The sequence below is a fragment of the Antechinus flavipes genome, chromosome 4 (assembly GCF_016432865.1).
Source record: "Antechinus flavipes isolate AdamAnt ecotype Samford, QLD, Australia chromosome 4, AdamAnt_v2, whole genome shotgun sequence".
Lineage (NCBI taxonomy): Eukaryota > Metazoa > Chordata > Mammalia > Dasyuromorphia > Dasyuridae > Antechinus > Antechinus flavipes.
The window spans coordinates 412109999-412384900 of NC_067401.1; the positions used below are offsets into that span (position 1 = coordinate 412109999).

General features: G+C 35.4%; 3 protein-coding genes across 7 annotated transcripts; 1 reads left to right on the forward strand and 2 right to left on the reverse strand.

The window, feature by feature from the left end:
* The first annotated feature begins 87855 nt into the window (after positions 1-87855).
* On the forward strand, positions 87856-143711 carry SHCBP1L (SHC binding and spindle associated 1 like). 3 transcript variants are annotated; one of them, XM_051998815.1, is made up of 11 exons: positions 87856-88902; positions 91374-91523; positions 99586-99800; positions 102882-102968; positions 103411-103629; positions 110358-110463; positions 120534-120687; positions 124703-124953; positions 126058-126180; positions 128005-128172; positions 143472-143711. In XM_051998815.1, exons 1-11 carry the CDS (start codon positions 88501-88503, stop codon positions 143529-143531), a joined length of 1935 nt encoding a protein of 644 aa, XP_051854775.1. In that variant the 5' UTR covers positions 87856-88500; the 3' UTR covers positions 143532-143711. The 3 variants fall into 3 exon arrangements, with proteins under 3 accessions (XP_051854775.1, XP_051854776.1, XP_051854774.1); XM_051998816.1 differs by having other exon boundaries at positions 128005-128067; XM_051998814.1 differs by lacking the exon at positions 143472-143711 and having other exon boundaries at positions 128005-134220.
* Positions 138767-180576, reverse strand: DHX9 (DExH-box helicase 9). Of its 3 annotated transcripts, none has more exons than XM_051998812.1 (28): positions 180459-180576; positions 178979-179106; positions 178262-178402; positions 177018-177123; positions 174542-174669; positions 174197-174345; positions 171461-171507; positions 168216-168352; positions 167621-167710; positions 167376-167537; positions 167152-167229; positions 166604-166795; positions 161297-161438; positions 159908-159990; positions 158074-158230; positions 154366-154466; positions 152052-152265; positions 151744-151838; positions 149761-149834; positions 149169-149321; positions 146629-146789; positions 146154-146265; positions 144946-145107; positions 144683-144810; positions 142898-143127; positions 142660-142775; positions 141872-142072; positions 138767-139417 (listed from the first exon to the last, which is right to left on the reverse strand). In XM_051998812.1, the coding sequence occupies exons 2-28, from the start codon at positions 179087-179089 to the stop codon at positions 139105-139107; spliced, it is 3783 nt and encodes a 1260-aa protein (XP_051854772.1). In that variant the 5' UTR covers positions 179090-179106; positions 180459-180576; the 3' UTR covers positions 138767-139104. The 3 variants fall into 3 exon arrangements, with proteins under 3 accessions (XP_051854772.1, XP_051854771.1, XP_051854773.1); XM_051998811.1 differs by having other exon boundaries at positions 177018-177138; XM_051998813.1 differs by lacking the exons at positions 174197-174345; positions 174542-174669; positions 177018-177123; ... (1 more) ...; positions 178979-179106; positions 180459-180576 and adding an exon at positions 172335-172424.
* An 8474-nt stretch (positions 180577-189050) lies between these two features.
* On the reverse strand, positions 189051-240210 carry NPL (N-acetylneuraminate pyruvate lyase). Its single transcript, XM_051998817.1, has 12 exons — positions 240113-240210; positions 229525-229596; positions 218502-218575; positions 216585-216672; positions 204659-204716; positions 202423-202498; positions 196683-196775; positions 193688-193836; positions 193518-193564; positions 193064-193148; positions 191450-191489; positions 189051-190731 (listed from the first exon to the last, which is right to left on the reverse strand). Exons 2-12 carry the CDS (start codon positions 229590-229592, stop codon positions 190580-190582), a joined length of 930 nt encoding a protein of 309 aa, XP_051854777.1. The 5' UTR covers positions 229593-229596; positions 240113-240210; the 3' UTR covers positions 189051-190579.
* Positions 240211-274902: the final 34692 nt, after the last annotated feature.

A 274902-nucleotide genomic window follows, 5' to 3' on the forward strand; every position in this document is an offset into this window, starting at 1 on the left:
TAAGAATAGCACTGCCAGGACTCTGGGTTCCAGGATATAACTAATGGCAATACCTCTCCCTCAGACCTCCCTAACTCTTCACATCTTGGGGCTGGACTCCGACTCCACTTAAAAATTTTGGTCGCATTAAGAACATTCCTTGCCAATGGTAATCCTCAATCTTCTTGTCTATAGAGGAGTAGAGAAATATGACCTTTGGGGCTCTATGTAATTCAAGTAATGAGTAATGTTTTTTCAGCCTGAAGCATTATGGGAAATAAAATCCTAGGAAATTAACACCTTATTCATGCCTACTAAATAGGTTATTCATGATGTCTATAAGGCAGTATTTTGTCAAGAAAAAGACTATCTTTTGAATCACAGCAAGCTTCTTTTTTTTAATTACCACATTTGTCATTCGTTTTTATAGGGCTTTAGTAGAAATGAAATAATCACACTTTCTCCATTCACAAAACCACCATCCTTATTCAGGTGTTCATCAGCTCTAGCCTGGGCTATTCAGTAACATATTATAATTAGTCTCTTTACTTCTTGCCCCTTCCCTCTACAATCCAACATCCACACAGTTGCCAAATTGATAATCCTAATATATAAGTAAATCTGACCCTGTTACTCTCTTGACTTAACAGCTTTGGGATGGGGCAGCTAAATGGTGCAATGGATAGAGCACCAGCCCTTGAAGTCAGGAGTACCTAAATTCAGATCTGTTGCCAAGCATCTAATACTTCCTAGCTGTGTGACTCTGGGCAAGTCACTTAACCCCAATTGCTTCAGCAAAATAAATAAATAAAAGCTTCAGGATCTCTTTTCTGCTTCTAGAATGAAATATGTAAAGTATGAAAAGTCTGAGAGACATAATTTTTGGGTAATTAATACTCATTTTATTAGTCATGGCTAGCAAATAATTAACAAAAGGATGGTCATTTGGCTTTCTTTCATAAAAGAAAGAGCCCTCAAAGAATACTGAATGTCTAAAATGCATTTGAAAAAGGACATTTCCCTGAGGATGGAAATAAACTCTGACTGACTAACAAGCAATAAGGAGGTAGTCATGTTAAGGAAGAGGTGGGCAAAGTCTTTAGTTTCTCCTGCTGAAAACATGAACTGATTTACGATCCAGCTACCTTCAGCAATCTGAGTAAAAGAATCCATCACTACTCAGACCTTATCGGTTGACTTTCTCCTCCATAAACTGGTCCATCCTAAATTCTAATGGAAGGTTCCAAGGGACTAAGGATTCTGTATGTAAGGTCTCCTAATCGGGTGGGGTCCCACTCAAGATAGAAAAGCATGTAGCCCAAGCATTTGGACAAATTCATCCATCAACAATGTCTTTCAGAGACTGGCTAAATAAACTACAGGAGTTTAATTCTGAATGAAGAAGTAGAAAGGGAAACTTTAATCTCAGTTAATAATTGGTTATTAATATAAAAGAGAAATAATCTTTTTTTCACGTAGAAACTATCTTTTAACATGTGGCTCCAGTCTACCTTTTGAGACTGATATCACATTGATTCCCTTCATTTAAAACTGGCCTGTTTGCCATTCCTGCACGTTTCCATCTTTTGCACAGACTGCCCCCAATACCTGGGGTTCCAATTTTTGGAACTCTGAGCTCCCTTAAAGACTCAGTTCAAGTGTCATCTGTCACTTGAGGTCTTTCCTGATTACTGTTGGAAGTCTCTTCTCCATAAGCCTGAGACAAATTTGCAGAATGTAAGGGGAAGTTAAGGAGACATCGAAAAATAAAGATATCCAACACTTAGGCTTGACTGTGGCCACATTTGTACATTTGCATTAATTTAGCATCTACTAAATACCAGGTACTATGCTAAGCACTTTACAATTGTTATCTCATTTGCTTCTCACAATAATGTGCAAGGTAGGATTGTAAGTTAGATTTAGGGCTCTCAGTCTTGTACAAGGAAAAGCTGTCAAAAAGAAAGGCTAAACCTAAAATAAATACTTGGAGAAGCAGTTTCAGAGCCAAGATCCTCCAGTACAAAAACTGGAGTTCTTATAATCCTCTCAACTAATCTTCACACCTTAATAAATAGCTTTTTGTAACTTCTGTGCCAAATAAATGAATAAGCAAAAATGATCAGCTGCTGGTGAAAGGAGTCTCAGAACATAACCAGACTGGACCTCAGAAAACGAACATAGCACACCATTGGGTTTATAATAAAAATCTTTTCAAAATATTTGGCCCTGCTAGTGTTTGGATTCCAGTGGCATAAACTTCAAGAATCCAGGGTTGCCTCTATTCCATGATGAGACAATAAAGTAGATTACCAATTTAGTCTTTCTAAAAACACTTTTACTGTGTCTCTGAACAAATCGCAACAGCCACCTATATACATAATAAATATGTGCATAATAAGATCTAGTCTGCTCACTCTTGCTTTGACATCTACTAACTTTATGAACAAGGGTAAGTTATTGATTTTTCATGTCCTCATTCATGAAATGAGGATGGTAATATTCCTATCAATGTCTCTGCAGGGGTCCTCAAACTTTTTAAATAGGGGGCCAGTTCACTGTCCTTCAGACTGTTGGAGGGCCGGACTATAGTAAAAACAAAAACTTTGTTTTGTGGGCCTTTAAATAAAAAACTTCATAGTCCTGGGTGAGGGGGATAAACGTCCTCAGCTGCTGCATCTGGCCATCGGGCCATAGTTTGAGGATCCCTGGTAGAGTTACTGAGTGAGGAAAGTGTTCTGTAAATCTTAAAGAGCTATCAAAATAGAAGTTATATTTATTAATTTTACAAGCAGATAGGGTGATACAGTAGATAGAATCGTGAACCTGAAACCAAGAAGCCCTGAGTTCAAATGGAGCCTCAGAAACTTGTAACATGACTGGCCAAGTCACTTAACTTCATTCTTAGTTTCCTTGTCTATTAAATGGGGGTAGTAGTAACATATACTTTCTAGGGTCATGAGGATCTAATGAGAAAATATTTGTAAAATGTTTTGCAAATTTTAAAGTACCATTACAATATGTTACCATATAATAATATTATAATAGCATTATTAGCTAGCTCATAGCTTATTATTAATCTGGAATTCATGACAGAGAGAATCTGGCTTCATATTACTTTTTAAATCTTATTTCCCTACTATTCCCAAAATTAAGCTTATCGTAGCCAATCTAATTTGTGTTCTATCTTCAACCATGTCATGTGTATTCCAACCTCTATATATTTGCAGACATTATTTATTTCTCACATCTGGAGTTCTCTTTTAGCCATGTCTCAGAATTAGAATTAAATGCCTTCTTCTCCAGCATCCTTTCCCTTGCCACTCTAGCTGGCATTTTTCTTTCTTTTCAATGAGCATGTGAGCCTATGTCATACATTTTGGCACTTAATCATTATTGCCTTACATCATTTCTTAACAATTTCATGTGGGTCACTTTTGCTCTGTTACCATAGGGCCAATTCCTAAAGGGTGAAGGACCACATCTTAAGTTTCTTTTTGTATTCCTCTTTGAAAAAAAATGATTGAATGGATACATTAGTCTTCCCTTATAAAAATGAATAACCAATAACTTGATAAAAGTAGCAATATTCTAAGGTTCCTTGTATACCATTCCCCCAGGGGAAAAAACAACACACCTGAAGTAATAACTATATCTAGATATAGTATAGTATATCTTGTTAACTTCTAATGATAATAAAATTATTAAATTATTTGTATTCAAGGTGAGGTGATTTTTTATATGAATTGTTGATTTGGAATACATAATTTTTGTTTCTTTTAACTGGAGAAATGAATGTGGAATAAACAATTCAAAGTCTTAGGAACAAGTAACAGATCAGAAGGCCTTTAACGTAAGTACATTATAACTACAGAACCACTGTAGAAATCATTGTAGCAGCAACTATGGAAACTCACACAGTATAAGACTCTAAGGAACCTATTCAACCTAATGTATCAATAATCATCCTAATATATATACACAGTGTTCTAAAATGCAGTTTTAATCTTTAATAGCTTGAGGCTTTTGGAACACCTTGTATGTACTTATTTCCCAAAAAAAGAGCTTTTTTCTCTGTGTGAAGACTTAAATCTGGGTCTTAGGAACATAAATCTAGAGCTGAAAGCATTCTTGGAGGCATCACTTCATTTTATAGATGATAAAATAAGAGCTTCTAAAGTCGATGTAGGTAGTAAAGTCATGTAAGTGTAAAAAACTCAGGTCCTTCACATTGCATTATGTTGCATGATCCAGAATAGAATCCAGACCATCCTTCTTTTTTAAAACTTTTATTATTGCTTTTTTATTTACAAGTTATATGCATGGGTAATTTTACAGCATTGACAATTGCCAAATCTTTTGTTCCAATTTTTCCCCTCCTTTTCCCCACCCCCTTCCCTAGATAGTAGGATGACCAGTATGTGTTAAATATATTTAAGTATAAATTAAATACAAAATAAGTTTACATGTCCAAACCATTATTTTGCTATACAAAAAGAATCGGATTCTGAAATATTGTACAATTAGCCTGTGAAGGAAATTAATAAAAAAAAAATGCAGGCAGGCAAAAATATAGGGATTGGGAATTCAATGTAATGGTTCTTAGTCATCTCCTAGAGTTCTTTTGCTGGGTGTATCTGGTTCAGTTCATTATGCTCCCTTGGAACTGATTTGGTTCATCTCATTGCTGGAAATGGCCAGGTCCATCAGAATTGATCATCATATAGTATTCAGAACATCTTTCTAAACTTATTTCTCATTATTCCCTTTCATGAATTTTATATTCTAGTCAAACTGACTTACATGCAATTCTCTGAACTCAACATAACATCCTCTATGCCTTTGCTTTGCTCAGATATTCTAAGCAAACATTTTTCACCTCTGTACCTCTTAGGATATCCAGCTTCCTTCAAGACTCAACACAAAGGTCATGGAAAACCTCTCATGGTCACTCATTTGTTCTCTTCCTTGTTCAAAATATATATTCTTGATTAAATATCTTACCCTTCAAAAGAATATAAGCTTCAGGGTAAGCACTGTTTTTCATTATCTCCGGAACTTAGTACAGTGTATGGCATATAAAAATATTTAATAAAGGGTTTTTTAATTAAATATGCACATTTATTCTCCATAATATTATGGATAGAATTTGTTTTAGTAGTATCATTAGTACCACTAACCTACCCAATTATGTTGCCAAACTTTGACTTCTTCACTACTTCTTTTAAAAACATTGTAAAAATCATTTTTTAATTTCATAATTTCACCATCTACAAATTGTTACAACATACATCCTTAATTGCACAAAGATAGACAATAATATTCCATCAAATTCCATTATGATCCATAGTATTCTTTTAATGGTTCTGTTCTACAAGCATTATGATTCTGTCAAACATGACTATTCTTCTCTTCTTTTACATCAGATAAGTTCTTTAGCATGTCCTTAACTGAATTTGGGGATACAATTAAACTCCTGTTATTATTGGACAGGTAACAACATAATCTCTCATCCTGAAAGAGCAGTTAGCCCCAAAGGATCAACCTTCTGGGCATCCATTCAAAATGCTTTATCCAAAAAACAATGAGAGCTATAGAGGGCCAAATTGTTCAAGCTCCTAAAATGAATCAAATAAAAACTCTTGAGATTTGCCTCTTCTACATTTCTCCATCTGTAAGTTTGGGTTTTAAATGTGTTACAACAAATAGTCTTTTGGACTCTGGTGGGTGGAAATCTATTTGTTAGGACCTCTTACTCAAGTTTTTCCATAGGAAAATAAGATTCTCTGAAACAATATTTCCAGTCTGTGACTCAAGTATCATGTTCGTCAATCCCTCAATTCAATGAAATTTAATAATGAGTTGTGAAATATTTGCTGTGGAAGGTGGAGAAGTATCTGTCTGGTAGAAGTGTAAGTTCCTTGAGGAAAGGATTATTATATAGTTTTATATTAAACTAAATATAAATATAACTAATTTAATTTTATATTAAACTATATATATATATATAAATTTAAAACTAAAACAATAAAACCCAATAATTTGTAGAATTGTGAAATCATAAAAATAAATGATTCTTGCTTATGATAACAGAATAAGCATAGGTTTTTTCTTAGTTTTCTCTAGATCATTATGTTCTATCCTAGAGTAGAGGACAATCTCTTAAGCATGTCTCAGGGTTAACTTACATCAAGGTCTCCCAAAATGGTTTAGCAGAGTGCCTCTTAATGTCTGCCATCTGCGACATTCTTCCTGGTTCAGTGGCCATTCTTCTTTGAGACAACCTCTGGTTCTGGGTGTGAGGTTAAAGGAGAGAAGCACCCCTCTAGACCAACAAGTGCCTCTGACTGTTTGTGTCCTTTAGCAAATAGCCAAAACTCCTGTTTCATTCTCCACATTTTTCCAGTGGGATCACCTTGATACATTAGTATTGATTAGCTTTTTAAGCTTCTTGAACTTTTCATTCAGTTATAGAACGGCATACTACAGTAAATTAGAAAGCTTAATATTTCTTTTTATCATGGTGAAATAATCAAATTCAATAATACTCAAATACTCAAATGAGTTCATGAGTTTATCTGAGTTCCTCCCAGTGATGCAGTTTACATGCTCATTCTAAGGAACCCTTTTCATTTTTGTCCCAAATTTTATCATAGAGGATTCCCCCAATATCACTTTCTTCCAACAACTAGAGAGTGTTAAGAGAACCTTTGGTTGTCTTATCTATCATACTTGTCTGTCTCTTGTCCTGGAATAGAAAATGCTCTTTTCATGTAATATTATTCTATAATAACATTCTTTATTCCTGATTTTCTTTTAAGTTATTCATTGGTTATTTATTATAACCTGCTTATACCCAAGATGAACCTCTCCCTTGGCTTCCGTGTGATTTTCATTTTTAATTCTTCATAAATGGTGGTTTTCCATTCTTTATATCCATATTGCAACATCAGGGAAATGTTAGTATTAGAAAGACAAGCTAAAGCTTTCATGAGAAGTTTGGGTCAGTAAAAGAACTTACAATTTTCTAAGATGTACCCTGAAATTTGGGTGATAAATAGTCTTTATTCACTTGGTCTTTCTTGTGTGGATGAACAAGACAAACTCCTTTGAGTGATTATTATATATATATAAATATAAATATATATGTGTATATATATATATATATATATCTTCTAGAAAACTGTACATGAAGTATTATAGGGCTTGATGTAATTAGTACAATGTCATCCATAAAAGGGGCACCTGGAGTTCTCATTTTCCACCCTCCAATGAATTGATATAAATAAATCACCGTTCTTGATGGAAAAAGGAGACATTTACTATTAAACTTCCTTTATTTTGATAATCCTATCCACAACTCCCTGCCGTGCTTCTAATCAAAAAACAGAAAATTAGAGAATTAATAATTTCAGAAACCTACACTTGACCTCATGATTTCAAACTGTGAGTAAGAAACTCCAAATCTAAGTGAAAGTAGTCAAGCAAGAACAGAATGGTAACAATATCCCAACCATAGAACCTTAGAAATAAAGGTACCTTAAAGATCATTTGAAACAATGCCTTTCCATTACAAGTGAGGAATCTGAAACAGAAAGTGATTTGCCTTGGGTCATACAGTAAATTAGCAGTGGGATTGGTGTTAATGCAAATAGTACTCATATAAATACTTTAAACAGAGCACTGAGAATGAAACATGCTCCCCACCTCCTGAGAGAGAGAGTTGTTAGATGGGAGATAGTACTAAAAATACATTTTTTGGATATGATCAATGTAGGAATTTGTTTTATTTGATTATACATATCTTTTACAAGATTTTTTTTTGGACGGGGAAGTAATAGTTGGGAGAAAAATATATTTTTGTTTATTCCAAAATAAAATTAATTTTTAAAATTAAAAAAAATACTTTAAAATTAACAAAGTTATTTCCATTTGATCCTTATAACAACCATTTCAAGTATTCATTATCCCTATTTCACTGATGGTGGAACTGAGGCCAAGAGAAACTAAGTGACTTACTTGCCGATGGTCACACAGATAATGAAAGAATTCAAATCCAGATATTCAAATTCAAATCTAATACGCTTTCTGATGTATTTTCTTTATTACATCATATGACCAAATTATATATCTCTATCTCTCTATCTATCTAAAGTTGAATACTGTGAGGGAGTTAGATAGCTAGAGGTTAGACTACGGAACCTGGAATTAGTTTAAATCAACCTTCATATACTTACTTCATTCACTTAACCTCTCCTGCCCTAGTTTCCTCAGCTATAATACCTACTTTCCAAGGTTGTTGAGATAATATTTACTATAAAGCAAGATAACATTTTATTATAAAGTAAAAATGAAATATTTTATTTCATATAAAATGAAAATATTTATAAGGTGCTTTGTTAATCTTAAAATGTTATATAAATGCTAGCTATATTGATGATTGGGCTGTTTACAATCATGTAGTGGAGGAACTGTACCCTCAGTCTTCAGTCTCCCCTCCCCCCTGCCTTTTATCTGCCTGTGTGTTCCTCTGTGTGTGGCTTTATCCTTCTGCTTTTAAGTAAGAGAAATGGTTAACTGATTTAATTTAATTATTTGCTTAATAGATGTCTGGAATATCAATATGCATGTCATTATTGTTGGTCTGATAAACCTTAGATAGCAGGGACTTTATCTAATTAACTTACTTTTTATAGCACAAGAGCCTAGTGTTATCCACAGCTGCTCAATTAATGCTTTTAATGATTTTTTTTTTTATCTGAACCTATGATTTCATTGGTTTGGAGAGCTACCAATGAGGAAATTTTAATGACTTACAATTGATGTAAACAGAAAGGCCTATGTTGCTGGTAAAAGATGAGACGGCCAGGCAATCCAAAAGAACTTTTTAGTACCCTCCGCCCTCTTTAAACTATTCTGTTCTCAAATGTAAAACAGGAGGTGGTATTTCAGAACTACCTCTGGGGATGAGAGAGTCTTCTCAACCATAAACTGAAATAGGAGATTGGAAAGGACCAACAACACTCCTTCCACTGACAGCCAGAACTTCCCATTGTTCCCTACTCACATCAAACCAGTGGCAGGAACTAGTTGAGAGATGGAATCTTTGAAAGCTGAGTCAGTCACACAAACATTCTAGTTCTCTATCAGAAAGAACTTTTTGGTTGCCTCTTAGAGTAGTTACCTCTCAATGTAGTTATGCTTTTATATCTCTGATGATCTTGCTTTCTATCACTCTGAGTTTCCACATTTCCCAGTCTTCTTAATATAATTTTATAGTACTATAAATTTTATTACATTGTTATATTATAACATAGTAAGCCCTCTTATTTTAGGATTTAAAGGGGTTTTACTGGGGAGGGGGGGGGAGGTTGCTATGTAAATAAAGCATCTACAAAATTTTTGGAACAGATGTTCTTTTATCTTTTTTGTGATATGTTAGGATAAATTCCTAGCAACACAATCTCAAAGTCAAAAGATAATCTCATTTTTTAAACTCAAGATTGCTCTCCAAAATGTTTGCATTACTCTATAAGCCCATTGACAATATAGCCGAGTTATTCTTTCTTCATAGCTCTATCAATACTGAATTTTATCATAGTTTATTTTTGCCACTGTTGCCTTTGGAAGGTGGTACATTGATAAACATTTGATATTATGTTAATATAGTACATTGATTATGTTGATTAACATTTTAGCATGTTTTAATACAGATCTTAATTTTGCATTAGTTTCACATATATCTGGATACCATTTTTCTATTTAATTGCTATCTCTTTCTTTCTTCTAATGTCAAAAAAAATACCAAGATTGATGATTCAGTTCCTCTGGTAATATGGACAAAGAATTCAACTTTTAGATTACCAATAGTCAAACTGAAGTCTGTTAACATTCTTACAAATGTGAACATCTTAGTACCCTCTACACCTCCTTTACCCCTATTCTCCCACCATCACAACAGAAGAAAGAGTCGTGTAGAACGAGGGGCCCTTTCTCATTTTTTTTAATTCCCAGGTTGTCATAGATTTAAAAAAAAAAAAAAGTCATTACCAGGTAGCCAGCCCACTGTACTATGCTATGCTTCTTCAGGTCCTCAGCAGTGTTCATGTGAGCACTTTTCCACTCTTTGTTCATTTATTTTATTGTGTGTTTTTATGTGGAGGGGGGATAGAAGAAGGCTTTCCTTTCCTTATTTTTAATGATTTTTCTTTTCATCAGTCTGTTTTCCAAGCAAAATTTCAGGAATCTTGGCTCCCTTCAATTCTCACTCTGCCATCTTGCTTGGAAGTCCAGTCCCTCTTTCTTAACAATTATTCTTCCCTAGATTCTATGACACTGCTATCTTCCTTTTTTCCTTTCATTTTTTTTTCTGACTACTCTTTCTCAGTTTCCTTTGCTGATTTTTCTTCTCTCAGACGAAAACTAACTGCCCTCTAACGCATTGTTCTCAGTCTTTTTTCCCCCTTTTCCAATCTTTCCCTTGATGGTCTTATTTATACTCATTACTTAAATTATAACTTCTATGTGAATAATTACTTTTTGTTCATAAATCTATATGAACTCTGGTCCATGTATTCAATTGCTTATTAGACATCTATGTGTCCCAATGAAACTTAATTTTAATATATCCCAAACTAACAATTAACTAATCCTTTCCCCAGTTTCTCTCTTCTGTTGATGGAACAGCTATTCTCCAGTCATCCAGACTAAAAATCTTAGTTATCTTTGATTCCTTCTTCGCTTTCATCCTCCCTATCGATGAGGTTCCAGATTACTTCCAGGAGTTGCAGAAGAAAGTCTGAAGTAGTGATAAAATTTCTCCCTGAGGCAAGCAGGAGGGGATCCTATGGGCATCAGCTTAATTTTACAATTTTATCTTTTGTAAAGGTCTTGGGTATTTCCACTTTATGCAATCACAAAGCCAAGTGATGTCAAATTCCCAAGGTTAAATTTCCCCTATAAATCCCCATGGGCCACACCTCCTTTGCTGAATCCCCTTTTGGGGGGTTTCTGCTATGGGTTCTGTCTTGTGTCTTTCTCCTCACCCCATCCCTCTCCTATGTCTCATGGTGTCTAACTATTTGGTCTCCCAAATCTAGTTCATATTTACCACTCTTGTGTCTATTATACCTCTTCATTTTGTCCGTAACCTTTTCTCCTAAATAAATGTCCCTTTTGGCAAAGAGAATGACCATTGTGAATTCATCACATGACTGAACCCCAACATTTGGTGCCAGTTGCTCTCCCAATTTTATCATTTGGTGCCTACCTCAAATACATCATCTATCATCAGGTAATTTGCCAAGTTCAATGATTTTGCACCTACAATGTCTCTCCTCACTATATTTTTGTCTTTATTCAGATATTATAATTGATGTTGCTGTTGAGTTACTTTTAAGTCTAACTCTTCATTATCCCATTTTCTTGGCAAAGATATGGGAGTGGTTTGCCATTTCCCCCTCCATCTCATTTACTGAGGCAAACATGGTTAAGTGACTCACCCAGGGTCACACAGCTACTACACATCTGAGACGGAATTTGACTTCAGAAAGATGAGTCTTCTGATTCCCAGCCCAGTGCTCTGCCCATTTTGATACATAGCTGCTTAATCACTGTAATTAAAAGTATCCAACAGAGTTGCATAGAGCAAGCAAATTGTGTGATAAGTAGCAGTATCTTTTTCAGCTTGTGACAGTAGCATTTAGCTTATATATTTAAGAAAAAGGAAAGGCAATGATTAATGCAATATTAGTCAAGACCATTTAGAGAAAATTGTTTTTAGGAGAGAAAAGAACTGATTCAAGAAAATCTTTGGGGCATGATGATGAGCACAACTGAACTTTGTAGGAATCTTAGAGAGCTTATTATTGCTTTTCTGTGACCATATTGTATTACCCAACCTCAATAAAACTTCTCAGGGGCTTTTATTTTGTGTCATCTGTACCTGGCATAGCTGCTAGTAGTTGGTTGGAATTTTGGTGGCTGTTCTTTGAAGAACAAAATGACATCACTATGTTGAAGTCAAAGCACAGGATATATTAGGAGCTTAATAAATGCTAATTGAATTGAGGCAAAGTACAGGATATATTAGGTGCTTAGTAAATGCTAATTGAATTGAGGCAAAGTAGAGGATATATTAGGTATTTAATAAATGCTTATTGAATTGAGTCAAAATACAGGATTATATTAGGTGCTTAATAAATGCTTAGTGAATTGAGTCAAAGTACAGGATATATTAGATGCTTAATAAATGCTTATTGAATTGAATAAAATTAAGTGTAAACTTTTTAGTACACTGACTTGTTGATCACATAGCAAGAAGACAGGGTGGAGAGGGAAGCCTCTGTCTTTCTCCCTATGTCAATTTATAGAATATACATATATTAGATCTATACAAATATGTAATATACATGTAATATAATTATATTATATATTACGCAATATATTATACATGTTACATATAAATGTATAAATATTATAGCTCACCATGTGGTGCTTGATACACTGAAATAAGGAATCTAGATCTTTAAAAGTATGTCAGTAATGACACATTATCTATATAGTATTCCTATACTATCATCTATAATAATTCAGGGACACAGCATGATCATGCCTCTTAAACTCTCTGTGCATCTATTTCCACAAGGGTTAAATGACAGGAGATGGACAAGAGAGCCCTGGAGGAGTTTGGGGGCTCTTGATTTACGACACCAAAGCTTTGTGTGGGCAGCACTGGGTAAAGGCAATTGATTTGATTGCCGCATCCCTTTCCAAACGTGCCCAGGTGTTCGCTTTCCACCCACACTTTGGGAAAGGCTCCCTCCAGGAGCTAGCGATGCAGGTTGTTGGAAGGCACAGGAACAAACTGCCAGATTCACAGGGTACGTCAGGGGAATGGGAGCAGGGGCTGCTCATGTTCCTGGGCTGCCCTGGGGCTTCACAAGCTGGGACAGACCCCCTCCTCTCCCTCTGGTATTGCCTCACAGAGTTTAAGGGCCGAAGGATCAGACACTGATCATACTTGGTCAGTGAGAACGAGCCAAAAGACTCAACCTTTTACTGCTGCTCTATTGTAGATGCCTTTTGTGATGGAAAAATCAGGGGAGGCCACCCTGAAGCAGACAGCTTCTTTGATAAAGGAAAATAGTCCAGGCTGGGAAACTGTTGGCAATTTAAGCCATTGTGGATGTCTCTTTACTCAGTGGGATGTCAATTAGTCAGTCAACAAATATTTTAAAAGTGCCTACTATATACCCTAGTATATAGTATATATTCCCTGTGGTAAGCACTGGGAATAGAAAGAAGGGCAAAAATAAGCCTCTGGAGTCAAGGAGCTCACAATCCAATGGGGAGAAATAACATCTGGTATACAGACTGGGTACATCAGTAGAAAGAAGGTGCTAGGATTAAGGAGCCTGGAGAAAGTTTTCATATAGAAGGTGGGATTTTAGCTGGGACCTGAAGAAAGCTAGGGAAGCCTGAGAGCAGAGATAAAGAGGGAGAGCATCCCAGGTGTGTGGGACAGTCAGTAAAAAAATACAGGGAAGGGGAGATGGAGTGTCTTGAATGAGGGACCTCAGTGAATCTAGTGTAACTGAGTCACAGAGTGCTCGGGAGGAGGAGTAAGATATAAGATGACTTGGTAAGGAAAGGAGTTTATGTTTGATGATGTAGGGGAGGACAGGGGGGAACTGATCAGAACTGCCTACCTTTTAGGAAGATCAATTTGATACCTGAGTGAAGAATGGGAGGGAATGGTGAGAGACTTGAAATAGGAGTGACCAACCAGCAGACCTTTGCAATAATTTGGGTATAAAATAATGAGGACCCGAACCAGCATGATGACCTTGTTAAAGGAGAGAAGGGGACATGCATGGGAAATATTACTGAAGTAATACAGATAGTAGCCATATTTGGGCCCTGATAAAGAATTTACTTATTAATGCTTCTGCCAATTGAGAGTGATCTTGGGCAATAAGGAAGCAGTACCTATCAGCATTTCCCCAAAGGATTTAAATGAGAACTTAGAAGCTATTCTAGTACATGCTAAACCCAGGAACTTGGCAGTCTTGTTCGATCCAATCACTGCCTGAAGAATGGAAGAATTCAGAGCATAAAGGAAGAGGGAGTGGGCTTGGGATCTGGAAGACAATAAAAAACAATCCTTTGGGATGACAAAAGAGTTTGGGCCCACACATTTGGGTGTCAGTCCAAGATTACAATCCCCTGAGGGTTAGCAATGTTGGGATTGCCACAATCTAGGTTTCTGATGTGTCCTGTCTAATTATGAACTAGTGGGCCTGGGGCAGAACCTTCCAAGTTGGGAAAGCCAGGACTTCACCTAACATTAGATAAAGAAGAGCTAACTAATGCAACCAAGTTATCTGTACACGGGCAGTACAAGTGGTTTATACATAGGGTATTTCAAAATTCTTGGTGCATGGAAGTGATTAAACTTAGATTTTTAGTAAACACTAAAATTTTGGGAGTACTCTGTATATTTTGTATTTATTTATGCAAAAATAAAGGAAAATCCATATAAATTGATGAGGATGGAGGGTTCTTTAATAATTGAAGATTTTGCTCTTGACTATAATGGTAAGTAAAGGAGGTAGATGGGGGCATCTGTATGACACAGTGGATAGAGTGCTGAATCTGAAGTCAGCCTGAAGTCTTCTTCATCATACTTATTAGGTATGTGATACTGGGAAAGTCTTTTATCCCTGTTTGTCTCAGTTTCCTTATCCATAAAATGAGTTGGAGAAGGACATGTTAAATCACTCCAGTATTTTTGTCAAGAAAACCCCAAATGGGTCACAAAAAGTTAGACAAGACTGAAAATGATTAAACAACCACCACCAAAGGAAGTAAATAGTCTAGGAGGATACTTAGAAATGATCTTTACTACAACAAATAACTGAATGCTCCCCTCCACATTAGCCCAAACTCCTTTAGGCTGAGGTTTTAAAAGATATAAAAGAATCAGTCTGCAATATACACACTTTGGCCCCTCTTTCTTAGGACTAAACTTTTTATATTTCCCCCCTCCGAGTTTTCAGGTACCCTCAGGGATTTGTGAGGTATCCCTTTGTTTGCTATCAGCTCAAGCCCACCATTTTTAGGAGAACACAATCTAGCACTTCAATTCTATTTAATCACTTTTAACACTGGGTGATTTTTTACAAAGGGATATTTATTTCACAGATACAGTAAGAATAAGTCTACAAACATTCCTCCCAATATTCCCAAGATATACTTTTCCTTTCTTTACCTTGGTGTAGGGAATAGGCTCCATATTTAGCACACATATTATAATATTACTGGCCCATCAAGTTTGTGTCTAGATATGGCACTTCTGTCAGATGACTGGCTGGCATTCTGGAATATCAGAGTGCTCTTGGCTCTTTGGGGCCTTGTTACTCAGCTATTGAACCTGGCTTGGATTCTTGTGTCTCTCACTCTCAGCAAAGGTCAAAGACTCTATTTCCTTCACCCAGAATGGAAAAGAACAAATACAAAGGTCAAGAAAGTCCTGTTTCTTGGAACCACATGGCTTCAGCGGGAAAAGGTCATTCAGTTCTTCCCTATTCAACATAGTTTCTTTTTTTTCCCTTTTTATTATGTATGATCTTATATTTTATTAAAGCTTTTTATTTACAAAACATATGCATAGGTAATTTTTCAACATTGATCCTTGCAAAACCTTGTGCTCCAAAATTTCCCCTCCTCCCCAACTCCTCTCCTAGATGGCAGGTAATCTAATACATGTTAAAAATGTTAAAATATATGTTAAATCCAATATGTGTATACATATTTATCAGTTATCTTGCTGCACAAGAAAAATCAGATCAAGAAGGGAAAACAATTAAGAAAGAAAATAAAATGCAAGCAAACAACAACAGAAAGAGTGAAAATACTATGTTGTAAACCACATTCAGTTCCCACAGTGCTCTCTCTGGGTGTAAATGGCCTTTTTTATCACAAGATCATTGGAACTGGCCTGAATCATCTCATTGTTGAAGAGAGCCACGTACATCAGAATTGATCATTGTATAATCTTGCTGTTGCTGTGTACAGTGATCTCCTGGTTCTGCTCATTTCATTTAGTATCAGTTCATGTAAGTCTCTCCAAGCTCTCTGAAATCATGCTGCTGATTGTTTCTTATAGAACAATAATATTCCATAACTTTCATATACCATAATTTATTCAGCCATTCTCTAACTGATGGGCATTCCCTCAGTTTCTAGTTTCTTGCCACAAACATTTTTGCACACGTGGGTCTCTTTCCCTCCTTTAAGATCTCTTTGGGACATAATCCCAGTAGAAACACTGCTGAGTCAAAGGGTATACACAGTTTGATAACTTTTTGAGCATAGTTCCAAATTGCTCTCCAGAATACCTGGATCCATACAACATAGTTTCTTTCATTAAATAAAAAAATATTTTTAAAGTGCTAAAAGTTCTTATATAATAATATTACTGGCCCATCAAGTCTGTGTCATTCTGGAATATCAGAGTGCTGACATAGTAGATGCTCTATAAATGCATACTCCCTTTGCTTCCTAATGAAGCTCACCATCACACCAATTAGAATGTATTTCAAGATGAGGAAACAAAGAGATGGCCAAAGCTGATTCAGGACTTTTTGAAAATTCCAATAGTTCTGACTATGCAACCAATAAAAAAGGGCTCTTCTTAGCCACATGGGGAGCCAAGTGCAACCATTTAAAGAATAACCTGCAGGAGTCTCCCCAAGGCATTTTTCTTACACATCATCATAAGTCTCCTAGCAGCTCCCTCACTTCCTCCATCTGGATTTGCTATTTGAGTCTCTCTGCACCTGCACTGGGCCCAGTTACAATTCACATGGAATAATTCCTATATAGATTACAGTTTCATTTATTTTCTCATCCCCTCCCAAAAGTTAAAGCTCTGGGAACATCTCCAAAAATAGCTTAAGTAGACTTGTCTGTGTTTCAACCTCCCTAAAGTCTCATTACCTTTATGGTTTCTCATGACTTAAAAGAAAAACGTGTTCAATGTTATAGTCTGGGTACGTTTGCTACAAGACAAAGTACAGTATTTTTAAAAAAAAAAAAGGAGAGAGTACAGTATGGAAACTTCCCAAATGGCTGCTCACTGTTCAGTAATGAGCAGCGTGAGAGGCAGCTTAACAGAGTAGAGAGTACATTAAACTTGGAATGAGGAAAACTTGAGTCCAGATCCTACCTTAGACACTTATTAGCTATGTGACCCTGGACAAATCACAATGTCTCTATGGCTCAATTTCCTCATCTGCAAAATGGGAGGAGGGCTTGACTCAATTGCTTCTATTTTGGCTCTAAATCTATGCTTCCTCTGCTGCTGACCATTAATGTCTTATAAAAATTATTATTTTTTATTTATTAAAGCTTTTTATTTTTCAAAACATATAATGGACAATTATTCAACATTAACCCTTGCAAAATCTTATGTTCCATTTCCCCCTTACCCTACTCCCTCTTCTAGATGTCAAGTAACATTAAATATGTTAAAATATATGTTAAATCCAATACATATGCATACATATTTATACAATCATCTTGCTGCACAAGAAAAATCAAATCAAACCAAAGAAAAAGATCAGAAGCAAAATAAAATACAAGCAAACAACAATAAAATGAGTGAAAATGCTATGCTGTGAACCACACAGTTCCCACAGTCCTCTCTCTCTCTCAATGTAGATGGTTCTCTTCCTCACTAAACAATTGGAACTTAACCATTAATGTCTTGAGTTGAAACTCATATACTATTTTGAACTCACACTACTTTGAATGACTGTATTCCTCTTCTGTATTCCTCCCTTCTCAACTCTTCTGTCTTTAATGCCATGTGAACTCAAAGCTTTTTCTTTCCTTTTCTTTTTCTTTTTTTAAGACAACATCCTCTTGATTAAATCTCAGGGAGAAAGTGAGAGGAATCATACTAACAACATTTTATTTTTTTGTATTTGTATTTGCTGTTGTTCAGTTGTTTTCAGTTATATCTGACTCTTCACAACCCCCATTTGGGATTTTCTTGGCAAAGATACTAGAGTGGCTTGTCATTTCCTTTTCCACTTCATTTTACAGATGAGGAAACTGAGGCAAACAGAATTAAGTGAATTGCCAAGGTCACACATTTAGTACTATTTCCCCACTCCAGTTCATCCTCTGTTTAGTTGTCAAAGTGATTGTCTTAAACTTCAGGCCTGATCATGTTGCCCCATTACTCAATGAACTGCAGTTATTCAAGTGAATCAAACATAACATCTTCTATTTGCCTTTTAAGCTGTTCTGAATCTGGACCCTTTCTACCTTTCCAGGCTTCTTACACTTTCTATATACTCTTATCTATGATACTGACCTCCTTGTTACTACTTATATGGGACAGTCTTACCTCTAAGTTCCCTATATTTTCTCCCCAAGATGTTCTCTCTCTTCATCTCTGCCAATTATTGGCTTCCCTGCCTTTCTAATATTCAATTAAAATCCTATTTTTTTTTTGGTCAAAGAGCATGAATGGGCAGTTTTCAGATGAAGTAATCAAAGTTATTTATAGTTATATTTTTAAAAATGCTCTATCACTATTGATTAAAGAAATCTAGACTAAAACAACTCTGAGGTACCGCCCCATATCTATCAGCTGGCTAATATGACAGAAAAGGAAAATGATAAATGTTGGAGGGAATATGGGAAAATTAAGACATTAACTCACTTTCGGTGAAGTTGCTTAAGGGTTCAACAATTTTGAAGAGCAATTTGGAACTATCTTAAAAGAGGATATTTTTTGACCGAGCAATACCATTTCTAGGTATACATTACAAAGAGATTAAAAAAAAAAAAAAGGAAAAGGACCTACAAGAACAAAATTATTTGTAGGAACTCTTTTAGTGGTGCAGAGAATTGAAAACTGAGGGGATGTCCACCAAATTGGGAAATGACTGAACAAGTTGTTATATATGATTGTGATGCCATAAGAAATGACAAGCAGAATGTTCTCAGAAAAATCAGAAAAGATTTACATGAACAGATGCACAGTGAAATGAGGTAGAATCAAGAAAATGTACATAATAATAGAATATTGTATGAAGATCAACTATGAATAACTTAGCTATTCTTAGTAACACAACAATCTAACACAATTCTGAAGGACTTGTGATGAAAGATGCTGTCCATCTACAGAGAAAGAACTGGAGGAATCAGTGCAGATTGAAGCATACTTCTTCATTACTGTCTTTATGTTTTTCTTGTTTTTTCTCATGTTTTCATTCACAACATGAATCATATGGAAATGTGTTTTGCATGACTACCCATATATAACTTATGTCAAATGTCTTGCCTTATCAATGAAGTGGAGAGAGTAGGGAAAGAATTTGGAACTCAGAATTTGAGCGGGGGAAAGAGTGTTAAAATTGTTTTTATATATAATTAGTGCAAAATAAAAATATATATTAAAAAGGAAAAATCCCATTTTTTTAACAAGAATCTTTTCCAACTTCTCTAATTTCTAGTGCATTCCCTCTGTTCATTATTTTCTATTTATCCTGTGTATAGCTTTGTACCTAGTTGTTTTCTTGTTGTCCCTCCTACTAGATTGTAAACTCTTTGAAGGCAGAAACTATCTTTTACTTCTTGTATCTTGTATAGGTACTAATTAGTAAGTACTAATAAGTGCTTGTTGACTTGACATGGCAAATCAGCTCTTCAGGAGAAGATAAAGTAGAGTGATAGACTTAGCTATCTTGAGGAATATGAATAGATAATATGGTACAATGGAAAGGATCCTGGACTGAAATTCAGGGAGCATAGTTCACATCTCAGTTCTCCCTCTCAAAATGGGCAAAACATTTCATCTTTCTGAGTTTCAATACCTATAGAATGATAGATTTGGATGAGATGGTCTCTGAAGTCCTCTTCAATTCTAAATCTATACTTTAACACCTCTACAATCCCTTTCAAACATGAGAGATGACCAACCAGCAATAATGATATAAATAATAGGATAGTCACATATTTAGCAAACCTTTTATGTGAGGTATGATGATATAGAATGAAAGAGACTTGGAGAGACTATGGAACTTGCATGGACATTCTTTAATTTCATTTAGCTAACCAGATTTCTTTGGTTAATTTAAGGCATTTAATTTTTTTTTTAAAGCTCTTTTTTAGCTGCCCTGTTCATAGATGCCTTCATTCACAGCATCCAGTGAGAGACAATGCTGTAAGTAGACACATCTTTGGGCCATCTCACCATTAAGGCCATGTAGTCATGAAAAAATAAATTGGTCTCTGCATCTGTTCTTTTTCATTTTAGATCAGGAAGATTAATCTGGAGCTCAGGAGAGGGATGTCAAATCCAGACAGAGTTTTACAGCCAGACCAGCCTCAATACCCCTCAGAGTAAAGAGTGATTTTTAGGAATTATCTTCTGGACCCAGGCCATGAGAGTTGTGACAAGTTCTTATTCTGCACTCATGCCATATTTGTACATAAACTTGGTGAGATCAGTGTTCTGATACTATACTAAGAGTGAACCTACTCCCCCTAGAGAATGAGAGAGGGGAGAATATGTTTCCAACATGTTGGGAGAAATGTTTGTATTTGGCTATTGCTTCAAAATAAATATATCTTTGTAAAAGCTAATTAATATTAAGTGGTTAAATAGAACTGAGATAGTAGTCATTGTTCTCTAAGAGTGGGAGAAATATAGCCAGTGTGGGGTCTCTAATTTATGGTAAGCTAGAAAAAGTCACCTTAGCATACCTAAAATCCCATTTTTTTTGTTGTTGGTCAAAGAATATGTACAGGCAGTTTTCAAACAAAGTAATCAAAGTTATCTATAGTCATATGGGGGAAAAGTACTCTAAATCACTATTGATCACTATTGAGAAATGTACATTAAAACAATTCTGAGCCCATCATTTTGGCTAATATGTCAGAAAAGGAAAATGACAAATGTTGGAGAAGATGTGGGGAAAATAAAACATTAATACATTGTTGGTGAAATTGTATACTGATTCAACCATTATGGAGAGCAATTTGGAACTATGCCCAAAGGGCTGTAAAACCTCTTAGCATACTCTAGAACCCTGAAGGGTAAATCAATCCTGCCAGACTCTAGGAGATTGAGCCAGAGGATACTTTCTGTCTTTAGAAATACTCTTCAGATACCATATGTTAGCAACTACAGTGCGTTCCAGTAGGCAGAGGGAAGCTGTGCTTTTGCCAGCGTGAACGAATTTTCCCTAGAGTATATGTGGGGAAGACCAGATCATAATCCTTTTTTCAGGAAAAGGGAATGAGAAACAAATGGTCTTAAACTGTTATTTTGTAAGTAGACCTAGCAGTCACAGGTGACCCACCCGATAAGTAATCAAACTGCCTTTCTGACATGCATAGGTAATATTTAGCTAGGAATTATTTAAAGGGAAATAATGACTGTGACTACTGCCAGTGGGATTAACATTGTTTACAAACCTGTTGTCTTTAGGCATAACTGGCTTCCCCGTGGAAAGAGAGCGTAACTGACCCAAGGAAACTCTCTAACACATGAATGGATACTGTTGCCTTAATGGATTTCCTGGGCAAGTCTTGCCTAATAGGAGCATTTCAGTGGGCTCTATCCAATGTGCTAAGCAGCTGAAAAAAGCCCCAGTATTTCTTTTTCTCCCTTACAAGAGTCTTGTTAATTGTGGCTGTGTTTGGTACTAGCCAGATTTCTGATACTGACAGAGCTGAGGCTCTATAAAGACAATGCACCTGAGACTCTAGGGTCCTATTTGAATGATATCTATGTAGGAAGTTTTTAAGGAGTTCTCTAGGCATGAAGAACTTTTGGGTAGTGTAGTATAGTGATGATTCTTTATAAGGCAACTTTTGGCTGGAAGATGAAAGGAGACTCTGAATATGGAAGGAGACATGAAGATGCTTGTAGTCCAGCCATTTCAAAGGGAGCCTAAAACTCAAAAGTTCAAAATGAACTTCTAGCTCTTAGGTGGGTGGGGAGGTACTCCAAAAAAGTACTCCAGGACTCCCTCAAAAGAGGCAGTTTGGTTTTCTTGGCCTCTGCCTCTGCCTTTCTCTGGGGTATCCTGATATAAGGTAGGGCTGGAACAGATGGAACTGTTTTTCTCTGGGAAATCTGAGTAAGACCTAAATGTGCTTTCCCACCCTTCCCAATGAGTACTAAACAGTATTGATTTCCTGAATGTTTCCTTGGTTTTTTTTTTTTTTTTTAAGGCTATTCATAATTCTTGATTTAATTCACACATTTAAAATTAACTCACTCTAGATATAAAATCATGATTGATTACAAACTCTTGGTATATATATCCTTATTTGTGAACAAAGTAAAAGACAGATAGTAGTTAAAATGAAAATCCTTACTGGGTGCTCCAAGAGAAGGCAAAAGAATTTCAAGGAGCTTTTAATATATTCTTAAAAAAAAAAAAAGTCCCAAAGCAAAGTAAAGCTAGATGGGAGGATGGGAGGGAAGGGGGAAAGTCGGATTCTTTTGTCCTCAGGCTAAATAAAGCAAGTCACTCGACATTGATGGGCATAATTAAATCACATCTTCCTCATTGAGTTCTCAACTAGTAATCTCAGAGGATATCCCTAATAAAATAGCTTCTCCTTTGTTGCCCACCCCCTAGACACACTGTTTCTTTTGGAAAATTTAAGGAATAGATTTTTCTTTAGTCTGGAGTCCTTTCCAGAATTACCTGAATAAAGACAATCTTATTAGAATTTATGGACTTTCTCTAGAAAAGAATGCCAGGTATTAAATCTTTTCTCTCATTTTAAAGGCCTGATGACTTTCAGTTAGGAAACTGGGTAAAAGTTCAAAAGGGAGCTCTAAATTCCTAAAAGGTAAACTAAAGGGGGTGGAGATAACTGATAGAGCAGGAATACCTTAATCTAGTTAAGGTATTGGTCATTGCTAATCTCTACCTGTGACTATATAGAATTGTTCAAGAAAATGATTCTCCAGGGTGAGCTGATTTTCTAAGTGACTATTGTTCTGTCTGATGAATTCAAGAATTACCTGAACTTTGTTACTGCATGTTTATCTTATTTAAGAATTTTGTCTCTTTGAGAATACTATAAATTGTGACTTGAAAACAAACTGTCAAAGAGAGATTTTCAAAAGCAGCTTGGACTTCTGTCCCTTTGGATTTTTCCTTTTTTAAGCAGATAGAATAATTAAAACAATTAAATTAATTATAACTCTGTCAAGCTTGTGCCTCAAACTCAGAGAGCAGACTTCATTGACACTCCTTAGGAGTGGGATGGGGTGGATCCCTGATTAGAATGTAGTTCCAGTCCAGTGGTTGAAGGAAAAGGCTTGGCTTGGAAAGTCCAGCCCACTGACATTCCAAGAGTGAGGGCCTGCTAGAGACAGCAGAAAGGTTTTCTTTTTCTTTTTCCTCATACAGTCAACGCTACTAAATAGTACAACTATATTGCTGGCACCCATTCATATTGTGGGTGTTCAAATGTTCTCTCATGTTCTCATCACTTCATCCATGATACTGCGATTGCCTCCTAATTGGTCTTTCTGCCTTTATTCTCTTTCCTCTCCAATTTATTCTATCTAAACTGCCAAATTAATTTATATAAACACAACTCATTCTCTTCCTGCTGAATATCCAACCTCCTCTGCCCCTTTATTGCATATGTGATAAAACACATTTGTATTATTATTTCTTTGGAGCAACTAGGTGGCACAGAGGGCTTAGTCTAATGCCTGGAAGACTCATCTTTTTGAGTCCAAATCTGGCCTCAAATACTTACTAGCTGTATGATCCTGGACAAGTCACTTAGTTCTAGTTGCCTTAGTTTCCTCATCTGTAAAATGAGCTAGAGAAGGAAATGGCAAACTACTTCAGTATCTTTGCCAAGAAAACCCCAAATGAGGCCACAAAGAGTATCATGCAACTGAAATGACTGAGCAAATGATTATTCCTTAGTCTGGTACTTAATAAATACTTGACATATGTTAGGTCATCCAAAATATGGTTCCAATTTACCTTCCTAACTCCATTTGACATTAATCCACAGCAGTTTTTATGTTCCAGGTAAACTATAATTGTAGCCATAAAGATCCCTTTTTATTTCAGCCTTACACATTTGCATTTGACAGTCTTCTTCCCCCACACCCTCCACATTCATTCCACATCTACATCATTTGAAATTCTCCCTATTTTAGGTCCAGCTGCAATGCCATCTCTTTCATGAAGACTTCTCTCATTTCCTCAACTAAAAATAGTCACTCCATCATCACATTTTCTAACAATATTTTATCTAGCATTTTATTTTACCCTTAAAAATCTTATATCATACTTATTTATGTATATATTTGTAACAGTGACTACCCTGGGTTCATTGCCTCAAGGTCAGGTATATTATATTTGTCATATTCCAGGATGGTCTACTGAGAGCAGAAACCTTTTTTTCATTTCTGTATGCCCACTGGCGAGTACACTGCCTTTGTACCATGCAGGTATTTTTTTTTATTTGTTTGTTTTGTTTTTTTAAATAACTTTTTATTGATAGAACTCATGCCAGGGTAATTTTTTACAACATTATCCCTTGCATTCACTTCTGTTCTGATTTTTCCCCTCCCTCCCTCCACCCCCTCCCCCAGATGGCAAGCAGTCCTTTACATGTTGAATAGGTTACAGTATATCCTGGAAGATATACTGCACATATATTGTGCAGAATCGAACAGTTTTCTTGTTGCACAGGGAGAACTGAATTCAGAAGGTATAAATAATCCAGGAAGAAAAACAAAAATGCAAGCAGTTTATATTCATTTCCCAGTGTTCTTTCTTTGGGTGTAGCTGCTTCTGCCCATCTTTGATCAATTGAAACTGAATTAGCTCTCTTTCTCTAAGAGATCCACTTCTATCAGAATACATCCTCAAACAGTATCATTGTTGAGTTCTATAAAGATCTCCTGGTTCTGCCCATTTTACTTAGCATCAGTTCATGTAAGTCTCGCCAGTCTTCTCTGTATTCATCCTGCTGGTCATTCCTTACAGAACAATAATATTCCATAACGTTCATATACCACAGTTTACTCAACCATTCTCCAATTGATGGGCATCCATTCATTTTCCAGCTTCTAGCCACTACAAACAGGGCTGCCACAAACATTTTGGCACATACAGGTCCCTTTCCTTTCTTTAGTATCTCTTTGGGGTATAAGCGCATGCAGGTATTTTTGAAAATAGTGGCTAGATTTGAATCTATAGGCACATTCATGTATAGTGAGGAATATATATTTAAAAACTGTTGACAGCAATGGGTTTCACTTATGACTTACAAATGTCTTTTCAGAAATTATTCAGTTTTTTTCTCAATCATATTCTATTTTTTCAAATACATGTAAAGATAGTTTTCAACATTCATTTTTGTAAGACTTTGTGTTCCAAATTTCTCCCCATCCAAAAGCAGCTACACCCAAAGAAAGAACACTGGGAGATGAATATAAACTGCTTGCATTTTTGTTTTTCTTCCTGGATTATTTATACCTTCTGAATTCAATTCTCCCTGTGCAACAAGAAAACTGTTCGGTTCTGCACACGTATATTGTATCCAGGATATACTGTAACCTATTCAACATGTAAAGGATTACTTGCCATCTGGGAGAGGGGGTGGAGGGAGGGAGGGGAAAAATCGGAACAGAAGTGAATGCAAGGGATAATGTAAAAAATTACCCTGGCATGAGTTCTATCAATAAAAAGTTATTAAAATTTTTTTTTCTCCCCCTCTCTCCTTTGTCTCCTTCCTTCCCAAGGCAGCAATCAATTTGATATAGGTTAAATATATGCAATCCTTTTAAACATTTCCATATTTGTCATGTTGAACAACAAAAAAATCAGAACAAAGGGGGAAAAAAAAACACAAGACAGAAAGAAATGAGCAAACAAAAAAGGAGGAAGTACTATGCTTTGATCCATTGTCAGTCTCCATAGTTCTTTCTCTGGATATGATTGGCATTTTTCATCCCAAATCTATTAGACTTGCCTTGAATAACGGAATAGTTGAGAAGAACTAAGTCCATCCCAATTGTTCACATAATCTTGTCATTACTGTGTACAATGTTTTCCTGTTCCTGCTCACTTCACTCAGCATCAGTTTATGTAACTCTAGGCTTTTCCGAAATCAGCTTGCTCATCATTTCTTATAGAACAATAATGTTCCATAATATTCATATACCATAATTATTCAGCCATTCCTCAACTGATGGGCATCCACTCAATTTCCAATCCTTGCCACTGCAAAAAGAGTTGCTACAAATATTTTTGCACACATCATTTCCCCTCCTTTATAATCTCAGAAGATATTATTTTCCTTAGCTAAAGACTTCCCATTGTACTCAAATAAGCCCTCTTTGGCTGCAGCTTTTGCTGAATGCTTTCTGAAATAGTAGAATGGATGTCTTTGTATCTCCAGTGCCTAATATATAGTAGGTGCTTAATGTTTGTTGATTGTGTCTTCCAGAAATGGTATTATTTACTTATTTGATTTTCAATGATTCTTTCTAATTCTTCTGCTTTATGATTAAATTTCCTTGTACCCCGGAACCATCTGTGTCGATTAAAATGAATTCTGCTTTTCTCTAGGCTTTTCTTCATTTGAGATTTTGCTTTATAATTGTGGCTGTACTCAAGATTGTTTTTCATTTGTAGTCTTGAACATTTTGTAATTCCACTCCTTTTGTTCCTTTGGTTCTTTAGCTGTGACTTTTTTTGTTTTTGTTCAGTCATTTCAGCCATGTTTAACTTTCTGTGACCCCACTGGGGTTTTCTTGGCAAAAATATTGGAGTAATTTGCCATTTCCTTCTCCAGCTCATTTTACAGATGAGGAACTGAGGCAAACAGAATTAGATGATTTGCTCAAGTGATACTAGATTTGAATTCAGGAAGATTGGGGTGAGTCTTCCTAACCACTTTAAGGATGTACATATTAATTACATGTCATCTAATCTAATGTTCTCTTTTTACAAATGAAGAAACTGAAGCCCTGAAATGTTAGATGGTTTACCTCAAGTATTAACTACAGGCTCCTTCTAGATCCCTTCTTTTTTAATCTCAAAACCCTTTCTCCTTATTCTCCACTTTCTACATCTTTATTCAAGTCTCCGATAGGACTATGCTACTTTTGCCAAAGCTTTTTCTCTCCCTCTCACTCACTTGTCAAACCTTATTATTTCTGTTTTACCAACTCTTGCATCTGAGCCCTTCTTCTTACAGTCTTCATTTTAGTTCAAGCACTCAACAGTTCTTGCTTAGATCATTGCAGTGGTCTCTTAATTGGTCTCTTTGTTTGTCTCTTCTCATCCAATTCATCCTTCACACAACTGCCAAAGTGATTTTCTTTAGAATTTGGACCCTATTGCTCTCCTACTCAATAAACCCCAGGGGGGTTGCCTATTGACTGTAGGAGGAAATATAAACTTCTCTGTTTGACCTTTAAAACCCCTCACAGACTAGACCCAATTTATCATTCCATTCTCATTGCTCATTGTTGCCCTCTTTACACTCTACAATCCAGCCAAACTGGCTTTTTTTCTGTTCCTCTCACAAGCACTCCATTTTTCTGTCTATATAATACTATACTCTATGGCTGCAATGTGTTCCTTCCTCATCTCTGCCTCTAGGAACCCCTGAAGATATGGCTCAAACACTACTTTCTAAATGAAGCTTTTCTTGATCCCCACAACTGCTAATGTTCTCTGTCACTAATCTGTATTTAACTTCTTTGTGTTCTTTTTGTGTTATTCTGTATATATTTATTTGGAGTAAGAGACTCTAATTCTGACATCAATAATGTCTTTTCCTGTCTATTAAAATGCAATGATTTTCATTATTTATGATGTTATTTGATGCAACATGGCTAGGGCCTAGACAACTTTTTTTTTTTTATTTAAAAAAATATCCATGATACAAAGTTTTGAGATGTTTGTATAATCTACAAGTCTTTGGCCTCTTTCTTTCTCCTGAATCATTCTTTCTTAATTACTTATCCCCATTCTCACCTTTTCCCACTTTTGCACTAATGTCACTAAGTATCACAATATATATGCATATCGTTGGTATTGGTCATGTCCAACTCTTTGTGACTCCATTTGGGATTTTCTTAAGATACTGAAATGGTTTGCCACTTCTTTCTCCAATTGAGGAAACAGAGAGTAACAGTATCCAGAGTCCCACAGCTCGTAAGTACTTGAGGCTGGATTTGAAATCAGAAAGATCAGTCTTCCTGACTCCAAGATTTGCACTCTATCCACTGTACTACCTAGCTGCCCTAGATAGATGGTTAGAAAAATAGATTGATAGATACATAAATATAGTTATAAATATATATATATATGTATATATATATATACATATATACACAATAGCATAGTAACAGAGACAGGGGCAGAAAGTATTAAGAATCACAGTTTTTTGACTATCAACAAACTTAAATTTGACAATTAATACTCTAAATGTTAAATCTCTGTTCAATGACCCACAGATGGGTATGCTGGTAATGGAGTTAATTTCTGTCTTGACATCCATCCTCTTATTGGAAGGAGTCGGGTGGGAAGAATAATTTTTTCTTAACTGGAAGAAAGCAATAAAGGATCATGAGAAAGGAAGCCTTTTGTTGGTGGGATTGTTGCTCAGTAATTTCATTTATATTCCACTTTTCATGACTCCATTTGAATAGAAAGGTAGATAAATTTAGATATAGATATACACACATATGTATGTATGTATATATACACATATCTAACATATGTTACAATTATTTTCCTGATGGCCCTTTTGCAAATACTTTTGATTAATGCTGCAATGCATAGTGATTGAATGTCCTAATGTAATAATGTTTTCTATAGCCTTTAGGCTCCTTTACTGCTCTGAAGAGAATCTATGAGACAGCTATTTCATTAGCTCCAATTTCCTTCTTTCTTTCTTCTGGTTTCATTTATAGCACTGAAGCCTCCCTTAGGCAAGGGAGGAGGAGGGAGAGAAGGACATAGGTTGATAATAAAGACTAGAGCTATTTATTCAGATGATCCCTTTTGTTTTTCTTCATTGCACTGTCCACTCTTTTATAGCAAATACTGACTCAGAATGCAATAAAAATCAGCTTATCTTTATTTGGAGACAAAATAAGCAAACAAACAAGAGCTAAAGCTAAGCAATGCCAGTGTGCCAGCAGTGGTGAGGAAGTGGAGAAAAGATAAATTCACCTGGACCCTGTGTGCAGCAAATTTTAACTAGGAACCTTAAACAGGTCAATGAGCCAGACAAGGCTCCAATTGTTCATAATTTCATTCAGTTCAAGGAAGCAATACCCTTCTCTTTCAATCACTTGGCCACTGGTTCAGAGCTATTAGATATTTGCACATGCCCCTGGGGGCCCTGATCATTCCGAGTTGCTCCAAAGTTTCTAGACTTCCCCTTTCCATCATCCTATACTGCCTCCTTCCAGCTAAGAAAAATTATCTTCCCATCTGACTCCTTCCAATAAGAGGATGAATATCACAGTAGGTAAGATTCAACTTCATTCCCAATATGCCCATTTATAGGTCATTGGACAAAGATTTCACATTTAGAGTGTACTAATAGTTAAATTTAAGTTGATTAATAATCTAAATATTGTGTGATTCTTAATGCTTTTTGCCCCTTTCCTTGTCACTCTGAAATTATCACTGCAGAAGTACAGCCTAGATGGCATAGTGGATGGAGCCTTAGTCCTGGAGACATGAATTCAGACCCAACTTCAGCTACTTACATAGTGATATGATCTTGGGCAAGTCCTTACTCACTGTCTCAATTTCCTCACTTGTAATAACATCTAGCTCACAGAGTTGCTGTGAGGATAAAATGAAGTAATATTTGTAAAGCACCTGGCATATAGTAGGCATTATTTGAATGCTTATTTCTTTTCCCCAAGGGAACTGTACAGATCTGAAGGACATTTTTCAATTTTCTTTGTGGCCAACTTACTGGTGAAAGACATTAGCTAAGCTTTTCCTTAGGAACCAGACTTGGTCTATTGGGCCCATATTTCCAACCTTTCCAGCATGGTGTTGCATCTGTTGGTAATACGTTTGAAAATCCAATATTTTCTGTGTGACATGATAAGGCATCAATGTAAAGCTTTGTGAGGGTATAAGGTATAAATAAATTAAAGTTTTGGACCTTATTAAAACTTATAAAAGATGACTGAAAAGAGTATCAATAACTACCAGCATTGTCTATATTCTCTATACAATATCTCTATAAGGGTATATATACATGAAGAGTATCTTCAACGAGAATATTAAAAGGAAACAAATGAGGTTCTACTATCATTATTTGACAAGAGATCATATATTTACCCTCTTAAAATTAAATGAAATGTGTATGGAATATGAGTTTATTATCTGTTGATTATGCATTTTATTTAATAAAACAAAATGCTTCCTTACAGCATCCTTTATAATACTATATCTCACATTCACACATTAAAATCATTAGGATTTTTTGGAAGATGCAACATTAGAAACAACACAGCTCAAAGACCCTCTAAAAATAAACCTCAAGTGGGGAGTATAAAAACGAGGGATATATGTTTATCATTTGGATGGAAGCAATCTCCTGCAAGGACTATATTAGTTCCTTATTGATCTCCCTAGCAAGATCCTCCTGGTATTCCTGTTGGCAAATGATATTTTGATTGCCTTTAGTCTCCAAACATTATAGAGATGCTTGGAAGAGATATGTAATCATCAAAGGAGATTGTTCTGTTTATCCACACAGTAAAGACCAAGTGGATAAAGAAGATATATTTCTCAAATTTCAACAAGAATTGGCAAGAACACTTGCCCCACAATTTTATATATATATATATATATATATATATTATATATATATATATATATATATTTGGACTAGTTATGAACTGGGACTAGAGCTATAAAGAAAAAGAAAACAGGCTGGATAGTTTTTATGAAATTGCAAATCTCTTTGAATGGCTTCAGTCCCCTGAAAGAAATGGTGCATCTTTTCAATGCTGACATTTTTCAGTGCTGCTATATAGTAGCAAGATGAAATTGATACCACTATTTCTAAAGAGTTAAAGATGAGTGTCATCCTGGTTGGTCTCTTTCTTCTAAATCTCTTCTCTATGCCATCCTTCACTCAGATGTCAAATTGATCTCCCTAAAACTAAAGCCTCAGTCTTACCTTGCCACTTTCCTATATAAATAAACTCTGGTGGCTCCCTAGAATCTCTAGGATCAAATATAAAATCCTGTGTAGTCTTCAAAGCCCTTTTATAAACTGGCTCCTAACTTTCCAGTCTTCTTGTATTTTCTTCTCCTGCTCCCCATCAGCTACAGTCCAGTGATACTGACTATCTTGATAGTTCTTCCAAGAGGTACTCTCCTGACTCCAGGCATTATCATTGGTTATGCACCATATTTTGAATCTTTTCTTTCCTTTGTCTTTTTCCTGGCTTCTCTGGTAGGTAAAATATGACCTTCTAAAAAATGCTTTCCTAGTTCCTCTTAAGGATAATGCTTTCCATCTGAGATTATAGCATATATATATATATGTGTGTGTGTGTGTGTGTGTGTGTGTGTGTGTAGTTAAAATACATATATAACTATACACACACACATATACATATATATATAACACAGGCAAGGTATATTATATATTATCGCTAATATATATCCAATTTATATATAAATTATAACTAATTTGTTTATATATACATATACAAATTGTTTATAAATTGTTATTTGCAAGTCTCCCCTCCACCCAATCCAATTCCCCCACTTCCACTCCCTTTAACTGAGAGCTTCTTGAGTGCAGAGACTAGTTTTTGCCTTTCTTTGTATTTCCAATACTTAGCACAGTACCTGACTCATAAGAGATGGTTAATAAATGGTTGTCAATGGACTCTAAGGACATAATGGAAAGAGTAAGAATAAGATGAAATGCCAAAAAACAAGAATAAAAGATGTTCTCAAGAAATTGCATAACAGGGAGAAAAGATGGACAGTTCACATGGCAAGAGTAAGGAATGATACAAGAACAACCAGATAGTATAATTGAAAATGTCCTCATGAAGTTGAGGAAAGCCTTTAGCAGAATGGGTGGGATCCCTATATTGAACTTTGGGGAAAACATGGACAAGAGTCCCAGAGGCATAGATGGACTGTGATTTGAATCATTGAAGAGAATTCATAACGTGATAAGAAATGAGAACCACTTAAACAATTAAATATATTTGCATGATGTCTCCCCCACACAGAAGAATTTGAGCTCCTAATACAATGCCTGAAAGCATAGTAGGTACTTAATAAATTCTTGTTGTTTGGTAAGTGGCAAAACTAGGCACTTAACTCTTACTTCAGCATTCTTTCCAATTTACTACATAGTCCCCTAATATATTAGCACTATAAAAAAGGAGATGGGGAGAATGTCACTGAATACAGACACTGGAATTGATGTGGTGATGTTGGTTCAAAAGCATGGACCCTGAAAGTCACTAATAATAGCTAACATTTAAATAGCACTACAATGTGCCATATAATTTACAAATATGATCTCATTTAATCCTCATGACAACCCCAAAAGCTGGGTGCTTTTGTTGTTCCCATTTTATAGATGAGGAAATTGAGGCAAACAGAAATTAAGTATCTAGTTGGAGCTCAGGTTTTCCTTAATCCAGGGTCAGTCCTCTACCCACTGAGGCACCTAATTTTCTCCTTGGTTATGCAATTGTGGCTATTGCCACAATATTTTTGAGTACTTAGTTCCCGTTGATGTAATAACATGTGAAAATATGTGGACACTCCCTGCCTATATTTTGATTACCCAACTCTAACCTCTCCATATCCCCCTAATTCTGGCCAAGTCAAGGCTAGTTCCTGGCATTTATTACACATTTCTATTATCAAGAGGGTTATTATTTAGCAATCCCACTATTTTTGGAAAACAGATTTGTAGTGGGAAGAATTATGGTCTTGGAATCAGAAGACCTAGGTTCAAACACCAGCTTTGCCACTTATCTGCTCATGTGATCTTGGTTAAATCATTTTTTGTCTTGGACGGAGTTCATTTGAAAATGGAGAGGCTTGAGTAGGGGATTGCTAAGCCTTCTTCTAGCTCTAAATATTTGACTATGATCTTGGGCTTTTGAAAACAATGGTGTTAAACTTTATTTTTTTCCCCACAACAATCATGTACATTATCATACCTTAAAGATAGCAATTTCAGTGTGGAGGGAAAGGAAAGAAGATGACAAATAATTTGGGGAATGAGTAGGAGAAGAAGTAGAGAGCCAATTTATATTGTTTTGTCAAGAAGTTTGAAGGTGAAGAGAAGATAGAATGGAGGCAGGATGCTCAAAATTTTTTTCTAATATTAAAGAACAAACAATAATTTTACACAGAAAGAAAAGAGCTAGAAGAGAAAGTGAGAGCAAGAGTGAGAGTCAGAGAGAGAGAAAGAGAGAGAGAGAGAAAGAAAGAGAGAGAAAAAGAGAGAGAAAAAGAGGAGAGAGAGATCAAAGGAGTCAGGGACAGGGGGACAAGTTTTACAATCTTTTAGTATTTGCTGAACTGTGGAAGTGCATGGCTTTATCAGAGACATAAAATAAGATTATGAGAAGATAATAGGTAAGAAGAAGAATGTAAAGGTGTTAGACCCATATTTCATACTACATACATCTCACATTCTACAATAAACTCCAAGTGACTCAATGATTTTAATTTGCAATAAATCATTTTTAAACTAAAAAAATAGAATGTTATGTTATATATGTGAAAAACAGGATAATTCTTAAGCAGTACAAGCTCTGACTGACTCTCTCAATCTTCATTCATATGGACATATTGGATTCTTGAATAAGCCCTAACTGATGTATTAGCTAATATCAGTTAGCCAATTAATATCAATTAACTTTTACAAAATAATATTTACTGAAGAGGTAGCACATTCAGTTAAGGCTCAGTAGCCAATTAATGAGCCTTTCATCACCACTCACAAAGTGAACAGGAAATGTTCAATCAGAGCATACCTGCAAGTGATATAAAATATATATGGAGGAGGTTGTGGGAAAGACAAAGAAAAGAGAAAACATAAAAGAATAGGATGGAGGAAAACATACAATTAACTATCATAATGTAAATGGAACAAACATTCCTATAAAATGGAGGATAACAGCAAAATTGATTATAAAACAGAATCTAATAAAATGTACTTTATATATATATATAGGCAGAATATCCAATAATTAAAGGAAAAGCTAATTGAATCAAAATAAAACTAGAATAATAGGATGACTCAATATACCTTCTACAGACCTAGAAAAATTTAACCCAAAAAAAGGAGAAAGAAGTAAAAGATACGAATAGAATATTTAAAAATTTTAAATGTGAAATCTCTGATGAATATTGGATGGAAAAAGAATGGAGAATACACAGTTCACTTGTTGATGACACCTGCAAAAAAAAAATCTTAATGTTTATTAAAGCAATAAAACTTCAAATAAATGCATAAAAGCAGGAATATGAACATAATGTAATGAAAAATATATTCAATAAAAGATCATTGAAAAATAATTAAAACTAATTGGAAAATAAATAAGAATCCTAAGGAATTAGTCAGTCAAAAAATCAAATAATAGAAACAATAAATCATTTCATCAAAGAAAATAGTAATAATAGGACTTTTTCTTGTATCTTGTAAAATTTTTTCTTTGATCTAAAAGTTTTGAAATTTGTCAATAATGTTCCAATGTGTTATCCACAAAGGATCTCATTGAGCTGGTGATTGGTGGATTTTTTCTATTACTACTTTCTCCTCATGTTCTATCACTTCTGGACAATTTTCTTGAATTATTTCTTGCATTATTGTGTCAAGGTCCTTTTTTTGGTCACAATTTTCAGGCATTTTTTTTCTTTTCCTTATTTTTCATTCTTTATAATACATTTTATTATTTCTTTGGTCTCTTGTAGCTTCACTGGCTTCCCCTTGCCCAATTCTAATTTTCAAGGAATTATTTTCATCTTTGAAACTCTGTATTTCCTTTTCTAGTTGGTTAGCTTTTTTCCCATAATCTTTTGGGTTTTTTTGGATGATTTTTAGTTTTAGTTTTTCCTCAATGTCTTTGATTTGATTTTCAAAATCTTTTTTGAGTTCTATAAATCCTCTCTGGGCAGGGAGCCATTTCAAGTTACTTTTTAGGATACAAGTTCCATTTATTTCAGTGTCCTCCTCTGAAGATGAACTCCAGTCTTCCCTGTTCGCATAGTATGTTTCTGTGTTGAGGTTCTTTTTTCTTTGCCAGTTCATTTTTTTTTAAAAAATAAGAGGTATTAGTTTAAGCACCTCTAATCTTGTAGTGGGGGAGATGATGTCTCTGGCTTCATTTCAGCTCTCCTCCTGACCACAATCACAAACCCAGAGCTTTCCCCTCCTACAAGTGTTCTCAGCCAGCAGTACCCCTACGCCATTGCTTCTGCATTCACTAGGTGCTGGTTCCTGCTCTCTCAGGGCTGAATCTCACCAGCACATCTGGGCTTGGCATTCCAAATCAACTGGGGTTCCCTCAATCTTCCTGGACTCAGAACCAGACTCCACAAACAATCTAGGAGATAAAAATCTCTGAGGTTCCTACTGAGGCTCTAGCCATACCCAACTAACTCCAATCTCCCCATTTGTGTTTCTGAGGAGCTAGCCCAAAGGTGTTTGCACTTCACACCAATTATTCCCCAGCCTGGGATCTTTCTTCCCATCTTCTCAGATTGCATCAGGAGGACCCTTGTTCTGTCTCAAGTCTTATTGATTTTTCACCAAACTATGTTAGCCCTGAGGCACAAATTTGTTCCATTTGTGGAGGAAATAGAGAGAGCTTGAAATTTAGTCCACCATCTTCCCAGAATATTCCTCTCCTTTACCACTTTTCTATTTCAAAGCTGGACTGCTGAAATTCCTCCACTAAAGTCTCCAGGGTTAGGGCTGATTTACTTGGTTAACTAATTATAATGCTCTCCTCTTGACCCAATTAAAAAAGAATTTATACCTTATGAAGAGATCATAGAATAAAAGCCTCTTCTTTATGTATTTAAGACTTCATTAGATTTGATCACTCTTAGCCAATAGTTTATAATTACATTAATGGGGGTTGGGGTAGAATTCTACCCTTATATTATTTTTATTATCATTTTTCCCACTAAAAAACTAGAAATCTCTAAAGCATAATGAATAAAACCTTTTCTTTAATAGTCATAAAGACTAGATTTTTAGAATTGTTTCCACTTCTATCCCTGGATATATTGATGATACCCATTGACAATATCAGTTGAAACAAAGGAGTTTTGATAAATCCATTTTATAAGTTTAACTGTCTAGTATGTAATTTCTGAGTTACATACAGAGTATGTAATCTGTTTCTTGAATGCTCTTTTGGTCTCTGTACTAACCCTTTTTGCTTGAAATAAAAGCTGTGGTATTTCTGCTTATGGAGATTTTTCATGTCATAGTGATGTATGAAAGTTTAATCTTTCAAGTGGGGTGCACTAGCACAACCCCTTCTACAAACACATTCTTTTCATGTCTCTATTTGTACCAGGCCATGTATGAGCTATCAATACAAGCAAAACATCTGATGATCACAGAAAGACTCAGGTCTGCATTTATTTTGCCATGCTGTACCTGATTCATAAAGTTATTAACTTCTAGAAATCATGCAATATGAGATGATATTCTAACTCTCAAACCATATAAGGAGGAGGAAATCTTTAGTCATTGGCATTTTATTTTTCCAATTAAATGTAAAGATAATTTTCAACATTAATTTTTTTATAGGATTTTGAGTTTCATATTTTTTCTCCTTCCCTTTCTTCCATTCTGCCTCCCCAAAATGGCAAGCAATCTGATATAGCTTATACCTATGCAATCATGATAACATTTTCACTTTAGTTATTTTGTAAAAGATAAAACAGGAGAAAAAGGAGAGAAATCTCTCTCTCTCTCTCTTTTTTTTTTTTTAATAACTTTTTATTGATAGAACCCATGCCAGGGTAATTTTTTACAACATTATTCCTTACACTTACTTCTGTTCTGATTTTTCCCTTCCCTCCCTCCACCCCCTCTTCCAGATGTTGTCCTTTACATGTTGAATAGGTTACAGTATATCTTAGATACAATATACGTGTGTGGAACCGAACATATTTCTTGTTGCACAGGGAGAATTGGATTCAGAAGGTATAAATAACCTGGGAAGAAAAACAAAAATGCAAGCAGTTTATATTCATTTCCCACTGTTCTTTCTTTGGATGTAGCTGCTTCTGGCCATCCTTGATCAATTGAAACTGAATTAGCTCTCTTTAACAAAGAGATTCACTTCCATCAGAACACATCCTCAAACAGTATGGTTGTTCAGGTATATAATGATCTCCTGATTCTGCTCATTTCACTTAGCATCAGTTCATGTAAGTCTCGCCAGTCCTCTCTGTATTAATCCTCCTAGTCATTCCTTACAGAACAATAATATTCCATAACGTTCATATACCACAATTTACTCAACCATTTTCCAACTGATGGGCATCCATTCATTTTCCAGCTTCTAGCCACTACGAACAGGGCTGCCACAAACATTTTGGCACATACAGGTCCCTTTCCCTTCTTTAGTATCTCTTTGGGGTATAAGCCCAGTAAAAACACTGCTGGATCAAAGGGTATGCACAGTTTGATAACTTTTTGGGAAATCTCAAAACAAAAGAAACAAAACAAAAAAAGTGAAAATAATACACTTTAATCTGCATTCAGATTCCATAGTTCTTTCTCTGGTTGCGGAAAACATTTCCCATCATAAGTCTTTTGGAATTGTCTTGGATCTTGGTATTGCTGAGAAGAACTAGTTCTATCTTAGTTAAGTATCACACAATATTGATATTACTGTGTACAATGTGCTCCTGGTTCTGTTCACTTTACTCAAAATCAATTCATATAAATCTTTCCAGGTTTTTTTTTTTTAAATCAGCTTGCTCATCATTTCTTTTTTTTAATTTTTAATTTAATATTTTATTTCCCCCCAGTTACATGTGAAACAATTTCTTACATTTGTTTTTAAAACTTTGAGTTCCAATTTCTTTCCCTTCCTCTCTCCCTCACCACCCTGACATTGAGAAAGTACATGTGAAATTATGCAAAACATTTCCATAAAAATCATGTAAAAGAAAGCATAGATTTCTACCACCATCCCCCAAAAACAAAAGTAAAATTAAATAAATAATAATGTAAATAAAGTAAAATAAAGTGAAAAAATCCCCACATATGTTTCAATCTATATTCAGCTATAATCAGTTCTTTCTCTGGTTATGGATAGCCTTTTTTTTTTTTTAAACCATAAGTCCTTTAGAGTAGTCTTAGATTATCATATTGCTGAGAATAACAGTCATTCACACTGATCATCCCACAACATTGGTATTATAGCACATTTCATTTTGCATGACCTCATGAAGGACTTCCAGGTTTTTCTGAGAGCATTCTGCTCATCATTTTTTGTAGAACAATAATATTCCATTACATCCATATACCACAATTTGTTCAGTCATTCCCTATTTGATGAGATTTTTTTTCAATTTCCAATTCTTTGACACTACAAAAAGAGTTGCTATAAATATTTTTGTACAAGTATATCCTTTTCCCTTTTTTCTAAATTCTTGGGGATAGAGATATAGTAGTAGAATTGTTGATCAAAAGGTATGTAGAGTTTGATTGCTTTTTGAACAAAGTTTCAAATTGCTCTCCAGAATGATTGAATCAATTTAGAATTTCATCAGCTATGCATTAGTATCTCAATGTTCTATACCTTCTCCAACATTTATCATTTTCCTTTTCAGTCATCTTGACCAATTTGATAGGGATAAGGTGGTACTTTGCAATTGTTTTAATTTGTATTTCTCTATATTTTTTTTTTACAAAGCTGTGAATATTTTAAATTTCTTTACCTGAAAACTGCTTGTTCATATCCTTTGATTACCTATTAATTGGGAAATGACTTGTATTCTTATAAATTTGACTAAGAGAAATGAGGCCTTTATTAAAAACATTGGCTGTAAAAATTGTTTCCCAGCTTTTTGCTTTCCTTCTAATTTTGGTTGCATTGGTTTTGTTTTTGCACAACCTTTTTGATTTAATGCAATCAACTTTATGATGTTTTCTATCTCTTCCTTGATCAAAAATCCTAATTTGCTTGTAGTATTACTCTATATGTCTAAATCATGTATTCATTTTGACCTTATCTTAGTATACTGTGTGAGATGTTGGTCTTTGCCTAGCTTCTGCCACACTATTTTTCAGTTTTCACAGCAATTTTTGTCAAATAGTGAATTTTTAATTCCAGAAGTTGGAATCATTGGGTTTATCAAACAGTAGATCACTGTAATCATTTACTACTGTATCTTGTGTACCTAATCTATTCCTCTGATCTACCACTCTATTTTTTAGCCAGTACCAAATAGTTTTGATGATTGCTGCTTTATAATATAGTTTTAGATCTTTAGAGGGGAGAGAGAGAAAGGGAAGGAGGAAGAGAGGGAGGAAAAGAAGGAAGAAGGGAGAGAGAGAAATAAGGTAAAAAGTGAGTGCAGTGTGGGAGGTGGTGCAGTTTTGCCAATGGGTACATGACCTTGCTGAATGGGCTGAGCCCTTTCTGCTGCTGCTTCCAGGCCTTGGCTAGTTGTGAAGTCCCTTGGCTTGAGAGCATGCACGCACTCAAATATTCACATCTGACACATGGTGTCTGTTTCTCAAGAGCCCCACCCCACTTGGAGCTTACATTGTTATAATAATTCAGCACACTTATCCATCCAAAACACTCCCTTAAAAAAATTCAATTTAACTCAACCACCATTTGTTAAACAAGGCATTATGCTAGGCTTTGGAGATAAAAAGACAAAAAACAAAAGTCCTTAATCACAAAGAACTTAAATTCTCTAGTGGAAAAGCAACACACATACAAATTAGTAAATATAAAATATGTACAAAGATAATGTAAAGTAATTCCAAGGAAAGGATAATAATAATAAGTAACATTTACATTGCACTTGTGTCAGACATTATGCATTATTAATATGTCATTTAATCCTCTCAACAACCCAGAGAGGTGGGAACTAATATTCCCATTTTACGTTTGAGCAAATGTGACTTGTCCAGGGTCACATAGCTGCTAAGTGTCTGAGACCAGATTTGCACTCAGATTTTCTTGACTCCAGACCACATCTTGTATTCACAGAACCATCTAGCTGCCCCAGATATTTTTGCTCCATATATTGACAGACATGTATAATAAAGATAGGAATAAGAGTTATAAATGTGAAAAAGAATGCTCTTGACTCTTTATCTTGTTTTTTATTTTATCTGAAATTCCATTTCATGCACATCTGAGGAGGATCATGGGAACTTCTAACCCAAAGTAAGAGAGTTGCCTGAAAAAAGGTCCTCATCTCTCATTAGAATTATTTAATATTAAGGAGCAATGCTCAGTAGATAGTACAACCTTAGTAACTGCCAGCAGGAACTCTCATCTATCTATCTATCTATCTATCATTGTCTATATGTGTGTACACTCCCTCCAGTAATGATTGTGTGTGTGTTTATTGGAGAGTTTGACCTTGGCTTAGAGGTAGGTAGGTGTAGGGATGCTCCATTACAATACTCTTACAATGCAACTTCATTCAATAATTTAGCTTTGAAAAAAACCACAACCTTTGGTTGCCTACAGGAAAAGTAAATCCATCAGAAATACCTCATTGGGGTATTATGAATGAAGGTCTAGAAAGGATGTGTATCCACAGAGGACCTTAAACCTAAGATAGTTATTCTGAGCACCATGTATGTCTAGAAAGGGGGGAAGTGCTTCCCCACATAATATAAATATTTTCTAGCTTTCAAAATCTACTAACTTTTAAAAAAAAGAAATATGATGGATTTGCCATATTTAAAAGGAAGCAAGTTTATTTTTACATACTCTTAAGGTTTAAAACTATGGTGAACACTAGTAGAAAAACATTTAAAGTATCATTTCCTTCCTTTAATACTAATTTTGTTAGTATTCTATAAACACTTATTGGTAGGCTTCCTGATTCAGATAGTGATATAAATCCTTTGCAAACATCAGGGCACTATGTATATCTCAGCTATTTTTAAAATTTAATTAAGTATTGTTGCTTGATATCAACTTGATATTTATAATAAGTGCTAATTAATCAAATAATTAAAACAAATGTAAGCTAAATCTCTGATCCTCCAAATGGAATCATTCTTACTAAAATTAGATATGAAAGGGGGAAATAATGTATTATATATAGTTAAAGATGATCAAACAGTTGAATAACAAACAAAATATATGTTTCTTCTGTGTTCTATGTTCCTGTCTGAATCCCTTGGGTATCACCTTTTTTTTTTTTAATAGGCGTCAGTATTTCCCCTATTCTTCTTTTGATCTTGTTTTACATCAGAGCATCTACATCTTTCCATATATTCCTCATACTCACCATTTTATGGCATTATTAGTCCGTTATGTTAATTGCCAACAATTTAATTTATTTAGCTGTTCTCCAAATCCACTCCAAATTCAAATATAAAAGTTTTTCAAGATTTTTACTATTGTGAATGAGGCAATTCCTGAATATTTTCATAATTATAGTATCTTTTCCCTTTTAGTAGTTCTCTTCCATATTTTGATATATTTATATTATTAAAGGGAAGTTTTAGCAAAAGAATTGTTGAGTCAAAGAGTATAATCAATTTTATGACATCAACAATATAAATAAAGCAACTGTCTTTCCTCAGCCTTATGAATTTTGGTCATTTTCTAATACACATACACACACACACATCCAATTTAATGGGGGGCAACAATGTCTTAAGATTGAATTTATTTATATTTCTCTGATTAGAAGAGTATCTGATTCTGTTGGAGAATCTCTATTTTGGGAGAGAACAGGTGTTTGAAAAATTGATTCTGGGTAACAAACTTTTGTCTGGTATGTGTATTACAAACTTTTTCTTTTATCTTTCATTTCTATTTTAGAGATAGTCCAAATCATTAATTTTGGTTTCAATAATTTCTTCTCTTTGTGATTTTATCCTCTCTCTTTTGGAGACAAACAATCTTTAAAATGGCTTCAAATTAGTGATTTCAAGTTAAAACTAGCCTAAGTTGCTTAAGTTTATCAGGGGTTAATATATCGCTCAAATTGTGGAGATAGAAGGAGAAGATAGTTCTTTTTTGGACATTTTGAGTTTGAGATGATTATAGGACTTTAATTGTAAAGACTCCAAAAGTCAATTGATGACGTAGAACATCAACTTGGGAGAAAGATTAAAGTTGGATATATATATATTTGAGAATCATTTGATAAAAAATGATAATTGAACTTATAAGGAGGAGAGGGGAAGAAGATAAAGAGATACACATTTATATAGCATTTACTATGTGATAGGCACTTTTACAAATAATATCTAATTTGATCCTCACAACAACCCCATGAGATAGGTGCTATTATTATCTTCTTCAGGAAACTGATGCAAAAAAAAAAAAAAAAAGGTAAATGATTTGCCCAAGATAGAGAGAATATTGAAGGAGAAGGCGTCAAATGTGACTGAGAGGTCTGTGAGAATCAAGATTGAAAATGGCACATTAGGTATGATGGTTAAAAAATAGTCCATAGCCTGATTGAAAGCAATTTCAGTTGAATGATGAACTTGGAAGCTAGACTGAAGAGGATTACAAGTGGTAGATGCATAAATACAAATACTAGGACAGTTCCTGTGTATGTATCTTTTGTGTACAAAGTTATTTGCATGTTGTCTTTCCTATTAGAAAATAAATTCCTTGAGGGTAAGAACTGTTTTTGCTTTTTTCTTTGTATACCTAACACTGTTACTAGCGTACAGGAAGTGCTTAATAAATGTTTGTTATTGATTATATGTGGTGATATGTTAATAAAAATAACTGATTTTTTTTGCTCATTGTAAATAGTACTTCTCTATCAGTTACTTTTGATTTTTGTAGTGGTTTACAGCAATTGCAAAGCAAGCTCAGAAGTTAGTTTATCTTACCTTTATTTATTTTGCTAAAATCATAAATCGTTTCAATTTCTGTTGTTGAGTAAATTGTATTCTCTAGATATATAATTATGTCATTTACAAACAAGGGTTTTTAAAATTTTTATTCCTTAAATTAAAGGAATATTTATTCCTCTAGTTTCTTTTTTCATGGCATTATAAGGGATGACAAATAGGAATGTGACTGCAATAGATTGTATTGTTTGTAGCTTTTAAATTTAAGAATTTTTAAACTGTTTCTCTGTTAAATATTATGTTGCCTTATTATATTAAATATATTTTGTCATGTTAAAGCTACATCCTACTATTCTGTTTATAGTATATTTAATATTTAAAATGTTATTTTTATTAAAGACTTTTTTTCTATCCAAAGATATGATACACCATTTAATTTTTCTTTGATCTATATGATTTATTATTTTAGTACCTTCTCTGTGCTACCTCCCAGACTTGCACTCCAAATTAAGGATTGGATTAACCAATGGATTGCTTCTCTTCAAAGTTCTAGGGGTCAAAATTTCTCTACTTCTAAATTATAGCTCACAATTCCCTACTTAAAGAGATTACCTTTCATAGTCAACTAATGCAATTAGCTCAAAGTAAGGGCATTTATTGAAATGACATATTATGAACAATAACTACAAAATTTCCCTACCCCTTAACCTGGACCATATCTTTACACAATTGCATATAGTGCCTATGGGGAAAATGAGAACAAATTTAAGAGTAATGTTAGTGAGGTATAATAATATTAGGAACCAATTCATACTTCCAATGCTGAAGATTCCCCATGTCCCTTCTCTTAGTGGTCTTATACTTTGTTATGTCTTTGTTGTAGCATTTCCATTAAACAAATTGTGTTTCTTGAGTCTCTTTCTCTTGACTCCACACATCGGAATTAGTTCTCTTGAATCTCAAATCAGCTTTTTTCTCTGAAGCCAGGAATCCATTCCTTGAAATTACTTCTAGCCAGGAATGCCATTCCTTTATATGTCTATGTCTCTATAGAAAATGATCTCTGTTCCCTATAGGAACAGGTTATGTAACTTAAACTCTAACTGAGTAGCTCTCAAATTCATTCTTATTGGATGCAGTTGTCTTACTGGGCAAATAGCTCCCCTCCAATCACTAACATTTTCCATTTTAGTCATATTAGCTAATCTGATAGGTGTGAGGTGGTACCTTAGAGTTATTTTATTTTATTGCATTGGTATTTTGAAGCAATGTTATTAGCCCAGCAGGAAAAAAAATCACACAGTAGAAACAACTCTGAAGATTATGGCCCCCACTAGACCATTACCTAAAAGACATCAGATAAAGAAGAAAAGATCTTTTGGGTACAAACATTTATAGCAGTTCTTTTTGTGGTGACAAAAATAAAAAACCTGGAAACTAAGAAGATATCTGATGATTGAGAAATAGCTGAATAAATTAGAGAACATGAATATGTTTAAGTTCTATTGTACTATAAGATATAAAGAAATGGATGATTCCAAAACAGACATGGAAAGATTTGTTTGAACTGATAGAGTAAAGTGAGCAGGACCATAAATATTTTTCCTATAACATCAAAGGATTTTTGTCAACTAACAAAGGATGAGTAGAACAATGTATGCAATGACAACACTGTAAAAGTAAGTAACTTTGAATATTGTAAGATCATTTATGATTCCAGGATGAAACATAATATCCGTTATAGAAGGTAACAGATATAGGGTACAGAATGAGACGTGTGTGTGTGTGTGTGTGTGCATGTGTGCATTGTTGTGTACAACTATTAAGGAAATTTGTTTTGCATAACTAAGGCATATTTGTTACAAGAAATTTCTTATTTTATTTTTAAATTTAATTTTAGTACATTTTAAAATTCAATAAATACTTGTTGACTACTTGTTTGGTGAAACCCATTCCTGTCATGAATACTCTAAAACATTTCTCTAAAAGCCTGCAAATCACTATTCTTCTATACGTAGACTTGGCCAAAAATCATGAAAGTTGCTTCTCAAGCTTTGATCCACTTCGGCAGTTCACAGCAAACAAGAAAAAAAGAACATCTTCTGTCAATGAGATCACTGGTAGATCCCAATTTCCTTATGGATAGCATTCTTAATAGCTCAGAAGAATAAAAAAACAGCAGTTTTCTATAAGGTTAGTTTAGAACTCCAAGCAGGAAATGTCTCCTGTGAGGAAAGAAATTGTTCAAGTTCCAATTATCCTCAAGGTGATTAATCTCAAGACTGGAAGAAACTAGAATGGTTTGCTATTCTCAGGATTTCTTGCCAAATCGAAGACCAGAAAGGGTGTCCCACATCCTTTAGGACAACTTGCCAAAAATCTGTTTCTATTTTCTCGCATGATGATTGTTCCTTTGAGAAAAAAATATAATGAAAAAAAAGGATCAAATTTACTTAATGTTTAAAACAGTGAATTAGAGGGCACATATCCTCCCAGAATCAGATGGCTACATGAATTCTCTTGTTAGTAAAGAAGCAGGACACTTTTTAGTCCATTGTAGCAACTAATGCCAAAGGATGATTCATCACCCTTGAGTGTGGGGAACAGTCACAGCTACATTGAAACAACATGGTGTTGGTGTTGGTAGTACTAGAAATATTTCTGGAATTTGGAAGTTTAATGTAGATCTGGAGCAAGAATTAGCTAATCTACACGGGATAAATGAAGAATTACTGTTTTGTTGATTTTTCTGTTCTCTTCACTTTGGCTAAGATGATGGCAGTCTGTGACATTTATTCTAATTCTGGGAACTTTATGCTTTCACAATTCAAGGAATTTGCAGCATCAGGTTATCAAGATAAAAGTTTCATCATAATGATGTAAGCCATATCAAAGAGCTGCTAAAGAAATCCAACCCATCAATCCCCAAGGTCATCACATTGCTATGGATGGAGGAATATATATCCACTTGTGTGGAAGCCTTGTGTGCTTTGGTTATGAATAGTGGGTGATTTTTTTTGTAAACAAAGTCTATGTTGCAGAACTCAATATAGAACTCAAGATGGGAAGACAGGTAACAAGGAGAGTCATATACAAACTGACCATCATTACTGGAACACTTGGCAAAGCCTTTTGGTTGTATTGGTGGAAATATTGTCAGCTTAAGTCCTTTAATAGACATTATATGGGCTTAGAATTGCTAGGTGGTGTCATAGTAGCTAAAGCACTGGGCTCTGGAAATCAGGAATACTTATCTTCCAGAGTTCAAATCCAGTGTCAGACATTAGTAACTGTGATCCTGAACAAGTCATTTTAAACCAGTTTGCATAATTCCTCTTCTATAAAGTGAGCTGGAGAAGGAAATCACAAACTACTCCAATATCTTTGCCAAGAAAACCTCAAATGAGGTCATGAAGAATCAGCCATATCTGAAATGACTGAACAATACCATGAGCTGTGTTGCTGGCTTTACTTTTACAATTTCTTTCCCCTCCCTACTTCTGGACTGACTGGAGGGAGTCTTTCAATCTGTCCAAACCTTAAAGAGTGAAAAAGGATAATTTCTTTACCATCCACAATAGCGTAATGTCAAACTCATGAGACCAATGCTAATAGAAACAGGTTTCCCTATTCAGTATCACAGTCACATCATTCCATTTTGAGTTGCAGATGCAACTAAAAACATAGAGAACTATGCTGAACTAATGAGCAAGCATAATATTTATATCTAAACAATCAATTGTCCCCACATTTCCCCATGGATTAGAGTTCATTCCCTTCTTATACCCCACAGATGATAAATTATTTCCGTGAGAAACTGATAAATACTTGCTTGGGCTGGACCTGAAGCCTTATTCCTTAACAGAGTTTCTGTAAGACATTCTTACCCTTTGAAGTCATGAATGAAAGAGAAAAAGCCTATTTAACTTTTGTTTTTCTTTTTATTCATCTCTCTTTTCTCCTAAATCCTACTCTGCTAATTTTTTAAAAATAAAAGAAATATAGCCCTTGATAAATACAGGAATAGTCTGGCAAAACAAATTATCACATTGGTCATGTCAGAAAATATGTGTCTCTGCATTTTAGGTTCATTCCCTCTCTGGAGAAGGAAATGGCAAACCATTTCATTATCTTTGCCAAGAAAATTCCAAATGGAGTCATGAAGAGTTATACAAGACTGAAATGACTGAACAACAACAAAACCTCTCTGGCAAGAAATGAGTGTCAAATTTTCTTTCATTTTTTTTTTTGGACTTCATTATTTGGACTTCATATTACATCTTCATTCTTTTGGACTTTCTTCATTTCCCTTTATAATAATTTCATTGATCACATATCTAGTCTTTCAGAGTTATTTTTCTATATAATGTCGTTATCCTTGTATAGAATATTTTCCTACTTTCTAGTTCTCACAACACTCTACTTCAATTCATAAGTTTTCCCATTTTCTTATGAAACTGCTCATTTTGTCATTTCTTATTGACACAATAATTATTCCATTATATTTGCAACCTATATTTTGTTTAGTCATTCCCCAACAGGAGAACATTGCTCAATTTTTTGACCACCAAAAAAAAGCTGCTAAAAATTTTTTGTACATATAGATCCTTTTCCTCTTTTTATGATTTCTTTGAGGGTATAGACCTAGTTGTAGTATAGCTGGGTCAAACAGTATGCACAATTTTGTAACTTTGTAACACTGTTGATCATCCCTCTGTCTGGACTCTCTCTTTTAAGGATTTTTATAATACTGCTTTACCTGGATCTCTTACCTATATAACTGTTCCTCCTCCTTTGTTGGATCATTATTCATGTCCTACTCATAATTTTGTGTATCCCATAAATCTCTATCCTAGGAACTTTTCTTTCCTTCTTCATTGCCACCTTATAGCCATATGATCTCATTTCTTGTCTACTTCTATAACATATCTCATATTCTCTGATTTCATATGTCCTCATAATCTCTCATCTGGACCATTAAATTAAAATGGCATACTAGTTGATGTCTCCTTTCTCCTAGCCATCCTCTATAAAATTGTCAAAATAGCCTTTCTAAGAGTGTTCCAAATCACTATTGATCAGAGAAATGCAAATTAAGACAACTCTGAGATACCACTACACACCTGTCAGATTGGCTAAGATGACAGGAAAAAATAATGATGAATGTTGGAGGGGATGTGGGAAAACTGGGACACTGATACATTGTTGGTGGAGTTGTGAACGAACCCAACCATTCTGGAGAGCAATCTGGAATTATGCCCAAAAAGTTATCAAAATGTGCATACCCTTTGATCCAGCAGCGTTTCTATTGGGTTTATATCCCAAAGAGATACTAAAAAAGGGAAAGGGACCTACCTGTATGCGCCAAAATGTTTGTGGCAGCCCTGTTTGTAGTGGCTAGAAACTGGAAAATGAATGGATGCCCATCAATTGGGTAAATTGTGGTATATGAATGTTATGGAATATTATTGCTCTGTAAGGAATGAACAGCAGGATGAATACAGAGAGGCTTGGAGAGACCTACATGGACTGATGCTAAGTGAAATGAGCAGAACCAGGAGATCATTATACACTTCGACAACGATATTGTATGAGGATGTATACTGATAGAAGTGGATTTCTTTGACAAAGAGACTTAACTGAGTTTCAATTGATAAATGATGGACAGAAACAGCTACACCCAAAGAAAGAACACTGGGAAACGAATATGAACTATTTGCATTTTTGATTTTCTTCCCGAGTTATTTTCATCTTCTGAATCCAATTCTCCCTGTGCAACAAGAGAACTGTTCGGTTCTGCAAACATATATTGTATCTAGGATATACTGCAACATATCTAACATATATAGGACTGCTTGCCATCTTGGGGAGGGGGTGGAGGGAGGGAGGGGAAAAATCGAAACATAAGCGAGTGCAAGGGATAATGTAGTAAAAAATTACCCTGGCATGGATTCTGTCAATATAAAGTTATTATTAAATAAAATAAAATTTAATTTAAAAAAATAAAAAAATAAAAAAATAAAAACAAAATAGCCTTTCTAAAGAGCAAGTCAGACCCTCATCAAAAATCTTCAGTAACTCTGTATTTCTCCTGCAAACTCTCTATTTGATATTTTAAACAGAAAATTTTCATTTTCTGGCTCCAGTCTATCTTAACATACTTATTCAAATCACATGCCTTTCCACACCATCTGTTCAAATGAAACTTTCCTACTTGCTGCTTTGTGACTTTGACTTTGTATTTCCCACCTCCTTGCCTTTGTATAAGGTCATCCCTACTTGCTAAATACTTTTTATCTCTACCTCTTAGCATCCTCATCTTCCTTCAAGATTCACTTCAGACACCCCCTCCTTGGGAAGTCTTTCTTGAGCTCCTTGATTACCAATGCTCCCTCCTATCTCAAATAATCATGTATTACTTTATCTGTGAAAAGTTGTTGGTGATCCCACCAACAGAAATGTAAGTTCCATGAAGGTGGGTCTGTTTTAGCATTTTTTGTTTGTTTTTATCTTTGTATAGCCAGTTCTTAGAATGATATCTTGCAAAAAGTTTTGTTGTTCTAGTAATGGCCAATTCTTCATGACCCCATTTGGGTTTTTTTTTAGCAAAGATACTAGAATTGATGAAATTGATGTATCAAATTTTGGGGTTTGATCTCAGACAAATTCACAGTGGCCTTTCTTTTATGTCAAAAGGTAATTTTATTTATGAGAAGTTACAGACAAAATGAAGAGATACAATAGACAACAGGAATGGTAAATATGAAATAGATTTGGGAGAGCATATAGTTAAGTAAGAAAAGGGGTTTTAACAATTAACAATGGAAAAGACAAGTTCCCTAGTGGAGAAAGGGAACATTCCATGAAGTGGTAGTATGCCATTAATTAGCAGGCTATATCCATAGAGTTTAGCACCCTAGAAGACTTAAGTTACCTTTAAAAAGGAGAAGACATCATGAGGCATGGGGAAGGGATGAGGTAAGGAGAAAGATATCATGAGGCATGGGGAAGAGGAGTAAGAGGAAAGATACCAAGAGGCAGACCACCCTGGAGGGCTAACCCAAAAAGGATTCAGCCAAGCTGGTTTGGGCCAGTTGGGAAATTTGGATGAATTTATAGGGAAAATTTAACCTTGGGGTTTTGACATAATGTGGCTTTCTGATTGGATACAGTAAGTACAAGACTTCCATAAAGGTGGGATTGTAAGGTTGAGCTGATCCCCATCAGTGCCCTTCCCTGCTTGCCTCAAGGAGTAATATAAAAATCCTTAACCACAACGAAAAAATGTGGTTTGGAATCATGTTTGTGCCTTGCTCTGCATGGATTCCATTCCAACAATCATATGTGTCCCTTCTCTCAACCTAATTCACTATTCTCTTAAAGCCTCAGACTTCTTTAAAAGCATCTTGATATTTCTTGATTTAGAATGAAGAAAACTTCAGGTTTTCTCTGCCAATCTCAATTATGGACACACAGGACCTCATCAGAATCAGAATTTGCCATTTTCCTCTTCAGCTCATTTTATAGGTGAGGAAACTGAGGCAAACAAGGATAAATGATTTGCCCAAGGTCACACAGCTAGTCTAAGAGTAGATTTGAATACATGAAGATGAATCTTCCTGACTCCAAGTCTGCCACTCTATCTACTGAACTACCTAGTTATTCTTAGCAAAAAAAAAAAAAAAATGCACTTAACAAATGCTTATTTAATTTAGTTATTGTTCTTCTGACTCAATCAGGCTCAGGTTACCTATTTTATAATTAATTCTATAATTTTATTAGGGATTTATGTTAAAAATCATTAGTCTATAGTTTCTAGAATGCACTTAAAATGTGGTCTTGACCAAGTAGAGAATCAGCTCTCTACCTGAAGTTTATAGAATGCTGTATCTAGGGGGCAGCTAGCTGGCAGCTAGGTGGTGAAGTGGATAGAGTACCAGCTCTGAAATCAGGAAGACCTGAGTTCAAGTTTGACTTCAGACACTTAATGCTTTCTAGCTGTGCGACCCTGGGCAAATCACTTAATTCCAATTGTCTCAGCAAAAGAGAAAAAAGAAATACGGAATGCTGTATCTGGATCAGAGCCCCTCAGATTTAACGCCATTTTTATGCTTATTATTTGTGTAAGCATGGGTAAGTTTCTAAAGTTCTTTGGGTTCTGCTTCCTCTTCTGTAAAATAAAATGTATAATAGAATCTAATCATGGGCTGTTGCAAAAATCAAATGATATAATTTATGTAAAATGGTTTGTAAACCTTTAAGTGATATATAAATGCCAGCCATTATTATTAAAGACCCAGCCCAAAGGTACCTGCTCTCTTTGCTTTGATGCCTGTGGAAAATGGAGGTGGCTCTGATGCCTAATTCTGAAACTTTCCCATTATTAACCTTGTTTAAAATTCCATCCTAACTTTTTAGCTTGACTACACAGCAATGTTCAGCCATGAGGAAATGAGTCAATCTTTTTCTCTTGGCTCATAGTTCACCTGAGCACGCACCAAGGTCTCTTTGTTTGGTTGGTTGGGCTCAGCTTTATGAATGAATAGCCCCTTTAACAACAAACAATAGGGTAGGACTAAACCAGTAGAGAGGTGTTAATCTCCATTCAGGTAATTATTTCCAGAAAGTCTCTACTGAATTGAACTTGTTTGAATTTTTACTGTGCTGGAAAATTAAGTGGCAACAAAAGGTGTAACATTAAACTTCCCTCAAATTGGACAAATTTCTCCTGCCTAGTGTGTTGTTGCTCTTAATGTGTTATGTTATGTGTGTGACTTAACTTCAAAATTGTTATATTCTATTGAAAGATACAGCAGAAAACAAAATCCTTCTCAGCTATTTATTATTAATCTGAAGTCTAAAGACTGGGTGATTCATTCCATTAAAAAGTTCAATTCCTATTGCATCTTTTAATTCAAAAAGATGTGATATTCACATTTACAAAACTGGTAATTTACTATTAAAGTTTACTTTTAGCTTACTCTCTGAAACTGTGTTTTAAACTCCTGATGCGTGACTTTGGTGACCTGCAAATGTTTGCTGTCAAGAAGTTAAACATCATACCTTAGAAGGAGGAGTTTATAACAATCTGTTCCTGGTTGTTCCAATTCCACTCCTCCCCACTCTCAACCCCTTTTATTTTTTAGCTACCAAGGCAACTCCAACTTCACAGGGAACACAGGGTTGATCCCTGATCTCCAAGTATTGTAAAATTAAAGAAGGAAGATGCATGGGTCGCTTAAAAAACTAAAAGAGAAACTTGAGAAATGGAAAAATAACTCAATAGCTTTATTTTCCAAACTTAAGCCTTGTTGGATACCTGTGAAATCCTGCCCTTGATGTGTGTTAATAGGAGAAGAGGTCATTGTATACTGCACAAAATAGTGAAGTAGAGAAAACAGATTGAATTCAATAGAGAAAATATATCCAGTGCTTAAAACCCAGGTGATTTGTTAGGTGTTTTGGGGTTCTGGTTGGGAGGGGGGCTTCCATATTTTCCCATCCATCTCTCCTGATTGTTTGACCAGAGTTGTGTTCTGTGTACACAGAATTCCTATTGAGGCTGTTAGAGCTGCAGTGTTTTTAAATATGCATGATTGAATACAACTAAAAAATGTGGTTTGGAATCATGTTTGTGCCTTGCTCTGCATGGATTCCATTCCAACAATTATATGTGTCCCTTCTCTCAACTAATTCACTATTCTCTTAAAACTTCAGACTTCTTTAAAAGCATATTGGTAGTTCTTGATTTAGTCTTACTACCATTTGTATGCCAAGTATCTGATATGGGGAGGGACTATCCACCCAAGAGCATCCATCAGCTTTCAAGTAAAGGCAAGAGTTTACATATGAGCAAAATACCTCAGGCTCCTAAGATTACAAGTCTCTCTGATGATGATAACCAGGCTTCCATCTGTATAGGATTGTCCTAGCCTCCCTGGCCAATACCAGTGAACTTCTTCATTATCTCCTCATGAGTTATGCTAAGTCACATTTATAATTGGAAAAGTAGAATGCTGTCAAGAAATTAATAGCCTTTTGTGTAATAACTTGCTCTGCCAAGATACTATCCTAGAGCAGGTTACAATAAAACATAGTTGAGATAGGCTAGGAACAGATTAGTCAGTTATTCTACTATAGATGCCATTTTGAAAAGGTCTGTGTCATTTCATAAAGATGAGTGTTCTCTCATCAGCCTCTTGAAAATGAACAGATAAGTTATATATTTCCATTTAGAAAGTTGTACAGTGAAAAAAATAAACAAGTCCTACTCTGAAGCTTCATCTTGGCATGAAGGTGACCCTGGATTCCCAAAAGTTTTGCCCCTAGAGCAAGAACTTTGACAGTTCCAAAGCTGGAAAGCCTCTGAGCATGAGCTCCAAGGGAACTACTGCATGTCTGTCATCGGAGGATCAGCTTAGCTATGTTTGAAAAAGCTTATCATTATAAGGTTAGTCATGGGGCAAGGAATTTTTTTTCAGTCACAGCAACTCGTAGAACCTCAGAATTAGAATTCCAGAGGGCAATTAGTCTATGGTTCATGTGAACAAAAATACCTCTATAATATTTAAACAAGTGATAAGCTAGCCTTCATATGAAAACCTCTGCCAAGGGAGGAATCCTTCTCTTCCTTTCCTTCCCCATCTATCCATCCTTTTGTCTCTTTTCCTTCTTTTCTCTTCCTTCCCTTATTACCTCCCCAGCCAATTTCTTAAAGTTCTCAGTAGCCCTATTTTTTGGGAAGTTTTCCTTTATATAATTCTGTAATTTGTCACTCTCTTCCTTTCTCTGGGACCAAGCAGAACAAAATTAATCCCTTTTCTATAAAATAGCCTTCCAACTATTTAAAGACGCAAACTTGTATTCTGTTCTTCAGGCTAAACATAATCGATTCATTCAATTAACCCTCAAATGGTATAACCTCTAGGCCCTTCACCATTGGGATCACTCTTCTCTGGACATTCTCGAGGTCATCTTTGTACTCCTTAAAATGTCCCATTCAGAAATGAACAGTGTAACACAGTGCGGGGAGTGGGTTGAAAGACTTAGAATTCACACCATAGTTTTTTCACTAATAATCTATGTGACTTTGGGCAACTCATTTAACTTCTCAGGACCTCCTTTTCCTGATCTGATGGGAAGATTGAATTCAATGGCCTCTGGGGTCCTTTTTTATGCCTAAATTTCTGATCCTATAATCTAATATTTCAGTTGTGTTCTGAATAGTTTTAAAGTGGGTCTCAGGATCTTGAATATTATGGTTCTCATAATACAGCTTGAGATCACATTGGCTTTGACTGAATTGGAATAAGAATGGCTCCCTATTGACTGGTATTGAATTTGCAGTCTATTAAAGGCCCCAGATCTTTTTTCAGAGAAATCCTCACTTCTCTTATCTTGGTCTTGGAATGTTGATGTTTTGAATCAAAGTGTAAGACTATACTTTATCCCAACTAAATTTCATCTTATTAAATATATTAAACCCTGTTCAGATAATAATAAAAACTAGCTTTAAGATGTGCAAAGCTCTTTGCATTTATTAGCTCATTTGATCCTCACAGGAATCTTGTGAGGTAGATACTATTATTATCAACCACATTTTATGAGTAATAAAATCCAGTACTCTGAGACATTAAGTGATGTGATGTGACTAGGTTCACACAGCTAAATTACTCCCTCAAACAGGATTTAAACTCAGGTCCTCCTAATTCTTAGCCTAAATCCCCTGACTTTCTCAGTTACCTAGCTGCCGCTTTTTGAGATTGTGACTGTGTCACTAACTAACCTTCCCTTCAAGTTTCACAAACATTCCATCTAGGCCTTCATCTATATCATTGATGAAAATGTTAAATGGCAGAGGACCAAGAAGATCAAGCAGAAATCCCTGAGAATCCACTGGCAAAGTTGACATGGAATTACTTCTTTTTGAGCCTGATCATTCAACTAGTACTAAATTAGCTAATTGTATTGTTCTCTAGCTATTATCTCCATCTTATCCACAAGAATAGTACAAGAGAACTTTGTTAAATGCTTTTCTAAAATCTAGGTAATGAACTGATACAAAGTGAAGTGAACAGAATGAGAACAATTTACACAGTAACAGCAATATTATAAAAATAATCAACTATGAAAAATTAGTAATGCTCATCAATACAATGGCCCACCACAATTCCAAAGGATGGAAGATGAAATATGCGGTCTACCTCCAGAAAGAAAAAGTGATAAACTCTTGAGTGCAGATTGAAGCACTTTTTTCCCCTTTATTTGCAAATTGTCTTATCTTTTCTCTTTTGAAAATTGGGACATTTGTCCTTTTTTCTCATCCTCCATGACCTTTCAAAGACTTTTGAACAATCACAGTAGCCAGCAATACTGTCATCAAGGGCATCTGGGTACCTTCTTATCCTCTATTTTGGGCTTCAGCTCCTTAGTTACTATTTTTGTCTGTCCTTTTCAGGTCAAAGATCATTTTTCCAAGAAAGAGAAAGCAGCAAAACAAGATTTGGGCAGCTCTAATATCTATCTGCTGTCAAACGGTTATCATTGTTTCATACATTCCAAACAGCTGTCGGCTCCCTCTTTTGGAATGTCCTCTTTCCCCCAATATAGTTTTCAAAAAGCCTTTTTTGTGGTCCTTAGTGTTCCTTGTCCAATCTCATTCTGTTCTTCAGCATGACTAGTTTTCTTAGAGATCCATATTATGCTTTTGTATTCACCTTCCTTTCTCTTGTTTCTGTCTCTTACATTTTTTTTTTCCAACTCTAAGGCTGATGATGGTTTCCTGTAATTCCCCAGAATCCTCTACATAGAATTCTCATTTTTCTTCTTCATTGCAATTTTTTTCTATGTCATAAAAACTTCATTCTTTTCCTCCTGGGCCAGTATGGCCATGGGATCCAATCTTTCCTTTCCCTGAAACTTTTGAAATGTTCTCTCATAAAACACAGGGTGAATGTCCAATGATCCCTAAACATTTGTCTTTGTCCCTATTGTGGATTCTAATATTGAGGGGCTATTTGCCCCCAAGATTCCCATAATTTTCTTCTTCAGTAACTGGTTCGGATGAGAACCAGATCAAGAGAGCAATTCATTTAATGGTGTTATCATTAAGACAAACCAAGTTCGAAGGGCAAAATCTAAAAGGAATTTTGAGTTTGGTTAGACATTCTAAGAAGCATTTCAATTCAGTCTGGTATATTCAGAGGAATTATCTTTTTTGTGGTCAGCAAGACTGTATTTAATATTTCTGCTTTCTGCATTTACATATGTCCTAAGATCATCAATGATTTCATAATAATAGCTTTTTATATTTCAAAATACAATTAAAGATAATTTTCAACCATTCACCCTTTGAAAAACCTTGTTTCAAAATTTTCTTCCTCCATTGAATCTATCTCCCTCTGCCCTAGGTAGCAAGTAATCCTATATAGATTAAACATGTGCAATTCTTCTAAACACATTTCCATATTCATTATGCTGCACAAGAAAAGTCAAAAGGGGAAAAACGAGAAAGGAAAAAAAAAAAAAAAAGCAAGCAAACAACAACAATAAAAAAGGTGAAAATACTATGCTATGATCCACATTCAGTCTCCATAGTCCTCTCTCTGGTTACAGATAGCGTTTCTCTTCACAAGTCTACCGGAATTGCCCTGAATCATGAGAAGATTTATCTTTGCTAAGACTTCATTATGCAAGAGATTTCACAATCCCTGAATTCTAATCACATTTAATTTGGCAGGTTTTTGATACCCAAATCTTTTTAAACATGTGATCAGTTATAAACAATAGATATAGATAAAACTTTACAAAAATCCAGACCAATAGGGTAGCAGTATTGCTATAGGAATGTGCCTAATAGTTCTGGTCTCATTCAGTATTTAAATATTTACTGGGATAAGTTCAGGGATGTAATAATAGGGGACATTTGTACAGGGGCTCTAAAGTTTGTAAAGTAATTCACATACTTTATCTTCTGTGAAGCTCACAATAACCCTGTGAGGTAGGTATTCCAGATATGAGTCTCCTTATTTTACATCTGAGGAAACTGAGGTTCAAAGGGCTCTTGGGATTTGTCCATTTTCCCACAGTTAATGTGCCAGAGGTGAGATCTGAATGCAGGTCTTTCTGACTTAGTTCAGCAATTTATTCAAGCACCAAGAATATAAACATGAATGAGCCACAGAATAAACAATCACTGCTTTTGAAATTTTTACAACCTAGTTGGGGAGATATGGAACAACATCTGTAAAAAGTGAAATAAGACAAGGAGCCTATTCCATTTGAATTCCATTTAAAGGCTTTACAGCTGGGAAGGAAAGGGGCCAGGAAATATTTTTTTAAAAATAGTCTTAGAAGGATTCCAATCAAATATATTTGGCAACCACTGAACTGAGACATTGTTTTAATTAGCTTAAGTTATTGAGTTATTTTTTATTTGATAAAAAAAAAAAAGATGGATATAATGAAGTGTGACAAAGGAATCTTAAAAATGGGGTTTGGGGAAATGATCAAACAGCTTCTCAACAATCACTCCTATAATAAAAAGCATTTATTTAGCAGCTATTTGCCATGCATTGTATTAGGAGCTAGGGATACAAAGACAATTGAAAAACAACATCTGATGCCAGGAGCTGTGCATTCTATTTGCAAGTAGCCCATATAATTCTAGAACAAGGGCCAAATCTAGGCCATTGCCAGTTGAATGACCTGCAATGTAAGAATGTTTTTTACATTTTAAAATTCAACTTCGTTGTAAAATGCAAAAATTATTCTTAGCTGACAAGCCTATAAAAACAAAGGATAGTTAAATTAGCACTTGGGCCATAGTGTGCTGACCCCTATATTCTAGAACATTGCCAAAGAAGATATCATACTATTTTATGTTTACAGCTAATTTCCCATCTTCAAATGCCTATAGTCATTCAGTCAGATTCTTCTACTGCAAAGTTTGACTTCTTTTAAGACTATAATTTCCATATTAGAATATATGATTATACTATATCATATGTAGTACAAAGCTTCTTAAACTGTGGGTCACAACTCTCTACAGGGTTACATAACTGAATATGAGAGTTGCAAAATTAGGATTTATTATCAGTAAATGTTTTATTTGTATACCTATTTTATATACCTATACATCTGGTATTTAGTAAAACTTTCTCAGGCAAAAAGGGGTCATGAGTAGAAAAAATTTAAGAAGGCTTGATGTAGTATAATACTATAATATTTATAATAAATAATAGACTAGACTCAGCCAAGCACACAATAACCATAGCTTTTTGGTTAATGATGATTGTAGTTATGACTCTAGAATTCCCTCATTAGGAGCACTACTGACTTAGTGCCTTGGTTCCTCTTCAATAGTAAGTCAAGCACTTTAGGGAAAAATTGGATCCAGAATTATGCCCAAAGGGCTATAAAACTGTTTATATCCCTTGATCCAGCAATGTCTCTCCTGGATCTGATTCCAAAGAGATCATTAAAGAAGGGAAAGTATCCACATATGCAAAAATATTTGCAGCAGTCATTTCTGTGGTGGCAAGGAATTAAAAATTGAGTGGATGCCCATCAGTTGGGGAGTTTCTGAATAAGTTATGATATATGAGTGGAATGGAATAGCATTATTCTATAGGAAATGATGAGCAGGCTGATTGCAGAAAAGCCTGGAAACACAGAATAAACGAAGACTAAGTAAAGTGAGCAGAACCAGGAGAATACCGTCCACAGTAAAAGCAAGATTGTGTGATAGTTAGCTACAATAGATTTAGCTCCTTTCAACAATACAGTGATCCAAAACAATTCCAATAGCCTTGGGATAGAAAATATTCCGAGGGAGAACTATAGAAACTGAATGTGGATCAAAGCATACTATTTTCACTTTTTGTTGTTGTAGTTGTTAGTTTGCTCGGTTTTTTTTTTTTTCTTTTATGTGTGTTTTTTTTTTTTTTTTTTCACTTTAATTCTGATTTTTCTTGCTCAGCATGATGAATATGGAAATGTTTAGAAGAATTAGCACATGTTTAACCTATATCAGATTGCTTGCTATCTTGGGGAGGGAGAAGAGGAAATGAGGGAGAAAAATTTGAAACACAAGATTTTGCAAAGATGAATGTTGAAAACTTATCTTTAAATGTATTAAGAAAAATAAAATACTATTATAATTTTTTAAAAATTGGGTCAAGAAATAAGGACACTTGAAAAATATATCGGTCTAGCCCTTTGACTAGAGGACTTTTCACCATCCTGTTTCTATGGTTTTGTCTGAGAAGTTAGATGGTAATTTCAATGACCTCAATAAATGGGGGAATAATAAAATGAGTCAAAAAGCTGTAGATTAGGAATCAAATGAACTTGGTTTGTGTCCCAGATCTACCACTTGCTTCCTGTGTGACCTCAGGGCAAATCACTCCACTTCTCTGGAGTTCAGCTTCCTTATCTATATAATAGAGTCATTGAACTAGATCTCCTCTAACTAGCTTTAAAAAAAAATCTGTAAATACCATGATGCTTTTTTTCAGACATTTATGAGCCAAAGACTTTCTTCCTCCTCTATAACTCCCATGTTTTCCTACTTTCCCTTTTCCTAACTTTCCCCCCACCTCTATACTCTGGCTACAAGTACAAGTTCTTAATCACACTCTCCAAGATCAAAGAGATACATATAGGGAAGCAATGTGTAAGTCAAACTATTCCTTATCTAAATTTTAGCCCATTTTCCCTTTTCTCAGTCTTAGGTATGTTACCCCCCAGCAATATATCCACGGAAGAGAGCTGGGTGAGTGGTTGCCTTGAACAGGTGCCTTTTCACCTCAGGTCCCCCAGGGCCTGAGTACCTTTGGCTAACCCTTAGTTGGCAAGAGTCCCAGAATCATCAGTAGAGTACTTCTGGATCTCTCAGCCAACAGTAATTGCTTAACTCAGTGAAACTTTAAAGTCTGCAACCAATGAGTTGACTTTTAAAGTATTGCCTATGGCTTAGATTTTAAAACATCTGAAATAAATCTTTACTTGAAGACGAATTTTTAAGGAAAAAGGATTTTGAGTTCCTGGTGTCCAGAAACAAATACACTTTTGACAAAACTTTGTTTTTAATCTATCTATAGTATATAGATATAGTTTATAGATATCTATAGTATTATCTATACTAAGGTATAAGCTCTCTAAATTTTATGCATCAGTAACTTAATTAGTTTTCCAAATCCCCCAATGAATAAGGATAAACTGGCTCTCAAAATTCTCTCCTTGTTTCACTGGGATAGGTAACAATAACCATTATTAACTGCTTTTCAAGAGACTTAGAAAAATGAAATGTTTGGTAAAGGAGAAAAATTGTATCTATTGACGTGTAGGATTTCAAAAGAAATTAGGATACAATAAGGAAAATCTATAGATGCTAACAGATGAGAAGAAACCTGTTACCAATACCAAGGGAAAATATCTAATAGAAGAGTTCCTCTGTATATGAATATTGTGGAATATTATTGTTTGGTAAATGACCAGCAGGACGATTTCTGAAAAGCCTGGAGAGACTTACATGAACTGATGCTGAGTGAAATGAGCAGGACCAGGAAATAATCATTTACTTCAACAACAATACTATATGATGATCAATTCAGATGGATGTGGCCCTTTTCAGCAATGAGATGAACCAAATCAGTTCCAATAGAGCAGTAATGAACTGAATCGGCTATGCCCAGTGAAAGAACTCTGGGAAATGAGTGTGAACCACTACATAGAATTCCCAATCCCTCTATTTTTATCCGCCTACATTTTTGATTTTCTTCACCGGTTAATAGTACACTATTTCAAAGTCCGATTCTTTTTGTACAGCAAAATAACTGTTTGGATATGTATACTAATATTGTATTTAATTTATACTTTAACATATTTAACACGTATTGGTCAACCTGCCATTTGGGGAAGGAAGTAGGGGGAAGGAGGAGAAAAGTTGGAACAAAAGGTTTGGCAATTGTCAATGCTGTAAAATTACCCATGCATATAACGTGTAAATAAAAAGCTATAAATATTTTTAAAAAGAGTTCTTCTGTTCTCATCTGTTGATACAGAGGCACCCTTATCTGCCAAGTATACAGAATTAGCGTCATTTAGCTTTGACATAGCTAATAAAGAAATGTGTTCTTTCTGAGATGTGATCTCCCAAGACTTGTGAAATCCACTAATTGATTATCGTTGTGGGAACAAATAGCACTATTAGGGGAAAAAAGGTATAATACTGATTAGTAACTAAAGAACTTGGGAGGTACAAGTATTGTTTCTATCAGCTCTTCTTTCAGTAGATGGTCATGACTTTGGATGAGAAAGAAGGATGTGGGAAAATAAACAACCCACTACATGGATGATATTTAAAAAAACAAAAAAACAAAAAACCATGATATACAGTGTTGGAACAATAGGTTCCTGGTGAGGGGCATAGAATACTGCCAAAAGATTGGAAATAATATTTAACTAAAAATGACTAGATAAAACAGAAAACTGGATGCTATGGGAGGAAGCATGCATTATTTAATTCACTAAGAATGAAAGAGGCATCTAATTCATTGGAGAAATAACATGAGAAGAAACATGGAAACAAGGCAATAGCTGTTGAACATAGGCTAGAAGAGACTATAGATCAGGTATCTAAGATTTGATTCCAAGACCTTGAGTTCTAGGGGGAACCTTGTGAATTTGTACTTCTAACTTACAAGCCCCTATCAATGCATTTTCCATTAATAATCAGCCAGCAGATAGAATTAGTTCTTAGAAAAAGCATTTGCTAATAAAAATAGCATTTATAAAACACTTCCCTGATATTCAGAGCATCTAGAGGAAAAATAAACTCAAATTTTGCAGTCCAGTGGTGATGAGGCTCATATGTAGGATACATTTATGATAAAGGCAACTCATAACTCCTGGTACTTCAGAGTCTTGAAGCCTTTCTTTTCTTAGTAGAGTCTTCATTCAGTTTCCCCTGGATTCAATATCTCTCCTGGTTGAGTTGTATACTAGATTCCCACGATTTGTTCCTTTCCACAGCTCACCTCTCAGTTGTTAGAGCTAGCACAACTGTGTCATTCCTTGAAGTTACTTCTTTCAAGTGACTCTTGTTTTCTATTCATGTTTATCTAGAGTGTCTATCTATGTTCCATCAACTGTGCACAAAACATTCTAAAATTGACAAACTTGAGTTTCTAAATGGGCTGCCTTTTGGAAAAGTAACTGCTTGACACCAGAAGGAAGTCTTGGGGAGGAGGAGAGAGAAAAATTTGCTTTTCTCCCTTTTTTCCTATAGGAGTCTCCTCCACTAAGTTCTCTCAAGCCTACATTTTCCAGGACTTAGCTACTGAAAATCTCTAGAAATATGATTAATTTCTTTTCTCAGCAAGTCCCGTTGTACTCTACCAATTCATTCATGAGATTTGTCTGTACCTCAAAAGGTCACAATTTTATTATTAGTTAAATGCCTTGTTACCATATTAAAACCTCATCAAAATACCCAATTGAATTGGGATAAGGTAATCACATTGCCCTTACAAAGCATTGCAGTATCTGTTGACCTTGCAACACAATTATTAACTCTTGGCCTTTTGGAGTACTCTGTACACAAGATGTGGTATCCAGAATTGAATAGCATGCTTCAGATTGTAATTCTTTGGGCATCATATTTTAGAAAAGAATGATAAGCTGGAGACTGTCCAGAGAATGGCAACAATTATGGCAAAGTTTATGCCATATGAAGGTCAGTGAAAGGCACTAAAAATGTTTAACCTGAAGAAAAAAGAAAAAAAAAAAAACTAGTGGGGTTATAAAATAATGGTCTTTAAAAATTTTAAGAGTTGTCTTTTTGTTTCCCTTCTTTCAACTCACAATTAGCTTGTGTTATAAAGATTGTTTTAGGAAAGACAATAATAATCAGTAGATTAAAAACATTTATTAAGCTTATTATTATATATCAGTGCCAGGCACTGTGCCAAGCCATAAAAATAAAAGATAGTCCCTGTCCTTAAGGAACTCATAATATAATGGGGAAGACAACAAGTAAACACATATGTACATATATGTATTGAAGACATATTCAGAAACAATAGGGAAAAAATTAGCAGAGGAAGAATATTACAATTAAGAGGGGTTAGATAAGGTTTCTTGTAGAAAATGGGATTTTATTTGGGATTTAAAAGAAGCCAGGGATGGCAGTAGGTAGAGATCAGGAGAGTTTTCCAGGAATGGGGGACTGCCTAAGAAAATAAGCAGAATTGAGAAATGAAGTGGCTTGTTTGTGGAACAACCAGGAGGCCAGAACTGGATCAAAGAGTATATATTGGGGAGTAAGATAAGAAGACTGGAAAGGAGGGGGAAAGCACTAGATTATGAAGCATTTATAAACAGAGGGCTTTCCATTTGAACTGGAGGCCATAGGGAGTCCAATGCTTAAGCGTTTTTCCAATGATTATTATAGAGAATATAAAAATCATCTAAGAGACCCCTCAGAATCTTATTTGCTTCATCCAGGTCTTTTTGTTTCCTGCTTTTCAACACACAATCAGCTTATGTTATAAAGACTGTTTTAGAAAAACCGATCCAGATTCTCCTTATGGGAAGAAGCCTCAGAGTAGGAGAGACACTGATGGCCTTGTTAGAGCTTTGTTAAGGTTCCTGCCTTCCTATTCTCATGGCTCAAGAAAAACATACTTTTTTTTTTCCTGTTCTCATAGCCCTCACTTATATACAGATAAAACTGGGGAGCAATAGCATTTTGTATCAATGTATTATAATAGACAAAAGGTACTTATAATTATTACTGGGAAAAGTAAATATAGCCTCATTACACACTGCTGATATTTCTTCATTGATATCCTTTTGCCTTTTGTAATAGCACATAGGTCATGGAAACATGCCATACCTTATTTGTGCCTTATTGATAATGAGATTAACACACTCCTTGCCAGAGCTACCTTTGTGTTTGGGAGACTCCCAAAGAAAGTATAGGAGAAAAGAGATATTAGACTGACTACCAAATTGAAGGTCTACAAAGCCATCATGCTGATCTCATTGTGTACCAGTGTCATCCTAGGAAACTGAATTGCTTCCATTTGAATTGTCTTAGGAAGACTCTAAAGAGCATCTGGCAGGAAAAATACCAGACACTGAGGTCCTTTCTCAAACTAAACTGCCAAGCATTCCACCCCTACTGCACAGAGCACAACTCTTGGGCTGGCCACATTGTTCAAATGCCAAGTGTATGCTTGCCAAAAGACTGTTTTATCCCTTTAAATTATCTTAATTCTATAGAGATTGTGATTGAAGAAAGCCTCAGAGGCATTGACTATCATGCAAATAAATTAACTGAAAAGATAAGAAGTAGTTTTGAACCATTAGAAGGACTTCAATTTCTTAAATAAAATCCATACTATTAGAAGGATTTCAATTTCCCAGATAAAATCTCTCTCTTCTATATAAATCTGGGCTGATAAATTGTGCACCTTCAGTTCTTGTGTGTATGTGTTTGTATGTATCTTTCCCTTTCACATAAAGTTCTAATTTTCTTTCTACAGCATAGTTTTTGCTTCAGCAAAATTCCAGATGCCCCTTAAACTTATCAGTTCACTACTCAACATGTAAAGGACTGCTTGCCATCTGAGGGAGGGGGTGGAAGGAGGAAGGGGAAAAATCGGAAGAGAAGTGAGTACAAGGAATAATGCTGTAAAAAATTACCCTGGCATGGGTTCTATCAATAAAAAGTTATTTAAAAAAAAAACAACTTATCAGTTCAAATCTGGCCTTACTAACTTACTAACTTACTTACTTACTAACTGTGTGATTTTAAGCAAGTCACTTAAACTCTTCCCATCTTGGTTTCCTCATCTATAAAATGAGAATAATATTAACACCAACATGTCAGAATTATTGAGAGGATAAAATGAAATAAAATTTGTAAAGTGTTCACCAAATGTTATGTACTGTGTTATGCTGTTATTTTTATTTTGTAACATTTCTATTCATGTTTTTATTTTTATTTTTTTTTGTGCTGCAGGATGAAATTTTAAAAATATACATTTATTTTTATTCTGAACTTAACACATTTATTGACAATGGAGTCTTTTTATCCTGAAGGAAAGAAAGAGTGAAAATAGTTTCTCCCTATTCAATCAAACACACCAGTTGTGGACCTGAATCTGACCTTGAGAAGCAAAATAAACTGATGTAGACCCCAAGAAATCATATAATTGTGGTCACTTCCACTGGCATCCCAAGGAGGTGAATTGAGCTACTACCACTACTAGGAACTGTTTCAAGGTGACCAAGAAAAGTCCTGGAGCAAATGGGTGCTCCAGAGAAGTGTCCCAGAAACATGTACCCAGGGATTAAAAGGCTAGCAGGAGGCTAGCTGTGGAATAGGAGGCTAGCTGGCAAGCAAAGCCAGCCACAGACCTAAGGTTTCTGGTTTCTCTCTCAACTCATAGCTTCATTCTCAGAAGAATCATCCTCATTCCCCAATCTATGTTTCTTAAGAATTTGTTTGTATTCTGTTTGACTTTTGTTTTAAAGTCAGTTTATCTAAGTTAAAGGTGATTAACCATTGCACAGATGACTGCAATGCATTAGAAGAAAGGTGAAAAGGAAAGGGAGAAAGAATGAATTTTTAAAAACTGGCAAAAATTCATCAGGGAAAATGTTTACTCCGGGACTTAAGTTGAACAAAAGAGACATATTGATTTATGTTTTTAAATTTTCCCATAACAAGGAGAAAACATAGATTTGGATTATCTTGTGCAATGTTTTTATTTTTAATGGGAGAAAAGTCTAAGATGAGCATTAGGGAGGGTGCCATTGAGGAAAAGTAACAAGCCCTCTCCTCCTTAGCTCAGCATAGCAGCCTTACCACTACATTTACACAAAAACATTGGCAAATTTGTGACAAATTCATCCTGACCAAGAGGTGTTCTATGTCTTTTCTCCTGATAGATTTATTTAGGAGTACCCTCATTAGAATTCCACACCAAAACTTCTTTAGAAATAACTTCCACTTCTATTTATTTCTATTTTGTAAGGTTATACTGCTTATAATCTTCCAATATCCCACTCTATAGTGTTTTACTAATGAGTTTATATTCCAAACATATTTTGTACTTGTCTGCCACATGTGTCCTTGTGGAAGGAAATGAGCTAAAAGAGTTTCTCACTTATTTGAACCTCCTCATTGTGATAACTGTTTTATATCATTTAAACTTTTCTGATAAAGTCAATTTTTCCATTTCCTGCTTTTCAACATCAACTGTTCATTTGAAAAGGGCAGGTTGAAGTTGTTGCAGTTGTTTAGGATCTGCTCATATTTATTCTTTCTTCTAATTTAATGCTAATTTTATTGCTTGTTCTTTTTTTTTTTTTTCCCAGCTATCTCTTGACTTATAACTTTATTTAAAGTTGAATTTTTCTCCAGGGGTGGAGAGATCATTATCCCAAGTTTCAGGTTTTTTTGTGCAACTGATTTCAGAACTACTTCTTAAGGTCTGTATGTTTTTAATTCTTCCAAAGTGATATGATTTAAGGAAAGGTGGGTTTACTACTCTCCTGGTCAGTATTGACCAAGGTCCTTGCTTCTCTGCAGCCACAAGCTCTGTTATGCTAGTGCTCCTCTTCACCCTAGTGACATGAGCAATGAAATGAAGTCGTGCCTCCAGTGCCAGCAAAAATACCCTTTTAATCTCCTTCTGACTGGTTGTTAGAACCCCTTAACCCACTTTCAGACGCTCTGAAAGATGCCTTTTGTTGATCCAGTCACCCCCACGGCCTGCTGCTGGTTTTTTGGGGCACAACCTGCATTGAACTGGCTCCACTCTCACCTTAATGGGACAGACCTTTCCTGCCAACCTTTTAAGTTGTCTTGAGCTAGAAAATTGTTTCACTCCATCCTCTTGTGGATTCTGCCAATCCAGAATATGGTTTGAGGTATTATTTAAAAACATCAGGCGGTATAGTGGATTACTTGCCATCTAGGGGAGGGGGTGGAGGAAGAGGGGAGTAATTGGAACACAAGATTTTGCAAGGGTTAATGTTGAAAAATTATCTATGCATGTGTTTTGAAAATAAAAAGATTTAATTAAAAAAAAAATAAAGATGTTAATAGGAGGGAAATTTGGAAGAGTGCAAGTGAGTCTCTATCTTTTCTCTACCATCCTGGTTCCAAACCCCAATTTAATGTTAATTTTGACCTTTTCCCTATCTAATTTATGGTCACACTACAGACCTCACATCAATAACCACATGTCTGTCATCTGTTGAAATCAGTCAATTTCATTTTTTTTCAGTGTTTGTTACATCAAACACCTTCTAACTCTTTTCTAGAAGAAAATATTCATATTATATACGTCTGGAATTTCTCAATACTAATGTACTTTGAATTCTTTCTTCTTTTCAAATCTGAAACAAATTTTCCAACATCTTCTCTGTCCTCTTCTATGGCCATCTTAGAGTATGGAATGGTCTTAGTTTTGAAATCTTATCAAGTTCTTCATAGAATTTCTCTTCTTTACCACAAATTAGTTTGTAAGCTCCTTGAGAGCAGTAATTGTTTTTAACTCTATTTATATGCTTAGAAAAATGCCTGGTTTATAATAGGTACTTAATTAAGTGCGTGGCTGCTACATATGCTAGATCATGAGCAGCAATCATCTACATGATAGTCTTTTTTGCTTATGTTTAAAATGACCAAATGTCCAAAGAAATTATGTTTCTGGTCACCTTTGGGTGCATTTGCCTCTCCAAGGAGAACTTACAAACCATCCTTCCAATTATTTCAACTTCTATTGTTTTCTGGCTTTATCATAATTAATGTCATTTCTTTCTTTCAATAATATCGAAATTCATTGGTCATTGGAAAGAGATCTCACATTCAGAATATCTACAATTAAATTAATATTTCTAGATCAAAAAACTGGGTTTCTTAAAGCCCTCTGCCTTTCTTCCTGCCATTCCACTGTCATTGTAGAAGCAAAAGTGTTAAGGTCAAAATTAACTTGAAATTAAAAAGGTGGGATATGAAAAAACCTTAAATATAATTATAACAGCTTAAATCCAAGTTATTTAAATGAATGATTGATTCTGAAAAAATGGAAATTTAACAGAAGTAAAAATGTTAACATTTATTACCATCATTTTTTTGAGATTTTTAAATGATGTGAAACACTCACTGTAACAAAGAGGCCAAAAGAACCCAGAAAATACCTCAACCAGCAAACAAACTTCTCTGTATCCTTCATATTAATAATTTTGGGTACAGAATAGGACAACTTTCATAGATGACCCACAAAGCAGTTATTTAATAGGCACACATGTGAATGAGGGATTAGGGTTTAACCTGTGATTTCATTGGTATAAGAAGTTCTTGCTGAAGTAATATGCCTATTTATGAAGGTCAGTACCTTCTCTACAAAGTATTGAACTGTTGCCTACAGCACTGAGAGATTAACTCATATATCTTAGAGGCAGGGCTTAAACTCAGATCATTCTGACATTAAAACAAGTTCTCTATACACTATATCAGACAGCCTCTCCTTTGGAGAGAAAACAACCAAAATAACTGAATGGCTCTGACTCCTCTGAATTGTCAATTATCATTGCTGCATCCATTCTAATCAAAGTTCATATCCCTACTTTGCTGTTTCTTAGGTCAGGACATGATAATTTTCTTCAGATATTGAAAAGTTTGTCTTAAAGAAGGAGAATTAGCTTTCTTCTTCTGGACCTCAAAAAGTAGAGAGCTGTCCAAAATTAAAATGGGATGACTTGGTAGATATTAATGACCACTTGTCAGCCATATTGTACATGGTTTCTACATGAAATTGAGGGTTGTACTACTTGATCTCTAAAGTTCTTTACAATCTCATGATTCTGTGAGTCTAAGAATATAGAGAGTAATCTTTTTTTGGGGGGAGAACATTAATACAATGTTTATTTTCAGTAGAATGTAAATTTCCTGACTAATTTTTAAGTCTTTGTATCTGCCTAGTATATTGCCTTGCACACAGTAGATAGAATAAATTTTTGTTGAATTGAATTAATTTTTTTTCTAACTTACTTTCTATCTCAGAGGGCTATTACAAGAAGAGTTCTTTATAAACTATAAGGAGCTACATAAATGTGACTTGCTACTACTATTATTAGCTATAATAATAATAAAAATTATTCTATAACCATCTTTCTGCTTTCATTTCTATCCCTAGCTGGTCTGTGGGCTAATTTTTTCCCAGCAGGATATGACTACTATAGCTAGCATGTAGACATTTTTTCTGTACTACTGTCTATATTTTTTCCGGAAGGGTGAGGTACAGGAAAGGGAGAAGGAGGAATTCCTGCTACTGTACTTCATATTCTTTCTACCATTTCTGTATCCATCACAAAGGATGTCATAAATTTCTAGAAGCTTTCATCCAAAAGTTCATCCTAAAAGTCCCAGCACTCTATAAGACCCAATATCATAGATAGAACAGTCAATCCAATACTCTTTATCCCAGGATGAATCAGAAGATCCAGGGAATGATGTGGGACATCTCTTTAAGAGGTTCAAAAATACTTTGGTCAATTAATTGGGTAATATAGAATGAAGACTCCTTCTCTCACAGAGACACTTTATCCGTTGGCAGATCATATTAACTATTATTTTAGACTGTGTGGTTGTAAGCAAAGGTAGAAGATTATAAATTCAATTGAGAGAGGTTTTATGATTTAAAAACTTGAGAAATGTAATAAAAAAATTACGTTCATACCAGTAACAGAGTTTTGTTTTACCAATTCAAATCAATTCAACAAACATTCCTGAAACACTGTTATATACAAGATGAAATAGATAGAGAAGTAGCCTTGGATTCAGATGACAGATACTGGCCATTATAATTTCCAAAAGAGTTGCTGTGTTGCTAAAGGGAGTTTCCCATTCCAACAAAGTCACTTGTATAGGTCCCTTGATAAGTTACTATGTTAACAACCACACAAAAATTAAAAAAAAGTCCTGAAGTATGATGTAAGGCAGAATGTGATAAAGGGTCTAGACAAAGTGCTATGAGAAATATGAGGGTAGGGTCCTGCATTATTTAGAATAGTCACATTTATATTCAATAGATTCTTGCCTCTTGGTCATAATTATTTATATGTAGAAGGAAAGTAGTAGCACAAGATTGAATTATGGGCCCTAAAGCAATAATTTATGAATTTTCCCCCGATCATGCGTTAATTATATTTGTACCAAGGATGTTTGGAGCATATACAAATGAGGTGAAACTTTCAAGCCTGTAATATGAATCTGTTGTGTCAGCAGGCCATAATACCAAATAATAGAATGACAAAACATTATTTTGCCCAAGTAAGAGGCAGTGGACCATGAAACATGAGTCAGGAAGGTTGACTTTGAGCACAGCCCTCAATCCCTGTTAACCTCAATTTCTTCACCTGTTAAGAAGAATTTTTATCTCTCCATGAAGGCATCTAGACTGCTGGCCAACAGATCCAAGACATTTTATCAGCTCTTCAGACCTCCTTCCAAACATCTCCAGAGTCAGGAAACAATAGTTTCTATTTCTGCCCTTTTTTAAAGGACAATCCTATATTATGGTTTTAGGTTGAGCATAGTCCTTCCATTTCCTTTCTTTAATAGAGTCTATTTAGCCTCTGGACGTAACAAGTACTTATAATTGTTCCTCTTGTGTAATTTTATCTAGAATGAAATTTAAAGTTGAATTATTTGTTAGAAAAAGAGAGAAAGAAAGAAAGGAAGGAAGAGAGAGAGAAAGAGAGAGAGAGAGAGAGAGAGAAAGAAAGAAAGAAAGAAAGAAAGAAAGAAAGAAAGAAAGAAAGAAAGAAAGAAAGAAAGAAAGAAAAAGAAAGAAAGAAAGAAAGAAACTTATACAAAATGAAAATGCTGAAGAAAAACAAACTGCCAGATGCTGGAGATCTAGCAGAATATCACTTGAAGGGCAAAGAAGCTTGAAACATTAAAGAAATATGTCTAGGCTTGTCCTGCAGCAAAACAGTGTACAACTCAGTGCAAATTCAGAGCGTGGCCCAGAGGAATTTTTTGGGCACCGCCCAGCCCTTTGAGAATGTGGCATTTAATCAGCTCTGAAGTTCTCTAGTGACCTCCTCTGGCCAACACAAGGAGAGAGGTTCTTCCCAAAAAATCAATTTCTCTTCTCTCTGTAGACATAATTAGAACATACAAAGATCTTTGGGAGGGATGACAAAGGAACAAAAAGTAAGTATAATGATTGACAAAAATTTAAGTTATTGGAAACAACTTTTTTCCAACAGTATTTTATTTTCCCATATACATGTAAAGATAGATTTCAACAGACATTTTTTTAAAACTTTGTGTTCTAATTTTTTTTCTCTCTCCCTTACCTCCCTCCTCTCCAAGAGAGAAAGAAATCTGATATAACTTAATTATGTGCAATCCTTTTTTGGATATTTCCATACTTGTCATGTTGGGCAAGAAAAATCAGAGGGAGAGGGGAACCATGAGAAAGAAAGATATAAACAAACAAAAAAGTGAAATACTATGCTTTGATCCACATTTAGTTTCCATTGTTTTCTCTCTTTGAATATACATGACATTTTCCTTCCCAAGTCTATTGGAATTGCCTTGAATCACCTCATTGTTGAAAAGAGTCAAGTGTATCACAGTTATCATCGCATAATTTTGTTATTGCTATGTACAATGTTATCCTGGTTCTGCTCACTTCACTCACTATTAGTTCATGTAATTCATTCCAGGCTTTTCTGAAATTAGCCTGCTCATTATTTCTTATATAATAATAATATTCCATTACCTTCATATGCTGTAACTTAGCCTTTTTCCAATTGAGCATGCACTCAATTTCCAATTCCTTACCACTACAAAAAGAGCTGTGTAAATGAACTTTTAAATAATATTAATAATACATTAATTTTATTATAGTATGGCTATATCAAAATATAATTAAGGTTAATGTTATAATAATATACTATAACAATAGCTAACACATATCATTTACTATGTGTCAGGCACTATGTTGAGTATTTTATAATTATTATCTCATTTGATCCTCACAATAACTCTGGGAGGTAGGTGCTAGTTATTATTCCCATTTTATAAATAAAGAAATTGAAGCAAGCACTGCTTAGGTGATTTACTCAGGATTACACAGTTATTAAGTGTTTGAGGCCATTTTGAAATCACTTCTTCCTGAATTTAGGCTCATACAATTATGTAGTATTTTGCAATAATTTCTAATTTAGAGAGTTACAAGATGGAAAAAAAAAATACCCAATGTGTATAAGTACACTCCATTCATAAGCTCCACTTGGAAAATTTCTAAGTTTCTGAAAAAAGGAATAACCACTCTAAAAGAGCTCCAAAGGCAATGGGCTAGAGCGCCTGCACAGACCAATCATTATTTCACCTAAAATCACTTACAGAATGGTGATGGTTTTCCAGTAACTACATAGAGCAAATGGGAGCAAATGGGAATGTTGCCTCTCTCCACTCCCTTTTCATACTCCTCCTTCTCCCTGCCCTTCAACAACTTACATTTTTATGTGCCACATAACTATTTCTGGGGCCCCATTAGTATGAAATTCCTGCAAACACCCCAGGGCTATGGCAGCAGTATTTCAAATAATTCAACAATATACTCATTCATTCAGCAAATATTTGTCTAACAATATACTAAAAATACAACTTCCCCAGCTCTACTGGCTCAGAGAAACACATTCATTGTTGTTGACAGGTATGACCAAAACCAAATTCAAATATCCTTACAAAGTAGATAATAGTCTAAAAACCAAACTTTAAGGAAGATGGGAACTAGAAAGAGCTTCTTGGACTAGATCAGAAGACTTGCAGTTTCAACCCCCCTTATCATCTTTGAGACTCATTTTCCTCTTCTGTAAAATGAAGCGTCAGGATGAGATAATCTAACATTCCTTTCACATCTAACATTTTGTGACTTCCTCTTATCAACTGGCCTCCAATTCAGAGGAATTCACTATACAAAAATCAAGAATAAATTGCAAAAAATAATAAGAAGAATTATATAATAAAATAATAAAAATTAAAAATGATTTTTCCCTATATATGCATAATGGTGAGAAGATAGGAATATAAATATTTATAAGGCAGAAGAAAATTAAGGAAGAGGGAGGAAGTTATGCCCTTTAAAATTGTAATTTGCTTCCTAAATAAATATTGTAGTTGAAAGAGAAAACATTCATTTTAAGAGACTATGTATATTGGGGAGAACACAAGATTGGGAGTCAAGAGATGAAAATTAGAATCACAGCTTTCTTACTCTGTTATCAGCACAATACTGGGCAAGTCAATTCCCTTTTGGAGGCCTGTTTTTTATCTTAAATTAAGGTGATTCGTTGGACTAGAATTCAATTGGTCTCAATGTGCTACAAGGAAACCTACAACATCCCAAGGTTTTTTTTTTTTTTTTAAAAGAACTTTGGCATTAACATAATAATATAGAGGATTTTACTATAAGGGTTCTGTCAAAATTTTGTTTAAATGGAAAGATTCCTAATCACTTTGAAAAAGTTTATGAAACACTGGACTAGATGGTCACTAAAGGTTCCTTCTGCAAGAAACAAGCGTCTTACAATAACTGATGACTATAGTAATCTAGTGTTTGGCAAACCCCAAATCTCCAGGTTCTGGAAAAAGAACTCACTATTTAACAAAAATTGCTAGGAAAATTAGAAAATAGCATGGTGGAACCTAGGCACTGACCAACACCTCAAACCCTATACCAAGATAAGATTGAAATGAGTTTATGCTTTAAACATAAAGGGCGATACTATAAGCAAATTAGGAGAACAAGGGATAGTCTACCTTTAAGATCTGTGGATAAGGAAGGAATTTATAGGCCAAAGATGAGCTAAAGGACATTATGAAATGCAAAATGTATAATTGTGATCATATTAAATTTTAAAAGTTTTATACAAACAAAATCAATGCAGCCAAGATTTGTAGGGAAGCAGAAAACAAGGGGGAAAAATTTCATCCAAAGATTCTGATAAAGGCCTCATTTCTAAAATATATAAAGAATTGACTCAAATTTATAAGAATACAAGCCATTTTCTAACTGATAAATGGTCAAAGGATATGAACAGACAATTTTTTGATGAAGAAATTAAAGCCACTTCTAATATGAAAAAAAATGTTCTAAATCTCTATTGATTAGAGAAATGTAAATTAAGGTAACTTGCAACTACCACTATATACCTCTCAGATTGGCTAAGATGACAGGAAAAGATGATAAATGTTGGAGGAGATGTGGGAAAATTGGGACACTAATACATTGTTGGTGAAGTTGTAGACTGATCCAACCATTTTTGAGAGCAATTTGGAACTATGCCCAAAGGTTTATAAAACTATGCATATCCTTTGACCCAGCAGTGTTTCTACTGGGCTTATATCCCAAAGAGTTCATAAAAGAGGGGAAAAGGACTCACATATGCAAAAATATTTGTGGTAGGCCTCTTTTTAGAGGCTAGAAACTGGAAACTGAGGGGATCCTCATCAATTGGAGAAGGGCTGAATAAATTGTGGTATATGAATGTTATGGAATATTATTGTTCTGTAAGAAATGACCAGCAGGATGAATACAGAGAGGCCTGGAGAAATTTACATGAAGTGATGCTAAGTGAAATGAGCAGAACCAGGAGATCATTGTACATAGTAATACCAAGATTATATGATGATCAATTCTGATGGATGTGGCTCTTTTCAACAATGAGGTCTTCCAAGCCAACTGTGATAGACTTGTGATGGAGAAAGCATCTCCATCTTTTGCTTTTTTTCCTTATTTTTCCCTTTTTGATCTAATTTTTCTTGTGCAGCATGATAAATTTGGAAATATGTTTAGAAAAAATGCATTTTTTAAAACATATATTGGATTATTTGCTGTCTAGGGGAAGAGGGTAGGGGGAAGAAAGGAAAAACAATTTGAAACACAAGATTTTGCAAGGGTGAAAACTATCTTTATATGTACTTTGAAAAATAAAAAATAACTATTATTAAAAAGAAGAATCAGAAGCAGAAACAAGCAGAAAAAGAAGGAGGAGGAGAAAGAGGAAGAAGAGGAAGAGGGAAAAAAGAGGAGGAGAAAAGGAGAAGGAAGAGGAGGAAAAGAAGAAGAAGAAGAGAAAGAGGAGGAGGGGAGGGGGAAGAGGAGGAGGGGAGGGAGAAGAGGAGGAGGGAAAGGAGAGGGGAAAAGAGGGGGAGGAGGAGGACAAGGAAGGGAGGAAAGGGAAGAAGAGGAGGAGAACAAGGAAAAGGAGGAGGAGGATGAAGAAGAGGAGGAATAAAAGAAGGACAAGGAAGAGGAGAAAGAGGAAGAGGAGGAGGAGGAAGAAGAGGAGGAAGAGGGGGAGGGGGAGGAGGAGGAAGAGGAGGAGAAAGAGAAACAGGAGCAGGAGATCATAGGGAAAAAAAAGAAAGAAACAAGCATCTTACCAAGAACTCAACTGACTCACTGATGAATCCAGGAAAAGAATTGTATTTTACATTTATGCAAGATCAGATGTCCAGCTAGTAGGCACTTTTTGAAGCGTATTAGCACAGCCTTTTATTCCAAGTCCTTTCTCTGTTTCCCCATTGGCTGGGTACTACAGTCTATCCCAAAGTGCCCCATGTGAATCTCAGCCATCAAGTACAACTCCTATTCCCTATAATTCAGTAACCCTATCCCTTATTTTCTTTTACCCTTATTTCAGTATACACACACACACACACACACACACACACACACATACATACATATATATATATATATATGTATACACACACACACACACACACACACACACACACATATATATACACACATCTGCATAGTGTTTCTTATTCTAATTTATGGCTTTCCTCCATAAATTTCATTTCCTTTGTTTCGTGGCAACTAACCTTTAGGTTTCATTTCTCTAAGTTTCATTTCTCTGCATTTTTCTAATTTAAATTTCATTTCTCTGATTTTTTTTATTATGTAACTTTGTGGAAATTAAACTCTCATCCAATTCTCACACTTCCGAATATAAAACTTATGACTTGGTTTATGTTTCAAAAGATTCATTTTTTTCCTTAATGAAAAATTAAAGTGGAAAGGATAAAGCAATTCTATTATTAAAATGATTCTTAATGACCAACTTATTGTGTGTGGTTTTTTATTTTTACATTTTCATAATGAGAAAGAATCTCTGGATTCTCCACATCTAGCATCTAAAATTACCAATTTGGTACAAGCTCCTCATCACTTCACATCTATGACTCTCCCTTGCCCTTAGGATAATATGTGTGTGGGTGTATATACATATTTATATGTATATATACACATACACACATATACATATACATATGTAATGTGCAATTTTTAGATATTTTATATATTACATATGTGTGTGTGTGTATATAGAGACAGAAAGAGACAGAATTTGATTTTAACAACCACTCTATGAGTAAATATATCCATAGAACATGCTTGTGTGGCTTTCCTTGAGGGAAACAAGAAGATCCAATAATCAAGTGAAGTCAACTAACAATTTTTAAGAGCTTACTCTGGGCTTGACACTGAGCTAAATTCTGGGAATAGAATGGCAAAAACCAAGTCCCTGCTCACTAGGAGCTCCCATTCTAATAAAGGAAATCACATGTGAATAACTATATTATATATACAAGATAGCTACAAAGTCAAGGGGAGGTAATCAGCTCCCTGAAGGCACTGAAAGCTGAGGCCAGAAAGCCTGAATGGCTTAGCTCTTCACCACCAGTCCTTTGGTACATTTTTCCTGGTCTTCCTCTTAGTGCCTCCTTGGGACTGTGAGGGGTTTCTCCTTTGAATCACATTATGACAAGAGAAGGAGCACTGAATTGGGAGTTAATTGATAAAGATTCCATTCTTGGCTCTGTCACTAACTAGCTTTCGGTACCTTGGGCAAGTAATTCAAACACTTAACCTTCTTACAGAAAGGCTGACCAGTGGAACAGATTAGGTATACAAGATTCAGAAGCAAAAGAACATAATAGTCTAGTGTCTGATAAACTCAAATTCCTAAACTACCCTTGGAATTCCTAAACTACCTTTGGTCACTATTTGACCAAAAAAAAAAAAAAACTGCTGGAAAAACTGGAAAGCAGTCTCATAAAAACTAGTTATAAATCAACATCTTCCATGATATATCAAGTTAAACTTCTAATGAATAACAGCACTTAGAGAAAAAAGATGAAATCATTAACAGATTAAAGTACAAAGAAGCTATTACCTTCCTGATCTATGGGATAGATAATAAAACAAGCGATAGAGAGGATCACAAAAGATAAAACAGACAATTTGGATTACATAAAAAAAGTAAGGTTTTGCACAAACAAAACCAATGTAGCTAAAATTAGAAGGGAAGGAGGTAATTAGGGAAAAAATCATTGGAAGCAAGTTTCTCTGATAAAAATCTGATTCTCAAGATATTTAAAAAACTGATTCACCTTCATAATTTGAATAATTTATAATAGTAGACATTTTTCAATTGATAAATGATCAAAAGAAATGAGTAGTCAGTTTTCAAAAGAAGAAACCAAGTCATATGAAAACATGCTCCAAATCATCCATTAGTAAAGAAAGGCACACTGAATTAACTTTGATTTTCCATCTCACACTCATTAAATTGGCAAAGTTTTCAAAAAAAGAAAAACATCAAATATTAGAGGGGCTGTGGAAAAATGCACAGCCCTGCTATTCTATTAAAACTTGGAAGTTATAGTACTATATAAAAAACAATTTTTGTTGATCTAATAACCACATATCTTTCATACCCATTTATTATTTTTTCTATATGGAGTATAATTATAACAAATTTTATCTGCTCATTCCAACTAGATCTAAAAATTTCTAATTGCCTGTACATCAGTTAGCCATATTGGTCTAGTAATTACTGTATTCTAATATAATCTGCCTGAAGTTTAATAGAAACAACTACTTTAATAATTGCCTACAGTCTCATTAACATTAATGTACCATTAGTGGAGCTGTGAAGTGGTCCAGTCATTCTGGAAATCAATTTGTTACTATAACCAAAAAGTTATTAAATTGGCTCAACAATACCACTGTTAGGACTAGAGATCAAAGAAAGTAGAACAGCACCCAAAAGTACAAAGTCACTTATGGTAGTTCTTTTTATATTCAAAAAGAACTGGAAACTTAGGGAAATTCTCATCAATTTGGAAATAACTGAACAAACTGTGGTATTTAAGTATAATGGAATACTATTATGCCATGATTCAATGAACATTTATTAAGCACCTACTACATAAGAGGAATTGTACTAAGAAATAAAAAAAAAGTTTCAGAGAAAGCTGGGAAGATTTATATGAAGTAATATAAAGTAAAAGGAACAAAACCAGAACAATTTATACACTCTTAAAATGAACTGCTCTGATTTTAAAACTGATCAACTCAGTGACTAAGTCTGAATCCATAAGAACCAAAGATAGGGCATGTTATTTGCTTCCTGATGGAGAGGTGATAGACTCAGAATGTAGAATAATGCATAATATTTTTCTGTTTTGAAAATTTGTATGCTTGAATCTGCATATTGGTTACAAGGCTATTCTTTTTCTTTTCCAATAAGAAAGTTAAAAATTAGATTTTTGTTCATTGAAAAGTATATTTAACTTTAAAAAAGTCTTTCTTGTTCTTAATTTAACTTTAAAAAATATCTAATTTTTTGTAATCTCTAATATTTTGTAAGATCATCCTCAGCTCTAAAATTCTAGTATTATTTTACTTTCATGACAGAGGTAGTCTCCTGCTCTGCCTACATAGGTAGGGCCTTCTGGAACAGATGTTCTTTGTTACTTTATGATTTATTAAGACTAAAAGCAAGGAAAGTAGGATTTATGAGAAACAAACTTATTTGGGAACAGAGTACATCAAAACAGTTCTTGTTCTCAGAGAGTGGAATCTGTGTGATTGCATTTTGACTTAGTAACATCTGGGTTTCCTAATAAAAGGGCCAGACTGAGTAAGACTACCCCAGAACATGATGAGTATTGTTACTGTTCCCTAAACTGTGTTAACATGATAGCTAATGTTTTCCTTGTGTTGGACTCAAATCCTAACAAAATGTTCTTCCAGATGAGTATGAAGGAAGGCAGGTGTTTTCCCAATATGCTATGGTGACGTCAGTACTTCCAGTGTTTTCATTGCTAAATTGTAAATAGAAATTGTGGCAACCAATACAGCACTCATTCAGTAGGAAAACAACACCAGAAATTATTTTTGTGCTGTCCTTCTCCATTGTGTATTACTTTGAACAATTTTTCAATTCCAAATCTCATCCCACTCCTCTGACTGTTCTCAGCTGAAAATTCCTGACCTTGTTTTGAATCCCAATTATTTTGCAGAGGGAGAATTCTAAGTTGCCTGTAAAGTACATCACAAGAGAGGTGGGGGAAAGGGCCATGGTGTAGTGGAAAGAACATAGATTTGGTGCCAGAGGACTGTGTGAATCACTGTTCTAGTGATTTACCTTTGTGACTTTGGGCACATAGGTGCACCTTTGTGTCTGTGGGACTCAGTTTTCTCTTCTATGAAATTATTGGGTTGAGCTAAAAACCTCTGAGATACTGTCCTGCTTTAAATTATTTTATCATCAAATAACCTCTCTGAGAATCCCGGCCCTTATGTGTCAAACTCCATTGAGAATCTGTGATCTCGTTGTTAATGAGCACATACACTACTTTTGTTCATTTCTTCTTTTGTTGGACTCCACCAGGAATCCATCAAATGTACTAATTAGGGCCTTCCCCTGCCCTTTTGATATTTTGAATCTCTTCAGGGAATTTAAGGGTTGTCTACTTGTCATTCCTTCATCTTACTACAACTTTAGGCCACATTCTTTTCCAGTGATACATTTCTCTCAAAAACAAAGAACAAAACCATCCTTTCTACTCCATCATCTGTTTCAATCCATTGTAAAAGGTTGCTACCTCTCCACTGCTCTCAGTTTCTGAGAGGGGAAATGAGAGAAAAAGCCAAATGTTTCTACTGTTTTTTTTTGGTAAACTTGTAAAAGTCCTTTTCCACTCTGTAATTTTATTGTTTTATCTCCATGATAGAAGTTGTTGTCTGCTCTTACTAGAGTAAGTTAACCAATACAAATGACCTTGACTATTCTGATCCCCAAACAAAATTCACAAGGTCATGTGCCTAAGCAGGAAATAGTTTGCATACACATATGGTATATATACACATATATCCATACACAAATGTAATACATAAATACCTATATTCATATGTGCATGTACATGAGCATGTACACACATAAACATGCAATGTATATGTATATACCAGCATATGAATAGGGATATAATACCTTTATTCATAATGTGTGTATACTTGTGTATATTGTATACACATACTCATATATGCACATATATCCACACTCATTATATGTATCTACATATGCATTGTACACACACATAAATATAGAATGCATATATATGAATATATGCATACATTATATAATGTTGTTATTCATAATGTGTGTATATATACATACCCATGAGTTTATACACATGTACTCACACTCATAATATATATGCACATATGTACATAGAAAAATATAAAATGCACATATACTAATATATGCATATATTATATAATGCTGTTATTTATGTGTATGTATGCATACCCATGAAAATATACACATATACCCCAGTCATATGTGTATGTATACATGCATATAAGTATACATAAATATACAATGCACATATACTAATATATGCAAATGTTGTATAATGCTGTATACCTTATTCACACACTCATATGTATATACATCTATACTCACACTCATAATATATACGTATCTATATATGCACATATGTACATGGATAAATATAAAATGCACATATACTAATATATGCATATATTATATAATGCTGTGTCTGTATATACCACACACACACACACAGACACATACACAGATACTCATATGTATATACATCTATACTCACAATCATAATATATATGTATCTATATATGCATATATGTACATAAATATAAAATGCACATATACTGATATATGCATATATTATATAATGCTGTTATTTTTGTGTATATATGCATACCCATGAAAATAAACACATATACCGCAGTCATATGTGTATGTATATATGCATATACATATACAATACACATATACTAATATATGCAAATGTTGTATAATGCTGTATATCATATTCACACACACACTCCTATGTATATACATCTATACTCACACTCATAATATATAAGTATCTATATATGCACATATATACATGGATAAATATAAAGTGCACATATACTAATATAGGCATATATTATATAATGCTGTTAGTATGTATATACCATAAACACACAACACACTCATATGTATATACATCTATACTCACACTCATAATATATACGTATCTATATATGCACATATGTACATGGATAAATATAAAGTGCACATATACTAATATATGCATATATTGTATAATGCTGTTAGTGTGTGTATATACCACACACACACACACTCATATATATATATATATATACATCTATACCCCACTCATAATATATATGTATCTATATATGCACATATGTACATGGATAAATATAAAGCGCACATATACTAATATAGGCATATATTATATAATGCTGTGTCTGTATATACCACACACACACACACACACACACACACACACACATACACATATGTATATACATCTATACCCACACTCATAATATATACATATCTATATATGCACATATGTATATGGATAAATATAAAGTACACATATACTAATATAGGCATATATTATATAATGCTGTGTCTGTATATACCACACACACACACACACACACACTCCTATGTATATACATCTATACCCACACTCATAATATATACGTATCTATGTATGCGCATATGTGCATGGATACATATAAAGCGCACATATACTAATATAGGCATATATTATATAATGCTGTGTCTGTATATACCACACACACACACAGAGATACTCATATATATATATATATATACATCTATACTCACACTTATAATATATATTTATCTATATATGCACATATGTACATGGATAAATATAAAGCGCACATATACTAATATATGCATATATTATATAATGCTGTGTCTGTATATACCACACACACACAGAGATACTCATATATATATACATCTATACTCACACTTATAATATATATGTATCTATATATGCACATATGTACATGGATAAATATAAAGCGCACATATACTAATATAGGCATATATTATATAATGCTGTGTCTGTATATACCACACACACACACAGAGATACTCATATATATATACATCTATACTCACACTTATAATATATATGTATCTATATATGCACATATGTACATGGATAAATATAAAGCGCACATATACTAATATATGCATATATTATATAATGCTGTGTCTGTATATACCACACACACACAGAGAGATACTCATATATATATACATCTATACTCACACTTATAATATATATGTATCTATATATGCACATATGTACATGGATAAATATAAAGCGCACATATACTAATATAGGCATATATTATATAATGCTGTGTCTGTATATACCACACACACACACAGAGATACTCATATATATATACATCTATACTCACACTTATAATATATATGTATCTATATATGCACATATGTACATGGATAAATATAAAGCGCACATATACTAATATATGCATATATTATATAATGCTGTGTCTGTATATACCACACACACACAGAGAGATACTCATATATATATACATCTATACTCACACTTATAATATATATGTATCTATATATGCACATATGTACATGGATAAATATAAAGCGCACATATACTAATATAGGCATATATTATATAATGCTGTGTCTGTATATACCACACACACACACAGAGATACTCATATGTATATACATCTATACTCACACTTATAATATATATGTATCTATATATGCACATATGTACATGGATAAATATAAAGCGCACATATACTAATATAGGCATATATTATATAATGCTGTGTCTGTATATACCACACACACACACAGAGATACTCATATATATATATATACATCTATACTCACACTTATAATATATATGTATCTATATATGCACATATGTACATGGATAAATATAAAGCGCACATATACTAATATAGGCATATATTATATAATGCTGTGTCTGTATATACCACACACACACACAGAGATACTCATATATATATATATACATCTATACTCACACTTATAATATATATGTATCTATATATGCACATATGTACATGGATAAATATAAAGCGCACATATACTAATATATGCATATATTATATAATGCTGTGTCTGTATATACCACACACACACACACACACACACACACACTCCTATGTATATACATCTATACCCACACTTATAATATATATGTATCTATATATGCGCATATGTGCATGGATACATATAAAGCGCACATATACTAATATAGGCATATATTATATAATGCTGTGTCTGTATATACCACACACACACACAGAGATACTCATATATATATATATACATCTATACTCACACTTATAATATATATGTATCTATATATGCACATATGTACATGGATAAATATAAAGCGCACATATACTAATATATGCATATATTATATAATGCTGTGTCTGTATATACCACACACACACACAGAGATACTCATATATATATATATACATCTATACTCACACTTATAATATATATGTATCTATATATGCACATATGTACATGGATAAATATAAAGCGCACATATACTAATATATGCATATATTATATAATGCTGTGTCTGTATATACCACACACACACAGAGATACTCATATATATATACATCTATACTCACACTTATAATATATATGTATCTATATATGCACATATGTACATGGATAAATATAAAGCGCACATATACTAATATAGGCATATATTATATAATGCTGTGTCTGTATATACCACACACACACACAGAGATACTCATATATATATACATCTATACTCACACTTATAATATATATGTATCTATATATGCACATATGTACATGGATAAATATAAAGCGCACATATACTAATATATGCATATATTATATAATGCTGTGTCTGTATATACCACACACACACAGAGAGATACTCATATATATATACATCTATACTCACACTTATAATATATATGTATCTATATATGCACATATGTACATGGATAAATATAAAGCGCACATATACTAATATAGGCATATATTATATAATGCTGTGTCTGTATATACCACACACACACACAGAGATACTCATATATATATACATCTATACTCACACTTATAATATATATGTATCTATATATGCACATATGTACATGGATAAATATAAAGCGCACATATACTAATATATGCATATATTATATAATGCTGTGTCTGTATATACCACACACACACAGAGAGATACTCATATATATATACATCTATACTCACACTTATAATATATATGTATCTATATATGCACATATGTACATGGATAAATATAAAGCGCACATATACTAATATAGGCATATATTATATAATGCTGTGTCTGTATATACCACACACACACACAGAGATACTCATATGTATATACATCTATACTCACACTTATAATATATATGTATCTATATATGCACATATGTACATGGATAAATATAAAGCGCACATATACTAATATAGGCATATATTATATAATGCTGTGTCTGTATATACCACACACACACACAGAGATACTCATATATATATATATACATCTATACTCACACTTATAATATATATGTATCTATATATGCACATATGTACATGGATAAATATAAAGCGCACATATACTAATATAGGCATATATTATATAATGCTGTGTCTGTATATACCACACACACACACAGAGATACTCATATATATATATATACATCTATACTCACACTTATAATATATATGTATCTATATATGCACATATGTACATGGATAAATATAAAGCGCACATATACTAATATATGCATATATTATATAATGCTGTGTCTGTATATACCACACACACACACACACACACACACACTCCTATGTATATACATCTATACCCACACTTATAATATATATGTATCTATATATGCGCATATGTGCATGGATACATATAAAGCGCACATATACTAATATAGGCATATATTATATAATGCTGTGTCTGTATATACCACACACACACACAGAGATACTCATATATATATATATACATCTATACTCACACTTATAATATATATGTATCTATATATGCACATATGTACATGGATAAATATAAAGCGCACATATACTAATATATGCATATATTATATAATGCTGTGTCTGTATATACCACACACACACACACACACACACACACACTCCTATGTATATACATCTATACCCACACTCATAATATATATGTATCTATGTATGCGCATATGTGCATGGATACATATAAAGCGCACATATACTAATATAGGCATATATTATATAATGCTGTGTCTGTATATACCACACACACACACACATACACATATGTATATACATCTATACCCACACTTATAATATATATGTATCTATATATGCGCATATGTGCATGGATACATATAAAGCGCACATATACTAATATAGGCATATATTATATAATGCTGTGTCTGTATATACCACACACACACACATACACATATGTATATACATCTATACCCACACTCATAATATATACGTATCTATGTATGCGCATATGTGCATGGATACATATAAAGCGCACATATACTAATATAGGCATATATTATATAATGCTGTTAGTGTGTGTATATACCACACACACACACTCATATGTATATACATCTATACCCCACTCATAATATATACGTATCTATATATGCACATATGTATATGGATAAATATAAAGTGCACATATACTAATATATGCATATATTATATAATGCTGTGTCTGTATATACCACACACACACAGAGATACTCATATATATATATATACATCTATACTCACACTTATAATATATATGTATCTATATATGCGCATATGTGCATGGATACATATAAAGCGCACATATACTAATATAGGCATATATTATATAATGCTGTGTCTGTATATACCACACACACACACAGAGATACTCATATATATATATATACATCTATACTCACACTTATAATATATATGTATCTATATATGCACATATGTACATGGATAAATATAAAGCGCACATATACTAATATATGCATATATTATATAATGCTGTGTCTGTATATACCACACACACACACACACACACACACACACTCCTATGTATATACATCTATACCCACACTCATAATATATATGTATCTATGTATGCGCATATGTGCATGGATACATATAAAGCGCACATATACTAATATAGGCATATATTATATAATGCTGTGTCTGTATATACCACACACACACACACATACACATATGTATATACATCTATACCCACACTTATAATATATATGTATCTATATATGCGCATATGTGCATGGATACATATAAAGCGCACATATACTAATATAGGCATATATTATATAATGCTGTGTCTGTATATACCACACACACACAGAGATACTCATATATATATATATATACATCTATACTCACACTTATAATATATATTTATCTATATATGCACATATGTACATGGATAAATATAAAGCGCACATATACTAATATAGGCATATATTATATAATGCTGTGTCTGTATATACCACACACACACAGAGATACTCATATATATATATACATCTATACTCACACTTATAATATATACGTATCTATGTATGCGCATATGTGCATGGATACATATAAAGCGCACATATACTAATATAGGCATATATTATATAATGCTGTGTCTGTATATACCACACACACACACATACACATATGTATATACATCTATACCCACACTCATAATATATACGTATCTATGTATGCGCATATGTGCATGGATACATATAAAGCGCACATATACTAATATAGGCATATATTATATAATGCTGTGTCTGTATATACCACACACACACACACTCCTATGTATATACATCTATACCCACACTCATAATATATACGTATCTATGTATGCGCATATGTGCATGGATACATATAAAGCGCACATATACTAATATAGGCATATATTATATAATGCTGTGTCTGTATATACCACACACACACACACTCCTATGTATATACATCTATACCCACACTCATAATATATACGTATCTATATATGCACATATGTGCATGGATACATATAAAGCGCACATATACTAATATAGGCATATATTGTGCAATGCTGTTAGTGTGTGTACATACCACACACACACACACACTCCTATGTACATACATCTGCACTCACGCGCAGGAGATGCGGACGTATACACCCATTGCGCACGGACACACATTTACCCAGGATGCCCACGTATAAATGTGTACTCCCAGGCGGTATGTGGCTGTGTGTGCAGACCCTGTAACAACACACCCACACCGCCTCTATGCACGTACACACACATGTGTCTACATTATTCAGTCATTTGGGGGTCTCTGACCTTCCCGCCCGCTTTCTGGGTCATTGCGTTCACGCCTCAGTGTGGGGGCAGACTCTGGACCCGGCTTGCGTCCCCACTCCCTGCAGCACAAGCTCCCTGGGGGTCGGGCGGCTGGTTTTTGTCTTTCCTCCAGGCCTATCCTGCAAGATTAGCGGAGCTCCCAGCGGTGCGGTCCTTGGGTCACTCAGTTCCCAAAGGGATGAAGTGCCCGCAGGCCCCTTTGCTTTAGAAATGGGCCAGGCCTTAGCACCAGCCCAGCAGAAGGTGTAGAGGCCCGTGTCCTCTGGGCGGACTTGTATTCGTGTGCTTGGGTGTCTATGCGTGGCGTCAGGGATCAGAGTCCGTTAAATTCTCATTTATTAAGTGCGACTCCTCCATCAAGAACATAAAAAAGACTCGCTCCTGAAGAACATCTTCCTAGAAAAAAAGAGGCGCTGTGGTGACATCACCCCCCACCTTATAAAGTGGAGGAGCATGCGCAGAAGGTGGTTGTGTATGCGTACGCACAGGGTGTCGGAAGAAGGTGGGGGGAACCTGTAGGCCACGTGGCTGCTCCCCTCCAGTCGTGCCGCGCGCTGTCTCCGTCGCCGCCGCTGCTCGTTGCGGCGCCAGGGAGCGCGCCGCGTGCTCATTGCCAGCTTTTTGCTGGGCGGGAAAAGTGCTAACGGCTCTACCTCGAGGCCAAGCTGCAGACGAGATGGCGTCGGGACCCGACAATACCGAGACGGAGGACTCGCCTCTGGTGATCAGCCCCGGGAGGCGCGGGGAGAAGGTCGCTTTTTCGGTCCTCGAAGAAGGGGCCGCCAAAAGCGGTCTGTCCCCGGTGCGGTCGGTGGTGGCCTCCCCGAGGCCCGTGAAGGGCAGAGCGGGCCGAGAGGCAGCGAGGCGGCGGCTGCAGCTGCTGCCCATCCCCCAGGCCGAGGGCCCCGGCGGAGACGGCGAGGAGGAAGAGGAGGAGGAGGAGAGCCTGCTCTCGGTGCACGAGGAGGAGGAGGAGGAGGCGCAGCCTCTGCCGCCAGTCTGCGCGTCCCCCATGAGGGGCATGTGGCGGGACGAGAAGGTGGCGCTCTATTGCGATCAGGTGTTGCAGGGCTGTAAGGTGAGGCCCCGTCGGGGAAGGGCGGAGCCCCCTAATAACCTTGCTACAGAGTTTCCCCATTTCACATTGGGGGAAACCAAGGCAGCCAAGTTTGGATGACCTGCCCAGGTTATCCGACTAGTAAATGGCAGATGTGCCGGCCCAGGACCAATCCCCCTCCCCCTAGGTCATCCAACAGCAAGAGGGCCCTCGGGTGGGCTCCAGAGAAGAGGGCATTGTTCGGGGCGGATGCCTGGAGGTCGTAGTCTCGGGCACAATTTACCGGGGTTTCTTCCCTCCGGGCCTAGCGGCGCCCCTGCACCGAGCCCCCGGGGGACTGCGGGGCTCTGGTGGGGGAAAGGACCTCCTGGGGAGCACAGCCGCAGCTGTCACCTAGTGGCGACTTTTTGGCCGCCGGTGTTGCCTACCTCAGGGCGGGTGATAATTTTTTACCGGCAAAAAGGGTTGTGAGTGGAAACAATTGAAGTTCCTGTGGCACTTGAGCTGAGACTTGAGGGTAATATCCCCAAAGCCCGAGTCTTGCCGGGCCATCTCATCCACCCCTATCAAGTCTTTTCCAAGGCTCCCTGTCACCCTGGACCAACACTGCGCCCCTCGGGGCACCCGAGGCCCTTCCAGTCTCCCGATACCTTCTCCTACCAGACTGTTTGTGGTCCAGGGGCCCTGTCCTGCTTTCTCCTCTGTTTCCTTCAAGTCCCAACTAAAAACTCAGCCCCACAGAAAGCCTTTCTTAATCCTTCTTGATTCTAGGGCCTTCCTGCTCAATCATTTCCTATATTTCCACTTATAGTTTGTTTGTACAAGCTTGTTTGCTTGCCTCCCTTATTAGATTGAGAATAAGGGCTTTTTGCCTCTTCATCTCTGGATATTAAATTGAGTGCCTGGTCATTTATGAATTTTGTGAGTCTGGACAAGTCACGTAATCTTCTTTTGCCTCAGTTTCCTTATCAGTAAAAAGAGGATGGTTGTAGTAGCACCTCTGAGAATTTCTGTTAGGATAAAATGAAAATATCTAAAACCTTTAAGGACTACCTTTTAGTATCTCTCTCTCTCTCTTCCTCCCTCTCTCTACGGTCTTCTCTTCCCTTCCTCTTCCCCTTTTCTCCCCCCCTTCTCCCTTCCCTCCCTCTCTTCCCCTCCCTCTCTCTGTCTCTGTTTCTGTCTCTCTCCAGTGCACACACACAGACACATACTTCACTTTATCAGTGAAGTTTCCCTGGAGTTAGATAGCATCTTCCTTCATAAGCCCTTTGTAGTTAATTTGAGTAATTATAATATTCAGAATAATTTAGTTCTTCAGGTAATATTGCTCTTATACATTCTCTTGGTTCTTCTCATTACATTTTTACTGTGCTGTAATGAATTTTATTATCATTACTGCAGTATAAACTTGTTACATTATTTTTCCACAGGTGTAGAAGTTTACTTTGACAAGTAAAGGGATGCCTTGCTAAGGGTTTTTCTAATTGGTGGTCCCTAAAAGTTGAAGGCATGTGTCCTTGCCATTGTGGATTTGCAACACTTGGAATTACTGATAGACTTTTTTATTTCATTTTTTTCAAGATTGGACTATTAAAAGTTTGGACATTTATTAACATAAACTCAATTTTGATTTTTGTGCAAAATGGCCAGAATTCTTGTTTTAGGAATAGTTCTCAGAAGATAAATATTTGTAGTGTACCTTTATGAAAAATTAGATTTTTGCCTATTTCCATAGATGTTATATGCAAATACTGGATGGGAGTAAATACTGGAGTGAAGGTTTCAATAAAAATTTTAAAGTTAAGATACTTTTTAAAAATGAACCAAATGCATTTGATATGAAAGTAAATAAAGAATACTAAATTAGTGTAGTAATTGGTAAAATATCAGTATGTAAGTTATTGTTTTATTTGTAAAACAAGTTGCTTTCAAGTTAAAAAAAATGTCATTTGTCATCCTTGAATTTAAATTTAAATTGTGCCAACATCAAAGCAAGACACTTTGCTTGATGCTGATGCTTGCTTTTATAAAATGAAAAAGTGCTTTAGATTTTCATATATTAAATAGTTTCTGAAAAGTTCTCTCAATAATAAACAGTATCCTTTTGCACAAGTTAGTTTGAAGCAAAGAATTATTTTTTCCAATGATCATTTTACTTAGAGAGAAACTACATTATTTTGCATCTGGATAAATATACAGTATTTCTATTTTGAATGATAAATATATAGTATTTCTATTTTGAATGAAAGGCCCGTCTTCAGTATATTACAAAATACTATATTATTATGCTTATATATTTCTTTCCAGTTTGTTTTAAGTCTAAAGAAAATATTCAAGTGGTATTTTACTTTGGTTTCTGTTTTTACAAATTTCCTCTTTAAAAGGAATGTTCCTTTTTACTTAAATCAATTTATATTTAAATCAAAATCAGCAAGACAATTTAGTCATAAATACAATGGTATTAATATTTTCTATTATGCTTGTGCTAGGCAGAGGATGCTGATGAAGCAATGAGCAAATATCTATCAGAAAAATTAAAGATGAAAGACAAATGGCTTGGTGTCTGGAAGACAAATCCAGAGTTGTTCTTCATCAAATATGAAGAAGCTTCCATACCTTTTGTTGGAGTTCTTGTTGAGGTAAATTATTTTTAATTTACTCTTTTTTGAATAAAATTATCAGGCTCTCTTAATACTTGATTTAGACATTACTATTTTGTGGTTTATTTTAGTAGGATTTGGATAATGTCTTTTTACAATTTTTTTTAAAGCATGTTGTTAAGCTTTAAATTATTGTTAATTAATACTTACCTTTAGAAAATAAAATTTTAGTTTATCCTTTAGAGCAGTGGTTTTCAAGGTATGGTCTAGAGAATCCTGGGGATCTCTGAAACCCTTTTAGAGGGTCTACAAATTCAAAAATAGTTTTTATTTCCAATATGGTAAATGTCTATAAATATAACCCAGATAAACAAAAATGCTTTGGAGAGATCCTCAATAATTTTTAATAGGATAAAGATACTAAAAACAAAAGTTTGAGAACCACTGCTTTAGAGCATTATTCTACTTGCAAACTATATTGCAAATTTAAAAACTTCTATTGGTTAAAACGTATGACATAGGGAAGGTGTCTTATTTTCTTCTGTTAAATTAGTTTGGGTTACTATGTAGATTCAGGTTTGGAGTAAAAAGTAAAGGACCACAGTATTCTTTAGTAAAATTCTTATCTTTTAGCACTTTTATAGGGGCAGGCTTCTACTTGGAATTCTTATTATCTTCACAGATACGGTTTAGACTTGTTAGAACAGTTGGTTAGAATAAGCTACTTCAAAGGGCAGGTTTGTGGGTTTGATTCCTCTCAGGGTCAGTTAGCCTTGTATGGAAAGAATCTTCCACAAATCACTTTTTTCTCCCCACTCCCAAAGTCACTCATAGGAGCATATTTATTCATTCTAGAAATCTGTACTTTTAGTTAAGTGCAAACAGGTTTTAAGAATCTGGACAATTCATAGACCAAAATTCACTATTATTAGAAAATTCAGAACTTCTCTTAGCAAAAAGGGGGTCAGTAGCATCATCTTCATATAAAAGATTTTTAATCACACAGAACCTCTGAACCTACAGATTATTAAGCAAAGAATGAGAGGTTTGTGATTTTGGTTAACTTATAGTTCTTTTGGGAATTTTTTTTTTTCTTTTTCCTGGACCCATGATTTCATTGGTGTAGGGAACTTCAAGGAAATACCCTCTATCAAATTAGGGTCACACCTTTACTAATTCTACTCTTAGTTGTCTAGGAAGTTAAGTGGCTTGCTTTGGATCACATGGACAGTGTGACAGAAGCAGGTTTTTGTTGTTATTGAGTTGCATTTCAGTCATGTCTGACTGTTCATGATCCCATTTGAGGTTTTCTTGGCAGTGATATTAGAGCTGTTTACCATTTCCTCTTCTGGCTCATTTTACAGAGGAGAAAATTGAGGCAAACAAGGTTATTTTTTTTGCCCAGGGTTGCATAGCTAGGAAGTGTCTGAGTTCTAATGCGAGTGCAAAAAGACAAGTCTTTTCTGATTCTAAGGCCAGGGTTGTATTCATGGTTCCAGTTATCTCCTCCATCAGAGAAAGAATTTGAGCCCATATCTTTCTGATTCCTTTTGAGTCTTTTCTGACAGTTTGTCAGTTTTCAAATAATGGGAAGCATTGACTTAATGTGAAAGCTACATTTTACAATTTGTCTTTGCTCTCTGTGTCTTGTTTTAACTGCTCTCTGTGTCCTTATTCTTACTTTTTAAAGAACCTTCCTTTAGTAGCTATTCCTTTTCCCAGAAACATTTTCAACCTCTTTCTTCACTTAGTCCTTGCTATCTATAAATATGCCCAGGTCTTCTCAGTTCTATTGACGCTTTTATTACATATGGATACTCTGATCTGTATTTTCCTATTCTTTATTAAACATATTGGTAAAGTTGCCCATGTCTAATTCTTCAGTTTTGTTACTTTTCTCATTTCAACTTTTTACAATTTGGGTTTTCCTGAGCCTATGCTACTGATTCTTAGATCTCAAAGATCCATACAATGAGGCCCATGGCAAGATTAACTCCCCAGAGACCTGACTTTGTATTTTGTTGCACCATCTTCCTTAGTTATATCAGAATTTGAGGGGAACTCTGGTCATCTAGCCTTTGCTTAAAGACCTCCAAGAAGAAATGAAGCCAAGGGAGCAGAGTAAAAGCAGGAGTGCACTTGAACTCTCCCAGATTTCCTTCCAGTCAGCTTTAAAATAATGCTTCATAGTGAATTCTGGAATAGCAAAGCCAACAAAGGTCTGAATAAAATCATTTTCCAGCTCAAGACAACTTAGGAGGTTAGCAGCAGAGTTCTTATCCGAGAAGAGGGGTAGTTGGGCCGCAGTAACACCAGCTGCAGGCTTTGGAGGGGCTCTCCGCCCACAGAAGGTAAGGGTCTGGAGGAAGGACAACCGAGCAGAAAGATTACTGGGGACCCTTTGCTGGCATGGGAGTCAGAATTTTGTTGCATTGCCCAGACATAGTTCTGAGTTGAAGTTCAAAAGCAAAGAGGAACAGGGTGCTGGAGATAAGGTACACAGGGATATGGGCACAGTTCCAGGGCAGAGAAGAGTGCTTGAGGTTGCTCACAAGGGATTAGGCATTCTGGTCATAGTTTCAAGGTAGAAAAGAACAGTAGCACTTGCAGATCCAGGAGAGTAGGGATCTTGGTCACAATTCCAAAGTCAAGAGGAAAAGTACCTGACTATAAAAAGTTACTTAGGTGACAGGGAATATTAAGTCTCAGAAGACTGAAGTCAAAACACCTATAAGTAAAACTTAAAAGAAAAATGTGAATTGGGCACAAGTCCAACAAGAATTCCTGGAAGAGCTCAAAAAGGTTTTTCAAAATCATGTAAGAGAGGTAGAGGAACAATTGGTAAAAGAAATGAATGATGCAAAAAAATTATAAAGAGTCAACAGTATAGTTTAAAAAAAGGCACAAAATAAATGAAAAAAACTTCTTTTAAAGTAGAATTGGCAACATTAAAAAAGATACAAAAGCTCATTGAAGAAAGTAATTCTTTAAAAATTAGAATTGAGCAAATGGGAGCTAATAACTCCTTAAGAAATCAAGAAACTTTTTTTAAGTGAAAAGAATAAAAAATAGAGGAAAATGTGAAATATTCCATTAAAAACCAAATGATGTGGGAAATAGACCGAGGAAAGATAGTCGAAGAATTATTGGACTACCTAAAAACCATGATCAAAAAAAAATCTATCCATCATATTTAAAGAAATTATCAAGGAAACCTGCCCAAGGAAACTTAGATCCAGCAGAAAATAGAAATGAAAAGAATCCACCACCAGTCACCTGAAAGAACATGCAAAATGAAAACTGCTAGGAATATTATAGCCAAATTCCAGAGCTCCCAGATCAAGTAGAAAATATTGCAGCCAGCCAGAAAAAAAAATTCAGATGATGTAGAGCTACAGTTAGGATCACACAAGATTTATCAAGATTTTTCACATTAGAGGATTGGAGAGTTTGGGGATATGAGATATCCCAGAGGGTAAGGAAGCAAGGACTGGAATAACAAAAATAACCTGTCTAGCAAAATTGAGTATAATCCTTATGAAAAAAACATCTAAATAGAAAACCTGGTTTTCAAATGCAAGACTCAGGGAAAAGCATAGAAAGGTAAACATGAAAAAGAAATCAAAGGATTCATTAAGATCAAGTTGTTTATATTCTTATGCAAGAAAATGATACAACTTACAACTCCTAAGAACTTTATCATTATTACTGCTTTTAGGCTCAGGGCAGTTAGGAAGAGTACAAATAGAGGGAACAAGTGTGGGTTAACTATAATGGGAAAAAATACAATTTAGGGGTAAAAAAGGAATGTACTGAGGGGGTAAAGGGAAAGGAAGAATGGAGGAAATTATCTTAGATAAAAGAGGCAAGAAAGGAAGAGCTTTTATGTGGAAGGGAAAAATGGGGAGTGGGAACAGTACTTCAACCTTACATTGGAATTGCTTGAAATAGGGAATAACACTCAGTTGGAGATAGAAATCTATCTTACCCTATAGAGAGGTAATAGGGAAAGGGGTTGGAGTTGGGGTGCTAAAAGAATGGATAGCAGATTAAGAAAAAATAATGGTCAAGCAAAATAAGATTTTGGGGGAGGAACAAAGTAAAAGTGAAGGATAAATGGGAAAAATAGGATGAAGGAAAATACACAGTAATCTTAACTGAATGTGAGTGGGATTAATTTACCTATAAAACAAGCACAGAGCAGAATGAATTTTTTAAAAATCCAGCAAAAAATGTTCTTTACAAGAAAAAATTTTGAAATAGACACACACACAGACACATACACACACAGATTAAAAATAAGGGGTTGTACCAAAATCTATTATGTTTCAGCTGAGGTTTAAAAAAAAAAGCAAGCATAGCCATCATTATATCATTTTTTGCAGCTTTACCTTTCCCTTCTCAAAACTAAGTAAATCTAAACAGAAACAAAAAAGAAATTAAGGAGAGATGAATAGAAGTTTAGAAAAATTAGATATGATAGCTCTAGAGAAAATTGAATGGGAATAGAAGGGAGTGTACCTTTTCTCAGTAGTGAATGGCACCTTCACAAAAATTGAACATGTAAAAGGTTATAAAAATCTCACAATCAAATGCATAAAAGCAGAAATATTAAAAGCATCCTTTTCTGACCACAATGCAGTAAAAATTGCATTCAAAAAGTACTTCTCAAAACAAATTGGTACTAAGAAATAGAATGGTGGATCAGTGGAATAGTAGATTCACAATACATAGTAGTAAATGGCCATGGTGAGTGAGTGTGTGATAAACACAAAGATTGAAGCTTTTGGAACAATCATTCACTATTTGAAAAAAAAATTATTGGGAAAATAGTAAAGCAGTTTGAAAAAAACTAGGTGTAGACCAATATTTTGCACTTTTTGCCAAACTAAGGGCCAAAATAGATATATGATTTAAACATAAAGAGTGATACCATAAGCAAATTAGGGGGAAATGGAGTATTTTACCTGTCTGATTTATGGATAAGAGAAGCATTTATGATTAAAACAAAGAATATTATGAATGTAAAATAGATAGTTTTGATTGCATCAAAGTAAAAAGGTTTTGCAGAAACAAACAGTGCAGGCAAGATTTCCTTTCAAGAAGTAAAAAAGCAAACTGGGGAAACAAATTTTCATAAATTTCCCCTGTTAAAGGCATTATTTTGCAAATACATAAGGAAAAGTGAGTCAAATTTTAAGAGAACAAGTCATTCCCCAATTGAGAAATAGTCAAAGAATATGAACAGAAAATTTTCAGAAGAAAAAAACAAAGCTATCTAAAATAATATGAAAAAAATGCTCTCAATCACTATTGATTAGAGAAATGCAAATTAAAATAACTCTGAGGTATCCCTTCATACCTTCATAACAGAAAAGGAAAATAACAAATGTTGGAGGGGGTGTGGAAAAATTGGGACATTAATGCATTGTTGGTGGAGTTGTGAATTGATCCATCCATTCTGGAGAGCAAATTGGAACTTTTGACCCAGCAGATACCATTAATAGGTATGTGGATCTCAGAGATCAGAGAAAAAGAAAAAAAAGTCACATGTACAAAAATATTTAAAACAGCTCTTTTTTGTGGTAGCAAAAAATTGGAAATTGAGGTGATGCCCATCAGTTAGGGAATGACTGAATAAGTTGTATGTGATTGTGATGTAATATTTTTGTGCTATAAGAAATATTGAGCATGACAGCTTATTTATTATGTTGTCTTTTGTAAAAAATAATTTTGCCATTTAAAAAAAAATTTGAATTTAAAATTATTTTCTTTCCCCTCTCTTGAAACAGCAAGCAATTTAGGGGTTATATATGTGCAATCATTCAACATATATTTCTGTATTAGTTGTGTTGTGAAAGAAAACAGAGACCAAAAAAAAGTAAATAAAAGGATACTTGATCTACATTCAGATCATCAGTTCTTTCTCTGGAGGTGGATAGCCTGTTAAATCATGAATTCTTTAGAATTGTCTGGAGTCATTGTATTGCTGAGAATAACTGTTCACAGTTGATTATTATACAATATTGCTACTACTGTGTATATTGTTCTCTAAGTACTGGTTATGTTACTTCAATTTATGTAGGCCCTTCATCAGAAAGTTTTGCTGGAAAATTTTCTTTCCAGTTCTCCTCCTTTCCTCCTACTCTTGGCTGCATTGGTTTTGTTTGTGAAACTAAAAATGCATTTTTCTGTGCTTTAAAGCACATTGTTTTTCAACTGTATATATATATATATATATATATATATATATATATATATATATATATGTTTGTGTATATATATATTTATATAAAAATAATCATGTAATCAATGTAATATTTGATATTATATATTACAATTGACTTTTTTTTTTTTTTTTTTTTGGCCGAGGCCATTGGGGCTTAAGTGACTTGTCCAGGGTCACACAGCAAGGAAATGTTAAGTGTCTGAGACCAGATTTGAATTTAGGGCCTCCTAACTTCAGGACTGGTGTTCTATCTACTGCACCTCTTCAGCTAAATAATTTTTAAAAGAAATATAATAAAGCAATTTATGTGGCCCAAGGTGATTTTAGCTCTTTTGAATAGCAGAGGGGAAAAAGTAACACAATAAGATGGGGAATAATGAACAATAGCATATTTAATTTGAGTTGATTGTGATTTATTGTGCATTTCTATTTTTAAATGATCAATTTGCTTTTAAATTCACCATTTTAAAATTAAAATTAAATTGTATAATTTTTGTTCTATCTTATGACCAGAAAATTTTATTTTAAAGGCATGTAGTTTTAGTTTTGAATTCAATAAGAAAATAAGGTTTCATATCTAAATTTTTTGTCATGATCAATTTGGGAGAAACATTTGTTCTTTGAATATAAACAGTAATCATTGTGTCATGTTATTTTGGGTTTGGTTAGATCATTTAGTTCAACTTCCACATCTTACAGATCAAGAGTTAAGTGACTTGCCCCTAGCGATTTTTAACACCATGATAGATGAATTTTTTATTTCAGTTGAGTAAATTTTCATCCCATACATCTACTTTCATGGATTTGTATTATGAAGTTCATTTTATGAAATCCATACAACAGAGGCATAATCTGTAATAATAATAGCTAAGATTTATGTAGCAATTACTATATGTAGCTCTGTGCTAAGCTCTTAACAGTTGTTAACTCATGTAATCCCTACAACAATCCTGGGAGGTAGGTGCTATTATTATCCCCATTCTTATGCATTCTTATCTCCCCAGATGGGAGGTTAGATTTTTCAGGACCTTCAGACTCCAGGATCCAGCTCTTTACTTTCTTCTGCGCCCCTTAGCTGCCTAGATCCTCTATCTTGTGGTTTTAATTCTGCTAAAAAGATATTGGGGATCCATTACAAGACTCAGTACTTCTATAAAGTAGTAAAACTGGGAAGTTGGTCAATCAATGCTAACATTGAGTTTTATGAATTTATTGGAAAGGAGATTGTTATTGATGTGTAAACAGTTATTTGTGAAACAAATTTGTCAGGAAAAAGGTGGTGTGGTGTTGTGGAATAAATATTAGCTATGGAGGCAGAGGGCCTGATGCCTACAAGTACTCCTCACATAATTTCTAAAGTTCTTTCCCCCTAAGAGCTAATTTTATGTAATCTTTGGTACAAGCTTTACACAGGTATTTCCTGCCCACTAACTTGGTTTTTCCATATCTCATTAGAAATCTCCAGTTTGTGTAGATATATTTAGTATCTTAATATTGGAATATAATTGAATATATTTACATTTAAAATATTTAGTAAATGAATAGTTCATACCTCCAAAAATTTCAGTGAAGTTGTAATCTTTTACTAAGAATCTATTTGCCGCTTTAGAAATACCATTGAAAATATGCAACCAATGCTTTCATGTACCTTTATGCTAATGTAATTTCTAAAGTACAAGTTGTAAACAAAAAACTACTTTTAAATGAAATTAGTTGACACATGATTAGAATTAAATAACTCTTACATGAATTTAAGTCAGAAAGCTTTAATTTTAAAAACTGCATAATTGGGCCACATTAAAAAAAAAAAAAGAAATACTTTAGAAAAGTAAACAAAATCCCTAATTTTTTGTCTTCTAACATTTATTTTAGGTAACTTGTAAACCACGCCAAAGCTCATCATCTTGTTTCAAAGTCACTGTATCTGTTGCTGAACCCTTTTCATCTAATATTGCAAATATTCCAAGGGATTTGATTGATGAAACCTTGGAAGAATTAGAACACAGTGTACCTCTTTTGGAAGTTTATCCAGTTCAAGGACAAGATGATGATATACATGATATTGCCCTGGCCTTGGAAGTTGTAAGGTATTAGTATTTTTCATTGGTTTTAAGTTAATAACATTCATTGTGCTCATTTTACTTGATTTTCAGCCTTTGTACATGGAAGGTTCTTGACAAATTTTTTTTTGGTTTGGTTTTATTTTATTTTGATTCTGTAGTACTGTGTTCAATTCACCCAGTGCCTATTTAATCTCTGTAGTATTCGAAATTACTTTATGGTTGTTCTTTCTCTCGGGAATATATATTGGGATAAGAAACTTTGCTGTGATTAGAGCTTATTTTTTTCCTCTTTTTTTAATTATAGCTTTTTATTTACAAATATATGCATAGGTAATTTTTCAGCATTGACAGTTGCAAATCCTTTTGTTCCAACTTTTTCCCTCCTCCCCACCCCTTGCCCCCCAGATGGCAGGTTGACCAATACATGTTAAATATGTTAAAGTATAAGTTAAATACAATATATGTATACATGTCCAAACAGTTATTTTGCTGTATAAAAAGAGTTGGACTTTGAAATAGTGTACAATTAGCCTGTGAAGGAAATCAAAAATGCAGGCAGACAGTACTAGAGGGATTGGGAATTCTATGTAGTGGTTCATAGTTACCTCCCAGTGTTCTTTCACTGAGTGTAGCTAGTTCAGTTCATTACTGCTCTATTGGAACTGATTTGGTTCATTTCATTGTTGAAGTGGGCCACGTCCATCAGAATTGATCATCATATAATATTGTTGTTGAAGTAAGTAATGATCTTCTGGTCCTGCTCATTTCACTCAGCATCAGTTCATGTAAGTCTTGCCAGTCCTCTCTGTATTCATCCTGTTGGTCATTTCTTACAGAACAATAATATTCCATAACATTCATATACCACAATTTACTCAACTGTTCTCCAATTGATGGGCATCCATTCATTTTCCAGCTTCTAACCACTACAAACAAGACTGCCACAAACATTTTGGCACATACAGGTCCCTTTCCCTTCTTTAGTATCTCTTTGGGGTATAAGCCCAGTAGAAACACTGCTGGATCAAAGGGTATGCACAGTTTGATAGCTTTTTGAGCACAGTTTCAAATTGCTGTCCAGAATGGCTGGATGTGTTCACAATTCCACCAACAATGTATCAGTGTCCCTGTTTTCCCACATCCCCTCCAACATTCCCTATTATCTTTCCCTGTCATTCTAGCCAATCTGACAGGTGTGTAGTGGTATCTCAGAGTTGTCTTAATTTGCATTTCTCTGATTAGTAATGATTTGGAGCATATTTTCATATGTCTATAAATAGTTTCAATTTCTTCGTCTGAGAATTGTCTGTTCATATCCTTTGACCATTTATCAATTGGAGAATGGCTTGATTTCTTATAAATTAGAGTCAATTCTCTATATATTTTGGAAATGAGGTCTTTATCAGAACCTTTGACTGTAAAAATGTTTTCCCAGTTTATTGTTCCCTTCTAATCTTGTCTGCATTTGTTTTGTTTGTACAAAAACTTTTCAATTTGATATAATCGAAATTTTCTAGTTTGTGGTCAGTAGTGATCTCTAGTTCTTCTTTGGTCATAAATTCCTCCCTCTTCCACAGGTCTGAGAGGTAAACTATCCTATGTTCTTCTAATTTATTTATAATCTCATTCTTTATGCCTAGGTCATGACCTTATCTTGGTGTATGGTGTTAAGTGTGAGTCAATGCCTAGTTTCTGCCATACTAATTTCCAATTTTCCCAGCAATTTTTGTCAAATAATGCATTCTTATCCCAAAAACTGGGATCTTTGGATTTGTCAAACACTATATTATTAAAGTTATTGGCTGTTTTGTCCTTTGAACCTAACTTATTCCATTGATCAACTAGTCTATTTCTTAGCCAATACCAGATGGTTTTAGTAACTGCTGCTAGTCATTTCTTACCGAATAATAATATTCCATAATATTCATATACCACAATTTATTCAACCATTCTCCAATTGATGGGCATCCACTCAGTTTCTAGTTTCTGGCCACTACAAACAAGGATGCCACAAACATTGGTGCACATACAGGTCCCTTTCCCTTCTTTAAGATTTCTTTGGGATATAAGCCCAGTAGTAACACTGCTGGATCAAAGGGTATGCACAGTTTGATAGCTTTTTTGAGCATAATTCCAGTTATAGAGCTTATTTTTTTTATTAAGACTTATTTATAAGTCTAGGGAATAAACCACAAACATCCTGCCTCCATTTAAACATGTTAAAAAGATAATCAATATGTGATTATTAGTACCATTTATTCCTGTTGCCAGTTATACATTTCCTGTGCCTTCTTCATTTTCTCTTCGTAGAGCTCCCTGCTTCATGAGACACTTGTACTGCTTATCCCAAGACCTTGCTTATATGTTGTCAAACTAATGTTTACTTCAATTATCTCACTATTCTTTCTTTCACCTTGTATCATCACATGACCATGTCAGTTGAGGTTTGTCAGAGCTGCTAGTAGGTTATGTGGATTTATTTTCTTATTTTCCCCATTTCTTAATCCTTCTGGGGACAAAACCATAACATTTTATTAACTTTGAAGCTTTCTTTCAATAGCAATAATGGTATTTTTCCTACAGGAATTTGTGATAGTCTAAGGTAAAACATTGGACTTAGCATTTTTCAGCCTCTATGTCTTATTTTAGTGCCTTTGAAAAATATTTCAAAGTTTTAATTTCTGAGAAAAGCTTACAAAGTTTTAAATTTTACAAATTGTTGATAATTTTTAAGGTTATAAATTTTTAAAAATTTAACAAAAGATGAATATAAAACCTCAATATAACCAACTAAATTTGTTTAGTTTAATTTCAATATATAAATTATCATGACAGTTTTTTAGTTTAATCTCTCTTAGTCCTCAGGAATACTTTTTCTGTTTACTTTTTTCTTATATAATTTAGTTGGTATATTCTTCATGCTTATCTGCTTTTTTTCATTTTGCATTATCTCATATAGATCTTTTCAGTTTTCTATAGATATCTCATATCTCTCTTAATTACATTACAGTATTTCATTGTTAATGTAATCATACAACTTATTTAACCATTCCTCATATTTTTGGACAAATTTTTTATCATGAAGAAAATTTGGATTTATCTTAGGTTTTTCTATGATTTCCTTTGGAGAGACTGGGATGATGAAGAAAGCTGTGAGAATTATACAGCCCTAATTGAAGAAAGAATTAATCTGTAAGTATATTTTGACAAATGATCTAGTATAACAATGTCAAACTCAAAAGTGGATCCCTATGGGCAGCATGTTAAGGTAGAATATCACAAATTAGCATTGTTATATTTTTATTTATCTTGTTAAGCATTTCCCAATTACATTTTAATCTGGGATAGATTTATATCTTATATTTGGGAATTTTGTAAGTTTGACATCTCTGATTTAATGGAAAGAATATTGAATTTTTAGTCACAAGACGAGTTTGAATCCCAACTTTTGTAGGATACTTTTGAACTTTATAAAATTATCATTTTTATCAATCTGGACCATGATTCATTATCTGCAAAATTAAGATTGGGCTAGATTATTAGCACCAAGCTCCGTTGTGGCTCTTAAATTTTGCACTTAAATTTGGCTCTAAATTATATTTCAGAAAATAAAAATTATATTTGTATTTCTTAGGTGGTGTGATATCCAGGATGGTACAATTCCCGGTCCTATTGCACAGCGATTTAAAAAAACTTTGGAGAAGTACAAAAACAAGCGCGTGGAACTGATTGAATACCAAAGCAATATTAAAGAAGATCCATCTGCAGCAGAAGCTGTTGAATGTTGGAAAAAATACTATGAAATTGTAATGCTATGTGGGTTGTTGAAGATGTGGGAAGATTTACGCCTCAGGTAAGTATCCACTTCATCTCAAATAGCAATAAAATATGGAGTGATTTTTTTTAATGAGTTATTTATTATGAACTTTCAAGCTAAAATCAAGTAAACTATTTTATTTATTTATATATATGTATGTTTATATATGTGTATGTATATATATTTATGCTTTTCCATATGTCTGTATTCCACTTTAATGCAATTAAGTATGATAATAAGTCTTACATTATATTGATATGCTACCTTTTTTAAGCCATTCTTATTCAAGTCAACAGGCGTTTATTGTACTGTAGGCAATGGGAACAAGAAATTACATTCATTTCTTGGGGGAAAAGTGTATATAAATAACTAAACATAAACTTAGAAAAAAGTTTTATAGGGGAGTAAAGTACTAACAACTGAAGAAATCAGGACGTCTTTTGATGTCATAGTTGAACTGAGTTTTGATGGGGTTATGCCTTCCAAAAGGCAGAATTGAGAAGAAAGAGAATTCCAGGACTTGGGAGATGGCCTTTGTAAAGACAGCAGTGATGGACATTTTCAAATTATTACCATTTTTTTATAGTTACATTTTCTACCATCTAAGGGCTGATTCAATTCCTCCCTTAACACATTTTAGCTATTTGACAGTGAGCGAGGTCCTTAATGTATTGGGGCATTACACAATTCTCTTGAGACTGTAATTTGCAGAGAAAATACCAACCTGCATTGGAAAGAGTTTCCTCATCTGGTAGTTTCCTGTATCAGTAATTTCACAGGTTTAGTCTCTATCTTTGAATAGATATATAGTTTATAAGAAATAATCCCTTAGTCAGTATGTCATAGAATTTAAAAATTCATTCCATAACTTTTAATAAGGGAATTTTATTGCCTCTCATAGGATGTTATAAATAACAAAACAGATTTTTCTCCTGTCATTTTTTCCCTATTTTAATATTGGTCAGAGAAAATGGTTGCTATTTTATTTTTTTATAATCAATCATTAAACATTAAGTTTAAATCCGCCTCTATCCACTGAGAAGGCAAGCAATATATCAGTTATACATATGAAAAGTGCAAAACATTTCCATTTTAGCCATATTTCAAAACTAAGCAAGAAAAATAAAGTGAGAAAATTATACTTCAGTTTTCACTGAGAATTCATCAGTTCTCTCTCTTAGTTTGAATGGTTGTATTGTTCAAAGTAGCCAATTTTTTACAGTTGATCATCATTACAACATTGCTGTTGCTATGCACAATGATCCTCCTGGCTCTTTTCACTTCATTTTGTATAAGTTCATATAAGCTTTGCATTTTTTTCTGAAACCATTCCCCTGGTTATTTCTTTTAGCATAATAGTACTTCATCACACACACACATGATAATACTTCATCAAATGTCATAATTTGTTCAGCCATTCCCAACTGAGGATGCAGCATCCCCTCAATTTCCAATTCTTTGCCACCACAAAAAGACTTGGCTTTAAGTACAGTCTAAAATCTCAACTTAACCCCTTTTAATTCTAATGCTTTTCCTCTTAATTTTTTTTTTATCCCATGTATAGCTCTTTTGGTATGGATTTGTTTACTTGTCTTCCCCATTAGATTGTGAACTTTTTGAAAGTAAGAATTGGCTTTTGCTTCTTTTTGTGTTCCCTGATTTTAGTTCAGAGCTTGGCACATAGTAGATGCTTGATAGATATCTGTTGATGGATTAAAGCTCTCTTCTAAGTGCTAGAGATAGACAAAAATGAAATGATCCATGTCCTCAAAAAACTTAGCTTCTATCCTAATACTTTACTGTATAGTTGATGCAGTGATGGATCAGGGCAAAAGGTAACAATCAAGTGGGATTCTCATTCATGTTCTCCAAAGATCCTATTTAGAGGATTTACCCTAGTATATCATAGGGTCATCTTTTTTTTTTTTTTTCTTTTTTACATTTTGTGGGTACCAGTGCTGCCTCTTGAGCTAGCCATCTGTTCTCTTACTCATGACTTACAACATGATTCATTCACTTGTTTCATCAGATTTCTTGACTGATATTTCTTATGCCACATTTTGTACTTGGTGGGTGGTGGTGGTTGTTATCGGGTTTAGTTTTTTTTTTTTGCAAATTTTTAAAAGTTTAAACTTAAATTCAAAATGAGAAGAGGGGAAAAAAAGACTGCTATGTACACAGTAGACCATAAAAGAGGATTCAATATTCAACAATAAATTTCCATTTTGAGAAAAACCTATTGTTTTAAAAGCTGCTCAACTTTTCTTTGCTGTAAAGTTTTCTTTTGGTTTTCTTTTGTTCTCTGTTGTTGCTTTTTACTTTATTTTTTTCTTCTTTTACCTCCCCCCACCATCCTAAAGAATGCTACAATTAATCATAGAAATAGATATAGATATTTATAAACATGCAAATATATACTCATACACACATATATAAGACTATGCTATGCTTATTTCCTCCTATTATCTGTTTCTCTGAAGTTGGTAAGTAGCATCTTTCTTCATGAGTCTAAGTCTTTCCCTGTTTTTCTAAATGAACTAGCTCATTTTTTATATTACAGCATTATGCCAATCCAATTATGCCAACATCCTATCTGAGAGATTATCTTGGAATGTTTCCCTTCTCCCCCAATTTTCTGCTTTGCTTCTATTCTTGGCTATTTAGATTTTGTTTATACAAGAAAATTTTAATTTAAAAAATCAGAATTATCCTTTTTTTTTCTTATCTTATAGTCTGATACTGCGGAACCTACTTTTCTTTACTTCTTTTTCCCTTGGTTTCTTTGAATTTCCTGATCAAGTTCTTCCAAATGAACATTCTTATTATTTTTTCTAACTCAGTAAAATAATTTTTTTAGTAATTTAATTGGAATGACATTGAATAAATAAGTTAGGCAAAATTGTCATTTTAAAAATTGTTGGTTTTACCTATTCACGAACAATAAATATTACTTATTTATAGCTGAGTTTATTTGTATAAAAAGTATTTTTTTAATATTCATATCTATCATATCTCCTGTGTCTGTTTTGGCAAGTATACATTCTCAGGTATTTTATGGCGTCTAGGTATTTGAAGTGTTCTAAAACAATATTGAATAACATTGCTGACATGTAGCTTCTCTATTTTTCACTTTTGAATAAAACTTAACTTTTTCTGATCATGATTATTATCCTTGCATTTTTTCATACTAAATTCTACTTTTCCTTTATTTTATCTTTGTCTGTATCTCGTTTTTATCACGTTTCTTGAAAGCAACATATTGTGGGATTCAAATTTTTAATCCACTATGTTGTTTCTATAAATTTGTCTCATTCACATTATAAGCTAATTGCTTGTGTGTTTTTTCATCCTTCCTATTTTTCCTCATTATTTTTCTCACCTTTTTACCCTATGCCTTCTCACTTCTCTCTTTACTTCTATCCACTACTTTACTCTCCTCTTCCTACCTTAACCTCTTAACCTACCCATCCTCTTCCTCTATCCTGCTCTTACATAACCTCTTACACCTAACTGAATTTAAAAGATTTCTATAACCTAGATATATGTGTTATTCCCTCTTTAACTCATTCTTGATGAGAATAAACTCCAGCATTAATTATCTTCCTATTAGCTTCTATATCACTTTTTCCCTTTGTGCCTCATTTGTATGAAATGATGATTCCTTTTTATCTCTTCCCACACAGCTTTATTTTATTTTTTTGGAATTATCCCATCGTATTCAGCTTAGCACATTTTTACAGACTACCCAAATAATGATATCATAAGAGTACTGATAATATTTTCACATAAATTAAGTAAACAATTTGACCTTGAGTCCTTTATAATATATAATATTATAGTCCTTTATAATAATTTCTCCTAGATGTTATATAATAAATTTTCCCTTAAATTCTGGAGTTTTTGTCACAAAGCCCTGAAAAGTCTTTGAGTTTGGTAAATTTTCCATTCTGAATTATACTTAACTTTGCTGGGTATGTTACCCTTGATTGTAATCAACTCTTGCTCTACAGATATAGTATTCCAATACCTTTGGTCTTTCATTGGAATAGCTGCTAGGTCTTGTATAATCCTTATTGTAGCTCTATATTTAAAATTTTTTTTTTCTGGTTGCTTCCAATATTTTCTCCTTAACCTAGGAGCTTTGAAGTTTGGCTATATTCTTGTAAAGACTTGAGACTCTTGAGATCTCTGTCAGATGGTAATTAGTGGATTTTTTTTCTATTTCTATTTTGCTTTCTTGTTCTAGAACTTAAGATCAATTTTGATAATTTCTTGTAATAATTATGTGGTGATTTTTAAAAAAAATTGTAATGTTCAGGTAGTCCAATAGGATCCATTCTCTAGATTGGTTGCTTTTTTGATGATACGTTTTGCTTTCCCTTTTTTTTTCATTCTTTTTATTTTGTTCTATGATTTCTTGATATCTTAGAATGTCATTTGGTGGTTCTTGCCCAATTCTAGTTTTCAGGGACTTAATTTTCTTCCTTAAGTTTTTGATTCTCTCTATTTCTAGTTGGTTGACTTTCTTTTCATAATTTTGTTGATTTTCTTGGATTGCTCTAATTTTTTCTCAATATCTCTGATTTTTAAAGTCCTTTTAAAATTCTTTCATAACTCTTTTTGTGCTTGGGACTATTTGATGTTTCTCATTTTTTAAAAAAGTGGCTTTTCTTTAGTAATTCCATTATCTTTTGCTTGTATCACTTTTGTTTTAATTTTATTTTAGCAGCTATTAGTATAATCATATTGTAGTTTCTAGATATGGAGAATGATGCTGCAAGTGTCAAGTCGTTTTGTTATTTTCTGAGGTCTGTCTCTGGGTTTTCCTCTCTATCCTTAAGCCACAGATAGGGCCCCTGGACATGCTGTATTGCAAATGATCTTGCTCCCTACCTTCAGCTGTCCTCTCTGCACTGGCACTGAAACCAGAAACTCTGTTCTCCTGCAAGTGCGCACAGCCATCAGGATCCCTGCCCTCTCTACTGCACTCACCAGGTGTGTGCTAGTAGTCATAGCCTGGAACTGATTTGATCAGCACAGAATGTAGTTGGCATTTCTCTACAGTGGGAGGTCTTCTACTTTATTCTTTTCCATCTTTCTACTTCTACTTTCCATCAGACCCGCCTTCAAGATGAAAGTTTCTAAGACTGAGGCTGTCTTTCCACTCAGGTACCTGAAGGCTTGTTTTTTTTTTTTTTTTTTAATATTTTATTTTATTTTATTTAATAATAACTTTATATTGACAGAATCCATGCCAGGGTTCTTTTTTCCCCTCCCTCCCTCCACCTCCTCCGCTAGTTGGCAAGTAGTCCTATATATCTTAGATATGTTGCAGTATATCCTAGATACAATAAATGTTTGCAGAACCGAACAGTTCTCTTGTTGCACAGGGAGAACTGGATTCAGAAGGTAAAAATAACCCGGGAAGAAAAACAAAAATGCAAATAGTTCATATTCGTTTCCCAGTGTTCTTTCTTTGGGTGTAGCTGCTTCTGTCCATCATTTATCAATTAACTCAGATCTCTTTGTCAAAGAAATCCACTTCCATCAGAATACATCCTCATACAATATCGTTGTCGAAGTGTATAATGATCTCCTGGTTCTGCTCATTTCACTTAGCATCAGTTCATGTAAGTCTCACCAAGCCTCTCTGTATTCATCCTGCTGGTCATTCCTTACAGAACAATAATATTCCATAACATTCATATACCACAATTTACCCAGCCATTCTCCAATTGATGGGCATCCATTCATTTTCCAGTTTCTAGCCACTACAAACAGGGCTGCTACAAACATTTTGGCACATACAGGTCCCTTTCCTTTTTTTAGTATCTCTTTGGGGTATAAGCCCAATAGAAACACTGCTGGATCAAAGGGTATGCACAGTTTGATAACTTTTTGAACATAGTTCCAAATTGCTCTCCAGAATGGCTGGATCTATTCACAATTCCACCAACAATGTATCAGTGTTCCTATTTTCCCACATCCCCTCCAACATTCATCATTATTTTTTCCTGTCATCTTAGCCAATCTGACAGGTGTTTCCCTACTGTTTTATAAAAGAGTTTATGCTCTAAATTAGCATTACCCTTGATTGTTATTTCTCTACCTAGCAAGGTAATGAAGAGTGGATAAAAAACCAGTTTCTGGGCTCTTTGTCCACTTTATTATAATGACTGTTTTCTATTACCTTTGGATAAAAGCAGTCCTATTTTTTTTTTTTTTTTTTTTTTAGTGTATGATGTGGTTAGGTTAGCTGCTTATCAAATCCAGTTTAAAGAACTCTTATATAATACCTTAGATTTTCAAATTTGTAATAACTTTTGTTTCTGGAAATTCAGCAATGGAGAATACTTATTTTTGTAAAAAACTTTATTATAAACTTGATAGTTTCAAAAATGCATATATTAGGACTAATCTATTATTTACATTGTTTTTTATAAAGAAAATAAATTTTACCATAATATTGATAATTTATTTACTTTGTATTCCTACTGACAGAGCTTTATCTTATATCTTATCAAACCTTTGAATAAACAATTAAAGGTCTGAGAGAGACAGAGGAAAGATAGATTGTGTGTATCAGTGTGTGTTGGAGATGAAAAAATTAAAACTTTTATCTACAAAAGCATCTAAAATGTCTCATTCTTCTGCAGTGCTGGATAACTAAGGCTCTAACATAATAAATAAAACTAGATTAGTCTATTTCATATTCATTTAAAATATTTGCTTTAAAAATAAATATATGAATTTTTAAATTACAGAGTGCATGGACCTTTCTTCCCAAGAATTTTGAGGCGTAGGAAAGGAAAAAGAGAATTGGGGAAAACTATAACTCATATTGTAGCAAAGGTGATGACTACTGAAATGGTAAGTGATAAGAATCGGTCAGTATTCATTCGGGTCACTTGGGAAAAGAATTTCTGGGAGCAAGTCAGTTCTCAGTCAAGGCAGATTTTAATGTGAACAGTAAGTCCTTCCGGGACTAGCAGCAACCTAGATAAAACATCCCATATTTATACCAGTTTCTGGGTCATGTGTCATGGCTGAATTAGTTCTTTGGTAACCATCAGGTACAGAAAAATAGGATGGGATTGCCCATCCAGACGGATTCAAGAGTATGCTTAGGTTATGCTATATGTTTCTTTTTTTTTTTTTTTTTTTTTTATTTCTTTTAATCTCAAACAGTATTCATTTATTTATTTTAAATTTTTATTTAATAATTACTTTATATTGACAGAATCCATGCCAGGGTAATTTTTTTACAACATTATCCCTTGCACTCATTTCTGTTCTGATTTTTCCCCTCCCTCCCTCCACCCCCTCCCCTAGATGGCAAGCAGTCCTATATATGTTGGATATGTTTATGCTATATGTTTCAAAGAGCTTGGGTTATAAACATGATTAGTCACATATATCCTGAATCCCCTCCAAAAGCCTTTTTTAGTGGGCAAGTTTTCCACAAGACAGGGTATAAGGCATGGACTAAAGCCAGTCCTATCAGTAAGAAGTATACTTTAGGCTTTTGTTAATTCAGATTTAACTATCTCATCATTACTGAATAGATTAAATGTTTCTTTGCTTGTGGTACACAATGCTAAATAGTGTTAAAAGGACATTTGAGAGTGTTGTTGCCTTATGAAAGTTTAAAATGTAAGCTTAACAGGATCCAGATAAATGAAGTATTAATAAGTTCAATAAGAAGTATAAAAGAAAGAGGAAATTCTTGGAATTTAATGATGTTGGTGATCAAATCACTACTTTCCCTCTAATTGGTTGGAGAAAATTTCCTGGAAGAGTTTGGATCTTTGGAAGTTTTTAAATGGTGGGAAAGTAATATATTTTACCTGGGATGAGAAGGGCATTTCAATCACTACTGTTTGAAATTACCCAGAAATTATATGATAAAAAGGGGGGATTATTTACTAAAATTTGGTCTAGAAAAAGTAGAGGACCTTTACAAAAGGAGGAGAGGGAAACAAAGGAAATGAAGTCATCTGAAGGGGCACAGAGAAAGTTAAGGATAAATGTGATAAGATAATGATACTGCTTGTCCGTCATCCAATTCCAAAAAAGGCAATAGGGTGGTGCAATAGGTTTTATTTTCTAATTCCTTAGTTCACATCCAGCCTCAGATAGTTATTGGCTGTGTGACTCTGGGCAAGTCACTTTACCTGTTTGTCTCAGTGTTTCATAGATAAAATAGGAATTCTTCTAGTATTTACTTGCCAGGATTGTTGTGAGGATCAAATGAGAACAATATTTGTAAAGTGCTTAGTGCAATGTCTGGCACAAATATAAATACTTATTCTCTTTTCCTTCCTTTCCCTTTTTCCCCCTTCCAAAATAAATCATCATTTTTCAGACAACTAAAAATTGAATTTTTATGATGCTGAAGTAGAGACTCTCTTCACTTTCTCACTATACATAAAATCTTGACAATTGACCCTAACTGGAGAGAAGTAAGATCAGGAAAGTCCTTCTAAATTAATGGAGAAAAAATTATTAGATCTTTTTTTCTTTTTTTTTAATTAAATTTACTTTTTTGTTACATTTTAAGTTCTGAAGTATCTTCTCCCTGCCCACACTAGAGAAGGCCACCATACATATACAGGCAAACACAAATATAAAATCATACTTGTATATTTCATGAAGATTCATGAAGAACCACCATTGTAGTTAATTTATTTATAATGCTCATAAAATTTAAGTCATTCACAGATATTTTTTGAACAGTATTGCTGATACTGTGCAGTGTTCTCATTCTGCTCATTTCACTCTTCATTATTTCATGCAAGTCTTTTTCATGTTTTTCTAAAATCAACCAGCTCATCATTTCTCATAGCACATTAGTATTACAATCATATACCACAACTTTTTTTAATCATTCCCTAAATGATGGGCATCCTCTCAATTTTTAGTTCTTTGCCACCACAAAAAGAGCTGCTATTTAAATATTTTAGAACATATCGGTTCTTTTCATTTTACCCTGATCACCTTGAGAAATACACCTAATAAATAGTAATGCTAAGTCAAAGGGTATACACACTTTTTTGTTCTTTGGACATAAATTCAGATTGTTCTCCAAAATGGTTGGATTAGTTAAAAGTTCTACCAACAAAGAATTAGTCTCCCAATTTTTCCATATTCCATCCAACATTTGTCTCTTTTCTCTTCTGTCACTAGCCAATACGATAGATATGAGATATCTCAAAGATGCTTTACTTTCTGTAATCAGTAATGATTTAAAGCACTTTTAAAAAAATATGACTAGCCTAGCTATAGCTTTGATTTCTTCATTGAAAAACTGCCTCTTTATAACCTTTGGCCATTTATCAAGTGGAGAATAACATTCTTAAAAACTTGATAAAGTTCTCTGTATATTTCATAAAAGAAACCTTTTTCTAAGAAATTGTCCATGAAATTTTTTTCCGATTTTCTGCTTTCTTTCCAATTTTGGCAACATTGGTTTTGTTTATACAATTTTTAATTTCAGATATTCAAAGCTAATCCATTTTATACTCCACAATGCTCTCTCTATTTCTTGTTTTTCATAAATCCTTCTCCTGTCCATAAGTCTGACAAATGTGTTCATTGTTCTTTTAATTTACTTTCTGTTGTTGTTTGTCCTTTGTCCTCCAAGAGGTTCAATAACATTAGGAGGGTAATGTTTTGACTTGTAAGCAAATTGGATTTAATTGAGGCAGAACTGTGCTAAGTCATTAGCTTTATTCCTATCCTCCAGAGTCATTTGAGCCTATTTGTGAAATATAGGATGGCCCCAGATTCAGTGGGAGACCTTGTTCTTTTTAAGCTTAAGATCTTTCCCAGAGTTTAATTTGTCTAGAGCACCACCCTTTCAGTAATTAAAAGGCTAGGTAAGAATTGAGGAAAAGATGGTTTACTTTGCCTTCAAAAAAGAATCAGTTGGGGCAGGGAAGATGTTCAGAGTTTTCTGGCTAGAACAGAATCAATTGTTATTTATACTCATTCTGAGTCATCAGAGCCAAGTGAGCCTCTGATTTACTTATATCTTCCTTTACAACTAGATCTGTATTTGTTTTGACTTTATCGTGGTAAATGGTATGAAATGCTTTCCAGTTTTCCCAACAATTTTTGCCAAATAGTGAAGTGCTGCTAAAATAATTTACTACTGTGTATTGTATATCTGCTGTTCTTTTCTAATTTTTAGCCAGTATCAGATAGTTTTGATTTTATATATGTGATATATGAAACTTATGTGATGTGTGAAATATGTATGATAATAAGGCAGTAATTGCCTTATAACACAGTTTAAGATCTGGTACTGCTAAAGCTCTTTTCCTTTACTTTTTGCACCTATTTATTCTTTTGACATTCTTGACCTTTTGTTCTTCCAAATGAATTTTGTTATAGTCAGTTTAAAAGAAATATATTTCTATTAGTATTTTCAAGTATATGTAATATTACACTCTGCTTTAAAAGTATAGAAATAAAACAAAACATAATAAAATAAATTACAGATCTAAGCAAAGAATCAGTTTTTAGTTGACCAAACAGATCCAGGATAGATTTTTTAAAAAAAAAATAATGATAATATATAAATCTGCCGGACCATTAGCCCTGGAGATGATGTTTCTTCCATTATGTTATAAAACCAAAGGCTCATTTTTGTGGCACTTGTCTTGGTGTTATTATATGGCAGCAAGACATGGAAAACCATTCTTTTTTTTTATTATAGTTTTTTATTTACAAGTTATATGCATGGGTAATTTTACAGCATTGATAATTGCCAAACCTTTTGTTCCAATTTTTCCCCTCCTTCCCCTCACCCCTTCCCCCAGATGGCAGGTTGACGACATGTTAAATATGTTAAAGTAGAAATTAAATACAAAATAAGTATACATGTCCAAACAGTTATTTTGCTGTACAAAAAGAATCAGACTCTGAAGTAGTGTACAATTAACCTGTGAAGGAAATCAAAAATGCAGGCAGACAAAAATATAGGGATTGGGAATTCTATGTAATGAAAACCATTATTTTCAAAGAATTAAAAATGAGTTATCACACAGAAGGCATTTGAAAGGTTCATGATGCTTGGGAAGAGTCTGTAATATAGAATCAATGAGAAATTGAAGAATAAGAGTTAATGTCAGAGAAGGAAGAGAAGATTGAGTGGTCAAATGCAAAAATGAGGGATAAGAGCTGGACAGTCAATGTATCTTCATCATGTGAAGTGTAAAGTGGGAAAGGCCTCCAGCATGAATAGTACATACTTAGGGTGAATTTACAGAAAGGACATGAATAGGAATTGCACATGATGGAGATGAATTGCACTATGCATTGTTAGAGGGAATGACCAAATTAATGTGATAACAGATTGATTTGAAAAAAGTATCAATTACTCTTAAGGGAAAGGGTAATTTTGGTAAATTAGTAAATTATTTTATGAATGTATTTTAATAATTAGGAAAAAATAACATGATTATTTGAATAGAAAGACTACTAAAAACGTCACTTTTTAAATAAATATTCTTGATATTTGTAGAAACAGTTTATTTCGACAAATCTTTTTAAACATCTATAGGTAAAATTATGTCAAGAAAGCTCTAAAAAAAACCTAAGGATAATTTTACATTTCTGCAAAAATGTCCATTTTTATTCATCAAGTAACTTGTATTAAATTAATTTTAGATTCTCTGATACAACAAATTTTCTTTGATTTCTGTTCATGTAAATTATTCCTCACAGGGAAGATAGCATATTGTAGGTTGTCTGCCTTATAATTTTAGAAGAAAGAAGAATGGCTCACTTCTTCCTTTTTTTTTTGTTTGCTGAGGCAATTGGGATTAAGTGACTTGCCCAGGGTCACACAGCTAGGCAGTGTTAAATGTCTGAGATCAAATTTGAACTCAGGTCCTCCTGACTTCAGGCCAGTGCTCTATCCAGTGTGCCACTTAACTGTCCTAACCTTTCATTTCTTATAAAGTTAAAAGTTTTTTCCTTATTTCAGAACATACTAGTCATCCTTTGCAGACAACTCATTTAAAGTCCCCAAACTATAAATAAAACAGAATTATCCAGGAACTAATTTCATAGTATACTGTTTTTTAAGGAGTTTAAAGAATTTGGAAAGTTTTATAGTTAGGAAGTTTGTAATTTGGGAAGAGTAGCAAGTAGATCGTGATATGATGTGAGATAAGCAATAATTTCAGCAGTTTTTCCCTTACATCCATGACAATACCTGATTCTGAGGTTCTTTCTTAACCTCAATAATAATAATAATAAAAATAACCTTAATATTGTGTAACTCAGTGTAATAAATTGACAAGGGTACAACCTTTGTAAAATAACCTTAATATTGTGTAACTCAGTGTAATAAATTGACAAGGTACAACCTTTGTTTTTCTCAGTGTTTTTAAACTCTTATGTTTTACATAAACAGATAGGAATTATCAAATGAAGAAATGCTTATCCAAATGACTTTAAAATTATGCTTGGCTTGTAAATAAGTTGGGACAGTAGCAAAGATAAAAAGCTATGTGTAGCATTTTTTTTTTAACCTAAAGCCCATGAACATGAATTTCAGAGCATCTATGAACTAGGTTGGGGGAAAAATTACATCTTTATTTCAATACAATGGTTTTCTTTTGTAATGTTGAATGTTTTATTTTTATGTATTTAAAAATATTATTCTTGAGAAGGTATCTAGTAGTTTTACTAGACTGCCAGAAGAGTCCTTGAACAGAAATGGTTAAGAATCCATGCTCTTAATATTTATAACAATGATTAATTGTAAAAGATTTAACTGCTCTGATCAATAGTGATCCAAAACAGTTCCAAAGGACTTAAGAAGAAAAATGCTATATATACCCAATGGGAAGACTGATGAACTCATGAGTACAGATTGAAGCATACTTTTGTACTAATTTTATTTTTCTATTTTTTATTTAAAAAAATTTTTTTGGAACAAGACTAATTTGGAAATATGTTTCACATGACTTCATATATAATTGATATTATACTGGTTGCTTTCTCAGTCAGTGGGTGGGGGGACTGGAAAAACGAAGAGAATCGGGAACTCAAATTTTTTTTAAATTTTGAAATATTAATTTTTGAAAAATAGTTTGAGTTCATGATTTAGACATAAAGGATGATATTATAAGCAAATTAGAAGAGCAAGGGATAGTTTACCTGTCAGATCTTTGGAGAAGGAAGAAATTTATGACCAAAAAAGAAATAGAGAACATTGTAAAATGCAAAATGTAATTTTGATTACATTAAATTGAAATGGTTTTTCCACAAACAAATTCAACGCAGCCAAGATCAAAAGGAAAGCAAAAAAACAATTTTTACAGCAAGAACAAGTTCTGAGAAAGGCATCATTTCTTAAAATATGCAAACTGATTTAAAATTTATAAGATGTTATTTCCCAGTTGATAAATAATCAAAAGATATGAACAGTTTTCAAATGAAGAAATTAAAACCATCTATAGTCATATGAAAAAATGCTCTGAATCAATGTAAATTAAATGTAAATTAATTTTTGTAGAAATGTAAATTAAAATAACTCTTGAGTTATCACCTCGACCCATTAGATTGGCCAAGATGACAGGAAAAGGTAAATGATAAATGTTGGAGGGAATGTGGGAAAACTGGGACATTAATGCATTGCTGATGGAATTGTGAATTGATCTAATCATTCTGAAAAACACTATGAAACTATGCCCAAAGGACTATAAAACTATATCATACCTTTTGATCCAGCTGTGTCACTTCTGGGTCTGTATCTCAAAGAGATCATAAAAGAGAGGAAAGGACCTACATGTGCAAAAAAGCTTGTAGCAGGGTTTTTTTTTTTTTTTTTTTTTTTTTTTTTGTTTTTGTTTTTGTTTTTGTTTTTGTTTTTGTTTTTTTTTGGTGATGGCAAGGAATTGGGTGGATGCCCATCAGTTGGAGAATGCTTTGAATAAGTTATGGCATATGAAAGTAGTGGAAGATTATTGATTTATAAAAAATGATGGATAGGCTGATTTTAGAAAGGTCTGGGAAGTTTTACATGGACTGATGCTGAGCAAAACAAGCAGAATCAGGAAAACATTGTATATAGCAACAACAAGATTGTGAGACAATAACCATGACAGATCTGGTTTTTTTCAGGGGGTCAGTAAGCCAATGATCCCAATAAACTTTGGATGAAAAATGCCATTTGCATCCAGGGAGAGAATGATGAAGACGGAATGTAAATCGATATATGTTATGTTCACTTTTTTCTTTTTTTTCTCTCATGGTTTTTCCTTTTTGTTCTTATGTTTCTCTCCCAATATAAGGAAATATGTTAAAAAAAAAAAAAAAAAAAGGATGTGTATATATGTAATAAAAAAGTGTTGGGATTTTTTATACATGTAAATGGGAAAAATAAAAATTAAAAGAAATAATGAGCAGGCTGATTTCAGAAAATCCTGGAAAGATTTATATGAATTGATGCTGAGTGAAGTGAACAGAACCAGGAGAACATTGTACACAATAACAGCAAGCTTGTGTGATGATCAGCTTCAACTTGGCTATTTTCAGCAATGAGGTGATTTCAAGCAATAGATTTGAGGTAGAAAATACCATCCATATCCAGAGAGAACTATGGAGACTGAAGGCAGATTGAAGCATACTATTTTTACATTTTTATTTGATTTTTCTTCTTATAGTTTTTCCCTTTTGTTCTGATTTTTCTTTCACAGTATGACTAATATGGAAGTATGTTGAAAATGACTGTACATGTATAATCTATATCACATTGCTGTCTTGGGAGGGGGGAGGTAAGGGAAGGAGATAAAAAATTTGGAACTCAAAATCTTACAAAAATTTAAGTGTTGAAAATTTATCTTGTAATTAGAAAAATAAAATACTCTTCAAATTTTTAAAAAATTTAATTTTTTTCTACTTGCATATGAAAACAATTTTAACATAGGGCTATACATATGAATTCGTGCAAAACATATTTCCAGGGACAGCTGATGGCATAGTAGATAGAGCAGCAGCCCTGATGTCAGGAAAACCTGAATTCAAATTTGACTTTTAATACTTAACACTTACTAGCTGTGTGACTCTGGGCAAGTCACTTAACCCCATTTGCCTTGAGGGGAAAAATAAAAATAAAGGACAGATAGGTTCAAAACATATTTCCTTATTAGTTAACTGAGAAAGAAAATGCAGACTCAAGAAAAAACCATAAAAGTAAAAGTGTTTTCAAAATTCCATTCAGACTCCATTAGTTCCTTTTGATGATCAGTCTTTGGAATTGTCTTAGATCTTTGTATAATAATAGGTAAGACATTCATAGTTGATCATCATATAATACTGCCATTACGTTGTACAATAGTCTCCCAGTTATGTTCACTTAACTTTGCAACAGTTTTCATGTCTTTCCAGGTTTTTCTGAAGTTTGACTACTCATCATTTCTTATAACACAACAGTATTTCATTACATTCAAATGCCACAACTTTTTCAGCTATTCTCCAATTGATGGGCATCTCCACAATTTCTAATTTTTTACCACCATAAAAATACTTGATATATTTTTGTAGATATAAGTATTTTTTTAAAAATCTTTTTGGGATACAGATCTACTAGTAGTATTATTGCAAGGCTTAATGATATGTAAAGTTATAATAGCCCTTTGGGCATAGTTACAAATTATAGAATTATTGGATCAGTTCACAACTCCACATTACGTAGTGCATTTAAGTGTCCACATTTTCCCTCATCCCTTCTAACATTTAAAATTCTTTTTCTTTAATTTTGTTGTCATACTAACCAATTTGAAAGGTATGAATGATGATATCTCAGAATTGTTTTAACTTGCACACACTCGCGTGTGTGTGTATTTTAAATCCATGTTATAGTATTTGGGGCCTTGGCTTTCAAAAAAATTTCTGTCATCTAGGATGACATAGTTGTTGAAGTAGTAGTATGCTACTAGTTATAGCAGACATGATTCCTAAAATAAAAAAAAAAACCATTTCAAATTGTTGTGTTTTTAATAAGCTAACAAGCATTTATTAAACATACTGTGTTTCAGAAACTTTAGTAAGCCCTGGAGAAAAAAAGAAAGGCAAAAACTTCCCATGCCCTCAAGGGATTCACCATTTAATGGGGAAGATGACTTGAAAACAACTGTGTGCATTACAAGATAGATAAATTTGGAGACAGGAAAGGCAGCTGACATGAAAGAATAGGAAAGGCTTCTTGCAGAACCCCTTGAAAGGATTTTAGTTACAAAACCAAGAAAACAAGGGGACAAGAGGAGGAGGAAGGAGAAAATTCTAGGCCTGGGGGACAATGAGAAAAAGTCTGTGGGGTTGGGGATTGGAGGAGCAGGGGGAGGCCACTGCCTCCCTGTATGCAGGAGAGCAGTTGGGAGGTGATGGATAGGGATGAGGTTATGGGAAGAGCTTTGAAAACCAGGCCGAGATTTTGTATATGATCCTGGCGGCCAGAAATCATTGGAATTTATTGAATAGTTGAGTGATAGGGTCAGATCTGAATTTTAGGAAGATCACTTTGATGACTGAGAAGAGGAAGGCCTGGAGTGGGGAGATAAGGAAGACCAGCCAGAAGGCAAGGACCAGGGGGAAGGCATTAGGAATGGAAAGGTCTTGGTAAGAAATTAGTTATTGGTGGGAGATGTAAGAAGGATCAAGTAGTTGAGGGCACTCAAAAAGTAGGAGTGTGACTTACTGAAAGTGGAATTCGAAGTCCAAGGACTTGAATTTAAGACTGAGCTCTATCTTACTGTTTGCTGGTCTTGGGCCAATCACTTCCCTCTTATTTCTTCATCAGAAAATGGAAGGATAAGGCTCTGTGATCTATTAAATTACCTCTTTGTTCTATATCCTATAATCCTACATAAGTATATTAACTTACCTTCTACTAGATATCCAATGTTAATTTTTTCTGTTTGCAGGTTAAAGACTTATCCTCAGACACACTTCTCCAACAACATGATGATTTAGATCTGGCTTTGGATAGCTGTTACAGTGGTGACACAGTAGTCATTTTTCCAGGAGAATATCAAGCTACCAATCTTGCCTTATTGACTGATGACATCATTATTAAAGGTTAGTCTAACTCTTTTTTCTCTTCTTGACATTAGAGTTAATGATATATTGTAAAACTTTTGCTTAATTCCATAGTTAGAAATGAGGAAAACATAAATTCTAGAGATACAATTTTGTGTCAGCTTTGATGCAGTTTTTTCCCCCAAGAAATTAATTTAAAGAATTTTAACTTTTCCCAGTGTGTATATCTTTTATTACTATATCAAGGACATGTGATTGTATTAATGTGAGAATTCCCTCTTTGAGAATGCAGACAATCTCTTTATTTAGGTGTTGGGCTTTAAAGAGTTCCTCAAAGTCCATTAAGTACTGGATGAAGGGAGAAGGGGCTGCATTGGGAGTCAGCACTTGGGTTCTAATTCTAGCTTTTCTCTACTGCCTTTAGTTTCCAGGTAAGTGAGAAAATAGTTGATATGACTTATCTGTATTCTGTAGTATTCCTAGTTCACTATCAGAGAAAGAGTTTGAATTTAACTGCTCTCCTACTATTAATCTCATTTGATTTAAAAAAAAAATAACAAATTTGCATAAAAACAATATTTCTTAAATTGAATGGAGAAGCCAGGCTTTTTTTTTTTTTTTTTTTTTTTTAGGTCCAGAACAGGTGTTAACTACTTATTTGTCCTAGTCCTGAATGCAGATGGATCTTCAGCATTCACTACATATTAAAAATGTGTGTGTGTGTATCTAGTACAAATGTCACCATATTTTTTTACATTTAAATTGTGGTATTACATCTAATGAGATAGCAACAATATTCTGAAAATGTGTGATAACTAATCAGGATAAGGTTTACAAATCACTTTCTTGCCAGCTGTTAGATAAGTAATATATTTTTATAGCCCTGTTTTACAGATAAAGAAATTGAAAGTTGAAGAGGTTAAGAGACTTGTCCATGATCATTTAGATAATAAAAACTATATTTAGGATATAAATTCAAGTTTGTTGACTCAAAAACACCCAGAATTTTGAGTTTTTTTGTTTGTTAGTTTTTTTTTTTTTTTTAATACACTTGCCATCTATAAGTTCTAGGCCAAATTCTCTTGGCTCATTGTTTGGGTCCCGATTGACTCAGGTTGAATGTAAATAGTGATTATTTCTGCTTTGGCCAGAAACCCTGAGGATTTTCCCCTCTCAAATTCATTTATTCATTCATTCATATTTTTGGGGGACTAGGTGAAAGGGGAGATTCTTGGTCTCTATATCTAGCTTTAATCATTGAATGTGACTCCCTCAGTCAAACTGAGACCTGTTGAAAGACCTGAGATTAAAAAGGCCATGGTCTCCCACTGCATCTATCCAGGGTCATCTTCACTCATCCTGATCTATATCTTGCCACTGGACCCAGGTGGTTCTGGAGGGGAAAGTGAGGCATGGGACTTTGCCCATCTCCCTCTCACTGAAATCCAATTCACTTGTGTGTCATGGCGTCACCTCCCTAAGGTCATGGTCCTCTTCGAGAATGAAGGGCAAACATCAACAAGAAGTCACATTAGCTTGGATTACACTTGAGACTTATTTCAAGAAGTATAACTTCCTCTTAGGTCTTTTTTTTTTTTTTTAAAGATACTTTTCATGACTGTTTAGTGTTTTTCTAGAACCAATTGATACTTGATTATAAACATTAAATCAGTAAAGGAATACATTCCACTGAAGGAATATATCTTTATTTAGGCACGGCTACATTAGCTTCAAAAATCACCTACAGTCCTTTGTATTCTGAAAATATTTTCATTTCCTTATTTTATGTTCTGACTGTAGATCATAGGACTTTAGGAGTGTTTATATGCATAAGTATTTTAATAGACATTTCCCTTAACTCCCTGGATTCTCTTATCCCAACCTTCCCAGCCCTACACATTCACATCCCTTTTCAGCCCTACCCCTTCACCCGAGTCTATTCTGCCTTACACTCCTTCCACCTACTAGGTGTCACTGAGATTTGGCTCCTCCCTGATGACATAACATGACATTATCCTCTCAAGTGCTGGTTTTACCTTCTCTCACAGAGAAGTCATAATTTTTGCTGCTCTGCTGTCACTTCCAGATTCTCCCTGTTGTGCAGCATCCTTTCTTCCTTTGAAGTCCATTTAATTAAACCTACTCCTAACCCCCAATTCATATTATAGTGACTAGTCTATCAACCCCCTAATTTTTCTTGCTTTTTCAAGGAATTTAGCATCGACTTCACATTTTTTTCTCCATAACTCCTGCCTTCCATTAGGAGATTCAGTTATTAGCCATTTTAGCTTCACATCGTCTTCTGCTTTTGAATCCCTTGTCTTCTTATCCTTTTGTCCATCAAAGGAATAAACATGAAATTGGCATGCATTTCCTAAATGATAGATGAATGAGACATATTTTTGGATATGCCCCAGTGCATCAATTTACTTTGCTTAACTTTACATATTTGTTACAGTGGGATTTTGTTTATTGTTGTTCAGTGCAGGGCTGGCAAGGAGAGGGAAGAAAAAGAAAATAAATACTTAAAAAGACGTATTAAAAAACTGCATTAGAAAATTATGTTACACAATTGGATCCTCACTGCAGCAAAGACAATTCTTTTATTCCTTCCTAAATGATTGCCTATCTCACTCTCTACAAAACAATTTCAAACCTCTTTGCTCTGTAAGCATTCTGTAACTCTATAACTCTTTTCTCTCTCAACTGAGGACCTTATCTCTTACTTTATTGAAATAATTGAGACCATTTAGCATTCTTTTTTCCTCTCAAAATCCCTTGACAATAAACATCTACTTTCTTTTTTTTCCCCATTTTCTAACAAAGAGATGGTCTTCCTTGCCAAACCTAGGGCCTCCACATAAGCAGTTGATTGTGAAGTCCTTGAAGATCTGGGACTGCCTTTGCCTGTCTTTGTATCTGCTGCATTTGATACTACTAACCACATTGTTCCTTTTTGGATACCATTTTCCTCGCTGACTCTTTGTGCTACTACTTTCTTATGGTTCTCCCTTGTCTTTTCCCATTCATACACTCTGATATCAAAGTGATTCAAAGATCATATGAGTCAGAGGAATCAGTTAACTCCAATGGGTCCCTACTAGTTCTTAGGTAAAATATGAATGTTGGTTAGCTCATAAAGTCCTTTAAAATGTAGCCCTAACCTACAATTTTGGCCTCTACTTCCCATACTGTTGACACTTCATCTCCTGTCTCCATACCTTTGTAGTGGCTATCCCACATGCCTGAAATTGCATTTCCTTCTTGTTTTTACCTCATAAAACCCTTTTGTCTTTAATATGCAGCTCAGGCAATATCTTCTGCAAGAAAATTTCCTTATTTTACCTGCTTAATGTCCTCCCACCGAAACTATCTTGTATTTAATTACTTTTTTAACATTTACTTTTTGTTTATACTCTATATATGTACATTTTTCTCCTATTTAGTGTAAATTCTTTACAAATAGGGTTTTTTTTCCATCTTTGTAATTGTATTCTCAGGGCCTACCCGGAGTGCATTAACACACAAGCAGGCATTTAATAAATGCTTGGTTGATTAATGTGTTTTCACTGGCGCCATGACTCACAAGTCTTCCGTGCCTTGGTAAGTAGTACCTATGGCCAAAAATACCATTATCTTGTGGTGGCTAATCATTTGGTGATTAGATTCTCCGAATTTGGCTATTCTGCTCTTAATATGGCCCTTCATGTGTAATATCTTGCAGCTTCATAGGAACTACTAAAGCTTATACTATGCTAGCATCAATCTTCAAGAAATCAGTCAGCTTCCTACTGAAGTGGGACATTAAAGTAGGCCTTAAGTGAAGGATTTTTAATAGAAGTTATGGACAAGTTAAAGATTATTTCTGTTATGATGACCTATAATTGAGAAAACAAATTTAGGAAAAAAATGAAGCGATCATAGATAAGGATCTTTAGATATTGATTAAACATTTTACAATATGAAAAGGAAAATTTTTATTGCTAAATGATTAAAAGACATTAAATCTATTCTACTAATATTAAGTAATTATATATTTTCTTCTGTAAATCAGGAGTTGGAAAGAGAGAGGAGATTGTGATCACTTCAGAACCTTCTCGTGACAGTTTTGTAGTATCTAAAGCTGAAAATGTGAAATTGATGCATCTTACTTTGATACAACAAGGGACTGTGGATGGTATTGTAGTCGTGGAGTCTGGTCACATGTCCCTAGAGGACTGTGTATTGAAATGTGAAGGAACTGGAGTATGTGTTCTTACAGGAGCAGCCTTGACTATCACTGACAGTGAAATTACTGGAGCTCAGGTATTTAATTTTAATAACCCCACATATTTTAAAAGCATATCACAACTTAAGAGTATACTTAGAACAAAATTAGGTGGTTTTGATGTACAAATAATTGGCAGCTATTTAGAGCAGATTCAGAGTTCAAATTGTAAAGAAAGCAGTTGGAAACTAAAATAAATTAATCACAAACAGGTTCAAGAGAGTAAGTATATTAGGGGTATTCGAGATGAGAATGACTAGTTTCTGGAACATAAATATGATTGAAAAGGCTCTACTAAATAAAAAGCCAAATGTGCATCAATTAAAGTTCTTACCTTTTAAATAAAACTTTACATTCAATACACACACACACACACACATTCTTTTTAAACATAATTTATTATCAGACTGCTACAGAGCAGTAGGTTAAATAAGACGTAAAAGTTCATTTGATAATTAAAAATGTTATTTAGAAAGAATTGGAAAAGAAAAAAATTAGGAGTTATTGAAAGTTCATTAACTATAGGTCTTTCACTTTCTATTTAGGCCTAAGACTAAGAAAAGAAAAATGGGCTTAAACTGATGCCTGAGAGTTGTTATTCCTTCCACAATGTGGGGGTCAGAAGGTGGTGCGTGCTCCAAAGATCTGAAAGTGAAAGATCTGCACAAAATTTTTAGCCTTTCCTTGTTCATATCAGAGAAGTCTGATTTTCTTCTTTTGGGGGGTGTTTACAGAACCTTATTGTAAAAACTTGGGTTAAGTATTTGTCCCAAGCTCTGTTGTCTGTGTTGTCTGTGGCTTCTGCAAAACTCCCAGAAAATCTATTGAATTTCTTAGGCCAACTTGTGATACATCAGGAATGCGATGGGGAAAGGTGCACCATATAAGCATAACTGCCATTTCTTTTCTATATTCTATCAACCCTGTTTTGCAAAGATTTCTGCAGAAGATTGCTTCACTCATATTCCATAATGTTTCAGAATTTAAATATCTATTCCATCCTACAAATGTCACCCTATGAATAAATCAAAGACTAGCATCATTTTCTTAAAAATAAAAAAAGTTAAAAGTTTCAGATTTAAGTATATGAGATTTTTTTCCTTGTTATTTTTGTTGGCTTTTTGCTTGTTCTTAATTTGCAGGGTGCTGGGGTTGAACTGTATCCTGGCAGCATAGCCATTTTGGAAAGAAATGAAATTCATCACTGCAATAATCTTAGAACTAGTGACAATTCAAAAAGCACCTTAGGTGGGGTGAATATGAAGGTAATCTCATTTTTTATAGTTATCTTAAAAGTTTTTACTTGGAAGAATTTTATAAGAATTCGATGTTGAAATAAAACTTAATGGAACATCAGATTATCCTACATAGTGTCAGGATATAAGAGCTGGAAAGGACCTCAGAGGCCATTTAGTCCAACCTGTCTGTATCTAATGAAGATTCCCATCTACAACTTCCTGGACAAGTGGTTGTCCATTCTCTATTTAAAGACTTCCAGTGAAGGTTTAATCTCTTTTCTTTAAAGACAGCCTGTTCCGTTTTTCTTAGGAAGTTTTTCTTCATGTAAAACTAAAATCTTTCCTCTTTGCAACTGCCTCCTGTTATTTCTAATTCTGCTGCTTGGAGCCAAGTAGCACAAATAGAATTTATTCCACATTGTTAATGTTTAGAGAAGTTATTGTGTCCCCTTCAAGTCTCCCAAGTTAACAGCCCCTCCCAATTCTTTGTATTGATGTATGAATAAATGAAACCATTTTTTAAAGGCTTATTTATGCCAGGCACTATACTACATGCTGGGAATAGAAATAAAAAAGTTAGACAGTCTGCCTTCTAGGAACTTGCATTCTAATGGAGACAATACACATTTAAGGACACTGATGACCAGGAAAATGAATTTTGTTTTGGGGTGCCATAGAGATGGCAAGTTGATCCATTACTCCTATCCAAATGAAATGCCCTTTCCAGAAGCAATAATAGTATTGATATGATTATTGTGTTTACCAAGAGGCAGAAAAACCGGAGTGGGAGAATGCTGGGGAACAAGGCAGATGATAAAAAGTCAGTAGATGACCTGATGGAAATAATGGTCTGGTTTGGGGCCCTGCTGCATATATAATGGGCTAGGAGCTTGTATATTCCTCAATCAAGACATCTTATTCTGAAGGTCTGAAAATATTTCTGGAGGTTCATTTTGTTGGGTAAACTTCCAATAATAGGGTAAATGGAGGCACTGGCAGGGCAGACGACAAGATAGACCAGGTGAACTGCTAAATGGGATGGTTCATCATTTGATATTCCTCTCTGATCTTCTCATCATCTGCCATCCTAATGGAAGAGAAGCCTTTTAGACAGCATATTCATCTTGTCTTTCTATCCTGAAAGGTAGTTCCTAGGTCTTAACAAGGTATTTCTGATGTGCCTACCCAATAGTGTATCAAATTCTTGGTCATTGGACAAAGATTTGAGTATCAGCCATTACATTAATGCATGTAGAATGTATTAACACCCTTCCTTTTTCCCTATTTGCCACCATCACTGTAGAATGAAAAGTGTGACTACTCTGAATTGTCACCAGGTGGTCACAATTCTGGTAATGATCCAGTAAGGGCTGTCCTTAGGTCATGCTTGAAAATTTTCCAGTTTTTCAAAATTTTTAGAGCTTATTATTTATTAGAATCACTTTAGAGAATCCAAAGTCACATCAGAATAGTACTTGTCTGAAGGATTTTGTTACATAGAAGGATCCATCAAATAAGTCCAAATAGAAAAGTTACTAGCACTTTAAAAGTATTTTTTATAAGCTAATTAAATTTTGTAAGAATGTGAATCTATGTTAAATTGATGAATTGGCTATTTTGAAGTACATTTTATAGTTTTACTATTCAGAGAAAGGAAAAACAGTACTTGTTAAAAATTTAGATACCCCTGTTTCCAGTTAATATTTTTAAGGATAATTATTTAACTAATACATTGATTAGGCTTAATTTTGAAATATTAATATCATATTAGTTATCTCATCTTTACGCTTTTGTAAGGAAGATTATGAAATAATCCTTTAAAAAAACTAATCAATTTTAATACCCCAACAGGTTCTTCCTGCCCCCAAATTGAAGATGAATAATAATCATATTTATTGCAACAATGGATATGGAGTAAGCATTCTACAGCCAACCGAACAGTTTTTTATTATAGCAGAAGGAACTCTTAACAAAGGAGCTGCTTCAGGAGATAAAAAAGATGATGATATGCTTTCCAAAGTAATGCAAAATCTGAATCTGGAAATGAATAATAATAAGATAGAAGCAAACTTAAAGGGGGATATCAGAATAGTCACAAGTTAAAGCATCAGGATTCGTGTTGAGGATGCGTATTTGAGATATATGTTTAATAAATAGTTGCTGATTCCCAAGGGAATGGTAGTTGTAATTAAGTTCTGAGTTTGTTTAATTAAACTATGAAGATTTTTCTATTAATGATCTTGAAAGGAATGATTCATTTTAACATTTTATGCTTTGGATAGTAAACGAGTATCCTGTTCAAGAACCCTTAGGAAAAAAATTTGTTTTAGTAATGTAAGGAAGGAACTTACATTGTACTGGAAGATATGTTAATTGCCCAGATAATAAACACAGTATATATGCCAAGTTCACTCATGAGTGACAGGGCACTAACCACTAGCAACATCAGAAAAAGCCTCTTTAGATTATACCTCAGCATTCTTTGGAAGGAAATTAAGGATTCTATGAGGCAGACTGAGGAAAGTGGGAATATCACTTCCACAAAGATATGGAGTTACATGATGGAATGTCATATAATGGGGGAACAGCAAGTAGGCGAATTTAGTTGGACATAGTACATGAAGGGGAGAGAGTAATTTGAAATTAATCTGCAAGTCAGAATTGGGAAGGGTTTTAAAAGCCAATTAGAAAAAAGTTTATTTTTTAACCTTAGAAACAAAGAGAGCCACTGAATAACTTGAGTAGAATAAGTAGCACGGTCACATTTGTGACTTTGATATTGGAGAAAGGAGAGATTTGATTCAGGGTGACAAAGTTGTTCCTAGTCTGGGCAAGAAGAGACCCCTAAGTCTCCTTTCAAACCAGTACTACTACTACTACTACTAATTACCAAGAATATAAAATACTCACTCAAATCCACTATGCTCTTCTGTATTTGACTTCACAATCATCATTAGGCAAACCATGATTCCAGATTGAGAAAGTTGTATACTTTGACAAGCCTAAAGCCTAATTTATAAGGGTCTATATGACTAACTTGTTGGGATGGATCATACTGCCTGAATTTGACTGAGTTGGGCTTATTTATCCATAATTTGTAAAACCTGAAAAATGAATAACCACTGATTATTTCTTGAAAAATAATTATCAAAAGACCCTTTTTTGGTTCTTAAAAAATTTATTTATTCATTTTAAACTCAAATACCAACATTTTTGATGCACACAGCACAGTATAAAAAGGTATCCAATATAAAACCATGAATTTACATTAAAAAAAATAAACTATGCAATAAATAATGCACATCATTTTCAAGGCTAACTAACATAAGTTTTCTTTTGCTTGCTATTATGCACTTTTAATTCTTCCTCCCTCCTTTCCCATCTTGCCCTAGAAGCCACCATTAGACACAAATGTGTTTTTGTAAAACCATACCATACATATACTTATCAATTCTCTTCCTATTGCTAGCATTTCTTAGTAAAACCTTAAATAATAATGGTGACAACAGGTATCCTTGTTTCACTTTTGATTTTACTGGGAAGCTTCTAGTAGCTCCATTACAAATAATGCTTTTTATCATTTTAAGAAAAAAAATCCCTTTGTGCCTATGCCTATGCTTTTTAAGTTTTTTTTTTTAATATAAGAACAAACGTTGTATTTTATGTAACACTATTTCTGTATTTGGAATAACAATGGTTTGGTTTTATATTCTCTTTTTTTAAAAAAGTCATTCAGTGATTTTCTTACACTCAATTTTGCCTTTAATTTTTAAGATTTCCAATTTAGTGTTTAATTAAGGATTTTTAATTTGTTCTCCTAGTTTTTTAAAATTGATTATCCAATTCACTGTTCTATTCTTTATTTGATTGATATAAGCATTTGGACATAGATTTTCTTCTGCTTATTGCTTTTGCTGCACCATATAGGTTTTAAATATGTTGTTTTATTATTGTCATTGAAATTATTATTGCTAGGATTTGTTTTTTTAACCCATTCATCTCCAATAGCTTTTTAATCAGTTTTCATCGTCTCAATTTAATATAATTTTTATTGCACTGTGATCCTCTTTTTAACCTATCTCTCCTCACAAGTCTGATTTACTTCTAACCACCACTTCCCCAATGTGCACCATTGTAAAGAATTTCTCATTAACTATCCTCTCTCCTTAGCTTCCAATATTTTCTTCTACACACACTTTTGAAGTCCCTCCCTTTGGGACAGCTAGGTATTGCAATGGATAGAGAGTACCAGCCCCTGAAGTTATGAGACAAACCCACCTTCAGACACTTGACACTTACCGTGTCTGACTCTGGGCAAGTCACTTAACTCAAATTGCTTCACCAAAAAATAAATTAGTCCCTTATTATGTCCCCTCACCCTCCTGTTTCTTTTGAAATTTAGAAGACTTTGATATCTTTCTAGATATGTCGATTCTCTTTTTAACAAAGTTCTGATGAGAAGTTATAGCACTACCAGCTTTCTAAAACCCCAATCTACTTCTAGTTAAATTCTTCCATTCACACCTTATTTGTATGAGGTAACTGCTCCATTTTACCTTTCCCTACCCCCCATTTTATTTTTTATAATCATCCTGTCATTCTCATCTCAACTCTTTCATACTATCTAAATAATGATAATATACAGATAACATTTTCCCACATAAGAAGTAAATCCAGTTTGACCTTATTGAAGTCTCTTAATTAGTCTTTAATGTTTACCTTTTGATTGCTTCTTTAACCTGTATCAGATTGCTTGCTGTCTTGGGGAGGGGGGAGAGGAGCTCGAGGTAAGAGAGGGAGGGAAAAAAATTTGGAATAAAAAAAGCTTACAAAAACGAATGTTGAAAACTCTTTACATGTATTTGGAAAATAAAATATTGACCAAAAAAATAAAATGTTTACCTCGTTTCTCCTAAATCTTATATGTCAAATTTTCTATCAACTCTTTTGTCACAAATAGCTCAAGTCTTTCAAGTCATTCAATTTCCTTCAGAATTATACTCAGCTATGCTGGGCAAATTATTTTTGGTTGCAAACCCACCTCCTTTGCTTCTTTGAAATATAGCCCTTCAGTCTTTTAATATAGAAGCTGCTAGATTTTATGTTATCCTGACTTTCCAGGATTTAAATTATTTTTTCTTATTGTATTTTTTCCCTTAACTTGAGAATTTTGAAATTTGACTATAAAGTTGTAAGTTTTCATCCTGGAATCTTTTTAGTGATTGATGGATTTTCTTTTCCATTTTACTCTCTTGTTCAGGGCAATTTTTCCATAACAATTTCTTAAAATATAGTATCTAATGAGATGTTTCAGATTTTCTTCTATTTTTTTGTCTCTTGATTTTATTTCTTGGTATCATGTCATTAGCTTTCCCCTGCATGACTATAATAGTTTTTAAGGAGTTATTTTCTTTTTTGGATCTTTTTCCAGTTGGCTGACTTTTTATAATTTTCTTGGATTGCTCTTATTTTTCCCCCTAATTTTTCTTCCTTTCATTTGTTTTTAAAGGCTTTAATAATGCAACTATTTTTAAGCTTGTGGCTTTTTTTAACTACACTAATCTAATTCTGAGGTAAAAATCCAGATCCTTTCTATTCCACAGTAAATATGATGGAGTTCTTTTCTTTTTTGCTTAATTTTTTTTAGTGGCTTCTTATATAATCAAATTCTAGACTTGTGGTATGGGGGATAATGCCTCAAGCTTTTCCTATTGTTTTCTTGTCTTGTCTAGGGTTGACATCATGCACTTTTCTCTGCCTAAGACATGATTGTCACCACAAATGCTCTTGTTCTCCCTTGTTTTTCCTTTCTGGGCTTCAAGCCAGGAATTCCATTCTCCTCCAAGTGTCCCTAGCCAGCAAGGTTCCCACCCCTCTGCTAGCATATTTGCCTACTCACAGCTGCATCCCAGGACTTGCCCCGCATTTGGTGACAATGGAGAGTCCTTCAGTCTTGCCCTCCTTTGCTCACCAACTTCTTTTCCCCTCCTTCCCCGCAGTGTAGGAGGTGAAAGTTTCTGAAGCTGAGGCAGCTGCCCCCAGCCTTTGTTTGTTACATTTGGTAGTGTCTACCAGTAGGTTTTTGCACTTTGGGCCAAACCTCATCTTATAAAACTGTTCTACCCTAACCTAATTATTTCTGCCTCTCACACAAGAGTTCACATCAAGGCTTATTTTATCTAATTTGTGGGAAAATTTTGTCAAGAGTCACGTAATTTCCTGCCTATTCTGCCATTTTCCTCTAAAGATTTTTTTTAGAATAAAAGTCTGAGTAAAAATATACCAATACAACCTCCATGTCATAAATGACAAAATAGATATTCTAAAATCTGGTCAATGTCTCAAATACTTTTATTTTGAATCCACAATCTTAAGGAAGTAGTAAAGTAATTGCTTTTGCTCTGAGTAGAAAAATATTAATGAATATAAAAAAGTGGTGTGATGTTTTAAAAAAAATAACCAAATTTATTCAGTAGCAGATACCATTTTCCAATTTTTTTGAAACTCCAATAGTAACATTCCCGCTACCTTGATGAATGCTTAATAAATTGCAAATAACAAATAACTTACCCCTCATACTTTATTATAAAGTATGTTAATCTTTGGGATGCTTTGAAAAAAAGTTTTAATTTAGGAATTTTTGTAGGATTATTATAAGGAACATTCAGGTTCTGTAAACCAGTTTTACATGTTTTAGCTGTAATAGCATTGAGTTGAAAAGCAGAAAAGACCAGAAAAGAACAACAAATACGATATAGGAAATGTGATAAAGCACAAATCAATTTGAAAAGCAGAATTTTTGATTGGGATAATATTTAAGTGTTGTTGGCTTTATATCCTGTCTATTAATATTTAACAAAGCAAGCAAGTTTGTTTTTTTTAATCTGGAGAAATAATTTAAAAAACCTTACCTCACAATCTTTGTGAATTAATATAATCTGAGGGTTAACAAAGGAAGACAGTCTTGATTTACCAGCTGTAGGTTTACCAGTATAAGCAGAGGCTCATTGGAGATAGGATTTACCAGTAGATTCCACCTGTTGCAGAAACAATAAAGGAATGGGGGGAAGTGTGAGGTTCTAAAAGGTCTGAGCACCAGAAGTGTCCAGCAAGCAAAGAATATAAGTAAAGGACATATATATACTCAGGTTAAATAAAGAAGCAAATGTCCACTATATTCATATCACTTTTTATGATATTGGAAAACTGGAAACAAAGTCAATACCCATCAACTGGGAAATAGCCACTTAAAACCATGGTATATGAATATAATGGAATGTTAAGCACTAAAAATGAATTCAGAGAAACATAAGATTTGTACAAGCTGATTCAAAGTAAAGTAGAACAATCCTGTCTCCCCGCCCCCCCACCCCCCACATATACAGTTATCAGAACAGTATAAATTAGAAGATGTCTAAAAGGAAGCCAATTAGAACAGAAAATGAAAAAAAAAATCTTACCCCCAAGCAGTTTGTCCCTGAAAAATATTTAATGAAGCCTATTTTCAGTGCTTTACTAGGCCATACAGAGAATACAGAAATTTGTTACTTCAAAGTAAGTTTGTTTTGTCCTTTTAGGAGTGAGACTTAGATAACAGATTTTGAATTGGAGAGGACTTCAAACTTGAATTGAATTTTAAACACTCTTTTTAGGTCTGAAAACTGAAGCCCTTGGTCCATTCACAACAGAACCCTTCTTTCTTCAAATTCATGTTGCTCTGATTAAAAATCTCACGTCCTTTTCACTGTTCTACACTATGAAATTATTTGGGCTCCCTTGAAAGTGACACTCAGGACAACATGGATACTTGCCAGGAGGCTATTCGCAAATTATTCTTGAGAGTGACAAAAGCATTTTTTGTCATGTTGTCACTTGGCTCCAATCTAACCTTCATCAATTCTGCCAGGAACAGGTCCTCAGCACAAATTGGGTGCTCTTTTCCCCCTTGATTCCTAGGCCTTTCGAAGAGCTGCACTTTTTTTTTTTTTCCTTTTTTGCCTGGTGCACCTAACTTTGATTATTTCCCAGGCTGTATTCCTGGCATTATTAATGGAGCCAATGGCCAAATGTTTGTTAATTGGTTTCTGATTGGTATCAATTAGAAATAACATTTACCTACAAAATATACTTAAAATGGTTGCTTTTCAACTTCCTACAAATTTAAATATTAATGTACCTTAATGTTTTTTTCAAAGGACAACACAATTGTCAATTCATTGCACACTGCTCCAATCCTTATCTAATAATCTAATTCCTGTAAAATAATATGCATATATGAAGTCCATTTTTGGCAAAAACTTAAAAAAGGGAATGTAATATTCTTGAGAAGCAATTTTCTTGAATGAATATTTCTAAGGTTAAGGTTACACCAGAGAAGTGTAGGGGTTATATGATAAAAGTAATCAATGTAAAATCAACATTCATTTGGCAAAATAAACTTCAAAGCATTTCTTAAATGTCAAAATCATACAAAATCCTTCTGGAATCTATGACAAATTAATTATTCACTTTAAAGTACAGACATCAGACCTTTAAAGATAAGTATTTCCTAAAAATGTTTGTCATCTCGGAATGTCAACTGATCAAACACTAGGCATCTACTATGTCTGGCATTGTGCTAAGCACTGAGGATAAAATACTCAAGCTTTTTGAACCCTATCTTTCCAGGATTCTAATATTTAAAAAAAACTAACAGTATTTTAATAACATATCTTAACTATGTAGAAATTCAATTTTGCACTAGATATGCAGAGATAACAAGTGAACAAAAGATGTCAAATTGAAGAAAGCAGAATCTCACAACTTTATGATAGGAACAACCAAAGTTTTTGATTTCTTGCTCCATTTTCTGCATTAGTTGTTCCTAAGTCTTGTCCTTTCAATACAACTTATTTCCTAAACGATATACTTTAATCCAGTGACAATGGCTTTCTGGTTTTTCCATAAACAAGATATTCCGAAGTGTCAGACCTTTTCTCTGGCTAGCCCCAAGAGTTATTATAATGCTCTCCTTCCTCCATTCTGAGTATCAATCTTACTGGCTTCCTGTTAGATCCCAATTAGAATCCTGTTTATTGAAAGCCTCTCCTAACTTCTCTCAATTCCACAGCTTTTCCTCTTCATTTCCTATTTATCCTGCACACAGTTTGTATTATTTGCATACTTGTCCCCTCCATTTGACTGTAAACGTCAGAAATTTTCTTTTGCCTTAGCACATTGCAGGCACTTATTAAATGCTTACTGATTGGGAAGAACTAAGGTTTAAAGGGATTGGAGGTCACAGTGGGGACAAAGAGTAAGGTGGCAAGGCAAAGGGATATTGTGATCAGATAAGGGAATTTCAGAGTTCACAAACTTGGAAGTGGTATAGTTGTGGATGATGGTAAAAGAGCAGGAGTATGATTTTGGTATGTGGCTGAGATGCAAATGGAGCTGGTTACATGAAAGTAAGTTGAACTATGAGGTAAGGGTGTAAAGAGAAATATCTGTAGTCCTCTAGGATGAAGGCAGAAGATGAAAGACTGAACCAGGCACTGATCTTATTGAAGAAGGGGCGGGACATCAAAGATGGTAGCAGGTAACAGCTACAGAACATGTGGATAGTGTGTATTGATTGACTAGCTGAATCTCAAAGGAGAGGTTACTGATTGATGGTAGGAGGGAGGGAGAATCTGGAAGAAGCAATGTGAAGCAAGTAGTCTAGCTCTTCTATTTTGACCAGTGAAGTTGAGAGGTATGCACAGGGAACTTGGGTCATCAAGAAGAAGCCAAGTCTCAGTGAGAGCCAGAATAAAGAATAAAGGGCTAAAGGAAAAGATTGAAGATGAAACCAAGTTTGTTGTCTATGGAATAGGTATTTCAAAACAATAAAAGGTGTGGGTAGCTTTAGAGATAATAGATATTAGGGGAGTAGATGGGAATAGGAATAAAGGATCAGGCAATAGGGAACAATTGAACCAACATTTAAGTATTACTATATAAATAAGAAAAAAGCCCTTGTCCTCAAGGAGTTTACTTAATGGGTTAAAACAAAGAAGGAAGCTAAAAAGTTTGTGGAACATCCTGGTAGTTTCCTCCCTTTTCCCTCCATAGGGCCATGATATTCCTTGAAGTCAAAATATAACAGCTGCTGATTAAAAAAATTACCAGCTCCAGAAGGTTGGAATGAGAGAAATTCAGAATCACTGGGAGGGGAAGAGTGTGTATGGCCAGAGGAGAATTTGTTAATCCCTGAGGAATTTCAGGTAGGTTTTCATTATCAATAGGGATTTGGCCTCAAAGTGGAGTTTTCACAGGGCCTTTACACAAAGGCCAAAAGGATTTCCTATTAATGTTGAAGTTCTCCATATCCATAACAATGTGAAATTTCCTGAAATATGAAAGACTGGCTCAAGCATTAAAAAAAAATGGATGAAAAATGCACATAGGTGAGATTTTGCACACATTGCTTGAGAGGTCATTTATTTAATTTCTCCTTTAAGCATTTCTAAGCATAACAGGTTAAAGAAAATACCTCGAATTAACATAGCTGTATTTCATTTGGAAAATTAGGCATTTTCAATAATCACATATTAGCTGATGGGCAAAGCTCATTTGAAGTGCCAAAATGAGTATTAATCTTGCAGTCCTGAAATATGGATGAATCTTAACTCTTTCCTAGATAAATAAGCAAGTTTCTTAACCTTCAAGAACCTATCCTCATTTATAGAGTCGCAGGGTTTTTGTGGGGGGGGGGGGGGGGGGAAGCAAAGCATTTTTAAAAAAGCAACATAAATGAGCTACTGGACAAACTCAGATGATCACCACTTCACATATTAAAAATAACCCAAATGATAATGGAAAGATGCAATTGGTGGGACTGACAAATTGCTGATGGCTTGGCTTCAAGAAGTTTAAAACAACAGTATTAAGTATTGGTATGATCAAGTTTAAAAGGGGATGCAGTGGTTAGGAAAGCAAAAATTCACTAAGTGATAGTAATGTCATAATGATATTCTCAAGATATTACAAGGTCAAAAATTCAGGTTTCCAGCATATTGGGTAAATCCTCCATGAAGATCTTAAGAAACATCAGACAAGAATCATAGCTGATGAAGTGTTAAGGGAAAGTTGTAATCTAGCAGTGGAAAGAATGCAACAATGTTATTCTGAAAAATCAGTCATTCTTTCAAAAGGAGAGACAAATAAGCAAATATTGTCCTTCTTGAACTTATTACAATTTCTAATGTCTTTTATAAGGCATTTTTAAAAGGCAAAACTTTTTTTCCAACGTTACTAGATCCACCTATTCACTGCCAGATCAGGAGCATCCACATTTAAGATTTACATCATTCCCAAGAATAAAAGATACTATCCAAAGATAAGAATTTTAACAACCCATGACTACTAAGGGAATCTAGGTTCTACTTTCAATAGATGCTCCTGTAGAAATAAGTACTTTTCTGGGCAAGTGATTCTCTGACACACTGATCTTCCAAAACTGAACCCAGGCCAGTGGTAGGTGACCACCTTCTTTGCAAAATCATCTTTTCATTGCCATATTGGAACTCCCCAGAGCACTTGGGAACATTCCAGTTTGCTCATGGTGCCATCACTGGTGGGCAATCTGGTTCAGGAGGCCTATCAGCTAATCTTTAACAAAAATAGTATTGGGCTTTCTATGTGAGTGGCAACTTCTAAAGTCGGATTAGCTGCAGATTTTTAGCCCCTCTCCCCCCCTTTTCAAACTATCCAAATCAATCACACATGTGCTTTCCAGCAATCTCATAACTGTTCTCAATATTTAAACTAATAAATTCTGAGCAACCTTTAAACAAAAATCTCCATAAACTTTCCTCCTCCCTCCTTCCCCCCACCCCCCAATCTAGTGATTCTGGCTGGCTTGTTCTTTCACCACCTGGTTCTGATCATGTTCATGGGCTGTCCCCCGTGCCTGAAGCTCTCCCTACTCACCCTTCCTCTGGCTTCCTTCAAACCTCTACATGAAGCTTTTTCCTGATGCCCCCTTGCTGATCACCTCCAGTTTATCTTGTTGACGCCGTCTGTACATGGTTGTTTGCATGTTGTTTTCCCCCATTGGCTCCTTGAGAGTAGGGACCTCTGTCTTGTTTTTCTATCCCCAATGCTTAGCACAGAGCCTTAACAAATGGTTGTTGACTTGACCTAACCTGGGGGACTGAGAATTTTTTTAAGAATTTAAAGGATACGTTGATAATAGTATATTCATTTAAAAACATTATTCTGATAAGGGATCAATAGCCTTCACTAGACTATGTAAAGGATTAAGGTTAAGAAGTTCTGCTCTAGACTATGGCCAAGTTAGTCTCTTGCAGATATAAAAAACAATGTGAATTATGCACTGGCTAGTAATATTAGAAAGATCTTTATTTCAAGGACATTTATACTAAACTCCCTATTAACTCTCTTCCAAAAACATAAATCTAAAAATCACAACAGTGCTTACCTCTAATGTTCAAGAGACGCTTTGGAACAGCTTTTCTTAAAGTCTGCGTTAGATTAATTCTAATACTTTGACTAGTAGAATATAACTACTATTCCCCAAAAACTTGTAAACATAATTCAATGTGTAAAAAGCAATGATTAAACACATGACTTAGGTTCAGTGTAATATTTTATTTTCCATAGTATTAAACTAAAGCCAAGAAAATATCACATTAATTTCAAAAAACAAAACTTACTTTATTAAGAACAAAATAATACAAACTGTGGTACTCTGTAATAGGAGATCAATATTTTACATAATAAACAAAATCACCAATATACCTACATACTTAGTTTTCTTTAAACTACATTGAACAACACAGTGAGTGGAAAATAGATTTTAGCCTTAATGGCAGCAAACAAATCTCTTGAAAAAAATGTAACATGCATATTTTAGTATTGACTACTTGGGAGATGAAGAGAGAGCTTTGAAAGCAGGTGATTATTTCCTCAAAAGCCACCTCCAAAACCCATACCATAGCCACCTCTGTTTCCTCCTCGAGGGAATCCCCCAGATCCTCTATATCCTCCTCCACCCATTCCGCCACTGTAGCCTCCTCCAGATCCTCTATAACCGCCACCTGAGCCTCTGTATCCTCCTCCACTTCCATACCCTCCTTGGTAAGAATTAGATCCCCCACCATATCCTCTCCCACCATATCCTCCACCTTGATAGCCAGAACCTCGCTGACCACCTCGACCTCTGAATCCACCTCCATTGTCGTATCTAGCCATCTTGGGTGGGCGAGGACCATCTCCATACCTAGGAAAAAACAAAAAACAAAAAACAAAATGTTTTGAACAAATAGAGATGTAAATATAGGCTCCAATATGGTCAAACTAAACCAATTAGTGATCAATTAAAAAAAAGTTTCAATATGCAAAGCAAGACAAAAATTACCATTACAATAAAAGCATTTTCTCTTTTAGTTCATTAAAACTTAATAGCTTACTGAAACTTAATGGTGTGTCTAATTGTTAATGTATTATTTTTCAGGCAACAAATTTGGGCAAATAAAGATTTTTGCTGCAAAAAACCCAAATGATTAAAGAATAGAAGTGGGAAAGTAACCAGCTCAGCCAGAGGGCTCTTTACTTTTTATTAGGACTGAGACTCGAGTATGTAGGCACACATATGGGAAAGGGGCCAGAGGAGATGAGATGAAAAGTGAAAGGAAAAAAACAAATAGCTGGCTGCTGGACCAAAAAGCAATGACCAGTCTTTCAGTAACTTGTTCCTTTTAAAGATGTTTTGCTTAGTGAAATTACAAGTTTAAATTCTAGTTTTTTTCTGGAGAGACTGGGATCAGTATCTAAAAGCTAGCAATGAAGCTACAACTCAAATCAACCTTTTCTGGTGCCTATAAAAACAAGCACCTAGTTCACACAATATATGCTTTTAATGATGGAATAAAAAAAAGAAAAAAGAAAAACCATGCAATTTAAATTTCATTGAATGCACCTATTCAATGACACAAAAATATTAACAGCCTAGCAGTTAGTTACTTAATTTACAATTTCTAAGTGAATTCTTATAAAGTCATCTGACTGAAATTAAGAAGCATCTGGATTCAAGTTTTCAGTTAGTTAAAAAGATACCTAAGAGTATACAGGTAATCCCAAATATGTCTCATTCTCACCTTATCACCCTTTCCCTGCTTTCTCCTCAAGCAAAAGAGATCTTTACAATTCATTTAAACCCCATGTCCAAGATTACATTCTTGTCTACTTTCTCAGGTGTTTATAACCATATTTGGTCTCAGTCCTAAAAAATATCTTCCCTTAGATCTATGACTGTTCCAGGTACTGTCCTTTTTCAATCTAGGGTGGGCCCCACCACTCAAGAGACACTGCTTTTACAAGATACTAATGATCTCTACTTTTCATTTTTACTGATACCTCTATACTTTTCTGTTCCCCCTTCTACTTCCTTACCTTCACAGCCAGCATTCTTTTAGTTTTAATTTTCTTATTCATTTTTCTCTCATCTGCTGTGAAGTGAGTGGTTCCATTAAGGATGTGATCACTTAGAGCCTTCTTTCTTTTGGTCATCTGATTCATTCACATCAACTTCAACTATCTACTTACAAATAACTCCATCTACATTGTGAATCCTGAACTCTACCACTAAGTTTGTCCTTCCTTCTACATCCGTTGCTTGCTGTGTGACTTTATGATCTGTCTGTAGGACCATATAATTTATGACTACACACAATGAAGACAAGTGATCTCTGATTTTTACATTTTACTTCTAATATCCCATCAATCAATTTTAGCCAATTCTACCCCTCAAATGATGACACTGATATCCTGCTTTTGTGTCCTGTAGTCATCATACTATACTATTCTTTATTATTTATTTATCTACACTATTATAACTGCCCCTTTTGAGTGAAGTAGTAGATGAGGTATATGGGGTGTCAAGTGTCTGGACTAAATTTGAACTCAGGTCCTCTTGACTCTAGGACTTTATCTACTGCACCTCCTATTATCACCTCATAACAATTTTCCTGCCCTTCCTCCTCTTTCTAACCCTCCTTTCATATTGTTGTCAAACTATTTTTGCACCAAGTAGATTGTATCCCTGCAAATGCTTTACATTTCATGTTTTGAGCACAATAAACATTTGTTAAATGTTTGTTGTACAAAAAAAGGACTGGGATGAATACGTGACCAGTTAATAGTGCAAGACAATATGTCACAAAGCAGCAGCACATGCCTTAATTTTCAAATGAACTTTTTACACAAGGTAGTTATGGAACTTTTTGGTGATGTATATTAGAATATTTGCCAAGTGAATTTCTTGCTGTCTTTTTGTTAAGTGTCTTGAGACCAAAGGTTCAGCTGGTTTTTCCTTTTAAAAAGTAAACAATATTATTATTTAGCCCTTCTTAGTCTCCATCGTGATGAAATGAGAATATTTGTAAAAGCCTTGAGATATTAAAAACATAGAATCCCTTTAAAGAAAAACATTTTTTATTCAAAACATTTAACCAATTGAGAAAACAATGTGATTTTACTTTTACTTTGTGCAGTAATAGAATACAAAAAATACAGAACTAAAAAACAAAAGCAAAAACAACAATGTAGATGTCATCTCAAAAGTCATCTTGAAAGCTCTAAAGGGTTTGCGGCAGGGTGCTGAATGATTCTGGAGCTTTTGTGACTCTTAGTTTATCCTTGTTATTATCTTAAAAGAGAAAAACATGGAACATACCGTGCGTTGCCAATCATGAGACTAATACCAGCAGCTGAAGGTCTGGAAATTTGCCGAATCATGTTTAGCATGCGCTCATTTGAAGGATCCAAATTGCTGATTATTTCAGGCTCTTTGGTTACTTCAACAACCAGAGCCTCCATAGCTGCTCGGAGGGCAGTTATGCAAGCAGCAGCCTCATGGGACATCTGCAATCTGATCCTAAATTAAAGATGTAATAGAAATTTTAAATGCTGGCCTTTTACTCCCTTTATATCATATTATTCTAAATAGCCAAGAATAGTACTGAGACTTTTTGTATATCCTCTATTAGTGTTATGTAGGGTAGGTGCACATGTGTACACCTGCAACCACATTCCTCTTTACCAATAAAGGAAAATGATTGCATTTTATGCCCACTATCCATTCTGTTGGGAAAACAGGCTTAAGGGACATCTTAACATTTTCTGAGACCAGATTTGACTCAGGTCCCTGGGACTTCAGGGTTGGTGCTCTATCCACTGCACCAACTACCTGCCACTCAATTACTATTTTTTAAAAAGCATGCTATAAAAGCTGTGCTATAGTGTTGTAAAAAACAAAAACAAAACCCCTCAAACCAAATCGCCAATTACATCAAAACTTTAGTAATCTCAATGAAGATAGCATTCTGAGGCCATTTATCAAGCAGCAAATTGTGAATATGGTTTCAGATTAACATTAGTGGCTTTATCCAATCAAATCTGAAGTACCTTCTTAGCCCCATACTACAAACATTTAGCTAAGACTTTTATCTTGAAAACTCATACCAATCATCGACCAACACAATTTCCCCATCTGACTGGACTTTCTTAGAAGCGAAGAGAAGAAGCTGTAGGGGGGTCACTAAGGTCATGCCTTTGGCAGAGATGGCTCGAGTGCGGATCTGCAGAAGGGAAAGGAAACAGTTTTGATTACAGCTGCTAAGCAATTTACTATGCAAGGGAAAATGCAATAGACCAAATGAAGCCTCTTAACAGAAACATTTAGAAAATGCCCTTTTCTTACTTTTTCTCCAAATACAAAGAAAGGAGATGGGTATTTCATGTCCTGGCTGCTAAAGGGGCAGTTAACAGATGACTTGTGAATAAGTGCATTTCGTCCCTCAGTGGTGAGAATTTTCCTTTTTTCCTTATGGTAGCAGACATTAGGGTACACACCAAAGGCCAGAAGAGAGATAACAACATCCAAATTGTTATCTGGTCCCGTATTATTAAATACTTGTGTCATCAGACATTCTGCAGAAAAAATTGAGGGGGGAGAAATTAGAAAGCTGGATATTTCCCAATACATTTATATCATTATCTCCAAAATATTTAAGAAATATGGAAAATGTTTACTAAGGATATTTAGACAAGTTTCTTATAAGATCTTGAATTACAAATCAATTTACAATGAAAAAAATCAAGGGGAAAATGCTTTTTAAAGTTGTTTTAAAGCTATTAGATGCTACATTTTATCAACTATCATTAATTTAAAAAGTCTGTTATTAAGAATACATGAAATATTTATAAGCTTTTAAACATAGTCCTTAGCAATTAGAAAGTACTTAAATGTTTGTTCCCCTTTACTTCTCTCTTAGATACCAGCTGGCAAAATAATTCCTTCAGTTTTCAGAACAAGACCTAAGTTTATACAATGAAAACCATAATTAAAGGAACTTCTGGTGAAACAAGTGATTCGATTGGATGATTCTGTGCTGGTGTCACCTTAGATTTGAAGACCATAACCCTGATCCTGAAAAGCAATTATGAAAATCCAACAGAAGTCAGCCTAGTGCTCCCTACTATGACCTAATAAATCACCATTTTAAAATCCAAAATATTTTCCCACTTGTTTTCCTCCCAATCAAGTAAGATACCTTTCTTTCTATAATAAATCTCAGTACTTGTCTCAAAAAAATGTTGTCTTTAATAAGCCTTTTTAAAACCAGGCTCTTAAAAATAGCTACAGAAAGTGCTGAGTGCCACAACACATTCACATGAAAATCATATTCTGGCTCAATGGATTAAAAATAAAGACTTAATGGCATTAGGAGAACTTTTCTCAATTAAGACAAAATATTCAGGAGGAAAAGATTATCAATCTCACTAGCCAGCAATGATGCTTCTTTCAACGCATAGTTTGCACCACTTCAAATTTCACTTCTGAATTCATCACACTATCATTCACATGTACTATTAGATTATAAATTTCAAAGGTAAAGAAAAACCATTTTACTTCCTCTTTTCCCCAGTCACCAGGATTGAACATAGTGGGATCATAGAAACAAAATAACTTCAATTGGTCAGTCTACAGAGTTGTATTATAAAAGCTCAGGCCCAACTCAATTTATAAATCACTTGCCATTATTTGGTAACTATTCTAATATCAAACTGATAAGCTGGCAATATGTTTGAGACCATTTTGTATGTTTGAAACTTTTAAAAATTTAATGACAGTATTAGTATTTTCCTAAGTCTAAAAACTAGCCGGAAGACAGGCCTATCATTTTTTCTTGGATCATTGCTGAAAAATTGAATTATGTCCCAAGTTTCCAAATTCAATGCACCTCAAATTCATTCCTCAGAATTCATATTCAATGTTCCTCAGCAAAGGTAGTTATAGATAAGAATAACTGCAATTATGGTGGTGGTCTTTCAATGCTTTCTTTTTGTCAGGGGAGCAGGAATAAGAACATTGGCACCAAGTTCAAAACAATTCTGAGAAGCAATCAAGCCTGAACACACAGAGGGCACTGTTAAATCATACACATAACCACCCAAATATTTATCTTAGGTATTTGAGTCTTACCTTCTGGGAATCCAGAATTAACCAGAATTTCTTTAAGCTGAACTTTTGCTTCCCAAGTCATTCTGAGTGTGGCCATATTGAGTCTTTTATGTTCACAAAAGCGGATCTCTGCCTCTTCTCCACCCATTCTAAAAATGAGAAAAAAAAAAAAAAAACCCAGTAGGATGTGAAAATGGAACATTATTAAGTTCCCACAACAGAAATTTTAGGACACTCTTCTAATACCCCTTGCATGGCATGGTTCTCTCATTTGATTAACATACCTGGCATCATCCCAGGCTTGAAACACTGACAAAAGGGCCACATGATCCGAAAACCTGTTTCCAGCAAAATTACGGTGTACATAACCCAAGCGCTTGCCTTCACTGATAAAAGGCTCTGGGAAGCAAGTGGCAGCAGAGATAGTACATACGGCATCCCCCACACTAAATGAAGCAGAGAGAGAATTGGTTGGGAGCCTTGTTGTCAGCAGCCATAATAGATCTGTTAACAATGGGTACACATAATGATACTAAAGAACTCTTATTTTAAGTAATCAAAAAAAAGAAAAGAAGCTCTCTTTTATCAGTGGCCACAATTGTTCTATCACTCCTAATACCCATAGTTGGGAAATTCAAATGAAATAATGTAAGGCACAAATATGTAAAAAGCAATGAGGTATCACTGATTATAGCTTTCCTTTTTCATTTTATCTCTTCAGCAAAACAGACCTACCACACCACCCCAGCATGACCTCTTTCTGTTACATGTAATTTCTGAATACCTCTATATCTCACTTCCTATTGGGCTGCACAATTCTGGGCGATTCTTGCCTTCTCCAACAGACCTTATGAAACTCATCAACCTACAATATCGCAGCTGTCTTGGGACCAGGGACCAGTCCACCTATTACTACCCTCAGTGTCTCTGAATGGAGGGTGAAACTATTAATTCTAAAATCTTCAGTTTAAAAAGAGAGAGCTCCAGTTCAGATCATCTTACTTCTCACGAGGATGGACTACTCTCGGCTATCTCTGCCCTCTCCACCATGCCCTCAGATAGATTAACCGGATTGTCCCCTCTTTTAACCTTCTATATATTCTCTCTCCTCATTAGATTGGAAACTCTGACAGAACACTGAGCACAGTGCCTGGAAAATTATAGGTATTTAATGTTTACTGATCTAAGATTAGCTATTCTTCTGGACTATTTAGTATTCTTTTTTTCTTGGCACAGCTCTATTCTTCAATTCAAATATAACTGGCAATAACTGGAGTTACTCATTTCTTCCCTTTTACTAAATATCTTTTTTAAAAATCCCAACCTATCACTACAGCCCACTTATGAATGACATGGTGGCATTTGTCCATATAGGTTATGTAACTCCATCAGTGTTCAATTATTCTTCCTTTACACTGTCCCTGCCCCCTTTCAAGGCATCCTCTTAACTTATTTTCCATTTAGTTAACACTTAAAGAGTAGAAATACTTACTAGAAAATACAACCCATTATCATCATTTTGCCAAGCCGGGGCTCAATTGGGAGTTTAGCCAGGATTCGCCCAAGAGGTGTCAACTCATCATTAGCATCTAATGCATCAAGCTCTGTAGGGATATTTTTTCAGCAAGAATAGAATGAGTAAATTGTTTAATGAAGAAAGATACAAATTCTGCTGTGTAGAAAAAAGGCTAGGTTGGTTAAAATTTCTGCATTCATCAAACTATTAGATATTTATCAAACAATAAATGCTATATTAATCTTTCATGCAAGTAGCCCCATTCTCCAAAGTGATCTTCCTTTTCTATATTATATTGACTCATGTTTCATTTTTGACATAATACTTGAAACTCTTCATACCAAACACATATTAAGTTGACACTGGACAGAATGGCTAAGTTAACTGGTTCCCTGGAGTGAGTGCCCTGCAAACTTTTTACCAATCAATTAATAAGCATAAATGCTAATACCTCTGAGGGTGTGCTCTGCTTCAATCACAGCATCCAAAGGTGGTGGTTCAATGGCTTTGGCCAAGAATTGACCAATTCCTCCTAGACGAAGAAGTTTGATACTCAAAGCAATTTCATGCAGTGGTGTTCGGAACATTTCAGGGGTCATATGAGTTTCGAGTCTAGAAGAAAGCCAAAACTTGAGCATTAACTTTATATCTAAAAGTGATCAACATTTTGGATGCAAGGGCCCTCTACCTTAAAATTAACCACTTTCCTTTCACCCCTTAACTTTCCTATCATCCAGGGTGATGGGTTTGTTATGTTTGTAATAGTCATTACCCCAACCTACTCAAATGATTCACTGGTTTTTCCAGATGAGATTCTCGTTCAAGAATCATCAGAGCTTACCCTGGCATGAATTCTGTCAATACAAAGTTATTATTAACTAAAATAAAATTTAAATTAAAAAAATAATAATAAATTTAAAAAAAAAAGAATCATCAGAGCTTCAAGTTACTTCTAGATCTCTCTAATTACAACATCAGAAAGCTACAGGTAGGAAGATATAGAAGCAGTGAGGACTATTTTCAGGCTTTGCTAGGTGAAATATCACAAGATTCAGAAGATACCTTGGGGTTAAAGTGTTGGTATTAACATTTGGTATTATATTTTCTAACTAGCCTTCTGAATTATATTTAACATCTCCCAGTCTTAAATTATTAGGGAAAAAAAAACTTTTAAAAATGGCTAGAAAGATAATTTTTAAAAGAAAACTAAAAAATTGCTGACATTTTAAATAAACCGATTTGGATAATTGAAAACCTTATTTTAAAACTTCAAAACTTAAAAATTTCAAAAATCTGAGATATTATCATTTACTATATACTAGGAAACCTGTAATCCCTTCTTCCATGCTTTAATGGGCTTTTATAAGTTGCAGTAGCTTAAAAAAAAAAAATCAAATGGTCCACCTTCTGAGAAAGTTAAGCAAACTCAAAAAGAAATATGCATTAAATCTTTGTAATCAAAGGTTTTCGAATTTGGTAAGAGGTATGCCAGATGGGCTTCAAGAAGCTTGGGTCATTCACTGTCTTTCTAAAACAAGAAAAAAAATTCTTTTTCTCCCCCAGGTCAAATAAAGCAAGTCTACTTCACATCTAATGTTCAAATATCCAATATTTCTAATTGAAAGGTGACTAAAAATTAAAGCAGCACTTCAATTCTACAAAATTCAATAAAATTGAGTACTCTTTGCCCCAGTGATACTATTAGGAAAAAAAAGAAAGGAAAAAGAAAGAAAGGAAGGAAGAAAAAGAACAAATTATTTCTAGTTCTTTTCACTGCAGCATAGAAATTAAAACAAATATGTCCATTAATTAGAAAATATCTAAATAAAGTGGTAGATGAAAAAAATTTAAGTCCTTTAAAAAATGATAAATGATGAAAATAAGTTGATACAAAGTAAAGAACTAGGTAAATAATACACATAATACCTACAATTTTGAATTGCAGCTAAATGACATAAATGGATAGTATAGGGCCTAGAGTCAGAAAGACTAAAATCCAAACTTCAAATCCAGCCTCAGAAATTTGTTGTGTGATCCTAGGCAAATCACTTAATACGTTTACCTCACTTTCCTTCTTTGGAGATAAAATAAGTTAATAGTGCTTACTTCCCAAGAAGGTAGTGAATTTGAAGAGCAAATAAAACAATATCTATAAAATGCTTATCACAATGCCTGGCACTCACTAAACACCATACAAACATTATTATTATTAAATATTAATTGAAAATCACAAAACATAACTAAGCTTCTCCCCAAAGATACAGAAGAGACCTCTCCTGCTCCTTTGCAGACATTAAGAGATATATGGCTATAAAACACGCCATAAACACTTTGTCAGATTTTTAAAGCTTTGCTGAATTATGTTTCTTCTTTCTTTATAACAATGTATTTTTGGGGATAGGAGAAGAGAGGAAAAAAAAAACTATAGTAGGAAACACAGATGACAAAACCAAATGACATCCATGTTTATTTTTAACAAGAAAATCGGGTGCTACCAAATTTTAATGAAGCCTAATCCCAAGAATTATCAAAATGCACCTCCCTTTCTCCTTTGCAGGAAACTATACGTATGGGATTGTTTGATATACAGGTTAGATTTGCTGAATCAATTTTTTTTGATTCTTTATTATAAGGAACAGCACTGAGTTAAAAATTATTATATTGGGAAATATAGGTAGTGGAAAAATAAGCCATCAATTTTGAATTGATAAAATATTGATAAATCAGTAGCTGCCATCATAGAACTCATGTGAATATCTATTTTTTTAAATCCAGCAGGTTTAACAATGTATTTTTATATAACTGATTTGAGCTTTCTTGACGACTACTTTTCAGTTGTCTCAATTATCATTCAATATATCACATGTTCTCTTTTCAATTTTTTAGCATCTCACATTTTTAATGAAGTGCTTTTTGTATTTCAGAGAAACATTACATTTTCAGATATTAAAACAAAATGGAATCCTATCTAAATACAATGTATAGTTTTACCTATCATAACGAGCTCTGCTGCAAAGATGAAAACAGAAACCAGGTCGTACACGACCAGCTCGTCCTTTCCGTTGTTCAAGATTTGTTCTGGATGCCCATACGGTAGCATAGTTGGTCATGTTGTTGTGAGCAGTGAACAGTTTCACCTTCTGCCTAAAGATGAGAAACAACTGGGAGTTGGAAATTCTAGTTTTCAAAACATTATTAAATTATTTGTTTACTTGTGTGATCAAATCATGTGAGGAGACTTTCAAATAACTATAATTATATAGGATGCCATTAAGGGTTCCTTAACTAATCCAAGACAGCATTAGAACTTAACCCATTATTCCTCAGTACCTTTAGCCGCAAATGCCACTTCCTAGAGAGCTATAGGTTAAAGCCATTAAAACAAACATTTTTACATACTGCTCAGAGACAAATTAGGAATCCTAATAGGAAACATGTTTATCAAAGACTTAAAGATTCTACAATGGCAATATAACTAAGAAAATATGAGAAACTACAAAGAACCACAGATGTTAAAAATTATTGATGTGTTCTAAACATAATTCATTATTTTCAGGACAAAAATAGTACATGAGAAACTCACTTGCAGGAGTCAACAACATAAACGACATCATTAATGGTAATGCTGGTCTCAGCAATATTTGTAGACAAAATAACCTATGAAGGAAAAGAGGTGGATTTTGAATCAACAAACATTACGACCCTACAAGTACACATTATTTTATTATATACTTAGGTATGTCTATTAAGTGTCCCTTCTTGGGGAAAAAAAAAAGCTATATCATACTAAACAACAAATAATTAAATACCAAAAAAGTTTCAGTATGATGGGGAAAATAATTTCAAAGTATTCTAGAATACTCAATTATGAGAGCTCAAGAAAAGTGGTGCAGACAAAAATGCATCTGATCTCAACCTCAAAGAATTCTGAAAAAAAAATGAGGAAGTACATTCCAGGCATAGAAGAAAGCCTTCAAAAATACATGAAATTTCAAAAGATCAAATTTGAACTTGAGAAACAAAGAATAATATAGTTTGATTGACAATAATAGCTAACATTCTAATATTTGCAAAGTGCTTTTTAAAAAATGTCATTTTACCCTTATAACCAGCCTTGGAAGTGGGTGCTATTATCATCACCCCCATTTTACAGATTATAAGAACTGAGGTAGAGAGAGGGTTAAAGTGATTTATCCAGGATTAGGTAGCTAGCAAGCATTTGAGGCTGAATTGGAATGTGTATGTTTCTAACTACAAGCTCAATGTTACATCTATTACATCACTTGATATACTACAGATCTCTGCCTGACAAGTACTGCTTCACAATTCTGGGTAGAGCAGAGTTAATATAGAAAATTAAGGTGAAGCTAGGGCTGTAAAAGGTATTTGGATAATGACAGTGAAAGATCTTAGATTTTAAACTTAAGAATTTCTGCATTATACTCACCAAAGGTTTTTGAACAAAGGAAATAATTCAGACCTGAACTTTCTATCTATTCAAAATATGTGTATACATCTATATACACATTTTTTCCATACACAAGATTTTTCTCCAGTGAGATCAGCTCATTAAGGACAATGGATCGATTTCATTTTCTCTTTTAATATCCCAAGCATCTAACATAGTGTGGGCCACATAGTACTCAATAAGCATTTGAATTAACCATTAGTATTATTTTTATATTGTAATATCTCTGAATAAGCTATGTAATACTGCTTAATAGACTATTTTGATGACTACATGAAGACTGGATTTGTACTGAGTTTCAATTGATAAATGACGGACAAAAGCAGCTACACCCAAAGAAAGAACACTGGGAAACGAATGTGAACTATCTGCATTTTTGTTTTTCTTCCCGGGTTATTTATACCTTCTGAATCCAATTTTCCCTATGCAACAAGAGAACTGTTCGGTTCTGCAAACATATATTGTATCTAGGATATACTGCAACATATCCAACATATAAAGGACTGCTTGCCATCTAGGGGAGGGGGTGGAGGGAGGGAGGGGAAAAAAACTGGAACAGAAATGAGTGCAAAGGATAATGTTGTAAAAAAAAAAATTACCCTGGCATGGATTCCGTCAATATAAAGTAATTATTAAATAAAAATTAAAAAAAAAAAAAAAAAAAAAAAGACTGGATTAGCAGAGAAAGCTGAAAGGGGACCAAAACAAAAGTTTATTAAAGCAAATCTGAAGTAGGATGGTGGCAATCTATATGTAAAGGAGACAGATAGAAGAATACAATGGAAGTAAAATTCCCAACACTTGTCAGCTGACTACAGATCAAAGGATGAATGTGTTGAGAGTAGAAAGTCAATTTTTAAAAATCACCTAAAAACTTTATGGGGAGAAAATAGATTGCTCTCTTAAAAACAAAACAAAACTGAAAGAATTTTGTTATTTATCATGTACAAGCACAATGCCAAGACAAGAGCATAATCTTTCTATTCAAAGAGTTTCCAATGGTCTTTATTGAAAATCAAGTATAAATTGCTATGTAAATTACATAAGTATATAAATAACAGCCACTACATGCTGTCAATTTTATTATTTAATATCTACCTTGGTTACTCCATTTGGTACTGGATCAAACACTTTTCGCTGTTCCTCTCTAGGAATCTGAGAATGCAGGGGAAGAATCCGATACCGGTGGCTTCCTAAAACAAAAATATATGTTGAGTTGAAACCAAGACCTTGATTTGAATTTTCTCTCCTACTACTCCACTTTCATATACACTGAACATCAATTGACAATACTAATTCCATCTTTTCCACATTTAGTTCCCAATGCCTGTCCCCAGACTATCTGCAATACAGACATACATATACTTTACTACTGTAAGATAAATGAAAAATTAAGACAGCCATACCAAAATGGGGATTCATTTCTAAGTGCTTTTGCATAGTATATATTAAGTTCCAGCCAGGAAGGAAAACCAGCACTGCTCCAGGAACATTAAGGGTCTCAATATACTTTAGAAGTGCCTCGATGAGTTCAAATGGAGTTTCTTTCTCATTCATCTGTGCCATGCATCGCTTTGTCTCTGGACCATATTCATCACTGCAGATTAGGTTACAGTTTGCCTGAAAGATAAATTTATAATTTATCATTACAGCACAATCCCTTTTCTAGATCTAGCAGCAATCTAAATGATGGGGCAACATAGTCTACCCAATAAATTATGCTCATTTGACAACAGCCATTACTTTTTTTTTTCTCCTCACAATTTAAGACTCATTCCCAAAGACTCTTTGATTTTTACAATCTTTCAAACTTAGGGTGGGTTGAAGGACTAAGAACAAAAACACTTCCAGTGAGAATAAATAGTATTTACAATTATGCAGTTCTCTTTACTTAGTGGTCAATTCTGGTTATTCTGAAAGTTGTCAAGATAAAAACTCATTTTTGGATTCTGGAATGTCTAACTATGACTTTCTTCTACAAAATAAAATATTCCCCTTTTAGGCCTTCCTCAAGGAATCACATTTCTCTAAAGTCTATGATTATTTTCCTACATACTTTCCTTTTTGGGTGGCTATCTACAATCAGTATTTTCCTCTAAGTGTTAATAATCTAATCAGACTTCATCATCCTTCAATTAAAACATATCTTATCCCGAGTAATCTCTTATTAATGACTTTTTCTCAAATCTTATCATACTTGACCCATTTGCATCCTTTGACAGTGTCAATTATCTTTTTGTTATTGTTCAGGCTTTTCTGAAACTGTTCCCTCTTGGTTTGCTTGCTCTCTGATCATTCCTTTTCTATTTCCTATGATGGATATTCATCTAGAGCAGTCCTTCTTAAACTTCTCCCACTTGTAACCTCTTTTCACCCAAGAAATTTTTATGATTCCAAATTATAATATAGGCATATAAATCAAACATTTATTGATAATAAAATCATAATTTCACAATCCCTGCACTGAGTCATGAGTCCCCACAAGGAGTCATGAATCACAATTTAAGAAACTAGAATCCAGACCACACATGACTATTAATTGCATATGAACCCCAAATCTCTGGCCCTAATTTTTTCTTTATTCAATATCCCTTGATTTCATCAGCTCCCATGTTCAATTATCACTATGAGATGACTCTCAGATATAACCAATATAACTGATATATTCTTTGCCTTCCCAGTGGATGAGTGAGGGGCTGAGAGATGAGAGAATATGAAAAACTTTATTTTTTAAAAAAGAGAACACTATAATGAATTTTTAAAAATTCAATTTAACTTTTTTTTGGTACCCTCATCCCTTTCTAACTCTCTAATTTTTGGGCATTTTATGTCATTCCCTCCCACCCTCCACCTCAGTGAACCAGTGATGTTTGATTCCTTGTTGCTCTAAGAATAAGACACTGCAACTTCCAACTCCTTATATTTTCACTAGCTGTGCTCCCTTCTTGAAATTTTCTCTCTCCACATCTCCATTTCCTGATCTCCTTCAAGCCTTAGTTAAAAATTCAACCTTCTCTTCTGCAAGAAGTCTTTCTTGGTACCTCTTAATGTTAGTGATTTCGTTCTTTAGAGATTCTCTCCAATTTATCCTATCTTGTTTATATGTTGCTTTCTCCATTAGACTTGAGGGCAAATATGTTTTCGGGGATATTTCAATCCCCAGGACTTAGCAATGACATGTAGTAAATGCTTAAATATATTTTCATTGATTTTGACAAAGTAGAACTTATAACACATTATATAGGAATAATTGATTGTTTCAGCTTTTATGAAAAGCTGGTTGGAACTTTGCAAATCAAGTTACTAAACTATACATACTTTTCCTTTTCACCAAGGAAAGTTCTAAGTCAATACCACCACCACCCCCCAAGAGGAAAAGAACCTTTACTTGCAAAAACATTTACATTAGCTGTTTTTGTGGTGACATAAAACTATAAATAAGGGAGTGCCCATTAATTGGAAAATGACTGAAAAAATTATGATAGAAAAATATTAAAGGTAGTTTCAGAGAAACCTATGACTTACATGAATTGATGAAATAAATGAATAGAAGGAACAAGACCACAACTCTGAAAGACTTTGAGATTCTAATAGACAAAAATTGTTTTAATTGCTTATTTGATACAGGCTTTTTTTTTTTTTTTAAGAAGGAAGATTTTATTAAAAAATAATTTTGTTTCTATATGTGTATGTCTAAAAAACATTACAAAATCCACTTACATCATCATCATCTCCACCATCATCATCTTTGTCCTTTTTCTTCTTGTCTTTTGGTGGAGGAATAAACTGGGTCATCTGAATACAGTCTTCTAGAAAATACTCTGAAAGAACAGTTACAGTACAAAATGACCAATCATTTTTCAAAATGAAGCTGTTCTGAATCAACCTAGGTTAGCAACCTATCATATTCAATGTTTCTTCAATGTTTCATAATCTTACTTCTATATCCCTAAGCCCAATAAAATTGGTTCAATGTCAGTGTTAATGATTACTTTTCAGTTTTCTTCTCCCTGGAAAACAACATACATGTTTTATTTGACCCTACTATCCATTTTAAATAAACAAGGATAAATCTTAATGCATTTCTAATCTGTGAATGCTTAGAACTTCACCAAGACATTTGGGACATCCTGTTGTATAAAGCAGAAAGGTCTGTAACATCCAACTCCCACCAGCAATGCCTTTCAACTAACATCTCTGCCTTTCATTCAATGGGACATACTCAAGAAACCAAATCACTCACTAAAGAAATTCTTATCAGTTGCTTTTATGAGTTGACTTTGCCTGGCTTTCTGGCAGGAAACAGTTTTGAATAACAATCCCTATCATCCCAGTTAGTCAAATTATTCACCTGCCTCCTGACTTCCAGTCTTGCATCTCTGTCTGTTTATTTATTGGACATCTCATACTGGATGTCCTATAGACTCAACATGTCCAAAATTGAACTTAATCTTTTCCTCCAGCCCTTTCCCTTTCCTGAATGTCCTAGTTTCCAGAACACCAGTCCCTTCACTCATCCAGGCTCATAAGCTGGGCATGTCATTCTCAGCGCCTCAATTTCTTTCACCCCTCTTTCTGATCTATGTTGCTACTAAGTTCTATCATCTCTTATACATAAGAATCTTCTGGATGGTATCAGCTCCAAGAGACTTCAAAAACTAGGTTTAAATTAAAATTTTCAGGGAGAGCATTTACACATTGAAATCAGCAAATGTTAAAAATTAGGGCTAGACTTAGTTATGACAGTAAATTAAAGTGTGGTGAAATAAAACACTTAGCAGCATATCCCAGCTTGTACTAGTTCCCTTTCCTCCATCACCTCATTCCTACACTACTGAAATAGGCTTCTGATTGGTCTGTCTCTTCTTACACCATTTGCTACAATTATACTATGGCACAGGTTTCCATGTTGTTGTTCATACAAATGTTCCTAAATCCATCTTGTACGAGACTTTATAATACCCTATAGAATGATAGGACTCTTCCCTCTCTTGATTATGTTCAGTATCTTATTTATTCTTAGAAGTAGCAATAAACATTTTTTAAGTGCCTGCTATGTGCCAGGCACTACGTTAAGGAGTAGGGAAAGACAAGAGACAGTCCTCATCCTCAAGGAACACAACCTATCCAGAGGAGACAATAAGCAAACAAATATGTACAAACTTATAAAACAGGATAAATAGGAAATAATTAAAAGAGAAAGCACTAGAATTATCTGTTTTACAGAGTTGTCTCTTCCACAAACTGTGAACTTTTTGACAGCATGGACAAATTTCTGAAAAAAGCTTTCTTTGTATTCTCAGCACACAGAACAATGCCTGGCACAGAGCAGCCCTTAATAAAAAGCTTGTTAACTCAAAAGCATTATTCTCTGTTTTATTCTTTGTACAAAATCAATGGTTCTGAGAGGAGTAGGTATATATTGGGAAATGAAGGTGATATAAAAATGCAAGATTTTTAAAGAGATCTTTGTTTAGAGGTTATCACTTGACTTACAGCGGATACAAACTAAAATTTCTCACTAAGATGGGCTTGAAATTCCCATGTCTGAAACAGCTACACCCAAAGAAGAAACACTGGGAAACGAATGTGAACTATTTGCATTTTTGATTTTCTTTCCGAGTTATTTTTTACCTTCTGAATCCAATTCTCCCTGTGCAACAGGAGAACTGTTCGGTTCTGCAAATATGTATTGTATCTAGGATATACTCCAACATATTTAACATATATAGGACTGCTTGCCATCTTGGGGGGCGGGGGGGTGGAGGGAGGGAGGGGAAAAAAACGAAACATAAGCAAGTGCAAGGGACAATGTTGTAAAAAATTACCCTGGCATGGATTCTGTCAATACAAAGTTATTATTAAATAAAATAAAATTAAAATAAAAAAATAAAAAATCTTAAAAAAAAAAAAAAAAAAAAAAGACATTCCCATGTCTATATGCTAACCAATACTTTTCTTCTTTTTAACTATTAACCTTTGGTTAATTTTTCAAACCATTGTAATTTAAAATTTCATTACAATATCTCACAATGATATGAAGGGAAGATAAAAATGTTTTTGTAATCCTTACAATGAAATGCTATGAACAGTATAAAATCAATACTACTACATGAACTAAATCAGGGCTTCTTAAACTTTTTCCACTCATGACCCTTTTTCGCCCAAGAAATTTTTATGACTCCAGGTACAGATGCATATAAAATAAAAATTAAAAAATGCAATATAAAATAAATGCCAAATGCAAATCAAAACTTACTACTAATAATAAACCATAATTCTGCAACATCCACAATCATTGAGACCTTATATGGGGATGCAATCAGTTTAAAAAGCTGGAAACGAAATGACTGTTTCCAAGCAACGGTTAGAAAAAGTTCTAGCTAAAGCAACTTTACTATTTAACTGTTTTATTCTTTTACTGCCTCCACTTAAGGTAGTTTGTTGTTCAGATGTTTATAACTCTGTGACCCAATTTGGGGTTTTCTTGGCAAAAACACTGGATTTGTTTGGCCATTTCCTTCTCTAGTTCATTTGACAGATGACAAAAAGGAGGCAAACAGGATTAAGCTACTTTTCCAGGATCACATAGTAAGTCTAAGGCCAGATTTGAACTAAAAAAGAACCTTCCTGATTCCAAGCCCATTGCTCTATCCACTTCACCACCTACCTGCCCATCTACTTATATATGTTAGACATTAATGTGCCACTGATAATATTGGTCTACAATTACAAAGCGCTGGTTTTTTTTAAGCCTTAAGGAATTTATTGAGACTATTAATCTAAGCGCCCATCTTTTTGTGGACAAAGGAAAAAAGCTTTAAGTTGTCCAACTTCCTTAAAGTGATACAATAAATGAGGTAGAGCCAAGACTAAGCAAGCCCCTGATCTCATGAATCTTAAATCATTGGTTCTTAAGAATTTAGACCACACTTGTCCTCACTAATTTCATAAATTAAATTTCTACTGCCACTATCAGTACAGTGATTCCAACTTCTTTACCTACCAAAACAAGTATTATGTTGTAAAGAAATATAATGTTGTGCAACTGCGAAGGCAATTAACCTCTAACACTGTCATCTTCAATGTTTATTAGTATAAGAGTATCTAGATGGTACAGTGGATAAAATGCCAGGCTGGGAGTCAGGAAAGATCTTCCTTTCCTTTTAGGGTTCAAATCTGGTCTCAGATACTTAGTGGCTGTATGATCCTAGACAAGTCAAGTCAACCCTGTCTACCTCAATTCCTCATTAAAATCAGCTGAAGAAAGAATAAGCAAACCACTCCTGGATCTTTGCCAAGAAAACTCTAAATGGAATCAGAGTCAGAGGAAAATTTATCAGTATCACTATACGATGAAGAGGTTTTAAACAATGATTTACAAAAGGAAAAAAAAAAGACCACTGTATTTTCAGTTTAATAGCTAACCTTGAACTGGGTAAGTTCTTCCAAAGACTTCGATGATAGGACAATTGAAGAAATATTCACAGAACATGCTGGTATCAATGGTAGCAGACATGAGGACAATGCGTACTTCAGGATAAGCCTGGACTACATCCCTTAACACCACCAAAAGAAAGTCAGTCTGTAGAAATTGGAGAGCAAGATGGCAGAAAAAGAACATATCACTATTTACCATAAGTAGAATGGCATAGTTTATGTCTAATGGGATTAACAAATATCTGGGTTCAAATCCCTCTTAGGATATAAAATAGTTAAGGGAGAAGTTCAATTCAACCTCTCTGTGCTTCAAAGAAACTACCAGGATTTTTATTCTAAGGCATAGATGAATTGCAATATGTAAGGAGTAGTTATACATGATAAAATAATGGATTTTCTGTGTATGATAATAATCTGTTTGATAATGACATAACTATGACATTTGACAATTACTCAAAATCAAACCCATTTTCAAGAAATGAAGATCTGTCACCAATGAATTATAATTCAAAAGATGGTGAGTTGTTAATGAACTACTAAGAAGAGATGAATTCAATACAGAGAATGAAAAATCTTAAAGACATTTCAATTTGGGAATTTGTTTTACGTGACAATATTTGTTACAAAGATATTTCATTTCCCCCTAATTTTAGTGAGGAAGCAAAGTAGGAGAAAATATTACTGTTTGCTATGAAAATAAAATTTAATTGAACAACATAGGCTTTCCAGACAAAGGTCTGAAAATATTCTTTTTTTTTTTTTTTCTTTTTGAAATTTTGTTCATTTATTTGAAAATATGTTTATGGAGGGATTCAGATTATTAAAAAAAAAATTAAAATTTATCAAACTTAGTAGAGATTCCCAGAAAGAGAAATTAAGTATCCTGGTCTATAGAAAAAGCTCAATAATACATATGGAAATTATTTCTAAAAGAAGAAGGAGAAAGTGAGGGAGAAGGAAGCAGAAAAAAAAAGTGAAGGAGGTGGAGGGAAAACAGTGGAGGAGGAAGAAGAGGAGAGGGGGGAAAAAAGAGGAGAAAGGAGGAAGAAGAAGAGGAGTTGGAAGAGGAGGAAGAAAAAAAGGAGAAGGGAAGAAGAAGGCGAAGAAAGAAGAGGAAGAAGAGAATGAGAAGGGGAGAAGGAATCGAAGAAGAAGATGAAGAAGAAGAAGAGAAGAAAAAGAAGGAAAAAGAAGAAGAGAACAAGAAAAAAGAGAGAGAAAGAGAAAGAAAAAGAAGAAAAAAGAAAGAAGAAAAATAGGATGAGGAGGAGGAGAAGGAAAAAGAGGAAGAAGATGAGAAGAAGGAGGAAGAGGAAATATTCTGGAGGTAAAATCGGTCTGAAAATATTCTAATAACACTACTGGAACAACTATATAGTTTCCAAAGGACACTATTTTGAAAGAGACAATAATCAAAAGGTTTTTTAAATGAGCTTATTATTACTTCAATTACACTTTATAATTTACATCAATATAGAAAATGACTAAAACTTATAATGAAAAATTACTTTTCTAAGTCTAAAAAAACTTTTAAAATAACCAGCAATAAAATACTATCAACTATCAAAACGCATGGTTAATAACCTGTTTGAAAAAAAAAAAAATTGCCACTCCTTTATGAAATGTCAAAAGCTAAAAGAATACTAGATATCTTGTTCAACAGGTCAGACAACCTCACATTAAGGACAAAATCTTTAAAGATGATTCAATATGCATCTTTAGAAAATAAGAAAATTTCTACCATAGCTCCCCCAATTAAGAAAGCATCACTTGTTTTCTTTGATAAAGCTGAGGATAAGGGAAAAACCTCAAAATTACTTACATTAATGTCTCTTTCATGGATTTCATCTACAATTACATGACTGATTCCACGGATGCCTGCTTCTAATTTCCTCAGTAGTACACCTTGGGGGGAAAAAATTCAGAATAAACTGAGTGGTCATTGATTGATATTTAAAAGCATATCAATGTTAGATCAATCACACGTTCAATCCTAACTCCAAGAGAGCCTAGTTGAGTGACCCTAAGCAAGTCAATTAACCTGAGCATCTCAGTTTCCTCATTTAAAATATGGATACTGATATCATTTAGCTTATATGGCTGTTTTGAGGATCAAACAAGCAAACATGTGCAGTGCTCCGCAAACATGAAAGTACTATAAATATGCTATTATTATTAGATAATATTAACACTATTTAAGAAAAATTAGATGTGCAATGACAATTCCAAATCTTTTATCTAAACCAATATTATGAACAGAAAAAGAGACAAAAAACAAACATATTCAAGTGGCTGGAAAATGGTAAAAAAATTGAAATGAAAGCCTGTATTGAAAAGTACTCAGGAAGCCCCAATTTAGTCAGTTTCATTTTTATTTTCTCTAATTTAAGCATGTCCAATAGGTTTATTGCATATTCTAGTAGAAATGAAATCATTTAACAGAATGAAAACTGGAAAACACCTCAGTCTATTCAAACTATAAGTTGAAAAAGGATGCTTCCTCCAATATACATGACAAGTGGTGATCCAAAAAAGATGTGCAAAAAGACCAACTTATTCATTATCTCAAGTCAGCCCATCCTACTGTTAATTCAAAAAGATAGCAAGATATCTGAATGAATGTTATATTTTTTTATTCTCAAATGAATTCCAAACCCAGGGTTCCCCCACACTACTATTCTCAATATCTTTTGACATTACAGTGTAAGAGTTTGAAGAATCAAGAAGCCTTGAATTTAATCTTGCCACTTATTCCCTCCCTTATGTGATTTTAGACACTTCTGAGCACCCCCGATATGTAAAGTAAAGGAATATGTGATAAATAGCACATGCCTATAATTCCTGCTACAAAGGAAGACTGAGATTATGGATCACTTGGGCTAGAAAATGACCAGTTGGGGTTACACCAAGTCTGATACTCATGTGGTCACCCCTGAGGGAGGAATGGAGAAGTACATTGTCAGACTGCCCAAAGAGAGGGTGACAGATCTGAGCCAATCAGAAAAAGAACAAGACAAAGATATGAAAGGCAACTGAATGTGCAGCCTGAGAGATCCAGTCTCAAAAAATTAAGGGGAATGGACTAGAACTAAGGCCTCTTTCACCTCCAATTTACCATTCCAGGACACATCTATTTCTCTTAGGGACACACTACAATTTAACTATAAGACAATGACAAGACAAAGTCAGACTCCAAAAAGCCGGTACGAACCTACAGTACAGAACATAATACTGGCATGAGGCCGGGGAAGTACGGACTCAAATCGTACACTGTAGCCACAGCTTTTCCCAGGTTCTTCTCCTCTCTCATAAGAAACACGTTCTGCCACAGAAACTGCACTGATTCTCCTGGGCTGAAGAGAAAAAGTAAAATGAAAATTAACTCATTCAATCACTTTGTTTCAACTGCTATGTATTTCAGAATTATTAAAATTTGTTGCACAATACATTTTTTAAAAAATGAGATCTAGTCATCTCAATAGATGCAGAAAAAGCATTTGATAAAATCCAACATCCATCCCTAATAAAAACACTTGAGAGCATAGGAATAAATGGACTTTTCCTTAAAATAGTCAGGAGCATATATTTAAAATCTTCAGTAAGCATCACATGCAATGGGGAAAAACTGGAACCTTTCCCAGTAAGATCTGGAGTGAAGCAAGGTTGCCCACGATCACCATTATTATTCAATATTGTATTAGAAACACTAGCCTCTGCAATAAGAGTCGAGAAAGAGATTAAAGGAATTAGAGTAGGCAATGAGGAAACCAAACTATCACTCTTTGCAGATGATATGATGGTATACCTAGAGAACCTCAGAGCCTTTTCTACTAAAAAGCTATTACAAATAATTCATAATTTTAGCACAGTAGCAGGATACAAAATAAATCCCCATAAATCCTCAGCATTTTTATACATCACTAACAAAATCCAACAAGAGATACAAAGAGAAATTCCATTAAAAAAAAAAAAAGCATAAAATATTTGGGAATCGTCTACCAAAGGAAAGTCAGGAATTATATGAGCAAAATTACAAAAAAGTCTCCACACAAATAAAGTCAGACTTAAATAACTGGAAAAATATTAAGTGCTCTTGGATAGGCCGAGCGGATATAATAAAGATGACAATACTCCCTAAACTAATCTATTTATTTAGTGCTATACCAATCAGACTTCCAAGAAAATATTTTAATGATCTAGAAAAAATAACAACAAAATTCATATGGAACAATAAAAAGTCGAGAATCTCAAGGGAATTAATGAAAAAAAAAAATCAAATGAAGGCGGCCTAGCTGTACCTGATCTAATATTATAAAGCAGCAGTCATCAAAACCATTTGGTATTGGCTAAGAAATACATTAGTTGATCAGTGGAAAAGGTTAGGTTCATAAGACAGAATAGTCAACTATAGCAATCTAGTGTTTGACAAACCCAAAGATCCTAACTTTTGGGATAAGAATTCATTATTTGATAAAAACTGCTGGGATAACTGGAAATTAGTATGGCAGAAATTAGGCATGGACCCACACTTAACACCATATACCAAGATAAGATTAAAATGGGTCCATGACCTAGGCATAAAGAACGAGATTATAAATAAATTAGAGGACCATAGGATAGTTTATCTCTCAGACTTGTGAGGAGAAAGAAATTTGTAACCAAAGATGAACTAGAGACCATTACTGATCACAAAATAGAAAATTTTGATTATATCAAATTAAAAAGCCTTTGTACAAACAAAACTAATGCAAACAAAATTAGAAGGGAAGCAACAAACTGGGAAAACATCTTTACAGTTAAAGGTTCTGATAAAGGCCTCATTTCCAAAATATATAGATAATGGACGCTAATTTATAAGAAATCAAGCCATTCTCCAACTGATAAATGGTCAAAGGATATGAACAGACAATGTTCAGATGATGAAATTGAAACTATTACCACTCATATGAAAGTGTTCCAAATCACTATTGATCAAAGAAATGCAAATTAAGACAACTTTGAGATACCACTACACACCTGTCAGATTGGCAAAGATGACAGGAAAAAATAATGATGAATGTTGGAGGGGATGCGGGAAAACTGGGACAATGATGCATTGTTGGTGGAGTTGTGAACGAATCCAACCATTCTGGAGAGCAATCTGGAATTATGCCCAAAAAGTTATCAAACTGTGCATACCCTTTGATCCAGCAGTGCTACTACTTGGCTTATACCCCAAAGAGATACTAAAGGGAAAGGGACCTGTATGTGCCAAAATGTTTGTGGCAGCCCTGTTTGTAGTGGCTAGAAACTGGAAATTGAATGGATGCCCATCAATTGGAGAATGGCTGGGTAAATTGTGGTATGTGTTATGGAATATTATTGCTCTGTAAGGAATGACCAGCAGGATGAATACAGAGAGGCTTGGAGAGACCTACATGGACTGATGCTAAGTGAGATGAGCAGAACCAGGAGATCATTATACACTTCAACAACGATATTGTATGAGGATGTATTCTGATGGAAGTGGATTTCTCTGACAAAGAGACTTAACTGAGTTTCATTGGATAAATGATGGACAGAAACAGCTACACCCAAAGAAGGAACACTGGGAAATGAATGTGAACTATTTGATTTTTGATTTTCTTCCTGAGTTATTTTTACCTTCTGAATCCAATTCTCCCTGTGCAGCGGGAGAACTGTTCGGTTCTGCAAATATGTATTGTATCTAGGATATACTGCAACATATTTAACATATATAGGACTGCTTGCCATCTTGGGGGGGGGGGGGAGGGAGGGAGGGGAAAAAACAAAACATAAGTGATTGCAAGGGATAATGCTGTGTAAAAATTATCCTGGCATGGATTCTGTCAATACAAAGTTATTATTAAATAAAATTAAATTAAAAAACAAAAACAAAAACAAAAACAACAACAATATTGTATGAGGATGTATTCTGATGGAAGTGGATTTCTTTGACAAAGAGACCTAACTGAGTTTCAATTGATAAATGATGGACAGAAGCAGCTACACCCAAAGAAAGAACACTGGGAAACGAATGTGAACTATCTGTATTTTTGTTTTTCTTCCCAGGTTACTTTTACCTTCTGAATCCAATTCTCCCTGTGCAACATGAGAACTGTTCGGTTCTGCAAACATATATTGTATCTAGGATATACTGCAACATATCTAACATATATAGGACTGCTTGCCATCTAGGGGAGGGGGTGGAGGGGAAAAATCGGAACAGAAGCGAGTGCAAGGGATAATGTTGTAAAAAAATTACCCTGGCATGGATTCTGTCAATATAAAGTTATTATTAAATAAAATAAAATAAAATATTAAAAAAAAATGAGATCTAGGACAAGGATTGAAAAAGACCTTATGATGCAAACTTTTTTTTTAATGTAAAAATTATCTAGCATTAATTAATTAAGGTATCATGCTTTATGTAAAGGAATCTTTTGCATAGGAAAACCCAGTGCCTATGCCAAATAAGTAGTTCTTGAAATGCTTTGATACTTTACCACAAATTTAAAGATAAGAAACAAATATGAAATGCAGAAATTGAGAATTCAAGTTTATGGAACTTTTGAGTGTTCCAGTGTGACCCAACATAAATTAAAAAAGGATAATCAGGATACGTGGCTTTCTCAAAACAAAGTCATGGTTCATACTATAGAAAGATAGTTTGATGGGACCTTTCCTAATACTGGTTAATCCTGCCTTACTAAGTAAGAACATTGATCAAAATAATATCTGGAGACAAGATGAGAGTTATTCCTCCTATGTAATTTATCCAACTGTGCTAATGCCAAAAAAGTGGAAAAACAAATATCAATGAAATATCAAAATATCTCACAAGACAACAACTTTAGAGGAGGTGACTAACATTAAGACAATTTTTTAATAATAGCCTTTTATTTTCAAAATATATGCAAAGATAGCTTTCAACTCGATACAAAACCTTATGCTCCAAATTTTTCTCCCTCCCTTCCCCCTAACTCTTCCCCTAGACAGCAAGTAATCTAATTTATGTTAAACATGCAATTTTTCTATATAATTTCCATGTTTATCACGCTCACAAGAAAAATCAAATCAAAATGGAAAAAAATCAGAAAACAAAATGCAAGCAAAGAACAACAAAAAGGTGGAAATCCTATGTTGTGATCCATATTCAGCCCCCACAGTCCTCTTTCTGGATGCAGATGGTTTTCTCCATCACAAAGGACTTTTTTCAAAAGTTGTATATAATAGAGATTTGTGATTTAATACACAAATCCTTTTTGTTGTGTAAAGAAATGCTCATATTGGTGTTTGCCAAATACAGAACAAAAGCAATTTTTTCCCTAAAGATCTACATGTCTCACTAGACTTTCAATTAAATGAGAAACATAACGATAATGACTTTTCCAAAAACTAGTTCTCCAAAATAATCTCAATGTACTCACACTACTTTAAATGACATCAGGAATCATTTCTTGTTGCTATGTACTAGGAAGGACAGAGGTACATTGGTGTTATTTGCAGTGACCAGAATGTTAAAGTGTCTGGATAGCTCATCACATGAACAATGTGTAAAGAACTTAGGGAACAAGAGGTAGGTAGACAGTGTTTTTGTGCAATCCTCAAATACCTATTTATTTTATTACTCCAGGGATCAAAAGTAAAACTCATAATGAAATAGAAAAATTCTAACTGAATATCAGGACAGAATTATCCAAACTGAAAAGGACAGCCTCATCACTGGAAATACCCAAAAAGAGTGATTCTAAGTTTGGATTTTTTCACCTCAAGTTTTATTTCATATTTTTGTTTGTCCTTATGTAATATATGGGGAAAGGACTGTTTTAATTTTTTTATAAACTAAGTGGCTAATAAATGCTTTTTGAATTGGAAAGTAATGAGTCCCCTCAAGAGTCAACTTAAGATTTTTCCAGATGAAGCAGTGCCTATTTCACCTTTATGAAAGTAATGATATCCTCATCATTTCTTATAGTCTGGGACTTTCTCTTCTTTGGCTTTGGAATTATTTTTACCTCCCTTGCAGCAATTACTTGTGTATTTCTTTGCTAATCATTAAATTTGTAAATTCTTTGGGCAAGGCTTGTGCCATTCATCTCTGAATTCCCAGTTACTAATTCAAAAGTCCTGAAATAGAAGACACCTTTAAAATTCATAGGACATTCAACAAATCTAACAATGTACTTCCAAAGGATTAGTAGCAATACTAATGTGAAAGCAATCAATAAGACATGAACTACATTACAAGAGACTCAGCATTTAGGCTTATTTGGCATTGAGGGGGGAAAAAAAGGAATTCTCTTTCTCTCTTTCCCTTACCAGGAGATTGGTTTCAACAAACTGAAGTGTATTTTTAATTCTAAAAGGATTTTTTATATTCAAACAGAATCCAAGACCTATATGCAGAAACTGAGTCCATGTTTTTACATGGATGGTCATTCATTTAAAGATGAGTAAATATGAGACACTATACCCTAAAACTTAATTATATTTTAATACTCAAGATGTAACTTACCTGAGTCACTACTATATTACATTCAGCTGCTCGGTTGTTTTGAATACATTCATCCAAAATATACTGCGGAACCTGTGTAGTTTTACCACATCCAGTGGCTCCACGAATAATGACAACTGAATTTTGATGGATTGCCCTCAAGATTTCATTCTCAAACTTCTTAACAGGCAGCATCTCTCTCTCCTGAAGGATCTAAAGGGGAAAAGATGAGGAAGGTCTGAATAATCTTTTACCTTTGTTTTTAAACCAATACTTGGACCGCTATAACTCCCATACTCTTAATGACTGGTATCCAAAATAAATAAGAGCACTTAATCCATTGAACGACAGATCATGCCATTTCACTAATAAAAGCCTCCTATAGTGCTGAAGAAAAGACCTTAACTTTTAGTCCAGTTATAAAGTTCCCCCAAAAGGGAAGAATTCCAGATTTAGAATGCAATAACTTCCCAAGATGCTCTATAATAAAGAAGAAAGCATACTACCTATGTTTAAGGAAATTCTAAAGGCCCAATCATTACATTTTCTAAATATACTTGCAGACTTACTGCTTGTAAATCATGATCCTGTTCCAGCTGGTACATGAGTTCATTCTTCAGGTCCATGCTTATTTGTTCAGGAGTGGCCTGGATAATACAATGAAGGCACTAGTCACAACTGACAATTAAATAACTTCACTATAGGGTTTTACAAAAAAAAAAAAAAATTATATTTAAGTTTGAATGAACACATGGTTTTCAATGAAGTTTATTTTCTAATATACTGTACTCACATAAGCCAAAGGGCCTTCATCAATGTTGCTACTGGTCCACGGATTCCAGTTAGACTGAGGAGGTGACCAGGGAACAACCCCAACTTGATTCTGTCGCTGTGATGGTTCAAAAGTGGCTAGTTTGCCAATATTGAGTACAACTGGAAAATTAGGATCCTCAGGCTATGAGTTTAGAAAAATAAAGTCATGTTACGCATATATGGTGGTTCACCTGATTGCAGAAAACACAAAGTACTCATACTTACTGGGGGCTGGATTTCTAGGCACAACTCCTGAACAACATTTTGCAGCTGATGTTCTAAGTCCTGAGATAGATTAACTGTGTAAGGTTCTACCTGTGAAAATGCATTACAATGACCATGAACTCCAAAGCTCACAGACTACACTGAAAGATCTATTTATAAAATACTTCACTAAGATAATTTATTCAACAAATATTTATGCTCAGAGCCATCCCTTGTATGTAAGAAGTATTTATTAATATTCCTGTGGCAATTGGTAGGGCCAATTTTATTCCTTGGAAGAGTTAGCACAACAATATGCTTTTTTCAGTCAAAGTTGGTTCCTTATCAATTCCTAGGAAGAACAAAAGGAGGGAAAACCGATATCTCAAAAGATTACATATGTGGAGCAAGAAGGGTGTTTAGGATCTTCTAGTCCAACCCCTTCATTTTATTGATGAGGAAACTAAAGCCCACAGATGTTAAGTGACTTATTAAAGATCACAAATAAGCAACAGCAGCAAGATTTGAACTCAGATTCTGATGATAAAAACAACTTTTTACTACATTACATTCTTAAGCAGAAAACCCCTCATTCTTTGTCCTCTGCAGTACTCACCGTCTCTCCTTCTTTCTTCTTTGTTAGTCCAGAATAAGCTTCAACTACCCCAAGATGATAGAGCTGCCTAACGAGGGACAGTGCACAAGATTGGGCTGCCAGCTTTTTATTAGAACCATGTTCACGTGCAAAAATCCCTGTAACATAACAGTATGCTTTAAATCTACAAAGACACTGTTATTGAGTCAACAGGCTTCTTGCCAAGTAACTAGTATTTACTATGTTCAGAAGCACCATTTAGACAGTATTACAAGGCACATAGCACAGAAGGGAATTCTCCTGTCTAATTAGTTAACCAAAACTTGTCAGATAACTTTACAATATAGTATCACCAAGATATAAAACATAATTTATATAAACAATATGTTTCTCTAGTTCAAATCACTATTATGAAAACATACGGCATTAAAAAAAATAAGAACATAAAAATAACCCCATTTAATGGCCAGATCACTTCAATTAACTTTGGTAATCAAGATGTTGACAGGTATCAAATCAAGCACAAGGGCATCACTGCATTTTTTTCCCCAAGGCAGAAAAGATTACATAATATTTTTCAAAAGCCATTCCAATACTCTATTCTATCAAGAATTCTTCCATTTAAATAATTTAAATAAAAGCTCTTGAGTTAAAAAAAAAAAAATTTGATAGGAGCCTCAGAAGTTCACATAGTCAAACTCTCTCAGATGAGAGATGAGAAAAGTTTGAGAGATTAAAAGACTTACACAGTCATACTACTAGAATTAGAACACAGACCACTTGACTCCCAATCCAGTATTCCTTTTCATTTACAACTCTCATTCATGTAATGCTCTAAGATTTTACAAGAGAATTTCTGCAAAATAAGGGGCAGTGAACACAAGTATATCTAGATTACAAATGAAACCTGAGGCTCAAAAAAAGTTAAATGACTTGCCCATGGTCACAAAACTAGTAAATGTGATAAAGGCATTCCTTAAGATCTGTCTGCACATTCAGCATAAGTACAATAATCACATTAGCAATTTTTCTCAAGCAACCCTAAATGATTTGGTGTTTGTTCCAAAGATCTAAATGCTTAATTTTTTTATTATTATTATTATTACTTATATGGCTTTCCTCTGAAGCTTAAATTATGTCACACTAGCATCAATTGGCAGGGACAACTAGAAACATTACAGTCATCTCAAAGTTGGCCCAGAACAGGCACTTGTGATAGAGGGTCCACTCATAACTGATCTTGGCACCTTGCTTACCTTTACTCTCCCCAGACTGCTAACTCAGTCATTTCTTGTCCACCATCATCGTTAATCCTTTATTCTGAATTTTAAGAAATGAAATAGACTTAAGAGATAATTCAGCTCAACTCTCTGATTCCATAGATGAAGGAATGCCTAGGAAGATTAAACACCCATCATCCAAGGTCGTAGCTGGTTAATGGCAGAGCCAGAGCCTTGAACCTAAAAGCTAGGTTTGTGTGGTTTTATTTTATTTTTTCTTGAACTATATGTGGGTTAATTATGAACATGGAACCATTTATTTAACTACATGTGAACTGAGATTACCCACAAAGTTTCAACAAACTCTATAAAACAATGTCACCTGAAAACTTAATAAGTCTCTTTTCTGTTCTCTCAAATTGAAATAAAAAATCTATTTGGGGTAGAACATCATTAGCTTTTAAATGAAAGAGAAATTAATTGGCATGGAAAGTTTAACTTGACAAATGAGTACAAAAATTCTGTAATTTAAAAAAAAAAGAAAAAGTCCAAAGAGGGAAGGATACCAACACCAAAAAATAGGTCATCAAAGGGAAAAAATGTCTTAGTGTCTATTTTTTTTAAAAGTTACTACAGCTAACAGGGCAGCTAGATGGCACAGTGGATAGAGCATTAGGCCTGAAGTCAGGAAGACCCAAGTTCAAATCTGGCCTGACACTTTAACACTTCCTAGCTGTGTGACCCTGGGCAAGTCACTTAACCCCAATTGACTCAGCCAAAAAAAAAAAAAAAAAAGTTACTACATTAACACTAACAATCATAAAAGTAAACAGTGAATTTTGACATAAGTATAACATGCACAAAATTAGGAATATACAGAAATTGTGATTATGATTACTAAATCCCATTAACATAATGTACTCAAGAATAGTTTAGTCATATCTGTATCACGGACCTATATCTAAAATCTCTAAAAACAGAGGGAAAAGGAGCTTTTATTTTTGCCCAGGTTGTTTCACAAATTCAGTATTGCCCATTTAGTAAAATCTGATGCCTTATTTCTTGAAAAGCAGTTTATCTTATCATTCTTGATATTTGTCATCATTGCTGGCACCCTCTCTTCATTCAGCCTAAACAAACTGTAGTCTATCAGTAGCTAGTTACATTTAATATAGATGATTCTCTCTACAAGCCCTTGCTGACCAGGGTTGTGTCACGTGATCCCCCCAGTTTTTTGGTCAGCCCATAAAGAGAAAATTCTTAAAATAACAAAAACTCTCAGTTGACTAAAGGAGATCTCTCTTCAATGTCATAAATAACATTGGATTGTTTCATCTAAGGTCATTCCTCTAAAAATTTTGCCTCTTTCCCTTTGCTATTAGAGAATATTCTGCACCATATATAGTAATCTCTTCGATTCTTTTCTGGATTCAACCGATTCAATATGTCTAAATAATTAATTAAAGGAGTGGCTGTGTTTAAAGAGGATACACAGTAAGTATAAATTCAGATTTTTCCTTTGAAGGTGAAAGATTAGCAAATATGAAAATCTGTAACTGTCATCACTCTTCCATTCCACTGATATACTGCATAAATGATATACTAGTAATTGTTTCAACATACAATGAAGCTCTATTCTATCTCTGAATTTCTGTAATAAATATACTACTATAGTATATACTATTGTCAAGTAATTGAATGATAGCAACAAAGGTCAATAAAGTATCTTAAGGAGGCAGCATGATAAACACTCTGAGTGCTGACTTAAAAGTCAGCAGAGCTGAGTCTGAACCCTTCCTAATACAGACTAGTTTTGTGACCACAGGAAAGTCTCTAAACTTCGCCAGAGTCTCAATTTCCTCACCTATAAAGTAAGGATAGTTAACACCTGTAATACTTACCTCATAGGATTTTTTTCAACTAATAATTTTTCAACTTGACAGAATCTATATCAAGTAGTTTGTAAACCTTAAAGCAATACAGGAATGCCAACTATTAGGAACTGTTAATACCACCCTAAAAGAGCAGAGGAATAGAAGCACTTACTTCTGCCCAGTTGCTTGACATAAATGGTCATTTCTGCAATAAAGCTCCTGTAACAACACATACACAAACAAGGTTAGTGATTCCACTGCTAAGAAAGACTGAACCCAGGGTTCCCCAAACAGCCAGGCTTTCCAACTGCTTAGGCAAATCTTGGCAAAACCCCACTGTAAACAAATTTACTCCTGTTCAACCCTAGAACAAATTATGTGCATTAGCCTCAAATAATACAACAGTACGAGACAACTGTAGTCTATATGAAGAACCAATTGTTCTTGAAAAGAAATAATCTGGGTTTTGGTTGGTTATTTAACTCCAATCCCAAAGAAAAGAGTGAACAGCCAGCATGGCTTCAGCGCAAAAAGAGCTTTCCACATGGCCTGGGACTAAGGAATAAAAGCAGGCTGACAATTCTTCTGCTAATGTAGACTGTGGTTCTTTCAACAAGATTCCTCTGTATGATACAGCCTACTATTGACTGTAGCAGTGACCTGTTTAGAGACAAAACACATACTCGCGCACGCGCACACACACCCACACAGAGGCTGCACATCAGTGGCTCCAGAGAGACACGATTCTGGGATCTGCCTGCAGTTGGAAGTAGCCCTTGATAGTACACAAAGCACCAGTAATATTCCACTAATTTAGTGTCCTGGAGAATAAAAATAAAAACCAGTTTCTAGAAACTATATCTAAACTTGGCTAAGGAATTATAGGGCATCAATCCAGGGTTTAAAGAAGCTGCCCTCTGAAAACTTTTCTGGCACTTTTCCTACTCAGGTGGGACCTAGCCTTGACGTTGTGCTGTGAATAAAACAGGTTTCGTGAGGCTTTAAAACCAATGTTAGACTCCTTCCTGTACCACTTGTGAACTGACCTTCAGGCACAGCGGCTTCATGGGTCAAAGGCCACTGGCTCTCAGGGGCACAACATCCACCCTTTCATTAATGACACCGATGCCAGTATGTTTCTCAGCCAGGCTTATAGTCAGCACTCAATCTCATTCTCCTCCACCTAGGGGGAACAGCGACACCAGAAATCAGTTTACAATAGTCTCCCATGTGATTGCTTAGTACGGCCTAAGCAGCAGCACATGTGTGATTAACACAGACCTCTGGTGTTGCTGTCTGCTATGCTTTTGGTATAGGACAAAGAGTCATGCCCATGACTGTTAGTGGATCCCCCAAATTGTTTATGTTTCCCATTTGCTGCCTCCAATTCTTAAATTCACATTCTTTGTATCAGAAGTTACTTATAAAATATAATGAAACCATATTTACAATAATGAGCTTCAGTCACACTTGTATACCTTATTAAAGTCATCAAGTATTAAGCTCATTCAGTTCTGATGCAAATCATTAAGGATGAGAGAGAACCAAATCATTAAGAATGAAGATTCACGTCTTTCCTTTTTACATACCTTCTTATTCCATCATTATTTTAATCTTCTGATACCAGAAAGAAAATGTTTTGAAATTTCTTAGGATTAAACAAAACAGTTGGGGGGAGCCATGCTTTCAACATAGCATTTAGATACTTTTTATCCAGAAATTTATTTCAATTTTTCTTTTGGGCTTTCAATATGCATCTCAGGGAGTCATAACCCCATAAATTTAATTTCCCTTGCCTTTTTCAAGGAAAATCTTTCAATGTACAAATTTTGAAAATTTTGAAAAGACAGCCAGATATTATTGGATATGCCAGAGTGTATTTTCATCACAACCTCCCCACTTTCCACAATATGCTGCTCCCCATAAGAGTCTAATCCATACGAGCCTTCCTGGGAGTAATAATTAATACACCCTGGAATGCTCTCTGGAAGAACAGCAAGCAGGCTGAGAAACATACTGTCACCACCACAACCACCTCCCCCTTACATTCACCATTATAACAATACTGCCACACACAGGAGGCCTAGAGCATAGATGACTTTAACATAACCTTAACCACAAGGCTTCACCAAATCTAGCTTTTATTGTTACAATTCTGATAATCAGCAATAGATTTTTGAAAAGTATTCAATGTCATTATCAAGACTACTGAGGGAGCTGCCTCTAATCCTCATGAAAACAGCCCAGCAACTAACATAGACAAAACCATATGCCCCTACATATGCCAATTAAACACACATGCAAAAACAAGGCTTTCCTTAATCACCTTTCAAACAAGGCTCTCAATTTCAACAGGGATCTTTAAGAGGACTGGCCACTTTGAAAGTGGAAAATGTTAAAGTGCCATTTGGTTGCACATCAGGTGCAATCTAACCTATGTTTGGGAAACCTAAGAAGTTAAAAGAAAAAAATCAATGGAAATACCACTTTTAAAGTTCACCTCTGACCATCTAAAATGGCCAGGCTGTGATGAAGGTCAGTGGAAACAAACAATACAGTCATTATCTTTATAAATCTTTTAAGTCAGCCAGGACCAAACCATTCAGATCCACCAACTTTGTCTCCAATCCCCCAAATCAGCACCTTTAAGGTCTGACATCACAGACAGCATTTCTGCTGAGCAATGGACTTCCGTCACATCTAAAGTCATGTTTTCCAAATGCCGACATGACAACTTGAACATTAAAGACCAATGGAAATTCTTGTACTAAGTAAATTATGTTTTCAAATGTCACCTTTGCTGATCCAGGAACCAAACCAGCCAAACATGTACACAAAATAGACTTCAACAATACTATCCCCTAAACTTAATTCTAACTTACAAAGGAAAAGAGCGAAACAAGCAAACCTGTTGTGATCAGGACCCACTTGGGTGTATTTATATTCTCCCTGGACCTTCTCTTTTTGGAAAAATTGATTCAGCCGAGCCTTAGCATTTTCCAAGGTCCAGTTTCCATGAAGACCAGCATTTAAATCTACTTCTTCTGATTCCAGAGTCTAAGGAGTAAAACAATTATTGCAATTATAAATGTCCCCTGTTGTTAGCTATGTTATCCAAATTTATATTCAATACATCAAGTGATTTCTCAAACTGCCATTTAAAAGAATTACCTATTTAATCTGTGAATATCATTAATTCTTAGCTAAGACCTCTAATAAATAATTTAAATAAAAACCAGAGAAGCAAGCCTACCGCTTGTGCTTCTTGCTCCTCCTTTCTGGAGTAGTAATCCTTTAAGTTGGCTCCACGATCCCATGTGCCACCTGGACCAGTACCAGGACCATAACCAGAGCCTCCAAGTCCAGAACCTGGGGTACCATCTGTAAGGAAAGAAAGAGATTACTTTTCAGATAGTGTAAAAATGGGTGTCATAAAACAGGGAAAAAAAGCAATTAGACATTTGAAAGAGAAAATTAAGAAGTAAAGGAATCTCAATGAAGTTTTGTCATGTATTTGGAGGGTGGGAAAAGTAAAGAAAAGGCAAGGTAGAGATCACTGAACTTTTGGAATTTGCAACAGATTCTTCCCATAGACAGTAAAAAAGAATTTTCTGAGTAGCTCTTGGGTTCCTAGGAATTAAAAGTATAGATCCACAGGTACCTCAAAACAAATGGCATTTCGTGCTTTACCTGAAGAAAAAACCAGTAGCAAGAAATGATCTTGACTAAAGGGATATATTTAAGAAGTCATGTCAATGTGCAACAAAAGCAAAAAAATGGTATCTTCCTGGAGCATGTTATGAAATTATGATAAGCTAGAAAGCCTCTTTAGATCTATCACACTTAAATTTACCTAATTGTAGGAAATCAGAGATATGAATCAGACTATAAAGAAGCTAGGAAAATCACTAAAAGGAAAAAAGAAAAATGTTGGAAGACCGACAGAATGCTTTAATCACTGCATCCAATTAAAGTAGGAATTCAAAATATCAAGATGAAGCAGATCTAAAGTAGTGAGGAAATTGGAATGTGAACTTTTGGTCCATGAACTGAGATAAAAAATGACAAGACCTTTGCCAACAATGAAAAGCACCTGACAAAGGTCAGAAGACAGACATTTTTCTAAAGTATCTAGATGATCTAATTAAGAGACCTTCAAAACGGAAAAGGAAGAAAGAAAATCACCATGCCAGACACCAGAGTATCGGGTATAACAAAGGAAAAAGAATACTTGAAGAGAAAAGCATTAATTCAAAGGTGACTATAATGTAAGAGGGGAAGAAATGGTCTCAGTAACATTTGGGGTGTCCCCAAAGTTTTAACTCCAATAAGACTCGGAGGATAACCTTTATACAAGTAAATAACAAACAACTTGAGATTATTTCAAAGAGGTAAATTTCCACATCCCATTTGTTGGGGGAAAAATATAAGTGTTCAAAACTCAAAAATGAGTTCAACACTCAGTGAATCAACAGGAAAGCAAAAAAGCTACAGCTATTTTAGGATGTACCCGATAGGCACTGTATTCAGAATCTCAGTATAATTCCCATCAGATCACATCTGAGATCGTATATTCAACACTGAGAATATGACCGCCCCATGGTAAGCAATTTGAGTTCAAGTATGAAAGTATGAAAGAATAATGACAGATTTAGGAATATATCAAGAGAATGACTGGGGTAGTAATAGAACTGGAGACTTTAGAATTGTTTGAAAAAACTAGGAAGACTTTTCCTGGAGAATTTAAATTTACCTCTTAAGTATCTGGAAGAGGGGAGTAAGATATAAGATGATTAGAAAAGTAGGAAGGATCAAGTTCTGAAGGATTTTACACACAGAAGATTTTGTTTGATTTGAAGGGCAATAGAGCAATCTGAAGTTTACGGAGTATGGTTGAACTTGCACTGTAGGAATATCACTTTGATGGATGAATGGAAGATGGAGACCGGACTGTAGACAAATTTGAGGCAGGCAGTTCTACCGGCAGTTTACTGCACTAGTCCAGGTGTAAAGTGATGAGAATGTGTACCAGGTAGGTAGAAGTGTTAGAGAAGGGGATATATTCAAGAGATGTTGTAAAGGTGATAGTGACAGATCTTGGCAAGAAATTGAATATGGGGGTGAGAAAAAGAAAAGTCAAGGATGACACTCAGATTGCAAGCCTGCGGAACTGACTAGGAGGATGGAGTTGTCCTATATAGTTAATGGAAGGTAGGAGGTAGGAAAGATAATTAAATTCTGCTTTGAACAGATTAAATTTAAGATGTTTACTGAATAGTCAATTCAAGATACCTTGGAGATCTGGGATTGGAAGCTAGCAGAAAGGTTGAGGCAGGATAGGTAGATTTGAAGACAAAGAGATGGCAATTATTACAGAATAATTAAAAATTCTTCAAAAGTTACTTTGTTTTGGAATTAATGGAGTTCCAATTTAGTAGGAACTTTCTAAATAGAAGAATAGATGTCCATTTGATGAAGAATATTGTAATGAGAGTTTGGGCTGGACTAATCAATCTTTAAGGTCCTTTCCACTTCATTCAGTGATCTATTATTAAATTACTAAGTACTAAATATCACGCTAGGCATCTTACAGAAAATCCTTAATTCACTATCTATTATATAGTCTATCTATAGCCTATCTATTATCTATCTAAATAATAGACCTATATTGAGAAAGAAGTATTTTCAATAAGGGAAGATACATATAGACACAAATTTATGACCCTTACCTGCTTGGAGAGCCAGATGAGGAGGAAGAGGTCCTCCCAAACTAGTTGGTAAATTTCCACCACCACCCTCTGCTGAGTCAGTTGTATCAGTAACAGGGGGTGCTATCTGCAGAAGAGAAAGCTATAAATTTAAGTGTCTTTAATTTCAAAAGAAATAGCCAATCCTTTTAAATCCTGGCTTAGAAGATTCTTGTGATAAATTTTTATGACAAATTTTAAGTTTTCCTCATTATATTTGCTGTTAACAATGTTAAATATGTACAGTATGTTGAAGACTAACATTCTGGACACTCCTGCTTTCCTCAATTTGGTTAGCAACTGCTTTAAAATAAAGGGGTTTGGGAAATCAGTTGAGATAATCTATTGTATTATAAAATAACTTTTTAAAGTACTACTTTGATGTCACTGATAAGAGCCAAATCTACTTGCTAACATTTCAAAATATAAAATGTCTTTTGATCACTGTCTTGTATTCAAGCTCAGAATGGTACAGAGAAAGATTAATGGATTAGTAACATGAGGAAAGGACTAGCAAGGAGAAAGAACAATTAAGAGTTTATTACAATAATTAATCCAAGGCAAGAGGAGATAAAGGCCAGAATTAGGGGACCTTATAGTAAAGGAAGGATATAGGAAATATTGAATAGATAGAATCTATTTTGGAGGTGTAGGGGAGGGGGGAGGTGAAGAATAAAAAAATTCTGTCAAAATTTCTATTCTGGGTGAGAGAAAGCTAGGAAGTAGGTTATATTTGGGAGGATGATGATGACATAATTATATTAACAAAGCTGGAGAGAAGTTATATATAAGAAAGTATCAGCAAAAAAAAAAAAAACAAAAAAAAAAACAAAAAAAAAAACACCAGCTTAAGAGAATGGAACAAATGCTTATTCCCAACCACATTAAGTATAACAGATATACAGAACCCCCCCCAAAGCTAAAACAGATTAATTTGTTACAATAAAAATATATTTTGCTAACTTTTTTTTTTCATTTTGAAGCTCTTAATAAATATTATTTTGATAACATATATGAGAGAGAGGAATCAAGGAATTTCCTCAAGATTACAAAGCAGGTAAAAACTGAAGTAGAACCAAACTCAAAAAACTTTTGAGACCTAGTTCAAGCCTTTGCTTGTAGTGAGCGAAAGTATCCGAAAGAAAATTTTAAATCCTCAAAAGTAGACAAAATTAATATCCTGGATTTTCTTCTAGGTAATTGGGAAATGGCAATTTTATACTTACTCCAATAGCTGGAACTTCTTCACTCTTTACTTCATTCACTCGAACCAAATAGTTAACAAAATCTCTGGCAGCATTGCTCTGAGCATCTTTCTTATTGGTGGAATTGCCCATACCAGTATAATTAAAACCTTCCACCCGAACCTGAAACCCAAAACAAAACAAAACAAAAAAACACACATACACAAAAAATTACTTCAAGAACTAATTTTAAAAATCTAGATATTAGCAAATGTTAACAATAGTTAATCTCTAGGACAGCTCTCTACCAACTTTGTCTCTACAATGCTTGGCAAATCTATAGATCCACTCTTGAAAGTGCCCGAACAACATATTAAACACCAAAATTTTAATAATCTAGTAAAAGAAAACTTTCTTTGTATCTTACAAAGCAAACACTTCTGCAGATAGTATATCAGGAATACTTAACCTAACAAATTAGGTTATAGAACAAACTAACCATATAGCTAACAGCCAGTTGCACTTTCATTAGTCTTAGTTCCCTAGTTCCACCCTACTGATAAAGACAAGGAAGTCTCTTGCCAATATTTAAGTATTTCTAAGTTGACTATTCAGCATGTAGAAACCCCCTCTTACCCTCTATATCCTACTTCTGAACTGTATTTCTCTTAAATAGTTGGAAAGATAGGATTTCCCTTCTTTAAATTTAAATCTTATTTCTCAGAGATCTCATAAATCAGAATCACATTCTTTTAGTACCTCACACATGAATTTCTGTCTGTTCTTGTTCCCCACTGCTCTTATTTCATAGGTTGGGGTCATTTTTCTTTTCCCACACCAGGCATATAAGAAATTTTTGACGTCACCCATGATGTGTCTTGTTAAACCTTGAGAAAGAAAATGTCAAAAATGTAAATAAATTCAAAACATCAGCCAAATGCCTATCACTATCATTCACGATGCACTTTAACACAAAGTACAAACTTGGTAAATTTTAAGAAATGTATATATAACATATTTTGTATCACCTAATTATATTTTCATTCTAACTTAAGGCTTAAGATAATGTCTATGTACAAATTTAGTAAGTTAATTTTGCATTTAGGGCATTAAGTATATAAACTACAGATTCTGAATAGCTTTTAAATTCTTTCTCCTGTGTTATACTAGAAATCTTGTCCTTTCATAAACCTGGATCATCAGAAACATTTATTGAAATCAGAAAAAGGATATTCATGGTATATCATTTTATATTATGAATAGAAGCGAAGCACTCACCTGAGAATTCTATTCTAAAAGACCTTGGATACCTGGTTGAGATACCTTGGGCTGAAATACCTGAGGGAAGGAGAAGTACTCAACTACATGGAATCAAGAAATCCCTCTGCATCTCTGTTACTCAGTTTACAAAAAATTATTTTTTTAAACGTGTTTGAATTTACCAAGTATGTAAGAGATTTTCCTTGGCAAAAATAAGATTTTTACAGAGGACTTCACTATAAAAGATACAATATGCCAAAAACCTGGCTCCAAAATATGGATATCTGAAAAGCCTGGGGAAATATGACTTTTTTATATTGCCGAAAGAGAAAATTTATGCTGAAGTCTTACAACTATCATTTTCATTTAGTTAGCTACAAATCTAGTGGGGACTAGGACTTTTGAGCCCTAATATTGCCACAAAATTAATAAAGAGCTGGACCAAAGTATGTGTGGCCCATTGCAAAACTAAATCTACTGCTGAATATGCTGTTTAAGCAAGTTAAAAGTCATATTTATGTATTCAAACCAAACCAAACCAGAACACTCATCGACCAGGCCTGAGAGAGGTGTGGTAAAATGACAGCAACCACAGCTAAAGGAGTTTGTTACTGTGCGTAGGCTACAGAAACTAGGAGCTCACTGGAAACAAACCATTGGACTTTTTATCTGGAAGAAAGAGTAGATGGCAGAGATACCTGATTCCCAAAACACAACTGGAGGTAGTAAAAAAAAAAAAAAAAAAAAAAAAAAAAAAGTCACTGAACTGGGTGAGAAGTACTTTACCGGCGCATGCGCACAGGCACGAGAACGCGCATGCACAGTAACATCCGGGACTCTGCGAAGGCTACCCCAGCCCCCACCCCTCACCCGCGCTTAGCGACAAAGCGGTAACTGCAGAGGAGCAAAAAAAACAACAACAGTCTCCGCCCACTCATTCTCACCACGACGAGAGGCAGAAGTGATTCCCCTTTCTTACCGTCTTCCTCCCCGTGTCCCCAAGTGCTGCTCTTCCGAAAGACGCGCGTGGCTCGGTTCCTTCAGAGAGGCCCCACAGACACACAGCCACTCGCGCGCAGCCCGTCGCGAAATGGCTCCTACTGCAGCGGAAGACGGGAAGCGGAAAGAAAAGTTGCGCGTGCGCTTAAGTGGCCTGGGGGGCGGGGAACGTGACTAAAGACGCCAAAGGCAAGGCGGTGGGCGGGGTTAATGGGGAGAACGAAGCCAATAGGGAGAGCTTGCGTCGTGGGTGGGCGGGACTATCAACATGGTAGAGCCCGTTATTTCTCTGGAGGCGGGGCCGATGTCCGTTTGTAGCCGCTCCCTTGGGGGAGGACCTTGGACATCGGACCCAGTCCCACTACCTCAACTGAAGCCCGTTTTTGTGATCTTTAAGATTGTTTTTATAAGATTGCGTGCTACGTGTTGTGCGAAGACAGGCCTAGATTTGTCACGGAAAGAGCACAGGCCCAAGAAGAGGCCGACCCAGGTACCAGCTCACCACGTGACCTTGGGCTAGATAGGCTTCAGTTTCCTCCTCTGTCCAGACTGGGTCCGAATGTCCACAATTTTTTTTTCCAAGCTAAAACATTAACCACAGGATGTGGGCACCAGAAGGGACGTTAGTGGTGAAGTACACTAACCTCCTCCTCACCATTTCTACAGATGAAGAAACTAAGGCTTAGAGAGACTTGAGTGACTCGTGAAAGTCGGATTCTAATTACGGTCCCTGGATTGCACATCAAATGCAGTGAACTGCCTGGCGATGTCTCGTGGAAGGGACTGCATTTCCCGGCGTCCTTTAAGGCACCAACGCCAGCCCGTGTGCAGGACTCTCTCGGTGCTGGGAGCTGTTCTAGGTACTTAGAGGGAAAGTCCAGGACCAGACAGCCCCTGCCTTTGGGGCTCATTTTCTGCTGCGAGCGTGAAAACGCCGGCTGGGCTATGTGAATGCAAAAGGTACTGCTTTTGGTGGGCAGAAAAGGACAAGCTGACCCTGGAAAAGAGAAAGGTGAAGGGGACAGCATTGCAGGAAGAGGAGCCGGAAGATAAACTATGTTGGACAAGGGCACAGCAAGGCGCCCACGTTAACAGCACACAGAGTCCTGAGAAGAAGTAAAGTGTAATCAGCCTGAGAAGAGAGGCTGCAGAGAGGCTGTCAAGGACTTGATCACTAAGTATCTACTAATTACTACAAACTATGACAACTGCAATAAAAGGAATAATGCTCTGGGGTTAGCTTAAGATATACAGAGGCTATCACCACTAAATATCTACTAACTACTGTAAACTATTACAACTGCAATAAGAGGTATAATGCTGTGGAGTCAGCATAAGATACAGAGGCTATCACCACTAAATATCTATTAAATACTATAAACTGTGACAACAGCAATAAAAGAAATGCTGTGGAGTCAATTTTAAGATACATAAATACAAAAATAAAAAAATAAAATGTTTTTAAGAATTGTAAACAAGGAAAATAAAATTAAGTGTTTTTAACTAGTCAACTCAGAACAATTATCTTTTCAGATACCCTATAATCATGTTTTAATCATATCTCATAATCATGATAAACTAATTACAATTTTGAAAAAAATCCATTTTGTGAAAAGTTTTCATTACGAAAGATAAGTGGCCATTACTATTTATATTTACATTGTAAGTTAAAAATGCTTTCCACTTCAATTTTTTTTTTCCCTAGATATCAGTGTAAGGAACTCTTGTATTCTGAGATTTTATAGAAAAAACTCTGGGAAGGACCAAAAAAAGGTTAGCCTCCAATATTGGAACCTGTTGCCTCAAGTGCCTGAGTAGTTAAGTGATAGTATATGTCAGTTAATCTTTGCAGAGGTGAAGGTCTAAGTATATGGAACATTGTATGTTAATATAGATATTATAAGTTTTTGAGTCTTCCCAAAATGTTTACCCTCTTATTCTTTGTTGTAAGGGATAGCTTCCTATATATTGGGAAATACAAGCAACATAAAAAAATTATCAATAAAATTTTAAACTATTTTGCATCGCTGTGAATTGCTCTCTTTGGTTAGAAGGCCTATTCCACCAAAGAAAAGAGTTAAGAACAATGGATAGAAGTTAGAAAGAGGCAAATTTCACCTTAATGTCTATCAAAACTTCCTAATAATTGTAACTATATAAAAATGAAATGAGCTGCCTCCATAAGTGGTAGATTCCTTCTTGGAACTTTTCAAACTGGAAAAAGTCAAATATGATGACTAGGATGATTAGGAGTCCTTAACTTTTTTTCATTAGGGCCTTGCCTTGGCAGAGTAGTAAAGTCTATGGGTCTCTTTCAGAATGTCTTTTTTTTTTTTTTTTAAACTATTAGAGTCTTGGGCAGCTAGATAGTACAGTGGATAGAGCACCAGCCTTGAAGTCAGGAGGACTGAGTTCAAATCTAGTCTCAGACACTTAACACTTCCTAGCTGTGTGACCCTGGGCAGGTCACTTAACCCCAATTGCCTCAGCAAATCAAAAATAAATAAATAAATAAACTATTAGAGTCTTATTTGCTTCTAATACACATTGTTTTGACATTTGGGTCTGATTGTTACCCCACCATCCTCAGCTCCCTCCATAAGACATTCCTTTGGCTTTCTTCGTTTTCTTTTTTTAAAATAATTTTTTATTTTAATTTTAACCACTTTTTTTTTCAAAACATATGCATGGATAATTTTTCAACACTGACCCTTGCAAAATTTTGTTCCAAATTCCCCCCCTTCCCTCCCAACCCCTCCCCTAAACGGCAAGTAATCCAATATAAAACATGTTTTTAAAATATATGTTAAATCCAATATATGTATACATATTTATATAATTATCATGCTGCACAAGAAAAATCAGATCAAAATGGAAAAAATTAGGAAGAAGGATATAAGCAAATAACAAAAAGTTAAAATGTTCCATTGTGATCTACACTTACTTCCACACCGTTTCTTTCTGGGTATTGATGTCTCTCTTCATCACAGAAACTGGCCTGAATCACCTCATTATTGGAAAGAGTCACATCCATCAGAATTGATCAATTGATGCTTTATGTGGATTTATTTTGTCTCCTGCAATTTTGCTAAAGTTATGAATTATTTCTAATAGTTTTTTAGTTGATTCTTTAAGATTCTCTAAGTATACCATCATATCTGCAATAAAGTGATAATTTAGTCTTCTCATTACTTACTCTAATTTCTTTAATCTCTTTTTCTTCTCTTATTATCAAAACTAACATTTCTAATACAATGTTAAATATTAATAGTGATAGAGGGCAACTTTGTTCCACATCTGATCTTGCTGGGAATGGCTCTATTTTGTCCCCATTACATATGATGCTTGCGGATGGTTTTAAATAGATGCTACTGATCATTTTAAGGAAAACTCCATACTCTCTAGTGTTTTTAATAGGAATGGGTGTTGGACTTTGTCAAATGCTTTTTCTGCATTTATTGAAATAATCATAATTCTTGTTAATTTAGTTATTGATATAATCAATTATGCTAATAGTTTTCCTAACATGGAACCAGCCTTGCATTCTGGGTATAAATCCTACTTGGTCATGGTGTATTATCCTGGGAATGGTTATTTGTAATCTCTTTGTTAATATTTTATTTAAGATTTTTACATCAGTATTCATTAGGGAAATTGGTCTATAATTTTCTTTCTCTGTTTTGACCCTATCTGGTTTCAGTATCAACACCATGTCTGTGTCATAAAAGGAATTGGGTAGAATTCAGAATGTCTTTAAGTGCATAAAATAGAATATAGGATTACAATGAAACAAATATTAAAACACTGATATATACATATATATTTCAGAAACACTCCAGGGAGCAGCTAGGTGGCGCAGTGGATAGAGCACCAGCCCCAGAGTCAGGAGAACCCAATTCAAATTTGACCTCAGACATTTAACACTTCTTGGCTGTGTGACCTTGGACAAGTCACTTAATACCAATTTCCTCAGAAAAAAAAAGAAACACTCCAGGTTGGCTCTGATCTTTCTGAACACATCTCCAATTCTGGCTATATAGACAAACAAAAAAGGCTTCTCTTAACCACATGGTTATGAGACCAATATTAGTTTCAGAATGAGATGTATGGTCAAGTTTCTCCAAGGTGTTTCCATTACATTTCATGGTGTCACTGTGTGCATATTCCAGTTATCTTAAAGATGTAAAACATTTTGCAAGCCTTAAAGCATTATATAAATGCCATTTATTGATGATAATGCAGAACATCCCATGATTTAGAAAGATTTAAATCAAGTATCAAGTGAGGTTGAAGAGACTATATATTTCTTCTGATCTCTACAACTGCTGAAACATTATTAAAACAAGAAATTATGCACCAAAGATAAAACCACCTGAACTGTCCCCCCATGCTCTAGATTCCAGAAAACTTCACCATGAACTGATGTCTACCCTGAGTTTACCCAGCATCCTGCCCTTACCTCCCATGTTACTGGTAGTAAGGCTGCATCAGAAACTCAAAGACCCAACACATAGTCTTGCCACCAGCTTCACTTTCTGGTACCCCTTTCCTTTTTTTTTCCAGTGCCTTGGAGCCCCTCTCTCCATGTTATTATATAAGTTCACTTGGCCTGTGACAGACAGACAGTATAGTGAGAATCCTTCAGAAACAGAAATCTGCTGTGGCAGACAATCCTGAACCATCAGACGGTAAAGTTCTGAACTGCCGGTTTTAAATCAAAGAAAGAAGAACAGGAGAAATGAGACAGGATGCTAAAACAATATACTAAGTGTGTAGTGGTAGCGTGTAGCATTTCACTAAGTCATAGAGAAAGGGCTCAGCATAGACCTGTGTCCATTTCTGCCAACCCACAGGTCACTGTGCAAGGAAACAACAAGGAAACATTAAGGACAGAAGGAAATATGGTGTTTAGATAAAGGAAATTAGTTTGGGAATCTATGAAGAAAAAATACAAAAGAAAATGATCCAATGCTTAATGAAGTAAAAGACCTTGTGGAATATAAGGAAAACATGGAAACACAACACGCTGTCCCTAACTGGTTTAAAGGAGAAAAGAGAAAGTAGAATTTATGACTTGCAAAGAAAAATAACAGGCAGAATAGGGAAACTGGCATCTGTGATGGCAAGTATCATCAACTAAAAGAGAAAAAATACATTGTAAATGCAAATATACAGAAGTGAAAGAAGAAAAAAAGCAAAAAATGTAAAAGAAAAAAAATGCTCATTATTACTCAAGAAAAACATACTGATTTTTTAAACAGACGATGTAGAGACAACCTAAAGATCATAAGTCTCCTAGAACAACACAATAGGACAAAAGAAAACAACAACCAAAAAAACCCCTCCCATACTATAATGCAGAAAATAATAGAAAATAACTGCCCAGAGTTTCTGAGCAAAAAAAAAAAAAAAAAAAAAAAAAAAAATGAAATACCAATGGAAAAAAGTTTACAAATTGGTCACCCCCAGAAAAAAGTCCAAGGCTACAAACTCTAAGACACATAGTAGTTAAATTTGTTTTGCACTTCAATTGAGAAATAAGTTCTATAATCAATCAGGAAAAAAAAATCTTGAAATACAAAGAAAAAGAAATTTGAATAATGCAAGACTATTCTGTATTCACCAAAAAACATAGGAGGGAATGGAATAGTGCATTATGAAGAGCAATAAAGCTCAGGATGCAACCAATGGCTTACACTATAAATATCAGATTAACCATAAATGAAAAAGATGGACATTCAATAATTAAGAAGAGTTTGGAACATTCTTAGAAAAAAATAGCAAACCTTAAATGATTATTTGCTTTTCAAACACCCCAAACAACAGAAATGTAGGAGGAATGGATAAATGCAGCAGCTAAGGAAAGCAACAGTAATCCAGGGACAGCAGAAATACTAGTATGAGACTCTAAATGATCAAAAGGAAAAGGGTGAGAACAGGAGTGCATTAAAGAGCCAGGCTTTGGGTCATTACAGACAAAACCTGGTATAGGCATTGAGGGACTTTTTTTTTTTTTTAATAACATAAAAAACATCTATCAAAAAGTCAAAAAAAACCCATCATTTGCTTTTGGAATAAATATGGGAATAAAGCAGGATGTTTATTCTTTCTACTATTATTTGATATAGTTTTGGAAATGCTGGCTGCAACAAAATGACAAAAGAGAAATTAAATGCATAGAAATAGATAAAAAAGAGATTAAATTACCCCTATTTAATGATGATATAATAATTTACTTGGACAATCCAAAGGAACCAGTAAAGATACAAATAATCACTTCAGCAAAATTTCGGGCCATAAAATAAACTCTCAGGGCCAGCTAGTTGATGTAGTGGATAAGAGCACCAGCTCTGAAGTCAGGAGAACCTAAATTCAAATCTGATCTCAAACACTTAACACTTCCTAGTGTGTGACCCTGGGCAAGTCACTTAAACCCCAATTGCCTCACAAATAAATAAACCCTCAAAAATCAACTGCAATTCTGTAATAATAACAAAATCCAAGAAACAATAACATTGAAGGAGAAATCCCATAAAATGAATTAAATATCTAAGTTCTTCGGACATTCATTTTTTCCCCCTACTTTTCTCACCTCTATTCAGTTTCCTTTACTGGATCCTGATCTAGGAATTCCCTTTAATCATAGGGGTCCCATTGAATATTTTTCTTTTCTGTTTTATTTGGTGATCTTATCAGCTCCCATGGATTTAATTACATTTGATGGTAATTAATGCTGAGATTCTCCACTCTTGCCCCAACTTTTCTGCTGACCTCCAATCTCGGATATCCAACTACTTTTCAGACATCTCAACCTAAATGCCCAATAGTAATCCATTTCCCAGAGGGTGCCCTTTCCTTCTACCTCCTGACTTCTAGGTGGAAGGAAACCCCATTCTCCTAGGCACTCAGACTGGTCACCTAGTATCACCCTTACTTCCCATGTCTCACATCCATTAGCCATTCTCATGTCTAACTCTTGGACACTGCCACCATCTGGGGCAGGCTCTGCCTGCTAGCCTAGATCATGGCCATAACTTGCTGCTGGTCTGCCAGCCTCAAATCTTTCCCCAGTCCAGTCTGTTCATCCATCCATCAGTGACCTAAATTCTACTTTACTCTTTAACATAATAAACTACTGTCTCCCCTTACTTCCAGGATCAGATACAAAATCCTGCTGGGCATTCATCATTGAGCCCTCTCCTATTGTTGCACTTCTGCAGCCAGCTTTTCCCAATCTTACTGTGCTTCCAGTTATTTCCTATTTATTCTATATGTGGCTCCTTTGCAGGCATTTGATTACAATCAGCATATGGTGGTGGGGCTAGGGTCTGTACATGTTGAGACCAGCATTAGATTAAGGTGATAGGGAAGGCCAGATTACAGGGTTTAAGATCATACTTTTACATTGGATAAACCTGGATGGCTGCAGCAAAGGTACATTCAGCAGTCATTCCTTGGTTCCGAGTTAGCTTCAATCTTCCCTTCCTAATTTTCCACCCCATGGAAAATTAGCCTAACTTCTCCATTCTATCCATTATCTTCCCATCTCCTTTTCTCACATCTCATCCTCTCTGCCCACCTCAGAGTTGATGTGGGGGCCATTACAGCACCAGAAGGGCTTCCTTTCCTTTTGGCTATTGCTCTGCTCCTTCCTCTTCCTCCACCCCCCAAGCTCTACTTTTCTTCTGTTCTTTGTCCTCCATCCCCCTTCCATCCCCAAGCTCCGAGGTGCTCTCCAGGGCATCTCAACTTGCTAGTCTTTTCTCTATTTTTCTTGTGATCACTAGTGGATCCCTTTTCCATCACTATTTTTGCCCAGCTTTACCCTTTGATCATAGATGCCCTTGATCAAAGATACTTCTCAGGAGAAGGTGATGCTGATGTGAAACAACTTGCTTATACAGCTCTTTCCTTGCCTTTTAGCTCAACCGCTTGACATATTGGCCGATTTTATTTGAATCTCAGATCTAACACTTAGTAAACCATTTGCACTTTGACAAAATCTTAATTTTTTTCACCTGTACAAAAAGTAAACCTTGTACTTCCTAGATTACAGAATTTTTAAGGAAAATCCTTGTGCATCTTAAAAGTGTTGTATAAATGATTTATTATTTTGAATTTAATCAACTTGGCTCTTTTGACTTTTCATTGAATTTTTTTTCTTCCACTTCAACAGTCTTTCACTAGGGTAAAGGGCTTTTTGGATTTCACAGTGATCCACTCTAATATTGTGGCTTAGTCTTCAACCTTTTCAGGAGCCTTGGTTTCCATATTCTGATTATGGCTAACATCTCTCTACCTGCTTAATGGCAGAAATTGACACTATTGTTTACAGTGTAAGCTTCAAAACTCAATTCAAAATTATAGTAATATAATTCAAGCCTTTTCCTCACTTTTCACAATATTTAACTGTTTCTTCCAGAAGGTGTGCTGAGAAAATGAAGGAAACGTTGATGATTTCCAACAAACTAGAAACAGAAACTTAGTAGATCACCTCCAGCAGAGGCTACTTCTCATGATGGGAAGCAATGGATATAGTTATCAAGGGGCAATAATAACTCGCATTTACATGTTCTTTCAATGGTTGTAAAATCTTGTACATGTATCATCTTTATTGATCATCACAACAATCTTAAGATGCATGATTTTATAGATGAAAAAACCAGGACAGAGGTTCACTGATCTCCCCAAAGTCACCATGTCTTAGGAGTTTCAATTCAGGTCTTCCTGATCTAGGTTTGCCATGCTGCCTTCTTTTTCATCAAGTTGCATGGTTTCTAGGAAAACCAGAACTAGCACAAACAAAGAAGACACTAAAAGTTTAGCATCACTAGAGCAATGTGTTTACAGTGTGTAAAACAAAAGCACTCCCTTTTCCTCTCTTCTTCCATTCCCCAAATTAAAACTGAAAGCAAAAAAAAAAAAAAAAAAAAAAAATTGGGGTAGCAGGAATAATTAGATAATCAATCCATATAAATTCCCATTTCAGTCAACAGCTCTAGCATTTTCCCCCATGTAAACCTTTCCCCAGGATTGTGAAGGAGATGGAGAATGCCCTAAGTTTTGCCTTCCCCTATTAAAACTGTCAACTCTTTATATCTCTGGTGTTTTGCATAGGCACACAGTAGGTACTTAATGTTTACTGATTGACTAGTTTTATGATAAAGAAATCACAACTTCAGTTGTCTCATCAGGAAATATGAGGGTGCTGATTTAAATGGACTCTAAAGTAATGATTTTCAATATTATTAGAAAAACATAGTATAGTTTGGCGGAAGACATTTTCAAAGAGGCAAGGAACTAAGGAAGGGAACTAGAAAACAAGGCTGATATAGACTGAAAACTATTTTCAATCTATCTGACTGTTATCACCCTTGAATCTCCTCAATATCTTCTAACAACAGAGAAATAAAGCTAATTGATAGGAGTCTGCATAATAAGCTCTCACATTATATAACACTTTAAAAAGCTTACAAAATAACCTGTCTGGTATCTAGAACTAGTCTTGTATTCTCCATTTATGTACGAAAAAAGGGGAAATTGAGATGTAAGCAAATTCCCTAGAACCCTAGGAGGCAATTCCAAGAGAGCCAGCATGAGTGTGTTGATTCTCGCACTCTCCATCCTGTGTAACACACTTATACTGTTTTAGAAAAGTGACAGCCTGCCCTTGAATTCCAGAAAATATAAAAAAGAATCCATTGTCACACTTTAAAATATCAGGGGCTGAGAAACCTTGATGGAGAGGAAAAATAAAGCACAACTTAGCAGGAAAGCTCAAGCAGGTGAGGGGAAGCTTTCTCAGCATATTTCATCCCATTAAGAGTAGATGGAAGGGGCAGCTAGTTGCTGTAGTGGATATAGCACCAGCCCTGAAGTCAGGAGGACCTGAGTTCGAATCTGACCTTAGACACTTAACACTTCCTGGCTGTGTGACTCTGGGCAAGTCACTGAACCCCAACTGCCTGGGAAAAGGACTCTCCTCTCTACAAAGAGTATTTAGTTCAGTCTGATTATGAAATTCCCTGAGAAATGGAACAGCAGGGGACTCCCAGATCATCAAAGCCAGTGCTGGGCCAGGCCCCCCAGAGTAAGCCTGCCTCAGGGAAAGCACTGGCTTTCCAGGCTCTTCAGCTTGGCCTCAGCCTTCAGAGCAAACTCCCTGGAGGCTTCCTGCAGGGGCAGCCGAGGAGGACCCATCGGGATCCCGGAGACAAGAGTCATGATAGCTTTTGTCTGCGCAACTCCCAGACCTAGGCAAGGAAGGAAAACAAGCACGGTTAATTCCAGCACTCTCTACCAAGTGTTGTGAGGCGACACCTGGACTATCACGTTCCCTGCGTCACGGGGTCAGAGGTGAAAGAAACCTCGAACCACACATTTTGCAGGAGGGGAAACTGAGGTACAGAGCACTAAGTGATTTATCTGAGGTCACACAGGCCGACTAAGTGACAGGAAGGATTTGAATCCAGTTCTTTTTTCCTCCAACTACAAAGGCTCTCACCCAGGTGTCTTCCTCAAGGCCCTACTTTCTCTCACCCTTCTTTCCAAATCCTGTCAATCCTACCTCCACAATTATGTCTCTCGTTTTATGTTACCTTTATAAAAGTCTTTCCTCATCCACCTTAAGGCTGATGTGCCCTCTGTGGATTATCTCTGGTTTATCCTGTATATACCTAGTTTGTTTTTGCAGGGCTGCTCATTAGACTATGAGCTCCTGAAGGCAGGGACAATGTTTTTTCCCTTTCTTTGTATCCCCTGATATTATAGTGCTTGGCACACAGTAGGTACTTAATAAGCACTCATTGACTTGACAAACCTTTGTCAGTATAGAAAGGAGGAGCACCAGAGAGTTCAATAGGGAATATTATTTTCCAAAAAACTGATGCTCAAAAGTCAGGGATATACTTTCTATTTATACTTCCTTTGTAATGCCCTATAATACAAGAAATGGAAAGATATTGTACTTACCCATTTTGATCACATAATTCATAAATCTCTGAATGCAAAACTAGAAAAAGCACAAAAAAAACTACTATTAGCATTAAATATTCCATGATAGCTGCCAATACAAGGGCACTGCATTGTAGAATTGGTACAATTAGAAATTATATTTGTCTTTAGTTTTCTTTATTTAAATTGAAGAAAGAGAGATATATAAAGGAATGGAATGAAGAGAATAGGGTAGAGGGAAAGCTTCTCCCAGAGCATAATTATATCTGTATATATGTATATAATTTGTATGTATTACATATTTTATTTTTGTATCTACATACACAAATAAGGATCCTATGTAATACAATTTTAAAATTTACAAAGTATTTTATAAGTATTATTTCATTTTATCCTCATAACAATCCTGAAAAGTATATGCTACTATTAGCGTATATATATATATTTTATAGATGAAAATAAGTGAGCCAGATAGATTACATGACTTGCCCGGCTCATTGGATTTGAACTCAGGTCCCCCTAACTCCAGCCCTAGTGTTCTACTTACTGGATCACCCAGCTACCCCATAATAATGGAATAATTGATAATTAAAATATTTGATTATATATATGATATAATAAAGTTGGAAAAACCTGAGGTAAATTTTTATGGTATCTACAGCCTGTAACTACAATGGTGTGGCTACCAGATAAGAGGAAACCATTCTTTTATTAAAAGTACTAGAGTGATCAATAACTTCATCAGTCCAAGATAGCTTCCCATCCCAGTGGATGGTTTCCTGAGTTTCTTACTTCACAGTAAAGAGGGGCTAAGCATGCAGGAGCCACATGGCTTATCTATGCTCTGATAGTCAGTAATCAATCTTTTGGTCATGGCTTCTGCACTTGGTTAAGTGAGAATCCTGTGCATAGTCTCCAATGTCATTGCTAGGTCTCTATGTCAAAGGCATCAAAGTAAGCCTTCAGTGAATGAATTAGAGATATACTTTTGAAAATGAGGAGTAAGACACTAAAGATGCCATCCTTAGCTTTTGGACACCAAACACAGATCTATTCTGCTCCTCCTGTAGGAGTCCATGGCTTTGGGATTCTAAAAGTTCTTTTCTCCTTTCTTTGTCCTCCTTAATTTACATAAAGTGCTTAATTAACTTGAGGTTAAGGCTTTTTCAGCATTTCAAGAAAATACATTTTCTTTCCTTATGTCTACAGGCCAGCACCTGGACTTGTTTTCTTAGGGACCATTTAATTTAAATTCAGGTTGGCTCAGGTGGGTTTTCCCCAGGTTCTTTTTTTATAATTAAAAAAAAGCCTCTAAGATAGTGATTCTCTGACATCCTATAATTACTGTTTTACAAAATAAAAAAATATTTAACAAAATGTAGAGAAAAATAACAGATGATGACTTCCACCAAAAGAAGTTGATTGTTTTCTCGGAGTGATTTAGTTAGTCCTGCAAAGGACACACTGATTGATATGTAAGACCAGGAAGAAAGAAAATATTAGAGATCTTTGGTAGGCCCATTCTGCTAATACGAATAAGATGAATAGGGAGAAAGGCAGCACTAATGGAAGAGCTTGGAAAGCAGAAAGAAATAAGGTCATATTTTATATGAGCAGAAGACAATGCCATACCTGGTAATTCAAAGCTAAGGAAAAGTCCTGGCGCTCAAAAGCTTCCAACATCTGGTTGTTTTTTTTGCCCAGGTAGTTGTAGGTGCTGCCAAGAAAATTAGTAGTAGTGACTCAGCAAGATGCCACTCTGTGGTTTCAATCTTTATTATATGCCACAGCTATGATTGCCTGCATGCTCTTTTTCTCCCTTTCTCTGTCACATACACACACACACACCCCAGCCCCCAAACACCCAAAGGGAGAAGCTGTTCTCCTGGGGTTTAACCATTTCTTTAGCTTTAAGTACGAGCAACAGAGCTAGGACATGTCACAAGAGGGGAAGAGAAAAAAGAGAGTGGAAAAGTCTTAACAGAGAAGATGGTGTAACTGGGAATGGAAGAAGCCAGAGGGAGCTGAAGGGGTATCTGGTGGGAGCTGAGGTGTCACCCCACAGTGCAGAAGCTGCAACATTTACCTGCCAACTGCTCCAGTTGCTCCCATAGCCAGGGCACTCAGCAGTTGCTATTCAGAAAAAAAATGAAAAGTGTTTACTTTTCTATAATGTTCCTCATCCCACCCTAGACCAGGAGAATCCTACGGGACCTCGTTTGGACCTGGGGCTCCCGACGGAGGGAGGACACTTACTTCATCTACTCCATACAGAAGAGCGAACTGCCGTTGGCTGTTCTGATCCACACACTGTCCAAAGTCTAAGAGATCGGTGTCACTGAATTTCAGCCCTTGAAAGGTCGGAATTTCATCCTGAATCCCATCCAGCAGCTCTTCGGCACGAACTATTCAGAACAAGGAGTACTCATTAACCCACATCCTTCTAGGGATGTAAGATCCTCACATACCCCTGCTTTGGCTCCCTCTTTCTCATTGTCAACAACGAGGACTGCTCTGTTCAGACTGTGAGTCAGCTGAAAAACTATCCCCATTGCAATAAAGTTCTGGGGCATTTTCATTTAGAAACAATTGTATAGTGAGTGATAGACAAAGGAAAGAAGCCACCTGCAGGGTTTCTGGATCTGGAAAATGACATTCCTAATTCCTCCCCTCCCTCCCTCCCCCCCCCCCCCCCCCACTACCAACTTTTCTCCAATTTTCTCCAAGGCTGACCAATATATTTTTGCAGAAGCTACTTTTCAGTTTAGGTGGCTAGAAATTGATAAGGTTCTTTCCTGTCCTTAAAAATATAATCCAATGGGGATATCTTCCAATAATGGCAATAGAAACAACTTGAAAAGATAACAGTGGCTACAGAAGAATAATGTCTTTTATTGTACTTCTAAGGTCAAGATGACCAGCCCTGTGTTCTGCTAAGTTAGCACTCTGGCCTGCTCTGGAGAAACATGTCTTTTGGATTCTTAATAAAAAAACATTCTCAACCTGTGTGGCACAAGGTTACTATAATCTTTTTTGCCTGTGATGGGGGCTGCGTTAAAGAAGTAACAAAAGCAAACTACTCAGAATTTTTTAAAGTAAGCAATGATTTCTGATCTTACTCTTTTTTTCCTTCCTCTGAAAGTGTGATTTGGAGTTCTACTCTCACATAAATTATTCCCTACAGTTATTACTGTACAATCTAAAGGAGAGGGTAATCACTGACAGGAAGAGAAGCCTAATCCATTTCTTGCCATGTCAGACAGTGCAGAACTCAGGTGAAGGTAAAATGCCCATTCAAGTTTACAAAGTGTTTCATGTTTGAATGTTTTAAATATTAACCTTTTAAAAGAATACAGCAGAAGTTTATGGGTTATTCTTTCATGTTTTAAATATTGGTGAATATGCACTTGAGTCTTTTTGTATTTTAAGCATTTTTTTACACTGAAAGGAAATAGCTGATCTACTTTGTTGCTTTTTCAAAATTAAATTTTTTGGTTACATTTTAAGTTCTGAACTGTCTCCTTCCCTTTTCCTTCATCACCTCTGCACACCCCACTAGAGAATGGTATCATTCATCACAGATATAGAAATATATGTAAATCCATACTGTGCATACTTCTATTTCAGTTTTTTCCTCTGGAGGTGGATAGCATTTTCCTGAACAGGTTCTTTGTATTTGATATGAGTATTTATAAAATTCAGAACAATTTGGTTGTTCAGTTGTTTTTTGTACAATACAGCTGTTACAGTGTACAGCTTCTCATTTCCTTTTTCATTATTTCCTGCCCCTTTCCCTGTTTTTCTAAAATCAACCAGCTCATCATTTCTCATAGCACAGTAGACCTACTATCATATACCGCAACTAGTTTAACCATTCCCTGAATGATAGGCATCCTTTCAATTTCCAGTTCTTTGCCTTCACAAAGCGAGTTGCTACTTAAATATTTTAGAACAGTTATTTTTCTTTTTCCCTGATCACCTTAGGAAATAGACCTAATAGTGGCATTACTGGTCAAGGTAATACACTTAGGGCATAGTTCTAGATTGTTCTCCAAAGTGGTTGGATCAGTTCAATTTCCCTCCTAACAGTGTATTAACGTCCCAATTTTCCACATTTCTTCCAATACTTTTCCCCTTCTATCCTTTTAGCCAGTCTGATGGACATAACATCTCAAAGTTGTTTTAATTTACATTTCTCTAATCAATAATGAATTAGTATTTTTCATGACTATTGATCTATATCTAACTTCTGCCAGGCTACTTTCCATTTACCCAAAAAGCTTAAATCTTTACAATTGTCAAGCACAAGGTTACTATAATCTTTTATAACGTTGCACACTACACGTCTACTCTGTTCCATTGATCCATTCTTCTATTTCTTAGTGGGTACCAGATAGTTTTAATAATTACTGCCACATAATATGGTTTAAGATCTGGTAGTCCTAAAGTTCTTTCCTTTATATTTTTTTTCATCAATTCCTTTGATATTATTAACCTTTTGTTATTCCAAATGAATTTTGTTATTTTTTTCTAGCTCCACCAAATAATATTTTGATAATTTGAGATGGCATTGAACAAGTAGATTAATTTAGGTAGAATTGACATTTTTATTACATTCTAATCACACATGAATAATTGATCTCTCTTCAATTATTTAAATCTGAATTCACTTGTATAAAAAGTATTTTATGAGTATGAGTTTATCTTTTAAATTATACTAAATAACTTTGTTAAGGTATTTTATACCTTATTTTAAATGTTATTTTAAATGGAGTACCTCTTACTATTTCTTCTTGCGGGGTTTTGTTGTGATATATAGAAATACTAATCATTTATAAGTTTATTTTATACCTTACTTTACTAAAATCATTGTTTCAACTAACTTTTTAGTTGATTTTCTAGGATTTTCCAAGCATATCATATCATCTGTAAAAAGAGATAGTTTTACCTTTTTGCCCATTCTGATTCCTTCAGTTTTTAAATTTTTTATTGCTATTGCTAGCATTTCAAGAAAACTCTTGAATATTGGTGATAATAAATAGTTCTTGTTTCATTCCTGATATTATTGGAAAGGCTTTTTAACTTATCCCCATTATAAATAATGCTTGCTATTGATTTTAGGTAGATGTTTCTTATCATTTTAATTCATTCACAGCTAGACCCTTGCCAATGGGTCTTTACAGTAAGAAGAAATGATTAATGGAGAAAGTGAGGGATAGAAGGAAAACAAAACAAAACAAGAAGCACTCACTTTTTACCCCAGTCAAAGGAGGAATATGATAGTAATAAAATGGCACCTTCGGGGCAGCAGCAGCTACTTCTTTTAAAAATGCAATCAGGGCATCTGTAAGCAATAGTAATAAAGCAAATTTAAGTAATCATAAGATTTAATGTAAATGAAAACACTGAAAGGCAAAGGTACTCTAATTGTAATGACCAGAATTGTTTTCAGAGAACATTAGGAGAAAATACTTCCTTCTGCTCAATGGAGAGTAAGGGACATTTTATATACTATTAAATGCAGCTGGTAGGTAAGCATTTACGGCTTATTTACCTTAAAAACACTTTCAATTACTCAAGAGAACTGATGACTTATCATTATAGCATGACCACTTGCCATAATATGATATATTTTTACATTAGCAGAAACAAACCGAGCATCCTTTGACCTAACTGAAGGGGAATCCGAATTAGTATCAGGCTTCAATGTAGAATACGCTGCCGGCCCTTTTGCTATATTTTTCCTAGCAGAATACGCAAATATCATTGCTATAAACGCCATCACAACTATCCTATTCCTAGGTCCATCTCTCACCCCCAATCTCACCCACATAAACACCATTTCCTTTATATGAAAAATACTCCTCAAAGGAAAGTCAGGAATTATATGAGCAAAATTACAAAAAAGTCTCCACACAAATAAAGTCAGACTTAAATAATTGGAAAAATATTAAGTGCTCTTGGATAGGCCGAGCGAATATAATAAAGATGATAATACTCCCTAAACTAATCTATTTATTTAGTGCTATACCAATCAGACTTCCAAGAAAATATTTTAATGATCTAGAAAAAATAACAACAAAATTCATATGGAACAATAAAAAGTCGAAAATTTCAAGGGAATTAATGAAAAAAAAAAATCAAATGAAGGTGGCCTAGCTGGACCTGATCTAAAATTATATTATAAAGCAGCAGTCACCAAAACCATTTGGTATTGGCTAAGAAATAGATCAGTTGATCAGTGGAAAAGGTTAGGTTCACAAGATAGAATAGTCAACTATAGCAGTCTAGTGTTTGACAAACTCAAAGATCCTAACTTTTGGGATAAGAATTCATTATTTGATAAAAACTGCTGGGATAACTGGAAATTAGTATGGCAGAAACTAGGCATGGACCCACACTTAACACCATATACTAAGATAAGATCAAAATGGGTCCATGACCTAGGCATAAAGAACGAGATTATAAAAAAATTAGAGGAACATAGAATAGTTTATCTCTCAGACTTATGGAGGAGAAAGAAATTTGTGACCAAAGATGAACTAGAGACCATTACTGATCACAAAATAGAAAATTTTGATTACATCAAATTAAAAAGCCTTTTTACAAACAAAACTAATGCAAACAAGATTAGAAGGGAAGCAACAAACTGGGAAAACATCTTCACAGTTAAAGGGTCTGATAAAGGCCTCATTTCCAAAATATATAGAGAACTGACCCTAATCTATAAGAAATCAAACCATTCTCCAATTGATAAATGGTCAAAGGATATGAACAGACAATTCTCAGACGAAGAAATTGAAACTATTTATAGACATATGAAAATATGCTCCAAATCATTATTAATCAGAGAAATGCAAATTAAGACAACTCTGAGATACCACTACACACCTGTCAGATTGGCTAGAATGACAGGGAAAGATAATGGGGAATGTTGGAGGGGATGTGGGAAAACAGGGACACTGATACATTGTTGGTGGAATTGTGGAACACATCCAGCTATTCTGGAGAGCAATTTGGAACTATGCTCAAAAAGTTATCAAACTGTGCATACCCTTTGATCCAGCAGTGTTTCTACTGGGCTTATGCCCCAAAGAGATACTAAAGAAGGGAAAGGGACCTGTATGTGCCAAAATGTTTGTGGCAGCCCTGTTTGTAGTGGCTAGAAGCTGGAAAATGAAAGGATGTCCATCAATTGGAGAATGATTGAGTGGTATATGAAGGTTATGGAATATTATTGTTCTGTAAGGAACGACCAGCAGGATGAATACAGAGAGGACTGGCGAGACTTACATGAACTGATGCTGAGTGAAATGAGCAGAACCAGAAGATCATTATATACCTCAACAATGATACTGTTTGAGGATGTATTCTGATGGAAGTGGACCTCTTTGATAAAGAGAGCCTTAATTGAGCAAAGATGGACAGAAGCAGCTACATCCAGAGAAAGAACACTGGAAATGAATATAAACTGCTTGCATTTATGTTTTTCCTCCTGGGTTATTTATACCTTCTGAATTCAATTCTCCCTGTGCAACAAGAAAACTGTTTGGTTCTGCACACATATATTATATCTAGGATATACTGCAACCCATTCAACATGTAAAGGACTCTTGCCATCTGGGGGAAGGGGTGGAGGGAGGGAGGGGAAAAATCGGAACAGAAATGAATGCAAGGGATAATGCTGTAAAAAATTACCCTGGCATGCGTTCTATCAATAAAAAATTATTAAAAAAAAAAAAAAGAAATCAAGCCATTCTCCAATTGATAAATGGTCAAAGGATATGAACAGACAATTTTCAGATGATGAAATTGAAATTATTACCACTCATATGAAAGAGTGTTCCAAATCATTATTGATCAGAGAAATGCAAATTAAGACAACTCTATACCACTACACACCTGTCAGATTTGCTAATATGACAGGAAAAAATAATAATGAATATTGGAGGGGATGCAGGAAAACTGGGACACTGATGCATTGTTGGTGGAGTTGTGAATGAATCCAACCATTCTGGAGAGCAATCTGGAATTATGCCCAAAAAGTTATCAAATTGTGCATACCCTTTGATCCAGCAGTGTTTCTATTGGGCTTATATCCCAAAGAAATACTAAAGAAGGGAAAGGGACCTGTATGTGCCAAAATGTTTGTGGCAGCCCTTTTTGTAGTGGCTAGAAACTGGAAATTGAATGGATGCCCATCAACTGGAGAATGGCTGGGTGAATTGTGGTATATGAATGTTATGGAATATTATTGTTCTGTAAGGAATGACCAGCAGGATGAATACAGAAAGGTTTGGAGAGACTTACATGAACTGATGCTGAGTGAAATGAACAGAACCAGGAGATCATTATACACTTCAACAACGATATTGTATGAGGATGTATTCTGATGGAAGTGGATTTCTTTTACAAAGAGACCGAACTCAGTTTCAATTGATAAATGATGGACAGAAGCAGCTACACCCAAAGAAAGAACACTGGGAAACGAATGTGAACTATCTGCATTTTTGTTTTTCTTCCGGGTTATTTTTACCTTCTGAATCCAATTCTCCCTGTGCAACAAGAGAACTGTTCGGTTCTGCAAACATATATTTTATCTAGGATATACTGTAACATATCTAACATATATAGGACTGCTTGCCAACTAGGGGAGGGAGTGGAGGGAGGCAGGGGAAAAATCGGAACAGAAATGAGTGCAAGGGATAATGTTGTAAAAAAAATTACCCTGGCATGGATTCTGTCAATATAAAGGTATTATTAAATAAAATAAAATAAAATACAAAAAAAAAAAAAGAAAAAAGAAAAATACTCCTCCTTACCATAGCTTTGTTATGAATCTGAGCCTCATACCCATGCTTCCGTTACGAACAACTAATACATCTCTTATGAAAAAACTTCTTACCTATAACACCAGTAATATGCTTATGATTTATCTCCCTTCCAATCGCTTTATCATGTATTCCACCACAAATATAGAAATATGTCTGACAATAGAGTTATCTTGATAGGGTAAAAAATAGGAGTGCAAGCCCCCTTATTTCTAGGACAACAGGACTCGAACCTATACCAAAGGACTCAAAACCTTTTGTGCTCCCATTATACCACATCTTAGTAAGGTCAGCTAAATATAATTAGACAATTAGAAAAATCTATTTCAAATTTATACTGTATTTGTTATAAGGGAGGATTCAGAGAAGGAAAGGGATATCAGAATATGACAAATATGAATACAGAGCACAAATAAAATTATGTATATAATTTATATATATGTGATATATACATACATTATGTATGTACACATATGTATATAGAGATGGATCTATCTATTCTAGCTATACGAATTAAAACAAGTGTAATGTTCACCAAAGTCATCTTATGTGTTTCATCAAGCCTGAAGATGATGCTGAGTCATGAGAAATTATACCAAGTTTTGGCAGATCTCAATAAGTTGGGGAGTCTTGGATACAGGCCCTGGGAAGACTTCTATCTGTCCCCTGAAGATCATAGGTAATCATAGTTCCAGAGCTTGAAGCGATTGCAGAGGCTGCTGAGTGCAACCTCTTCATTTATAGATGAGGAAAATGAGACCTGGAGAGGTTAAGTGACTTGCCTGAGCTCATACAGGTATTAAATAGCAGAACCTTTCCCACTGTTTTACCCACTCTGATTCCTCAGCGCTTTTTGGTTGGATTGTCTTAGCTTGGGACTGGTCACTAGGGTATAGATACTTTTGGCCAGTGCCGGGCCATTTTTTGTTATTCCCTGTCTGTTTTTATAGGGTATAACAGTAACTACCTTCCTTGCCCAGGGGGTTGGCCTCTGCCAGCCTCAGGACGTTTTAAGACATATCCTCTGGCATGTTTTGTAAACATAAGAAGCCTAATTGTGGGGAAAGAGGGCTTACTGCCCTGCCTACAGAGAAGGAGGCCAAGGATTGGTGTCAGAAAAAGAATTAATACAGAGTTCTCTATGTAGAGCCCTAAGAAATCTGTGCAGATTTCAGAGGGTCTGCAAACTTTGATGGGGGAAAGAATTACAGCTTAATTTTCACTAACCTCTAAATGAAATTTGGCATTTCCTTCAAGTAGAAGTTAGCCTCCCCCCCAAAAAAAAAAACAAAACAAACAAACCATTATTTGTAGAAAGGGTCCACGGACTGCCAAAATGATTCATAACAGGTTTATGACTGTAGATGAAGTAGTGGCTGGTAACTGAACTAAAGGAACTAAAGAAGGCAGAATCAGTGGCTAAATGATTAGGAGGCAATTATGGTGGCCTAAGAGTGGGATCCTTTTGTTATCCCCCAAATAGAGAGGTATCTCTTTTGTTTATCAATGACCATACTATAAAAGAGGGAGTCCTAAAAAAAAAGAAAAAAGAAAAAGAAAGAGTGAGTCCTTAGTTTTACTAAATTCATCCTCTTGGACATAGGTGCCTAAAGCAACACAGACTTCTTTGATTAGTCATTCTAAAACCTCTAACTGTAATGATGTACTTTTGTTTTATACTTGTGGAATTGAACTTTGGTTCACAATTACTATGAAATTTAAGTTGGGAATTACTTGAAGAGGAGAGGTCTTGTCTAATTTAAAGGAAGGACTTTGGCCAGTCAGAACCCAATAGTTCAAAGATCTAGAAATGGAAAGAAGTTCAGAGCTTCTTTTTTAAATTTCTCATTTTACAGATAAGAAAACTGAGGTTGAGTTTAAAAGACATTATATACATCTTGAATATAATCATTTGAATATTCTCTCCCCTATTAGAATTTGAGTTTCTTGAGGGCAGGGTATGTGCTTCTGCCTTTCTATTTCCAGCAATTATGAACCATGGCTGGCACAGAGAAAAGCAATTAACCAAAGACTGATTGCTGACTGCCTAATTGCAAATGGGATAAATGTCATTTCCGTTTTCATCTAGAAGAAGCATTTCAGGGATGGGGAATGAGGGGTGGAAGTAGGTCTTGCTGACCATGTGACCTTATGACTCACCTTTGTTGGCAGGTTTGAAAAAGAAAGGGGCCATGACAGCAATACCATCAGCTTCTATTTCTGCTGCATGCCGAGCCTTGAAAAGGAGGAAGGAATAAAATGTGTTCAGGCTGGTCATGATAAAAACTGTATTTAAGCACACCAGTGTTATTCAATGAAAAGATTTAAGTAGCTTCCCTAACTTGGATGAGGAAAAATTTTACATTTTAATTTTGTTAAACTTTGGTTTCCTTTAAAATCCTATGTATTTTATATCTTTAAAAGCATTATTCTGAAAAAGGATCCATATGAAACCCTCAAGCTCAAGCAATAATTTGGCAGTGAAAATTACTGATTGCTCTGGAAAATTTTATGGTCATCTCAGTTTTTGAAAGACTTTTCATGGGAAAGACTGTCTTGTCTACTGTGTTTGTAGGCTCAGTTGTCCAGCACAAGATTTTCTACATGGCAGGTAGGTCCAGGGCTTAGTGGGAGAAAAGTGCACACCCTTACAGAATTCTCTCAAGTTCTGCAGACAACAATGGTTGCTGGAACAAGGATACAACAGTTTCTATCTCGGTGGGTGGTGGTCTAGAGTCAGGAAGACGGGAATTTTTCCTCAGGTGTCTCAATCTCTGCCTCAGTTTCCTCAACTGCAAACTTTGCAACTGCATAGGTGCAATAGCAGCTACCTTCCATGATTGTTGTAAAGATCAAATGAGATAATCATTGTAAATAAAAGCTTAGCATAGTGCCTGGCACATAGCAAGAAGCTATATAAATATTGGTTAATTATCAGTTTATTATTATAGCATCTCTTGATTACTTTTCTAGTTAAAGGAATAGAGATGTGTGGAAATTTACCTCCTAAGGGCACTTATCAAATGGGTTTTGATTTGTGAAGTGCCACTTTGAGCATCTCCAAGGACACAGGAGAATTCTGAAGGAAAGCACAACCCACAGCTTTCATTCATTCTAGGCTGCAGTGGCTGTTACAGCAGTTTGACTGGGGGGATCTTGGCCCCAAATTTCTTCAAATAGAACACAAGATCAGACACTATTCTTCCCTATTTCAGGAGCCACTTGCCCCAGCTTCTCTTGGAGGCTGCTGCCTCCTTAACTCTTCTACTTTCCTTCTGTGGATCATTCCCCTTGTTCCTGTCCATAGCCTGTATATACAGAATGGTCTGCAGGATCTCTTCCCCCTGGGACGGTGGAGTTCCTCAAGTGCAGGGTATGGCTTTTGCCTTTCCTTGTCTCCCCAGCACTTAGTACAGGGCTGGCCCTTTTTCTGCCCAATAACTACTCAAACATCTCCAAGCAGACGTTTCTCCAGGGCTTATCTATTAGACTAGGGCATTCCATGGGAAGAAGCCACAGCCGGCCGTCAGGCATTCATCAGCATAGGGCACCTGCAGGAGCCACAGGATTCAAGTTCTCTGCGGGCCCTAAGGTCTTTTGTGCACAAGGTGACCCGATTGTGGGTAAATTTTACATTACATGAAGGATGGACAAGCAGCAAGCAAATCCAGAGAAGCCATATTCCTCCTCAGGAGCCATTCTCTGGGATGCCTTTTTTCCTAGGACTTTTGAGGGCACAAGAGAACTGTATGGCTGGCTTTGGAGCTGGAAATCCTGGGTTCAAATCCTACTTCTGATGTTTGCTTATTTGTGTGACTTTGAGAAGTCAGTGCTCTGAGACTTAATTTCTTCATCTATAAAAAGAAGGGACTGGACTCAATGGCTTCCTGCTCTTGATTTATGATCTTGTGAAACTCAGGAAGTCAGTAAGACTAATCGTCTTCTTTTAGAGATGATGAAACAGTTATAGGCAAGAGTGAATTGCCTGAAATCATAGAAAAAGTAGAGGATTTGGGATTTGAGGTCTCCTGATCCCAAAGCCAATCCTTCTTCCTTTTGGCCTGCTGGAGGTGCCCAGATTGAAGCCCTGAGTTTGAATTTTTCCTCATATACTGCTTTGTTGTGTTATCCTGGCCAAATCACTTAATCTCTCTCTTTTGGTCATTAACTCATTTGCAAAATGAGGATAATAATAGCACCAACTTCCCAGGGTTTTTGAGAAGACCAATGAGATAATTATTTGTAAAGTTTAAATTGCAATATAAATATAATTGTTATTCCACTGACCAACTTTACTCTTGATATTCATTTAATCAGATTTCCCATGTATAAAAAGGTGGGAGCAAGCCCTTGCATTGTGATTTACCCCAGAACTCTGTATACCCTATACACATACCAGCTCTTGTGAATCTTTCAGGCTTAATGCTCCTACATGAATGATCACATGGTCCAACCTGCATAATTAAGATTAAGTGAGATTACAGTTTAGCAGTTACTGAGAGGAACATACTATCTCCCTAAGTGCAACAAAATCACATAAATCTCTATGGCTTATAATGCTACTATAACTATTAATAACTATAAAAATATAAAATAATTATTTCCCTTCAATCCACTGGGAGTTGACTAAAAAGGATAGTGAGGTTCTTGAAATGCTGCTAAAGGCAAACCAACTTGCTATATTTGCACTGAGCCCCAGAGGTCTGCCATCCTTCTTTAGTGAAATCTATAGAATTGCAAGAGAGTATTTGTTGAGCCAGCCACATCTCAAAAGGATGAAGCTTATCATAGGCCTGGGTAGAGTTGTTAGCCTGGGCCTCTAGCCAAAAGGAAGTTTTCAAGAATGAGGTCTACTACAGTAGATAAAAGATTCCTAGGACCATATAATCAGAGCTAGAAGTAAGAAAATTGAGGCCCCGATAGGAAAATTCCAGTTGTCCAAGATCATTGTCCAAGATCATAGAAATAATACTGACTTTCGGGGCAAGGATTACAGTAAAGGTACTCTTAATTCAAAGTCCAATGTTTTGTTTTGGTTTTCCCTTTACATTGAGAAGGAATGAGATGAAAATAATTATACACATAAACATTTGATAATCCAGGATAAAAACAAGAACAATAGTTCAAAATGCAGGATGTACTGTGAGAAGTGTTTTTGATAAGCAGCTGCATTTTCTTCTATTAACATGCCATCCAAATATTCTGGCTTGTGAAGGAAGGTCTTATGATGTATCATAGCACTGAATTCCTAGCTTTCCTAGTTATGACCAACAAGGATATCATCCACCAGATTGCTCGTGCCCATGTAGCAGGAGATACGATTTGATTGTCTTTGCTACTAATATTAATCAACAATCTCAAGATGGTAGAAAGACTGATCTGGCAAATTATACTTGTTGATTGACAAGATCTATAACGATCAGTTAGAAGCAGCTAAAGATTGGTAAAGTCATCCCCACTCATTATACTACTTTGCAAGAAGACATTGGACCTGGATGAAAGCCAGAAATATCCCTGAAAATAAAGACTTTGACCTTTTTTTGTGCATTTGTGGGTGGTGGCTAACACTAGATATGACTGATACTGAAGCAAATACAAATATGTTCCCTCCTTAAGGAAAACTGAAAGCATTTTAAATTATTCTAAAGTCTTATACTAATCTGAAAGAGAGCCCTTAATGGTCTTTTACTATCAATTCTGGAAGAGTTTCCTGCTCTACTCCTCCTAGATTAGACTCTTGTTCAATCATGAATATAACATATTATTCAACAATTCTATAAATGAGGACTTCAACAGTGATTCATGTTAGAGAGTATGTCTAAAGGGTTGAAGATTCTGTCAGTTTGGACATTTCTGTAAGCAAAAAAATTAAAATACAAATCGATTCTGGTGGCCTTGTGCTTACAATTCAATATAGTTTTTCTTCTGCACCAAGAAAGCATGGAATTCAGTGCTGACATACACTGTAAGCCCAATATGGACAAGAATGTTGAAGATAATGTTAACTAATGATGATCCTTATAAGAGTGAGAAAGAAAAGCATATGAAATAATCCAATGAAAAAATAGAAATTAAAAAGAAAAGGTGGAACTCTCCTCAAATGCCACTTGCCAGAAGAAAGATCATAAGAGGGAGGATTCTGGGAAGATGGTGGAGTAGGTTGGTAAATTTCAAGCTCTCTAGATTTCCTCCATAAATAGAACAAATTTGCGCTTCAGGATGAACATAGACTAGTGAAAAATCAAGACTTAGGGCAGAACTAGAGTCTTCTTGGGACAACCCAAGAAGATCTGCAGAAAGACCCCAGGCTGGGGATTAATCAGCATGAAGGGCAAACTCCTCAAGGATGACTCCACAGAAACATCACGTGGGGAACCCCTCGGACTAGTTGGATGTGGCTGGAGTCACATATCTACTTAACAGGAACCACAGAGACTTTCACCTCCCTGGACTGGAATTGATGTTTGAGTCCACAAAGACTGAGGGAACCCTAGGCCCAGATGTGCTGCTGAGATACAGCTCTGGACTAGAAGGAACCAGCACACTTGGAAGGCAGAGCAGCAGGGCAGGGATGCTGCTGGCTGTGAACTTGCAAGAGGACAGAGCTCTTGGTTTGGGGTTCCTGGTCAGAGAGGAGAATTGAAAGGAAGCTTGTACCATCCTCCTACCCCCTGATTAGAGGTGCTTACACTAATATTCTTATTTTTTAAAAAATGAACTGACAAAGAACTCCACCACTGAAACACATGAGTGTGTTTCAAGACCAGAATTCATCTTCAGAGGACACGTTGAAAAAAAAAAAAAAAGCTTCTACCCCAAAAAGGAACATGAAATGGTTCCCTGCCCAGAGAGAATTTATAGAACTCCAAAAAGAATTAAATTAAAAGAAGGTAAAAATGAAATGAGACACTGAGGAAAAACTAAATTTTTTTTTTAATCCAAGAAAAGATTATGAAAAAAAGTGTTAACCAACTAGAAAAGGAGATACAGAGAGTCAAAGATGAAAATAATTATTTGAAAATTAGAATTGAGTAAGGGAGATCCAATGAAGCTCTGAGAGACCAAGAAATAACAAAATAGATTATAAAGAACAAGAAAATAGAACAATGTGAAACATAATAAAAACGATATCTGGGAAACAGATTAAAAAGAGAAAATATAAGAATAATTGGACTGCCTGAAAGTTGTGACCAAAAAGAGAACCTTGACACAGTAATGTAGGAAATAATCCAAGAAAATTGTCCTGGAGTGATAGAACATGAAGGGAAAGTAGAAATAGAAAAATCCATTTTATCAAGGTCCTTTTGGAATATCATTGCAAATTTTGAAACCCCCATAAAGAGAAAATTTTGCAAAAAAAACCCAATTCAAATATGTCGGAGCTACAATTTGAATTGCACAGACTTATCAGCAGCTATAATAAAAGACCACAGGTCCTGGAATCAGATCTACTGACAACCAAAAGAAGTAGGCTTGTGATCAAAAATAATCACATCTGGCAAATTTATAATATTGAAAAACAAAAAATGGACATTCACCAACTTGCAAATTTTTAGAACTTTCTATCAACTAAACCCAAACTTAATAAAAAATTTAACATAAGAACCAATATCAAAGATCAATTTTAAGGAACTCAATATGGACAAACTGTTTAAATGTGGACAAATTTTTTTTTTTAAATGGGAAATATATACTATATGTTCAAGACATCAACGATATGGTAGCTCAAAAGAAAGTTTGGCAGAGTTAAGGTAAAAATAATAATCATGTTGTACATGCGAGACAGAGGAAAAATAGATAGACAGCACTACATATATATCATGAAGGGTACAGTACCCTCCAAAATCTATAAAGAAATAAAGGGGAAAGGATGAGCAGATAGGGAAGCAAGGGATGAGAGAAGAAGCCAAGGGAGGAATCCTTGGGTGGGGGAGGCTAATAAGTAATAGCAAGGCAAGTTATGGAGCAGAATTTAATTCAAGAGTCAGCAGGGATAAGAAAGACATGTGTGTGTATATGGAGGTATATGTGTAGGTATGCATGCATGTATACATATCTACATATGTATACATAAATATATCCTAAATAGCTAGCTTGGGTGTGGGTATGGGGATGAAAGAGGGAAAAACAATAAAGTTAATAAGGTGCATAACAGAGAACAAAAAAAAATTTACAAGGAAGTAAAGGGAAAAAATGGGCATTCATGAATATAACTTCTTCTATTAATATATATACTTTCCTAATCTGTTAATTTGTTATTTTGAATCTTCCCTGATGTTCTGCTGGGCACATGACAATATTCTCTCTTGTTTAGCTTCATTGTTTATATTCCTTTTCTGTTTATTTTTTTTTTTTACTGTTTTTTCAAATAAAATAAATTTAAAAAACCAAACCATTTCCTCATGATTCAGAACGCACTCACGTGCGCACACGCACACACACACACGCACACACACACAAAATTTTCTATGAAAATTTATACCTTAGTGACTAAAATGAAAACAGTGAGAATCAGAAAAATCAATGAAAGTCTTAAGGATGACATATCAGATGATTTTTAATATTCTTAAGTTATAATATTTCTTATAAAGAATGAGGTCAGGTTGGAATTGGGGGGAGGGGGAGGAATGATATCTAGCATTTGTATAGTGTTTTACAATATTATCTGATTTGATCCTCACAGCAATTCTGTGACACAGGGGCTGCTATTATTTCTATTTTACAGATGAGGAAACTAAGGCAGACACAGGTTAAATTTCCAAGGAATACACAGCTATTAAATGCCTTGAGGCCATATTTGAAGTCAGGATTTCTTGATTCCAATGTTCAAATCCCCTGTGTCACTAACTGCCTCTGTTAAAAAAGTCAAAGGAATGCTAAGGTTCTAGCAAGAGCACATTTGAAATAAATGACCACGGAGTTCATGATGGGCATGTAAGCAATTGAAACCAATAATTAACCAATCAAATGATAAAGTAGAAAAAGTTCAAAGTGTGAAGGGGGAGGGGCTGTTTTTAAAAGAGAAATAAAATGAAGATCAAAATTGGTGGGAAGGGGATTTGAATGAATTAAGACTGGAATGCAAAGGCAAAAGGATACAAAGTGGTCAGAGGAGGAATGCCAGAATTGGAGATCTTGGAGGTGGGGCAGTTCTGGACAATGACAGGGTCTCTGCCAGTGATAGAGCCTCAATGAATATTCATTGATGTAGCTGGGATGATGAGGATTTACGAACAGAAATAATAAGTCAGTTTCTGAAGGGAACACCAGAAGATCTCAGCTGAGCCTCAAGAATAAGCTGCAAAAGCTAGTTGGTGTAGTACAGAGCACCACTGCTGAAGTCAGGAGGATCTGAGTTCAAATTTGATCTCAGATGCTTAACACTTTCTCTATGACCCTGGGCAAGTCACTTAACCCCAACTGCCTCAGCAAGAGCAAAAACAAAAAAAAAAGAATAAGTTGTAAAGCTGAAAAAAGACTGAATCCAGAAGAAAACAACCACTAAGATTCAAGAGGGAGCTGAAGCTCTGCCAAGGGGAGAGGCCTTCAAATATAGCCACAGAGGGAGGAGAATTGATAAGGCCAGAGAATAACAAACCTAGGAAGCTCCTTGTTTGGCCTGTAATCACTCTTATCTTGTGCCCATGGCTTTGTTCTGGATAAGCCGGCCTGCCTGCTGTGGGTAACCAGACACTATGTCCATCTGTCCAGGGACTTGAGTGCATAAGGTGGTAAGGGCCACCTCTGGTCCTAATGTCTCCAAAGGCTGGTGTCTTCCCCACCTAATGTGGCTTTTTATAGATGTCGTTTCCTCACAAAAAGTGTAAGTTCCTTGAGGTCTGGGGATCATTTCTGTCTCTGTATCTCATGTCCAGCACAATGCCTGGCACATACTCAATGCTTATTATATAAATAGTAAGTTCCTTGCTGAAGGAACATGCTAGGTTCTCCTCACAAATGCAGGAAAGCTATACTTGTGAGGTTGAAGACAGTTTCCAAAGTATAAATAGAATAAGTGGTTTTAAAGTGTAAATTCTATATCATGTATATATTATTTAATTTTTTATTTAAATATTTCACAAGATTTAAATAATATGTAAATAATGTATATTTTAATAATTATCTGAATCTTTTATAAGTGATTTTACCAGGTACTATAATTGATATTGACATGCATAAATAAGATGATGTACAATGACACATTTTTGTACATGGAAAATAAAACAGGTTCTCGTAGGAGCACAATTAGGGATCAGATATAAATGAGAAAGTTTCACAGTTTCCTGGCCGGTACAGCATAAGTACTTACACCCTCTCCCTGGTGAGAGCAGAAGAGGCCAATGACTGGGCTGTTCTGAGATGCCCTTACCTCTGAAGAAAGGCTCAACTACCCACGTTCAAAAAAGGGAAGATAACTGAGTTTATACACTTGTAGATCACTGACTTGGTCTTGACTGATAGTGGGCGCACACACACACACACACACACACACACACACACACACACACAACCCTACAGGCGGATGCCTATAGAGGGTTCTCGTCCTGTCCAGACAAACAGATTCATTAAACCCTGAGCGTGCCCTGTGCCTGACAAACTGTCAGGGTCGCTCCTCCCTCCTTCCCCCCCTCCTCCCTCCCCCCGGGCCCTCCTCCCCATCCCTGACTGCAGCCGAGCATCTACCTCTGCTCAGATAGAAGATGGGCCTCTGAGGCCGAAATGGCTCCTGAGAGCAGGTAAGACAGTAGTGTCCCTGACTGGGATAAAGTTAGTGTCAAAGCCCTGAGAATAGCAATGTGGAGAGATCAGGTCCCAAAGGCACACAGAAGACAGCTCCCAGGAAACCTCTTGGATCACGCCAAGGTTGAATAATGGCCCACAATAATCAAGGCTTTTTTTTTTTTTTTTACCACATCTAATATTTTTGAAACATCAATTTTCCTTGTGCTTCTCCTCCAATGTCTTACAAAAGGCTAGCTCTTCTGTCTAGCACCCTTCACAACAACTGGACCCTCACTATCTTCCCAGGCCCGTATGCATGTCTACTTTCTGATATACTGTCTCTGTGCTGCTCCCTGACTTCGCCCTGTGGCTGGGGAAAGGGTGCTCCCAATTCACCTCTACCGCCTAAGAGACTTACAGTCTCCTCCATGAGCCTTCCTGCTCTCCCCATCCCCAGCTGCTACTACCTATTGATTTTATATGCAGTTCTATATCTAACTTTTCTTCTGCAGAATAGAAACTCCTTGAAGTCAGGAACTTTTTTGGTTTTGTATCTCCAATGCTAGGAGGACATTGCCAGGTACACAGTTGGTGTTTAATAAATACTTGTTGCTTGATGGACTCCCTTCATTCCTTTTCCTGCACCAGGCTCCCTTAAGAAGCCCTCTTTAACCCCCTTCTAGCACCAACTTCCTTTCCCTGGTCAAACACCTTCTTTTTCCTTTTACTGTAGGTTCTCCTGCTCCACCTCCAGGTCAAATCCTCCAAGGCACTTATTTTGCTTTAACTGTATCCTTCACTTTCATCTTCTTTGCCTTGGGAGTCTCTCTTTCACTTTCTCTTCAGTTCTCTCAATTACCTGTCCCTAAAATTCAACCTCTGAGCCTCTTCACAATTTTCAAATCTATTTTTTTCCCCTTACTTTCTTCATAGAATCATAGGTTTGGAGCTAGAAGGGACCGAGAAGTCATGTAAACCCTTCTCTTACAGAGGAGGAATGAGGTCAAAGAAGCTTATTTAGTAACTTGTCAGAAGTGGAGTTTCCATATTATAGTTCTGTAAGAAATGACCAGCAGGATGATTTCAGAGCAGACTGGAGAGACCTACGTGAACTGATACTGAGTGAAATGAGCAGAACCGGGAGATCATCATACTCAGCAACAAGATTATACAGAGGTTAATTCTGAGGGACGTGGCTCTCATCAACAATGAGATAATTCAAACCAGTTCCAATTGTTCAGTAAAGAAGAAAATCACCCACCCAGAGAGAGAACTACGGGAAATGAGTGTGGACCACAACATAGCATTTCCACTCTGTTACTGTTTGCTTACATTTTTGATTTCCTTCTCAGGTTTTTTCTTTCAGATCTGATTTTTCTTGTGCAGCAAGATAACTGTATAAATATATTGGATTTAACATATATTTTAACATATTTAACATGTATTGGTCAACCTGCATCTAGGGGAGAGGGTGGGAGGAAGGAGGGGAAAAGTTGAAACATAAGGTTTTGCAAGGGTCAATGTTGAAAAATTACCCATGCATATGTTTTGTAGATAAAAAGCTATTAAAAAAAAAAGTGGGGTTTCCAGCCAGGTTCCCTATCTGTGGAGCCAGGGACTAGCACAGTGCCCCACATAAAGTAGGTACTTAATAAAGGTTCCTCACTTAGTTGACATGTAAGTAATATAAAAATATAATAATGTAATATAACAGCCAGGTTCCCTATCTGTGGAGCCAGGGACTAGCACAGTGCCCCACATAAAGTAGGTACTTAATAAAGGTTCCTCACTTAGTTGACATGTAAGTAATATGTAAGTAATATAAAAATATAATAATGTAATATAACAGCCAGGTTCCCTATCTGTGGAGCCAGGGATTAGCACAGTGCCCCACATAAAGTAGGTACTTAATAAAGGTTCCTCACTTAGTTGACAAGTAAGTAAATGTAAGTAATATAAAAATATAATAATGTAATATAACATATGTACATGTACATGTTTGTTAGAGTATTGGAAAGAATACTCATTATTAGGAATGCTAGGTTCCTATTCTGCCTCAGAAATTTGCTGGCCAGGTAAGCATGGACAAGTTAATTTTACAAATTAATTTTACAATACCTACTTTCCTCATCTGCAAAATGGGAATATACATACAACTTCCTGGGGATTATGGTGAAGAAAATGCTTTGCAAACTTTAAGTTTCCATATAAATATGAGTTATTCTTATTCTCCTTCCATTCTATCTCCCACTAAATCAAGAAAAGTCAACAAAAATCAAGCTGATCACAGAGGCACGAAATGATGATGGTTGAGACTTCAGATATCCTCTATTGTCAAAAGCAGAGAAGCTAATCATTTCTTGCCTTCTTGTAATAACTATATCATCTTTCAAAGAGTGAAGGAAATTATATAAGGAAGCTGCTATTCTGGGGTCAATTCTCACTAAAAAGGAGCAACCAGTTGCTGAAATAGCCTTGGAAGGCAATGACTTGGATTTTGGGAGAGAGAAGGAAGGCAGGGTCAATGGTTTGACACATGCTAGATTTGGGAGAGGAAATGTTAAAGACCGTCGAGAAAGAACAGGTGGGATCCTTTTACCTAACATTTTACAGAGGAAATCAGATCAGGAGGGATAGGAAACCCTCAAAAATGAAATTCTGAAGGCACAAATGTGTGGAATAGAGAGATAAGGTGAAGAATTTACAGGAATATGTGAATTCTTTTTCTGTTTTTTATTTTCATTATTTCTGTGTTTCCCCTATGACTGTATAATATGTGCAGGCCCATATATACTTGAGCCTTGGCCAGCTATATCTGAAGCCTGAAGGCCTGATTTTCTGTTTCCTAGAAATCAGGTGAGTTTGGGCAAACAGAAACCTTCCATTCTAATCTCTCTGGATAGCAACAACCAATTAGATGCCTCCCCCTTCTCTTCTCAATGCTCTCTTTTGATGTAATCTCTTGTATAAAAGCTTCTTTAGCCCTCCTACCATGAGCTTTCTCTTTCCCTTATCTCGTGATAGAATGGCTCATCCTCTGGAGGTATAATAAACGAACTTTTTGCTTTCTATTGAGTGATCTCTGAGTGTCATTTTGGGTAAGGGTCTTCTACATCCCATACACAAAGAAAAGCAATCTCAACGGTGAAGAAAAAAGTTATTTAAAGAGACTGATATGAATGAAAAAATGATTTAAAAATTTTTTTGTTTTTTTTCAGATCCACATTCTTGTCCTCAAAATAACCCCTAAGCCCTTACCCTACCACTTAAGAAGAAAGCAAGAAAAAACAGTTTAAAAAGGCACGCAAATGAGAATGCTAAACTAGGCTGTTGTCAGCCCTTCATTCTCAAAGAGGACCCTGACATGAGATAGATGATGTTGACTTACAAGTGAATTGGATTTTAGTGAGGCAGGGCTAAATGCAGTAAAACAGAATAAATTGAGGTAGGCTAGAGATTCAAAAGACAACAAAATGCAGTTTGGGGGTAACTACCTTGGGGAAAAGAGATCAAAAAAGGCCAGCAATTCTGGGGACAATAAATGACAACAGCCAGGAGAGACACAAAAGGATTTGTTGATGGACAATTTTTTAGATTAGAAAAGATAAAATAATGATGGCTAACTGGCAACTGAAATCTAAGATAAGTAGAGAATTAGAAAATCTAGCTAATTTCTGGCTAATTTAAACTAGTAGATTTAGAAGAACTACATACTGAAAGATAATGAAAGAACTAGATGCGATTAGTGAGCCATTATCAGAGATCTTTAAGAAACCACCAGGGGAAGTAACAGATGCTTTGGAGCTGATGAAGGACAGAATTGCCCCAGTTTTCTAAAAGATAAGAGAACATAGATCACAATCTTCAGAATGATGAGCATAAGGACAATTCCTTACAAAATTTTACAAAGCATTTAAAGACAAAGAAAGAAAGAAAGAAAAAACAAAAGGGATTATTATTAAGGGAATGTTTAGCAAGCATCACCTGCATTCTCTTATTTTTATAAGATGATTAGACTGGTAAATGAAGGGAGTGCTAAAAATTGAAAATCTCATTTGGTATACTAAGTAGTAAGAAAGGACCTTGAGCCAAGAAGGCTAGATTATAGGATATGGGATTTGAAGGGATCATGGGAGGATGCTAGGTCTAGAGTTAGAAGGCAATTCCAGTGATTTGAACCCAGCGTTCAAAATCTGCTTGAAAGGTCTCTAAGTGGATTGTTTCAGGCATTTGTACTAAGCCTTTTAGCAATCAAGTGGATGAAGGCATAAGTCAATTAGTAGTTAATAATCAAATAAACATGTATTAAGCACTGGGGTACAAAAAAAAAAAAAAAAAAAAAGAGTGGTCCTTGCCCCCAAGGAGTTTGTAATTGAAGGATCATAGTTACAGGTGTCAAGACAAGATTGTAAAATTCTTGAGGGCAGGAATTGTCTTTTACCTCTTTTTTTTTTTTTTTTATTCCCAGCAATACTTAGCACATACTAAGCACTTAACAAATGTTTATAATCAAAGTTGAGGAAGGGAATAGCACATAGGATAATAGAATCAGGCTTGAAAAACATTCTTTAGAGTCTAGAAAATCAAGCCAAATTTATGTGGATTTTAATTAATTTGGAAAAATGTAAAATAGTAGTTAAGTTAAAATTGAGTTGAGTTAAAATTATAGAGCATTTCATTTGAAAAACTGAGTTTTAAAGTGCTAAAATCTCAAAAGAAGGCAACAGTGTAACACAGCAGGGCCAAAGTTAGTTGCAATCTTACGGCAAAGAAAAAAATTGTGTCCAGAAATGTGTAATTGATAGTAGTTTACGTTGATCTAATCACATCTGTTCGGTTATGGAAGAGCCCGGAAGAACACTGATAAGCTAGAAAACATGGGGGGCAGTCAAGATAGTGACTATGTGTCACATGAAGTTTGGCACAGGGGTACCTGATAGCTGCTTTCAAGTATTTAGAAGATTCAGTAAGGAAAAACTAAAAGAAATGGGTGGAAAGTAAAGAGCCATCTTTAAACTTAAAAGGAAAATCTATCCAAGATTAATGCAAGCCAAAAGTAGTGTGTGCTATTGAGATAGGTGGTGAGACCTTTCATTGAAGGTTCAAACGAAGCCTGGGGGACCACTTAAATATGTTGTGAAGGGGATTCTTGGTTGGGTATGGCTTGGACCAGATGGCCTCCAAGGGATCTTCCATTTCGTAGAGTTTATATGATTTATTTATACATCTCTGTGAGCAGGTGGGAGATGGGAACAAACAAAAATTCAAGGGCAGAAAGCGCCCTGACTGTTGGCATTGGACAAAGCAAAAAGTGCAGGATAACTGCTCTTTCTCCTCAGCCAGTGGGTAGACTGACATGGGTATTTGAGAGGGAAATGTTATTTGCAAGGTAGAAATTCCATAAGGGTCAGAGATCTTTCCAAGGATCTATATTATGGGTGTCTTTTTTAGTAGGAAGAGAGACTTCCAATGTTATTTGGGTTCCTGCTTTCTTTCCAACAAATTGACTCTGTGCTTAATCTCTGATGGGGAAAGGAAATGTGCTTCCCATAAAGAAAAATTCTACAACTTAGCAAATGGACCCTGGGATAGCTACTTACTTATTCTTTCCATTTGTCACCCACTCTTCTGCAAGTTGTCGCCTCTCTGCAACACTCAGTGACAGGCCTTCTCCTGTTGAACCATTCACTGTTCCAAACACACACAAGTGGCTGGGTCAGAGAAACCAGAAAAACTATACAATCCTCCACCCAATACACATGAAAACATACAGGGTTAAATCAGCTCTTCTCAAATAGTTACAAAATTCAAACAGGATAATATTTGAAAAGTGCTTTGAAAGTCTTAAAAGTACCTACCATATAAATGTCAGCTCCTACTATTGTATTTAAAATATAGGGATATGACTTAAATCTATGCCCCTAGATATAAAGAAGATACCCTGAGCATATAGTTGATGAGAATCTTGATGTCTGCCAAAGATGAAAGATTTATCATTTTTCATAGTCAGCTGTGGTAGGACAACACGGTATTTTCTCTACATTTCTCTACAATGCATGAAAGGCCATGGTAGGGAAAAAGCTCTCTCTCTATATAGTCGTCCCTATACTGTACGCTTGAAGGGCCTTCCAAACAAGCAAGGCTAAGAAAGTCTCCTTGTTTTTCCAAGAGGACTTGCACACTCAAAGTATCCTCTGTTTTAAGGAGGAGGATAGGATGTGTGTGTCTAAGCAGGGAGGAAGTCAAGCTGGCTTATCACCCTCTCTGGCTTTGGGGTTAGATTACTGAAGATCCTTTATACTTTTGGACATGTGGCCTGGGATAATTCTCTATTATTTAACATGTATTGGATTATATACCATATTGGGGAAGGGGTGGGAGGAAGAAGAGGAAAATTTGAAACACAAGGTTTTACATGGGTCAATGTTGCAAAACTACCCATGCATATTTTGTAAATAAAAAGCTTTAATTTAAAAAAAATTAGAAAAAAAGTTATTTCCCTATTAACTAAGGTTTTGAGCTATCTTGATCAAGTCTTTGAGATTATCCTAATTCAAGGGCAAGGCTTCTTAAAACTTTTTCCATTCATGACCCCTTTTTACCTGAAAAAATTTTATGGGAGTCTAGGTGTAGACATATATAAAACAGATATGCAAAAATCAAACATTTACTGATAAATCATAACTTTACAACCCTCATATTCAGTTATGAGATCCCCATATAGGGGTTGCAAACCACAGTTTAAGAAGCTGGGCTCTAGAGGGCTCCAGATACTATGAATTACCTTGGGGGCATGAGTCAGCCCATTTGGAAAGAAAATCAATCTTGAGAAACTACATGGTTTTTACATTATCAGACTCCAAACCCTACAAGTGCAATGACTCAACTGCTCTCAATTTGGGGGTTTTGGGGTCAGAATTGTGCAGTTCCCTTGCCTACCTGATTAAATGAATTGCTTCTGTCTATACCATGTAGTCATAGCTTTTATTGTACAAACCATCTGAAAGATGGGTGTCAGAAAGTCTGTCAACCATCATTTACTGGTGCTGGGTACTATGCTAAGTACTAGGGATATAAAGCAATATAAAAGCTAGCCCCTGCTCTCAGGGAATTCACAATCTAATAGGAAATAGCATTGCATGAAAAGGCTTTACTGGTCTCTGGCCTGAGGTCTTTCATTAAATAATTTTGTGAATCTGGGCAAGTCAGCCCCTCTGAAGTTCACTTCTGCATCTATAAAATGACAGGGACAAGAGAAGAAGTGTGGAGGTAACAGATAAGAGAGCTGGCCTTGATGTTGGGAAACCATGAGTTCAAGAAGTGACACTTAACCATATATTGGTCGGGGGATTCCTTAACTACTCAGTCCCTCCCACAGGCATTACTCTATGCCCTGCAGAATAGGTGGTAGCTATATTGGTAAAGGGAGCGCTTCTGCATCAATGAAATCAGAGTTTGGATTAGGCAGTCTCTAAGATTTAGATCCCAGCCAACATTGTGATTCCAAGATGACTTACCAAAAATGTTTTTCACACCCTGCTCATTTACAAGATAGTCCACATATTGGCTAATTACAGAGAAGTTGATTTCCCTGAAAAACAAGTAAACAAGATTCATAAGTAAAGGTATGATGTCAATTCCTAGACCTAGATGGTTTTCCATTCCTAAAGTATCAGGTAATAAGGCTAAATTGTAGCGAAGGTGCCAAATTTGCTTTGGTGGAGGCAGTCTGCTAACCTGGGAGTTCCCTACACCAAAGAGATCATAAGCCCAGCGGATGCACCTATCTGTTGTAATTATCTCCCTTCTAGTAGAACTTCCATTACTTGCCTCCACTTTAATATTGTCAATAGCACTGAAAACTTTGTCTGGCCTTTCCTTCCCTTTCCTCCTTTAGTTGTGAAATCTGTGATTCACAAATAGACTCTAGTTTTAAATGCAAATACCATAGGAAGATCTTATTTTAATTCACACTAAAGTACAACTAACAAACCTAAGCCTGTGGGCTTAAATGTTGAATCAATTTTAAGTATTTTAAATGCATGTGATGATTTTAAAAATAAATTGCATCTTGATAATTTCAGATAGTATTATTTTTTGAAAAAAAGGAATAAGGATTAAAGACTCAGGAAATTCAGGAAAATATTTTGAACTTGGTAGCTCCCAGTGCCTAGAAGGCAAATTAAATCTTTTCATTCCCCACTTCAATGAAAAACCATCAATCCAAAAAAAAAAAAAAATCAATCAGCAAAGAAGCAGAAGGATTACCTACAAAATGAGAGAGAGGGGGACCAGGTGATCCCAAGGTCCAGCCCCTTCCAGCTCTCAGACAATGATCCAAGAAGCCCACAGTGCTCTTCTGTCCCGGAGGATCTTTGGAAACACCAAACTCACCATTTTAAGCTTCCAAATCTCTTTACTATTAATGGCAACTCCTAGAAGTTGAAGTTCATCTTTATTTCCTTCAACTTCATCTTTAACAAACATTTATTAGGCATCTGTTACATGCTAAGAGGACAGCTAGGTATTGCAGGAGATAAGGCACGGGCCTGGAGCCAGGAAGGTCTGAGTGGGACACAATTGAAGGACTGAACGACAAATGGGCTGAGCCTTCTGCTCCACATGGGGAAGAGACAGAAAGTTTGAACAAGATTAATAATTTGAGAAGAAAGGATATACGGATATATCAGAAGTTTTCATACAACCAAATCCATCACTCTTAAAAAAACACAAAGTTTTTTTAAATCTCACAATTTTATGCAGCATGTGAGGATGAAAAGAAATGAATATTGTAATAACCATGTTATCCTTCAAAGAACAAAGGAAATATACAAAGGAATTGCTATTCTGGAGTCAATTCTCACTAAAAAGGAGCAACCAGTTGCTAAAAGAAGCTTGGCAGGCAATAACCGCTCCATCTTAGACTTAGAAGTAGGGAAGAGGGCTGGTAGTTCAAAAAAAACTACTTACATTGGGAATAAATTAAATAGTGAATAAGATATATATATATATATATATATATATATATATCACGAAGAGTATAGCACCCTTCCAAAATCTACAAAGAAATAAGGGGGAAAGGAATAGGAGAAGATGGAGAATAGAAAGGTATTTAGATTAAAGGGGAATGGGATAAGGTGTGTAGATTAATGAGAATGGGATAAAGAGGGAGGAAAAGAGTGAGAGGAGAAGAAAAAGGAAGGATCCTTGGTTCAGAAAAAGTTAAGTAATAGCAAAGCAATTTAAGGAGTAGTAGGTAGTTAGCAGGGATTGGAAATAAAAGAAATCACACAAACACTGTAACAAAGATGAGGGGTAGAATTTATTCTATTTATTTGATCAAGGAAAAAAAAGTAGTGCTAGTAATCATTGATCCTAGACAAAATCAAACTTAAAGATTCCATCAAGAGAGAAAATTATATTATGTCAATCACATTAATAGTTTTAGATGCATGTATATGTCTATGTAAATGCCTCTGTATATATGTATGTACATGGATAGATATGTGAGGGTAGGTATGAATATATAAATATACCCATGCTTAATAAAAGTAGAATAAAGTAAAAAATGCACAGCAGAGAATGAAAGAATAACCTATAGGAAGGAAAGAAAAGATGGATAGTCATGAATACAATATCTTCTATTATAAGCTTTCTTGAAATGAAAATTTGTCACATCTATTGAATCCTCCGTGATGTTCTTTTTAGGTATATGACACTTTTTCTGTCTTTTTATATTTTGTTCTTATTTTGTGTTTAGTTTTAAATAAATTATCTTGATAACTGTATTTTAATATAAGTGGTTTACTTTGTAATCTTATGAATTTTAAAATACCTATGAGCCTCACTAGACTACCTAAGACGTCCATGGTACAAAAAATTTATTCAACCTCCCCTATCACTCTTTTCTTCTTCAGGTTACATTCTGGAGTCTCCCAGACTTTGTCTACAATGTTTCTAAGCTAGATATTTGAAGCTCTTCTTTCAACCTCCTTCCTCTTGTATTTTGATTTCTTTTTGTTTTCCTCTATTAAAATGTAAACTCCTCGAAAGCATGGACTGTCTAAAAGTTTTTATTTGTATTTCTTGAGCTTATTATAATATCTGACACATAGTAAATGCTTAATAAATGCTTGCAAATCACCCTTGATCAAAATGAACTTGCTTTTGTAACCAAAATATATTTGTATTCCTGGGTAACAGCTCATTAATCCATTTACCCCACAGACTCTTACTGGGTAACATTGTCTGACTGGACATAATACTTAAAATACCCAAAGGAGTGTCTCCATTATTAAAATTTCTGACATAATTAAGAGATATCAAGAAACTTACTTGCCACTCATACAATAGAGTTCCATCATTCTTCTACATATAGGGATGGATCAAGCCATATTCTTTGCACATAATAAATGATCATTCATTATCAATGAGCATTTATTAAATACCAACTATGTGCTAGGCACTGTGTTAAGTGGGATACAAATAAAAAACAAAAACATCTCTGCCCTCATGGAACTTACATGTTAATAGCATGTGCTATCTTCCTCCATTAGAATGTAAATGGACAAATATCAGATAAAATAGACAGCAGATACAAAAAAACTTTTGAGGGAAAGGCTCTGGTAGTTAGGATCCAGGAAAAGCTTCCTGCAGAAGGTAGCTTTTGTGCTAAGTCCTAACAGAAGCCAGGCAAAGGTAAAAAGAGTCCAACTCTGGTATTCAAGAAGTCAATTGTTCAAGACTTTTAGTAAGCTTCAAATTTCATGTGTCCACAGTAACCTTAGAGCCACAAAAACAAATTTTAGGACAGATCTGAGAGGTAAAACATACAGAACAATGCAAATACAATCCCATTGTATTATCAGACTCCATCTGGGGTAGGGTATTCTTCGAACAATACACTGCCCATAATGAGTTATAATGAATGTTTGTTGATCGATGAGATCATAGCATTGCCTTTTAAAAAGGATAGTGACACAGAAGTGGACATGGCACAATCCACTCACAGTCACACATTGTGTTCACTAGAGCATAAAAATCCCATGAGCATCTATTTTTTCCCTAGCATGAGTACAGTGTTGGAACTTTCCTATCTCAGAACTAAGGGATCTCTTTCACTCATGAATATAAAACAGTATGCTCCTTGGAAAGCACAGATTGTGAATTAGGAGATCTGGAGATTTCTGCAAAATTTTAGATTTGTGAGATCAATCTCACAATGGACATAAGCCAATGTCATTTATGGATATGTATGCAAATAATTACTGCCATGGACCAGTGGTCAGTTCAGGCTGTCTGGATAGTTCTTCTTTAGATAGAACAGCTTGTTTTCAGTTATACTATTATATGGATCCTGTTAGAGGATTATGTTTTCTCCCCATCAATTAATCAATAAGTATTTCAAGTGTCTGCCATGTGCCAGGCACTATGCTGGGTGCTGGGGATGCAAAACCAACGATGAAATTGGTTGTCATTGTAGTCAGTCAGTGCAATTACATTTTATCAAAAGAAACAAAGTTGGTATCAATAAGCAAATATAAATATGCAAAGTCATTACAAAATAATTTGGATAGTCTGGGGAACCCGATTCTGAAACATTTCTCCAACCTTCACAAGTCACCTGGGCTGAATTTTCATAGTTTATTCTAACCTTTTTTCACCATCATTAAGACATGTAGTACAATGGTTGGGAATCATAGGATCATAGTCTTGGTCTGGAAGGAACCTTAGGGGCCAATTAGTTCATCCCTTTCATTTTATCAATAAGGAAACAGACTTGTCCAAGGTCCCAGAGATAGTGGCAGAGGCAGGGTTGGAACCTCATTTCTCTGATTTAAGCTGACTGGACCACATTGCTTCTTAAACGTAATGATTGGACTCTACAAGGATAGTGAGGCTCAAGTTCATCAAAAGATGATTCTCTCATCCTAAGCTTTCCTATGTCCACAATTTCTTCTTGTCTCTATCTGCAAGAGGAGGCTTCCTCACCCCTGAAATTAGCCCTGGCACTGGGCAGGAGGTGTGGAAGGTGTCTCAGAAGGGGGCTGGCCCAGCATCAAATTCCTAGGTTTCCTGCTTGCATCCCATGACTATTAGACACTAGACTCAAGGTGACAAATCTCCATGACCTGCATGTTTGATAATCTGTTGCTTAAAACCTTCATGTCTGGCTTAATCTGTGGTGCTCTGTTCTCTAGCCTCCTAGTCTGGGTTCTCAATCTATGATTCATAAAGTCCTGTATTAGACCTTTTGTTTGCCTTAATTCTTAATAAAAGGAGGTAACAAATGACTTAACATATACCACCATAAAAATGGCTTTCCTGCCTTTGCAGCTTTGAGTCTGAAGTCCAGTTCTATCGTCAAAATGATGCGGGGAAAGCTTGCTTTCTAGATTCCCACCCTCTCCTAGTTAATAATGTAAATTGCTCTTTAACTCACACATCCTGGTCCTTTTGAATTCCAATAGAAGATCTGGCCTGTTCCCAGCCCCACCGGATATGAGCCAACTTTGGGGCTACACCCGAAAGCCCCTCGAGCTAAGTCTCCTATTATAAAAAGGCCACGCTGGGAACCCCTCTTTGCAGAGATTCCAAACATGGCTACCATGTGAGGACCCTCTGTCCACTGGACCCTCTGTCCAGTGCCCTCCTTATCTCTACCTTCTCCTATACTTTAACTTTGCTTATATAATAATAAAAAACCTCTTTTATCAATCTAGCTCTCTGGGCCAATAAATGCTTTTATTGGGAACTCGCGCCGCTACTAGACCCCCTTGCGTCGAATCTGTACCCCAAACCTGCCACTAGACCTTAACCCTAATTTCATTTAGGTACCCCAAAGCTAGACCTCAACAAAAACTGATTAAGCACATTAATAAATGACTAACAATCTTTTATTAAGAGACCTATCATGTGCCAGGCACTGTGTTAAGTAAGCACTGAGGATGAATAGAGACAGGATAAATTGGAACTAGCAACTTTATCCTGCCTCATCTGGAATTATGCCCAAAAAGTTATCAAATTGTGCATACCCTTTGATCCAGCAGTGTTTCTATTGGGCTTATATCCCAAAGAAATACTAAAGAAGGGAAAGGGACCTGTATGTGCCAAAATGTTTGTGGCAGCCCTGTTTGTAGTGGCTAGAAACTGGAAAATGAATGGTTGCCCATCAATTGGAGAATGGCTGGGTAAATTGTGGTATATGAATGTTATGGAATATTATTGTTCTGTAAGAAATGACCAGCAGGATGAATACAGAGAGGCTTGGCGAGACTTACATGAACTGATGCTAAGTGAAATGAGCAGAACCAGGAGATCATTATATACTTCGACAACGATATTGTATGAGGACATATTTTGATGGAAGTGGATTTCTTTGACAAAGAGACCTAACTGAGTTTCAATTGATAAATGATGGACAGAAGCAGTTACACCCAAAGAAAGAACACTGGGAAACGAATGTGAACTATCTGCATTTTTGTTTTTCTTCCCGGGTTATTTATACCTTCTGAATCCAATTCTCCCTGTGCAACAAGAGAACTGTTCGGTTCTGCAAACATATATTTTATCTAGGATATACTGCAACATATCTAACATATAAAGGACTGCTTGCCATCTAAGGGAGGGGTGGAGGGAGGGAAGCGAAAAATCGGAACAGAAACGAGTGCAAGGGATAATGTTGTAAAAAAATTACCCTGGCATGGATTCTGTCACTATAAAGTAATTATTAAATAAAAATTAAAAACAAACAAACAAACAAAAAACTTTATCCTGCCTCTAGCGGGAGAAGGCTATTAGAATAAGGGGTCATCTTATATGAAATGTTTCTGATCTTCCAACTCTAAGTCTATTATAACCTAATACATAATTTGGTCCCTTCCTGGCTGTCCTAGCACCCTGTTGTCCATGAAGTCCCAGAGACTTCACTAGATGCAGCAACCATCCAAAACCTCCTTTTTTCAGTCTCTGCAGGGAGTCACAAGGTTTGGATGCACCGAGAAAACAACTTTGTGCCTCCTCCCGGGTCAGGTTTTTTTTTTTTTTTTTACCAAAAGCTCCCTTGCAAAAGTGCCCAGAGCTATTTGTTTGGTTACATTCCTGGGTGACTTCTTTGATCTTTCATTCTCCAGCTGAATGCATAAATAAAAACGAGCCCCATTTAAGAGTATCTTTCTCTCTAGTAGAACAAAGGACTTGGTGAATTTGATCTGATTCACCATCCTCATCATTCTCCTTCAGTGTGTACACTGAAACCAGCTCAGATTCTAGGTCTTCTGAATCCCAGCCTAGACTTCTTTTTTATGTAAGCCAAAGGGACATAGGATTGTTTTAAAAAGGGTTTCTCAGAGAAAAACTCTACTGTTTCTGATCCTTTATCCCTTTTGTTTGCCTGAATCCTTAATAAAAGGATCAAGTGAATTAGAATATGTAAAGTGCTTTGTAAACTTAATAGCACTCTCTCACTGAGTCGTTAGCATTATTAACCCAGCACTTTTCTAGGCAAACAGCTGATTATAGGGCTGAATATTTAGAGCTGGAGAATTTTTATTCTGAATTGAACAAATCCCAAATAAAATAGGTATTTCCATATATATAATGAAACAAAAATGTAAATGACACCACAGATTTGTTATGTATAGCTTGCTTTTCTTTGAACAAATAATAAATTCAAGTAATTTATCCTTCCTTATGGTTCTTTTTCTTAGTTAAAAAAGCTTCTATGAGTTTTTTTTGTTTTTTTTTTTTAACTTTCCTTCCTTCCCTTTCCTTTCACTTCCTCACCTACTTCCTCCCTCTGTGTGTTTCCTTTTATAGCTAAATGAAACAAATCCCTACACTGGCAGTGCCTGAAATGTATTATCTGCATCTAAAATCCATCATCTGCCAGTAGACAGAACTAATTTGGAATTGTGATCGTCTTCATTGCATTGATCAGAATTAAGTCTTTCAAGGTTGTCTGTCTCTGTAATGTTGCTGTTATAATTACAAATTGTTTTCTTTCTCCTGTTCACTTCACTCTACATTCAGATTTCTTTAAAACTGTTCCTTTCAGCATTTCTTATGATGCAATAATGTTGTATTAGATGAATATATAATAATTGTTTAGCTGTTCCCTCAGTTGATGGACAACCCTTTACTTTCCAGAAAAAGATTCTAAACATTTTTGTACTTGTCAGTGCTTTTCCTATTTCTCTGATTCCTCTGGATTTTAGGTTTAATAGTGCTCACTGGATTCAAAGTTTACCAGATAAACTGTCTTTTGGGGCATAGTTACAACTTACTTTCCAGTATGGCTGAACCAAATCACAGCTCCATCAATGAGCATCAACATAGCTCCTCCAACTGTTATTTTCCTTTTTTTGGTCAACTTTGCCAATATGATGGATGTGAGGAAGAAGTTGAGTGTTACTTTAACTTGCATTATTAGTGATTTGGGATCTTATAAAAGTATGAGCTCCCTAAAGAAAAGAGCAGACACTGAAAACTAGCTCAAGGCACAGGAGCACAAAAAGGTCTGTCCCTCTGGCTGACCTGCACACGAATGCCCAGCTGCTTCCCAAGGCAGCCGCGACCTGCTGGTGCTTCAATTTGACTGTTTCATGGACTCTTTAGAGTCTGCAGAACCCTATAGACTCCTGCCGAGAATCAGGTTCTCAAATCGAAAATAATTACACTATAATACATTTAGCAACATTAAAAAAAAAATCTCACAAACCTCAGGTTAAGAATTCTGGGGCCAGAAACAGTGGGAAACAGGATGAATCTATGGTAGGGAATGGAGAAGGCAGAGCTGAGCCCCAGGAATTGGGGATTGGATTCAAGGGAGAAAGTTACTTTCAGAGTATTTTGTTGAACACACTAAAGTTCTCAATAGGTTGCAAGATGAATAAAATAAGAGTTTTTTTTTTTTTTTTTAAAGCTGTTTCCAGGCTAAAAGGGGGGCCAGTTTAGAAAGGTTAAAGTGACATCTACCAGATGCAGCTCTTCAGCTTGAAAGAAGATCTCCCATAACAGAATGTAAAAACTGTAAATTCTTATAGTCACATGTTTTTTATCTTATCTGCCCAACAAAGGCCTAAACACATTGAGAAATAAGATTATTTCAGGCTTTATCTATATAGCTCATGGGAAGGGTAGAAAGCAGACAAGTTTAATATTAACCAGCTGCTGACACAGAAATACCATATCCTTTGCAAAAATTGTTTTCATTTGGCATGTTCACTTTTTAGCTTCCTAGATACATGAATTGAGACAAATAACATCACCTTTATGGGAAATTAAAAAGAAATGATTTGAATGGATGGTTCCATTAGAACCCTAAGATTCCTTCTATTATTATTCTGTTCAAAGCATATCCCCAGAGACACTTGAGTAAGACTTGAGCTACAGATAAATTGAGAACTAAATTGACCAATTTCTAAGTAGAAAAATAGAAACACAGAAATCTAGAGCTGGAAGGTACTTTAAAGATTATCTAATTTAATCCCTTTATTTGACAAATAGGGAAAAAGACTCAAGAGATTAAAATACTTGCCCAAGATCATCAGCACTGTTAAACAGAACTAAGCTTAGAACTTCTATCTTCTGACTTCCCACCCATCTTTCTATACTATGCTGCTCTCAAATGTTAGTTATGAGGAGGCTTCTGATTTTATGCAGCCTAATTCATTAGCACTTAGTAAACATCCTTGATTAGGGTAAGTTACTGTGTGATGCTGAGGACACAAAGCCAAAAACAAAGCAGGGGAATACATATGGAAAAATTAATATGATAGTTCCCAGTCTAAAGGGCTGAGTTTACATTTTACTGAAGGATATGTAGGAATGTGATAGAGACAGTTTGAACCATCTTGGGAGCCAACTATTAAATTTCAAGTGTGAAATTTAAACTCTGAAATTGGGAACGCTACAAAGAAGGGCTTGATGGATTGTTTTGTTGATTGTCTAGACCAGAGAAAATGATGGATTAGATGCTAATAATGCACATTAAATTTAGAGTGAGTTCTGGGTGTTGTGTGTGTGTATTGATCAGCTAGTTGTTACACTTTTACTAATAGCTATTTTAATATGTCTATACTGACTTAATTCAGAGGAATCATCTGACAGTTTCACTGACTAAATCCGCTAGTAGATTCCAAAATGTCAATCCACATATACAATTAGATTAATACTGCTAATAATATGAGAAAGTAATTGCTGATATGGTACTCAGCTGTTAGTTTTGTTATTGCCAAAAAAAGGAGTTTAATTCAACAAATATTAATTGATAACAAATATAATGCATTTAAGCCACAACTGAACTAATCCCTTTGGCTCTTTTGCTCGCTGTTCACCTCCTCCCGTAGAGAAAGAACATTATTTGGTGTGCTAAACTTGGGAGTCAGGATGGTCTGGGTTTAAATTCAGTCTCTTATTATTAATTTTCCTTGAATAATTCCAAATTGGTATCTAGAATGGATACACCAATTTATGGCTTCTGTATTTGATATTTATTAGCTGTGTGACTATCAAATGAGATATTTGCAAAATATTTAGCAAAGAAAAAAATACTCTCTGAGTCTCACTTTGATCATCTGTAAAATGGAGATATTTGAAATACCAACCTAACAGACTGTCAGATTTCAAAACATTAAGCCCTTTATAAACAATAAAAGTGCTATATAAACTATTTTCTTGTTTTTGATTGTAGAATGATCAAAAGATGCTGGATTTGAGTCAGAGGATCTGATCTTAAAAACCTGTCTCTACAATTCAAGACTTGAGGAAGAACATTAACATATTCCTCTGGGCCAAGCTTTGACTTCAGTAAACTTGGTCACCAGGGATTGGGCAGGAGAGTTTAGGGTGAGATATATTTTTTGGTCTAGGTTAATAGACAATAGAAATGATAATCTCTTATCATCTATATTCAACTTGTTTTCCAGGTCTGTTGATTTTACCTTTGCAATCTCTCTCCAATACACTTGTTGATTACTGCATTAGGTTGCTCATGGGTCTCCAATCCATTCTACATTCAGCCACTACAGTGAGTTTAAAGTGAATATTAAAACATCCCTTCAACTCAAACTCCAGTGGCTCCCTGTTGCCTCCAGGACCAAATACAAGGTGCATCAAACGTTAATGATATAGATGCCAGGTTTCTTACACTTGATTTGGGGCCAGGTACTCTTCATTCCTAGCCTCCTGATGATTCTATGACTAAGACACTCCTTTCTGGCCATCCCTCCATGCCTGGAAAGCTTTCTCTCCTTATCTCTACCTTCTGGTTTTGTTTAGGTCTCAGTTAAAATCCCCCCTTCTACAGGAAGCCCTTCCTAATCCCTCTTCATCCTAGTGCCTTTCCTCTATTAATTATTTCCTATTTTTACTTGTTTGGATATAGTTGTTTACCCTTCTCTTCTATTAGATTGAGTTCCTTGAAGGTAGGAACTGCCTTTTGCCTCCTTTTGTATTCCTAGCACTTAGTATAATACCGGGCACATTAATAGGTTCTTGACTGACATCCCCATGAAAATATGAAGACAATGTAATATTTACCCAGTCTCAGTCATAGGTGTGAGAGTTGCAGCAACCAGACCTTGAAGTTTCTTCTTGGGGAGAGCCATTGTACTGTTGGAAGAAGTAGGAAAACAATTTAGATTCTCTCTTCTTCAGAAAGCTCCTATTAATGACAAACTCCCAGACAAAGTCCACTCCCAGGAGCCTTGGTGAGTGCTTTTCAGTCATGTGATAATTAACATATAAGGTCCCCACTCAGAAAATAATGGACTTAAAAAACAGGTGGGTGGGTCCTAGAAAGATCTCATCAGAAGGTCCTCTTCTGATTTACACAAATAATTGTATAACTATCTAAAAAGCTCATAAAGAGCTGGGAGGCCAAGAAAATCTTGTATACAAACGAAGAGGAAATTTGAACAGGGTAATTTTTTTTTGAAGGATGGGGAACTTTATCAAATTATAAACCTGATTTAAGATCACAGGAATTACAGTGGGAAAAGACCTACAGATAGTAGAGGAATTTCTTAACCCCCAGAGCCAAAGATCCTCCTAGAGAGTAATTCATTCCTTTCACTTTGGTCTGTTAGACTGGAGATCAGTAAAATAAGAGGTCCAGCTAGAACATAAAAAATATCATTAGCATCAGCTAATGAGCAGGTAGGTGAGTAGCAACTCTGGGAAACAAAGGGACATATTTAGAGGGTTTTTGTAGAGCTTCAGGGGAAGTGGTTAAAAGAACCTATTAGGTAAGGTTCCTTTACCACTTTCTTGATTTGGGAGGCTAACAGGAACACCATATATCAGGTGTTTTTTGGGGGGCCTGAGGCTTTGTGGGTTAAGAGGAAGAATCTTAAGATTCGTCTGAGTGTTGTTAACTTTGTTGCTCAAGATCAGGCTTATTCAGGTGGGGATATTTCTCTGTACATAATCACATCAAACCTTTTATTGGGGTTGAGGCCTCCCAGACAGTGACCAAAGATCTCCTTACAAGCAGACTAGAAGAGAATAGACTAAGAATTGTCACCCCAGTAGGTTCCACTCCCACCAAATTCACAGCACAAAGTTCTAACCATTTCCTCCTTAAAACACCCTCACCTATCTGGCATCAGCCCATACTCTCAGTCTTTGTGGGATGAGGGGTGGATTGAAAATGGGTATTGTGTACCCTTGGGAGGAGAGAAAATTATAGGCTTTTCTCTCTGGAACACTCTAGTTCGACAGGTGTGAAATGGAAGCAGAACTTGTGGAGGAGAGCTATAATACCCTTTTAATATATTTTAAATACAATTTATTTATAGTTTTTGTTGTCATATCGTCTACATTTCCCAAAGTATCCCTTTCCCTCCCAGAGAAATGTCCTTTCTCACAAATAAAAAAATGGAAAGTTAAATAAAACTAACCAACACCAAAGAAGCCTGATAATATAGCACTCATGCTTGAGGTCCCCCACCTCTGGGGAGAAAAAAGGGGTGTGTGTGTGTGTGTGTGTGTGTGTGTGTGTGTGTGTGTAAAGGCAGTTAAAGTCTCCTTTCCAGCAGAGAGGTGTAGAACCAATGTGGAACCACAGCAGCCTGACTAAGTGGGAAGAAGGCTTACTGGTACTCTCTGGCACATCAGTCACTCTAAATGAGCCCGTCTCTTCAAAATGAGGGGGGCTCGTACTAGCTCTAAATCTACTAAGCCTGTACCATCATAAAGCTGGAAAGCTCAGAGGCCCCTTAACCATCTCATTCAGGATGCAATGCCCTTTACAGCCCTGACAGAGGGCCCTTTTAGCCTCAATCTAAATATTTTCCAGGCCACTACTGAAAGGCATCAAGTTCTACAATCTCTTGGAAGTTCACTATCTAAGAAGAGTATCAACATGACCTTAATTATCTGGAGATCAAACTCTAGTGGAATACCTAATTGTTTGCTACAGTCCTATTGTGGTGACCTTGAGGGGTGGGGAGGTGGGAGAGCCAGGACAGAGGAACATAAATTTATTTGTGTGTCAAACCAAAATGTTGTCTAGTCATTTTAGTCATGTCTGAGTCTTTGTGATCCCATTTGGGGTTGTCTTGGCACATACTAGAAAAGCTTGTAGAAGTCTATTAAAACCTATTATATTAATAAGTATTTTTCCAGTCTAAAGTTCATTCTAGACTTCTCATTCAGTTGTATCCCATCTCATGACTTCAAACAATATCTTAATGTTCAGACTCTTTATCACCCAATTTGGGGTTTTCTTAGCAAAAACCTTGGAATAGTTTGCCCATGTCCTTCTTCATCTTATTTCACAGATGAGGAAACTGAGGCAAACAGGGTTAAGTGCCTTGCTCAGAGTGTTTGAGGTTGGAATTGAACTCATGAAAGAGCCTTTCTGACTCCAGATCCAGTAATCTATTCATTCCCCCCTCCACTGCTCCCTAAAATGGGTGTGGTTCTAGAACCAACTCAAAACCAAGTCTTGAAGGCTGGCACATCACCAAGTTGATCTTGCGGTGCTTGTTTTTGGATACTGCAATTCTGAAAGAAGACCTAGACAACTAGGTGGCAAAGTAGACAGTGTTGTCCTTGGGAATCGAGAAAAGCTTAGTTCAAATTCAGCCTCAGTCAGATACTAGTTGTGTGACCTTGGACAAATCACTTGACCTTGCTCAGCTGTTTTCTCATCTATAAAATGGGGATAATAAAAACTTAATCATAGGATTTGTTGGGAGGATCAAATGAGATAAATATGGGATAACAATGCAATATGTGCCAGGTGACTTAAAAAAATGAAATCAGCTAACATTTGGCAGAAATTTAAAATTAAAAAAAAATAAACTTTCTGAAAATAAAGGGATACCTGTTTGAGGAGACCACCTGTAGTTCTTTCAACAAATAGGTAACTAAAGGATAAATAGTCTCCTAAGCATGTAGTTAAAAAGCTATGAGCCATATTTGAAAATAGGGAAATTTCTTCCTGGCTGAGATTTGGCTTGCCAATTTCTCCTTTTTTTTCTAACTTTACCTAAAAGATTTAAAATAAATGAAGTCTAGGTTGAAACTTAATTATAGTTACACTTTTACAATTTAAATTGAGAAAGACATTAGTTAACATTGAGAGTTCTGAAACTTATATTTGCTGTGCCCTATTTAAAAGTTATCAAGTCTACCATCTTAGAAAGTCATAGTTGACCAATCACCAAATCCCTTTCATTACAGATTATCCTAATGATATTCAAGTAATAAAAATAAATTCTTAGGGGAAAAAAGAAAATAGAAAAATTTCCTGATCTGGAACAGCTTTTTCTCCCCATAAGCTTCATACAGTGCTTACACTTGGCACTATTTATTCTAGCATTTATTATTATTTTTTTATGTGTGTTCATCTCTCAACTTCATACTAAGGTTTTTGAAAATAGGGCCTATGTCCTATTTTTTTCTGAGATATAGCACCTAGAAAAATGTTGGGCATATGGAAAGTACTCATTAAATTTGCTTGCTCATTGAAAAGTCATAGATTTTAATAGCTGAAAGTCATTTCAGAGGCCATTTTGTCCAAAACCTGAAGAGTCCCCATTAGTAATGGTTTTCTGGCAATCACCTCTCATGAAAGCTCATTCCACAACTGTACAGCTTCAATTAACAGGCATCATGACGTCAGACCTGAATCCATTTACAATTTCTACCCCAACACTTCTTGCTTTATCTTCTGGGGCTAAATAGAACTAAATGAAACTGTCACATGATAGACTTTTAAGTACTGGAGGGTAGGGATCACATCCCTTTTAAATCTCCTCTTTTGCTGAGTAATGAGTTCGTTATTTCAACTGATCCTCATATACTAGGGCAAAGGCAGAAGGCAGAGAAGGAGATCCATCCATCCCAGTCACAAATGAACAAAATCTTCCTTTCCTTCTTCCCTCCCTCTTTCTTTTCTTCATTATATTTTGAACAAAGAGAAAATGTTTTTAAAAGGGATATGTAAAATTCCTGAGCATGGACTGGTTCTTGGATAAAATTTACTCTAACAGGAGGTAAAAAATAAAGAATATTATTTAGATCCTTCAAATAATAAAGTACGTAGACACAAGTTGAATGTCATATAACAGACATTCTTTTCAAAATGTTAAATATTTATATATTTAAAAAAGCAAGACAGACAAAACATAAGCAATGGATCCAAGTGACTATTTTCATTTGCCATTTGACTTTCAGATAAAGATATACTTCAGAATACCCTCTCCATGAAATATAAAGTCTCCACTTTGTAGCAAAGAAAATTGGTCAAAATGTTCTCTACTTAATGTTCAAGGTGAATTTTTAATGCGATCGCTGAAAAATGTTAAGAAATTGTCTCTAGGAATTGAAAGGTCATAGAAAAGAGGTTAAAATAAATTTAGATTCCATGACTAACCCAGTCACAGAACTGGTGAATCTTGAAGATGTCAAGAAGTTTTAGAAATGATCAAGGTGGCATTTCTCCACTTAGCTCCCTTCATTTTAAGAACTTGCTCAAAATCCCATATCTATTTAGTGGATAAGTGGAAACTAAACCCCATTATACATAGTATGTACTATATATGTATATATATAAGTATTTACTACACCATTCCTATTCAGCTTTATTTAGCTTGTATACTGATTTTATGAAATTAGTTACTTGAATTAAACTGAACTCCAGCCCAAACATGATATTCAGGAATTACTAAGGTATTAATTTAACAAATAAAAAATTAATTCCCAAAGCTACTCCACTATTTCCACAATTTCCAACAAAGTAGTAGCAAGTGATTAAGCTAGAGTTTTATCTTATTAATCTCTTTTCTCACTAGAAGAGATTCATAATGAACAGTGAGAACTCAACTTACTCAGCAGGAAGGAGGAACAATCTATTATACTCAGATTGAGCCAGGAAGCTGGCTCAAATTCATACTAGTAAGCATTTCTGAGTTCTCCTGTTAAGGATTTGTGTTTTCATAGAGAACTTGATTTTGTGAACAACAGCAGAGAACAGGAAATAACAGAGCTAATCAGCAGCCCCTAGAGTCTCTCAGCAGGTTTACAGAAAGTTCAAATAAGAGCTTATGACTGACCTGTCTAAAAGCACAAAGTAATAAGAAGAGGAATGAAGGGTGGCTAATGTGGGTGGAGTGGGTCAAGTAAAAGAGGAAGATAAAGAGGAAATGAAAAAAAAAAGCCTTTTTTGAATCTTGACAAATTTTGCAGAAGTTTCTGAATGAAGCCTTGAAGATTACTAAGATTTATATAGGACTTTACACTTCAGCTTCTTAAACTGTGGTTCACGACCCCACATAACTGAATATTATGTTAAGCCAGGTTTTTCAGACTCTCAATGCAGCTGTCTCCATTTGTACCACTCTTCAGGGGCCATCTCTAGTCTCCCTTTTCTATACCTTTACCATCCCGACCCAGATAGCTTCAGAGGAGAGAGGTTGGCGATTTTTCCAGCCCTCCCTCATTCAAATCCAATTTATCATCACATCATCTCTAAAGTCACCATCCTCTTCAAAAGCAAAGGAACAATGACCTGTAAGTGGCAGGAGCCCCACTGCACAGTTCCAGTTGGACTATACATCTTCCTCCTTCCCTCTTTCATTCCTTTCTCTCTCCCTCTTTTCCTTCTCTTCTTCCTTCCCTCTTCCAGTACTCCTTTCATTCTTTCCTCCCTCTCTGCCTCCCTCCTTCCCTTTATCCTCTCCCTGAATGCACATGCTGTATCAAAAACTCACCTGCAAGCACTATTCCCAAAGAACTATGAATTTTGACTGCAAAAACCTGGACAAGTATCTTGGTTTTTATGGGCTAGATTTCTCTCTTAAGGACACATCAACCTTTAAAACCTAATTATTCTGACTCTCACTGATTGGCCAAATAGGTCCTACCCCACGCCCCACTTGGTCTTCATTTTAGTCCAGATAACCCCAGAATGAATGTGAATAGCAATTTCTTCTCTTTAGGCCCCAAACCCTCAGGGTCTTCCCTTCCCCTAGTGTTTTTTTTTAATTAGGTAAAAGATATCATTCTTAGTCAATTTTATTATCTAGCATTAATCACTCAATTAAATTGAAAAGGTTTTTTTCTCTCTTTTTTTATTTTTTATTTTTAAATAACTTTTTATTGACAGTGAAAAGGGTTAAAGGGTATCTCAAATCACAATCTCTCAGAGCTTATGGGGCTATCTCCAGAGACCTAGATCTATATCTGGCTACTGGACCCAGATGGTTCTGGAGGAGAAAGTGAGGCAGGTGACCTTGCCCAGCCCTTTCTCACTGAAATCCAATTCTCTTTCATATCATAGCATCCCCTCCCTGATATCATGATCTACTCTAAGAATGAGGGACAAACAACAAAGCACCTCACCAAATTGTTGCAACCTTGACAGAAGAAATGTGAAAATGCTTCCCTCTACTTTTAAAAGGTTTTCCTACTCAGCACTCTTCCTTTTCCCCTTCTATTTTCAGTTTTAGAAAGATGACTAAAATATCTAAGATAAAGCATCTATTTGTTTCCACCCAATCTCTAATAGATATAATCTTTATCTCTTTTTATAGATGAGGCTGAGGATCAGAAAGGTTACCTGGTCTGAGGCTATTTAACTAATTAAGAGTATTAAGGACTATGCCTAAGTGAAGGGGCAGGCTAATTCTCCAAGAGCCTCCACAGCTGTGGATCATAACACTTGAAGGAGTTGCAAAGCAGCCTTTACTGATGTAGGTGGGGATGGGGAATGAAATAAGTTGGAGGGAGAGGGAAGAGGAGAGCGGTCAGAGAATGTAACTGCTTTTCAGTCTCCTTGTATCATTATCAGCATCATCCTCTCACATGAAGAGATCCATTCTACAGGTCTGAGTTAGATCTTCAGCAGCCACTGGCAGGTGGCTCCTGTATCACAACAAAGAGGAAGAGCTGGGATTCGAATCCAGCTCTTTGGATTTCAAATTTGGGGTCCTATGTCATCTCTCACACAGTTTTCTCTTTCAAATAGGAGGCAAAATAGAATCTCTGTTTCCAGGGAGCAGGAAGAAAAATCCAGTGCTTTCTTTGATTGTAGACATGCTCTTGTTCACTTTTGATGGAAAAGATGATGAATCTCTTCCAGTCTTCATGACTAAAATGGGAAGTAGTAAGGACACAGGAAATAGTTGTATAGTCCTAGATATATAGATACAGCAGTCCAATAAATATCAGAAACTTACTGATTAAATTTTTCAAGTCTCTGGACAGTGAAGAGTAAGAGAATACTGAAAGGTTTCCTTCAAATTGCAAAGAATTAGGAGGTTGGTTCTTTTTGACTCTTTGATAAGTAGATCCACAAATGAACCCCCAAAAGTACATACTTCCTTTAAAATTTTTACTTTGGTTTTCACCTTAGTCTACAAATTTGTGTACCATCAATTGGATGGGGATCAATGTGTAAAAATATACATTTTGCACTTAACTTGTGTCCTTAAGCTGAGACCTTTTTTTTTTTTTTTTTTTTCAAAACAGCATATTCTGTTGCCTTTTCTAAACCTCAGACCAACAAAGACTCAGAATTTTAGAGTCTAAAGAGACCTGATGCCCTTTTATCATTTATCAGAGGATCTACCATTTTACAGAAGAGGAAACAAGTTTAGGGAGTTAAGTGATTAAGGTCAGAAAGCTGTTAAAAGTCCTCATCCTCCTCACCCTTAGTCAACTGCCTTTTTTCTACTACATCAATTAGAGCATCCTAATGAGGAATGGATTGCAATTCCCTCTTCTCCCAATGGTAATCATCATCTTAAATTCTTTAAAACTCCTCATAAAATCTACCACCATCCTGTGATTTCCTCACAAGTTGTCATAACAAATTCTCTTCAAAGCCCCCAAATTTAACAACTCTTATTAATAACAAAAACTAGTGTGTACATAGCATTTTATGAAGTGCAAAGTAGTATGCAAATATCTAATTCTATCTTTACTGAAATTGTGAGAGGGAGGAGCTATTATTTCACAGTTGAGTAACTGAGATTGAGAAGAGGGGAAATGACTTGTTCAGAGTCACATGATTAATAAGTATTTGAGGCTGAAGGATTTCCAGATTCTAGGTCCAATATTCTAACCACCGAGCCACCTGGCTGCTTTGATTTTGCTTAGATCACATAAACAAAAGTTTTTTGGAGGATCTTCAACAATTGTAAAAATGAAAAGGGGCTCTGAACAAAAATTTGAGAATCACTACATAAGATGATCTTTGATAGTCTATGAATCTAGAATGCTACTGAAGTTTAGGTTGTAGGTGGAAAAATGGAGCAGAGTATGATAATGTTGGATACTTCTAGTGGTAAGTGATGCGTATGTATACCCACACAGTGATAATATGAATCCTTTACAAGGAACATTTGATACTAAAAAGTGACTGTCTTTGGGGGTAGGTGGCCAGAGAGAAGAAAAATTAATACCACACTAAGCATTTTAGGTACAAGTCTGCCACAAACCATCTTTATTAGGTTATAATTTTTCCCATAAAACTAAGTTGCCCCCCTCCCCACTCAAAGGGAGAAATGGCAGATTCTCTTTATAAATTCCAGATAAATTCTCCTTATAAATTCTACTCCCCAAATTAGAAAACTTTTTTTTTTTTGGCTAAATAATTGGGGTTTAAGTGACTTGTCCAGGGTCACACAGCTAGGATGATCACAAAGCTAAGGGTCTGAGGCCCGATTTGAACTAAAACATTTTAAACATTTACAAGAATCTTGGAGGAAAATTTTTACAATATGATAAACTACTGCAAGGTAAAAGTTAATATTTTGCTTTATCAGTCTAGAACAACATTCCTAGAACGTTCAGCCATGCCCTTGAGGCATCAATTTCCAAAAACCATTTAATCTTTCTCAGATCTTTTCTCAAAAAGGTTAACTCAGAGGGTTACAGCTGACCTTACAGAAAAATAATCAAGAAATCTCCATTTTCAGAACTAAATTTAATTTCATTAAGGAAATGGGGAAAGGAGATTTGGCTTTAAATTGGATCATTAATTCCTTCAGGGGATAGGGAAAATCAAAACCCTTAAAGAGGCTAGAGGCAATTTCCTTTTAAAGCTAATTACCCTCTGAATTCATTTACATACCCATATATATGAATCCATACATGTATATGTCATGAAATTTTATAAGTATAAATGTATATGAAGTTTTAGTTTTTATCAACCTTTTGCACACTTTTAAAGAAATGGGTTATAAGAAAAAGATTTTTAAAGGTAATTATCTCCTAATAATAGCTAGTCTTTATTAACACCAAGTACTGTGCTAAATATTCTACAGGCATTATCTCATTTGATCCTTAAAAACAATCCGATAGGAGCTATTAATATTCTCATTTTACTGTGGAGAAAACAGGGACAAAGGTTAAGCGACTTTTCCAAGATCCCACAGCTAAGGGTTTTGATTTTCCCTATCCCCTGAAGGAATTAATGATCCAATTTAAAGTATTTGAACTCAGGTCTTTCTGACTCCAGGGGAAGCCTTCTATCTATAGAACCAGTTATGTCTGAAATGGGACGTTAAGTGGTTTAGGGGATAAAATGTGGGCACTAGAATCAGGAAGCTTCATCTTCCTGAGGTCAGATCTGTCTCAGACACTTACTAGCTATCTGACTCTGGGCAAACCATTTAATCCTGTTTGCCCCAATTTGCTCATTTGTAAAATGAGCCGGAGAAGGAAATGACAAAACAATTTAGTATCTTTGCCAAGAAAATCCCAATTGGGGCTACAAAGAGGGGGGCACAACTGAAGAAGTCTGGAATGGGCCTGAGGCTGAAGATACATTTATTTCTTGATATTTTCAGTTGAATAAGAAGTTTTAATATGCTTCCACAAACCTTTGTCTGTCTTCTTGGTTTAATTGTCATGCTAACAAATTTAAAGGTAGATGCCTTTGCAGCAGACAGTTTTAGACAATCTACTCCCAGTTGGGATTCAAGAATTAAGAATCGGAACTGAGAGGTCATTTAATTCTCTAAACTTGCGTAGAAGGAGAAACTGCCTTGTTCAGAACAGGGGACTGGGCAAACAAGTGCACAATGGACAGAGCCTGAATTCAAACGCAGCCTCAGTTTCCTACTAGCTGTATGACCCAAAGCAAGTCACTTAATCCTGTCTGCCTCAGTTTCCTCATCTATAAAATGGGCTGGAAAAGGAAATGACAAACCTTTCCTCTATCTTTGCCGAGAAAACCCGCCATGGACGCGGGAAGAGTCAGATACCCCTGGACTGAGTTGGGTAGCCAGTTAGTATGGAGCAGAGATGTAAAACACTGTGCCCCCAAGGAGTTTACAATACATTGAGGACCAAAATCATTTTGTCCCACTTGACGGACTGGGAAACAGTTCCGGAGACCAAATGCGCTCTTTGGAGCGCCCCGTACAGCGCCAGCGCAGCTCAATGAACTTGCATTCCCAGAGGTAAAGATGCCTGATGACCGAAGTGGTCGGGATTCGCACCCAGGTCCTCTGACATCCAGCACCCAGCCAGACGCCGGGGACCCAGTCCACCTCCACCCTCGCCTTCCCGGCTACTCTCTCCCAGTTCTTTCCCGCCCGGTCGGCCCGGGAAGCCCCCAGTCTGTTCCTGTCAGTCCAGCGGCAGCTGCCGTCTATCTGCTCGCCCTCACCCGCGCCGGTGGACGAAGCTCGTCTCCCTTGGCTGTGGCCGCCGCAGCTCTGCTTCCCGCAGCCGGGTCGGGAGCCAACACTAGAACTCGGGTGCCACTCAGCGCTCGCGCGCTCTCGGGCTTGCGCGCTCGCGCATTTTCCTTCAGCTGCTTCTCTCTCCCTTTCCGCGCCCAGGAGCGCGCGCGATCACGCGCCATGGCCGCACGGAACCCTGGGAATTGTAGTTTCCGTTTCCCTCCTTTCCTCCTTTAACTGCTGCGTCGGACCCACTAAGTTGTCGGGCGGAGAGAGGGGAGAGGAGCTACTATCATGGCTTGAAGCTCTGGGTTCAGACCGCCGTGCTTAGAATCTTTAGATTCTTGTAGGTCCCCATATGCTAAATCCACAGATCCTCTACCCCAGCAGAGAAGTGGAAGAACTTCAGGGACGGGGGCGGGGCAGACAGCGCAGTAGTCCAGTGCGCCTGCGCAGCTTTCTGCGCCGGCCCTCCTTCCCCGTCCCTTCCCTGAAGTTCTCCTGATTCTCTCTTGGACCCGAAGCTTTCCGGCCGCCTCCGCCTCTGAAGTGCAGGTCCTGGTGTGACCCAGGCAGCGTCCCGTGCGGAGGTCTGCTACAATTTATTTCCCTGTGGCATTCATGAAAAAGCCGGGCAGATGCCAGCTGCTCGTGCCATTCAGCCCCAGTTCTCCAAAACTAGTTCTTGGGGATCGGAGACGGTCCAAAGTGCTATTACTGTCACCCCTTCCGCCCCACTAAGGCCGAATGCCCGTTGCTATGCCCCTCCAATGGCCGCTCTGGTCACCTATGCCGTTTTTACTTACTGTTTAACAGGAACATTTTTTAAAAAATTTATTTAAAACTAAAGAAAAAAAACAAACAGAGAAAGGAAAACCAAAATAAAACATTGTCAAGTAGCCAACAGAATATCAGGGAGGATTCAAAATAAGTAACAGTAAATTTCCATTTCAAGAAAGCATAATTTTAATAGAAATGATTATGTTCATGATTGGCTATCTTTTCTTTACTTCCTTGCTTCTTTTGTTGTTTGCTGTGCACTTTTTACTTTTATTATTTCTATTTTCTATTGAGTTAAGGTTTGATTGAGATAAAATACTTTAAATCTGCAAGTTCATTGAATGTTCATTTTTGGGTTCAATATTATGCTTTTTCCTGGATATAATATTTTTGACTGCAGGCCTAGTTCTTTTAATTGTCTATATAATATTCTAGGATCTGCAATCTTTTATTGTAGCTGCTGATAGATCCTGTACAATTTTTATTGTAGCTCCAGCAAATTTGAATTGTTTTTGTTTATTTCTTATAAAATTTTCTCTTTGATCTGGAGTTTTTGATATTTAATAATAATATTCCTTAGGTTAGGTTCACAAGACAAAATAGTCAATGACTATTATAATATAGTTTTTGACAAATTCAAAGACCCCAGCTTTTGGGATAAGAACTTACTACTTTACAAACACTACTAGGAAAATTGGAAACTAGCCCACATATAATGCTATATATCAAGATAAGTTCGAAATGGCTTCATGATTTAGACATAAAGAGTGATAATATAAGCAATTAGAAGAATATAGGATAATTTACCTATCTATAGATCTATGGAGTAGGAAAGGATTTGTGACCAAAAGAGAAATGGAGTTCATTGTTGAACACAAAATAGATAATTGTATAGGGCTGGAACTCTGAAAAGGTACACTTAAGACTCAATATGGTTGATGTAATCTTACAATAAGATATTAACTCAGTGGAATTGATGAAATAATGGTTCCCTTGTGATATAGTGATTGGCTTATACTCAGTATGATGAATTGATGTAATTGTAATAAGAGTATTTAAGAGGTCAGAGTCAGAGGGAAGTGAGGGACTGAGATGTGCAGACTGCTGGAAGAGACTGTAGACTGACTGACTGAGACTGCTGGGAGACTGAAGGAGACGATAAAGACTTTGGACTTTATTCTTGACTGTAATGTTCTCTCTAAAATGTAATATTCTCTGTTGATGTTTTCTTGGGGTCTCTAGAGGCAGCTTTCATTTCAGTTCAGAGTAATCACCACAAATGTAGCCAGGTGTTAAAATCCAAATCCTATATTGTCTCTTTCAAAGTCCTATCTCCTTCACTTGGGGCTGGGCTAGTTTTCTGGGGGCCTTCTGGAGTCTTAGTTAAAGTGGAGAAGCTGAGGAGGAGAGCCTACCATCAAAGTGGTGTGAGATGGGATGAATCTGTCTGAGTACAAGGGCTTGGGCTTGTGCTCCAGCCTCCAGCCTCCAGCCTCCAGCCTCCTGCCTCCAGCCTCCTGTCAGCTTGTCTCTGAGTCTCTCCTAATCCAAAGGTTTGTGCTTCAACCTCCAGCCACCACAAAGGTGGAGATAGAATGAATCTGTCTCAGCCTCTGAGAGTTTCTAGTGCCTTTGTCTCTTCTGGCCCTGAGAGCTTCTAGCTTATATGCTGTACACTGAGTACAAACTAATCATTATATCACTAGGAAACCATTATTTGTTGTAGGATTAAATCAATGCTAAACTAGATTTAACCATTGTCTCCTCAATTCCACTTAGTACCTTGTTTCAAGTTCTGGCCCATAACATCTCCTTGAAGGATTAAATCAATCATACTGAACCAAGATAACTATTGTCTCTATCAGTTCCACTGACTTAGTACCTTGTAAGAATCCTTTGTTTCAAGTTCAGAGTTCTGGCATATAAAACCTGACTATACGTGTGGTGATTGTTCTGTTGAGACCAAGGCTGGTCCCAAGGCCCTCCAAAAAGCTAGCCTGAACATTAGAGATAATTTTGATTATGTCAAGTTAAAAAGTTTTTGGTTAAACAGAAGTAATACAGACAAGATTAGAAGGGAAGCAAACTGGGAAAAACATTTTTACATTTAAATACATAAATACAAATATGTATACATAAGTAAATGTAACATATGTACATAACAAATGTAACATATTATCTATATTATATTAGCAAATGAGAATTTCTTCCAAGACATTTACATGACTATAAACAGTCCCTCAGCTTTCTTTGACTAATGAGGATGAAACTAAACTTTGGGTGAAATCTAGGACAATTATGATTCATAATAAATTTTGTTATGGATGGATGTCATATTAAATACCTTTGACTAAAGCCAAAGTTTTCTTTTCAGAAATTGATGAAAATTACCTATTCCAATGGAAAAATAAAAATTCTAGTTACTAAATGTAAATTCTCCTTTGAAAAGCAACAAAATAAATGATGTATGAATTCATACTGAATAGATTATTTAATATCCCAAAGACATATCTCAAACTAGCAATACTAAATTAGTAAGCTAGTTTCCTGTAGGGTTAAATAACAGAAGAGACAGAGAGTTATTTTACAAATAATAATTGTAGGCAGTCATCTGAAACTTGTTGCCTGTCTGACATTTGATTCAAATGACAGCAAACCCCACAGAATGCATGATTTTCATCCCTGAATAATGTTAAATTTTAAAATATTCCATTTGAATGACTGTTCTAAAATAGCAATTTAATTATACAATGTGCAACAAAATCACTTATCTCAAGATTTCTGTGTTTTTAACAAATTTGACAGTGATAAATTTAGTTGTGCAGGAGTATTTTATTTTTTCTGAACCATTGTATGACAATGGGCAGTTTTTAAAAATTTGTATAGACTATGAAAAAAGAATCCAATTCTAAATGATAGATGTGATCAATTGATTGCTTTAAATTTAAATAAATCAAACATTCATTAAGCACCTATTTGCAAGAGACTGAGTATGAAGACACTAAAAAGAAACAGTCCTTGTCCTTAGAAAGCTTATGTTAGGAGTTATGCGATATATACTGTATGTAAATTAGAAAATATATACAAAATAATAAAGCAAATATACATATATAAATAAATATGAATTTATATATATAAATACAAATATGTATACATAGATAAAGCAAAATATATACAAAATAATAAAATAAAATTTAAAAATGTAGAGAATGTGAATATACAAAAGATAAGGAAAGGGGAAAACAGGAAATGAGAAAAGACTTTGTGTAAGAGGCTGACCTGTGTTTTGAAAGAAGCTAGAAGTGGTCAATGTAAAAAGATAGTGCTTTCCAGGCACAGGGGATAACTTATACACAGACACTGAGGAGGGAGATGGAGAATTGTGTCCTGGCAACAGCTAGCATTTAGGGTTTGAGAAAAACTTAGAATGTGGAAAGGAGAATAATATGTAATCAGGTAGAAAGATAGGTAAAAATTGAGTTGTGAAAAACTTTATATATCATCTGAGGTCCTATTTTATCTCAAAGACAATAAAGAACTACTAAAGATTTTTTAAGAAGGGGACTAGATTTGCCAGACCTGTATTTTAGGAATATAATTTTTAAAAATAGACGTATATTTTATTTTTACTATATATATTTCTTTATGAATCATGTTGGGGGAGAAAAATAAGAATAAAAGGAGAAAACCATGGAAAAGGGAAAAAAACAGAAAGAAGTGAACATAGTATGTGTTGATTTACATTCAATTTCCATAGATCTTTTTTCTAGATGCAGATGTTTTCTGTCCAAAGTCTATTGAGATCACTGAATCACTGAGAACCAAATCTTTCATAGTTGATCATTGCACATTCTTGCTATTATTGTGTACAATGCATTCCTAGTTCTCCTTGTTTCACACAGAATGATAATATTCCATTACTTTCATATATCACAATTTATTCTGCCATTCCCCAATTGATGGGCATCTACCCATTAGGAATATCATTTTAACAGTTTATTGAAAATAAATTAAGGAGAGGAGACATTAGAAACCAAATGGTAATGCTCCAATAGAAATAGGAAGTAGGAAGGAGGGATAGACTTTGAAGAAAGATAATGAATTAAGTTTTCAACATCTAGAGTTTAAGATACCTGTGGAAAATCAAAGTAAATAGCTGTCGGATAGTTGTTGATACAAGACTGAAGTTTAGCAGAAAGATTGGTGTAGATATAAGGATCTGGCAAAGATACTGAAATCGTTTGCCATTTCCTTATCCAGTAGATTAAGGCAATAGAGGTTAAGTGATTTGCTTAGATTTACAAAACTCCTCAATATCTGAGATTGGATTTGAATTCAGGTTTTCCATATTCTAGGGCCAATGCTTTATTCATAGCATGGCTGCCCCTTTTTACCTTGGATTTGTTCTAAGTAGCAGCTCAAGTTTCACTTTTTTTGGCCACCCACTTATGTATGACTAATTCTTCTGGTTGTTTCTCCTGGTGATGGTGGTGTGTATTCTTCTTTAAAAAAATATTAAAACTAAACACAAAATAAGAAAAAAAAATCAAAATAGAAAAAGAAAATTCAAAACAAAACAAAACATTGTCACGTGCCTAGTAGAACATCAGAGAGGATTTGTAATATATAACAATAAATTTCCATTTCCAGAAAGCATATATAAAAGTAGAAGACATTATATTCATGACTGTCCATCTTTTCTCTTCTTTGTAGATTATTTTTTTGTTCTCTACTGTGCACTTGTTTTATTCTTTTTTTACTCTTACATCTCCTCTACCTTCCCCAAGCAGGCTAGAGTTAAGCATAGATATATATATATATATATATATATTCATACCCACAGTCATCCACGTGCATCTACACACACACACGACATGCATGCATATATTTACATATATGTAGCCATGCCTCAAAAGCAATATTAATATGGTTGACATATAATACAGATTTCTTTCTTGATTAAGTTTGACCTTGCTTGGTATCAATGATGACTAATCCTACTTTTTTTTTTCTAATTCTAATAAATTTTTCTAATAAATAAAATTTCTAATAAATTCTAGATAAATAAATTTCAAATACATTCTAATTAATAAATAAATTTTCTGATAAATTCCCAAATAAATTTGTTGTAGTGTTTATGTATATCTCTTATTTCTTATCCCTGTTAAGTCTTCTACTTTAGTTTTACTCTTTAACTTGCCTTGCTAATACTTAATCTCCTCCAACCAGGGATTCGTCTCTTATCATCTCCCCTTCCTCCCACTTCCTTCCCATTAATCTAAAAATGTTATTCCACTCAGGTTAATCTAATATCATTTTGTACCCCATCTAATTCTCTGCTACCCTTTCCCTCTTTATCTCATTCCCATTAATCGACACATTTTATCCCACTCCAGTTAATCTAAACACCTTCTATATTTCACCCTATCTTATTCCCTCCCTCCTTCAAACACTACTTTGTAAGATTTACCTCTTGTTGTTACTAGGTATCTAGGGTCTCTTGACCTCTCAGATTAAGTTACTACCAGAGTTGGAAACATTCACCTCTCAGCATAGATATTTGATCACCTGTGTTTCTACATAAAATAGAGACAGTCAAGTTTTAGCTTCAGGTTCCTGTTCTCATTGCCATATGCTTACAAGAGAGAGGATAAGTAAATGTCTCCTTCCCCCTTTATTGGGAAGTCCAAGAGAGCTTGAACTATGTCCCAAGAAAGGCCACTTTGGAAAGGGACCAAAAACTATTTATTCTCAAACATTGTAAATCAAAGTCTTCCTGACTCAATCTCTAATCATCTTTGACATAATCCTCAGTTACAGGGATGAAAACACTAACCAGCCACTGTTCATACATTGTCTTTTAGCAAGGACCCAGAACACGCATGTATCCCTACATATACGCCATTACATAGATTTCTGTAATGACTTCTCTTTGTATGTTTACATACAAAGGCATGTCTACATATATGTAAATATATGTGCATGCATGTCATATGTGTGTATATAGATGCACGTGGATGACTGTGGGTATGAATATCTGTTTGTATGTGCTGTTTCCCTTTAGTAGAATGTGAGCTCCTTAAGGGCATGATTTAGTTTCTCCCCTGTCAAAAGACCAGATAGTTGGTACACAGAAGGTTCTTACTATCTGTTTGTTGCATTGAATCACTATGATCTGAGACATAGAGATAAAAATTAGAGTCATTGTCCTGAAAGATCTTATATTCTATGGGGAAAATAACAACAACTTGTAACGATATATGCAGAACAAGTATATTTAAAACACATACAAAGGGATGATACTAATATAGACACTAATAGCTGAAGCAAGGGGTCAGGAAAGATCTCACAGAGGAGGCAGCAGCTCATCTGAGTGTGAAGGAAAACAGGAATTCTAAGAGGTGGCAGTAAGAAGGGAACAGCCTGGCAAAGACACAGAGGAAGAAGGTACAATATCATCTGGGTAGCTCAATAGAGAGAGTGCTGGTCTTAGAACCAGGAAGACCTGAGTTCAAAAGCAATCTCAGGCACCTACTAGCTGGGTGACCCTGGGTGACATCACCTCTATCTGCCTCAGTTTCCCCATCTATAAAATGGGGACAATGATAGCACTTACCTTCCAGGGTAGTGATGAGGATCAGATATTATAATTATTTGTAAAGTTCTTTGAAAATTTCAATGTGTTATATAAATATTAATTGACATCATGTCACAAGGGAGCAATAGCATGAAAGACAGAATGAAGGAAGAGTATGATAAGACTCTTCATGATGATAATATGATAATATTCTTCAGGGTGATAATATTATATAAGATTGGAAATGTAGCTTGGAGGCAGGTTGTAAAGGGCCTTCAATGTCAAACAGGAATTTATATTTGATCCCAGAGGCAATTGGTAATGATTAGAATTTATTGAGCAGGGACATGATATAATCAGACCTTCACTCTGGGAACATCACTTTGGCTGCTGTGAGGAAGATGGAATGGAAGATGAGAGGTTTGACATACAGAGTCTCATTAGGAGGCTTCTACAGAAGAAATTTGAGTGAATGCAGAGGACAGATGCAAGAAATGTTGGGGAGGTAGAATCAATAAGACTTGGCATCTAGTGGAGGCTGATTATTGTGCAGTGGTCTTTGGATCTCTTTCCATTAAAAAAAAAATTATTGAGGATCCTGTAATGGTGGAAAGTGTACTGGCTTTGTAATAAGAGGATCTGAGTTCTGGAACTTCAGGAAAAATTCCTTAAGTCTCAGTTTCCTTATTTGTCAGATAAAAAAGTTGGATTAGATGGCCTCTGAGCCATATCTTCCAACTCTAGCTGTACAATCATTTGATTGGCTACTTGGGTCAGTGAGAATGAAGTCAAGAATGACACTGAGATTATGAAAGTGGAAATAGTGCCCTAGTCAGAAGTAGGGAATAGAGAAAGAAATAGGGTAGTTTGGAAGTGAGGTAAGTTTGGAGAAAAGTTAAAGATTTCTAGTTTGGGAGTGTCATTTTTAAGATACCTATGGGATTTTCAATTCAAAATGCTTAAAGTAATTGCATGATGGAGGACTGGAGTTCCAGGGAGAGACTAGTGCTAGAAATATAGATTTGGGAGCCGGAATCATTGGTGTCAAAACTACTATGGGTCATTTTGTTTCTGCTTTAGTAAAGAAACATATGGTGTACATTTGATATGGGGAAGGAGATCAGAATCCTCATGAGAACTGGGGCATGAGCCAGGTGAATCATAAGCTATGAGTTATTTTTGGAAGTTTTTATATTTCATCTCCTAGACCAGTCAAGATCAAGACTGGAAGTTGCAGGATAAGACAAGTTTGATTTATGCAAGTAGTCTTAGTAAGCTTATTGGGATAGCTCAAGGATAGAGTTCCACCTGGTGGCGTCTCTAGGTGAAGCATGCTGGGAAGCTATCATGTTCCATCTCTTAGAGCTAGATAAATCCCTGTATTAGTGAAATACAACGTATCACAAAAGTGTTTCATAATTATTATCCAACAAGGTTGGGAATGGACTGTCTTATTCAGATATTTTGTTAAAAGAGAATAGTATTTAGTGTGTAGGAGGAAGCAAATAGGAAATCACCTCAGAATTTGAGGACAAGGTTAAAAGAAAATTAAAAATTGAAGGCAATTAGAATAAATTTTAAAATGGATGAGGTTAACAGTGGGCAGAAGTAACCTACTATAAGAGACAATTTATGAATGGATTATTAATGGAGACAAAATGTCACTCAAATCCAATGTAATGAGCAAGTTATTTTACAAAAGCTTAATGGAACTTTGGGTAGTATAAACTAAATTATGTTCTGTTCCATTAGAAAATATCACTTTAAAATATTAGATATGAACTTGTGCTGATATCATAATATTCCAGTTAGATCCCCAAAAGATTTAAATGATCTTAATTTTTCCCATTTTGCTCCCCAAGTTTTCCAATTTCAGTTTTATTCTGGCAATATTCCATATTCTTATACCAGTATTTTCTTTTGGTTCTGTCATTATATTCCTACTTTGTAAAAGTTAGATAGCTAATTTAATTTGGGAAAGGCTAAAAATTGTCAGTGATGTATCTTTCCATAACATACCTAATATAAAGAAAGCTGTAAACTATTCTGTTGTATTGTCATATGTTCAACATTATGTTGACATGACAGAAGGTTGGTGATCTTCATGGAGTCTAGAAAAAAAGAAAACCAATAAAATAAAATAAAATGAAAAAAAAAGAAAAGAAAAGAAAGCTAACGAATGGTTTGACAGTGTTTCTTCAGCACACCCGAGAGAGAGGATGCTCTCTGATTATTGATGACTGATTTTTTGGACAACATTTTTCCTAGAGTGGATAGGGGTAATTTATCAAGCTATTCCAACAGATTTTTTGGAATATTCAATGCCTCTTCTCCACCCTCTAATTCTATACTCACCAAATCAAGTCTTGTGATTGGAGAAATTTGGTTTCTAAATGAATTTGCTCACAAGTACTATACATAAATGATTAATACCATATATGATGCATACTGACCATTCACAAAGAATTAGTTTATAATAAAACATACCCACTGCTAAATGACATCTATCTTTAATAGATGAGAAGCCATCCCAAGATATTTTAATTCCTCAGAGTCACCATTGTTAACATCAATTATTCAGAAGATAATGTCCTAGAATGGAATTTGTATTTCTGGATCACATCTTAAAATGACTCTATGTTCCCTATGTTTTTTTTCATGTATTTTCCCTACAAAGTTCAAATCTTTACAATGATGGTGTATATGTTTATGGGAGAGAATAATACAGATTATGGCAAACACATTCTACTGTTACTTTTCCTTTGTAATGTTCAGGCTAGCTTTCTGGAGAAGTGAAGGCAGGACAGTTACCACGAGGTGTGGTAGATAGAATGTGTAACTTCCAGTACTTGTTAGCCCTTATATATCTTACTGTAATTATATCATTATAGCATACTGATTATGTGTGTACTTAGAGAACCATTACATCACCATGCTAAATACTAAGTATATGTAAACTAGATAACCATTGTCTCATCAGTTCCACTGAGTTAACATTTTATTTCAAGTATACTTCTTTTAATTATACTTCTTCAGAGTTCTGGCTCTCTATACTCCTTTGCTATTTCACCATTATCATTGATTTGATTTGTGTCTTCTAGCAAAATGAATGACATTAGTGGGGACTTGTGAGCTAGTTTTAAAGTGAATTCAAATCTGCAAAGTACCTGGAATATGGAATAGCTGCACAAATGGAAAGTTTCTAATGAGGGGAATGTTACTCTGGACCTACTTTTTGTTCACAAAAGGAGGAAATGTTTTCTGGAAAAGAAATGATGGAAACCTTGAGGGATGGGAAGCTTTCAAGAATGAAATTCTGAAGACTCAAAGAAACAGTTTCAATGAGAAAGAAAAAGAGGAATTGTCTGAAGAGGACAATTTGCTTAGAAAAGCCACTAATCAAATATTTTTAGTTCTAAAAAAGACATGTTTTGAAGAAGTGAGCAAGGGCAGGCAACAGAAAAAATGGTCTTGCCATGTCTGGAATGTTAAATAAGCACAGAATAACAGGAAATGGTTAAGAAAACTAAGAACAACAGCATGGGTATTTTGATGAAATGTAAGTTTAAAAAAAGTTACTTCCAGAAATTCCTTTTCTATACAAAAGAGTGGCATGATTCAAGGAATCCTTTTTCCATATCTATTTCCTTCCCCTATTGCCTTCTCTCCTCCCTCATTACTCCTTTTGAAAACTCCTGCTTCAGAGGAATTCCTATGTTGTATTGCTATGAATTCTTACCTGGAACAGTTAACATGTCTATCATTTCAAAACTCTGTCATGACAAAGCAGGTCTCTGGAAAAGTTCTCATATATAGATTAGAGACTTTTGATTTTGATTGAAAATTATTAAAGGATGGTTACTGAATGTCCAGACATGGAAACAATCATGATAAAGTTCCAGCTTAATTTCATCAAGAACAGGCCACATCAGACTAATATCACATCTTGAAAAGAAAATTTTGTATTTGGCATTTCCATGGAATCAACCACCCTCCTATCAGAGCAGCACAGCTATATAACTCATGGTATTAATGGAAGTCCAGGTCTAGTTTTGCTCTTTGTTGCTACTTCAACTTTGGGTCACATGATTGCTCCTCTTCTTTTCAGGAGAGTTGGATAAGAAACTCAAGAATAACTTTCCCTCTTTTCTCTAGAAGTTTCAGTCCATTCCCTATTCTTTTCAAATGATAAAACAAAGATTCGGGGAAGTTATTAAGTAACTTGCCCAATATCATATGAACAATAAAGGGCAGAGTCAGGATTTGAATGTAAGTTATAGAGACAACAAGTTCAGTACTCCCAAGTTGACCATTCCCTTGGTCCCTGTCCCCCCACCCACTGTACTACACTAGCTCTCATGTCTTCTTGCAAGGCTAAATGCAGGGATTTGGCAATGTCTGAGAAATCCCTTTTTTTTGTCCAAGAGACTCTGCCCATGAGTTCTTGTCACTCCACTGTTGCCTCTGGCTATTGTAATTTCTAGGGCTGAGAAATTTCCTGGGGGAGAACTCTTCATTCAGTCAGAGAATCTTCCAACCTAGAGGCTTAATTCTACTTAATTCTAGGCTTAGGTTCTCTGGATCTCTAAACTCTGGTTTTTGGTTCCTCCTTTTATAAGTCAAATCCAAGGTAGGACTTAAGTCTATATGAATTAATTCTATTAATCATCTTAAATGGACTAACAAAAACTCAGAGAAAAAACATTCTCTAACACACTCTATCAAAGAGAGGTCATCCATTTTTTTCAATGGGAGTGAACATACCTTACATGGGGAGAGTTGATTAAACCACTTTTGGTATTTGTGGGATTTAATATGTGGGATGTAGTTGAAAGATATGAGTTTGTACCCTATTTTTAATGTTTATTAGCTAACTTTGGTCATCACATAACCTTGATGGGCCTCAGTTTTCTCATCTATAAAATAATGGGTCAGAGTAGATAATCTTGAGGATTTGGAATGAATGTTGCTTTTGTAATGTGCAGCTGAGAATAGGGCAACTAGGTGTGCTGGGTTTACAGTCTGGAAGACCTGAGTTCAAATCCAACCTTGAATATTTATTAATGTTCCCTGGGCATGAAACTCAATCTTGTTTATCTTAGTTTCCTCATTCATAGAATGACCTATAGAAGGAAATGGCAAACCACTCTAGTATCTTTACCAAGAAAACTCAAATGGGGTCACAGAGAGTCAAATGCAACTTAAAATGACTGGATTTTCCAGTAGAACAGACTGTGAGATAGATAAACTGGATATAAAAAGGCTTGTGGAGAAGTAGAATGTCTTAAAACAGGGGGTGGTAGTATGGATAAATTGCTTTTGCTTAAGGTTGTGAGATTGAATAGTCAGGACTTGGGGGGAGTATTAGGATGTGATCTTCTGGCAAAAGACTACTAGAATTCCTTACAAAATAAGTTTCCCCTCCTACCCAATTAAAAAAAGAATTTGCAGTATTTTAGAAAGACCCAGGAAAGTTTTCTTTTCCAGACAAAAGCTGTCACTTCCCCTTAATGGTAGAAATGAATCTTCTGCTCCTGATTGGGAGAGTGGGAGAGCTGGGATAGATGACTGATCCTCGGGGGGCTTCAACAGCCTCCTACCTGGGTGGGAGTGTTTTGCTGCTGGTCCAAAGTAGAAGATACCGATATCCTGGGGCTGACTTGTCTTAAGGTAAGGCAGCTACTTCCCCACTATTCTGGAGACAGTTTAAGTTCCTGGCTCCAGACAAGAATCATGGTATATTAGAGAAGGAGACCAGGGTTAAAATGAACTCTTTAAAACACTCTAATAATAATGTTAGACAAAATCAGTTCTCTAAGAGTTCAAAGAAATTTAACCTTCCTGGAACTCAGTTTTTCATCCACAAAATGAGAGGTCTGGATTAAATGGCCTCTAAGGTATCTATCTCCCAGCTTTAGATCGGTTATTAATTGTGGGATCTTTCTCACTTGGAGAAAGACATGTTAATGAAGTTTGCAGATGACACTAAGCCATAAAGAATAGCTAACAAATTGGATGATGGTCAGGTTCCTTTTTTTTTTTTTAAAGAACATTTTATTGACAGAACCCATGCCAAGGTAATTTTTTACAGCATTATCCCTTGCACTCACTTCTGTTCCGATTTTTCCCCTCCCTCCCTCTACCCCCTTCCCCAGATGGCAAGCAGTCCTTTATATGTTAAATAGGTTACAGTATATCTTAGATACAATATATGTGTGCAGAACCAAATAGTTCTCTTGTTGCACGGGGAGAACTGGATTCAGAAGGTATAAATAACCCGGGAAGAAAAACAAAAATGCAAGCAGTTTATATTCATTTCCGTGTTCTTTCTTTGGGTGTAGCTGCTTCTGTCCATCCTTGATCAATCGAAATTGAATTAGCTCTCTTTATCAAAGAGATCCACTTCCATCAGAATACATCCTCAAACAGTATCATTGTTGAGGTATATAATGATCTCCTGGTTCTGCTCATTTTACTTAGCATCAGTTCATGTAAGTCTCGCCAGTCTTCTCTGTATTCATCCTGCTGGTCATTCCTTACAGAACAATAATATTCCATAACGTTCATATACCACAATTTACTCAACCATTCTCCAACTGATGGGCATCTATTTGTTTTCCAGCTTCTAGCCACTACAAACAGGGCTGTCACAAACATTTTAGCACATACAGGTCCCTTTCCCTTTTTAAGCATCTCTTTGGGGCAAAAGCCCAATAGAAACACTGCTGGATCAAAGGGTATGCACAGTTTGATAACTTTTTGAGCATAGTTCCAAATTGCTCTCCAGAATGGCTGGATGTGTTCACAATTCCACCAACAATGTATCGGTGTCCCTGTTTTCCCACATTCCCTCCAACATTCCACATTATCTTTCCCTGTCATTCTAGCCAATCTGACAGGTGTGTAGTGGTATCTCAGAATTGTCTTAATTTGCATTTCTCTGTTTAATGATGATTTGGAGCATATTTTCATATGTCTAGAAATAGTTTTAATTTCTTTGTCTAAGAATTGTCTGTTCATATCCTTTGACCATTTATCAATTGAAGAATGGCTTGATTTCTTATAAATTAGAGTCAATTCTCTCTATATTTTGGAAATAAGTCCTTTATCAGAACCTTTGACTGTAAAAATGTTTTCCCAATTTATTGTTTCCCTTCTAATCTTGTCTTTGTTTGTACAAAAATTTTTTAATTTGATATAATCAAAATTTTCTATTTTGTGGTCAATAGTGATCTCTAGTTCTTTGGTCACAAATTCCTTCTTCCACAGGTCTGCGAGGTAAGCTATCCTGTGCTCTTCCAATTTATTTATAATCTCATTCTTTATGCCTAGGTCATGAACCCATTTTGACCTTATCTTGGTGTACGGTGTTAAGTGTGGGTCAATGGATGGTCAGGTTCCAAAACAATCTCCAAAGGCTGGAAGTTTGGATGACTTTAGTCAACTGAAGCTTAATATCTTAAGGAAATTTTTGATCTATGAAATAAGGAAAGACTTTATGACTACATAAGGGCTAGACACTATCACAGAAGATAAAATGGACAATTCTGATTTTGTAAAATGTAATAATTCCAATGTAGCTAAGATTAGAAGAGAAAGAGTTGACTGGGGAACAAAATCTTTGCATCAAGGTTCTCTGATAAAAATCTCACTTCTCAGATATATGAGGAACACAGTCAAATTTGTATGAATAAGAGTCACTCTCCAATTGATAAATGGTAAAAAGATATGAACAAATAGTTTTTGAGGGAAGAAATATAAGCTATCTATAGCCATATGTAAATTAAAATACTTCTGAAGTTTTATTATCTAATACTTACAGGATTTTCAAAGTTGACAAAAATGTAAAATGAAAAATATTGGAAGTGCCATGGAACAAAACCATAAATATGTACTGATGGAGCTGTGAATTAATTGGTCCAGTCATTGTGAAAAGCACTTTGGAAGCATTCCTCATTAGTTACTAAGCTATATATCATACTCTTTGACTCAAGGATAGCACTACAAGACTTATAACCTAAAGAAATCAAAGAAAGAGAAATAGATTCTATATATACAAAATATTTACAACAGCTCTTTTATTATAAGAAATAACTAGAAACTAAGGAGGAAGCTACTCAGTTGGGAATTAGCTAAACAAATTATGGAATATGAATGAAAGGGAATGGTATTGTGTTTCAAGAAATGAAAAATTGTGTTCCAAGAGATGGTTTCAGAGAACATGGAAGACTTGAATGTATTAATTCAGAGTGAAGTGAACATAATCAGAACAGTTTATACTGTATGCTAAACATTTTAAAAAAATAACAATTTTGAAAGATATAAGAACTCTGAACAACCAATAGTCAATCATGCATCCAGAAGACTGAAGATGAGAATGCTACCTACCTTCTGAGAGAGAGGTGATGGTCAAAATGAAGAGGGAAAAATACATTTTTGGACATGACCAACATGGATATTAGTTTTCCTTGATTATACATATTTGTTACAAGTGTTTTCCCTTGCCTCAGGGTAGAAAGAGATGGAAGAGAAAAAAATGGCTGGTAATTGAAAGAAATTGCATTTAATTAAGAAAAATCTTATGCTTCTGGGTTATGGCAAAAAAGGAATAGCCTTGTAGAGAAAATAGGATGAGAATGAGACCAGGAAGGATTGCTATATATGTATATGAAGATACCTGTGTTTTAACAATAATCTTTCTTCCTATTGAGAGATATTAGAATACCTGGGAAAACTGGCCCCAAATGATTAGATTTCAAGATGGGGAATTCAGAATCCCCTCTAGCAAATCTGAGAGAGGAGAAAGTGGGAAATATTATTATTATCATCCAATAATCTCTAAGTCTGATAATAACAGAAGTAACATTTTTCTTTTTTCAACATATTAGCTTTAAGTCCAGGTGAAAATGTGTGTGACCATGACTCCTCCAATGTCCATAAAATACCATTTAGATACTGTACTGCTGGAAATCTGCTCTGTTGCTCTAATGTTAAAGTATGCTGAATAATGCCCTGCTGATCTGAGAAAATAAAGTGTGATCTTATTATGTGATGAAAAACTGGGATGAACTTGGCTGTTTTTCAACAATGACGTGATTCATGCCAATTCCAATAGACTTGTGATAGGGAATTAATGTGGATTTCTCATTTTCCCCTCTTTTGATCTGATTTTTTTTGTGCATCATGATAAATATGGAAATATGTTTAGAAGAATTATACATGTTTGATCTTTATTAGATTACTTGCTGTCAAGGGAAAAGCGAGGGAGAAAAATTTGGAACACAAAGTTTTGCAAGGGTAAATGTTGAAAAGTGTCTTTGTGTGTATTTTGAAAATAAAAAGCTATTGTTATAAAAAAAAAAAAGCGTGATCTTATGATTTCCATAAAGCTTTAGCAGCCTATGGAATTGCAATATAGTGTACAGCTTGTAATAGCCCAAAAAGAAATTCCCCACTAGATGGTAGTGTAGCCACAAAAATTTTCTCTTCTAATTTTTCAGTTCTATATATTTTCTATAAAGCCATGAGTAATAGAATTTCAGATCTGGAAGGGGAGTTGGAGATCATTTTTTCTAAGTCTTTCATCTTGTAAATAATGACACTAAAGTTCATGGCAGAAAATGATGTGCTTAAAGTCACTAGAAATAATAAAAGACTGGTCAAGTATTTCCCCACTCCCAACCTTACATTTAAACAATGAACTTCTACAATTAATTTTTCTCTCTAACTTCCTTAAAAAAACTTAATAACTAAGAAATTACACCACACTTTTAGAATCATAGAGATTAGATGTTCTGCTATTTCAATCAATCAGTCAGTCAAAAAGCATTTTGTAAGTGCCTACTATGTGCCTCATACTTACTAGGGTGGGAGATAGGGATATATAAAGGTTAAAATGAAATAATTATTTTCTTTAGGAGCAGGTGGTGATTCAACAGTAAATATATATGTATATATGTTATATATATATACATTTATAATTATCCATTTATCTATGTATATATCTATATATCTGTCATCTTCACCGTGTATCTATCTGTCCATCTATGTACATGTTATTAGTTGTATCTTATAGATCATGTGTCCCTTTGGGACTATCCCAGGCACCATATATCAGAACTTTTATGACAACTTCTGGAAATGGTTGGGGTTAGAATTCAAGGATCAGTTTTTGAGACAATAAAACAATCTATTTTATTGCTGGAAGAGCTACTCAATCAGAGAATTTTTAAAAAGGGAGTCACTCTGCCCTTTTCCTCTCTTTCTCTTTCTTTGATTTTTTTTTAGGGAAACCAAGAAAAGGGAACCTGGGGCTTTCTGAGAAGAGTGTTTCTGGGGAGGGCTGGCCTTCTCTAAATAATCAGTAGAATAACTGCTCTCATGAATCAGTAAGATCAGATGTACTTGAGTCTGGGCTTCTGGTTGCCTCTTCTTTGCTGTGTTATTTCCTAAGTGATGGATGATTGGGTTAACTCCCAGATACACATGCCCAGGTGTGGAGGCAGCCTTTTGAGTTTGAGAGGTTTAGAGATCCTAATTAGGTACTTTCTCTACATCCACTGTTTTTTGGAATAAATAACCAACAACAGAAAAGAAGTCCCAACCCTGACTCAGCTCTCCAGATATTGAGGGAGTATAGAACAGAGAAGAAATATAAAATGTCTATTTAGAAATTCTATAAACTTATTCATGTTTTTATACTTTTAAGTCAAACTTGGGGGAATACAATGGTAGTTATGAGTTGCAGCATCTTGTTGAAGAATTTATCAATGAATACTGTGATTATCATCATCATTATCATGCATTCCTTTTGTATGGGAGGAAATAACATGTCACATTTTACAATATTTTGTGCATTGAATATTTTTCTACTCCTTATTTTGGTAGACCATAAATATAAGACAAAATCTCAGCTTTACGTAAATTTTTCTGAATGCTAGAAAAGTAGCTTGATCCTTCTTTTATGGGTCAGTTTCCCCCAGGACTAAACCTGGTACACCAAAGAGGCAGGATTTACAGTTGAGAGGATTCCCTTTGTGTCCTAGCTCCCTTGGTCCATGAGTGGTTATTGTTATGCATACATGCATGCAAACATACATATATAGATTATGTATAAGCATGTATATAACATTCTACTCCTTTAGTCCCCCACCTTTCAAACTCAAGGCAATCCAAAAAGTGGAGACACTTTTTGTGTCTCCATTTGTGTGTGTGTGTGTGTGTGTGTGTGTGTGTGTTTTGGCAAAGAAAATGGGATAGTTTGCCATTTCCTTCTCCAGTTCATTTTCTAGATGAGGAACTGAAACAAACTGGATTAAATGACTTGTCTAGTATCACACACTTAAATAAATAAAACTGGATTTGAACTCAGGAAAATGATGGAGTCCTGACTCCAGGTCTGGCACTCTTATCTACTGTCTCACCTAGCCCTTGGATACATACACTTCTGCCTATCTGCAGCATAGCAAGAGTCTAGGATTTAAAATCAGAAGACCTGGATTTGAATCCCAGTCTTATCACCTACTGCTTGTGTGATCATGGGCAAGTCAGGTCAAGTCAAATCTAGGGCCACTGTTTCTTCATCTGTAGGGGGTTGAATTAGGTAACGTTTAAAGTTTATTTGAATTCTAAATCTTACACTCTCTACAAGAAACTATTCTCATCTCCAGAAAGTTGGCCAGTCTCCTCTGCTGGAAGCAGTACTTACAATGTGAATTCCTTGAAGGAGTGAAGTATATCTTCCTGCTGCTCCACTGAGGGGAGGGAGGAGAAGAGGGGTCTCTTGTGTTTTTGAACTGCTTCATCACCTATGACTGTATCCAAAAGTGGAGCAGAAGAGCTGAAGAATGAGAGATGGGGATGGTTCAGAACACAGGCTTTTTAAGAGTGGAGAAGAAAGAGAAAACTGGCTAGCATTATGGGGGAAAAAGCCTAGTTCTGGACTCTGAAGAAACTGCAATGGCAAGACTACCTCTTCACAAGAGCTTTCAAAATGGTCAGTGGGGAAAAAGCTGCTAGAAGTGTGAGCAGAGGAAAACCTCACATTTCCTGCAGGAAGAATCAGGAGGAATCCAGGGACTTGTCTTTGATTTAAAGACCAGTAGAAATGCCCCAAGTGTCAGATCTCACAACTCAGTGAATATTGACCCTACAGGAGGCCATGAATGGAAAATGCCAACGGGGACATGCTTGCCCAGCAGAAGATGTGTTTCCCTTCAAATATTTGAAAATGGCTGTTATATTTTCCTTAGAGCTTTGCTTTCCCAGGCTACATCTCCCTAGTCCATTCCACTGATCCCCAGAGAGCATAAAGTTAAATTCCTTCTCTATTTGGATTGTCCTTTATCTGTTTTCTAGCTTATTGATGTTCTTCCTAAAATTTGGCATTCAGGACTGATGAAAGGGCTATAGATACAGACTATGGCAGAGTAAAGCAAGGCTATACTATCTCCTTTTTTTTTTTTTTTTTTTTTTTTTTTTTTTGTTACTGAGGCAATTGGGATTAAGTGACTTGCCCAGGGTCACACAGCTAGGACGTGTTAAGTGTCTGAGGTCACATTTGAATGCAGGTCCTCCTGACTTCAGGGCTAGTGCTCTATCCACTGAGCCACCTAACTGCCTTGCTATATTACAGGAGTCCTCAAACTATGGCCCGTAGGCCAGATGAGGCAGCTGAGGACGATTATCCCCCTCACCCAAGGCTATGAAGTTTCTTTATTTAAAGGCCCACAAAGCAATGTTTTTGTTTTTACTATAGTCTGGTCCTCCAACAGTATGAGGGACAGTGAACTGGCCCCCTATTTAAAAAGTTTGAGGATTTCTGATATTATCTGTTAAGGCAGCCTTGGATTACACTGACTTTTTGGGCTGTCATATGTTACTAATAAAAAATGTTTTATATTGATTATCTCATTTAATTGTCACAACAAGCTTGGGAGGTTGATACTGTTATTATAATTTTTACAAAAAAGGATACTGACTCTCAAACGAGATTAAGTAAATTGCCAGGGTCATATAGCTAGTAACTAAAGCAAAATGACTCCAAGTGCAGCCCTCTATTCACTCTGCTATGCTGTTTACATTTGCCTTGTAAGCCTTTATTCAAGACATTGATTAAAAAATCAACAAAACAAAACAAAAAACCCCAAACCCAAAAACAAATCAAAAGAAAAAGCAGTTCTGGGCCAAGAACAGATCTCTAAGGAATTCCACTAGTGATTTCCTACCAAGCTGACTGCATCCAGACATTCAATCAGTTCAGAAGACACAAATACAACACACACACACACACACACACACACACACACACACACACACACACATGAACTTTCATTTGGTCCACATTTCTTGCCTTTTTTCATAATAATGTTATAAAAAACTTTCAGTGTTTTCTAAAATCTAGGCTAATGTATCCTCAGTCTTCTCCTTATCTAGCAGTTTAATAAACCTGCCAAGAAGAGGAAATAATGGGAGTCTGGAGTGACCTGTTCTTGAGGGAGCTGTGTTGACTTTATCATTGCTGTTTTTCTAAACATTTGCTAACTATGCCCTTAAAGATGCCATTTAGAATTTAGCCAGGAATCCAAGAATCTCTGGTCTTTAGTTTGCATATTTCATTTGATTCTCTCTCTCTTTTCCCCCCTGGAAATTGGGACAGTTGCTCCTCTTAAATCCTATGGTACTCTTCTCAATGAGCTTTGAAAAATCACTGACAATACCTCAGGAGTCGTAACTTCTTGTTTGTTCAGTTTCCTAGGATGTGGTTCTTCTCTGGCCCATTCAACTCAGAGTTTCAGAAGCACAGAGTCTTTCTTTTTTTCTTTTTTTTTCTTTTCTTTTCTTTCTTTCTTTCTTTCTTTCTTTCTTTCTCTCTCTCTTTCTTTCTTTCTTTCTTCCTTCCTTTCTTCCTTCCTTTCTTCCTTCCTTCCTTCCTTCCTTCCTTTCTTCCTTTCTTTCTTTCTTTCTTTCTTCCTTTCTTTCTTTCTTCTTTCTTTCTTTCTTTCTTTCTTTCTTTCTTTCTTTCTTTCTTTCTTTCTTTCTTTCTTTCCTTCTTTCCTTCCTTCCTTTCTTCCTTTCTTTCTTCCTTCCTTCCTTCCTTCCTTCCTTCCTTCCTTCCTTCCTTCCTTCCTTCCTTCCTTCCTTCCTTCCTTCCTTCCTTCCTTCCTTCCTCCCTCCCTCCCTCCCTCCCTCCCTCTCTTTCTTTCTTTCTTTCTTTCTTTTTTTCTTTCTTTCTTTCTTTCTTTCTTTCTTTCTTTCTTTCTTTCTTTCTTTCTTTTTTTCTTCCTTCCTCTCTTTCTCTTTCTTTTTCTCTCTCTTTCTCTTTCTCTCTCTCTTTCTCTCTGTCCCTGTCTCTCTTTCTCTCTCAATCTCTCTCTTCCTTCTTCCCTCCCTCCCTCTCTTCCTTCCTTCCTGTTGATTTATATTCAATCTCCATAGTTTTTTTTTTTTTTTCTGGATGCAGATGGCATTTTCTATCCATAGTTTCTTGGGATTGCCTTGGAAGGGCTTTTATTTCTAGAGACATTTTTGTTCTGGGTTTGTCAGCCCTAGGTTTTACATCCAAGAAGACTCTTAGTGGCTTTAGGGACTATCTTCTCCCGTGCCTTAGAAAGGAGGATTCTCTTTTCAATTACAATTCTATGTTAGCACATGGTAACTTATAGTTTAATCTTTTTTCTTGATGCCCAAACAGAGGGCTTTCCATCCATGTCAGCATTTCCTATATATGGGACTAGAGATTAGGAGAATGCAACATCTCACTGAGTGTTAGCCTATTTGGATTTGAATTTAAGGCCCCCTAATTTCAAATGTAGCTCGCTACTAATTATGCTATGGTTTTAATGTTAAACTCATAAGCCTTTATCCAAGATAATGATAAAAATGTAGACAACGGCCAAGCACAGATTCTGGAGGCACTCCACTAATGATGTCCCCTTTGGGGAGCTGGTTAGGGTTATTCTAATTACCTTGGGCTGCTTCCAAAATACCTAGAGGAAGAAGGAACGCTACTCGTACTGAGGAGGAAATAATTTATAGCCCCCATTGAATCAAAAGAAGATGTTCTTTTGTCTATATCAAATTGACATGGACATAGGCCTGGATACAGATACAGAAGACTTTACTTAAGCTGAATCTCCAGTCTTAGTAAATCACTTATATTTCCCAGGCCACGTAGATCATTTGCCAGAAGCCTGGGAAATGAAGATGATTCAGGGTCAGTCCAGGGTCTCCAGGTAAATCTTGAACTAGATTAGTTCTACTCTAGGAATGTGCCTAATTAAGCAACTTTTGAACTTGCTAAATTTTGGATTTGGTGCTGGTCAGCTGAAGAACACGAGGATGCAAGAGTATGTTCAATATAGAAAAAAATATGTTGATCGGAGCTGGGAAAAAAAAGTGGTTGGCACAGCAGAACAGAACATTTCCTTCAAATTCAGAGAAATGTGGTTAAGCCAATTATTATTTCTACTAACTGTTTACAAGGCAGGGAAAAGTGACATGCCCTGGCTGGATTCTGTTAAAGCTGGGCATTGGACAATTCCCCTTTTGTTTACTTGGAATGTGATGTGAGAGATGGAAGGGAGTTATGTCTAAATATAGCTGCCCCTTTGACCTGAGAGGGAAAGAAATAGGAGAGCCATCACCCTGCATATCTCGAGTTGCAAAAAGAGAATTACAATTTAAATTGACATTCTTTGCACAAGGCAAAAAGAGGTATTATTTTCTGTTAATAACAATATTTAGCACTGCAAATATGATGTCCCTTGAAATAGGAAAATGATAGGAATATTTCAATAAACCTTAAGCATCAATGTAAACATTCTTTAAAAGTGGTGCTGCAAAAAAAAAAATCACTGAATACCAATAGATATGACTTTTAGGTCAACTACCCTGTTTCATTTTACAAATAAAGAACTTGATGTTAAATAAATAGGAAATTTGTTATCCAAGGGCTCAGAAATGGGATTTAGATCTTCTGACTCTAAGTTTCTTCCCTGCCCTCCTCTTCCTTCCCCTTTCTTGGAAATATATTGTCATTTATCACATAATAAGGCTTCTAATTTTGTTTTTTAACAATAAATTTTATTGATCTATTTAGTTCTTCTATTAGCTGTTTTTTTATTTCCCCACTCCTTTTCCTCCCCACTCAACCTTTAATCTTTCCTGGTGGTATATAACTTACACTTACTTCTAGTTTTTCCAATCTTTTGGTTTTGTTTAAATATTTCTTACTGTTTTCTGGAGTTATTGCTTTCTATTTGGCTGAGTTTACAAGCGTTTTATCCAAGCCAATGACAAAAACAAAGACCAAGGCTAAGCACAGATTTCTCAGGCACTCTGCTAATGATGTCCCCCTTGGGGAGCTGGCTAGAGTTCCAGTTTCAATTCCAATTTTAATTACTTGGGACTGCTTCCCAAAATACATAAAAGAAGAAGGAATACTACTGGTATGGAGGAGGAAAAAAATAATAGCTTCTTCTGAATAAAAAAAGATGTCCTTCTCTCTGCATCAAATTGACATCAGTGTAGGCATGGATACCCATATGGAAAGTTGAGTTGTAATCTTAAATTGAATCTTCAATCTTATTCTCATTTTCAAGGAGTCCAATTCTTGGGGAAGGTTTACTATCTTCTGTTCTAAGGTAACAATTTTCTCCATTCTTTCCTCTCTGGCTCTCATTTCAATCATTCTTATATTTTGTATCTTGTGCTTCATTTCTTCCAGCCACACTTAAAGTCCTTGTGACCATGTCATTTATTTCTTTGAGATACTACTGTACCCCCTGTAGAATTATTCTCTTCTTCTGGGTTTATCTTAGGCATTTTTCTCTCAATCTGGAGTATCTCTTCATTTTGTTCAACATTATCTTATGTTTCCTCATATCTCAAACCTGAGTTTCTGGATTGGATTTGCTTAGGAAAACCTTTGTTCCTTCCCATACTCTTGAATAGTATAGGCTGGCCCTGCTTGATCTTGGATATGGTAGCCTTCATAGTCTCCCCTACATTAATATTTGCATTTTTTGTTATCTTTGACAATTTGATAGCGATGACATGACATCTAAGAATTGTTTTAATTTACATTTTTTATTGCTAACTTGGAACGTAATATCCTACAGTTATTGATATGAAATCTTCCTTTTTTTGTTTTGAAAACTACTCATATCCTGTAACGATTAATCTATTGAAAAATGGCTCTTAGTTTCATATGTTTATCTCATATATTTCCAAAGATAGTTCCATTCTTTCACAAGGCCATTAAAGATCTAAAGCTTTTGTTGTTGTTATTCATTTATTTCAGTCATGTGTGATTCTTTGCAAACCCATTTGGAATTTTCTTGTCAAAGACACTGGAATAGTTTGCTGTTTCCTTCTCCAGCTCATTTTACAGGTGAGGAAACTAAGGCAGACATAGGGCTAAAGGAATTTTAGGGTCACGCAGTTATTAAGTGTCTGAGATCAGATTTGAACTCAGGAAGATGGAAGACTCCAGGTCTGGCACTCTATGGCTCCACCTAGCTGTTATGTCTAAAGCCTTTAGGTATATATAGATCCAAATAGATACATATTCATAAATATATGTACATATATATGTGTATATATCTAGACGTGTTATATATGTGATAGAAATATATGGTATATATACATGCATACATAGACTACATAGCTATATATCTTAGATTTCAGTCATTTATTGGTCTTATTTGATATAAAAAGGCCTTTTTCTCACTTGATTTTCTTTCTCATTCTAGGTACATTAATTTTGTTAGGCAAAAGGATTTTAATTTTATGTGTTAAAATGGTTAATTTTGTAATCTCTTGTCTGTAAATGACTTTTCATTTTAGATTTTTCTTTCTAGGCAGAGTTGTAAGAGGTACTTCCTTTCCAATGTATCATTCTGGCTACAAGAAACAGAAATAATGATCATTTAATATTTCTAGATACAGATATTGATATTTCTAAACAATAATGTCTTATCAAAAGTTTCATTTCTATTGCAATCTTGTTTTGTTGGAAAATTGAGGGATGGACTAAGAAACTTGCTGGTATTCAATGAATCATCAGATTCATTGAAAATCAATCAATCACTGAATCAATGAACCAAGTACTTATTGAATTCCTACTACGTTTTTCAATTGTGCTAGTTCCTATGAAGAATATAAAAGGAAGATAAGATACCAGCTCTGCCATCTAGATGGGGAGAGGAGACATAAACACATGAAACAATTAAAGGATAAGACAGTATATAATAAAGTGCTAAATTGTGTGGTGCAGACAATTAGAGAACAAGACAGTATATAATAAAGTGCTAATTGTGTGGTGCAGACAATAAGTACAATAGGAGCTCAGTGAAGGGGTAGATCAATGTGGGCTGCAGCTGTCAGGGAAGCTTTCACATCATACCAGCACGACTGTGCTTAATCAGTGCATGATGGGAAATTGAGTAGAACTAAAAGACTGGCTAGGAGAAGAAAGATGCTGAACCATAGGAACTCTTCTCAATCTAGAAAAGGAAAGGAAAAGAGAGAAGAAAAAGAATCCTTTTGAGAATGGTATTTTATAGCCAAATATAGGTCTACTTTGATTTATGCAAGAAATATGTCAGTGAAAAGTTGAGTATAAATTTTAAGTATATTTTAAATACATTAAGGAACCCTTGTAGAGAATCTTTGAAAAAGTAAAGACTCCTTTTGCATTATAAATGCAAATAAATGCAAACCCCAACCCCCAAACTCTTGATGATCTCCAAAATTCTTTTAAATTCCATTGTATTATAATTCTATCTATTCTATCTGTTAGGAACATGTATATTCACATATTAAAATTTGCCTTCTTTTAGGGAGGAGACTGGTCATCAATTATTCAGAGTTTGATCAATAAATAGGACTGATGACAAAAAGTAGGTAGGAGGGAGTGGCCAGCTAATAGCTGAGAAAAAGAGGGAGAAAGTGCAGTAGAGAAAAGACTTAAGAATTCTGATCAGCACAATGTTCAATCATTATTCCAGAGAACTAATGATGACAAATGCAATCTACCTCCAGATAGAGAGGTGATGTACCAAATAAATCGAGTGACAGTTTCAGACATGGAAAATATGGGAATTTATTTTACTTGACTATATATTTGTTATAAGGTTTTATCTTTCTTGTTTCCTTTCTTCCTTTCTCCCTCCTTCCCTTCTTCCCCCTTTCCTCCCTCCTTCTCCTTTTCCTTCCTTCCTTCCTTCTTTCCTTCCTTCTTTCCATCCTTCTTTCTGTCCTTCCTTTTTTCTTTTCTTCCATCCTTCTTCCCTCCCTTCTTCCCTTCCTTCAACCCTCCTTCCTTGTTTCCCTCTCTCTCTCTCTCTCTCTCTCTCTCTCTCTCTCTCTCTCTCTCTCTCTCTCTCTCTCTCCTTTCCTCCCTTCTTTTGTGCTTTGTTTGAGCCAATGTTTGTTTGGGATGTAAAAAAATGTGTAGAGGAGATGGATTCTCAGATGTACCTGAATTGACACTTATACTTTGCAAGCTATTGGAGTCCTTATCCTAACTCCCACTCACAGTGACCAGTTGGGTTTCTAGAGGCTGGCTAATTACATTTGCTGGTCTGAGTTCTACAGGTACCTATGAAGAGCCACAGAATATATTTCTCATACTATCATATCATGTCACATCATATCATGTCATGATATCACCAATTTGATATATTTACCTCAATATCATTTACCAGTTGCAGTTTGTATCTCCCCAATATCATTAATTGGCCTGGTAAATAGTACTCCATTGTCATTCAATCAATTAGCTCTCACAAAGGGATGTTTACTGAAATCAAAGTACAAAAACATCTCTTCCTCCCCCCTTCTCCTCGAAACCAGGGGCACACTCTTCCTTCTAACACCTCAGACTCTCTGGGGAGTGGGCTGAATTTAGATCAGTAGCTACAAAGCATTTTCCCATCAAATTCACTTCTGAATATGGCATAATTGCGGGATAAGTTGCTCTCTTGATGCTTCAGAACATCACATTTCAGAGTATATCCACTGCTGGGTTGGGTCAGGCAGGACACCCCTCAGAGCTATGATTATGTCTTATCTTGCTTGTTGACCAGCAAATTCTGAGAGCGACTCCAGTTTGGGGGCTCTGCCTGTTAGCCCTTCTCACCTTTGGAAAGTTTCAATGTCATTCAATCGCTGATACTCTCCATCTAAGAACATGATAGAGTAGACATGAGACAGAGCAACAGCAATGCTGTGTGCTCAGGGGACTCTACACTGGGCAAATAGCTTAAAAAGATTCCAGTAAAAATGTTTATAAGATGATTTGAGCTATAAGATAAGAAATTCTTCATAAATGATAAAGCAGCAAAGAGTCTAAGAAGAAACATAAGCCATTCATTCATTCATTCATTCATTCAATTTGAGTTCCTACTATGTGCACATTTATATGCCTAGAATGGGATGCCCCCTCTGGTTCTTCTTTCAGATCTCATTTTCAATTTATCTTCCTTTTTAAGCCTTCATTGACTTCCATACTGGGTGAACTCTTTTTCCTCACTTATGAAGAAAACTGAGGTTCATAGAAAGGGTATCCAAAAAGATCTCAAAAAAACTAAAATGATGGACTATATCTAATAAGCTGAAATTTAGTAAAGATGATGTTAAGTCTGACACAAGTTTAAAAAATCCTTGCTTCAAAGGCCAATCCTTTCTTCACTCTGCCACAGTGACTTTCACTCTTGTTGTATATGTAGAAAATGCTTATTTTCACAGGTTTAATTCATCATCACTAAATCAGTTCCTATGTGCAATCAAAGTGTCTGAATTTTGTCTGGCATATCAGTATTGCACTAACTTGCTTATGGAATTAGATGACCTTGACCCAAAAATAACCCAGTGATTTTGCAGTCACTCTTAGACTGCAAAAAAATTTTTGAGGCCCTTTGTCAGACCCTCAGTTATGGGAATATGTTCTTAGTCTGAAGATTCTTCTCTTTTATAATTTTGTAATACAGAGAGGTTCTGGATGCATTGTTTACAAGTGCTCTTGGGGTTTCCTTCTCTTAGCAGCTGGAACAGAGTGTGATGTAAGCAGCCCTATTTTATCCTTTGGGATTTCAGTTTAAATTCCAAAAATTTGATCTTAAGAAATGAAAAATTCCCAAAGATTCATTCAGCTGCAAAGAATGACACATCATGACAGATTTTTGTCCCTAAGTCTTTCATCCATCCTGACCGAATTAATTGATTCTTTTTCTATTAATAGCTCCATCAAGGCTAGAAACCTCAGGCTAGAAGCTCCAGCAAGACTAGAAATCATCATCGAGTCCTCATTCTCCCCCTTTTCTCAATCATTCCACATATGTAATTAATGGCTGCCTATAGATTCTACACAAAATCACTCCTTTCCTTATCCTCTCCTTTCTATTCTTGCTGTAACTACCCTCTCTAGTTAAGGATCTATAGCCTAGTTCACATTGATCATACCATTCCCCTACTCAAAAACTTTTAATGACTCCCCCATCGCTTAGAAAATAAAATCCATACTCAGGGGTATGCAAAGGCCAACTTGACCTCTTTCTTCTTCCTCCTACAGAAAGAACTGATAGTTAAATTTTTAGTGCGAGTATTTATACCCCAGAAATCATCAAACACTATAAGTCAGAATTTGATTTATTGTTTTATTGTTTGCTTACCAGTGGTTTCAAACTCAACTAGAAATGGGGACCATTAAACCTTACACAAGGATTCTTGAGCCTTCATATTGATTGGGAAAACCACACAATAAAATTATGGATTAAAATTACCCATGTCCCATTGTATTTTTATTTATTTTGTTAAATATTTCTCACTTATATTGCAGCCTATAGGACATATGTTTGATACCTCTGGTATCTGCTAAGAAAGTGATGGAGAAAATGTTAACAAATAAGACTAAGCTTTAAAATGTGTTATAAAATACATAATACACACATCTCACCCCAAACTGGTCTTTAAATATTTACCAGCATACCCCTGTCCATACTTCTTATTATGGCATTCAAGACCATCGCAGTCTTTTACAACTTTCTCTCACACTGCTTCTCCCTATAGGCATCTTATACTTGGACAAATTAATCCATTCACAATTTCCTGAACCTGTCTCTTGCCTTCCAGTCTCTGTTATTTTTCTCACTCCATTCTGCATGTCTGTAATACTCTCTTATTTATGTTCATCTTCTGAAAGGAAGAGTAGTGTCCTTAAAGACCCACATCCAATCCCTGCTCCTTTATGAAGCCTTTCTAGATTCCTATTTTCCCAGTCAAAAGTATTCTCATCTTTCTATCATCTCTTGTAAAATTTTGTATCTTTATTATGTACTAGCCATATTTTCTTTGTGTGGGCATCTTATTTCTGTCATTGGACTGTATGTTCCCTAAGGGTAGGAATTATGTTTTATTTGTCTTCATGTTCCTATAATCTACTAGTGCTTTTCACAGAGATGCTCAATAAACATATGTTATGGGAACAAATAATAGACAAAAAGAAATCATTCACAGGATGGACCTGGATGGATGCTCCTTGTACTCATTTTGGTCTTCTGGCTTCTGTGGTTCTCCGGGCTTCCTTCCAGTCTCATAAATCCCACCTTTTACAAGAAGCCTTTCACAATTGCCTTGTTGCTAATGTCTTTCTCTTGTGGTTTTTTCCAATTCATCTTGTATATATCTTGTTGGCATGTAGGTGTTTGCATATTGTCTCTCACATTAGATTGTAAGCTCCATGGGGGGGGGGAAGCTATTTTTTTTGTTGGCCTTTTTTTGGAATACCTAACTTTTAGCATAGTATAGGTGCTTAATAAATGCTTGTTGATTCTCTTAGAAGAATTAGAAAAAATTGAATTGAATACTATTTTTTTTTGGAAATCTTTATACTTAATGAATTATGTAAACCCTCACTCTTCATTATAACAAGGAAAATTAGAAGACCCTAATTGTAGCTTATAGGTGCCCCCACAGCAAATACCCCAAATAAGTGGTTTTTTCCTCCCATAATCTGACTAGCCTTCTAAAGGCACCATTGACACCCATTTATTAATGGGTGTTATTAATTCCCTTAGTAAGCATGTAGGAAAGGGTAAGGCAAATGGTCATGACAGAAAAGGCAGAGTTCCATTATAGCCCCATTGTTACACGGTTCCCAGGAAGAGATTGTAGACAAGAAGCCATCATTTTGGAAAAGGATAATGGCTATGTAAGAAATACGACTCATGGAGAAAGTAAAAATTATGGGAGTAATCTTAGTTCAAGAAAGATTCCTCTTGTCCAAGCAAGGTAGTAGGGAAGGATGATGAATTAAGAAGCTTATCAGCATTGGAAGCATAATATCCTTTAGAGCTGTATTTAGAAGATAGGGAAGTGGGAGAGGGGGAGATAGATTCTGACCCCTAGAGGGAGAAAGTCCAGCTTGCTGGAACCAAGAGCAAGAAGACCAAATTGCACTGGTGAGAAAAGCAAGGAATCTTTTTTTAACTCCTTTGGTGTAGGGACCATCTGAAAAGGAAACTCTATCAAAGTGCTTTAGCAACTGCCCAGCAATTTATAATCTCAGTTATGTGGGGACTTGGTCTTGCCTAGGATCATATAGTCAATATAGATCAGAGACAGGACCATAATCAATATCTTCCCAAGTTCAAGATCAGTTCTCTATTGACTTTATTATACCACTTCATAGGAGGGAGGAATCTTATTTCAGGTCTATTCATCTTTTAATCAAGTTTTGTATTACAGAATTTTGAGCTGGAATAGACTTTACATATCAATCAGTCACTCAACATTTGTTAAGCACCTACTGTGTGCTGGGTGCTAATTAACCACCAGGGAAACAAAAGGAGGCAAAAGACAGCCCCTGTCCTCAGGGAGCTCACAATCTAATGGAGGAACTCACAAGCTAATGGAGGAACTTATAGTCTAACCAAATGGAGTATTATGTAGTCTAATCCCTTCACTCATTTTATAGATGGAGGAAAATGTTGGCAAAATCCTCATGACACAAAGTCCTTTCTGTACATGCTATTCCATAAGAGAACCAGGGACAGCCAAATGACACAGTGGACAGACAAGTTATTTCATCTTTGTTTGCCTCAGTTTCCCCACCTGTAAAATGAGAATAATAATAGCACCTTCCTTCCAGGGTTGTTGTGAGGACCAAATGAGATAATCTATTTGTAAAGGGCTTAGTTTAGTGCCTGGCATATAGCAAAATAATGTTAATATATTATTATTACATTACATAATTAGGTCATGAGAGGTTCAGAAGGAGCTCACTTGGGGAAAGCTTCCTATTTGAATTAATCTTGCTAAATCTGGCAGATTATTCTTGCTGCTTAGGTGTTAAGTCTAGTTGTTGCCACATGCTGAAGTGTAGTACAAGGTCTGTCAGAGGCAGCTGGTGATCCAGGGAAAAGAATGCTAGATTTAGTGTTAGGAAGACCTGAGTTCAAAATCCAGCCTTAGACATTTATCAGTTGCTATGATATGACCTTGGATAAGCCACTTAATGTCTGTCTGTCTTAGTTTACTAAACTATAAAGCAGAATAACAACAGCCATACCTTCCACATTGTTGTAAGGATCAAACGAGATAATACTTGTAAAAGTACTTAGCACAGTGCCTGACCATAGTAGGTGCTACATAAATGCTTATTCCCTTCTCTTTTTCCTCCCTCTCAGTAATTTCTTAATTTTGGCAAAGCCCTCGTTCACCCTGCCCTATATTTACTAAGCACTTACTCTGTGCCAGCTGCTCTAATAAGCACTAGGGGTACAGACATGAACAAATACAATGTTTCCTATCTTCAAGAAACTTAATGTCTAATGAAGGAGATGAAAAACAACAGGGAAGATGGTGAAGAGGGAGAGAGGATAACCATGTTGGGAGGAGAAGTCTGGAGAGTTGAGAACTGAGGGAATTTCGGGGCTGCTTAAACTTTTTCAACTTGTGACCCATTTTTGCCTGAGAAATTTTTACGACTTTGGATATCTATATATGTAAAATAGGTATACAAATCAAACATTTCCTGATAAATAAATCATAATTTCATGACTTCTCCATTCATAAGAGCCCCTCGAGGGGTTACAAACTAGAGTTTAAGAAGTTGGGATTTGGAGGATGACCAGGTTCCTTCTGAAATAGTGGTCCAAGCAGTCAGCAGGAAAAGGAAGCCTCTAGGCTCTGGGAGCTCCTGGAAGAGCTAGAATTTGAGCCCCATTTTTCTCATTTCAGGCTCATTCCACCAAGATGATTCTAGCAAAAGTTATGTGGAAGGATAGTTCAGTGTGAGTATTGTGGAAATTGGCAAGTTGTATAACCATTACTCATTCGGCAGGAATGAGGACAAAAGCTGTTACAGGAAGAGGACAATTTATGGTAATTTAGAGATGAATGGTTAACAGAATTTCAATGTCAGTGGGACTGGTAAAGGGATCATAAGGGTGTGAATCCAGGATAAATCCAAGTGCTTGGGCACAAAGATGGGACTGGATCAAAGCGATCTCCTACATTGGTTCTAGGAGCTGATGGCTCCTGTCTCCTCTGCAGATGAAAATATTAGATTCCATCTGATTTTCTTTTTTTTTTCATGAAGAGAAATTCTCTCTGATGAAGAATGATTATGCTACCGCTTTGGGGAGTGGAATTTCCACCCTCTTCTCCCCAACCAACCATTATTTTGAGAAGAATTACATGTATGATTGTTCCCCCTCTCTCATTGTCCTGATGCTCCTCCTATTTTTTTAAGCCAGAGAGAATATGGCAATATGTTTGTTTTTTTCCATCTTATTCTGAAGCTGTAGATCTGTGCTTCTGCCTTTTGTTGCTCCATTGCCAAGTAAGAGCTCAGCTATCTCCCTAAATCTGTAGACCTCCAGGGAAGACTATTCTTTATCAATACTATGCCCAGAGAATTAACATAGACTCATCCCTTTTAGGCTGGAGCACTGTGTACTCTTTCTTTGACTTTGGAATTTAATCATGAAGTGATAACTAAGTGAAGCTTATCTTATGAGGCCATTCATTTCCTGAAGGGAATCTGGAGAATATTAATTTGAATAATTTATTCTATGTTGAGTACTGGTCAGTACTAAAGATAAATTGTAGAGTATATGCAAGGACATGGTCTCTGTCCAAAGGCTCAATGAGAGGGATACAAAACAAAGTCTACTTTGTAGCTCACATGCTCTCTCCTGCAATTCAGGTTCTCATTACCTGTAATAGCCCCCTAACGAATCTCTTCACCCTCAAAGTCTTACTTCTGTAATTCTCTCTTTACATACCTGCTAAAATAATTTTTCTATGTCATTCCTTTGCTCAAAAACTTACTGTGTTTAAAGGTGTGCAGACCCTATGCAAAAAACCAAAAAAACAAAAAACAAAAAAAACAACCTCCAAGAGAGCAAATAAGACTGAGACCAGGAATAGTGGATTTTCACTTTTCTTGGCAGTTTGGTTGGCAAAATAACTTGAGATTTACATTGCTATCTTATCTCTTTTCCTCCCTGCCATGGCTTTTTATTTCTTAACTTTTCTAATTGTTCTCTTTTCTTTCATCTGTAAAGTTCCTCCCCCTCCTTCCTCAACCCCTGCTTGTCTCCTAGAGGTTTCCTTTTTTTCTCCTTCTTTCTTCCTTCTCAGCTCATCCTTTCCTAAATCTACAAAGAAATGAAAGGGAATTATACAAGAAATGAAGAAGGGGCTAGAAGGATTAAAAGGGCTTGAAAAATCACCTCCTCCATGTATTTTGCCCCTCTGACAACAGATTGTAGAAATTTCTCAAAGGAAAGAGTAGGATGCTAGTAATATTTATATGATGCTTGCTCGCTATCAGCCATCATCCCGTGAGAGCAAAAACCACAACCAATATCTCTTATACTTGGTTATTTTGCTCAGGCCTCCATTCACCTCACTGTGGTTTCCTTTCCTCCGTCTTCAAGAAAATAAAACATTGCAACTCTGTTACCCAGGTGCTGAAAATATTAATGAGGAAATATCTGTAAAAAGCTAGCCTGCGGCCTGCAGGGAAAAGGTGTTATATAAAAATAAAGCAAGATAACTTTATTATGTCAGCAAGGGAAGAGTGGGTACTGCTGAATATCAATTCCAGAGTCGAGCCACATCCTCAGGGGAGTTTCTTGCTAATTGGTAAGTTGTTGGCGCTGATTGTCTGTGTATTTGTCTCTATTCATGAGACTGTCTCTTAGACAAGGAACTTAGGACAGATTTTGGGGTGGGAGGGCTTCTTGGTAGTTAGCAGGACTGTGCTGTGGATTGAGATGGGGGTGGGTAGCCCCTTGTCACCTGTGGCTGTGCCTGAATTTCGATCATAAAGTATTTCTTCTTTTGGACTTTGGAAGTGTATAACAATAACCACTCAGATCCCCCCTTTCTGAAGACCAGGGATGTTAC

Excerpts from the sequence above, each read along its gene's own strand:
- SHCBP1L (XM_051998814.1), top strand. The coding sequence starts at position 88,501 with ATGGCGTCGGGACCCGACAATACCGAGACGGAGGACTCGCCTCTGGTG. Across the intron at positions 110,464-120,533 it reads AGGTGATGACTACTGAAATG|GTTAAAGACTTATCCTCAGA; the intron begins GTAAGTGATAAG and ends TTCTGTTTGCAG. Across the intron at positions 120,688-124,702 it reads TGATGACATCATTATTAAAG|GAGTTGGAAAGAGAGAGGAG; the intron begins GTTAGTCTAACT and ends TCTGTAAATCAG.
- DHX9 (XM_051998811.1), bottom strand. The coding sequence starts at position 179,089 with ATGGGTGACGTCAAAAATTTCTTATATGCCTGGTGTGGGAAAAGAAAA. Across the intron at positions 154,467-158,073 it reads AAGAACTTACCCAGTTCAAG|AGTATTTTCTAGAAGACTGT; the intron begins GTTAGCTATTAA and ends CTGTTCTTTCAG. Across the intron at positions 139,418-141,871 it reads CTCATGATTGGCAACGCACG|GTATGGAGATGGTCCTCGCC; the intron begins GTATGTTCCATG and ends GTTTTTTCCTAG.
- NPL (XM_051998817.1), bottom strand. The coding sequence starts at position 229,592 with ATGGCTCTCCCCAAGAAGAAACTTCAAGGTCTGGTTGCTGCAACTCTC. Across the intron at positions 216,673-218,501 it reads GGGTGTGAAAAACATTTTTG|TGAATGGTTCAACAGGAGAA; the intron begins GTAAGTCATCTT and ends TGTTTGGAACAG. Across the intron at positions 204,717-216,584 it reads GTGACAAATGGAAAGAATAA|GTTGGACCATGTGATCATTC; the intron begins GTAAGTAGCTAT and ends TTAATTATGCAG.